The sequence below is a fragment of the Lutjanus erythropterus genome, chromosome 13 (genome assembly GCF_056507025.1).
Source record: "Lutjanus erythropterus isolate fLutEry1 chromosome 13, fLutEry1.hap2, whole genome shotgun sequence".
In the NCBI taxonomy this organism is placed as follows: domain Eukaryota; kingdom Metazoa; phylum Chordata; class Actinopteri; order Lutjaniformes; family Lutjanidae; genus Lutjanus; species Lutjanus erythropterus.
Window position 1 is genome coordinate 15,176,626 of NC_139329.1, and position 288,358 is coordinate 15,464,983.

General features: G+C 39.7%; 6 protein-coding genes across 8 annotated transcripts; 2 read left to right on the plus strand and 4 right to left on the minus strand.

Moving 5' to 3' along the window:
* Positions 1–14,884: 14,884 nt before the first annotated feature.
* Positions 14,885–18,183, minus strand: fjx1 (four-jointed box kinase 1). The gene has a single exon (XM_084734977.1). The coding sequence runs from the start codon at positions 17,801–17,803 to the stop codon at positions 16,520–16,522; it is 1,284 nt and encodes a 427-aa protein (XP_084591103.1). The 5' UTR covers positions 17,804–18,183; the 3' UTR covers positions 14,885–16,519.
* A 21,294-nt stretch (positions 18,184–39,477) lies between these two features.
* pamr1b (peptidase domain containing associated with muscle regeneration 1b) lies at positions 39,478–70,466 on the plus strand. The gene is made up of 14 exons (XM_084734750.1): positions 39,478–39,704; positions 49,847–50,023; positions 52,117–52,242; positions 52,792–52,906; positions 56,295–56,512; positions 57,266–57,373; positions 61,282–61,452; positions 61,629–61,820; positions 62,586–63,500; positions 63,596–63,772; positions 65,895–65,961; positions 66,141–66,370; positions 68,991–69,349; positions 69,452–70,466. Exons 1-14 carry the CDS (start codon positions 39,545–39,547, stop codon positions 70,031–70,033), a joined length of 3,597 nt encoding a protein of 1,198 aa, XP_084590876.1. The 5' UTR covers positions 39,478–39,544; the 3' UTR covers positions 70,034–70,466.
* Positions 70,467–86,482: 16,016 nt separating this feature from the next.
* LOC146316326 (excitatory amino acid transporter 2-like) lies at positions 86,483–125,938 on the plus strand. 3 transcript variants are annotated; one of them, XM_084733800.1, is made up of 11 exons: positions 86,483–86,728; positions 110,602–110,741; positions 112,881–113,033; positions 113,466–113,716; positions 113,979–114,126; positions 115,648–115,774; positions 115,972–116,205; positions 116,295–116,489; positions 117,905–118,039; positions 118,873–119,137; positions 121,711–125,938. In XM_084733800.1, exons 2-11 carry the CDS (start codon positions 110,612–110,614, stop codon positions 121,780–121,782), a joined length of 1,710 nt encoding a protein of 569 aa, XP_084589926.1. In that variant the 5' UTR covers positions 86,483–86,728; positions 110,602–110,611; the 3' UTR covers positions 121,783–125,938. The 3 variants fall into 3 exon arrangements, with proteins under 3 accessions (XP_084589926.1, XP_084589925.1, XP_084589927.1); XM_084733799.1 differs by lacking the exon at positions 86,483–86,728 and adding an exon at positions 106,315–106,564; XM_084733801.1 differs by lacking the exon at positions 86,483–86,728 and adding an exon at positions 106,315–106,564 and having other exon boundaries at positions 118,873–119,061.
* Positions 125,939–130,099: 4,161 nt separating this feature from the next.
* cd44b (CD44 molecule (IN blood group) b) lies at positions 130,100–147,157 on the minus strand. The gene is made up of 8 exons (XM_084733803.1): positions 146,738–147,157; positions 136,492–136,657; positions 135,770–135,912; positions 135,597–135,659; positions 132,974–133,402; positions 132,035–132,118; positions 131,099–131,177; positions 130,100–130,891 (listed from the first exon to the last, which is right to left on the minus strand). Exons 1-8 carry the CDS (start codon positions 146,802–146,804, stop codon positions 130,678–130,680), a joined length of 1,245 nt encoding a protein of 414 aa, XP_084589929.1. The 5' UTR covers positions 146,805–147,157; the 3' UTR covers positions 130,100–130,677.
* Positions 147,158–156,087: 8,930 nt separating this feature from the next.
* On the minus strand, positions 156,088–199,668 carry pdhx (pyruvate dehydrogenase complex component X). The gene is made up of 11 exons (XM_084733802.1): positions 199,494–199,668; positions 194,894–194,977; positions 191,167–191,267; positions 183,919–184,127; positions 182,077–182,175; positions 170,427–170,601; positions 169,652–169,799; positions 166,928–166,986; positions 164,375–164,533; positions 157,899–157,963; positions 156,088–156,998 (listed from the first exon to the last, which is right to left on the minus strand). Exons 1-11 carry the CDS (start codon positions 199,627–199,629, stop codon positions 156,743–156,745), a joined length of 1,491 nt encoding a protein of 496 aa, XP_084589928.1. The 5' UTR covers positions 199,630–199,668; the 3' UTR covers positions 156,088–156,742.
* A 5,673-nt stretch (positions 199,669–205,341) lies between these two features.
* On the minus strand, positions 205,342–214,467 carry ehf (ets homologous factor). Its single transcript, XM_084735026.1, has 9 exons — positions 214,253–214,467; positions 211,025–211,163; positions 210,288–210,545; positions 208,922–208,966; positions 208,752–208,796; positions 208,573–208,635; positions 208,399–208,443; positions 208,119–208,314; positions 205,342–205,867 (listed from the first exon to the last, which is right to left on the minus strand). The coding sequence occupies exons 2-9, from the start codon at positions 211,098–211,100 to the stop codon at positions 205,768–205,770; spliced, it is 828 nt and encodes a 275-aa protein (XP_084591152.1). The 5' UTR covers positions 211,101–211,163; positions 214,253–214,467; the 3' UTR covers positions 205,342–205,767.
* Between the last annotated feature and the right edge of the window lie 73,891 nt (positions 214,468–288,358).

The window sequence follows — 288,358 nt, forward strand, 5'->3', positions numbered from 1 at the left end:
GGAGAGTTATTATGGTACAAAGAATCATTGACAAAAGAGTTCATCAAGGATTTCAACAATCCACAAAGAACTCTTTCTTTCAAAGGGACTTCTTTGGATGAAAACAGTTCTTAATCGAATCTTTAGTCTTACAAAGAAAGCTTGATGAACCCCTTACTTAAAAAGGGGGTTCTTTGGAAGCAAATGGTTCTGGGTAGAACCCCAGTCCTTCAGGAGGAACCCTTTTGGAACCCTATTTTCTAAGAGTGTATAGGTTGTAAAAAATGAAATCAAAGCTAAAATATGTGTGTAAACCAGTGAGTGAACCTTCCAGCTGTCGGAAGCACAGGGGGGGACAGAGTGCTGTACATATGTGTGCACCAGTGAGCGCAGCAGAGAACAACAACAAACTCTTCCTTCTCTTTGAAGCAGACCCTATCACCTTCCTTCCCCCTGCTCTGCTCCCCCCCTCCACTGTCCATCAGCAAGTCATAAATCCAGGCTCTCATCTGCCGATGTGCCTCTGAAGTTCAGGAATGCCCGCATGGGATTTGTGGCCCGGTGAGTTATGGGAACACCTGGGAGGGGTGAAGGGGAGAGAAAGAGGGGGGGCTTTGGGCATCCTTATACCTATGAAGGGCAACATGTTGACAGCCAACAAGGCTGATGGATTAGTTCTGGTGGTCAACTATCTTAAGTGTGGAGAATATGCCTTTGAATCATGGAATAGGCATGGAATACAAGGCTGCTGACGGCACGCACGCACCCCCATACACACACACCTATTGTTATTACCAGATGGGAACATGAGTATATAATACAGTGCGGCGGCAACTTCAGACGGAAAGAAACAGCAGAGATGGGATGGCAGAGAGAGGGGTGTTTTTGAAAAGGCTGAGGGTTATAAAAACAGAACATGGCTGGGGTCGCGGCCTGGCCTGGCTGTGTCGTTCCTGCACAGCAAGCTTGCATTCTTTAAGCCAGCGTGCTCAAAGTCATCCAACTGCCCGTCCCTGTCCTAGCAGCAGTCACCCAACCGTCCGTCCCTGTCCTAGCAGAGTCACTATTGCCCTCCATTTGTTTCTGTCAGTGAGAGCAGAAGATTGTTTGAATCTGTGTACCAGATGTGCGTCCTTCTTCTTCTCTTTCAGTCTCCTGTTATATGTTTTGCATACATTTGTGTTCAGTGTAGAGCTGCAACTGTTGTTTTCATCACTGATCAATATTTCCATTACTTTTAAAGTAACAAATCAATTGACAATTTAACAATTTTGAGGTTTCTAAATGTGCAGTTTACAGTCACAACAGTGGCAGATTTACCAGTCAGCTATTGCTTACAGTCTAATTAAGCTAATGTCTGTTGAATTCGTTGAAAACGCTGACTTGTTTTAAAATGAGAATCTTGTAAAACGGTCTTATATATGTATGCACTTAATGGCTATAAACATCCTGTTGTGCTAAAAGCTGCAGGCAAAATTCACCATCCCCACCAGCTGATGATCCATGCATAAGACAAAGAAATCAGAAAACAGCATTTGTTTTGTTATACACTGTAGAACTGGCCAGCTCTAGAATTACAAGAATTGTGAAGAAAAATGGGGACCACATTACAATAAGAATACCCTTATAAATGATGTATAAATGTTCATAATTGGGCCATTTGTAAACACTTTATAAATCATTAATAAACCATTCTAAACATGTTTAAACAGTTTTCATATATTTGATATATTTGTGCTTACTAAGAGCCAGTTACTGCTACTAATTAATCTTGCTAACAAATTACTGACATTTATAATTGGCAAAGGGAGCCTTATTGTAAAGTATAAAATCCATCTGCATTTATTAATGACTTGGTGGCGTAGCTGAAAATGTCAAACAATATTTCCAAAGCCTTAAGTGTATGAAACTGGATATTTGATATGTTAAGTAGATATACCAAATGAAACTGTGATGATTAAAACCTGAAAGTGATAGTAACTTATTAACAAATATGTAATGAAGCATACAGGTATAAATGCTGCTCATGGAGAAAAGAAAGTAAGGAATGAGCTCTGAGATTTAACAGTACAGATAAATGTATCACCCCTCCCAGGTGTGATAAATGTGTTGTAACAGCTTATCCATGATTTATAAAGTCTTTACAACCTAATTATTACCCTAAATATAAACCATTTATAAAACATTTATAAGGGCAGTCTCATTGTAAAGTGTTACTTAAAAGGGTTATTTCATTCTGGCATAGCCATATTTGGCTACTTGGATTACATACTTGTTGTTTTATGTTTCACATAACAACAAATGTAAGACTATCTAGGGTAATGGTGGATGGGGTTGCTATTGTAGTCAAAGTAGTAGCATTAAGCCATAAATGTAATGATTGCAGCTTGATTGCAAACACACAGTTCATCACATTTCTTACACATAAGCACTTATGTTTATTTTGGACAGAATAAAAGAAGACACCATCCTTTAAACTCTTAAAATCTTGTGTATCCCTTACTACAGCCTCATGCACACTGCTTCAACATGTGGAGAAATTCAAAGCTTGACAGGCCTGCTGTGCCTGGTTACGGTTGCTATGCTATGATTGGATAGTCGCTGTTCGAGGGAGGGGTTCAGCAATTGGCCAGTTTCCCAGAGCCCAAGGTGACTCTTTCAAATTTTTTGCTTTGTCTGACTAACAGTTCATGTCCCAGAGATATTCAGTTTGCCGTAACATAAAACAGACTTGCATGATTACTTCATTTATCAAAATTGCTGTCTGGTGAATTTTCTGTTGATCAACTAGTCAGTTGATCAGCTGATCATTTAATATGTATTTCCATCTGTGTGTGTTTAATGGTCTGGAGTGAAGCCATGACGTTGACATGATTATTACTCCCCGTTCCCTCCACACATGGCAGGCAAAGCAGGGGGAACATAAACGCCAACACAGGGATGAATAAATCACTTTGTTGCACTCTCTTTGCCCTTGCTGGAGTTGTCTGTTTTCTGTCTTAGTGCATCTCACAGCCAATCTCTATACCTTTCCATTTCCTGATGGGAGGCCATCAATTCTGCCATTAAAATTGAGTCATATACAGTAGCTGATCTCAGTGATATATCAAACCCCAAGTGTCCAATAAACCCTCCTCTTTTGGCTTCTAAAGGAAAAATGATATAGAATAAATGAGGTGGTTCAAAAATCGAAGGAGTAGGAAAGAAATGAAAGCAGACCAAAATCAGAGGAAATACTGGATATTCCCCTTGTGGTAGACAGTGCTATATTACAAAAGACTGTAGAACCCTACAAAGATTTAGTTTCTCTTTCACTGGCATTGATTTCGTGGAAGATGTCTTTGTAACTTGCCCGGATGATTAGCCCCCTACCCGAGATCAATCAATGCTCACAGGATCTCACAATGGCAATATTTGCACAGGCCAAATAGATGTGAGGAAATGGAATGAGAAGTGGAGGGGAATTAAGAGAAAAGGGTGAGAGAGAAGCCAGGAGACCTTATAAAACCAAGGACAGCATGCTAACAAAGCCTTTTTGTTTTGTTGGATTCAGCCTTGCTGATTCACAAAATGATACGGCCGTCTGAATTTCCTGTAACCCCCGCCCTGCCTTGTTTTGTTTTTTTTATTGAGAGGATATTGATACCTCCCACAATCAGCATTTCAGTTGGGTTGCCAGAGGATGCATCTTATGCAACATATATGGTTAAAACACAAAGGATTTCTGCTTGAACTGCCTCTCAGTGTGGAAGGAAGTGAACCACTACACCCTGTATTGTTTCCCCGTTGGTAAGGGTAATGTAAGGGTGTCATGAAGTGCGAGACACTAAGCCTCACCCTGCAGTCATGTCAGGGGATAATTGCTGTGGCTGCTGGCGTGGGAGGCCTGGTTGTCTCAGAGTTGTTATTTGAGATGAGTCAGGTTACAGGTGTGAAAGAAAAGGAATGTCTCAGAGTGAGCCAGTATCTTCAAAGTGTGCATAATAACATGTAATTAAAATTCAATTAAAAAAGACAAGGAAAACAGCATGTCTGCATTTTTCATGATTCCTTTGATTGTTTTTCCACTTTTTCTTCCCAGTTTGAGTCGATGCTAAATACAGATTTACTTTAGTTCCAGCCATTTCCAGCCATTCTGTTGGCCTGGGAAGAATGAGGATAATGTGACTGATCATAGAAGCATAAAGAGAACTGGATATAGAAAATTTTTCTCCCATAGCACAAAGACATGGAAATCCTTCTCTGGCTCAGCTGGCTGACAAACTCCCCACAAACATAAATGGCACAAAAATAATGCTTTAAGCCTCTTCTTGAACTTTTTAATTTGTGTTTGACCTAATGGCAAAAATTGAGGAATTTAAAGATGCATTGTGGGGTATTCTTCTAATTAAAAAGAGCTGTGTTTACATTCAGCGTTTCTCACCAAACACACTGTGTGCACCTTTAAGGCCTGACAAACGAGTTGGGTGCACTTCCCTCAGCAAACGTTAACAAATTCAACTATATGAATATTATAAAGCTTGCTTTGTTTACATCCTTGTTTGTGAGCTTGCAGTCTTCTTCTTCTTATGCATTGCTACACTCTTTTGCACATTGCCACCAGAAACTGTCAATCAGTGCAATACTGTGGAAAAGGCTCCAGGAATGTGTAATGCTTTTGCTGTGTGCTAGCGCACGCATACGCCAGTCATCAAGTGTACAAACAAAATGGGTATATACTGAACATGTAAAAACATTGGTCACATAGTAGTAAAAAAACACCAGGAGGGACTTTTAACTAAGGTTTCTGTACTACCAAGCAGTATTTCAACTATTAAAAAAAATAAAAAATAACCAAAATCACCTGGTAAGACCTTGTGAAAATTATGTCTGGTCCTATCAGGTTTTCTATCAGGTTTTGAGGCAGGTTCATCAGGGCGATTCTGTTGACAAACCAAGCAACAAGAACTGTTGAGACAACAGAATGTCTCGTGGAGGTGTCCATCTGTGTGAACTCCACACTTGTTTTCAAAAGCCCTATTCACACAGGACTAGTATTTTCCTGGGGACCTTGTGTGATTTTTTGTGTTCTGCACATTCCCACAGGATATATATACTATATCAAATCCCTGTGTAACATCCGCTTCATGAACAGCAAAACCAATGGCTGCTAAAAAAACAAAACAAAACCAGGTGATGCAAAGAGACACTCAGACAGGTGAACCACGTTGCCAAAAGCAGTTCAAAGCAGTTCAAGAACAAATGGGGCGAAGCCACTGTGACAAGAATAGTAACAAAAATTATTTGTATAAATCTTCTGTAGACAAAGTGAGCCTCCTAAATTTGCACAAAAATGCTGTCAAAACTTTCATTTTTTATTTCCAATACAGCCTCCATAAATCACAATCTAAAAATAGGCAAAAAAGGCACACAGAAAACAGAGATTAAACAACAACAACAAAAAAAATAGTCAAAGTGAAATCCCCAAGATGCTGATTCATAGAGGAATTTTTACTTTACAAACTACATCGCAGACATCGCAGATTCACACAGGATTGTCGATGCATTCCAGTTGAACTGGGAAGTCGCAATTTCAGAGTTCACAGTTCACAGTTGAAAATTTCAACTGGAATGTCCTCTGAAGTCAGATCTCTGACTTGGAAAGTTGGAGGAACCTCACTAACTCAACTTCCAATTCCAAGATGGCTGCTCCACACATCAACGGTAGTGAAAGCTGCTATCAGCACGTCTGTCTTTTGTGTCTCATTAAATCAGTGGACATGATGCTATGGTGTCTGTATGTGCAAAGTGCTGCTGTTAACAAGCACCTCAAAGATTTTCATGGAAGCATTCATCTTTTTTTTTCCCACTTGTGCTGGAATGTGGTCAACTTGGGTGTGATGTCATTCCCAGCTCCATGTTTGAGGTAAATGGAACGCAGCTAAGATCATAGATGACCTCTGCAATTACTACAATCTGAGAATTCTCTGAGAACAGCTCATCTAAATACACAGGGAACTGATTTCCTCGGGATAATTCAAGGTAGCAATGTCACCAGTAGATACCGTTGTCAAGGACACAACGGATAATGTCTGCGAGAGCTGAGATTTCCTGGCTCGCGTTGCTGCCAAGATATGTACCCAAGCCTAAGTTTATAAAATCCTGAAGCAGAATAGCCATGAAATCACATAAGCTTCATTAACTTATATGTATAATTGTGTCACAGTTTTTATCCATTCCCCCACTGTGCTATATTCTATAGTAGGCAGTCCTGTCTCACCTTCACTAAGGCATGTCCAATCCTGTTCAAATGACAATGATACTGCAGAGTCAGCCATAAACCCCCCTAATGTTTGTCTCCAGTGAGCTCTTCCCTCTTCCCCCCTCTGAAGAGAGAGGCCAGCACCTGGACGCAACCCAAATCGACTGGCTGCCTCTTATGCCGTCTTCATCGCCGCATGCCTGAGTGCCCTCCTTTTTCTATCTAGACTCCTGTCGACCTGTCTGCTTAACTGATTGACTGTCATGACATTTTCTCACAGTTAGCTTTAATCATTTCACCGTAACCGCGTACCATTACTGAACGAGGCAAGCCGGAGCATTTGTGTGGTACAACAGCCTACTATGGTGGCACAAAGTGCAATTTACATAGAAATGACCAAATTACTGAGGACTGGTGCAGCCAATGGGTGCTATAATTCAAAATGACGACTGTGACCACATGCAGGTCTCCAGTACAGCCTCCAGCCAACACTAACATTCAGAGAACAAGTGGTCAGCTAGCAGACAGGAATGTGCTGTTTCAGCAGGTTGTAGGTATTTTGTCATCAAGTATCACACGTCCTCATGCCCTTCTGTGTTATCGATTCACTTTGCACTTCAGGCATGGAGAGGACAAAGCCCATATGACACAGACACAGCACACTGAAAATAAAAAAGCAAAAAAACAAAGTAAGAAAACTCCACTGACTCACAGGTATCTTGAAAATGAGCAGATATTTTAATACCATTCAGTTGGAGTAAGGTTTTGTAAACTCAAATATGAATTCTCGATAATAAAATGTGTCATTTCTAAAAGTTATATTTCTTAATTGGTGCAGCATTTGCATACACCTTTCAGGATCGGAAAAGTAATCCCTTTATTCTTGTTAGGCAGATGTAACCATATGTCCAGCTGGCTAATTTGGACCAATCACCTATTTGTCCGGCATTTGGTGGGGCTGATTCATAACCTCCCCTTACAACATTTGCATGAAAACATTTTAATTATGGCCACAATCTCTGTTAGGTACAGGTGGTCATGAGAAAGACACACTCGCTAGCAAAATGATAGATTATCTCCTCATGAATGTGATCAGTAATTCTTTCCAGCAAAAGTCAGAAAAAAACAGTCATTTCCATAAGCATACTAATTCACATTTACATAGAGATGAATCCAGATGCAAATGAGCGAAACGGCATGTACTTGAAACAGGTCCCCTGGCTGCACTGAGGCATCAACAGGCGTCACCCAGAGGAATATCAAAATCCATCAAGCATGTCAATCAAATGCTGAGCGGCATTCCAGTTAAAGTAAGGAGGGGAACAGCAAGGCAAATAATCTGAACGCAACAAGGTCCTTACAAGAGAGCTAATGTCATGCTTGAGTAATCCTCAATTTAATAAACAAAACTGGATTTCAAGACGTGTTACAATGGCGGACTAGAGCACATGCTGAATTTAGCTCTTTTGCTAACTTTTCATTTGCCACTTTTACTTACAGCAATGGTAAAGTCTTTCATCTAAATGTGCAGGTTATAATACAAGTATTTTTTTTATATTCCTTATTTAAAACTGTACTTCTACTCTTCACCTCACTGTATTTTGAGAAAGTAATCTACTTTTTACTTCACTTTGCCTTTTAAGGCTTTGTTACAACTGCTCTAAATGCCTCTACAAGATTCTAAATGCCTGGAAAAAAATAAGCATCTCGTGTCTTTTTACCATGATGTAATGATGACGGAGCAAAACCCAGAACAAGAGGCAGCCTCCAGCATCTCTGGCCTCAGTTTTTATACCAAAATCTCAAGAGTAAGATGAGAAAACGCTTGCTGTACCTATGCACAATTAAGTACAACCCAAAATATTAAAATGGAAAGTAACTCCTTGTACCTCAAATAATTTATCCACCATATACTGTTTAGTTTTACTGGAGTCATTTTTAATAGAGGTACTTGTAGTTTTATTTGAGTATATATTTTCAGTCCAGGAGGGCCATCATTACAGACTTACTTCAGTCATAGCCTCAGAGCATATACCTTGTTTATCTCTAAAAAAAAAAAAAAGTCTTTTATATTCTGAAATAATTCTGAAATATGACAGAAGAATGGTTCTCTTAATGATAAAAAATGCAAATGTTTTACATGAAATCAAATGAGAGGCTTAAGACATTCTGCAGAATATAGTCTGACATTTTGGAGACAGAGCTTGAGGGACGCAGCATAACGAATAGGATGGAATTAGGTGGTGAAATTAATCAGGATTTATTTTTATGTATGCTATGACTGGCATGAAGCAAATCGTATTAAGGGAAAATAGAGGGAATCCAAATTGAGGTTAAACAGTTCTTGTTTCAAAAACAGTTTAATGGCTTATATGCAGATCTCTCTGACTATTACTGTGACTATATTATTGCTCCAAATCAAATGACATATAATGATGATGATGATGATGTCATACGTCTGTGTTATCCGATATATTTCTGTCTGCATAAACTGCATCAAAGCTCTGACTCACTGGTAGTCATGACAAAGGGGAAAAATAAACAAGTGGGATGAAAGTATCAGACTTTTGTGATGGAAAAGTACAAGTAGGATGTAATCTTTTCTATAATCTGCAAGCATGGCAGCCCTGAGAGAGTGGACAACAGCTGGACAGATGTATTAGTCTGCTCCCATGTGTATGATTTACTGCGACAAACCCCTGCAAAAACCAATTCAACACCCAAGGATGCAGGTTTATTGGCTGAAGACCAGAGTTAAGGGAAATTTTCTGTTGCAGAAAGGAGAAATCTGTCAAAGAGTTTTCTCTCTCTCTCTCTCTCTCTCTCTCTCTCTCTCTCTCTCTCTCTCTCACACACACACACACACACACACACGTACACACACACACACACACACATGTACACACACACACACACACACACACACACACTTGTTCTGATTCACTTCTCTGATTTATCAAACACTTGTGGGCTATCAGCTGACTTTAAAAGTAAATCCATATGGCAGAGATTAACAAAGCTTGATGTCCCTTGTGATGCTTCCAGGTGCACACACACTTGTTAAACTGGCAGCGAGTGATGAAATGTGACTACAGTCCAAAACACACACCTGTGGATAGTAATCAACTGTAAAAACTAGCCAGTTGTGACATTAACATACTGTAATTAGTGCACTGTAAAAAGAAAAAAATTGAGAAAACTCAAAATGTCAAGTTGCTTCAATAGATTTCTAAGTTTTGAGCCCAACTTGAAGTACTATCTTTAGTGAAAAGAAGAGAAAAAGTATTCGACAGTATTCAATCAGTATTGTTGACTATAATCCTTAAAGTGAAATTGAATTATTGTTAATAATTTAATATTTCATTTAGAAACATTTAATTTTCAAGCACCCAAGTAATGATAAATCAGATTACAGTTCACTATGATCAATTTGGGAGGTTTTCTAAAATTCAAAAGTTCAAGTTTATCTAAAGAAGAAATAAATAAGAAAATAATAGGTTGGCAAAACTTTGTAAAGTTTATCTTAAAACTAAAACTAAAAACAGTTTGAGTTTGATTCAGAACCCAAACATCTAGTGAATGCACTTGCCTTGCAATTATAAATTTTCTCACTATTTTTTTTACAGTGTAAAGACAAAGAATCAAGCCCAGTCTCACTCCTGGCTCGTCAGATACCGACAAAATGTCACCACCCCTCAGTAGCTCACACAGACATGGTTAAAACTGATGCACCAGACTTTTCAGGTGATTTCAATGTAAACCCATTTGCAGCTGTATAAGATACCCCAGTGTAGTATGGAGGAAGTCCACACATGTTGGAGGTGGGGTGGATGGATGGCTCAAGCAAGCACAGGACTTTCACCCAGGAGAATAGGGTTTGTGTTCCATGTGAAACCAAAATGTCATCATAAGTTGTAAGGCAGAAAACGTTACGTGCTTTCGTGTTGTGAGCATGTAGTGACACGTCAGTCACGTATGTGACGTGACTTTCGTGTTGTGAGTTGCTTCAGGGTGGTGACATTTTGTTAATATGAGACAAGTTGGGATGAGAACGTGCTGAGAAGACACATTTAAATTTGAATTGAATTGAATGAATTTGGACATACACATGCTGAAATGACAACAGAGGAGGTCATACATTTTACACTTATTTTTTCTCCTCTTATTAGCCGAGGAATGCACAGGCCTTTTCTTGCTTGTCTCTGTTACTCATTATCTTCTACTTTGTATTGAGAAAGAATGCCCAAAGGCCCTGACCTTCTGCTTTCACCCCTGGTTTGGACAAAGCCAGGCTTTGTGCCAACTCTCCAGGCTCACCACAGTCAGGCTGTCCAGCCCTTCCACTGCCAAAGCCCCTCCAGTCTTAGCCCAGGCCCCCCAGTTTACTCTTCATGGCCCGTATCCACTCAGCTGTGACTAAGTGACTCTCCCCCTACTATGTGCTGTGTTTCATAATGAAATCATTCAGTCATGCACAGGAAGTTCCTGCACCATGTTGCCACGAAAGAATGACACTTATGTCCATCCACTCACACATGGCAGGTTGGCCCACAGGGAAGGGGACAGGCTCAGTCAGTCAGACACCTGGTTTCTGGCAAAACACCCAGTTTTACTTTTTTATTCAAAGCACTCAGTCTTTTATAGTTTAAACCATGCAAATTAGTTTGATGTAATCATGCAGCTGTGTTTGTATGGGTAATCAGTTTTATTGGCTTTGTTACTTGATGATGATCTTTTGATATTCTGGTTAGAAGAATATTAGAGGAATAGTTTGACATTTTGGGAAATATGCTTATTTGCTTTCTTGACAAGAACAAGATGAGAAAATTGATGCCACTACAACCAGCAGCCTGCTAGCTTAGCTTAGCATAAAGACTGTTAACAGGGGGAAACAGCTAGCCTGACTCTGGCAGAATGTAACAAAAATCTGCCTACCAGCTCTAAAACTTCTTAATTACACAGTTATTTTTACACTTGTGTATAAATAAACCAAGCGAGAACAACAAACAGTTTTACAGGGGGTTTTGTGCCCAGCTATGTTTTGGCTGGGTGCAGTGACTTCCTGAAGTCTTGTTGTTACTGTGAGATCGCCTGACAACCAGCACAAACTTCAGGAAGTAAGTGCTTCCTCCAAAGAAATAGTTCAGCTAAAGAGGCTCAAGGGGTGCTGGTAGGCTAGGTGTTTTTCATCTTCAAGCTAAACTAAGCTGACCAGGTGCTGGCTGTAGTCTTGTATTGTTTGGACAAGCATGAAAGTTCTCTGCAAGAATGTTACAGTAAAATGCCTTTACCAAAACATTGTTTTACTCCTTTAAAATGGTGCATTAATATAAATACCTTTATTTTAAATAAACGGTGTGTGGGATTTAGTGGCATCTACCACCATATTTCACTCTCTGCCTCCAAGTATATAGACGATCCTATGTTGGCCACCAAAATCCTGAGAAGCACGTTTGTCTGTTGTGGGCTTTTGTAGAAACATGGTGAAATCCTTAGAAGAGGACTTGTGGCCTGAGTAGATATAAACAGCTTATTGTAAAGTAACGAAAAGAAAACATAACAATTCTTATTTGCAGGTGATTATACACTAATGAAAACTTTCTGTCATATTCTGCCAGTAAATCCATGTAACTCTTAACCAACTGAAAAATCCTGACATTATTTTTCTTTTTAAAAATTAAGAAATCGGATCTCAGCCAAGCTGGACAACGGTTTATGTACACAGCTGGGACGCCTTCCACTCGCCTGTCTGTGTGCGTTTGTGTGTCCATGGTGATGATCCTCCCTCAGCTCCTCAGGAATGTTTGCAATGTGCACAAAGAAATAAGAAGATCAGCTCGAGTACCTGGGGTCTCTGCTCAGGCCTGCTGCGGGCCCCTGGCTGTGTGACTGTCTGAGCCTGTGATTCAGCATACACAGAGTACAAGCACATCTGGAAGGAAACACACTACTCTGGCATAATTAACTGCCATATACTGCAAAATAACCTGCTGCACTGGAGCTGGGACAGGTTGCACTCATTAGACCATGTTACAGAGTTATGTGCATGAAGATTTCGTCGCCTCTGGGTGAGAAAAAAAAGGGGAGGACTTGAAGGGGTTTGTGTGGTGATCTGAAATAAGCCAGGCAGAAAGAGTGAGGCAGGGACATATGTGAACATTTAAAAGGATGATTCAACAACCTCTTTGATATCTACCATTAGTGTGATTACAGCTGGCATGGTCTCCAGTTAAAAAATGACTTTCTCGTACGAAGGAATGTACAAAAAAACTAATTAGGGAAATTAAACTTTCATTTTCCATTTAGGTAACAAATGAAGTTGACAGCGATGTTAACAGTGAAGACAGATGTGTGGTGGGAAGGGGTGAGATGCGGGTGAAATGCAGAGGGAGGGAGAGCGTGCGAGGCAGGAGAGGAGGAAGGGTTGTGAGTCTGGTTCAGACCTGCAGACCTCAGTTTGGCATTGTGTTTAATCCTTAGTGTCTGCAGCCTGTCGTAAATCTCTTTGCGGCGTTCGTCAGACGCGCTCGGAGCAAGATGCCCAGCTGCAACCCCTCCCTCCACCCCTCTCCCTCCTGAAACACACATGTTCACAGACTAACCCTACACCCCACACATTAACATGACCTGCTTTCCCCTATACAACAGTCAGAGCACATATTGATCCCCAAGTCCCTATTAGAGCTGCGGCAGGCAGGCTAGAGCTGGAAAAAGCCTTCAGTTACACCTGCTTAAACCTCTGCAGCTTCTCTGACCTAGCAGGCAGAAGCATAAATCACAGATGCTGACACACATGCTGTAAGCCATGAAATGAAAGGTGAGTACAAATCAGGACACTATTTGGACAAGATGCAGTCATATCCAGAGATGGGAAATAATGAAGTACGAATATGTCCTCACTGCATGTAAGTAGATTTTATAGAGTTGACAGTATCTGCACTTTTCTGGCTTTTACTTTTACATTTTAAGACAAATATCTCCTTCTACTATCTACTTTCTACACTTTACATTCTCAAAACAGGCTTGCTACTTTAATTTCAGAGAGGCAGTTCATATTATTTGAAGTGGGGTTATATGAGGTATCGATAGTCAGTTTACTACCTACAGTAGATGCTGGTCAGCTCACGCCTCGTCAGAAAAAGCAGAGACGGGCACAAGCGCGGACACTAAGCAATGAACTGCTGCTTTCCTCTGCTGTCAGACAGCTTTTTCTGATGAGAAACTGCCATTATGCTCTCGGAGAAACAACCAAACTCCAAAGGCAAAATCAATCATCTTACCCTGCAGGAACACAGGAGTTGCTGGTCTACAGCTGTCTCCATCTGTTAGTTTGTTTGTGTATATTCTGTGACTTCGGTGAATCCTTTTAAAACACCAAAGTCACAGAATAACACGAACACACAAACAGATTGAGACAACCATGGACAAGAAACTCCTGTGTTCTGCAAGGTAAAATTACTGATTTTGCCTACGGAGTTTGGTTGATTTGAAGTGAGCAAAATTTGGCTCATAAAAGTGTGGTTTCCCATCAGAAAAGGCTGTCTGATGGCAAAGTGGTGAAAATACTGTAAATATCGCGTACAAAAAAGGTAAGTTTAAGCAAGCTTTGCACAGAAACAGCAAGTAAAAGTTTTTGAGATGGCTTCTTTTTACTTTTATATTTTAAGTGCATTTCCCAGCCTGTCCTTGTTCATGTTTACTTGAGTAAACATGTTGAATCTATACTTCTACTTGAGTGAAGAATATGTGTACTCACACCCTCTGCTCGTCTAACTCTTTGGAGATGTACTGGTGTGCCCTGGAGTTAGCTATACACATATATATATAAATACATATTTTTTAAAAAGTTGTAAAAGAAACCAGATGAGGTGCAGATTAGTGAGAAGCTGGAAAGAATTATACTTTCAAAAATGTGATCATTGATTTTCTCTCTGATGTCTTCGTAAGTCTAGAACCACAAATTAGACACAGATCTGGGCTCACAGTGGAACTAACAAGGAGAGGATGGTTCTAACAGGGTCAAATTAAAGCCTGATGTGGGTTTCAGTAAGACAAACTAATACGACTGACCTCCACTGTGCCTGTACTTTTTCCCTTGAATATCTTTCACAGGTACAGATTCAACCTTTGGAAAACTGTAAACAAGGCTCTCCTCTGAGAGCAAAGCGCTCATTAATTGCAGGCCTGGCCTCTCTGCAGCACATGCACCCACCAAAGGACTTTTCTTACTTTTTCGCTGAACAGCTTGAACCAATAAGCCATCCAGCCTTGGCCGCAGGTTCACTTGTTTGTATTACTAGAGTGATGAATATTCTGTAATCTGTCTTCTGAAAGGGAGGAAGTTTTGTAATAGTTAGAGAACAGTAAAGCCCCTTTTCAAAGGACGTCAAATGATGTCAGTTGTCTCCTTCAGTTCATCATTCAGGGTGAGATTATAAAGAGGATTAGAGATTCTTGTTGTAGCGTGCCTGTGGCTGACAGAATGGCTCCTGGGGAACAGTGTGCCAGTACAAGATATTTCTACGGCACAATGAGAGCACTGTAATGGGCAAGTACAGAGGCTCGAGAAGTCCCAGTGCTCCACACAGACTAGGTAAATATTTGATGCACTCTAATAAGGCAGTTAAATACAAACTGCATACGAAACACATAGTCTGACAACAGTTAAATTAAATTACAGTGTATTTATCAAAAAGGACAAGAGATTCTGGAATGTTACAATGCACATTAAATTAGCGGAGCGTCAAATTCCCAAAACATGTCAACAGACAATATTTACAACGTACTTACACCATGTACAATGGATGTGATACACCTGTGACTTTAAGGCTGAATATGCAATCCAAACACAATTACAAGAGTGCAGGTGCTGCTATGACAATGTACTGTGCAAACTGTTTTCTATAAAGAAAAAAGCCTGTCAGATGTCAACAGAAATATTCAAGATCAGCTTATGTTAAGGCTTAGGCAAGACACAAGGCAAGATTCCAAACACATGTATGAAGGGCTGCTTTATGATAACCCTTGTCACAAAGAGAGCCTACTCTTTACAATTAATCCTATTCAGGTGAGCATCAGTGGAGTGAAGTAAGACAGGATAGACTGGCCTTTATCATTTGTCGCTGTGAAGCAGGAAGGAGAGCAGGGATTAAAGTATAATTTCTCCGTATTTCCCTCGTTACACCGAGATGCATTTATTTTGAGAAACTATATTGCGGAAGAAATAACTATGTGCTCTACCAATTCAAATCATCCTTTAAATGTTTTGACAAAATGTGTCAGGATGAAAGAAACACAAGTCTGTGACAAATGTAGCAGTTGAATATATTGATCACAAAACAAGGAAAACACGCAATAATGCTTCGGTTAGATCGCTACGCAAAATTACCGTGTTACTCTCATATCTATTTATCATCATAAATATTGCAATTGGATGAAATTAGTCCAATGTATCAAATTTTCCTTAGTGCATTAACACCTCTTGTCCCTCACATAAAACAGCCCGACATGCTCTGGTGCACACATCTGGACTGATGAGACTTGTGTTGGTCTTTCTTCTTCACCCCGACTCTGGGCATTTCTTGCAAATATAATACACTAGGAACATTGAAACATATATATAAAAGTAACATCATGTTAATTTTAGCTCTATTCTGTCTGTCGTACTTTAGATAGGGTAGCATGACATATTAAACCTTCACGGATACTTAGTCTATGAATAGGTCTAAGAAAATTATTAAATTTTAAGTTAATTTAATTAACTTAATTAATTTAAAGCTACTACAAGCAACTTTCATATTTTGTTGATATTGGAGGTCCCTGTGGACAAATAGCTGATCTTCTCGTTGATGATCTTGTTAACTTATGTAGGTCATACAGATGCATTGGTATTAAATTGTGACTTAGTTAAAGTGAAAAATCAGTTTTTAACTTCAAATATGGCAATATTTATAATTTGATTGGACTGATTTTGGCCTGACGGGCTGTACTTTGTGTGGACTTAACAGCATGTTCCTGACTTCCAAGCAAAAAGGGCTGTGTTGCAATGCCCCCCAAATACTTTTGTCCCTGCTCTCCCCTATACAGTGAAAATCTCAGCAGGGAGCCTATAAACATGTGTCAAATTAGTTATTTATAAAGTAGGCAACACATTCTATTCACAAGAGGTAGTTCAGCTGGATATTCAAGACAGTTTTGTGTAATGCACATCAGTTTAGCACAGGTGTGCCAGTCCCGTTTGCAGAGCTCATTATAGCGTGCAGGCAGGCAGCAAATCCGTCACCTGTGCGTGCTGAATGTTCACAGCTGGCTGTACTTTCCTTTGCAATGCAAAATATGTTTGTATAATCTGTCTATCCTGTCCTGGAGAACACCGGCGTGCTCGTCTGAGAGAAATCCTAATTCCGGAGACAAAGGCTCGCTGTCTCTGTAGAGCTCCAGCAGCCTTTTCCTGGAGTCTCTGCGCCTGTGCAGCTCCGCCACACGCTGCGTGGTCCTTTTTCTGAACAAACACACTGAGTTTAATACTGTGCTGTGATATTTCTCCCACATGTTCAACACCCGGAACCCGTGCACCAGTCCGGCCTCGTTGTCTATGAAGACAAGGTCACCGCGGGGCGTTTTCAGGAGGTTATTGGTGTCCCTCTCCATTACGCGCGAATCCCACTGCAGGCTGAACAAATTGCTCACCAGTCTGTCGAAGTTTGCGGTCAGGTAGTCGAGTATGATCAGGTCCGACCACTGCACCAGCTCCAGCAGCTCCCCCGTCGTCTTGTTCCGGAGCTCTTGGAGCCCGGGATGCAGCCCGCTGCTCTCCTGTCGGAGCGGCGCAGGTGTGACCACCCCGGTCAGGTTGGAGATCCACTCGGTAAGAGACACCACGGCCCGATCGCTCCACTGTAAGCCCTCTATCCGCGTCCTCACCGCCGCCCATTGTTCACTTTCCCCGCTCAGCTGAGACAGAATGAGAGGAGGCAGGTTTGTGATGCCGAGCAAGCTGGCAAGGTAATAAGTCAAAGTTTCTCCTTGCACCTGATCCGCGTTTATCCCGTAACGCACACACGCTTTGGTCCCATCTGCGAAAGTGGCGAGCTGGTTAGATATCCTGCCGCATCCCGGCTCCAGCTTCACCACCCGGTGTGTCCTGGCTCTCTCACGCCAAATCCGGGCATATTCCTCCGTGAAGCCCACTGGGAGGAGATCTTCCAGCCATTCACTCCAAAATATCCCATCCTCCACCGGGGAGCCCAACTTGACCGGGCCCTCCCGCTGCGCTGACCTCTTGTTATCCCCATTCACATGGTAATCTCGACTTCCTGCAGAGACGGTTTGATCAGTGCGGTTGCGAGCCTCAAGTCTGCCCCGCAAGTGCGGTCTTTGTGCCGCCGGGACAGCGAGCAGAACCCGGAAAGTTTTGGCGGAGATGTCCGCTGGGAGACCCTGGTGAAAAGACCCCGCGCCCGGGACCGACAAGCCCCGCTTGTGTCGCTCCAAACGGTCCTCCAGCGCGCTCCACACGTAGAAAACACTTGCAAGGGCGCCCAGGAGGAGAAGAGCGAATAAGTTTGCCGAAGCAGCCCTCATGATGAGACCACCCTTCCCTTCCCGCAGAGCTGTAGCCAATGTAAATTAAATAAGACACAGAACAAAACAATTTTCTTCAATCCACAGTCTGTGTACTGTGCGCCCCGTGTCACGGGGCTCACAGGCGGACTGATCACAGGAGGGAGAGGGTCTCCGAAACAGTGTGAATCTCATCTCCCGTCCTGCTTGTCATAACCCTCCTCTGCGGGAAACAGAGGGAGCATTTCGGATCACCGGTTATCCGCCACTGCTAAGCGTCCTCCATTACAGCCCACTGGTGCTGGCGTCCTAGCTGCTTTCTGTCCGTGTCCACCTCTCCGTCTCTCATCCTCCCGTCCGTCTTCGCCGGGCGCTCGGTGAGTTTTGATTAGTGGTGGTGTCGGCTCGCTCAGAGACACTAGGCGGTGAGACACGTGACTCCAGTCCCCGAGATGGTGGGCGGATCGTGGGAAGGAGGGTTCAGAGAGGAGCGGAGCAAGTGCACCGCGCTGCGTTTTGCTTGTGTGTGTGTGTGTGTGTGATGTGAGAGGATTGTGTGGTATTGGCACAGGAAGCCATTATGATAATTGATACCTAGGGCAGAAATACTTTGGAAATAATGTCACCATTTTAAACAAATTATTTCGTGCCAGTGTAGCGGAATATTCGTGTCAATGAGCCTGCTGAACCCAGATTACACAAATTAGTGAAAAATATTCGGTTACCTTTTTATTCTATCTCAAATTCGTGATCACCATGAGGTCATTGTGGATCACAGAGAGAATCAAGTAATATCAGCACATTTTCTTTCATTGTTTTGTATAAATGAGGGGATAAAATTCTGACTTTCTGCCTTAAGGCTGTTCCAGGGGGTTTGACAGTGTGGCACTCGTTGCCATAATACATCTCTGGTTCTTGGACAATGATCCAGAACTAAATGTAAACAGACAAGGAACCCATTTATACACCAGTAAAGGAGAGTTTTTGACTAAGTTATTCAGCTGATATCTAATCATCATATGTCTCAGTGCTGCTAACCAGGCTGAAGGCAAAAAGTCCCTAAACAAGACTTAACCCGCTCATTTAATGGAAATGATGGCAAGCAAATATTAAATGTGATTACTTTATTTAGGTTTACTTTTAAGACCTTCACATTTAATTGTCAGTACTTTAATCTCACTGCCATTGAATGCTTCAGAACTGGAGTACAGAGCCAAAACAACAAATATGTGATTGTCCTAAGACCAGGCGTGGAAGGAACAAATTACAACTAATCACATTACTGTAACCAAGTAATTCATTTGGGTACTTGTATGCTTTTTCTTTTTTTTTTTTTTCCAAGACTGCAATTCTACTCTTACTTAAATGCACAATATGTAGGTGTCTGTCTTACATAGAAACAATAACAAAAGATGTAGTTTGATGGCATGGGATCATGGGAGCTGTTATCTTCACTTTTCAGCAGCCTCCATAGCTGGAGATAATATATCTGACATGACTCAGGTAGAAACCATGTTTATGGATGAGGTAATATCAAAGTTTTATTCACATTATATTTATTCGCTCTCACCTTCTGCAACGCTGAAACTGATGTATCCTTATGATATTGTGGAAATGCTCAACTAGCTAGCAACAGCTAACAGGATATGAACTGGAATTAAATGGAATGGAAATGTTACATATAGCTTTAAGCATAAAACTATATAATCTACTTAACTACTTTTAAAATCATAACTAACAACTGAGTAGGCCTACATTTTGAATTAAGGTACACTGTGAAGTTTTTGACCACCATGGAGCAATGTTTATACTTGTGTCCTTCCTCACAATATTTAGTGGCAACACCATACCAAAAAGCATAGTGCTTGCAAAAACCAATGAAGAAGATGACTGTGAGCTAACAAACATATTTGTGAACAATTGAAATATTTTAAAAGTTGGCTTTGAAAAAAAATTATGAGGAACATAAAACATTTTGTTAAGACTCAAAGATACACACACTGCGGTTTGATGAGAAACTCTGAATAAACTTTTGTTTACAAGAAAACTCAACATTGCACCTTGTGTAGAGACATGTAGCGTTCATGGAATCATTCTTTCATTCATTTCCTGCATATTACAGTAACACAAATCATGCCAAACAATATCTATCCTAAATGAAACACTTATAAATAAACACCAATGCTAATGAACCATTATTTTCAATTAGACAACAACAAAAGTGTTTTTGTGCAAAATGGGTAGGTACAAAAACAAAAATTTGACATATCTTGATGCAAGGTTCTTTCCTGCAGGAAAAGCCCCAGATAGATGATTCTGGCCTTCCACTGATGGCACACTGCAGCCACATGTACCAGCTGGACAGTCAGTGAGAGCTGCTTTATCAATCATCATGTTGATCAGGGTCTTTTGATCAATAAAAACAGTTGTATGCTGACAAGACAGTTATGTGCTCTTGTTTTTTTGTTTGTTTGTTTGTTTTTAATCCAGCAAGACATTTAATTAATAATAATGTAGATTCTCTTGATCTAGATTCTGCAATCCTGATCTTGTGATATCTGGATCAAAAAGATCCTATCTGAAAATTTGTTGAAATTCCAGGACAAAACCAACAAGATTAGTTTCATGCGGTATAACAAAAAAGGGATTGCAAAATCTGGATAATTCTGATCTAGATTAAAAATTTTGAAATACTGGCCACGGTAGTTTTGCTGGTGGTTGAGTAATATTTCAGTAATGTAACAGTATTTGTACTTGAATACAGACTTTCAGTACACTTTCCACTACTGTATAACACCTTCAGACCGTGCAACAATCTGTTCTTTTCATAAAACAAAATAGTTTTTAGAGGCTGAAAGAATATTTTGAGACATTTTAGCTTAATCTACAACGTGACCTTAAGTGCATTTTTGCAGGTAAACAACTATCTGAGAGTATGTTCCTGTTTCTTTGCACAAGGTCCACTTACCAACTTTTTACAGAGATCTCACTACCCTCAGCAGCACTAAAGAAACACTTGATTATACTTGGTTTCAGTATTACATAGTTAGCGCTCCTGCTTTGTATTCTTAAAGACTAATGTTATTTCACTTTCTGCTGCTAAATATTTGATAGTTTTCCTGCGAACACCCGGGGCACAGTAAAGTCAACTGCCTGTTTCATCCTTGTCCAATGCTTTTGTTAAACCAAATGTAACATGCATGCACACAAACTCCTTTATACACATCTTCCTCATTAAATTATTCCTCATTAGCATTCCCCCACACTCTTTACCATTCGACTCATGTTTTCGCACTCTGTAACTTGAACCTTAGTTTCCTAATCAAATTAATTGGGTCATTTTTATAGCAACATGCTGGCATGCTAAATTGCCTGAGTCGAAAAGACAGCCGTAGACAAGAATACTCAATTACACCCTGTAAACTAGAGGTCCACTAATGTATGCTTGAAATGCCTGGAGCACTGAAATTGTTATCTTCATGCTAATGTTCGTGCTATTTTATATCTAGAAGAGAGACATACTGAAACTACACAAAAACCATCCACACTAGTGTATCATTTCATATAACAACATGCAGGAATAGACAGGACTTCTTACAGTCTGGCAGGTGAAATTAATCTGATGTGCTCCAATTGCTCAAGCAGTCTTCACTTCTGTTTTGCCAAGCTAGATGTTTTGGCCTTTTCTGCCATCAGAAGAATAATTTGTTCAATTCCCAGCATGTATTTGATTCATTTGAAATGTAGACTGACAGCGGTGGCCATGCAGAGGGAACGAAAAATCCCTGGGTTGCGCACGAGCAGAGAAGCATTTACAAGTCCTCGAATCTCAAGAAATGGTTTGTGTGCCGGTGCATGGCTGAGCATGTTTTTCTAAAATGGTTGACAAAAGAGTGGGTCCTTGTGGAGGCTGTTTTTTTCCAGTTGGTGTTAAAAGCTGTTTGAAACAAATTAGTCTTTGCAAACTGCACACTGTGTTCTGTAAATGCAGATAGTTTGGGATACTAAACAGGCTTACTTAATACATAAGTATAGACAGGTGTAAAAAGAATACTGTCGAGTATTTTAAATGGATAGTTTGGATTATTTTAAGTGGGGCTGTATGAGGTAAGCATCGATAGTCAGTGTATTACTTATAGGATATGCTGGATGATACGCCCCCAGTTTGGAGAAGCAGAAAGGGGCTTTGGCACAGAAGTACTGAACTGCTGTGGACAGGGTCAGCAAAAAAAGGTATTTTAGATGCTTAAAAAAGGTCTGTCTGCAAAATAACAATATCAGTTTAAGTGGATGCTATATTTGGAATATTTTCACAGCCTTTTCTGATGTGAAACTGGCATTATGCAAGCTAAATATGGCTCTCTATGAACCAACCAGACTCCATAGGCAAAATCTGCAGTTTTACCTTGCAGAACAACAGGAGCTGCTGGTCTACTGCTGCCTCGATCTCTTTGCTTGTGTTATTGTGTAACTTCAGTGAATCCGAACTATCCTTTTAAAACATCATTGTCACACAAGAACACAAACAAACTATTCGATCAAGGCGGTGGTACACCAGCAAGTTCTGTGAGGTAAAATCGCTGATCTTGTTAAAAAAAAATCTGCTGCTGTGAAGAGAGTGATATTTGGCTTGTGTAACAGCAGTTTTCTGTCAGAAAAGGCAGTCTGACAGCAAAATAAAGCTGTGAAAATATTCTAAATACAGTGTACACTCAAACTTTTGATTTTTATGTTTTAGGTGTGGCATGTTTTCTCTCTGCTCGGTCTGTAGTCCTGATATAAACCCTGCTTCACCTCAGCTGCTTCCCTTCACTTTCACTTAAAAGCTGAGTAACAGCAAGACTTCCAAGGTCTAGACATAGGAAATGAAGAAGGCTTAAGTGCATTGCTGGAATTCTGTCTGATGTGTGCTGCTTTTTGGGAGTGTTGAGTATCTGTATTTACTGGCTCAGTCTGCGGCAGCACGGCTCACGGTGTCCCTTTCCCTGCAAGCACAAGTGTGGGCATGTTCTCATATCAAACCTATCTGTTTCTTGCCATGTGTTATCTGCAGGTCAGCCGACCTCGGAACCCCCCCATCCCCCTTCCTCCTGCTGCATTCCTCCTTCCTGCTTTCCTCGTAAATCCCACAGCAGTCCCAGGAGGGCTGTAACACGGGGAAAAGCCTTTCTCCACCAGTCCTGGCTGTCCGTGGTCAAGCGCTGCAGTGACACAGGAGAGCCCAGACCGTCTGTCATTCTGTCCGCAGCCACACAGTACACCCATCACTGGCCATCTGACCACGCCACAGCTGTGATCCTATCTCGGGTTCTCTGTGTGGTGCCTGTCTGCCTGCCTGTGCAGATGGACAGAGGGAAGCAAAGGAGGCATAAAGGGATGAGGACACAGGAGGAGAAAGTGCAACGGGCTTCTGTCACTTCCCTCGTAGTCTAAGGTTAGTTCATGCTGAGCAATAACTCATAGGTCCCCTGACACTTTGCAGCACTCTGTTTCCTGGACTGAATAATGAATGTGCGGGGCTTCCATTAGCGTTGAAAGCTCAGATTATTTCACAGGGCCTGACAATTACTCATGCTCAGGGAATCAGGGACAGGGCGGAGGGAGATCCATGGGGATGAATTCATCGTCTTCTGGTTTATGTGCGATGAAGATATCTGTGTGTTCCTTGGACGTGTGTTCTTGTATGTGTTTATGTGGAGCAGATAATAAGAAGGACGTATGGTGATGTGATTTAGTATTCTAGTGGTGAGTACGTATGCACACTGTCAATACCTGCCTTGAATCCAGGAACTGGGATATTGCCATCTGTTCAAGGAAGCCAGCATGTGCTTCTTTCTACTCAGAACGCTAGGATTTGGCTGCGGTAAACTTGCAGTATAGGATGTACCATTACAATAAATACTCCAGAGACAGATAAGACATTTCTTTTAACTACCAGTGTCAAAGACAAGATCTTGTCAGCACTTATCGCAGCTCTTATCTCAAGTAACGCTTTGGAATAGTGCACAAATTGCACAAAATGGACTTTATAGTCAGTACTCTCTTGGCCTCTTTTAGCAGGCAGATGTCGCTGGTGTTGAATGTGAGAGGTTACGCAGTTTAATGCTCCACCACAGTGTTTCTATGATGGTGCAGTTTTTAAAAGCAACACTCTTAAAAATAAAGGTGACAACTACAACCCTAGAGGGTTATTCTGTTTGTCTGAAGAGGAGAACCCTCTTTTCCTCCTGGTAGAACCTAGAGTTCTATTCACTCAGCAGAAAGAGTTGTATCTAGAACCATCTGTGAAAGTTTCAACCCAGGACCCCCTACGATAGGTTCTGCAGAGAACTCATCTATGGTCCGATGGTTCTACCCAGATCCCTCTCTGGAGATTCTATCCAGAACCTTTCCACCCCCAGGGTGCCAACAAGAACACACCCAAAGAGTTCTACCAAGAAACTCCAAAGGTTTTATCTAGAACCCAGCCAGTAAGGCAAGGTGTCAGTACTCAATACCTTTAAAGTATAGATTGAAATAACCTTGTATCAAATAATATCAAAACTTCTCCAGTCAAACAAACCTGCATTCAATCTTTTTGGTACCCAGATCTAGAAAAAAAATTACTATACCGTTTTGCTCACAGCCAGTCACTGAAATTATTCTTCATATGAACCTTCAACAATAGGTATGGAATGAAGTACTTAATAGGTATCTGTATCACTTGAAGGGTACTGCTGCTGGTACTGGTATTGTAATTTTTTTAAACAATACCCAGCCATACCACCCAGGGGGTTCTACAAAGAAGTTTTAATATTCAAAGGCATTTATTTAGAACTACACAGGGAGTTCTACCAAGAACCTTATTATATTCCAAGATCTTTAAGTAGAAGGTTCTACTGTGCACCCTTTTATGTCCTGTTCAAGATTCATGGACCCTTTGTGCAATCTGGTGAACCAGCCTTCAATTGTGGCAGTTTTTAGCGGAACCATTGTAATCGAGGATGTCATCAACAGAGGGCACTGCACAATGTTTAACAACCTGTAGATTATGGAAAATGACAGATAAGGAAAATCTGATATTTTTTTTGTTTTAGCTGGCAATTAACTTTTCAGGTTCAGAAGCAAGATATTTTTGGTGTTAATGCTCTGAAAAGGAAAAGGCCTATGAAGGAGTTCTACAAAGAACCTTTTTGTTCTTGATGGAATCCTTTGTCTTACGAAACCCTGACAAAGACCAGAAGCAGATAATTCTGGGTAGAACTTCAGCCATTCAGGTAGAACCCTTCTGGAACCCTATTTTCTAAGAGTGTAGACAGACGCCGGAGGTCTCAGAGGTAGCAAGCAGAAACAAGCAGCCTATGCAGAGCCAAACCGAAGCTGTTGCTACATTGTGAGATCCTCTACACCACTGGGACCTGAGCATGGCACACAGCCACCAAACTGCTGCGTTTTTCCCCACCATTCACTGCGTATTCATTAGACTGCCTTTGCCAATTTCCTGATACGCTGGCTCAAGGTTTTTAGCAATGACTGGTCAGTTGCTCTTTGCTAATGAATGAGTTATTGTTAATGAATGCTGAGTTACTCTCTCAGCCATGGAGGCAAAGCAGGAAGCTTGGCTTATTGATGTGCTGTACTCCCCGTCCCCATCTGGTTTCCATGCAGCAGCAGTTAAAAGAGGGGGGGTTGAACCATCAGAGGAACGGGCCATTGAAATTCAGTGCTACGCAAGGGAGACCCTCTTACAAGAGCGAAATCAGGAGAGCAGGAAGGAGATGTAGTGTGGAGCCACTCGATTAAAGAATCAGTGTCCAATCTCCTGGATTACACCCTCTGACCTGCCACGCCAAATCCCCTATTAAATAAGTCAAGAATTGAATTCTTTTTACTTTCCTTTCTGCTAACTGGCTTATTGACTCAAGTGTGCTCAGTGCTTTGTGGCGAGGCTTGCCTTTAAATTGGCTAAAAGGGAGCTTAAGAACATCTGATCATTATTAAGAAAGTCATGACATTCAAAGCCTTGCTGTTTTGTTTTTTTTCCAGATGAAATGCGCCGTGTGATATGGTTATGCCCCAGCTCTTGTGTGGGGTCACGCGGTCAGTTAAGATTAGAGATGGTGGTTGAATATCCTCCTCCTAATGTTTCGGCGAAACATTTAGCAGCTTCAAGTTTAATGGTCGAGCAGCGTGAAGTGCCCGCTATCATCATATCACATTGGAATGAATCGTGTGTGTGAGGGAGGAGTGCTGCGGTTTACATGCATCTTCCTTCTCAGCTTCTCCCTGCCTGCTCCAACATTTCAAACCAGTTTAAGCAACCTCTAATGGAAAACATTTAGGCCTTTCAGCATATGGCAGTAGCTTAGAGATAGAGTAGCAAGAATTCAGTCACATTATTTTGAACAGATGTATGAGGACGTGCCTATCAGCATGATATCTTTCTGCCCCATGCGCAGCTCATTGAACAGTGCTGTTAGGCTGGAATTGACTTGAGGACGTTCACTCTGTAGATCATAAAGATAGTGGTCTAAATTCACAACAGGCCAGTGCAGTACGGTTATTATTTATATGTCATATGGAGCATCCTGGAAACACATGCCAGCTGACAAGAAACTGAAGTACCATATTCTTTGAGCTTTCATGTGACACTTCAAAGTCTTCAAAGCTGCTTAGATGAAAGCTGGACATTAGCTGAAAAACTAAACGCAGTAATGTAACATCAAGCCCCCAGGAAGAGCATCGGGCTTTGAAGCCATATTGTGAAAGACATGGCTGTAAAATGGAGGATATTTTTTTTTTTTGGAGTGCCACAACCCTGCCCAACTTGTTTCAATATCAGAATTTAATTAATAGTCTGATAATATTTGGAAAGCCTAGAAAAAACACACAATTAAATCATTTTTTTTCAAGGATTCAAGGTCATTTATTATCATTGTACAACGTAGTTTTATACAATGAAATTGTACACTCAACCGAAAGAAGTCTCTACTGTGCTTGCTCTGTGGGTGGTACAATTTGGAAGAATATACGGAAGCTCCAACATGGAGTTTGGCTTCATGCACCACCGAGCAGATCTCATAAAAAAGAGTGGAGGCTTTGGATATGTTGTTTTAACTTGAAATATGGCCAGTGTCCCTCTAGATTTTCACTCTCCGTTGTCTTTTCAGTTGCTGAAACGATCTGTTAAATTCCCTACGTTTAGATGACTTACAACCTGGAACACAGCAGCATGATGTTAACCTTTTGAGCTCAGAAGAAAATGGTTGCTGTGTGAATATGGTGAATAATGTGGAGTCCAGCATAGACAATCTCACAGTTTGACAGCTCAGGCAGTGGCATTCGGTTGTTACAGATCTCTTGATACTGAAATATTAATAATAGGTAGACATACACATATATAGTATAACAGTTAATTTTAAAACAGTTGACTGTTCAAAAGAATTTCTTTCGAGGAATTAATAAAGTTGGCTATGTCATCTTCTTCTTCTTGTCTTTCTTAGACACTTTTAATTCCATCTTATCATAATCAAAAAGCAAAAAACATCCATTGCCTGCCACAACCCTGAAATTTCTTCCTTCTGGTTGCACTCTCTTTTTCCAGCTTTTCAGCAGCACTAGTAGTAATAACATTGTTGAAGGGTTAACGGAAGGAGAAGGCCAGAATCCAGGACACAAGAATGACCCCATGGCATTTTGACCTTTTCCTACTCACAGTGTTAGTAGTGCTGACAGCACCCCGGTGGGGGAAGGGTAAACAAACGAGCCACATGGAAAAGAACTCCAGGCAACTGCTGCAAGGAAAACAAAAAAATACATAAAACCTAACTCACCCACTCTCTCACTCCAAATAAGCATTCAATATAGACTGTTTGAGTTATCTTGATCTTGTTAAATTTAGAAATAGTGCAACTTAATTCAAAGAATTGCCTTGTTTTGAAAAAAGTTTTTGTGTTCTTGGCATAGCGTGTCTAAATCAGGAATAATCCCTTTACTGTTATCTTTTAATCTTTGTTCCTTTCTCTGAACTGTGCTGCATAAATAACAACATCCTGCTTGTCTTTCTCAGTCAAAAATCAGTACAAGTATATCAGACAGGATTTTTCCCATCATTTAAAATGAGAGAGAAGGGAAAACACTCTTGCCATTTGATACCGGCCTTATTTCCTCATTTCGCTGTTGAGCGCAGGCTCGATCATTTACAGCCATGGCCTTGTGGAGCCTCTTCCATACAGGCCTTGATGTTGAGTGTATTTTACTTGCCTATGCTTCACTGGTGACTGGAATCTCTAATGTGGCATGCAGACGCTCTCCACTGATAGATTTGTGTCCCTCGGGACAGGTTTGTATCACTGTTGGCTGTCAGCGCATACATTATGCCGTTTAAGCAAGAATGATCACTGCTATTAACAACAAAGCAGGCCCAATTGAATAATTTAACGTAGTGGCAGTGGCTCGTTTCTGTTAAAAGAAGGGAGTGGAGGATTGATCAAACAGCCAGCCCTCACCCAGCTGTGGGAATATAAATAATAAAATGAGATCAGAGTGATTAGTTATGGTGCCCTGTTCCAGTCTGGTGCCTACTACTTACATTCCTTCCCCCGCTGAGATTCTCCACTATGGTCATCTAGATTCCACTTTGTTGCTTGCAATGACAAATCAATATGTTCCCTCACAGATGGAAGTGGGAACAATAGCATGTAGTTCATATGAAATCTTGGATAGGGATTTTTCTATTCACCTTGAGCGGATTTTAGTGCTGCAGAGGAAAAAGATTTAAAAAAACAGTTTTATTTCTTCCACACTGGGTCTGTTTATAACTCCTCAAAGACTACTTTAGATTCACCTCATGTCTCTGTTGAAAGATATTTCATGGATTTGTAGGCTCTGACTCCCTCTAGAGGGCAGAAGGATTAAGAACAGAGGATAAACAACAACATGCCTCTTTCTGTCAACACTCCCACACACTTAAAATACACTTTTTCTTTGTAGCTCACACCAAATTTCACATTTGTGATGCAGCTTGAAGGATTGAGTTTGGAAACATTCATCCCATCTAAAATCTCAATCTCAGAGAGTCTTTGTCCATTTCCTCTCACATGAATTCACTGATATAGGAGGGTGATATACATCCAGTAGGCGATTAGAGGGGAAAAGAGGGGGAATGCCATCACCCTTGTTAGGAAAATGACCAAAATGCATTGCCCTTTTTAACCTGCCACCACCCTCCATCTCCTAGTAGCAGAGGGAATACAGGAGCAGAAGGGTTGTTTAATTGTATATGTCTTCATTTGACTGAGGTTTGTGTGAGGGTAACGCCCCTTTTAAGATGCTTATTAGCATTAATTTAATGTTCATTTATTTTATTTATAAGGAAAACAAACACTAATCAACATTTACATAAATGTGCCAGTGTTTTTGAAAACTATAAAATGATGAAATTCATTAAACAAAGTCAACAGCACTCCATGAAGACAGCAAAAAAAACCAAAACAAAACAAAAAAAACCCCCATTATCTATGTATTAGTAGAACACAAAAGTGTTGGTGTCACCATCAGTCGAGTTTATTGTTTATCATCATTTATTTATATTTATCATTTATAATCACTATACAACATAGGGTTGTCCAACATAATTAGAGCTGTAGAGTTGTAGGCTGAAAACAAAAAACAAAATGAACACATGCATATACACATATACATGCAGGGAATAATTCTGTAGTGCATTTTTTTTTTTAAATTTGCATCAGGTTGTATTTGAACAGCAGCAACAAGATGGTGATGATAATATGGTCGACATCTTCACTTAAGAAGTTCATCATCTGAGAAACACTGTCCATCAACTGTGACTGTGTTTGTGCATGAAGCATCATCGATGTAAAAACACAGAGTCCTCCTCCCCTCCTGCAGGAGTCCTGCCTGTTGCATCCTGTCTGCTCAGAATGTGATCCACCCATCATAAGACATACTTTTACGATGCATTTTCTCTTATTCAACTTCATAAATTCATCATCATGCGCCTATTAACAGTTAATTATGCTTTTTTTCCCCCATGTATTAATAACTTGGTTCTCTAGTGGTGTTGAGTGAAAAGAACGTCTTCTCATCACTTAGTGTTCCTATTGGGCCATGACCCCTTTTAAAAATGAACAGATCCCCTACTCCAAACATCCAAAGGTGTATGTCTTCACAGTAACACCGCGGTCGATGCTCCGTACTGTGGCGTGTTCTATCTTCAGCTGCCTACAGTGTAGGAGGTTAGGCATCAGTATGAGCAATGCATGATGTAACTGTTCTGTAAGGGTACATTTATTAGATTCAGAAACACATCCTCAGCTATCAGGAGGATTTATCAGTTACTTGAGATCATGTTGCTATTTCTGACAAACGCCCTAAGTATCTCAGAGTAATATGTTTTGATTCAAGATCAGAAGTGTTTTCTTGTGTTATTTGAGGATTGATCTAAGATAAGTGATCCTCTCTTTGACATTCTACTAATTTAGCCCAGGCCTTTCAACATCATAGCTTTCTTCTCTGAAAAGTTCAGTCTTAGAACCATGAATCTGATCTGTGAATAACATCAAAGGGTTTGTGAAATTAACTTTATCTTTTTGATGAAGTAGTAAAATGGCAACAAAAATTCCAGTTGCAGAGGCAACAATGTTGATAGTGGAGTGTGTTTTCATTTTTCAGAAATAATGGACAATTTAAAAGAGTTTCCACTCACTCAGTTCTTGTTTGCTTTAATTTTCTGGTGTTTTTTTTTAGGTAATCACTCACTTGTTCTTACTCTGTCTGTCTCTCTTGCACACGCAGCCTCTCTTTTTCCATAATGTAAATTCAATTAGTCCAGACACTCTACATGCCTATTTCAGCATGTTAAGTTTTATTATTATTATTTCAGAACAGGGACACTTATATCTGAAAGGGTGCTGTATGTTATATATACACCTAAACATGGTGCTATTGACACTAAAGTGGGAATATGTGTATGTATATATATATATATATATATATATATATATATGTGTGTATAAATACATATATTTTAATTTACACTGAATCCATAGATATTATTGTGCAAAAATAAAAAATCATAGAATCATTTAGATCTTAATATTTCAGGCTGGTCCACTTACTGTGTTATCTAAACATCTTGGTGGAATTCAGCTCATACAGAAAGAAACAAGGTTTGTTACATTAAACAGAATGTGTGCAGATTTCTTCTCCACCACAAACAAACCCCAAGACGTGTTCAGTGCCTTAAACCTCCTGTTTCCTGAGACTGCCATTACATTTGCATTACTGTATGGTTTGGTTTGTGGTCAAGACCTTTGCTCACTTTCCCAAACATTTGTGCATTTCCATATTTGGCCACAAGAGGCTGCTGTGCGCATATTATCTCTCTTGTAGAACTTCAGCTTTAAAGTACATTGTACTTGAGCCGCCTTATGTTGTCTGCTGTTTGTGCTTTTTGCTTGAACTCAAGTGTGATGGCGAGATGTAGTGCTGAAAGACAAAGGCAGTAAGAGGGATGAGAAGAAGAGGCTAAAGGCTACAAAAAACTGACTCCTGTGTATTAAATTATACATAGTTGTTATATTCTGTCTGCTCCATAAAGGTTTAGCATGTGAGATTCAGGGGAATCTAATGGTGGAAATGGACTATAATGTTCATAAGGATGTTTTTATTTGTGTACAATCCCCTGAAAACTAGATGAGTGCCTGTCTCCACCAGCCAAAGCAACCTGCAATCCAGCAACCTGAAAAGAATATTTGGATGTAATTTGTTTATAATCACCAACATTACAAATAATAATAATAATATTTGTGTTTTAGTTTGGGTGTGGGTCCTCTTCCATAGAGACTGCCATGTTCCAGCTTCTACAGTAGTCCAGAATGGACAAACCAAAGAATGGCTCTAGACAGGGCCTTCTGTAGGTGAGGTGTTTGCAATCTACAAACTTACTGATAGATGCCACTAAATCATACGCATTGGTCCTTCAAGCACAGTGTTGTTGATCTAAAGTGTTTTACACAACTCTGCAGAGATTAGTGCCAGTGTGTAAAAGTGTTCAGTCATTGATGGTTTAACATCATCTAGAAGCAGGTAAGTATGTAGTTTCATAAATTTTGGTCAACGTCTGAAACAGCAACTGCTGAAAAAAGTTACTTTTATGGACTTTTATATCAAGTTTTCATCATCTTTTTGTGTGTGAATTCATCACATGGACCCTATAGTGAAACCAACATGTAACTTTACAGTATATATTATTCTGAAACCAGTGTATTTGAGTTTCTTGTTAGCCATGGTTATGCAGAACATGCGAACTCTGTGGTATTCTGTTTACATGATGTGCAAGATCAGTTACAAAAGAAGTTCCTTTCACTAGGCCGTGGTATTATTTATATCATACACGTGATCTCAATGATTTACTTGTGTTTTTTCCTGCATATTCCATTTAATTGCACTGAGGCATGCTACCTGGTCAGGCAAGAATGCCACCCTGGATCCACTGTTATTATGATGGCTGCGGAGCAACAAAACATCCCATAAAGCTAAATCCAAAATTAATGTGCCTATAAATACACACAACAGATCAAGTATCGAGAGGGTGGAGCTCCACCTCCACACCCTGCACAATGAGCACGATCTCTCTCTCTGCTCTGTTTGTTTTCCCCGTTCAGCTTCATTAAGGGGCTCTGTTCTATAAAACTGTGAATTCCTCCTGTCAAGTGTTCCATTCCTCACACAAAATGCCACTTATGTCACCTGGAACATGTTGAGATCACCGAACCCCTGTCTGGAGACTCTTCAAGAGCTATAACCAATAGAAACCAATAACAAAAACACAGAGAGCTCAGTAAGGAGACATTGCTCTCAAAGCAACAGAGTTGGAGAGGAGTAGGAGAGCTGGAGCACTGAGGTGATGTGCTGTAAAATGTTGGGTTTCTCTTAATGGGCTTTGGGTGGCTGTTTTCCGCTTTAAAGCAGCTTAGTGGTTCCAATTCTGGTCTCTCACACTGACCTCACTAAGACCTACTTTTTCTTTCTTTCTCCCATCTCCCTTATATCTCTCTCTGACTGAGTTATTTCCACCACAATGGCACAGCCTTGGTGCTCCACTGCAAACGGTGACAGGAAGCGGATAAAAAAAAAAAAATGACCAAAACAGAAGCCCAGTTGCCATGGCACACCAAAACAAATTCTCCCATGTGAGACAGTTGTCTGGTCTGTTGCCCGCGTGGCTGTTCTTTAGGAACAGTAACACAAGGGTCACTTTGTGATAAACAGGGATCAAGGGAAGGAAATGCAATTGTCTAATAAACAAAAGCAGCGGCAGGATGCTGTGTCTCATGTCAGAGACCTCACGAGTCCCTTTTGGAACCTAGAGCAGATGGAAAGTCTCCTCTGTCCTCCTGCATACCTTACTTTCCCTCTCTGTCTCCTTCCATGTCCTTCTGAGGTTTCCATTATGTGATATTTTTTTTTATCCCAGCGTGGGTCCGTCTTCCAAGTCGGGAGCTTGGTCAGCAATTACTCAAGAAACTTCCAGTGCTACTGCTGCTACCAGCTCCAGTTCCTTTCAACAATTTGATTTTCAGAGGTTTGTAGCTGTGCTCATAACTCCCTGTTTTAGACCTCACAGCTGGAGTCTACAGCCTCCCTATAAACTCAGATGAGCTGAACAAGATTTATGATCTTGAGAGCTGTTTGGATGATGGCGTGACACTATTGTGAGTGAGATAAAACCCACTCACAATATTGAAAGAGAAGGTGACCCTCTTTCAAACTTTCAATACAACTTACTTAAATAGATTTTTGAGTTTTGAGGCCAACTGAAAGGTGAGAAAGTTTGACCAACTAATAAAGTTTTACTTTTCTTCTTCAGATAACTTGAATCTTTGAGTTTTAGAACCCCATCATAGTTGCCTTGAAATTAATTGAATTGAGTTTTCCAAACTTTTACTTTTACAGTGTAGTCTCCAAATTATTTGATGGGAGGATCTTTACTTTATTGGAAAATAATAAATAAATAAGTTCTCTGAGTTTAAGCTACTAAATCTTGATTAAACTGTGAAAGAGCGAAGGAATATGTGTAATTATATTTTCTGAAGTTTGCAAGCACTGGCTGATTTTACATTTGGCTGTGCATGGATTTACATGGAAAGCTGATGTCGGCACATATTTTGCATATGCTGTCATTTGGAGGAGGTTGGTTCCTATTAAAATAAGTTGTTTTCTATTAATTTTTTTTCTTGTATGGATCAGCTATGTTCTGATTTAGAGAAAAAGCCACATTTCACTTTAAAGGTCCTGATTACAGGTTGTCAGAAGGTTTACATTATAGAGATTTGACTGTATAGCGTGTTCCTGGAGGTACATATGGAAGAGCTCATGCTGCATGCGGGATATTATATGGGCGTGGAATCACAAGGTCACACATGCATGATATGCACACTGTATATCTAGCATCCTATCTATAGATGCCCTTGAGGGGTTGAGGGTGCTATAATAATCTTTACTTTAATGTGGTCCCTGCTGTTGCAATCTCCTGCAGATGGATCCTTTGCTGTGGGATTAACAGGCTGTAATACGATGTGAAATCCAAGTCTTTGTCATTTCCATTTGCTAGGGCAGCCATAGCTGCATAGCTTTACTAGGTGGAGACTCAGGAGGACAGATTTAGTGTGTCAAAGTAAATGTATTTGACCTGACTTATACAATGGGGTAAATCAAAGCCAGACATGCGCAATTTAGAGTGTGACTTAAAAACAAAGGGTGGGTACATGTGAGCCAAAATTATGTTAGTGCTTCAAACGCAAGCACGTCTCAGTGTAGGCTACAGCAAAAAGAAAAGGAGAAAGTTGACCGACATTCCAAAAGGGATGGGACTAAGGAAGGCTTGATTTATTCTTTCATCCTGTATATCATTATCATCATCTGTGTTACCTCTTTTTGTTCCCTCCTCCTCTTTAACTGCATGTGTTTAATGAAGGAAAAAGTCTGGTGAGTTAAAAGGACAGACAGGGCGCTGCTCCTCTTTAGGGACAGATAATTATGCATAAACACTGCGACTGTGCAAAGAGAATAGTTAACCTTAAAAGAGTTCATAAAAACAAGCTGTCTTCATAAATGGAGTGTCCTCTTTAGAGTGCAGCACATAAATGAGAGCATATTTGGCGACCAGTTTGACACCGTCCTGCGCTATTAAGTTACTAAACTGCACCTCGTCATGGCACTATGCTCCTGGCAACACTTGTAGCCGGATTTGTTAAAAAGCCACTGCAGGCATCTGTCTTACCTGTGAAGCACAGATGGCCTAGTTTCCATCCACCGCATCTAATGGAGAAGGCAGGTTGTGCCGTGATACAGTGAGGCTGTTAAGTTCTGAGGGAAAAAAAGCACTGGTGTTTACACTGTGTCCACTGTGTAACCATAGAAATGGGATGAATGTGATGCCATGATTAGATTCCTTCATATTAAAACCACATGGCTCCAGGGTCAGACACCTTCATTTTGTCTGACCCTTGTAAGACCTATGGGACCTCAAATACAACAAATAATAATTATCAGACAGTAGTTTGGGATTGTATTTACTTTTGCAAATAACTTCTGCTAAAAAGCTTCTGTAACAAATGTGTAGTCAGCAGTGGATGCCATTAAGTGTAATGACTCCCAGGTAATTTGTTGTGCCCCTACCGCACAACTTCCTTCATGTACTTGGTAATGAGATTTTACTGTGGGCAGGGGGCCCATTCTCTTTGACCAACTGCCGTCACTGTGGTGCCAACTGAGAAGCTTCTATAATACAGCCCAGGATGAGCATGATCTGTGGGTCGTGAGAAAATGTTTCTCTGCATGAGAATACTTCAGCTACAGTAATGATGAATGAAGCATCAGCGGGGCTCTGGCAAGATGACCAAAAAGATATAAGTGTCCTGTAGTCAAGTGGGCAAAACATGTACTGATAACAACATGACAGAACCATATTTTAGCCTGTTATTGAGTTTTACGATCAACCTTCTCTGTGGCATCCACGTGTTTGTATATGTGTTTCCAATTTTGGTCCTTTTGAATCTTTCAGAAAAACTGAATGTGTAATGGCAGTTTCAGACCAAGCGTGGGAGAACCAATATTTTGCATGAGGCAGGACTGCTGCTGGCAATTGGGGTGGCCTAAGCGTAATTGCTTTCTACCGCCATCTTTGTGGTGGTTCAAATTGTGAAAGTTTAGGGTGTGTAAGAATACGATGGCCATCCCCATGCTCAACTATGTCTCAGAAGTTATTGCAACAGCACCACCAGTAAGCTGATAAAAATGGTCAAAAAATCACACAAAATACAAAATTAAGACACCAAGACCTTGTATGCATATGTCCTCTGAATGACCTCATTCTTTAGTTTGTGGTTGTGAAGGTTCATGAGGCTGTGATTATCCTAGAGGTCACAAGAGGTCATGTTCCAGAGTGAGGTCAAGTATCAAAAAATGGTCTCACTATGATGAAATTGCTACTATTGGGATTAGCATCATCACACACAAAGACAGCTTGGCTCACTGAGTCTCGGCTTTCCACTCACACATATTTTATGCAGTTCCAATACTGTTTAGGTACCCCAGTATGTAGGAATATTGAAATAATACAGACAAAATAATACATTTATACTGCCTGCAAAAAACTGTTTGCCTAAAACTGCATGGGGTTAGCATAAAGACGACATGTGTGTAAAGGGGAGTCTCTTGGGAACCCATAGAACTTATTTTCATTCAGATACCTTGAGGTGAGATGTCCCTTAAATATGGCCATGCCAGTTTTAACCTCGCCAAAATTCAGCCTAACTTCAGACCATTATTCAACAAGTAGCATCACTAAGTTGGTACTTAGTTGGTGCGACACTAATGTCAGCCTAGGGGAAGAATGTACCCATGGAGGTTATTAATGCAGAAGGTGAAGGTGTGAGAGGCTGTTTTGGTGCCCTACACACAGCACGTGTCAGGAGGTCAAAATAAAAAGTGCCATGTAATCTTACAAACCAGCTAATTAGGATGCTATGAACTACAACAGGATGTAAACAATAACAATATTCATTTTCTGACCTGGTATCCTCTCTTTAATAATTCTGCAATGCTAGAGTTTTTGTCAAGTCCTGATATGCTCAGAGTGTAGAATAACAAAACCGTGGAACTTTGGAGATGCACAAAATGAACTTTCCCATTATTCTCTATATTATGAAATTTCTGGCTCACCCAATACAATTCTTATCTGTGACCAAGTAACTTTTGATGCTCTTTGTGGAGGTCAGCATATTGTGTTTTTGATGTGAAAGCCCTGAAACGTTCCATTTAGAGTTGAGGAAATTATTCTATTTTTTAAGCTATATAAGTCAGTTAACTAAGGATAAAATCGACTGAAAGTTGCACTTTCCTTTGTATGTAATTCAAAAAGGTGTACACGATCTACTCTGTATTCTTCTGAGAGAATAGACAGCAGCTGTGGCCTTTCTGAAAATTCTAAACCAGTGTCCACATCAACCTGAAAGCCTTGGGTTTCACATAATAAACCATTAGGCATCTGGACAAACAGTAGAGAGGTGGTGAAAGGTGGATCGAAAGCGCAGTGAGGCAGACAACATTTCCTTTTTCCCCCCTCTTACTTTATTTTCCTTTTTCCTGCTCTCTGCCTGTGTATCAAGTCTTCATTGCTCTATTTTCTTCAGAAAATCTTTTGATTTCAGTCTGTTTTTCAGTTTCCCTATCAAACACATACTCATACACAGACTGGAACACTGTGCGTGTGTTCCTTCTATGGTCAAAGTCCTGCTGTTTTAGGAAACTGCTCGGGATATTTGATTCTCTGGCTCTTGGCCGTTTGATCTGCATTCCCTCTTAGCTCTTGCATGCATCTTGAAGTCCAAGTGAGCGAAGAGCAACAAATGAACTAATTCCAGTACTGCATCCAGGTAAAATAAAACACACCCAAGAGATAAATTTACAATCATTGTAAATTTTCTTCTTTCATTGTCTCCCTATCTGTTGTTAAAGTCTACAAGTTTGAAAGCAAAACACTGTTGTTATAGGCATACTTCAACTTTTTGAGAAATGAGCACCTATTAGCTTAGGCATAAGAGTTAGGTGAGACGATTGATTTGATCGTTTCATGTCTGTGCAATAAATACAGGGGAAAGCCATTAGCACGGCTCTGTCCAAAGGTAAGAAACCCCTAGTCCCAGCCAAGAAATAGTCTGGCACACAATCCTCCATGACAGATCAAACTGTTATTGTTACAGTTTTTGCATGGATTAAACAAAAGAGATATAAGGTATTAGTGACTGGGTTTTAAAAGTCTCCAGGGTATTGCTTCATGCACAAACATGGCAATAGTTTCTTCTCATCCTCATCAATTTCACTTTAGACCATGGAGGATTTGTTTCAAGGAATTTCCTCTGAGTGTTTAAAAATACTTTGGGGTTTTAAGATGATAAAGTCTTAGTAATTAATCAGTAATCAAACTAGTGTAGCCATATACAACAATAAATCAAAACAGCCAACCGTTTTTCTTCTCTTGTTGATACAAGTCTGATCTCTGTTGGTCCCTGGACCCTATTTTGAAAACTACTGGTTTAACACACACACACACTGCTTCCGAGACCACACATACAAAATGTAAAAGCACAAAGAGTTGAGAAAAATTTTAAGGCAACTTAGTTCAATAGATTCTTGATTTTTAGCCCAACCCAAATTCTTAAGTTCTGAAACAGTTCTACCCAGTAATAATGTTTTGTGTTCTTCTTCAGATGAACTTGCATCATTGAGTTTTAGAAACACAAACAAAAAATGTTTTTCAAAAATTGTTGAATAAACTCATTGAAGTGAAATTGATCTTTTTCACACTAGCCATTTTGGCATGAAATAGTCAGGTAAATACAGATGTTAGCAATGACACTAATTAAGGTTCCATTCCATTCATGTCAAACAGAAGCAGGGTGCTGCTATTTTGCATGTTGCCTCACTGGAAATGCTCTAAATACAACAGAGTCCAATAAATATCACTGGTGACACCTGTGTTTAGCCCACTATTTCATATCAATATGGCTACTGTGAAAAATGTCTATTGGAAGTCTATGTAATTTTCAGGCAATATAATTTTGAGGGGGTTTCTAAAACTCAAAGATTCAAGTTTATAAGAAAGAAAGGTTTAATAAGGAGAAAAGAAAAAAAAAATCTAGTGAAGGCAGTTGGGTTTGAAAAACTTTTTTCACAGTGCAGCTTCTGCTTTATAGCTTAGCAAGGTGTGAACAAGAATAACACTTCAAAATTTTTTCGACATGAACACATAAGCAGTGAAGCTGAGAAATTAACCACATCACCACAGGACTGGTCTTAACAGTGTGGCACCCACATGGTGTAGCACATACAGTGGTAGTTAAGTGCTGCCCCTCCTTGTGTGTGTGTGTGTGTGTGTGTGTGTGTGTGTGTGACACCATAATGAGTTCTAATGAGTTAAGCATAAAATGCTGGAGCCTGCATTCATTCACGAGCAGTGACGTCGTCCTCTGAGTGGAGCAGGGGGAGTTTTTGGGAGACCACTGCAAGTGGAACTCCTTGCGAGGCTGGGCTGTAACCTGAAGCCAAAGAGAAGTGAGACAGGGAGAGAAACTGAGAGAAAGAAAGGAGAGAGAGAGAGAGAGGAAGAAATGGAGGGAGGGGGAGGGAAGGACTGAAGGGCCGAGAGAAGGTGATGTCAGCTGAGTTCAGAAAGTAAACAGAGTTCCAGACTGCAGCATGCTGTCTGCGGGACGGGGACTGCAGCTGGGGCAAACCCACGGGGGCACCCACACAATCCCCGGGACTGGCACCTTTATCTCTGGGAAGGAGGGCTGGCTCCTCTTCATCTCCCTCTTCATCCTTATCTCCTTACCCCCAGGGACAGCCTGGCCTTACGGTAAGAGATTTTGCCTTCTTCTCTCTGTTTCTATGTTTGGCACAGCCTCCTGGTTTATGTTCTTTGTTCTCAAAAAGCCGGCATCAGCACTCCTCTCCATCCCCTCTCCCCTTCTATCCTTTAAAAGCACCACAGTGCTCAGCAAGGCTTGTAAAAGAAGACCCATAGAGAGACAGTGATGTAAAATCCAGCCTTTTACAGAGGCAGCAAAGAATAACAGCACTGACAAGTTTGTGCAATCTTTGTCTTTACAACTCTTGTTCAGAAATACAGAGTGAGGGATTGTCCTGTGTGGCTTTGTTTATTGTCCCATTAAAAAGAGCTCTGTGATATCCATACTCCCTTCTACTCATTGCTGTTGTTCTTTGTGTGAAATGAAAGTGAGATTGTTTTTCTGCTTTTAAATAAAAAGAAGCAACAGATGGATATGGCCATGCATTCCTTGAGGTAAAATGAGGCGGCTGGACTCCTAATAGGGCTGCTGAAACTTGGCACTCGTTCCCCTTTGTGCAAGTACGTCTCTTTAATCGCTAAAAGTGTGTTGTGGGTGAGTTCTCCCCGAGATTGAGATCATCTCTGCGTGTTTACCCTGGATGACCACTTACTTGAACTGCCGGAGGAAGACATGAGTCATGTTAGAGTCAGTCACGCTGGCTATGGTAATGTGTGTACCATACGCTGTCTCCAAGACTCCTAACCAAACCTCTGCCCTCTGTCTGATTGCTTCTTGCAGGGTTACACGCAGTAAAATAATACCTTCAGTTTGTAATGTTGGTGAATGTGGTGAAGGGTTGGGCAGAGCACAGCTGTGTGGTTTAAAAGAGTTCCCTCTGGCAGATTTGCCTACTTATGTTGTTGTCAGCTGAGTCATTCTACACACGGCTTGTTTCATAATCATGCATTATCAGCTGATGGTAGCTGTTTGCTATTGAGCAACCTAAAATAGTCTTCTTTTTTTTAAAGCAGAGCAGACTTGTTTATATGCAAATCCTGACTCCATGGACATGTCTGTTTACTTGTGTGTGCATGCCTGTGTTTATATCTGTGTTCATGTTTGGGAGCCCCTTGTGAGGCATTTTGATCTATGTAAAGCGTCCTGGTCAGGATCGTCCTCCCACCTGAATCCTGAGATCTCCTGTTCTTCTGACACACTCTTCCTATAGTATATTTGAATAACGTCCACAGGGAATTTGTCAGGGCTAATGGGGAGTGTGCTGTACACTGTAAAAATAAACTTTTAGATTTAACTTTGAATTTCTTTTGTCCAGACTGCCTTGAAGTTGAGGTAATTTTAATGAGTCAAAACAAATAAACTTTTCTAGTCAAATAAACTTGATATTAATTCAGTTGTACATGCAAAAACACATTAATTTGAACCAACAACTCTTCAGTCAGACTGACAAATGTTTATAACATTTCACATTTGTTATAATTAACTAACTAACTAATGCAATACTAACCTTCATTATGGTTCACTGTGTTTTCCTCATTGTGAAAACCAGGAACCATGACTTATGTTTTAAGCAATATAAAATGCTGTGTAAGATGTAATAAATCGTGCCTATGTTTTTTGTTGTTGTTGTTGTTGTTGATTCATGAATATGCAAGTAATTACTGCCCTCCCCCCAACCCCCACTCCTACCCTTAAGTAGCTGCACTTGGCTTCTCCTCTGTTTTGCTAGCTAATCACGGTAACTAGCTCGATTTGGCTTCTCCTGTGGGTTTGGCATTGCTGCTAATGGGTCGAAGGAGAGCTTTAACTCTCAATGCATGCTGGGAGGTCTGCTAATGTGCTGATTGTGTTTCTTTAATGAGTTGATTGAACACTGTACAGAACATTCATTCAACTCATTTCAAGTCAAAAGACATCAAGTTACAAGAGAATGTTAATGAGTTATTAAGTGTTCTGAAGATTAATATAAATTTTAAGTTTAATTAAACTGAGTTAGTAAAAGTTGTTGTTGTTCCACTAAATTCCTGTATGATCTTTTACAGTGTAGGAAACAAAGACCAAAGCCAGAATATGATATAAAAAAAGATATTGTGAAATCTTGGCACTGACTATAGTTACAAGAAGAAAAACATGGCCTCTGATTGAACATTTGGAAAAATGGTGTGTTATATCAGAGAGGTCATTCCAAGTTTAGGAGCTAAATGCTGAAAACAAATGTGCACATCTCAGACTCTTGTTTGACCTACATATTGGTGTGTGTACATACCATTTCACCAAAGTGTATAATAGACTGATAGGGTATTTCATTTGGTTTGTGGTTTCCTAGTGGAGGGAAGTTTATTTAAAGCAATCTACAGGATGACCACACGGCTCAGCACTTGGGATCGGACTACATTCAGATACGTGAAGCCCACAGAGCTCCTCTGGGAGTTTCCCTGTTCCATGACAGCAAAAATCACCCCAACCTCAAAATACCAGACAGCTGCTGTGGGCAGTAGGCGAAAGGAATTATACACTCGCTCATACATGCACAACACGTGCACTCACAGCTGCTGTAAAAACAACTATTTTTCCATGATAAATCAGCATGAAATAAGAACCATTTTGTCAAGAGGAAACTATTTATTCAGTAGTGGGTATACTGCAACCTGTCATTCTCTTCACAGGGATTTTTTTTCTCACTTAATCATTGCAGGGAACAAGAATGACTCGATGTTGTGGTGTTGTTGATGCTGATTAACTGCAGCAGCACGGTCAAATAAAACTGTGTCTGCACTGCCAGATGCTACTCGAGGTACGAGTGAGAAAATATGTTTTTTGTACGTGGGTGAACAGGACATTAAATGTATAATATAAATTCTGATGCTAGGGATCTCTCACACATCTAAACAATAACAAAAGACTTAGTTTGATGACATTGTGAAGAAGCATGGGATCATGGGAGTTGTTTTCCTCACTTTTTGCCTGACTCAGGCAGAATTCGTGTGCATGGATGAGGTAATGTATTAAAGGTTTATTCACGTTATGTTTAGTCACATTCGCTGACTTCCTGCCTCTGTGGCGAACCTGATGTGTCCCGTGTTTTCCCAGAAGTTATAGCAACTATAGCAGCTAGCTAGCAATGGCTAATATTCAATCTTATCATCTAACTCTTGCCAAGAAAGCGAATATGCATATTTCCAAAATGTTGAACTATTAAATGACATAGTCAAATATGCAGAATAAAGGTACTACATGACCAGTAGGTGACATTATGCTGTGTTTGATAAACATACTGAGCTCATCTTAAAGTTCTCAATAAGCTCTGTTCTCTGCATTGTGCTCTTCAGCGTTGTTTTGAGTTAAAAATAGCTTAGCTGTGATAGTGTGTGTAGCAAGATGAGGCTCCTGCTGATAAGATACAGTTTCTGAGCAGGGAGCAAGAAAAAGACAAACGAGACAATAGCTTGTTTAAATGCCACAGAAAGCAGTGAGCTGGGCTGCGTTTCTGATAACATTTGGATATCAAATTAGAGCTTAATTACACCAGTTATCTGAGGCTACAGAGGCAGCACTTGGCTGTCAATGTGAATTGGGCCAGGAGTCAATGCTGATGCAAAACTACAATAAATACAAAGGCAGAGGCTGACCTTGGGTTTTATTCTTAGCTGAGTCCAGAGAAAGTTGTTTCCAGAAAATGAAGGCACAGATTTGGAGCTGATGCAGGCGTATGAGTCACTTGTATGGTCAAATTCAGCACCTGCAGCACATTCTGAATGCAGTGTATCCATTTATCAATAGTGCTGGTCTTGTGGAAAAGTTGTGTATATCTGTGAGTGTTATATTTGCAAAGAATGCATTTTTAAGGTAAGAAAAAATATTCAAAACTGAACAATAATGTGAAAATTGTATACTTTTTTTCTTGACAAAGGTCAGGGTTTGCTGTGGCTCTCCTACAGGTTAGTGGGCCAGCAAGGCAGTGAGGTCAGATGCAGGGTCATAGAATTCATATGAATTTCCGTGACCACTTCTCCGCCCCTGGTAATAATGATGTCAGTCTCGGGATCCACATCAAAGATGTACAGCTGAGCCATGCTGGCTAACAACCTGGGTGTGTGGAGCTTCTGATTGTGTGGGAGTGCTTTATGACACAGGGAGGTCTCCACCAGGCGACTGCTTGTCTGTTATGATGCCTGTGTCACCGCTATTTTCCTTTCTATGGCTTCTTGACATGCATGTTGAGGAGTACATTTAGGAGCTCAACATCTGGAAGGGAAAAAAGCAGATACCACTTACATAAGACCAGAAAAGCCAAACAACCCACACAAAAATCTGCACACTTAGCTGCAAGACTGAGGGGGAAAAAAAAAAAAAAACTGCTGTCACATTGTGTTTGGCTCATTGCCAGTCACTTCTCTCACACACAGACATAATACTAGATATTTGTGTGCTGTGGAAATATACAGACACTATTAAATATAACAAAACACCTTTATACAGGTATATATTTATGTATAATACATGTCAGATAGTCATGGGGAACAATAAGGAAGTAACCTTTGTTATCAGATGAATTTCCTCAGAGCTACAGTACCTCTCTAACACTGTCAACACTTCCAGTCTGTGTTTAAATGCATATCAGCCAGGGGCAAACGGCACAAACACAGTCTTAAATTACAGGTGTGGGGAACAGAACATGATAAATGGAGTGAAATTTGCATGTTGATGCCATTTTTGTTACACATTCAAACATGTTTTCTCTGTGTCTGTGTTTGCAAAAAGACAGCACTGCCCAAGACTCATATTGACTGACTCATATTTGCTTCAATTAGTAACATCGTACTGTCTCACATTTTCTTGCACTCTCTTTGTTTAAACTTTTATTAGTTTTTATTGAGAAAAATGGCACCACCAATCACAAAACAACAGAGTGGAAATATAATATAAAGCTTCCATACTTTACTTTTTCATTGTGTTGATCTATCACAGTAACTGCCTGGAAAAATGTAAACATGCTCATTTTATCTGATTTAAAGGAGAAGGTGGCAGACTTCTTGTGAAAAAAAAACTTTAATTTTATTTTTATTTATTACTTATTTATACACTTTGTATAGTTTGTTTTTGTGAGTTGCATAAAGGGAATGACAACTAGCTTCTCATAATATGACCTTGTATTGTAAAATGATCAATAAAATAAATTTACTTTGTTAAAAAAATTAAAAGAGGCTATATACGAAGAAAACAATACCAACAAAAAACAATGCACATTTAAAAATACTCATCACACAGTTGGTTCAAACTAAGGTCCCACCTGTCACTCAGCTAGCCAATCATACTTGAGGATATTGAGGATAAAAGGTGGGAACTTGGGGTGGCCAATCAGATTTCAGGGGTGGCCAGTGCACCCCTCTCCTCTACAAATGCCCCCGAGCATTGTGCCCAAAAAACGAACATTTCAAAAGAAATGTTTAGCTTTCGATAGCCTTAAAGTTCAAACTCTGAAGGCAAAGTCTGCTTGCTTGTAGGATTGCTCCCGTACACGTGCACTTCCACACCTGTTCAGACCTTCCCACTTCCTAACCTGCTGTAAAAACCCATACGAAATTGTTAACATCCAGTCTGTAGTTACCTGCAGGTGTTGACCTGGAAGCCGTACAGATGCGTTTTAACAAGGCAGTAAGCTTTATCGCTGAAATGAATAAATTCAAATAGCTGGGGTACGAGCCAGGGCACGGTTATGTAAAAATGATCTTTGGTGTTGTAAATCAGTAAACACTTATTAAAGAGAGGGGAATACCGTCCAGAAAAATACAGATGCATTCCAGCATGCGTCCAGCACTTGGGGGAGAAACCTTGCAGTCATGCTTCAGAGAAAAACATAACAGTCTTATCAACAGAGCTGGAGGTCAGCAAACTGAATCTGTTCACAGTGAATAAACAGTGAAAACACTCCTGCCTGTGTTTATTTGCCTCAAGGAGGAGCATTAAGAAAACAGCTTGTGGGAATCTGGACACTAATCCTATCAAGGATGAATGTCACTGACTGTCTGAGGTGACAGGATGAATTTCCACCCCTAGTTAAACAAATAAAGATCTATTCTATTCCACTGTAAATCAGTGTCTTCTCTATAAGTGCACTGAGGGCACTTGCGGCCACAGGATGTCATTTCTCTATCTCAGGACAAAACACACAGCAGCGATCCATGTAATGACATTGCCAGACCAGCTCATAAAGTCTTTTGACCCTTTCATGTTTATGTCCTATAAATCAGCTTTCACAGTCTCTCCGGCCATCATTCTTTATGAAACTCGGTGAGGAAGCAGAGAAGCTGTCCCATAAGGGGAGGAGATGGTGTCAGCACCTTTCAATCCTCATGTGGCAGGAATCACACCTTTTAAATAGCGTGTTCATCCAAGGTGAGGCAGCTGGTCGTAATGCTTTATAGACTAAACAGTAAAACTGGCCCGTGACACTGTCAACAATGGCTTTAGTCCATCCTCCCTTGTTTAACAATACCCAAGCTCTGACTTATGTAATTTGTGTCATACCACAATCATAACAACAGTCATAGTTGTTTGAAATTAGTAGCGTGCAGCTGCTTTTCAGTGAGTGAAAGCAGGCCACAGTTGGGATGACAGTCAGGCTACTGAAATCAGGCAATTAGCAACTTTCAAGACATCATTTAATCATGTAGTGTTTTAGGGGGTTGCTCTTTTGAAGCCTTGAGTTTGGCATTATGGGGTCGCCATCTTGTTTCTTTGCAACCAGAGCATGCCCAGTACTGACAAGAGTGCGGACCTGGTGCATGACACACTGCAACTGGGTGGTGTTTGGTTTTGGCTAATTCTTTCAACAGGAAATAATGGCGGCCTGCCTGACCACAAACTTTCCCATATTACACCAAAATATGTTTCCGTAAACATTTTAGTTGAAAAATAGACAGTGTAGTAACATAATATTGATCTACTTCAACACTGATAGTTTGATGTGAGTTTCAGGAGGTTCTGTTGTTGGCTAGACACAATGGCGGCTGCATGATCAATATCTTTCTTGTAATACAGCTAAACAGTACAATTAATCATGTTTCTAAAACATTTTAGGTTTGATTTGATCATTTGACCGACACTGTCTCATTTGACAGTTTGGTCTGAGTGCAGTGAGCCTGGTGCACTGGAGTCACTGAGAATGACCTTAACCTATTATATCATCTGTTTTACTCTAAATGGGACCATGCTTTAGAAAATGAACATCATACGGTATTGAAGGAGACTTGAAAATAGTGATTGAGATCATAAACACATCAAGTCAAGTTACTGAGGTAATAAATCAAATAAGAAATTGGGCCATTTTGCGATACAGACACATACAGTCAGACTTATTTTTGCAGCCAGTGGAGTCGCCCCCTGCTGGCCATTAGAAGGCCTGCACTAGTTTCATTTTTCAATTCTGGAAGCTCTGTCCACTGTTTAATACATAGTTTATGGGTGAAGTGTCAGATTAAAGGAGAACTCCACTAATTTGCAAACAGGTGCTGGGGAGTATTCCTTCATATGTTAAAGAAGATGTTCAAAACCTTTTGTGTCTTCAGAGGAGACTGCACAAAATCTCATAAATGGCCATTGAGTAAGCCTCAGACTACAAGTTAGAAAATTAAACAGATCTTCTGGTGTTGAGCCAGAAAGAACTGAGTTCACCAGACCGCTGTAGCTGGCTCCTCATCTCTGCTTGAGGTTAGGAGCTCACTAGCTCGCTAACACACCCAAATCTCTGACCAAACTGTTGGCAGTCAAGTTGCATTGCGGCCAATGGGACACCAAGTCTTGACAAGGAAGAAGGACAATGACTCTGTCTAAATCAGTTTAAGTCTAAATATATTGAGAATAGCACTTTTAAATAAGACTGTGATAAAGCAGGCTTTTACTTGCTGTGCCATTGTCGTAATGCATATTTGTCTTTGACTTACAGCACAGTGCATAATCCCCCTCTTTGCACAGTGTCTTCTTCTTGTCTCAACAGACATCTCTCTAAACACACAGACCATGCCCATGCCATGAATGTTTGTGGTTCTCACACTTGGACAAAAGAAGTCCACAAAAATTACAATCTGGTCCAAAACTATGAGCTTCTCTGTTTTTGTCTCATGGAAGCAGGCCGAGCTAAACAAAAGAAGACAATGCAAGAGCGTCAGCTTTGATTTAAAAACAAAGCTTAGGGGTTATACGTTTACATTGCTTTTTACCACAAGAAACCATTACTGGCGGTTAGTGTGACACCATGGGCATTGAGTAAGGGGCCTGGCGTGGATGGGCGTCATGGTTCTAAAACACTGGAGTTACATTAAATCATAAAATCTATCACACGCCATGCTGGGAAGACAGTGGAGTAACCCCATGTTGTCACTGGCTTGCTGAATATGCTTTAAGGCTAATACACAAAACAAGCAGGGCCCAGGTTATCAAAACAACAAATGACCCCAGGAACAGACAGGAATCATAAAATATCCTGCAACGACTACAACAGCTTTATGAAGCACAAATTCTGTTCTTAAAGTTCACCTAGTGGCATTGCAGAACCTATTTTCTGTTTGATTAATGTCAGTATGTATGTCGTACCTCACCGTGTCTTCTTAGAGAAATAGCTGAGGAGAAGGCCAGATTGTGGCTGGACCGAGATACAATTTATGATATCATTAATGTGGAAGGGCAGCAGGGACGACTCACAGCATTCCAAGACATCTGCGCTTCTCCTCTCTAGTTGACTGTCTCCAAACAACCACAAAGAGATTAATCACTTTGCTTTTTTATTGCAAGTGCATTTGTGTGCCTGAGTCTTAGATTCTTCACAACAAAAAAACAGGTTCACACTTTATTTTCACAGATCACCAATAAGATGCAACAAACAGTACTTCGTATGCAGTTAGAAAAAAAAATAGAAATAATATGTTCTTTATTGTACTGTATCAGACTTTAGTTTACAGTACAGAATTACCCTCCAACAAAGTGTCTTATTTTCCACAGTTAGACCCTCATTAGACTTTTTTAGAGGGTAATTAGGGACATATTACAACATAACTGTGCTGTAAACTAAAGTGAAATCACATATCTGCAACTTGAGACACACCTTGCATACTTGGCAGAGTACCTACCTCTCTACCTCTATAATTTTGGCCTTTACTTGGTAGATCTTGGTCACAAATTGTTTTTAAACAGAGAAGCAGCGATATGTGATTTCACTTTCGTTTACAGTACTGTTCTGTTGTAATGTATCCCTAATTACAGGGTAGTAAAGAGTACTAAGGATCTAATAAAGGGTCTAGTACTCTAATAAATAACACATTTCTATTTTTTGTCTAATTTGGTACAAAGAATAGCTTGTTAGGTCTTATTAGTTTATTGCAAAATAAAGTGCAATCAACAACAGTGTATATGTGCAACTGGCCTTACCAAATAAGATCAGTATGCAAGTGTGTCTGTGTGTTTTTAGGTGGGGAAATATCAGGAGGAATAAATGGTGGGAGATGTTGTTATGATTTCAGGGCTGTGGAGGAGGGTACGTACACAATGCTGCAGAGACACTGTGCCAAGTTTAAAGTGCAGCTTCTGTTAGTTCTCCGTCCACGTCTGCCACAAGAGAATTTCCACTTGTCTGTGTCAGCTTTTAAATCCACTGTTATATAATTATAACCACTCCGGCTCAAAGGTCTGTGAATCACTGGTTTCCAATCCAATTAAACATCACATTTACTGGGTAAAAACTTTACAAAGAAGGTCAATGTTTACACGCTGCTTCACAAATAACTTTCTGATTAATGATTTAATTGTTTTTACCATGACTTTTCCATTGTGGCATGTCGTCTCATATAGTAGAACAAAAACAGAAAGAGGTAAACTACCGAGACTTGTGGTCCCTTAAAAAGGAGCTTGCAACCATGTGGCAGTGGAAATAACCAGAGAGCCAGTGCCGAGCGGCAGCTCAGATAAACACTGAACTCACCAGAATCCTTCCACTGCTGCTCAGGCTTCTGTGGACCATAACTTATGTCTGCTCTCATCTTCCCACAAGGCCAGTTCTCACATGTGTCATATCTTCTCCACGATTGACTCATCTTCTTTATTTCTATGCATGTGTATGATGGTTACATAAACCACCATCCTGCTTGCTTGAGTGATTTTTGCTGAGTTGCTGACTTTGACAGATTGTTTTGTTTAGATTACAGGTACTTGTACAACCACTGCCCGGGCCCAGAGTGGAACGTTATGTGCAGAGGCTGCTGCGAGTATGATGTGATCCGCTGTAAATGCCCTCTACAGGGTACTCCAGTGGGCTACGCAGTGCCATGCTGCCGCAATGCCATCAATGAGTGCGACCCCTGCATCATCCATCCAGGTATACCCCCGCAAATATTCATATTTGAATGAGTGTTTCAGTTAAATGAGATGTTGCAAACTGATTCCCTTGAACAGAATGAAAAGTTGGCAGAACTGAGCATTCTCTTTATAAAGTCACTTGATTTGTCAGTCCATAAATACCCCACCCTCACAACTGGTCTTTCTCTTGCCTCTGTATTGTAGTTTGTGCAAGACCAAGTGCCAGAGCTGTGAACTCAGGTCACCTGATTTGGACTTGAGTAACAAATTTGATGACATTAACAAAGACTTACAACTAAACTTGGACTTTGACACCATTAATTTGTGATTTTGACTTGAACCTTTGGACTTCAAAATAATTAAAAATTTTTAAAATGTTCCCCCAAGCACAATTAAACAGTATGTAATTTAAAAGGTATGCCACAAATCAGTTCCTGTTCCAACTAATGTTCATTCAAACTGTTCATTCTCAGCAAGTCAGCACTTAATTCTCCACATCCAGTTTGTTTGAACCAATCTGACAGCATCCAATCAAGTTGCAGGAGAGAACTATTAAGAACTGACGTGACGTTGCAGAGCTGTAATTGGGAAAAATAAATGATACCAAAGATAATTTCATTCTTGTTCAAAAACTAAAAACAATTAGCGAAAATGCAACAACTTCCAGCTTTGTTCAATACTTAAAGTTGTAGAAAGAATGGTAAGTGAGTAAGTATGTTGTTAAAATGCATTGCATTTGGAAAGGAGTGCATTTTGACTTGTTTAGGACTTTAAACTCAAGGACTTGGACTAGGACCTGATTGGGGTCTTATCTGTCTTGACTTGACACTTGACTCAGGACTTGCCTGTCTTGACTTGAGACTTAACTTGAGACTTCAATGTCTTGCCTTGGGACTTGATTTGGGACTTGTCTATCTTGACTTGGAACCTGACTTGGGACTTGCTTGTCTTGACTTGAGACTTGAGACTTGCCCGTCTTGACTTAGGACTTGATTTGTGACTTCTCTGTCTTGACTTGGGACATGGCTTTGGACTTAAATGTCTTGATTTGGTACTGACTTGACTGTTTTGACTTGAGACTTAACTTACTTGGGACTTGATTTGGGTCTTGTTCGTCTTGACTTGGGACTTGACTTGGTATTCACCTGTCTTGACTTGGGGCCTGACTCCGGACTTTTCAGTCTTAACTGGGGACTTGATTTGGGACGTGAGTGCAAAGATTTGAGACGTACATATGTCTTACAAAACAATGACTTGGTCCCACTTCTGCCAAGTGCTGTCTCCTGTACAGCTCTTTGCATTGTAGCATTACAAACAATATGACAAAAGCCTGAGAATAATTTCTGTCTGATCTAATTGGTGTCCAGGCCAACTTCACATTGGCTCCATCCCTTCACATACTGGCAGGCTTGAACGATCACACTTGGAACTTTAATTTGTGAATGAAATGGGTATAAATCTGTGTGTGTTTATACACTCTTTGTCTGTGTGAGTAGAGGGAAGTACAGGCCTGTATGTTTGTGAAAAGATAATCACAGGGGATGACTCCACACATGTGCTGCAGTTCATGCACCCAAACTCATGCTTTCTTCATGCTGTTTTCCTACCTGCCATCTGCTTATATAAGTATGTCATGTTTTCTTCAGAGCTTATAGTACTCATGCTTTCTTTTATGGGGAAAAACCAGCTGTTACCTGTACATGTACATCACATTTTACTGTTAAAAACTAAAAAAATGTACAATCATAAATTCCCATGTGTACCTCCCAGCCCATTTGTTGTTAAAATACATACCTGTGCTCAGGTCATATGTTGCTCTTCCACTCCCCCCCATGGACAGAGCAGTCTCTTAAGTGAAAATCCATCTTCCCTGGAAGTCATTTCAAGGTTTTTCTTCCATTCTGAAAGATGAGCTTAATTAGTTTAGCAGAGCTGATTTTCAGGAAACATGGCAGGAGTCTGGTGAAGGTGGGTGACACATCAAGCTGTTTGGGTTCCCAATTCTGTCAAACAATAACAGCTCTTTTGAAAGACTTAATATAAATTGTTTGCGTCTTTTGTATTCTGACTCCAGTTTTACTGTAATTTTGTTTCTGGCTCTCTTTGTTTCAGGTTGCAGTATATTTGAGAACTGTAAGCGCTGCAACAATGGGACATGGGGCCCGAGAGATGACTTCTTTGTTAGCGGCAAATACTGCGCTGAGTGTCGGCCTGGCTGGTCTGGTGGAGATTGCATGAGTAAGTCCAATTAGCAGATCCTATGTGGCTTTACTGTGCATGGGTTTTGTGGAAGTGAAATGAATACCATACTATATGGTCTTTCCTTCCCTGCTGATTTTTCTTCATCCACTACAACTATGCCAGCTTGGAAAGCTGCCACATGCCCAGGAGGATTTCCATGACGAGCTGAATGACAAAACAGAGTCAACATTCAGAAATACCATAAGACAATTTAATATGTGACATTTGGACAGAGACTACAACTTTCTCAATATGCAAATAGTCTGCCAAGGGGCACAACAAGCATACTGTACATTTAATTAAAAGCAGGCTGCTAAATGCCTTTGTTACCCCTGTGCATTTTGTGTTTATGCCTCTTTATGTTATTGAGCACAACATACGGTTTTTATAGTGGCTTTGGAAGCTCAAATGTAATTGCTTATGGTTTGAATGGTCATCAAAACAGCTGAATGTAAACCCTTGAAATAGCAATTATGCTGTAATTAACGGCCTCTTCAGTTTCTGCGCAACTTTCCAAAATGTAATTCTTTCCCATGTGTTTTTCAGAGTGTGGGGGAGTGATCCATAAACGGCAGGGCCACTTGGTGCTGGAGAGTTACCCCAACAATGCTCGCTGTGAGTGGACCATACAGGTGGACCGTCCCTTTACCATAGAACTCAAGTAAGACCATAGGAATTATGGCACACCTGTGTTGACTGTGTACCAGTATAAGGAGTTGGGGAAAAAACTGTGATTAATAAAAATACAGCACACTGTATTTTAGGCATTCAAATGCCACAGCAACATGTCCAAGCCTTCACAGTACTAAGTGTATAACTGATTAATGAGACACAGAGGACAAAAATGATAATAAACAGTTTTCAAAGCTATTGATGTGCAAAGCAGCCATCTTGGATTTGGAGGATGAGATTGGTTAGGTTCCTCTAACTTTACCTCCAACTTCAGGGGGCATTCCAGATGAAATTACCTACTCAGACATTACAATTTCCCAGGTCAATGTTTACCATTTCTACAATCATTTCAGGTGTTAGTATGCTTGTATATTACCACTAAACACAAAGAAATTTAGAGCAGGGGCTGATGGGAATGTCATTAGCATTCACATGTTTGTCATAACCACAAAATTGAACAAATCAGAATAATAATGATGCCTGTACAAAATGTCATGAAAATCCACTAGTCTATCTGTTCAGATATTTCTGCCTGGACCTACACAGTGACAAACTGCCCCGGAGTCAGGCTTCTACCAACAATATTAAGAGATTCAACAGCTAAGTGTCTTTGCAGAGACAGTGCCCTAGTTATTCTGATCACAGACGTCACTGTCAAAAGTTTTTCTACTGAAGAATCTCAACAAATTGCCAACAAGGGAATAGTAGTAAAAAAATAGACATAATAGTTTGGACATAATAGCTGATGTGGATACATTTTATTTACACACACACACACACACACACACACACACACACACACACACACACACACACGCACACACACACATACATACATACATACATATACATATATATAATTTACAAATAAATGTGTTTGTTGGAAATTGAGGAATATTGCATATCTTCGTGTCAGTGAAGTTAAAATTGTCACAGTTTCATCTGGCAGGTTTTTGAGATCTTCACTGTCCATCTGTAATAGTTATTAATGGCTGGCTTGCTTCGGTCAAATTTCCACTCGGTTCAGATATTTCGGCAAGATGTATGTCATGGATGGATGGCAAGTCTACAGCAAAGTTTGGAAACCACAACATCCCCCTTTTCAGGAAAGTTATTACTTTTCAATCCTGTGATAACTTTCTATTTCTGTCATTTTCTCCATTACACATACGGCTCTTTACAGGCGAGCGTTTGCACAGGGCTTAGCAGTTACAGTTATACAGGCTCAGCATGCTGTGCATACAGTAATGGTTTATTGTGTGCATAAAAGACATTTAATGATTCCAACTATTTTTTTCTGCTGTATATAAAAGCTTTGCATCAAACTGAACAGTAATTAAATGAAATGCATAGATTACTGGGCTGAATCCATTCTGTGACAACAAACATCAGTTTAGAGATGACTAATATTTATGTCATATTTTGGTATCTTTTGTCACATAAATTCACCAAATTCCTAAATGAAAAAGATTTATGGAAAGCTATGTGTCTGTGCTTGAGAAGCTGGGGAATTACTGGCAGGGTATTTCTCTGTCTTTAACTACGGTGGCTTGCAGTACACTCACCTCACAGGCAACATATTTACCAAATTACAGCTGGCATTAATTGCTGGGAGCTGCTGCAGGCTAACATTTAGCATTCTTGTATATCTCATTAGTCTAAGCTTCCGTGACCCAAGGGTCTGAGATAAAGGGTAAAATTAGAGGATCTGGGAGCAAGCCAGTGTCTTGTATAAAGTTCATCAGTCCTTCGTGTCCGTTCCAATGTAAGGCCAAAGAGATTACATCTGCTTTTTCCCAGGAAGGGGAAAGCAGACTCCTTTGTGTTTTTCCTAATCCAGCTGGCAGTCCTCTCAGTGTCACACTCTGCCTGTGACTGAACCAAATAGCTCAAGAACTGAAAGTGAATGCAAATTTCTCCAAGGAGTTATTGTACTCACTTAAATTCACATTTAAACAGCCATAAAGCCACTCCTTCTGGACGCTCTGACTGTTTAAAGCACACTTCAAATGTTTTGGAAATATGAACACATTACTTGGAAATTCCCAGTAATCACCAGTCACGCCACTTGTTTTGGAAAATAATGGTGCAATTAACCTGTTTATTCAGCATTTAGGGATATTTTTTATAGACATAACAGCTGCTGATCTGAAATAACGAGATGCTTATGAAGACTGGGATGCTGTTTATCAGCTCTGATTATTGACAATTACAGAAATGTTATTGCAAATATATGTGCACTTAAAACTCTTAAACAGGCGCATAATGAGGGCTAACAATAAACGATCTATTAAATATACGGATGAAAAAAAATCTTAAGATGCCTCTGAAACCTGCCAAAGCCACAAAGGGAAAGACAGGCATCTGTTTGTTTTTGGTCTCTTGCTGTGCCCACTGTTTTATTGTTGTTGCCAAGTGTCAATAATTATTGTTCTTTATCTCAAAAGGTTTCATCTTAACTCCTATTAGGTTAGTACAAAGTTGGTGCATAATGTACTCTTACTTGCCTGTACTTGTCTTAGTCATGATCTAAAATTACTCTTCTCCTTTAATCCTACTCCAACTCCTAAATTTTTACTGACAAAAACAAAGCAACAAAACACATAAGTCTTCTGTGGTACTATGTTAACACACATTTCACAGATCATTAAGAAAAGTAAGCCATGTAGCCTAATAGTGGCGCAAATCAAGTTGGCAGCTGTTATGTATTCAGTAGCTGTCATTACTGTTCATTGCTTGTTTGCTGGCTGAAGATTTTAAAAGCTTCAGCATCATGATGCCAGCTGGTGTGGCGCCGCCAGGGAACACAGGTGTTCTCATAATCCAGGAAAACATAAACCGAGCAGGACCACAAGAGCAACTTTTACGAAAAAAAATCTGTTTGCTTCATGCACCATCATATCCATCAATTATATCAAGGTTGAGTAACAGTTCAAGTATTTTCCAACTAGAAGAGAGAGTGCAGATCTCCACCTGGCAACCAGAAAATAATATTTGGATATAACCTCTTTATAATCACCGTCATTTTAATTGATTTTGTCATAATTGGTATATTAATTCTTGAGTTATTGCCAAAGACATGTTTTTTGAGATTACAGTGACCTCAACCTTTCACCACCAAAATATGAGCAGTTAATTCTTGAGTTCAAGTATATGTTTGTACCAAATTTTATAGAGATATTGTATTCATTGAGTGGGATGGACAGGAGGTTTCAGTAATCTTTGACCACCAAAATGTAATCAGTTCATTCTTCAGTCCAAGTGACCATTTATCCAAGTTAGAGGAAATTCCCTTGAGGTGTCGAGAATGGGAATATTTTGAAAGTTTAAAGTTTAAACTCTTAACACTCACAGCTCCATGTTTTTTCTTGTAACAGGTTCATGATGCTGAGTCTGGAGTTTCACCAGTCTTGCCGTTACGACTACGTGGAAGTCCGAGACGGTGACAGCATCAACTCACGTGTCATTGGTCGATTCTGTGGGAACAACAGACCTGCCCCGGTCCACAGTTCTGGCAACAGTCTGCACATACTCTTTGTGTCTGATGGTTACAAGAACTTTGATGGATTCTTTGCAACTTTCCAGGAGAGCTCAGGCAGGTCAAATACCAGTGTCATTTAGCAACAACACAATTACTGCCACAACTACTATTTATATATATTTACTACTAATAATTTACTTCTAGGAACTCTCCCAAATCCTAACCCCTTATGCTAATCGTAGAAAATTCGACCTTAGACACCAACCCAAGTCCTAATCCAATGACAGCGCCCAACAAGAGTGTGTCCTGGCTTTATACAATGCAAATACAAGTCATTTGTGAAGTCATACTCAATGAACAAAGTGATTTTTTGAGTCATATGTCGCAACAAATGCAAACAAGACGTTTCCAAGGCACCCAGAGTCCAGAGTACAACAAAAAAGCCTTTAACAGCGTATGACTGACACCTACATGATTTGGCAAAAGCCTTCGTCAGGGTGTTGAGCCTGTTAATAGCCCGTTGAGAAACAGAGGACTGACCGATATATTTACTTTCCAGAAATGTCCTCATTCTCGAGGTCTAACACTCAGAAGCACACACGCGAACATACACACACGCGCAGACGTAATTTACCAGCGGCTAAGCCAGGCCTAGTAAAAGTAAACAGAGGCTTTCTGTGTAGAAATGCCCACACACACATTGAGAAATGGAAAGTTACAATGACATTTATATGGTGCCAGCTTTGAATATGAATCCTTTGATGTAGCCTGGTGTGAACAGTCATTCCTTTAGTTTGTGTCACTACATGACTAATATGTACAAGATTTGTTGTTGTACCCTAATGTCATACACTTGTTTGTCTACAGCTTGCAGCTCCTCTCCCTGCCTGCATGATGGGACTTGTATCCTGGACACTTCTTATTCTTACCACTGTGCCTGTTTGGCTGGCTACACAGGCAAGAGGTGTGAAAATGGTGAGTCTGTAACTGAAACCTGTTTTTAAAATAGGATATTTTATGTTTCTAGGGGCAAATCGAAGTGAGGAAAGGTGCCTGCAGATTCTAATCAGAGGAAAGAATAAACCAGTCTTTACAGCATACTGTAGGCATGACTTGAATTTTCCATCTCTTGAAGCATCTGAAAGGCATGTGTCTTATTGTACTGATGCTTACGAATGCTCCGAATTATTTGAGTCATTTTTATCTGAAATCAGACACACCTAGTTATGACAAACTTATTGAGAATTGACTTGTGCCTGCAAGATTTTTTTTTTTTTTTTTTTTTTTTTTGCTGTTGTTGCTGCCCAGACACAGGCGGTGATTCACTGTCACAAGGGAGAAGTCTGTGGTTTGGACTAGCTTCAGGCCAGCTGCCTTCCCTAAAACCATGCATGGGAATGCATGGGTTTTGGTCAATCAGCCTTTCTAGAAATATAAAATAGGTGTTAGTAAATGTGCTGCAAATCCTAACAACTACCTACTTTAACAAATATTTAGAAATTTTGTATGAAACTAATCATTGAACCAATTAGTGTATTAAAGGGCTGATTTGGATTTTTTTGAAGTGGGGTTGTATGAGGTACTTATCAACACTCAGTGTATTAGCTACAGTAGATGCCGGTCAGTACGCCTGCAGTTTAGAGAAAAAGACAGGGGCACCAACACAGAACCTAAGCAATGTACTGCAGTGAACAGCATCAGCAACAAAATGTTTTTTAGCCACTTAAAAAAAGGTCCACTGAAAAAAAACAACAACAAAAAAACAATAGCTTAAGTGAACGCTGTATTTAGAGTATTTTCACTGCTTTACTTTGCTGTCAGACAGCCTTTTCAGACAGGAAACCACCATTAGAGAAGCCAAATATCACTGTTTCCAAACCAACCAAACTCCAGGCAAATTAACTAACATGTCAAGGCAGCTGGAGACAAGTAACTCCCTTTCTCTGTGAGTTAAAATGACTGATTTCACTTATGGAGTTTGGTTGGTTTAGAGAGAGTGATATTTGGCTTATATAATGGAGGTTTACCATCTGGTCATCATCTTTTTTAGGTGGACCTTTTAAGAAGCTAAAATACTTTTTGTTTCTGGCCCCGTCCACAGTGGTACATCGCTTAGCATCTTGTTTCTCCTCATAAGGGGTGTGCCAACCAGCATCTGTTGTAGGTAATACTATAAGTTCCTCATACACCCCTCAAACTACCTCTTTAACTGATACTACTGCAGATAGATGGATAAGTTCAGGATACTGAAAGGGAAAAGAAATTAAAGCTCTAACAAAATATATGGAGAAGGAAAAAATACTGTTTTTCTTTGTGAGTTTGGTTTCTGAAGATACTCACTGTATGTCACCTTAAATCTGTGCAACCATTTTGCACAAACACCACGACAGAGCTCCACTTCATCATGTACCCCACTAACTCTTCAATCAAGATGTGCTTGACCTGCAACAGTCTTTAATTTATGGGTGTCTGGACCCTAACATGTGTTTTTACATCCAATACACCTCCCTTAAGATCCTGCAAAAACAGACTTCCTGAACCCAGCTTTTTTCTTCTGGTGTCATTTTCAGGGCTAAATTAGAGTCTATAAAACTAATAGCGAAACAGTTCTACTTCTGTAACACAAGCCAGCTTTTCCATTGGAGGAGAGACCTGTAAAAAAGGCACAAGTTTCATTCTACACAGTGTGCATTCATCTGTATTCCCATGAGAGATTCTCAGCTGTTAATTTTAATGGGGAGAGCTGGAATAGAGCTAATGTCTGACATTTTGTAGAGGAAATATAGTCTACTCCTCTGCCCTGGAGTCAGATGAAAAACGTTAAGCATGAACCTGACATCAGCCGTATGTTAGGTCTCCAATAATCAACCTGTCATCTGTTGTAAGTCTGAGCTAAAACTCATTCTGTATGAGAGAATCTAGACATGGAATCATATATAAACTCAAGATATTGAAGGAAGGGCGCCCCTATAGCTCAGTTGGTAGGGTGTGCGCACCATATACTGAGGCTGGTAGTCCTCTGCAGCGGCCGCCGGTTCGAATCCGGCCTGCGGCCCATTTGCTGCATGTCATCCCCTGTCTCTTCACCCCCCCTTTCCTGTCATACCTTCAGCTGTCACTATCATTAAAGGCAAAAAAATGCCCAAAAAAATAACTTTAAAAAAAAAAAAAAAAAGATATTGAAGGAATTTCTCCCTTTTTACTTTCTCTTTAGTATAGTCTAATCTATTTTTGAGTCTGATCTGTTTTGGAGAGCAGTGTTCACCTAGTTTCCAAATCATTTATGAAAGGAATGATGATTTACTGACAGTATGTGTCACTACATATAGTATGTTAGCATTCCACTCTAATTATCCCAGACTCACCTCATTATGTCTGTTGACAAAATCTGACATGAAAGGTGGATCATATAAGCATAATACAACACAGACCACAACACCTCAGGGTGCTTCAGCTTAAAAAAAAAAAAACATCCAAAGGAGGTCAACTGCAGTTTATTTTTCCACTTTTGGTTGGCCAACAAAATTCTCCATCCCCTAAGGAACTTAGGTTGAAAATACCGTAAGTAAAAAAACGCCCAGATTATAGGGAGGGTTCCTTGGTTCTGAGCTATAAAACCACAGACAGCACATTTCATGGATCTGACACAACTTAAAGTCAACACCACAGAAAACCTCCTGAGGGATCCTCACACAGAGATGCTGTAATGGTATGATAACCTCAGTGTTAACATGTGTGTTTGGGTTTTTGTGAACTCAGCTGTGGGTGGAGGAGTACCACAACGTTTGTGTGCGCATTTGCAATTTGCCTTTAAAGGACAAATATGTAATATATGTACTGTACTAGACCATTAAATGACCCCGATATATAATCAGAAATTAAGGAAACATGCCAAGATGAAATACTGGCTTCCTTGACAACAATGCCACAGCCAGCATGTTCTCCTTTGAAATTTTCCTTCTGGTTCAGAATGTATGTTTTTGTTTTCCTGTCTCACTTTTATCAAAGTTGAAATTAATGCCGAATGTCCGCTGAATGAGTTAGTGTCTGTTTATGTGTTGTAAGATACCATTAATAATCATTTAGAATGAGCAGATGCTTCTAACAGTTAAATTGAGCACTATGTTAATGGAGTCTGTCTGGCAGTAAGACAGGCAGTCACTGAACTTTAACTTGATTGACAAACAATTAAAGAGTTGATCATCTTACACCATCTATGGCTCCAACTTGCTATTTGGACTTGCAGTGCTTATTTTTGAATGGTATGATGTCGATAATTGCTCCTTTAAGATAGAAATAGATACTCTGTGCACATCATAAAATGCTGAAATAATTTCTTTTTATGACAAGGATATTTTTATTTTGCAGAAGGTTGTCAGAGTTGCACACAGTATTCCACCACCACATTTTCAGTCTCTTCTACCCTACTTCATGATCTCCACTTTAACAACACTGGAAAGTTGAAGAGTTTGACTAAATCTCTTTTATTGCTTCTATTTCTTCCTCATTTACAAGCCGTGTGTTAAAGTCTAGCTGTGAACTGTTCACACTTTACCATGATGGGTGAAATTATTCATTAATGGGCCTCTGTGGTAGAAGGCTGTGCTTTTAAAGCTCTGGGCAGTTTTAAATTAAGAGTAGTGAGTCTGAGAGCTGAGTTTTTTTGTTCATGAGCTACCTGTCTGACCTACAAACACCAGCAGGCAATTAACTCACTGCAGGTCTATTTGTGTGGTCTTTGACAGCAGGGAGGTGCAATAAACTGTTGTCTGAGGAATGCTAGAGATGTTTCCTAAATCTTTATAATGTCTTAAGCACTCTGTTATAGACCAGGAAAATAAGACGTTCATGAATTAAATGTGCATGCCTGTATTTCCACTCAGTGGTTGGATGCCACAGGCCTCCCGTGCCCACCCATGGATCCACAGAGGGTTTATTCCATCACTCGGGGGCACGCATCACTTTCCGTTGTGACCCTGGCTTTGAGCTGCGGGGGTCCCGTACCGCCATCTGCCTGAGCGATGGCACATGGAGTGCGTCTGCCCCAGAGTGTGGTAAGATAATGATGTGTTTGTTTTTTCTGCCAAATAATTAGAATTTGGAATCCGGGAGAGTCATACGCGTGTCATTTGCTTGTCTCTGGATGCACACTGCCCCAGAGATGGTGCAGATTGTGGAAAAAAGCAGATTTGCAACTTCTAAAAGCCCAATTTTCTTTCCTCGACTCTAGTGCCAGTGGAAAGACTGTGTACTTTACCAGCGAAGCCAATGCACGGGGACCACTTCTTGGTTTATGGACCCAATGATGTCCTGATTGCTCTACAGTACCTGTGCTACCAGCCCTATGAACTCAGTGGAAACTCCCAGAGAACCTGCCTGCCTAACAACACCTGGAGTGGAACTCCTCCTGTTTGCATCCAAGGTCAGACAAAGCGCCTTAAATATTGGATGAGTCTGTACAAATTGTGCAGTGGCATAATACAGTTGCTGTATGCTTATAAGGATAATGGATCAGAAAATGAGTCAGTACAAGGTACTACAGACACCACAGAATACTGGTTGACTGGTTTACTTGTGGTGGACAAGTAAACCAGTCAAAACCTTACTTAAAGTGATCATTTTTAACATTTCCACACTACAATGTCTTAAAAAGGTTGGACATATGTTACATATTTAGTTGAATCATGCACTTAGATTATCCCAAATGTTTCCAACAATCTTCAAATGTAGAAAAATCTGTAATTTATTCAAGGTAATGGTGCATTTTCTGCTAGCCATTGCTAGCTAATTGCTCATTGCTATAACTCTGGGAAAACTCAGCATGCGTTTGATATGTCAGAGAGTGAGGAGGGAAGTCAACAAACATGGCTCAATGTAACGCCTCATACATGAACGTAATTTCTTTAGAGTCATGTCAGATTTTAATGTGAGAGAGACTCCTGCTGGCAGAATTTACAGAAAGTGCCTTTAAGTAAACATTTGTAAGTTTTATCAACAAAATGTACTTGCAGAATTAAAAGTAAAAGTATTTATTGCAGTAAAATGCTTGGTGTTGCTGTGTAACTAAGACAAGCTACCTCTCTGCTGAGTAAAATACAAGTACCTCAACTTTGTACTTGAGTAACTGTACTTAATTACATTCCACTGCTGACAAAGTAATGATCTTCTTTATGTTCTTTATCCACAGTGAATAATACTTTACCTGAAGCAGAAAAGGACAAAGACAAGGCAAAAGAGATAGAAACAGTGGACATAGACAAGACAACAAAGACAGAAACAGATATATACATTGACAAAGATGTTAGCAAAACTAAAGAGAAAGGTCAAGAGAGCACAGCTGGAGAAAAAGAAAGTGTTGGAGAGAAAGATATAACCACTGGGCATGAGAATATAACAGCAGTTGACCAAGAAGAAAAATATACTGATACAATTCCAGAGAAAACTGAGTCTGAGGGTAGGAATGAAGGAGGGCCGGAGGAAGGAAATACTGGGTCAGAGACACCCACTAGAGGCAGCAAGGACAAAGTGGATAGCGAAGGCCCAGACAACAGCCTGAATACAGTTGAAAAGACAGAACCTGAGGTAGGAAAGCCACCAGAGAAAAAAGAGGACAGCCCAGACACAAATATTGAGACGGGAAAGACAGATATCACAGAAATAGTCGTGAGAAAAGACAAAGGACAAGAAGAGAAGGAAAGGAAAGAGGAGCAGGTGAATGGAAAAAGAGATCCAGATAAAGTTGGCCCTAATGATACCAAGCTGAGAAAGGTCACAGTAGAGGATGAAAACACAGTGGAGATTTTTCAACTAGAAATGACAAACAACGACACAGTTACATATGATATAATAGACACAAATAAAGAAAATAACAGCATAGGCTCTCCTGAGACAGAGAGGAAAGTCATCCCCACTAGAGTCAACATTACACAGTACACCATGTACAGAGCGGGAGGTGAGGAAAGTGAGAAACCGAAGGAAAAGCCAACAATTAAAGAGGACAAGACAGAGGAAGATCCTGCTGAGAAAACAACGGAAGAGTTGGAGAGGGAGAGGGAAGAGAAAGAAAAACAGAAGGAGAACGAAGCCAACCAAAGCATCACCGGTAAGAGAGGTCATTGAGAAAAATAAAAGTGAATACCAACCACCTCTTGTTGGTCTTAATCCACTCATCACCTGCTGCCTGTTGCCGCCCTGCAGAGAAAAGCTGCCCTCCTCTCCCTCGCCTCTACCACGGTTACCACCAGCCGCTGCCTGGGGCGGAGCCGGAAACAGTGGAGTTCTTCTGTAACCACTCCTACGCTCTCAGCGGTGATGCCCAACGTACCTGCCAGTCAGATGGTACCTGGAGTGGCAAACAGCCCCTCTGTGTCAGAGGTAATGTGGCAGTTTGTTCACTGTTTTTGGTTCAGTACTGATGACGATGTTAGCTGGTTGTTTTTGGAAGTTAAAACATATTCGTAGGCATGGATAGGACTATCACAGTGACGGAAGTTCTCCTGCAGTTATTTAGCTTGGCTCAATAGTGTAGTATACATATATGCAGCATACGAACACTGAGTTTATCAAATTAATCTATGAAATTAACACTAAAACAACATGAAAGGTGGCAAAAGTTACAGCTTCCCAGTTTGAAACCATGTCACAAACCGGTATCAATCCAACCTTGACCTTGAACCACTATCAACCCTTGTATTGCTTATCATTTTACACACATTGAAGTGTGGGAAAAAAAACATGACTATTGTTGCTGTTGCGTGTCAACCCCTGTGGCTGGCTTATCAATATTGCGGTATTTAAAAGTTTTGAAAAGGTATTGCAACATACTTTTTTTGATAGTTACTGCATGATAAATAGCTAATAGGGTATACCATCTAAAGGGTTTTTAAGCACAGACATGTAGCCCACTGCTGACTCATTGTTTTTTTTGTTTTTTTAATCAGAAAAAGGGAATTTAATTAATAAAGTGTCATTTGTCTCCCAGTTTATATCAGGTCATCAAACTTGTAGATATAAAGTAAGGAAAGGGTTCTATAAAATACTAAAAGACAGACACTAACATTAAATGCTTAGTGAAGGATTCTCAAAGTACAATAATCCATCAGTCTGGAGCTCTAAATGTTAATTAGTTCTTAATGGGTTTTGGTCTGGATCAGCTCTTTGCCAAAAGTTAAGTGGTCTAACAGTCCATTGGCTCAACGTTCTGGATTAATTAAGGAGTTAGGGAAAAAAACAAAACAAGTTCCACACTGTGAGGATATACAGCAGCCAAATTATAATTTTTTTTTAACCTTGTTGAATGGTTGGTCCAACATTTTAGTAAATACTCTTTTCTCTTGCTTTCTGAAACACGGCAAAACAGCAAATCTGGCTCATTGACTGTACAAAAGTGAAGCCAAACATCCCAGATAACAGAGCTGGCATCTTGTCCTTGTAAAGTCATAGCCTCCACAGTAGTGATCACAGCTGGAGACATGATATCAAGGTCCTGCCCATACACCCAGCCGGCTCAGTTGCTATCATTCATATAAGAAAAAGGAACACTTCACATCAGTATGATGAAAACTACCTGAAATAAACTGAAATATTTTAGTTTGGCCTAGTTTCTCTCTGTTTCCAGTTTTTATTATGCTAGGCTAAGCTAACTGACTCATTTTTTACTTACAGACATGAGAGAGGTATTGATCTAACTCCTGTAACTCTCAGCAAGAAAGTCAATAAGTGTAGTTCCCAAAGTATCAATATTTTCATTAAATGCTATAAAAGCCATTACCTACAACTTCTAAAACCCTCAATGTATGCCATATTGGTGGGACCAAATGGAATCTGCATCTATTTTTGCGGTTCTCTGTGGCGATCCAGACTGAATATCTGCTGAGTTTTTGTTTGTTTGTTTATAACATGATCATTTAAGCTCACAATGATTGTTTTGGGGCAAAAACAAGCACACAAATAGGACATTAAAATGAGCTAAAATTACCTCAAGAAGGGCTGAAACAAATATTTAGTGGATTTTAGTGGAGATTTTATTTCATTACCAACTGCAAACATTTGTTGGAAGAGTCAACCAGCAGAAAATGTAAGACACATGGCCACTAAAACACAAGATTCAATGTTGAGCAGAGAGACCAAATATTAATTTGCAAAATCATGAACCTTTAATCATTCATCTCCCAACAAATTTCCATGTCAACACATATACAAACAAAAATACATAATTATGTAACTGGTAATGTGCTTGAGTTTTACAAGGAGCATCTCTATTAGTTTAAAATCGCTGGAAAAACTGCAGAGGTGCCGTCGGAATTCTGTGGGAGTAGATTCCATGTGGGCCTGCTTTTAGACAGTGGTACCGATTACAGCATAGTTCACAATTCCCCACAGTCCAGTCACTCTTCCTGTTACAGTAGTTCCATTCAAATAACAACAGATGTAAATGGGACTTTGGTGTGTATTGTCTGATGTGTTAAGTGTTTTTTGTATGTGTGTTTTTTTGCAGCATGTCGGGAACCAAAAGTGTCAGAGCTGGTTAGACAAAAAGTCCTGGCACCTCAGGCACCATCCAGGTATTTACTAATGCATTATGTGATATGATAAGCGTCATTATTATCACAAAATGCTTGATGTTCGCATAATGTAAAATTATCGTGCTATTTATTGACAGAAGAACTGAAAGCAATAACTTTAATGTCATACAGTGCAAAAGGGTTACTCAAGACATATGTTTGCATATCCTTGTCCTCAGAAAGACACCTGTGCACAAGCTGTACTCCTCAGGGCTGGGTCGACAGCTCCAGTCTGATGGCCACACTAAAAGCCCTCCAGTGCTTTCTCAGTTGCCTCAGGGCTTCCACCACCTTTACACACATATAGAGTATGAGTGCGCCTCTCAGTACTACCAACACTCTGGCAGCTCTCGCCGAACCTGCTTGAAGACTGGGAAGTGGAGCGGGCGTCATGTATCCTGTTCACCAGGTGGGGGCAGCAGAGTACCACTAAAAATCACCAGCACACCCTCACAAAACAAACACACTGACACATTTTAATACAGTGATTTACATCCACATATCAACAATGATATTTAATAAGAAATTATTATGTGATCACTAAGACATGCTGTCTTTATCTGCTGAAGGACTGTCAGCTTCTTCTTCTCACATCTCTCTGGTGTTCCTGCCTGCAGTCTGCTCATTACTACTCAAAGTTCCCAAAGCTTTTAAGATGAAAATCAAATAAATGACTTTTATGTCTCTGCTGTGACAAAGATGCAATAAGAGTTTAAAAGATTAACATCTTTGATTAAAAACACAACAGTGTCCTCTTTCTTCATCATCAGCAGTAACAATATTTGATTTAAAAACAGTTTGTTTGGATAGCGTGAAGAGCTATATCACAGGTGCTGTGACATTTCTCACAGATGATAAGATAGCAACATGTCCACATCCTGACAATTTTGTCACTGCTTCTTGAATGAACTCTCCTGCTTACATAACAGCCATTCAAGTTTTAGTAACTCACGCATAGCAATAGTACAAACAATGCAGGACATCCTGGTTAAGGAACCAGATAGACAGGTTGAGTTTAGCTGAAAGACTGACAGGCCTCTAAAGCAGCAGACTGTGTGTCTCTGTTTTGCTACTGAAGACCAGGCCATGTTTATAAAAATGTTCTTGGATTCATACTTGAGCTTAGTCTTAAGATCATTGACTGAACATAAAAAACCTTGTGTGGGATCTAAGAGGCCCATTTTTAACTTAAGCACCAGTGGCATATACATGTCAAATTAACTTAAAATTGACAGTACCTGCCTCACAATCAGTGATTTTCCCTTACATAATTCTAGCACAAATGAGGGTTTATTGGGAATAGCCTTTAACTTTTTGGAAAACAAGATCACAGTCATGGTAGAGGAGACTGAAACCAGGCAACACATATTATTCAGTGCACTAACTAGTGGATTAAAAAGACATGGTGCTTGCGTGTGCCACAATTAATTCCTCACAACGTTAGCTGATCATTTCTATCACAATGTTCATAATGCTAATGCAGAGTTCACGTTTGCTTTAATAAGTGCAATACCCTGACATAACCAGCAGAAAAAAACGAATTAAGGCAAGTCTAGACATTTCCTTAGAGATAAGATCATTTCCACTTCAAAGTAAGGTTTTGTAAAAAATCACTTATACATGGTTTTCTGCTGAAGTCATTCATAAGATCGAAATTGATTGTGAGTCCAATTTTATAAATGAGGCCCCTGACTGATTTCATACTGTTTGGTCATCCTCATTCAGCAGGGACAGAAAATGGGACAGATTTGTTGCAGTGTAGATGCATTCACAGTGTACCTTCCCATTAATATAGTCATGTTGCAAAGCACAATTCTCATCCCATAATACCAAAGATGGCCCTTACATCTTCCACACAGAGCTTTACACTTGGAACCTTTTGCCTCTTAATCTCTATAAAAGTTCTTAATTTTCATCGTCATCACAATATCCATGAAAGACGATCCTCTCTGTGCAGAGTGGAAGGAAACGGCATTGGGCCAGCCACTTTAATCACTATTTGTAGCAAAAACAAAGCTGACTGCTCTTATATATATCTTTTATACCAACCTGATAAGGTTTTGAGTCTGTGACCTGTGTGCAACTTTAATAAAAGGGATCTGCACACATCTAAAACAATGTCAACAAAAACTGGAGGTTAAAGGTTTTTCTGTTTCTTTCTCTTTCTCTTTCTCGTGGGCCATGCATATAAAAATATTAGGAGTTATGGGCTAGATATTATAAAATGCATAGTTTTCAAACTACAGGTACACTGCAAGAAAATCAGTGTCTAGACCCCAATACCTCTTGTGCCATAAATAATCAATTTTCTATCAAAATAACTATGCAATGTGACTAAACAGTTTAATGTTTGATATTGCCGTAGTTTACTCATATGCTCTATACATTACAAAATTATTTGTGTCTAATATATCTGTATCTGTATTTAAATTAAACACTTTTAGTACTATTTCAATGCGTGGTATTGGTGCCAACTTAAAATATTATGTGTAAATCTGTAAACATGCAAAGTTAAAACAGGCAGAACAGACTGAAATCACCAATTCCAGATGTCTCTGAAATTTTTGGCCCTCATTCGCAATCTTCCATCTTTTCAGTACTGCCATGTTTAATCATGTTTAATCATGTTTTCATTAACTAGTCAATCATTGAAAGTCAAGTTCTCGTGTTCAATCTAGGATGTGCAATGTACATACAGTATAACTGAGATTTTAGAAATATTCTCAAGCCATATTCTACTTAAAAATTCACAGCAAGTTTGGCGACTACATCACTAAGGCTTCTTTCACATTTCAGGTGACTGGCTTTTGAGTATTTTATATGTTGTTCCAACTACGCCATTTTATGTCTTTAAAACAAGCAATCTTACTTGCACATTTAAAATACAAGCTTTCTAAAGATGAATAATGAAGATTCAAAGCTCTAAGTGTTGACAGTCTAATATTTTCCTGTCTCCCTTTTCCCTCTCCTCCTCATGTTTATGGTCTCTCCCTCTCTGTCCTCTCATCCTGTCACCTCCTCCTTGGCAGTGTGTGGGAAGTATCCGACCTTTGACCCACAGAGGCCTGCAGAGGCTCACTGGCCTTGGCTGGCAGCCATCTACCGCCGCTCTAGCAACGGAGCTGAGACAAAGGTGACCAAGGCGGACAGCCAGGCAGGGTCCCTGAAGAGGGACGGTGGAGCAGGAACTGGCAACCACAATCAGGCTTCTGACTGGCAGCTGGTATGCAGCGGGGCTCTGGTGAATCAGAGGAGTGTGGTCGTCGCAGCTCACTGTGTGACAGAACTGGGGAAGGTGTATCCCTTGGATGCAGCCAAGATCAAGGTGGTGGTGGGGAAGCACTACCGTGATGACCACAGGGAGAGTAAAGGTCTTCAACACCTGAGGGTAAGCTGCTGGAGATAGTGTTGATTCTAAAAGGGTCTATTGTTCTCTAATGATCCTTTTTACCTAGACTGCTGCGGTAAGCCTATCTCTTTCTCCTTTTAGGTGGCCTCCATTGTTGTTCATGAAAACTACGACCCCAATATTCTCGATTCCGACTTGGCTGTGGTCAAGCTACTGGACAAAGCAAGGATCGGGGAGAAAGTCCTGCCCCTCTGTGTCTCAGACAGCCAGGGAGAGGAGGTGACATCAGGACAAGGGCTTGTGACAGGCTGGTCTCCACTGCCCGATTCAAGTTTAGGTCCTGATGAGAAGGCGAGGGTTGGGCTCGTGCACCTCACTGACATAGTCCCATGTGAGCAGCAGTATGCTCGCAATGGCGTGCCAGTCAGCGTCACAGACAATATGCTCTGTGCCAGCCAGAAGCCTGACTATGGACCATCTAACATATGTCCCTCTGACACTGGGGGGATCCTTGTCCTCCCCGCCCTCTCCAAGAACCAAGCCAGCAACAATGAAAGGCCATCGCTCAGCTTTACGCAGGTGAAGGAGGAGAGCAAAGGACTGTGGAGACTCCTGGGACTGGTGAGCTTTGGCTATGATGAAGGGGAGTGCGATCCTGATCTCTACACTGTCTACACACATGTAGCCAACTTCAAAGACTGGATAGAGAGCAATATGAAATAAAATTCCTACTGTCTGATCCACCTCGTCCCCCCATATCCCTCTGAAATATTTAAATTCAGGCTTTTCATCCTCTCTTATCTTTTTTTCTTGGTTTCATGCACAAGGGCATTTTCTTACTCAATGCAGAAGCACTGGAAACACTGGACAACACAGTGCTCTAACTGAAGGGGGTGCTAACACATTAAATGTGCTGGGCAACAACCTTTCATCAGAAGACTTCAGAGTTCAGGTCCCTCAACCTCACGTTATACACTTGAAAATGACCACAGAACCAGTTCAAAATGGTTTGTATTGTACTCATTGGTATGTATATATGTTGTAATGTTCTGAATTATTCTATCAATTCATATGACGAAAGAGATGTACATATTGTATTGAAAGACAAAAATGTCATGACATTTGTAATTAAAGAAAATATAGGTGTGGTAAAGCTTGTCAGAGTGTGATTGTTTTTCATCATATGGTCAGTATGTATTCCTGTTTAAATATATTCTACTCATTCAAAGGAGCAATATGTAACAAATACACATCTAAAAATTAGTACTGCAAAACAGATATCAAATAGTGAGACGGAGCCATAAACGGTATATTAAATATATTGAAATACTATTGAATATATGTTCTATGGTTGAAGTGGGAAGTGGGACCCTCAAGGAAGCTCAGCCAGGCTGCAGGACCACAAAAGCAGAGTGTGTGATGAGCGAAACTTTTTAATTTGACAATAACAAGCAATGAGTTCTACACTGTAAACTGATCGGCTGTTTCTAACTGTCAATGTAAAGTTAAAACCGTTATCCTGAAAACAAAAGCCCACTGCTCCAAAAATACACCCTCTGGAGTTGGAGTTCAGTGACTGCCTGCCTTACTGTCTGCCAGATTCCATTAACATGTTAGCTAATTTAACTGTAATAAACAAATACTCCTTCTAAAAGATAACTAATGATTTTTTATGACCCATACACAGACACTAACTCATTCAGCATTAAGCATTTGGTATTAATTTGACTTCTAAATAACATGATTCTTAAGTTTATGACTAAACACAACCTACCACTGTGCTTAGCGCTAACTAGCAAATGTTAGCATGGGAACACAGAAGACTAAATCGTAAATATTACCTGATAAACCACTATACCTGCATGGCTGTAGACCTTACATCCTATTTACACCTAGTGTCAAAGTGAGATCCAGATAAGAAGTGATCCAATCCTGCCTTTGTGCTTACACTTTGTATTTGGGTAGCATTTGCTAATTAGCATTGTTGTCTGAGAGGCAAGTATTTCAAAGTTTCATGGTCATTTTATGATTTATTACTGTAAATATTTCACAGATTTCCCCTTTAAATCATAGTATTGAGATGATGTGAAAGGAAACACCTTATATTTGCTCTATGAAGCACACAGTGGGTTTGTGCTGTGAAGCAAATGAATCCAGGTCAGAGCAGCACCATTTTTACAACTGTAAACGGAGCATGTTATTCACAGATCAATTCCCTCTTCTGTGCTCAAATTAAATCAATTACTTCCATTCTGACCTTCCTCCAGTATTCAGACGTCAGTTTACATAGACAGATGAGCTGCAGCTTATATCCACTTCCAATAGGGGGCAATAAAGATTACGCTATTACTGCATGTTTAGGAGCATCAATAGAATAGATGGCTGTTGGTTCATTTGTTTTTGATTTGGTGATTTCAAAATAATAATTAATGGTACAACCTGCTTTACATGAGTAAATCAATAAAACAATGAGATAGGTAACCTCATAATTAGAAGTACGCTTTTTTAAAAAAAAAAAAAAAAAAAGATGGTGAGTCTGAAGGACAATAACTATGAAAGCCTGGCACTTCAGAGCAAACCTGCCTGAGCGTCTGAGGGCACAAAAAAACCCTGAAAAAATACCAAGAGTGAGCTTGTGAAGTGCTTTACAATTGATGAGTAACATCTTATTGCTACATTAAACTATTTTTATCCACTTGGAGGCAGAGTAGGAAGCCGAAAACACAACACCGATTTATCAACTTAAGTCAATTATCTGTTTTTGAAGTACCAATCGGCTGGACGTTTACATTTCTTATATGTCTGCAACGTGTCCGATTCTTTTTTTTTTTTTTCCAGTTTTCACAATTTGAAAAGAAACATGCAAGAGTACAGGAAAAAACAAAGCACCCTTGGAATAAACAAAATGTTTTTTTTTTTTTAAATTCAGTTTGACTCCTTATTTCCTCTGCTTAAACAGCCAGAGATAAAACTAAAAAATACTAAGTATCTCTATGCTTAACAACAGACATCTAACATACATACATACATCTACAGACATACAATCTATGAATGGGATAATTAACTAATCAAATTTGGATCTCCTAATAAACAATGTAAATGCCCATGAACTCTCTTTTTAGGTCAGTTTACCAGCTCTTGAAATGAACGTCCAGTTCTTTTCTTGCTAAATGATCCACTATGTTCACTGTCTGCAGTTTACCACGTATTCATCTTCCTGCTGTGGCCGATTGCAAATGGTTGGTGACAGTTGAGTAGAAGACCAGAAAGCCCCCAGAAAAGATCTGACCAATGACCCCTTTCACTCTATGTCTAACTGTATTAATTGTTGAAGGGGTTTCACTAGCAATTCAGTAGCGAACTGAAATTTTTGTGTCACGATTCAGTTTGTTGTCTCTTCAAATGAGGTCAAAAATTCAGTATGCTTCACACACCTTTGTTCTTTGGCATTTTGTCATAAATGTGGGTTATTCACCCTCTTCCCAAGGTCCACTAGCATCTTCCTTTTTCATTCAGAAAAGCATTTCATGAGACCCGCATGTTTATGTAAAAATCTTTTGTTTGGTTTGTCGCACCCAACTCGTCCCTACTTCCTGGAAGAATACAGCATGTAATTTATGTGAAGAGAAGCTGTGCTTCAAGTCGACCTGAAGCTTTCAATCAATGACTCACGCCTGCAAACCTCCAATGACCTTCTATGGAACAAGGTTTGTTTATTATGTTGAGTAACTGTGGCATAATTTTTGAAAAGGGCCATTGCTGTTGAGTTTTTCAAATAATTTCTTTGGGACTTTGAGCACCACAATCTGAGTGTCCCATAATATTCAAGAGAGCAGGCAGATCACTGAACAGCTCACACTAAAACAATGTAGATAGATAAATAGCACTGTGTATTTTTGATTAGGGTTGAGCTGTCCCTTTATGAGGATACACTTGGTATCAGACAGAAAAGAAAGCTGACAACCAAGAACTGGAGGTTCCTTGTTGACGGCCTAAACCTCAGAAGGGGTGTTAGGCACAAAAAAAAATCTGTCCTTCTGCTATAAAAAAAAAAATGTAAAATTGTTTTCATCATCACATGTATGTACTAAATCATTGCTATGTAACCTGATGTCTTTCATCAGATACAACTATCTATAAATCTGACTCATATTTCAGTGATTTCAAGGTCACATATTTTGTCACTTTCGTTTCTGCAGCTGAAATTCTTTCCTCTCCTGCCCTCTGGCTGGTCTATGACACGGCTGCTGGACTTTTGAAAAGACGTGCCAAAAAAGGAGTCACGTAACATCTGTCTTGGCCAATTTCACTCTTATAAATATTCTACTCAGTTTTTTAAAAAATGATTTATTTCTTTACAACAGGTCTTGGCATGTGCCCAGAATATATAATAGACTTTCTATTAAACCTTATGAGTCTGAGCAAAACCTGAGGTCGTCAGAACAATTTTTCCTCTACATTTGCAAGGTCTAATTTTCATACCTGAAGTGCAGAGGAGTTTTTATTTTACAATCTCCACTTGGGCTCTCCTTTAAGTCCAATTTTACTGTTATATTTTTACTTGTTAGTTATCATTTCATTACTTTCAAAAGCACTTTATGAGATTTATTTTAAATAATGCCTTACAATATACTTTAGCTCACCTTTGTTGTCTTCAAATTATTGTTATTATCAAAAAATATCACTCTATTTATAATATTTCATGGTTATAGCGTAAGATCACAATTGAAATGCAAGAACTGCTTCCATGTCTTTGTTGTACTCAACAGGAACAACATCTATCAAAGACTTTCAATCTTTCCTTCACCCATTTACTGAAGCTGAACAACAGCTCAGTATAGTCCCATGTTTCCCAGAGGAGAGTCCTGTCCACTTGGGCTGGGAGACTGTCTGTTCACAGGCCCCAGTTAGCTCACAGGGCATCAAATACGGGCAACACTTAACCAAGTCCTGACTGTCCTGGGAACGGAGATGTAACCCTGAGCAAAGTACCTGGATAATGATGAGAAAATGCCACCATGAGAACTCCATAGTTAATGCTGGAGAGCCGGAGGGGCAAAATACTTAACACCAGACTTACACAAAATGTTTAGGTTTCAGTCCAGTTTCCCAGTCAGGCTGATGGGCCCTCTGTGCTTTGTTCTCAGTGTGAGGAGAGAAACCCTTTTAACTAAACTATTTTGGCACTAAGGATCCACACACAGCTCTGTTGTTAGTATTCTGGTCTGACATGTGGGACTGCTAAGATGGTGTCCTGAGAGACTCATATTTAAAGGATTAGGTGTTATTCCATACATTTTTTGCTCTTGTTCTTTTTGTTAAGGTCTTTATAAATTGGTCACAAGTGTTCACGGCAAAGTTGGGCACTGTAGTTTTAGGCAACCATTACTCAAACAGGAGTAAATAGCGCATTCATCTGATACTATTCTCCACTACAGATTGATATACATTTTTGCACTCTGTCCCGCCCCTTTCACACTGTGCTCCAATAACTTACATGTTATGTGCTGGTTTGTCTTTGTCGAAAAAGAAAACCTAATTGTGAAGATGGTTAAAAGACCTGGGGGAGCTGTAAAAGTGGCATTTACTCACATATTAAGTTAGCAAATTTTGGCAAAATGCTACCTAACTAGGTAAGGCAAGTTTATTTATACAGCACCATTGAGACACAAGACAATACAAAGTGCATTACAAGAGCATAGGAAGAAATTAAAACATAACACTACGAGTACATTAAAATTGCACTTAGAAGACAAGAAGCAAAAGCAGGCCGATGAATAGTTAAAACATTACAGATATTGCATTTGAAAGACACAAAATAAAAGCGAAAGCAAACAAATATAGAAACAGTATCTACAGATAACTTTAATTAAAAAAGCTATGCATCTACTTTATGGGAAAACTGCAGTAAACAACAATGTTTTGATCCCTGATTTACGTGAGCTGACAGTTTCAGCAGATCTCTAACTCAAGCAACTAGCTACAGCTTTAGTAAATTTGCTAATGCAAGCTATCTAGCTAGCTAATAAACTTTAATCATTCGTTAACTAGTTAGACAGGTCTATGTCATTTTGCTAATGTATTATGTCGCTTTTAAAGGAAAGTAGAAAGTGGACTGCGGTACCAAGCTTGCTCATCAGCTATTGGAGCACATAGCAAAAAGGGGTGGAGTTATAGCAATGATGCATCTAGGATCGTCTCAAGATAAGATACCGCACCCACATTCACTGAAATGAAGTCCAGTGCAACAGCAAGCCTCACTTATGCATTCTTAATGAACAAAATATATCAGACTTTTGTTACATGGGCAATGCTTCTTTAATGTACTAGTTCATTTTTGGTTTTAGTCTTTTGGTGGGATTATTTGACAATAAGAAAAAAACAGAATCTTGCCAGTTGCATTTTGTAAGTAGTAATATGTTTACTGCTCCATGAAATTATCCCTACCCCCATTTTCTACCTCTCAGGCCCTTAGCAACTCACTTGTATTCCAGCTCTTTCAACCCTGTAATCCATAAAGTATGAACCTAAACCGAGAAGGCTATTATTCAGTCATTACCTGCCATATCTGCCTGTATAAAATGGAAGATAGCCATTCATACACTTCTGCATAGCCCTGAATAAATAGACAACAGACATGTTTCAACACACAAAGCAATTTTGTTGTATTGATGTTAAGTCCTGGCAGCTTTTTCGTCCATATGCAGGCCTGTGACTCAATTGCACAGCCAGAAGTGGCAATATGATTTATTATAGCTGTGATTGTTTGACTCCTGCAGCAGCTGCAGAGAGCATTCTGGCTGCTGCTCCTGAAGTGAGAAGGAGTGTGTGAGAGGGAGCGTGAACTGGAGAAAGTGAATACAGAGATAGAAAGATTGAGAAAGAAGGAATGATGAGACGTTAGGAAACATGCATGCACATGTATATGTGCAGGCAGGCGTGGTTCCTTTGTGGGGGGGCAAATAACATTCCCTTGGTTTAGCTTTTCCTGTAAGTAGGTGTACTACTCACTGACCAGAGGCCAGTCTTTCAAATATACAAGGTTTAGCACACTGCTCAATACTTGCATCAACCTCCTCCCCCAAAGGAACCTCCCCAACTCCCTGGGGTATTTCTGAAGACTCACCAGCTTTATTACCCTCGAACATCCTCTTGATACTTTTCTAGGTTTTCTGATTGCTCCTGTGAGGCCATTAACACTGGCCCTTGTCCTTTAGGGTACCCTTTATACTGTGGCAGGTGCAAATTGTCGCTATATATTATCTTTTTCCCTCTAAACACCCTATTAAAATGCACAAGATTAAATCATCCTACCTCTAAAAAATCATCTCAAAATTGTAGAAAGTAATATTATTAGATACTATAGGTTAATTATGTGATTTTATAATGTCCACTATTCCTTTTTTACTATGTCATAAGTGATACATGATACTACTCATCACTTTGTGCTTATCGATGTTAGTATCTGTACAGAGAGAAGGACAGCCTGAAGGATACAAGGATTCAGGGACTCCAGGTAATTTATTATCATTACACAAAATAGGTTTGTACAGCGAAATTAAAGTTGTAGCTCCTTCATTAATACACACAAAGTACAACATACATACAGACCATTAATTAAATTCAAAATGAAAAAGGACAAAAGTATGAAACAAATACATATGTACATACACGTATACGCCCAGGAGATAATTATGTAGTGCATTTTTTGGATTTGTATCAGGTTGAATGTTGACAGTAGCAACGTTAAAGTTCAGGATCTTGGAAACATTGCCCAACAACTGTGACTGTGTTTGTGCACCAAGCAACATTGATGTAAAAAGTCCCCTTCCCCTCCTCCTGCCAGAGCCTTGCGTGTTGTGTCTTGTCAGCTCAGAGTGCAACTCACCCTGCAGGTACAACAGCTTTGATGCATGATGTTGTGGTGAAGATCTTCCTGTGTGGGCACAACCGTCCTAGGTTTTCCGGACCAGACACGTCAAGATGGAGCTTGGCTCATATTTCTGCTCACCTCCTCTCATCCTGGGGTGTCCTCGGCAGTGTGTCCAGCTCTTTTTTTCAATGCCTACAAGTGAATTTGTCATAGCTGATACATGTGTCAGCATCAAAGCCGAACAAATAACCAAGTAAAAACGAAAAGTAGCAATGTTTAAAGGAGCTATCGGCTGCTGCATCAACCCACACAGCCCTTGCCATAGCAACCATAAGCCTGATTAGTTACTAGACATGGATTTAGTCATTTTGGAGCCTAAGGCAAAAGCAGGTATGGTGCCCTGCATATCCCATTTACTCCCTCTTTTCAATCCTTGAAAAGGTTAGGAGTCATAAAATTAACTTTCATTTATGGTGGAGTGTGGAGGATTAGTATCACAGCCTAGTGTGTATGGCAGCAGATACTTCTGTATCTCTTGCTGGACAGCAGCAGGGAGAATAGGCTGTGGCTGGGAAGGGTTGAAGACAAAATTATCACAGAACATAGCATTTCAAAACATACTAGTTTTCTTTAGAAAGCATAAATTATTCCTATTTGGACACAATAACAGAATTATTTCAGAAAAAAACAAAAATGACCAGGGTCAGTATTATTAGCCCCCTCAAGAACTGACCTTTTTATTGAGCCACAGCACAAACCACTGTTGTGCAATGATGTGCTTTAACTCTCTAGTGACTGAGCTGTCACTAGAGAAAGCATCATGCCAAAAACAAAAAATTAGTTTAGACTTGAGAAAAAGAACCGTTGATGCTCACAAAGCAGGAGAAAGATATACACAGCATGGTCTGGATTACTGGGAGACTTAGGAGCCTGCAAGGGGGAGAAAAAAGACAAAACACATGAGCCTAGGTTGTTCAATTAACTTATACTATACAATACTATACCCATACTTCACAAATAAAGATGTACAAATAGACACACCAAGGAAGGAAAACGTCACTGTGCCTTTTTTCTGGCCATTGTCTGACCTTACAGAGCCACCGTAGTTGATAAGAGATCTATAGCTAATAGTATAAGCCCTTTGCTCTTTGGCTATTAAATGTGTTAAAAAGCACCACAACAAGACCTCCAAATAACCCGTGCTTAATACAGTGTCACAGGCGACACTGTGTTAAAATAGCTTCATAGACATGACAGAAACAACTGGAGTCTCTTGCGTTTTCCAGAGACGCTGCACCAAACTCAGACACACTTAGAAGAGGTGGATATTAGCTCCACTTGCAGTGCAAACACACCAACAATAGCCCCTAACCAGTACCAAAATTCTTATACAGAACCATGTTTACAAATGAGGCAGACCCAGAGCTTCCCTTCATTAGCTGCCAGTTAACTGCTCAAGTTAGCTCCGCAGCTGTAAAAACACCAAAGCCCACCAGCTACTAACAGCTAATGCTAACTAACATTACCTGACCCTATCCTGAATTGTAGTCATTGTCCAGACAGAGATTGTTCATGTGCTGGAAAGACTTATGGCTACCTAGCAATGGCTAAATTAGATTAGCTGATACGTTTGCTGGTCAGGTCTGTGACTTATAACGTTTGCTAAGCTAGCTAGCTAGCCTGTTAGGAGTCAGCATCTGGGCTCTTCACCTGTGTTAGCACACCTGGTTGGGGCTTAACAACTTATATTGCTAACCCCCAAAATACCTATGGGATGCTTCATTGTGTCTGGAACTAGGAATCTCATCAAGGTGGAAGGAATCATGAAGAAAGAAGGATGTATGAAGATTTTGAAAGAAAACCTCAAGTAGTCAGCAGCAAAACTGGGTCTGGGTCATCGCTTTGTCTTCCAACACGACAACGACCCAAAACATACGTCGCTCCTAGTGAAGAACTATCTCCAGAAGACCAAAGTGAACGTTTTTGACTGGCCTGCACAAAGCCCTGTCTTGAATGCCACTGAAAATCTGTGGGGTGAACTGAAGACCAAGGTCCATGACAGAAGACCATCAAATCTGGAGGAGCTGAAGAGATTCACCAAAGAAGAATTGGCTGGGATTCTTCAGGAGACGTGTCTGACACTTGTTGAAAACTACAACAAATGACTGCAGGATGTTATCCAGCAAAAAGGATGCACAACTGAGTATTAGCATCAGGGGGGCTAATAATTTTGATGCTGGTAGTTTTTGGTTTTAGTGAATTTTTTTTTTTTTTCCAGTGTGCAAAATAACATAATGTAAGCAAACAAAATAAAACCAGGATGTTTGGAAAAGCTGTGTTAAAAATTCCTTGCTCTGTTTAACAGCACGTGGGAAATACTTGGAACTTGGGGGTAGCTTCACTTCATTTTTCAGCAGTCGACACATGATGCTGTTTACATGAACTGGTCACTGTCTTCCTGAATCATTTCTACAGATGCACATGAAGATCATGGAATAGTCCAAGTTAATAAGGAGGTCCTGAGACCCTCATGAATTAAGCATTCTGGTGCCATTTTAGTGTATGAAAGTTTTTAAATAATCTTTCTTAATGATAATTTTCTGATGCGTTTTAGGGAGCACCCCCTCCCGCATTTGTTACAATTCTTAAATCAAATGAAAGGTACTAAACACATTGTAGACCAACTGATTTGATGTCCTATTTTTAACTGTATCTTTTGGGGAGCCAGTAAAAGGCTGAGATAAAACAGTAGTATCCTGCGAATGCAAGGAAGAAAAGAGTAAAGTTAACTGACCAGGTGAAGCAACTTGCTGCTTCATATAAATTTGAGTTCAGCTCTTTGTAGCCAGAACTAAGATTAAATTATCTTAGTCATCCATTGTTACTTGTTTCTTATCAGTTGATATTGCTGAGAAACTTGAATGGAAAATGGGATAAGGATTAAATACCCTGCTGGGTTCCCTGCTGCTTTGCATACAGAAGACAATCCTGGCATTCCCATATTGACTATCCTTCAGAGCGCAGTCTGGTGGATGAAGGGTTTAATTGCAGCAGCATGGAGCCAATGACCAAGGGAAACAAGTAAAACCCTATGCTACAAAGAAAACTGTGGCAATTTGCTGGCTAGCATTCCTGTTTGCCATAGATAGAATCAATGAATCCATGAGGTGATGCTGACCGAAATTGTCAGTCTTACAGTGCTGAAACGCAGCAGAGTGCGCAATACTTGGCTACCTGAGGTTGGTTGATAGTGTTAGGCAACATACGGGACTCAACAAGCAAAGAAAATTGCTTCAAATGTTGTCTCACTGTCTTTTGCCTTGAAACCTACTTGCTGTTTCTCCTTATCAGGATCAATGCGAATTTGAATCTAAGCAAAGGAAGTGGATTTGATGTAACAAGTTGTTGGGTTCATTGCTGAACACATTTTTCATATAAACGAAACCTAATAAAATCATATCATGATGGTATGAAAAAAAAGTAAGATAAATGATGTGATACCTGCTAGATATTTCAGGCACACAACATAAGAAGCTTTATACCTTTCCCTGGATGTCATTCCTCAGGGGAATAGGTCACCAGTAGGCCAACTTATTAATCACCCTGCCCATACCTGCTCATTCTGCTCCTGCACACACTGCTGCTCAGTCACTGCCCCCTGCAATCACTTTCCCTTGGCTGTCCACTCACTCACTGACTGGGTAATGCCTTGCATATGCCAGACAGAGATGTGGATAACTTGAAGAATGTGGTCAACATATCTAACCGGGATACAACTGCTGCTGGAACTGCTACTAACAGGTTTCTAATTTGTGAAGTTCTTCACTACACATATGAAGCACTTAGAGTTGATAAATTAAACAAATGCATTCATAGCTAAGAATATTCATTGCTGTATCCTGTCATGCCCCTTCCACACTTGCAATTAAAGCCTCCTTTTCCTCAGTGCTGGTGACAAAGCTGCAACTGAAATCAGTAAAGACTCTAATTAGTGCAGCCCACACAAATGCTGCACAGCAGGATACATACAGGAGGGCTCATACATATGTTACAGGCGTTTAGGTCATATTAAAAACTGTGCACTTAGTCCCTGGTTCAGAGGTGGAATATCAACTCATTTGAAAAGGTGCTCCCCTGCTCATATGGCTTAGTCAGCGTCTGGCTGTGGCTCTACTTCTTGGAGCAGTTTGGGGGATTTGCTCTCATTACTCCCCATGCTCTAATTTGCTGCCCAATAAGATTTAAGGGCATACAGAGCACTGACCCAAACATAATTGCAATAACAATTCAGTTTTACCTGCCAGTTTGATTAGCAATGCGAGGATGGCATTGACTGCTGCTATCACCATCTGGGGGAAGTTTTCCCCTCTCAGTAGAGCTCTTTCCTAATAGACCAGTTTATGGGCGCTTTATAGTTCCTGGCAGGTATGCTGACAAGTAACATTGTTTTTTTTTTTTGTAGGAAACAGGGTGCAAACACACATTTCCCATGTCAAAGTCAAATGCTTTGATGATCAGTCCACCTACCCTGACCTCCTCCCAATGAGATTTTGTGGCTCTGTACCAGCACACAGGCTGGTGAATGTTCAAAATGAACTGTTTACAAAAAGGAACATCTGACTGTCTCTGAAGGCAAAAGTATTTGTGGCTGTACAGAACAGCAACATTGGAAGGTAGACTGAAAATCCTGCTGTCATAGAGCAGTGTGATAAGAGACTTTTGCAAGAGACAGTTCTGTTGCACATACAAAAAGACAGAGGTAGTTGTGTCAAGAATTAAATAATGATATTGAGAGAGAAAATCCTGTCAGTGTTGTCACTTCTGCACACATGGCCCGCTTGAAGTGGGTGTGATTGTTTGTTTTGTTTGCCCCCTAATTCCACTGTCAGAAAGGTATAGAGAAAGAGACACTGTTTGACAATCCAATTTCACCGCAACACTGTTTTATATAAACATAGGACATTTTAGGCATTTTAACAAATGGCAAATGTATTTGTTTTTCTTGTGTCCACAGTCCTCTTGGAACGGAGAAATATCACCCTTGACAAGGCACCACCGTGCATCTACAATATTCCTTTGCCTCTAACAAAATGATTGGCCAACCCTCCAGACATCGGTGGTATCTAAAAGCATGCACCGATCTAAATGTCTAATGTTGTTTTATATTTCACTGTGAGACACTTTGTCTCTCCATCACTTTGAAATAAAAGGTATCTCACCAGCTCATAAACATAAATGTTAAATATGTCAGTCAACAGAAAATTAATTGGCTCAGGCTCCAATATAGAATTTCCTACTTAATAGTAACAGTAATAGTGACAGTGGCCTTACTTCACTCATATATAAAAAGATGCAACAGAGATTACTTGGTTATATTGGCATTACTGTAGTATGGCATGCAGATTTGAAAAATTATGGACAGGATATTGATTGGAGGAGCAATATTTCTCTAACATCACGTAACTATAACCACCAGTTGATACATTATAAAATGATACATTGGTATTATCTGTCAACTAGGAAGTGATGTTAGTTGAGGATGATTCCAAGCCCAATATGCTCTTTGTGTTGCCAAAACACTATTGGTACTTATGTGCACATGTTTTTTGAGTGAACTGCTGTCAACCAGTTTTGGAGTCAGGTGACTGACATAATATCTGGTATTATTGGGGTGCAAATACTGTGCCTTCCAAATGTTGTACTGTTAAAGGACGATTCCTCCTTTTGTTTATTTAACTGTCAGACACGGGTTCTTTTCGCTGGCTTAATGGCAGCCAAAAAAATCCTTATTACAAGGTGGATACCCCCACATATTCTGTGTATTTATCAGTGGATATCTTCCTTTCATAATGTATTAGTCTTAGAATTGTCAATTTCATCCATAAAGAACGCCAAAGCAGAAACATTAGAGGGCCTCAAAGAGCTGTGGACCAAGTAATATCACTGATGCGATCCATGACCGTCGATAAATGTATGATTTAATATGTTGATGGATGAATATGAGGGGATACACACTGAGCATACGGTACAATATTAATATAAATGTGGTTATATGAGCTCCAGTGACTGCAAACTAATATATTTTTTTATTCCTATAAAATGGCCAGGGGGGTTAAGGGGATGCTTACTGTCCCCCTATTTGTTTGTCTGTTTGTTTCTCTTGTTTTCTGCACTTAATTGTGTATGATTTGTGTAATTGGGGATAAAAACAATAAAAAATTGGTCACAAAAAAATAATAATAATAGCAATTCTACCAGGCTTGACCATCAATAACCTGTGGCAATATAGATTCCCCTGATTTTGACTGATCTGGGAGAATAAATGAAAATAGATACACTGCTAAACAAACATCTCATAAACTCTTTTTTGGAAAAATAATGCTTTGTGATGGGTCCCTTCATGATTGCCAGTTACATGATGGTACCAATTCCCCACATTTCAGCTGATGGGGGAGAAATAATACAAAAATAAAAAAAAAATAATACAAAAAATATTTACTTGAGGAAACAAATCTCACAATAAACAAATCCCTCTTCAGTGTTAAGGAGTTGACTATGCTCTAATGCTGGTAACCTAATGGAAAGTGTACTTTGCTTTTTGTGATGTGAGCCAAATAAATAATTGAAATGTGAGTATTTTGTCCTCCCAGACTTAAGATGTGCTACCTTTTCAATACTTTTTAACTTTTTGTCTAGTGTAACTGGTATTTTCTCAGTGCAGAGGGGATAACTGTGGCTGATCCTCTGTGTAGAAGCGAAGGAAACAGTAGGAGTCAACTTCACGAAAGAGAACAGGGTGTAAAATTTATCCTTGTCTTTCGTTGAAGAAAACCAGCGCTCTGTGTCTTCCTTCTGCAGGTGAGTGGTGGAAGATCTTGCAAACCTTTGACTTCCTTTAGGCTTCTTGGCACAGGGGGATCACAATAAGCTTTGGGCTTTGACGAATCAGCTTGCACTCCTTCCTTGATCGCTATATGATACAGGAATTTAAGCCTGGGGAAGCAAAAGTGGCATGTCTTAATCTTGAATGTAAGGCCAGCCTGCTAGAGATAAACACCTACTGGATTAACTGGATGATAAACACCTACCTGCTGGCCATTTGTGAGATGTGTGGGACCAAACTGTTGGACAGACTGTTGGAATGACGGGTGGGATGGACCTGGTTTGTTTCATTCAACTTGCAATTAGCGAACCAGCTCTTTCGGTTTTGTATCAGGACCTAGAGAAAAGGTCATAATTACAAACCCGTCTGTTTCTTTTTAGCACCACTGACAGCACATTGCATTTATCAATACACAGATCAGTCAGGCTACTGACATTTCAGAGCCATGGTGGGGACCATACATTCTAGTTTGTGTAAACCTCAGTCAGATAAAGCAGTGTTCCCCAACCCTGGTCCTCAGGGACCACTGCCCTGCATGTTTTATATGTTTTCCTGCTCCAACACACCTGATTCAAATAATCAGCTCGTCATCAAGCCTCTGCAGACGCCTGACAACAACCTGATCATTTGAATTTGAACGGTTCAAATGTGGTCATTGTAATGTCTGGATCTTCCAAAGACATAATGGAAAGTCACTAGTGTTGACTTTGACTAACACATGAAATGCCCTTTAGATACACAATTCAATAATATATGCTTGATAAATACACTGCTAATCAAACATCTCTTAAACTCTTTATTTGAAAGATCATGCTTTGTATTATGGGTCCCTTCCTGGTTGCTAATTGCATGAGAGTACTGATTCCACACATTTCAGCTTACTGGAGAAAAACCTGAGAACCAGTTGCCAACCAGATAACACAAAAAAACTTGGAGAATCAAATCTTTCAAGTGCTTCCACAATGAAGAAAATACCTCCTCAATAACAATTTAAAAAAGCATATTCAATAAAACAAACCCCTCTCCAATAAGAAACAAACAAATATAAAGCCTGCAACTGTTGGCCATCAAAACTCTTACACAAATAGCACTAAAATCTGCCTTCATGCAGGTAACCTAGTGGAAAGGTGTAAACTAGTTTTCAGAATGCTCAAAATCACCTGCAATCAGGAAACAAAAGACAGCAAAGAAGCCTCAAAAGAACCTATAGACCAGGATTTCTGGCTGAAAATATCTGATAATTTGATGTCTGTGGTAAGTTGTAGTAAGATTAGAATGACTGCGGTGAGCTATTCTGATTGCTCTTGAGCCTTATAAAATGGGTGGTGTCACACCGTGATTGGCTAAGAGGAGATTGTGCCAAGCTGCTCTCAATTATTATTTAGGAGCCATGCCCCACATCCTATGCATCAGATGTTCTGAATAATTCTCCAATCAACCCAGAGGAATATCAATATTCAAATAAAATGAACTGGGAAAAAAAGAAAATGCCTGGGTAACTGCTACAAGAGTTTTTATTCCCTTGATTCTTTCTTGTTGTACTCGTCTTCTTACTCATCCTCAGACTTACAAACACACGTCTCAGTTTCATTTTCCTTTAATTAAGTTTGACAAGGCAGGGTACAACAGCACATAACAGTCTTTAAGGAGTGAATCCTGAAATGTCATCATAGCAGAAGCATAAAATCAAGCATATAAGCCAAAAGTAAGTATAAAATCGAGCTCATAAACCTTAAATTAAATAAGTCAAGTATAATACAATTTAAGTGCCTGAGGAATAGGAATACTTTGTAGCGATCAACATGTAAGTAGCACATTTTGTCACTCAAACAGAAATGAGTAATACTTAGACAGTGTACTGACTTGCCAGAAATATTTCCACACCCCTTTCCTCTGATTTTTTATAGCGTTCATCAGTTTCACAAGTGATTTTCTGTGGGATTGAATTCATGATTGACCTTCAGTGGATAATATACTGTAGAAGATCAGAGGATATAGGATGCTATTCTAGCTATAGATATCAATCATTGGCTTTAATGAGTTTTAGCCTATCTCCAGCAAGTGCAACAAAATAAAGGTCATAACACATCAAAGGCTGGCCAATAAGGGAAGAGGAGCTCAGAAAACCTGCAGAACACCCTTTGCATGTTAATGCACGCTTTAATTGGGCTACTTTAAAGGGTTCAACTGTGGTTTTGTTGATTTTAATAAAATATAGTGGAATGAATCCAGCTCTCTGCACTACAACTCCTTATAATCAGGTTTTGCATCAACTTTGAGAGAGAGGGAGAGTGTGTGAGAAAGAGAGAGACACACAGAGGTAGAGAGAGATGAGTACGGTATAGGCTGCATCTTCAACCAACGGGAGTTGGCATTCCCATGCAGAAGAGACAAAGAGGGGGGAAACGGGCGGAGGTGGGTGGGGGAGTAAAGCGGCGAAGAGTGAGGTGAGGCAGAGCTCATTCAGTGGGATCGCTGAGCTGCGGAGCTCCTCGGATTTTACTGACAGAAAATCCCTCCGTTTGGTCCGTGAAGCGCCCCTCTGTCCTGGACCGCCGTGCGCTCTGCAGCTCGCCGTGGCTGACCTTCTCTGAAGCGGATGCGACAAGGTCCTGCAAGGGGACGAGACCAAAAACTTTTTGCATCGTGGTTTTCAACAAAGGTAAGGTGCTGTTATGCGTTTTTATTTTAGCTTGCAAACAGGATCAATAGCCGCGCAATATTGGAGATGACGAGGGTGTGCTTGGCCTGTCTTGTCGTGACTTGTGGCGTTTTATTGTTTATCATCACAACAATTCACAGGTTAATTGAAATAATTGCTCCATCCAGCAATTGCTGCAGGTGCACTGGTGGTTCTTGTAGGGAAACCACAAGAAAACACATCACAGATCTTCCTCAAATCAACCTGTGAGTTTGGTGCTTTGTTCAATATTAATATTCCACAGATACTCAGGTTAAGACGCTGAAGTGACAACCTGCGGTGCAAAGTCCCGGAGCGCACAAAACAGTGAGCTCTGCGCTGCACATTACATTACACCGGCGAACAAAAGAGCTGCATTTACTCTCATCTCTGTTCGGCTTTCACAAATTTCTGTTTCAGGCGTGCATGCATGAAACAGAAGTCAACCCGGTTTGCTGTATATGAAGGATCTAAGTGATCTAAGTTCACCTTTATGGCCTGTCAGTTGCAGTAACATCACAGGGAACAATCAAAATCCACCTCAACACGTTTGTTGAAAGAGACAGCAGCCGTTGGCAACACTTTGGTGGCAGAGCTGTAGATAAAACCTTTGGGACAAACCTTTTTTTTTTCTCAAATCTCTGACTGTTTGTGTGTGTTTAACCGTGCCTAAAGCATCCTGAAAACCGAGGGACTACCCTCGCCTTGCTTCAGCCAAACGCACAATTTCCCTCCTCAGTCAGATAAAGTGTTGGATGAAGGACAGCAACGTTGAACTTATACCCATACCTTTTAACTGTAAAATTCCTTTGCAACTTTTTGTGTCATTACCGAGTGTATCTGCCTGTCCATGGCACAATCTTTACTACTAATCTTTACTACTATGCTTCTACAGATTAGTCAACAAGTTAAAGTTTGAGTTCACAAAGTCCACTTTTGCTTTAGTGTTTTTTTTAGACTTGGTCTGACTGATTCACTAATAAATCATTTTCTAGCCATTGTCTATAGTTTATTTTTACTTGAGGATGTTGTGTTTGCAAGCAGAGTATTCCATGACATTACCTGTCTTTTTTTTTCTTCCCCGCAATCAGAATATTATATCTGGGATGCATTTTATTTTAGCAGAGAACTTGGGAATGCGCCTGGAAGGAAAAAACCTAAATGCCTATTTTCTGACTAACGCCACCCACCTTTTGAGCCAATCCTTGCAGCCCTCTCCCTCTTTCATATTAAAACGCATGCACTCGTCCACGCACACGCACACACATTCACAAACACACACACACACACTATAGGGCCACACAGTTTTCCAATAGCACCATCAATGTCACCATGGAAACCAGCTCTCTTGGCACCGTCAGTTGATCGCCGTCAGCATTACTCTTGGCTTGTCACTTGAAAATGAGTATGGTGTGTTTGTGGATGCTTCCCTCAACAGTGTGTTGACGCATGCATCCTGGAAATCAGGTGCTACTTCTCCAGTCTGATTTTTTTTTTTAAATATGCATATTCCACCAGTGTTCCTGCAGAGAGGAACTCCCTGCATACTCTGATGTGCATTGTGTGCGGCAGGGCTGGGATCTGAAGAGGCCTTCATGGCCTTCAGTGTAATTGCTGGGAGAATCTGTTAAAGAAAGTGTCCATGCAGCTAATGCGTTTTGTCCTTTTCCCAGAGGCTGCTCTCTAAACTACTGTACTGTGGCATTTGCTGCCTTACATGGATGAGCACAACAGAACAGACATTCAAGGGAAGCTCACACATGCTGAAAGGGGCGATGAGTCATTTAATATACAAATGCACAGCCTGAATGTGTTGGGGGGTGGGATTTTTAATAAGCCAGTGTATGTTTTATGTGTATATCGTGTGAGAGGATTAGATGCTGTGAATGTGGCCATAACAACCAATTCACATAAATGAGAATTCACATTCTGATCAATGGGAGTCTGTTTGGGCACATTATGCACATATTTAGCATTTGTTTACAGAGAAAAGCATCATTAGTGTGAGGGAATTTATGCAGCGACTTTTATCTGGGAGAGCTCCATTAATCCCTCTTACCTGCATTTGTCAGAAAACAAATTATTTCCCGGGTGTTTAGGTTTTGTTGCATGCTCTTCTAGGAAATATATTCTATTTAATATTAGTTGTTGTTTTTTTATTCTTTTTTATGTTATTACCATAGATATATTCAGATTCATAATGTCTGTTGCATAGACTCAATGAATCAAAATAAATGCTGCATATCCCTTTTTAGATGTAGCACCTTTTAAGACAAGTCTCTCATTAAGGAGACTCTTCAAATGACCAAAAGTAAATTAATTAATTCTGTGATTCTAATATTTGTGTTTGTTATAGTAAGAATTGATGTTGATAATGGAGCTGCAATGATAAATCCATTATCGATTATGAAATCAATTGGCAGCTATTTTGACAATTATTTGTTTTGGTTTCAGTCATTTTCTTAAGCATAAAAAGTCAAAATTCACCATTTCTGACATTTTTAGAAAATCAAACAACTAATCAATTAATCGAAAAAATCCTGACAGCTTAATCAAGAATGAAAATGATTGTTAGTTGCAGCACTAATGCTGATAACAAACTGGTTTTTGGATAAGACTGTAAATGAAAGTTAATGATCCTAAGTCCAACATTGTATGATGAAAGTACCCAACCTTTTGAGCATAAATGCATCCAAGAAATTATACACGCATACCCGCACACACACAACAAACAGAGGCACTCACACGCCCAGACAAAACCCTGCAGCGTTGCCGATCGACGAGTCCAAATCATATTCCTTGGAATCTGCTCTGATAACCATCTGTGAAGACGTTACTTTAATGAGGGGAGACATTACTCAGGGCAGAGGAGATGTTTACATGAACATGTGTGGTGGAGAGTGTGCCTTTGTGTTTCAACACAGGCTATTCTACCGTGAGGTACACACACACACACACACACACAAATACACACACTTAGGGGGTGGGTAGTTGTGGAGATATGCAAGCCCAGGGTAAATAATATGGAAAGGAAAAGAAAGTAACAGCAAAAAAAATCAATATCTTGACTAACTGATAGCTTCTTCATTGTCTGTGCTTTACCGTGGAAATTAAATTTTTCCAATCAATCTCAACAGTTTTATGGATTGTCGGCTGTGCTTGAGAATCATTCAGAGAGGAATCCACTGGATGGATTTGTCTGGAACACTCAGAGATGACTGGGAATAGTAGACCAGATGGCAAATGAGCCATCACCAGTAAGCAGGCATGAACTGATTAGAAGAAAATTGCATTGACACTGCAGAGTGAGCTGAAAGAATAATTGAATTCTATACGCTCACATGTAGTGGATAAAATTTGATAATATGCTCCTGTTTTCACAGCGAGAATGAGTTATAGTTTTATATAACGCTGTAGAAAATAGTGCTGTTCTATTTTCTTTGCTGTTGCCTTCATATTTTGTACACTGCCCTGTAATGTACTTCAGTGCGGTTTAGTGCCTGAGAAAAACAATAAAACCCAAGAACAATGTGGAAACACTTCAGCTTCTGCCAGACAAACTGAGATTTTGCACTGCCAGAAGTGTTAGATAGAGTGGGAGAGTAGCTTTAATATGTGGGAGTGACAGAAAGAGAAAAAGATGAGGAGGACAGACAGCGAAGAATAGAACTCTTTCTTTGGTTGAAAAGAGATAAATGACTAAAGGATGGAGTGAAGGAGCAGGATAGAAGTTGGGGTTGTTTCTAGACATGCACATGCATGAGGATGTAAAAGGCAGAGGTGGGAAGAGCTAGTTAAGTAGATTTTTCAGGCATCTGGACTTTACTTCAGTATTTATTTTTTGAATAAAATTTTACTTTTATACCCTACACTTAACACAAATGTCTGTACTTTTTAGTCCTTACATTTTCAAAACTGACTCATCACTTTAGTGTTAATGCATGTGAGGAGAATTATTGATTATTTTTATTTGGCAGCACTGTGCGCCGCCTTCCCAACATCCAGGCTTATTTCACCCTTAAGTAACAGTAACACAGAAAAGATGATACCTTAGTGTATCAATCAGAGCATGTCATGCATGACAGATGTAACCAGATGAAAATGCAGAAAAAGATTAAATAACAAGATAAAAAAAAATGCCCTAAAATACATAACAAGATGAAAACAACATAAAAGACATACCAAGACAAATATGATGTATGTAGACAAAAATGGCGTGACAAGATGAAAACAACACAGAAGATGTAACTACACAAAATGATATAAGAAGACTGTTTCAGTATAGCCACATGAAAAAGATGTAACGAGATCAAACAAGACAAGCTGTAAGAACATTAAAACAACATAATAAGACGTAAATTACATAAGAAGATGAAACAAATGTAACAAGACAGACAGAGAAGGAGACTCAACTGCAGAGAAAAAATGAGCTGCCTATGGCTTTGCACTGAAACAGTTAGTGAAAATGTCCTTAGAGGGCTACGTTTGACTTTTATACTTTGAGTACATTTCAGAGCCTGTACTTTTTCTTATGTATATGTGTACATACGAAAAATGTGTGTACTTTTGTCACCTCTGGTAAAACGGCCTGCGCAAGCAGACTGAAGATGGAGCATATGCTACCTGTCTGCAGCCTCTCCTCTCACTGCTGCTTGGAAAGACTGCGAGGAGAGCGAGAGAGAAAGAGTGATAAAAATAGAGAGTGAGAAAAGGGAGGCGGGGAGCAAGCTGGGAAAAGTGTAGGAATGAAAGAAAGAAGGAAGAGAAAAGGACAGTAGAAGTGAAAAAAAAAAAAACAAGCGGGAGGAGAGGAAACAGGTGAAATAGACACCAGAATACGATGAGGAGACATCCACAGAGATGTGTGTGTGTGTTTGTGTTGTGTGTCTCCATTCAGGGAGCTTCTCTGTGGTCTTGCTGGCAGTCTGTGGCATCTAGTGCTTGAGTAATCCTCCTGGGAACACGCTGAAGCTGCCAAAGTGCCATCCAGCTCCTCTTTTCACTCTTTACCACCCTCATGCTCGTCTATCTCTGTCCCTCTTTTTCTCACTTTCTCAATACTCCTCTTTCTCTGCCCTTAGCTGTTCCTTTCATTTCAGTCCTCCCTAATTACCTTAATATCATCCAGTTTCATTTGTTTCTGCACTTGATTCTCCCTGTACTCCTTTTCGGGCCTCCTCATCACTGTATTCCCTGATGTGAATCTTCCTAATATGTGGGATTCATGCTCTTTTTCCCCTTCTTTTCTCGCTCCTGTAGTCTTTCCTATAGATTGAGTGTTTCGGTTCTCAGAGAGTAGAACAGAGTGAGGCCTTTCCCATGGGTTGACCAAACAAAGAGCCTGGCTCCCTTCACTTCTGTATGACTGCACAGGAACAGAAACACAGGCATTCACCAGCGACTCTGCTGCTGGGCGGCAAAGCGATAGATCTCCGCCGGCCGTGGTCGAGGCATTTCTTCAGTTTCTCTACGAGACAGTAGCAGTCATTAAACTGCACATATGATCTGTGTTGATGTGTAAAGGGATGGAACATAGTGTCAGAAAACGGAACCATCATGTGTGTTTTAACAAACGCTTCAACAATTATTTCCAGGGGATTTGCCTTTTAGTAGCTGTTTAGCTGTAAACCTTGTATGTAGAAATTTTCAGGTCCGTACACTCTTGCATTTGAGAATTATCATGCGGTGGAAATTGAATTTCCCTGAATGTTTCCACAACACAGGTGAAGGAAGCCACCTGGCAGCTGTCATGAGCAAAAAATACAGTGAATACAGATGTAGAAATAATTGAGATAACTTTATTACCTTTGCAGTGAATGTTGCTGTGACCCTGCCTTGGCGCAGGACAGTCACTAAAACATACAATACAGTATACTAAAAACAATCATATAACACATTAAAACAGACAAAATATCTTGGCTGAAAGCAAAATATACTTTGTCTCAAACTCAAATTGGCTTGTGGCCTCTGCTGGAATTTTCTTCTCAAAGGAAGTACCACAAGACAATGTAATATTTCTTAAAATTAACTTATTTATTTCCATTACTAACATATTTTCATCACACTTAACAAAAAATGCAAACAACACTTTCTATACATTAGCAAACTCTTCTGTCACTTTGAATTTGGCTTTAATACCCTGATGAAAATCTAGCAGAGCATTGTTGGTATTTTTTATTAAAAGTTTGGAAAAATAGAAACAAAATAATTTCGCGGCTTGGATTATATGGGGTCATAGTTGGGGCCGGACTTGGCAGGTTGAGATCCCTGCCTTTAAGTGTCAAAATGTAAGTGCCAAAGGTTCACAAATCAAATAACCTATAATTACAATAAAATACACACTTTGTTAAATAATAATAAGAAAAAAATGAGCAAAAAAACTAAATATACATTTTGAAATCAATTTTTATCGGAATTTCAACTTTCCACTAGTTTATAGTGTATTAGTTGTCAGACATGTTGAGACATGGGTGTGCAGCCAGTGCAAAGACCATGTGGGAACTTTTTGCTTGGTTTCATCTGGTAGACGCAGGTTAAAAGTCACTAAGGCCACAAGGCAAAGAAATTTCCACTAAAGCTGAAGATAAGAAGATCAGGCTAACACATCCTAAAATATACAGTCAATACACACAAGTTCCTCTCACAAGTGGACTAAGTTGATGTGGTCAGTAGTGGTTGTATCCGCTCCAATTTAAGTGATTAAATCTCCAGTTTTCATTCTTTCTTTTCAGCTGGACGCAGATTCAACATAATTACTGTCACATACTAACATTTACATACTGGCTGAGGGGCCCCAGAGAGGATTGAGTCAGTGTTTACTGCGTACAGTGAAGGCCTCATCCCACCCACCCCCCTCACCACTGCCACTGTCTTCCTCCCTGAAAACCCCAAACCACCCACATCCCATTGGCACCTGCTACATCGGAATCCAGGTCAGCAGGGGGAGTCACGGAATTGCTCAGAGAGTGATTGGTAAAGGGAAGAGGGGGTGGACAGGGGGGGTCTGTTTTTGTGTTTTTTTTTTTTTTCTCTTGGCACCAGAGACCATGCCACAGAAAACAATCGTCCCATTGTGCAGCGACAAAAGAATCATAATTAATGCACATTAAGCAGTTTGGTCAAAACAAATAAAAGACTTCATCTAAACAATTGTCACAAGATGCAGTCTGACAGATTCACACTGGTTGTCGCATGGAGCGACGTTTGTTTATTCCATTTCCTCCACACAGAGGCAATAACATTTCAAAATAAGACAATAAAGCAGAATAATTTAGTTTCACTTGAATTTAGGAGAGAGGGAGATGAGAGAGTGAGTTTAAAGACTAAAAAAGAATATTGACAGCTTCCAAACAATCCAAACTATACTTCAGAATTTTAGAATTTAATTCACTGTACATAAAACTTAAAATTGGTAGTGTTCAGGCCTTAAAATTTAAGTTGTAGAAAACATGTTTAATAAGCTTAAGATATTAATTTGAACGAACAACTCAGTTAACCGTTTCAAATACTGGGACATGTGACCTTACAGAATCAAAAGAGCCTTTAAAATATAGTTAAGAATATGTTACAGTAATACATTTTGAATATGAAGTATTTGATTTAACTTTAAAAAAAGTTATCATTTGGGCTGCCTTAAATTATATTATAAACTATAATTTGAAATAATTTGAAAGGACATGTTGAGGTAATAATTCAAAACAAATAAATATTTCTTGTCAAATAAACTTGATACTAATTCAGTTTTTACTTTACTTTAGAAAACTTGTTCCCTATGTGAAAGATATTAAGTTGAACCAACAATTGTTAAGTCAGACTGGTGAACAACGTAAACAATTTTGATTTGCTTTTACATTTTCTTAGTTTGAAAAAAGGGTCTCAAGAGACTTTAACTCTCAAATAATGTATCATGCTTCTTCAGAAACTTTTAAAACATTTATTGGGTTAATTGAACTCTGTACAGTTCATTCATTCAACTCATAATTTCAAGTCAAAAGACATCAAGTTCGATAAACTTATGTTTATAAGTTCTGAAGTGTTCTGAAAATAAATACTAGAAATTTTAAGTTCAATTAACTTGAGTAACTAAAACTTCTATATTTATGCAGATTAATATAAAGGTTATTTGATTTAACCAAATTCCAGTCTGATAACTTTATTATGAATTTTCTCCTGAAGAAAACTTGTTCTAGCTGCTTTTCTCCTCATATCCTTCCTTTTTAGAGTTAAGCTTTAATGGAGGTGTCATAATGAGGATAATGGGAGGATCAGCTGATCAGGAAAAAAGAGAAAGTTATTGTTAGGTATCATTTTCACTCTTGATCCTAGTGCCCTCAGCTGGGGTCTGGCCTCACCTGCAAGACAGGAAAAAAATAGCTAGAAATAGTGTAAAAAAGTTCAAAACTAGTGTCATTTTTCACCTTGCCCACTGCCCCTCCCCGTCTCACCCACCTTCCTCTTCCTTTGCCCCCTTTTTACTATTCCACAAATCCTCAATTAAGTGCGTAATGGGCCTCTGAGGCAGGTTTGTGTGCTTCTTTGTTCAGCACCGGGGGATCGGCCGGCATTAATGTTCCTCTTGAGTATGTAAATAGCCTGAGCTGTGGGAGCGCGGAGCAGAGCTGCCACTTGTCTGCTTAATCGCGGAGAGCTCCATCACTTTCGGACATTTTAGGGAGCCAAAACGGGACATGCATGAGAACTTCAGCACCAAATACAATGCCCACACTTGGAGGAGTAACCTCAGCACCAATGTCCCACCTCCCACTTCTTCCGGAATAAACCCCTTTTGCTCTCTCACCCTCGGGGACTCTTTACCCTTCTATACCCTCCTCTCCCCCCCAAAAAAACGTCCCTCACCCCTCCTACTCCACAGATCTCCGACCAATCCTCCCGCTGCATGTGTGCTGCTCCCCACTGCTCAGCCTATCCCATCCCGACAAGCCCAGCTGATAGACCCTGCAGTCCAGTTTTGTTTACCTCGCCCACTTGTCCAGCGGAACACACAACAATCCCCTTCATTGCATGTTTGTCAGCCCCCTTTTCAGAACTAAAAGAGGAGAGGGGGGGTGGGGGGGTTTACAAAAACAAAAAACGAAGGAAACAATTAAATTGCCCCTCCTCCCCATGAACCCTGTGCTAGCGGTTTCCCAGCTCTAGATTCTGTGAACTAACTTGGAGGCCTGTAAAGTGGCCCATTATTCTAGTAGGGGTGGCGTGTTCCAAGAGCGGCTTGCCTCAATGGCTGATGAACACAGAGAGGGTTTTGTTTGAGGGTTTTTGGCTCACCACATTATGCGCTGGTTAATTAGGAGCTGCATCTATCTATCTATCTATCTATCTATCTATCTATCTATCTATCTATCTATCTATCTATCTATCTATCTATCTATCTAGACTTTTACCTCGCAGTGTCTAAAAACTATACATATACAAACGATGTGCTGTGACATAGGCCAGAATTATGAACACACTATAAATATCGGTTTAACTTTAAAAAACGTTAGTGCCCGTCTGCCTTAAAATTTTAAATTGGCTGAAAAGACATGTAGAGAAGTTGAGGCAGTTTTGTAATTATTCAACACAAACTTTTCTAGTCAACAGAAGTGATACAGTTGTACTGTGTAAATGTGTTCAGTAAAGGTTAAGATGTTAAGTTTAATCAGCAACAAACATAAATTGTCAGTTGACTGAATTTGAAAAGACAAGTTGAGGTCGTTTTGTAATTATTATTTATGCAATTATTCAAAACAAATAAACCTGTCAAATAAACTTGATACTCATCCAGTTGTACCTAAGAAAATGAGATTAACATATTAAGTTGAACCAGCAACTCTTTAGTCAGACTGATGAACATTATAAAGAAATTTGATTTCCTTGTATATTTTCTACATTTAAAAAGTCTTAAAAAGGGTGTCGGGACAGTTTTAACTCTCCAACAGTGCATACCGTGAAGTCTGCTGATATACTGATCATTATTTCTTTACAAAAGTAATTTAATGATTGAATACTGTCCAGTACATTAATTCTGAAAATAAATCCATGGAAATTTTAAATGTAATTAACATGAATAAATAAAATTTGTTTATTTACATTAAGTTCATGAAAAAAGATTAGTTGATTCCACTTAATTCTTCTATGATTTTTCACAGTGCAGATAGATAATATGGGTCAAGAAAATTGACAAAAGAAAGAAAGGGGAAATGTGCTAACAAATTATATGGAATATATTATTCCATATAATTTGTGTAAATCAGTGTCATCATGAAACAATATAATATAGATTCTCTGGACAATTACATGATATTTGCCAATATAACAAGGTCTGCCACAATATTATCTTGATTTGATTCAATTTAAGGGTCTGATATCAATGTCTGATATCAATATCAATGTCCATTTAACGCACCCAGTTAAATTTATGTCAACTCAAAAAAAGCAACTAAAACATGATTTTACAAGCTTATGACCGAAGTCTTCCACACAATTTTCATATCTTCAAGATGACAATATGGATCAGTATTTTCACTGTGCATCACTGTTATTGGATCGTTGAAGACTGAACCAGTACATCAATCCAGATCAATGTGTTGTTACATCCCTATATGATATGTGAATTATATATGAAATTCCTGTGTAGCTTTTTACAGTGTAAACCTTATATCTGAAAAAGAGAATAGAGCCTAAATATTGCCTAGGTTTACATAATATCAGTCGAATTCATTTAGATTATCTTTTCCAATGGAATATTAAAAGAATATTGAAATCAGTTTGACATACTACAGAATCCTGCTGTATCCAGATGGATCCTGACATCACTGGGAATCCTGGGTGCTCTTATTGTATGAGGATTACAGTGAACCAGGATTTCGGGGAATTTGTGTTGTATGTCTTAAATCTCGACTGAAGGGGGGTTTACCATCCTCTGAGCAGGCTAAGATGAGTGCACTCTGGGGATTTGGCTCTTACTGGGATCAAACAGTGGAAATGTGCTGAAAATGTTTTTGCCTAGACGTTCTGATCATGATTGAGTGTGACTATAGGCAGGCTGTGATAATTAGGTGGTGGAAAAAACCTAAGCGAGCACATCCACTCTCAATGGCATTCCAGTCCTGCGTGTGACTGAAGAAATATTTACATAGTTTGACAAAGTATGCGGGGAATAATGACGTGGAAAGAAAAACAATGAAGTGAGGAGCAGCAGCAGGGGTCCCTCTGTGGCTTTTTACATTTAACAGCAGTCAGTTAGGCGACGATTAGATTTTATTTTCACTATATTTAAGTGCTATGAGAAAATCCCTCCTGGTTCATGTGTGTAGAGGTGGTTCTGAAAGAACAGTGACGGTGAAGTGGTCCTGAAAGGAAAGCAAACTTGCATTGTTCGAGGCCTAAAGTCATATTAACAGCTTACTGCACAAACTGAAGTTTTGCTTTTCTAAAAGGGTAAAGGCAGTCCAAACATATTTCTTGGATCCTCTGTAGTCTTAAATGTTGCAGATTTATTTTATGATATTTTTTTTTATTTCTGTTTGCTACAAAAACAGTTGGCCATCACTCAGATTCACACCAGATTTTCATACTCCAAAGGTTTTCTTGGTATCCTGTGCGCTTCGGTGCCTAGAAACAAGAGTGCTGGGTTCCAGGTATCTGCCTCTGCTGAATTTGGGTTGTCTGTCAGACATGCATAGCAGCTGAAGGCACTTCTTTAGTTGACATGATAGCAGCGATATGTTGTGCATTTGTGTAAAAACAAAAACAGGGAGACGAGGAGGGAGAAGGCAGTGAAAGAGCAATGCGTAGGGAGTGTAATGAGGAAGAGAGATGCATACTGTAAATAACACACTCACACACACACAGATAATAAGAGAGAGAAAGAGAGAGAGAACCACTGACAGCTCTGTCACACTTCCCTGCTTTCCTGATATGCTTCCCTACTGTATTCCGGTCATCCTCGATTTGATGTGTTCTCCTCAGTGCAGATACACAGACAAGGATTGTTGAGATCAGAAAAAACACGATGCATACAGGGAGACGTCTTTTCAACTATATAATGATGATACCTTATAGAAATGTGTGTACGATATCATTACCACAGAGGATGTCCACATACACTGTAAAAAAAAAAACAGACAGACTTTTCTTGTATATAATAAACAATCAAGTAATTCAAGTAATAAGGAATACGATTTATTGAGCATGCTTTCTTAAGAACTACTGAATTTTTATGAAGTCTGTGTGACTAGAAAAGTTTATTTATGTTGACATATTACAAAATTACCTCAACTTTTCTTTTTCAAATTCAGTCAATCTAAAATGTTAAGGCAGCCTGGAGACTAACTTGTTTAAGTCAAAACAAATTCTTTTTACATTGTACAGTTTCATCTCCTGTTTACAGTAATAAGCATGGCATGACACCCAGCCTGTACATAACATATGGTACAAAACCCCAAAGCACAAGAGTCATTTAAAGCAGGCAGTACTGTGTGAAATTAATTGTAATCTATGTCAAGGAATTTCTGTTGGTTGAACAGACAGTGTGCAAGATACAGTATACAGCCAGTATACTTCTAGTACTTTTGTCTAAGAATATAGAATATAAACCTGAAAACTCTACGCAGGGGCTTTACCATTGTGTAATGTATTTGGTTAACCTTAGAGGAAGGCAATTATCTCATTATGACATTTCAAACATAGTTTTACTGTCATGTTTTTATAACTATATGAACTTGACAGATGACCTGTTCTATTTTAGACATGGCCTAACATCCTAGAAATATATGTGCAAACTAGAACCATAAGGGGCTCTTTGGCTTGTCCCCTATAGGAAAACCCTTTTGGTTATGTGGAACCCTTTCAGAGAACCCTTTATCCAGAATCTTTCAACCTTCTGGGGGTGCTAACAAGAAACCACACAGGGGGTCTTCCGAGAACCTTTTTAAATTCCAAGGGTTTTATTTAGAACCCACTCAGGGGTTCTTCCATGTGCTAGCAATGTGTATGTATGTGCGTGTGTGTGTGTGTGTGTGAGTGATTGTCCATCCTAGCTGGCTGATGTAATGAGCAGTGTGTGTATGTGTGTGTGTGTGCAGGAATGCCCTTTCTGTCAACACTGCGGGGTGGTGTGAGGAGAGTGGGCCACTGCTGCAGGCTGTGCTCCGTCCCTACAGACTCACTACAGTGTTTAATTAGTGAGAGAACATCCATCCTCCTTAGTCCTCTTATTGGCAAATCCTGAGTGAGACTGTAACCCCGCCCCCCACCCCACCCCGCCATACCACTCAACTAGACCAACAGAGATTTATGACCACAAACAACAGTACAATATTCTGTGTGTGTGTGTGTGTGTGTGTGTGTGCTTTAATTTCCATGTATTCACACTAATGTGAGCCAGAGGGGGGGTTAGACAGTGAGTGTAAGTGCATGTATCGTCTGCATATATTTATATTTGAGAGTGTGGCAGGTGAGTCTAGCGATGTATGAAACGTGATTTGTGCACTAATCTCATTGCACCGGGCCAGCTGCCCAACACAGATGTCAGCTCTTCATGTATCCACAGATAACCTGATGACAAAGAAGCCCTTCATAATACTGTACATGTAGCGACATGCTCCATCTCATTCTCCACTTCAATTGATTTCTTAATCATGTCCTCCGCCCAACCCCTGTTCTCCACCTCTGCTCATTTTCTAATCGCCATTCCATTCCTTTGTCTGCATCCTTACCTTCATCGGCCACACCTTCCCATTTCCACCCTCCCCCTTTTTTCCTTCACCCTTCCCCCATACATTGTTACACATCTATCTTTATGTGGCATTCCTACCGTTTTACCCCTCCCACCCTCTGTCTACTATACGCCTCCCTTCTCCCTCTGCCTCTGTCATCTCCCTCTCAGCGATGCAGCGGGTATACATAGTGGTGGTTGTAGTAGGGGGTGGGGGTGGTCCTGCCTTACCCAGATTTAATGAGCTCCTGTGGGGATCGGACTGAAGCCATCAAACGCTGCGTGCTGCTATATAGCCAGCTCTGTTAAACAGATGCGCCTTTGCTAATGATAGTAGCGTCTCTTCATATGCAGCCGACGTGAACGCAGGAACAGCTATAGGAGGAAAGAGATGAGGGATGGCTGTGTCTGCAGTAGGTGTGTGACCCCTCATCCAATGGAGAAAGTACAGCAGCTCCTCTGACCTTTCATCTCAGCAGCTCTAGGCAAATGATGGGGGCTGGGGAGAGGGCAGTAACAAAATCCTTTTGGTAGCAGCTTTGAAGGACACCACAGACAACATATCATTACAGTTAAGACTCTTAGAACATGAGGGAGGAAAGAGTGAGTGTTACAAATGCTTAGGATCCCTATGCAGTATTTGATTTCAGTCATTTCCAGGTCTGGATATGTATGGAAAAAGACAGGAGAGTATGGGAAAATATTTGTGTTTCCAGAGTATTGTTTGTATTTTTTTATTTTTTGTTCGATAGAATATACAATTAAGAATTTCTAAAAATAAACTGATCATAAAAGCAGACTGTCTTTTATGGTAAATGTGGCTATATCTTTGAATTGCATGTGTACATAGCATCACAAATAGGCCAAAACAGAACCTGCGTAATTCTGCTTTAATTGTGATAACGCACACTGACTTTGAACAAAAGTAAGTACATAATACATTCGAACAACCTACATTTGTATCAAGAAGAGCTCAAGGAAATATTTGTTGACTGTTGGTGATGTTTTTCCATCACCAACAGTTTAGAACAATGTGTGAGTCCACCAGCATGAAATGTAGGACACATAGCAAGGTTCAATGTGGAGCAGAAACCAAAAATGTATTTGCAAAACAATTAACCATTAATCATTCATCTCCCCAAAATTACCACTCCACATATATACAACATATATACAAATATTAATAAGTAACTGGCATCACAACTGTAACTGTGGCTTTGAAGTGGGTTGGATTAGATGCCATCAAACTAAGTCTCTTTGCAGATATTATCCAGATGAATGGAAATCACCCAATTCACCCTTATAACAACCACTCCCCCGGTATAATAGGCTGTTAGCTCATAATTACAATGGGATTGGTCACATCTGAGAGACCTATGCAGACTACGACACTAGCATCAGGATTCCCAGAGGCTCTCTCTAATGACTGCCTCATTACGGACACAAAGAGTTGTGCCAAACAAAGGGAAACCTTAGAGGATGCTGAGGGACAGGCACGTACGGTACGGTTCAACTGCCAGGATGCTGATGCACCCTGATTGTAAAATTGAAAGCTAAAAATGGAAAATGTGATGAAAGCATAAAAATAGGAGTTACAGTTTAAAGCGTTTGCCAGATTTCAGCACATGATGGATAGTAACCAAGTAGGAGATTTGTTTTCTTTGGTAGCGTTGTAATTGAAAAACACACCAATAGCAGCCAAACAGGGAAGATTTGCTCCCTGAGGTCAATGTATAGTATGTGTGTGAAATTCTTTTGAAAACTATATTTGACAATAGTGGTATGTTTGATTTGTGAGGGCTTTTGGTAGCTCTGGTGCTGGAATTCTACCTGCTGACCTCAGGATCAGGCTCCTTTACAGTAGCTCAGGTCAACATGAGCTGAGGTTTGTGGCTATGTCACTGACCATGGTACTGAATGCCTGCCCTGCTGCCCCATATCTGTTGTTAAGGGTCAACCCTTCCAGACCTGACTGCCCAAACACAGTAAAGGTAGCAGTAGTACAAAGTTAGAGTGAAGTATTTACAATTACTGCTAAAATGTACAATGTAGATTTATGTAGATTTTAATGACACAACTTGTCCCAAGTTTTAACAAGCTACACAACTTATACACTTGGGTTGTAAATTTTGTGCATTTTCCTAAACCAATTGAAAACGGTCAATTAATCATTACTAATTAATAAGATACAAATGCATTTCTTCTTCTTTTGACTCATGTTCATTCTTTGTTGGCAATTAATCGATTGATGATTGATCATTAACTCCGCTGCCACACACTCTCTTTTAGGCATTTAAGTTTTTAATAATCTGAGTTTCACTGTGTTGTTTCTAGGAATCAAAGCAAAAAATATTCAATTTTGTTACATAGTAAATGGTTTTGTAGACATATACTGTGAGAGAAAGTGTTTTCCATTTCCGCAGAGAAACCAACAGTTTCTCCAACAGTTTATTACTGACAACATGTTTTGTGACTGTTTATATTTCCTTTGTCCTGCTCCTTTAAAGCAAAAATCCGATCTTCTCTAGCACTAAGTAAAACATCACAAATGAACTCATTTATTCTGGTTGTAAATGGGCACATTAATGATGATTGATGATGATTGATGATGATGTATCATATCCTTTGGAATCTATTATTTGCTCTCCATTCATTGATTAACTATTTCATTCATTCAGCAGTGAGTGACAGCGTGGAATTGACTTGAGTGAATATCGGCAAAAAATCATCACATGTGCAGCTTCTTTGGCTCTGTGTCAGTCATAGATCAGACTGCATTCTCACTGCAATGTTCACTTGAAATCAGTTCAAGACAGCTTTCAAGCGGACCACTGACTGACTCTGCACACCTACCTTTGTTTGGAGTCACTCTCTTAAATTAAGCAAGTAGTTGATATTGGAACAATATGTGTTGTGTGCTTTGGGTGAGTAGATTGAGAATGGTACATGATCCATACACTCAATTCAATGACATAATATAAGAACATATTTTCCATTTTTAAACACCATTCTCCAAGAGATGATCTGACAGAGACAAGTTAAGGTAAATTTCATCCGGGCAGTTCTTTGAGAAACGTATATTGGGAATTATAGGAGGGCTTGGTGGTATTTGGGCTTTTGCAAAGTTTTGAGGTGACTTCCACCCGATGGGAAAGTATTTTGCTTGTTTGTTTCTTAGTGAGCAGCACTCTTGGAGGCTCCACTGTGTTTGGTTGAGCTATTGAAGAACAGTAGGTTACATTGCTGATGTATTAATCCAGATTTGCATGACAGTCCACAAATCTCTCCATCACTATCCATCACTAAATGCATTCATCCCTACAACCATCTAGGTATTCATAATTGAGAGGCGTAGAGTGACAAAGCTTCCCTTTCTTTAGATGCTGGAATTTATCTCCCACTTCCTATGCACGGCACAACCTGAAGTGTTTGCTGAGAGCTTCATTTGGGGTGTGTGGTGGGGGCTTTTTCACAGCTCCCAGGCAGCCAGTATGTGTGAGCCCATTTCTTCCCACTGCATGGCAAGTGGCTGTGAGGCCCAGAGGGGCCAGATATATCCGGAGCTTGGCCCAGCTCCAGTTGTCTTTACCTCACAGTATATTGTGATGCTCCAGTCATGAGAACGGGCATTGGGACCCTCCAGAGACCAGTGGGAAACTTGTATTCTCATTTACATCTGTCTCTGCGCTATCGCATGGATCCCAACAACATGAATTACACAACAACCACGCGCTAATGCAAACTTAATTATTAAGTAAGCACATGTTGAGGATGTTTTTGTTTACAAACTAATTACAAACTTTTGGGTGTTTCCAAAACTGGAGATGTTCAAGTTCCTCTAAGGACAAAAAGTATGTTACCACAACTATATTATAATATTATTGGATTATAAGACTTTTTCAAAACTTCAGAATTCCAGTTGGGCTCAAAAATCTAATCTACTAAAGTGAGTTGCCTTGAAATTTTGAATTTTCCCAAATTTTTAGTTTTTAAAGTGTGAAATGTCTTTGCTGAGGTAAAGATATAATGTGCCTATCCATTTCCTAAACTTTCAAGCTGTTGGCCTATCCCGTCTTTATATGGTGTGTGTGCAGGCTATGTGTTTGTATGCTCTGTGTGTGTGGCTGTGCGTTTCCTCTTCCCCTTCATCCCCTTCTCTTTAAGCTGCAGAGTGTTGCTAGGACAACCCCTCGTGGTCCTTGCTGCATCGCAGCGGTCCTCAATACCAGCACTCAGGGAACCTCCTCGCACTGGGAAGGCAGCATAAAATCGGGATAATCGCCGTCGATTATGGGACACAATGGGCTGCAGCTTCTGAAAGATTCATTCATCCTGGAAAAAGAGACTGTGGAGGGGGAAAGAGAAAGGGGCGCCTTGGTCCCTCCGTTGCTCTCCCACGGTGGGCACAGGCATGACATCAGTGGCCTGAAAGGACTGGCATTCTGGACATGCCCACTGCCCTCCCCTCTCGCTAGACCCTTATACCCCCTCCCATTCGAACCCCCTCCCTTCTTTTCTCGCCACTGCCAGTTTGGATGCGGCGCTTGGCCGGGCGAGTTGGGGCCACTGCCACTGTTTGCGTGTGAAACAAAGCCCCTCAGAAGGAAGAGAGAGGAAGCAGAGAGCTTCACATGGTACCAGCCAAGAGCAGGGATGGCTGCCTCAGCCTTCCCCTCACAGGCCCCTCTTTTGGCTGAGAGGTGCTGGTGTGACCCCGGTACCCCTTTCTCCCCTAGTGTCCCTCTTACTCCCCCCTGTAACCCCTTCTTCTCTGTCCCACTCTCGCGCTCCCATCCCCAAAAATGCTCCCTCTTCCCCTGAGAGAGGGCCCTTTGAATGAGTATGACATGTCAAGGGATTTAGGATGAGTGATTTCTCATGACACAACCTTTGCCTACAGTGATGGGATTCCTCTTGCTTTTGTTGTGCGATTGGTCATTTGTTTGAAGAGGAAATAGCTTTCCAACACATTTCCCTAATTAGAATAATGTGATACTGCTCAATGCGATGTGAAGTCCCATGCTGCTGGGAGACTAGAGGGAAATCAGCGTGACACCATCCTCACATGAATCACGTTGGTCATTCGTGCTTCTTTGGACTTCGGTGCTTTGGAGTTTTATTGAATAGTGGGGATACGTAAATCCATGTTGGGGTATGTGTGACTTGAATGTGTGGACCTTATTTTGCCAGCAATTGTAATATCAGACATTTTGTAGCAAACTTCTTTTTTAAATTTGTATTTTTTTAGGTTATTATGTATCTATTATATCTTTGAATATAATGATTTGGACGAGTGGCCTTGTGTGATATAACCATTTATGACCATGCCTCATATAACATGCTTCTCAACAGTGACATAATATGTTGTAGCATATTAACCTCTCATCTGCCATCCATCAGGATGACCTCAAAGCCCCAAAACATCATGGATGTTAAATCTTCCATTCGCCATTCTTTTGCTGTTTATTCCCCTCTTAGCAAAAGGGCTACTGTCTGCTTTGTGCCATTAGCAGCCACCATCATGCTCATCTCCAGCAGCCTGGCCTTTGCCTCACCATCCCATGTAGCTGGATGAGTCTGGGAGCGTGCTCTCTGGGGGGATTACAGTGTCCAGGGAATGGAGGGTCCCTGAGGGATTTGACTCTTAAGCTGAGATATTGACTCCTCCCTCCAGTTCTTCTTTTTTATTTATTTCTATATTTGTTTGATGTGTGTGTGTGTGTGTGTATGCTCGGTGTGTGTGTTGGTTGTGGGTGGTAGTGGTGGTGGTGGTGGTGGAGTCAGGGGGTGGGGGCTGAGGGTTTTTTTTGCAGACATCAGGATGGGGCAATTCAGGTTGCTGTGGCTGTGACTGACTGTCGTCTGGACTGTGTTGACTCGCTCCTCTCTGGATGCTTTGGAAGGACAGCTGAGAGCTGCTAGCTGTCAGCAGAGCTCTGGTGGTGTTTTTACCTGGGACCTTATCTGGCAACATTTTTGGATGGGGGAGTCAGGATCCTACTAACGATTTCTTGCGCTGATTCACTCTTAAATACCAAAGACTGGAGATTTGACTCTTGGTCAATGTATATAGCACTTACCTCAACTCCAACAGAAATGAAGTAAGTACTATGCATCCTGTTTACAGCTCATTTGACTACTTTTACTTTTTCTTAATGATGCAGTAACACTCAAGAAGTTGATTTTTTATGTTGAAGTTCAACATTGTTACTTGTTTAAAGTGCATCAACAGAAAATATGAGGAAATCTTTAACTTCTCTACTGCATAGGTGAACTGAGAATTATAATTTGGAGGAACATCTTTCAGTTGGGTTGACACCAGGTGTTGTTTTATTAAGACCTTCATTAATTCTTCATGGCTTTACAGTCTTGTAATGCAATTAATCTGACTAAGCCCTCGGCCAAGATTAACCGGTTCATGAGATGATCCCATTAGAGACTGCGCAGAAGACTCTGTGTATGAATATGTGTGTGTGTGTGTGTGTGTGTGTGTGTGTGTGTGTGTGTGTGTAGCTGGTTGTCTGTATGTGAATGTCATGATTTTTTAATCATGAGGTTCTGCTGGACTTTTTAGTCATAGAAACCCACTTTATGGGGGCTATCAACATCTTAGTGACATTCATAGTTAGTAAAATAAGCAGCTGAGATCCATTTAAGTGAATGAATGTTGAAAAGTTAAAGGGACAGTTCACCCCAAAATCAAAAATAGATTTTCTCTCACCTGAAGTGCTGTTTATCCATCTAGACAATTTTGGTGGGAGCTGCTGAGTTCTGGAAATATTGCCATATTAATATATATGTATATAATAGAACTAGATGGCACTTGACTTCAAATACATTTGAAAAATCCATGAGCAATCATCATGAACTGCTTAATCAAAATAATGCACAGACCTTGTTGTGAGCTTTCCAGCAGAAAGAAAGTAGTTCTGGTAGATTCTCCTACAGACAGAAAGTAGTTCTGATAGAAAGTAGTTCTTACATGAAACTGCTCATAACAAGATCTGTGGATTAACTTGAGTAACTGGGTCATGATTTCTGGAAAGAGACATTGTTTTTTAATTTTTGGGATCACTTATATTCTAGAGTAGGCAGACATCTCTAGGGCTGGTATCTCAAAAACTCAGCAAGTCACACCAAAACAATCTAGATGAATAAATAGCTCTACAGGCTGGAGGAATAATATGCATTTTTGATTTTGGAGGGAACTTTCTCTTAATATCTAAGTTTAATATCTTATGACTCTGTAGGGCAGAGAAAATTAGTTCATATGACATCATAACATGACATGACATAATTAAGTTTAGGAATGCAAAAAACTACATTCAGCAGGGAGAATTTTCTATCCCTAAAACACACACTGTTACATCCAATGGTAGCTCTCTGCCGTAGCTGATCTTTACCATACATTTCATTTTCATCTGTCATTTGCTCACACAGGCTCACTCTCTCATCGGTCTCTGACTTGGCGAGAGAAGCGCTAATGAGAGGATCATGACAGAATAATATCCGACCTTGGTGACGTCCAACGTCTGCTTCCTCTATTTCTCTCGGTGCTAAAAATAACGAAAGTGAGAGAAAAAGGGTGAAAATTCAATTAACAGCACTCATCGCTCTTATGGAATGGGATTACATGGCAATGCAAATTTTTCAGCGTTTTATTTCTGGGGTTTTTTACTAATTCATTCGGCTTTTCACTATGAAGATGAAATAACAGAGGAGATAGTGTAATGGTGGCTCCTGTTTGACTGCTGTTTGCATATATTCTCTGTATTTCTCACTTCACTTTGAAATTAATAAGAGCAGATAGGACCAGTGCATCTGTGCCTGGAAGCTGACCATTTGGTCTTCCTATAGCCAAGCTCACAAGGGAGCAGCAATACACAAAGCTGGGGGAGGTGTGTGTAAATGTGTGAGTTTGTGTGTGTGTGTTCAAGTGGAATTATTAGTGACTACTAACTCAACAACAATACCACCATTAAAGAGCCTTTGGTTGGGAGGAAGTTTCCTATTGATTTGAACTCCCTGTCTTGCCTTTGATTGAGTTTCAGCTTTGAAAAAACTTTGACAGCCAAAATGATTAATATCTATGAAGTGTTGTGACTTCATCATGAACTATGGGGGGAGGGTATGAGGACAAAAAAAAGAGAGAAAACTTCACCATTGAAGCTTCCATTTGTGAGTTTTAAGCCATGAACCACGGGGGTGAGGTGAAAGGTCAGAGTCACATTATTTCTTCTTTGCTTGCTTTTGTAATACATCACAGCAGACATTTTCATGGGCTTATTGGTGATGAATAGCAACACAGAGACATTTCTGTTTCCCCATAGACAAAAAAGATGTCAAAGCGAGCCAAGACAATTTGATAGATTATTCCTGCAACTGGTTGAGGAGACGGTGAATATAATAAAGCTATACCGCCACTTTTTCTTCCTCATTCTCACTCACTTTCCCCCTACAGAGCTATTGAGCACCTGCCTAACTGGCATATGACAGCCACAGCTGGCTCTCTTCTCACTAACAAACTCATTCATACCTCAACGGGACCGCAGGAAACTGCTCCACGCTGCCTATAATAAGAAACCACATTTCGTTCGATAAATTAGGCTGCCTGACTGAGCCCTCTCTTCCTGCAATTATATTTGAGGTTTTGTGTGCTTATAAATTTACTGTGATACAATGATAACTGAGAGAGAATGTATAAGTCTTGATCAGGCAAGATGTTTGCTCCTTCTCTCCGTACTTTATCAAACTTGTCTGCTGTGAAGAAGGCATCTGTTTCACTTTTTCATTGTAGTCTCACATGGATTTCTTTTCTAGACACTCACCAGGGGCCTTTTGTCTCTGATTGGCTTTGTGAGCAACCTTAAACAGTAATTAATTTAAAAAAAATTAATTGAATCTGCTTCACTGTTTGTTCTGTGTATGTTAAAGGAGCAATATGTAAGACTCTTGTGTTCAAAAATGAGTACTGCAGTCCAAATAGCAAGAAGGAGCCATAAATGGTACAATTAATAGGTTAAATTTCTATGGTTGATGCTAAGGCAGGTTGCCTGCCAGTTGAAAGGATACTGAAACCTACACACATACAACATGAGCACAACATTATACTTTGATAATGACAAATGATGAGTCATAGACTGTAAGTTGATCAGCTGTTTCTAACTGTCAGTTGTCTGTTCACACATAGCCAAGTCTGTTATCCTGAAAACAGAAAGTCCACTGCTGAAAATATGCAGTCTGGAGATGGAGTTTAATGATTGCCTGCCTTATAAACAGACACTCAGCATTCAGCATTAACTGCATGAACTCTAATAAAAGCCAACCAAAATAGCCATTTCACACCAGTATGGAAATTTCATAGGGAAACATGTTGGCTGTAGCTCTACTGTCGGGAAGCCAATATTTCAATTCAGCATGTTACTTTCTTATGATCATCTTAATTTCTGATGACATATGGACATTTTTTGATTTAGTACTGTAAATATATTACATATTTCTCCTTTAATGAGGTGGGTGTAACATACATTTAATCCATGCTATTTCTTTATGGGTGATAAAGTTATTAGAGTCAGCCAAATGACATAATGTAGACATGCTTGTAAATTCTTACAAAACCCCAGGCAATCATTATTTTATCAAAATATTTGTACAGAGCAGCCTTTAAAAAATGTTTAACAAGATGGACGTCAGTGACATGTACTTAAGAGATGCACAGGTTGTCGGTTTTTAATAAATTGACATGAGATGCTTCGTGTCTGAAGTATCGCCCCAAAGGACCACAATTTTACAAGCAGCAGCTTGTAGTCAGCTTCCATCTGTTGGATGCTATAGTAACCATGAACAGCGTTGGAGTGACAGCTTGGCAGCACACTTGAATGCTTAACATTTTTCATTGCGCCGTTCCTTTTAACCATATCATGGTCCAGAGACATTATGCATGGACAATGTTTCTGATTTCTGTATTATGTGTTGTATTGTACAGTCTTGTTCTTCACATCACAATAAGTGACCATATGATGCATTTAGGTTAATAATGCTGTATGGCCAAGTGTGTGTTTTTAAAGGTGATGGTTTTGATGGTTTTGCATTTAGTAAATAATTGTTTCATGTTTTCTTCTTTCTCTTTCTGTCATAGTGCCAACAGTATGCCTAAACAAGTTGAGGTGAGGATGCACGAGAGTCACCTAGAGCCCATTGAGGCCAGGCCTCAGTCCAAATGTGCCAAAATCTGCTCCAAGATGTTCAAAAACCTTCTGCTCACACTCACCGTCCTCGGTAAGTCGTCTCATCACTAATCAGTTCTTGTTTCTATTTTCTTCCCCGAAGACCTGTTAAAAAGCAGGGCAAAGATGCTAAATATGGGCCCCGACCACCACTGAGCTCAGTGTTCTGTTAACTCCAAGCTCAATTATACAGCCTTCTCGTAATATGAGGAGGAGATGCCATCTGTGCTTGCTCAGTGTACCAAACAGCAAGACGACTGGGTGTCCTGACCTTCCCCAACTCTGTGCCACCTGTTGCTATCAAAAGCTCTCTGCAGCACTGTACACAGCCTCTGGTGGGGCGTCAAAAATATTGTGATTATAGCGATGGCACACTGTGCCACAAGGGGATTTTAATCAAAAGAATAAAAGGCTTGTGATGCAGCTTCTGGTTGTTTGTCTTAAATTCAATTTGTGTTTGACCAGAGCATATTATTTATATTGTGTTGTGTCTTGACAGCTATGTGCTCCGTTCCAGTCTTACCATAAGCATAGCCTGCGAACCTTTTAAAACTGTATAAATGTATATATATATGTGTGTGTGTGTGTATTTGTGTATCTGAATCCTGCTTGCATGGATGTGTGTTTGTGTGAGCATGTGTAATGTGTACATCTCACCCCACTTGGCAGGACTCTTGCAAAGCAAGCGAGCCAGCATGATCATTGATCATCTGTCACTTGGCAGATAAGAGGCTGAATGGGAACTTGCAAATGGGCCAAAGAGAAGGCACAGGAAATCAAGTGCCATCCAAAACCATTGGGTGTGCAGAATCCACAGGATGCTGCTAGACTGGAAGATAGATTGAAGCACAGAGGACTGCTTACATTTTTTTTTATATGAAAAAGCTGGAGGGCTTTTCATTCCAGTCTGTGTTATTAAACAGCATCTCGGGCTGTGTGATCTTTGGCTGTGGTGTGGTAGCAGAGGAAGTGCAGCCATGGGAGGGGGGTGCTGGAGTTTTGTCTGACAGACACAGAGGCCAACTACCGGGCCTGGTAGGCAGAGCTTCAGGGGGGGTTGGAGCACACAGAGGTCATCTTTAATTTTGAGGGAAGAAACGCTGTGTGGCAGGAACTGAAGTTTTAGTTGGAAAAGACATATGTCAAGGGTCAACAGTGGCTCTTTTAGGGAGGGACTGATTTTTCAAATGTCATTGTTTTCAGATTTCTAGAGAGTGAATGGGGGCCAGAGGACAGGAAAGGTAGCAGAAAACCCCATTAGATAAGAGAAATACCCCAGTGGGGCAAAAGGTGAACCTGAGATTAGGGACATTTACCTCACACTTTTATCAAATCCTAGTATTAGACTCTTTTACTTGCCAGCATTTTGGGTTTTGCAGAGATTACAGTGGCTTCACCAGGGAATCTGACATACTGCCTCTTGCCTACTGCTTCGAAGAGATCTGATCTTAATCCGCTATGAGCTTTACTCTCTCTTAGCAGGTTTCTGTTTTATCTTATCAACCCACTGCCCTCTTTAGACATGTAACAGACAGCCTGCTGTACAGCTTCAAACAACTGAATTGACCCTTCCTAAACCCTGCCTTTTTTTGCTCTGTGGTCTAGTAACAGTTGAGCAACCTTGGTAAAAGGTTCACATCTTAAGTTAGGTAATGTCAGCAAAACACTAGATAACTGGGTAGCTAATGAAGGATATAGGTAAGCTTGCTAATTAGCCAGATTTTTGCTAACATTTGCTAATTTTAGATGTGAATATCTAGCCTTTTACGGATCCTCCTGCAACAGCTTTTAATCAATTTCAAAATTTGATTTTCTCTTCAACTTAGACTGGCACATAGCATATTTAAGTACAAAAAACAGGAAAGGAGAAAGTGGACTCCAGTACCAAGCTTGCTCAACTGTCATTGGAGTACAGAGCAAAACGGGGCGGGATATATATTAGATATATGACAGGGGTCCTTAAGGGAAAATCATTAGTTATTTGTTATTTTATAGATTATATAAGGCATAAGTTCTTCCCACCAGCACAAAATACACCCATAAGAAATGGCTTTAATTAGAAAAAAAATATTAAAGTATTAAATAGTAAATATTTGATTTTCATTTCTCTTACTTTTCAATATCTGACTTAATTCGTTCTGTTGTCATTATGCACTTCTGCATTTTCACTCACTCACACTCCTCTCTGCAGGTGTGATCCTGGGAGCTGTAGCAGGGATGTTGCTTCGCGTTGCCTCCCCGATCCATCCAGATATTGTCATGGTGATTGCTTTTCCTGGAGATATCCTGATGAGGATGCTGAAGATGTTGATCCTGCCACTCATCATCTCCAGTTTAATCACAGGTGCAGTTATGACACATATATTACATTATTACAAGAATAATTTGTTAGACATACGTTAGACGTACGTTAGACATTTTACTCATGCATTTTTATCTTGATACAAGAGAGCGGCTCATATACTGTTGAATTTGTTCACAAAGGCAAATAAACTCTAAAGTCTGCATTTACACCATTCACTGCTATAATATTGCCACTAAACAGACACAAGAAAAAAGTCCTGTGATTACTGTAATCCTGATTCTGAAATCTTAATTGACAATATTTAATGTAATACATCATGCCATGCATCATGCACTTGATCAAACACCATTATGTAATCCCCTAATGGTCTTTGCGTCTAGCCTTCATGGCCCGCAGTAGTGAGTCAACATTTCCATTCAATAAGTCAGAGTAATTACCAGGTAAACACGATCTTGCTTGTTTTGGCTGCAGGTCTGGCCGGCTTGGATGCCAAGTCCAGTGGTCGCCTGGGCACCAGAGCTATGGTCTACTACATGACCACAACTGTTATTGCTGCTATCCTTGGAGTCATCCTGGTGTTAGTCATCCACCCTGGCAACCCCAAACTGAAGGAGAATCTGGGCGAGGGCGAGAAAAACGATGAGGTGTCCAGCTTGGATGCTTTCTTTGATCTGATCAGGAACCTGTTCCCAGAGAACCTGGTGCAGGCTTGTTTCCAGCAGGTAATGGAGGATGATAAACATGGTTAAATGCTTAAGTTTTATGTCAGTGCAGATACTAAAATCTTAGAAACTGTGTCTGTCAGTGGGTTTATTAATAAAGGATTGCGAATGGATGTTGGATTATAACGACACACCAGAGAAGAAGCTGAATTGCAAAAAAACATTGTTGCCACAGTTGAGTGGCGTTGTGTCATACTGAAAATCACATCTGATTCCATTATAGTCAAACTCATCACTTTTATCTGTTTCTTGTTTAACTCAGATCCAGACGGTCACAAAGAAGGTAGAGGTAGTTGTTGAGGAGGATGTCAATGCCACCACCATGGAGGGTCTGGTGGCTAACATGACCAAGGAGCCTCAGTTTGTCATCAAAAAGTCCCTGCAGTTTAAAAGTGGCATGAATGTTCTGGGTATGTAACCAATTGAAAATATTCACAATATATCGACAATTAACAATCAACATGACTAGGAGTCTACAGCCATGCTAATGGCTCCATTATGCTGTATTTAGGTACATCTGTGCTTTGAGCTAAATGCTAACATCAGCATGTATTTTTTAGCAAGAACAGTATTTTAGTTTAGCATTTTGTCATGCTAACATTAGCATTAGCTTTACACACATATTTCAGATGACAAAGAAGGCCCTTTTCCACCAAATTAGTTCTGGTTCTTGAACCAGTTCCCTTCAAGATTCTTGAAACCCTGGTGCTATCTAGTGAAGCAGCCCATGTTTCCATCTGTTTTGAATGGAGCCATTTTCATCAAGCATCCTCATCAACAGAGGGTGTTGCACAATGCACAACAACTGGTTGGTTTTGAACCAATTTATTTATGGTGGAAACGCTCTGAATGGTTCAAAACTAGATGCACAAACCGGAACGGCGCTGGCTGGCCAGTGCAGCTGTCCTGATAACACTGTGTCTGTTTCCAAGAGAGACCAAGGTTGTAGGAGGATATGTTTATGCCTGACTGTAGAACAAATAGACTCAAACAAAACTGGAGTAGTCTCTGCATGTGAAATACTTCTTCAGATTTGGACAGTTACACAGTCATTCATTTTGTGTTGCTCCTGTATTTTCCTTGATGAAGCTTTAATAAATGCTTTTGCACAGACATCAAAGTCTCTTGAAACAGCTCACAAAATTTCCTTCACAGACATGAGTGTCTGTATCAAATGTCATGGTAATATATCCAATAGTTGTTGAGACGTTTCACTCAAAACGACAAATCTGAACCTTATGGTGAAGCTACAGGAGAAGTTAGGGGATCACCAAAGTCAAGTTCAAATGTTAGATTTCTAATTTGAAACTTATTTTCTATCAACTTTTCTTCAGAAATGAAAGGGTTACCAGGTTTTCTTTTGTTGTTGTCTCTAGGCAGAGAAAGGTATATATATATATATATATATATATATATATATATATGTATATATATATATATATATATATATATATATATATATATATATGTATAATATCTTACTCAAGACAAAGCAGTCAAGACTGACGCTGCTGCTAGGTGGCTAACTAGGTGGCTAGATAAAAGATATTTCTCAAGATATGTGAAAACTTTAACCAGCTGGTGGCATAAGAGGAAAAGTCAGGGAGTCATCTAACTCATTACAATTCAATGTCTGGGCACCATGAATATTGCTACCAAATTGCATGGCAATTCATCAAATAATTGAGATGTTTCAGTCTGGATCAAAGTGGTCCAACATTGCCATTCCTTGGGCAATGCTGCTAGCATGGCAAAATAAAAGCAATATTTAAAATATTACATTTACAGAATTTCAAACATTTGGACAAACCTAATGTTTTTTGGCTGTAAATGTAAAACTCATCTCTGAATAATAATACCGTCATGTGGTATTCATCTCACCTGTCACAAAGGTATTCCAAGTTTGATACATTTATGATTTTCTGTCACAGGTCTGATTGGTTTCTTTATTGCATTTGGCATCTGCATGGGCAAGATGGGAGAGAAGGCCAGACTCATGATTGAATTCTTCAACATCCTCAATGAGATTGTGATGAAACTTGTCATCATGATCATGTGGTTAGTATCACTTAAGATCTCATGACTCATTTTGAAACTCATTATTTTGAGCCAGAAATAACTGTTAATGCCAAGTTATTTCATAAACCATTCCAGCATTTTAAAATAGCTATGAAGCAGAATTTGTGTGCTGAGAAATTCTTTGTCTTGTGTATTTAAAGATACATTTAAATAAATAAGATTGTTCATTTTGTCAGGTACTCTCCCTTCGGTATTGCCTGTCTCATCTGTGGTAAGATCATCTCCATCAAAGACCTGGAGGTAGTGGCCAGGCAGCTTGGAATGTATATGATCACTGTGATTGTTGGCCTCATCATCCATGGAGCGATCTTCCTGCCCAGCATCTATTTTGTTATCGTCAGGAAAAACCCCTTCACCTTCTTCCTGGGCATCTTCCAGGCCTGGATCACTGCCCTTGGGACGGCCTCCAGGTCAGCATAAAAATGAATGGACATTTATCGCTCGATATTTAAACAACTGATATTAAGTATAATCGACCCTCTTCTGCTTTTCCCTCCAGTGCTGGTACACTGCCTGTCACCTTCCGTTGTCTGGAAGAGAACTTGGGTATTGACAAAAGAGTCACTCGTTTTGTGCTCCCGGTCGGTGCCACCATCAACATGGATGGAACTGCTCTGTACGAGGCTGTTGCCGCCATCTTCATTGCCCAGATGAATGGCATCCAGCTCGACCCTGGCCAGATCGTCACTGTCAGGTCAGGAGATGCTCAAACATATCAAACTTTATTAGAAGATGTCATTTGCACAGTTAAAGGCTCATTTATGCCCTGTTAATTTAGAAAAATATATCACTGCTGACATAGCAGTCTTGCCCCCACGACTACTACTACCACTCCATTTCGTCTGTATCAGCAAGCATTCAGAAAACATGCACAAATATGGATGAAATAAAAAGAGTACGGACAGATGTCTTGGTCTGTATCTCTGCAGCCATTAAATACATCATGACATGTGGATGAAGGATGCTTTTCAATGACTGACGGTCATATTCAGTACTTCAGAGTTTCCAAAACTTTTTAGTGTGCTGTTTTGCTGACTTACTGGACTGTTGGCTACACTGCTACACTGCTCCCACAGCTACCAGTGATAAAGCTCTGCTTTGTCCATATCCTTAAGCTCTCAGAAAACTTGAAAAACTACAAATGAATGCAGAATTACATACAGAACACTCTGTATTCATATCTAACATTTAGCATAAATGAGCCTTAAAAGCCAATGTTTACAGTTTGATATGATTTGAAATTATGGGCTGAAAACTGTGAGTATTATTGCACAAATGTACTATTGTCACTAGACAGAAAAAAAGATGTGGAATCCTTGTGTGATGAAAACATTGTTTTTTAATAAAATGCCAATATCAATAATGTGAAATAATGAAACCTTTCATGATATTTCAGCAGTCCCTGTATAAAAACACTTCTTAAATGGACTTTAACTTGACTTCACACAGAAGTCTGGCTTTGGTTCAAGAAAATCAATTCTAGTCATAACAGTAAGAATTGTAATTTCCTATTTAAAGACAGTTTAAATGAAGCTCACAGGATGCAGTTCAGCAAACACAGTTAGCTCTTAATAAATGAGGACAAACACAGCAGCGGTGAAGAGGCATTCAGCAGTGAACAGAAAACCCTCTGTAGCTCAAAGCGGTAACCTTTGATAAGAAATTTACTGTGGACCTAATAAACCACCAGGAGGAAGCAACGACATGTGCCAGCGCCGTTTCCCATGCTAAGCAGGAAGACAAACACCAACCAAGTATCTGTAACTATCTTTCCCAAATGCTCTTCTGTTAATAAAGTGAAGTCAAGGATGAACGACCTTCAGCCTGACATTTTTATGGCATATCAGTCCATGAACCCTCAAATTAAACATCCCATCTTTCACATTTAAACCCCTCTTCATTTGCGATGGAGGACCCTCTCCTGTGCTCTTCAGCTGCTGCTCTTTATACAAGTACCATAGTGATTAAATGTCCTCATCTGTAGCAGTGTAGTGTGGCCATTTCATGTTCATCTGAGGGTGGAGACTCATTTGTGGAAGATGTGGTTAGGTTTAGTGGGGTTAAGAGACTGTGACTGACTGAGTGCTGCTTTGCTGTGTCTTCATCCAGTCTGACAGCCACCTTGGCCAGTGTTGGAGCAGCCAGTATTCCCAGTGCCGGCTTGGTGACTATGCTCTTGATCCTGACTGCTGTCGGCCTGCCAACTCAGGACATCAGTCTACTGGTTGCTGTTGACTGGCTGCTGTGAGTGTGACAAAAATACATATTGAGGTTGCACGTTTACTTTATCTCTTTTCCTATAAGTTTTTATGTTTGTTTTCTGAAAATCCCTCCTAGTATTTCACTATGGATGTAACAATATACTGAACATCATGATAAAAATACTTAATACCCTACTTGGCTATGACGATATCTACCATGATTTTACATGGTATGAATGATTATTTCTTATTTTTATTTAATTTAATGTAATTTTATTTTATTTTATAAAAGGATCACTGCTGACTACTGCGTTGTTTTTGTTTTGCATGTACCCATCCTAAGTCCCACCCCTTTCTAATGACATTTGATCGAGCTTTGTACCTTGGTCAGCTTCCTTGGTCAGGTGTTCTGCCTTGGTGGACGCTATGTTGTACTGCCATGTTTTTTGCAGTATAATGGACAAAGCAGACACTGGAACTTTTGGCATTTTTTGCAAGTACAACACCATAGGATCTCCTACATGCATGAGGAGTTTGAAATGAGCAGTTTTCCTTGGTTTCAACCTACTGTTCAATCTCACCACTAGATGCCATGAAATCTTGCACCCTGGTCATTTAAAGAAGGAAAGCAGAAGCACTTTAAGTCAAAAGGAAAATACATTTTATACAAACAAATAATACAGCACACATCAGAATTATCATTTGATAAAGTCATAAATTTAAAAACATTTTTTTTAATGTTGTGGTTAATACCGTATTGTGGACTTGTTAACATGGTATTATTGTACCTTGAGTTTTTGGTATTGTTACATCTCTTATTTTTTCCTCATGTATAGTCTGCAAAACCATCTTTTTTCCTGGTTTCTTCCTCCTCAGGGATCGATTCAGGACCTCGGTGAACGTGGTGGGTGACTCCTACGGTGCAGGCATCGTGTACCACATGTCTAAGGCAGAGCTCGAGGAGCTGGACGCGCACGGGGCCAAATCAGACGACATCGAAATGATGACGAAGACCCAGTCTTATTACGATGACATGAAGAACCACCACGAAAACAATTCCAACCAGTGCGTCTTAACCGCTACCGCTACTACAACTGCTACCGCCACTGCTAACAATTCTGTCGTAGTAGATGAATGCAAGGTACAATTAATGCTTACAGACATAGAGACTTGTATATAACCCTCTGTGTTGTTGCATGCTCACCTTCCACCTCTGCTTGCCTCTATTTTTATTTATTGCATCTTTGTACATAATAATGTGAATACACCCACTGTTATTTTATGACAGACATGAAGCGAGAGAACAACAGATGCATGTGTACGTATGTATTTCATTCTTCTGGAATAGCAGCTTTTGTGTTGAATAAACAACCAAAATGTGAAGCGCTCTTGCCCAAAGGTTTCCAAAATTAAAAAAAACAAACAAAAACAAAATGCATGCAAATGAGGGATTGATCTGTTACCCTGATCTGATGGCTGTAACCTGTTGGAGATTGGCTCTGACTCAAAAGGCCGAGCCAGATAATCCTCATTATGACCCTGAGGAATTATTTAGCAGCCCTCTTATCAATCAGAAGTTCACACTAGTCTACATCCGTTCTCCCAAAAAATTCCTCAGTAGAATCATGTTGAATGTAATCATTTTAGCTGTTTATTTACCTTTTGTTCAGTATAATATCTGCTTTTCTTCATTTTTAACAGTTTTTCCAAAGGGTAATCCTTTCCTGTAGGATTTATAAATGCAAAGACAGGAAGTGTTACAGTTCATTAGCAGTTCTTATATTCCCTACATAAAACACATCTACCACGCTGTCACTGAGTCATTCCCAGTCAGGCTTTTTTGCATTTTGACACCATCTATTCCTGCACATTGTGAGAACAACTGTGTTGTGAAATTCAAAACTGTGAAGGAGCTCCCATAATGCGAAACATAATGCACTTTGAATACCGTCTTTGAATGTATTCCAGGCTTTTAGAATAATATATGGGAGTTCAGAGAGCTTGTTCTCTGACACACACATGGGCGGAAAAGGTCTACTGATGAGACTATTCATTTATTAAAGGATGAAAGGTGTTGCCTAGCAACGCTGGCAACCTGTCACACAAGTAATCTGGCCATAGTAAAAAGTTATATCCTCCATTCTCAGTTGCTATTTATTAATAGACATTTACATATAAATGTGACACAAAGGCTTGCTATTTCCAGTATCCACTGTGACTATTTTTTTTTGTCCAGTTTTCTGGTCTGTTTTGCCAGTAAATAGTCTGACTCACATTTCTAACCCTTCTTTCAAAGATGTCACTGTAGACTGCTTGCCAAATAGCTATAACATATAACAATGCTTTCATTTTGTAGTGTTTGTACCTTGTTTTCTATGTAATCTGTCTGTTTTGTTTATAATTTATTCTTTTTTTTTTACCGCCTGTTAAGTTTTTGGTCATCATAAATGTGTGGTTTGTTCCCAGGTTAGTAATTCTACTCTTACTTAGGACTATCTACAAAGCATACCTCAACATAATGACTCTTAAAACCAGGACATAGCAGGTATATATCTACACTAAAGAAAAAATTGAGAAAAGTTAACTGTCTACACCAAATTGTTGAGTTTTGAATCAAACTTATATTCTTCAGTTTTGAAATAAACTAAAAAAGTTCCCCAACCTATAATCCTTTGTTGAGATGATTTACTTTTCTCCTTAAAAATGAATCTTAAAAAAATTTGTTTTAGAGAAACAGATTTTTAGGGGTTAGTTTATCTAAAGAAGAAAGGTAAATAATCTCAACAAAAGATAAGATTGGGAAAAAAATGTTTTAGTTTTTTGCAAAACATAAGAGTTTGAGTTGAACTTAAATTTGAGTGCCAGTTACCTTGAAACTTTGAGTTTTCTCAACTTATTTTTTTACAGTGTAGATTGGTAAAGTCGCTTTTGATGGTATAGCAAAAACTAAAATCATGGGCAACCATGCTTTATAAGCTTTGTAAGAGTGACCAATGAACCAATTGCTTGGTTGAAACTTACTTGAAAAAAAGAGAATTGTTGGACCAACTTTAAAAAAATCAACTCAGTGGCAGACACACAAATGCTTGCTGTGTCAAAGAATACCAACAAACACAATGATTTTTTTAAAAAAAAAACAGTTTCAGTTGTGTTAATCTAATTTGTTGATTTGATTCATTTGTGTGTAACCAGCTGACTCTTCCTGAGTCCCCTTTTTTCTCTGTACTCCAGCAACAGTTGAAAAAGCCAACGTTAGCTAAATGCTAGCTAACTAGTTAGCTAATGATTGATGTAGATCAGCTAACTAGTAACTAGTAACTATTTTGCCAACATTAGCTATTCGATGTAACTAGCTAGCTAACAATTGATATACATTAACTAGCTAGTTAGCTAGCATTTTGCTAGCTAATGGGACTTAGGAAGGGCCAATTGAAGTAATTTATTAAGTTTTATTTAGTGTTTTACACTATATATAAAAAACAGAACAAAGGTGTTTAAAAATTCTAAAGTTTAAAGATAGCTTAACAAAACTGCTCTGAAATTTATTTGAAAAAATATTTGTGTTATCAGTTGAAGTAAAGTTGGTCCAACAATTCTCTTTTTTCAGTGTAAGTAATATAAGCTCTTTAAACATAAAGCTTTACAGGAAATGAAGTGTGTTTTTTGTCTGTGCCTTGGATCCGTTGTTTAGATTTCCCTGCTAACTGCTTGCAGGTAACCTCAGCCACTAACGGCTCTGCTGCGGAGTGCACGCTTGTTGAGGAGGAACCATGGAAACATGAATAATGGCAGCACAGAGATCCCCTGCTCCTGGGCTCCACAAGCTTTCCTATCTGGTGATAAAAAGGAGTGAATGAAAAAAGTCACATGAACAGAACTACTAATTGTTTTTTTTATGTAGTTTAGTTTTATTTTTTTTTTATTAGTCCCTTTAAAATTTTTTGTAACTGTCTATCTGACTGATATATATAATACTAATTCACTTAACCGTGAAATGATAACAGAGGTATACCTTTACCTGTTAGAGCACAATTATGTCCTATATAGCAGAAACTTGCACAACATACTTCAAGGCTTGGGGAGGGAAGGAAGAGAAAAAAAGAGTAAGATAAGCTATTCCTAGCAATACATCTTGGTTCTACATTCATAAAGATGAGAGAAGAAGAAGTGGCTGTATAACACGGGATGCACTGAGATCATCTTCTGAGTTTCAAACATATATAAATGCAGGTGATTCATTATTCTAATGCCAGAAGATGAGTGGGAGTTAGAACATTAATCATGACAACCAGTGTAATGTTTGTACTGAACTTCCTCGCTTTACATCACAATGTTTGCATAAGGCCACTGCTTTTCCTTCGTAGCTCAGTCTCTCATCTAAGATCTTTAACTGTCAGAGCCTTTAAAATGCATCTGACTGCTGATTGCATTTGCATATTACCCAGTATCCCTGAGGTCCAGCACACTGATGAAATGGTAGCAGGCAGGTACAGGAAAACCTACAAGCACAGTCACCGTGGAATTATAAAGCACAAATCGTACCATGGAGCCCATTTTTCTTCTTCTTTTTTTTTGTTTTCATCTTTCCTTTTTTCTACTGTAAAAAAGGGACTTCTATTTCTTTGTGTCACCTGTTGAGTGAGATATAAAACTTGTTGGTGTGTGTGTCTGTGTGTGTGAAAAAGAGAGAGCTGGGGTTTAGAACATGACCAAGTCAATTATAGGGACCAAACAGGCAGAAAATCAATCAACTCACAGAAGCCTTTGAACTGCATCCATGACGTGACGTCACTCACGCATTTTTCAGCTTTCCTACATTGATGTCCATTTATAATTGAATGGCACAGCAGTTGATATCACCGCTTTTTTTTTTTTTTTTTTTTTTTACAATGAAGCCTCAAAGAAAACCACTGCCCTAAATATGAAACTTTTTACAGTTATACCTCCCCTTTCCCAAAAAAATAACTGTGTTGCAAATGAAATTAAAATTAGCATCAAAATGATAAATGATTGACATATCTGAATAAATTCTAGCACAAAAAAGGAGATTATGTGAAGCACAAACAGAGGGATAGAGCACAAATAAAGCCAAAATGCCAATGTGGATCATAATCAAAGTCATGTGCGTTAATGACCCATGGCGACACTGATCATATTCCAAGTTTAATAAAACAATAAGGGAACAGCAAAAGATACTCAGGCTTGTATGTTTACTCTTTTACAGGGAAAAATGTCCTAAAATGTTTACTTGCTCGCTAGAGCTTCAAGAAAATGGCCTCTTAAAAGCACAGCTTGAAAGCTTTGACGCTGAAAATTGTTACAGTTTACTGAAAAGTAAAATTTTCTAATAGAGGAAGCACACAAATACATTTCAGACAACATTCCAGTGGTTGAATGATCCTCAGCCTCAGTACTATCTGAAAGCACAGACACGGTTTTTACTGAACACTGACAGAGTACACAAGGTGCAACCACCAGAAAAAAAACTGTTTTAAAAAAGAAATGAAGGGAGAAGCAGCAGCGCTTCGGCTGTCAGATGGATTCTTGGCTTGCACAAACGCAGACAGATCATTGATGTAACGCTCCTACTTGCCAGCTTCTTGTTTAGCCAGACCTAGAGGTAAACAACAATATATTTTAGCCACCAGAGCTCAAGACTGTTTCTACAAACCCTAGATGCTGCAGCTGTGTGTCCGTATTGGTGCGTTTTAGGAAAGTCAGAACAGATCGGTGGACACTTCACATGCATTATGCCAGAATGTCGCCAACTATCAGGTAATAAAACACACAGTATATTCCTCTCATATAGAACCAAACACTCAAGCAAAGCTCGGACTACTGGCTGTTAATCTTTTTTTAGCCTGCGTGAGTGAGACTTCTGGGATGTGGGTGTGGATTTCTTTATCAGTATTGTGTCCTTCTCTTCCTGTCTTGTTTCTTTTCTTTCGTGCTTAATGACAACCTTGCCTTGGAGATGTTCACTTCAAACAAATGCCAATTAAAGTAACACTAGGAAACTTAACAAACCACTTAGCAGCAGCACTCTGTCCTCTTAGTTCCTGAAACACACTCTCAGAAGACATCTTTGCTTTTTTTTTTTTTTTTTTTTTTTTAAGCTCGGCTAACAGAAGTGTGCTTTGATAAAACATGGAGCACACCTGGTGTTCTGCTGTACACACTGCACAGACTGATGCACACACGAAAAACAAGCATGCACACACACATTTTTTTCAAATGCACACACACACACACACACACACACAAATACACGCACACTCTTAAACCTCGAAGGTCACTACATTTAAAATTGTAATCACCGTAACAGGCCCCTCGAGTCTGATCTTTTGACCTTGTGATCTTCAGGAAAAAACAAATAAAAATCTCTCCAGTATTAGGAGAAAATACAGACCGTAGTGTCATTAATGGGGATTGAGTGTTGGACCACTATTATGTTCAAACTCACGGTTTTAGAAGCATGAATAAAATAAAAATGATTATTTTTTTGCACCACTATCTTAAAAAGCATGATATTTTGAAGTGCCTCCTTGCACTTTGTGTATATATTGTAGGTAACAGATGTTTTTTTTTGTTTGTTTTGTTCCTTTTTTGTTTTCTTTGGGGGGGCGTTGAAATGCTATGTAGGAATATAGTTTCATTGCTGTGACATTTTTAATGTAATCCTCTAGAAGAAAAAAATATATCATCTATGTCCTGAGTAAAATTAGATTAGAAGAAATGTATAGAGAGGAAATCGTGTAATAAATTGCCTGTTTTTTTATTCTCTAATAGCTGTTATAACTAGTTGTTTTACTTACCTGTCACACACCAATATATAAATATCTTTTTTTTTTAATCTAATGTAAGCGTTCTGAATGTTTGTTCCATGAAGATATAAGAGATGTGCATTCATTTTCATTGTACATAAATAAATATATAATTGTTCTGTTCAGTGGCAATGCAGAATTTTCCGGAAATTTACAGTGATCCTGAAGCAAACACGATTTGCATGAATATGAGGAAGATAGAGAGAGAGAAGAAGAGCGAGGGGAAGTTTCTGGTTTGAAAAGGGGGCCAACATGAGTCTATTTTGGTTGGAATTACTGTTATAAAGGTTGCAGAAAAGAGAGACAAACAAAGGAAAAGGTCAAATTTGCCCTGTATGTAGGATAGAGTGAGGAATCAAACACAGCCTAGAAGTTGATTTGAGCGAAAGAACAAACATCAGATGTGTTCAGCTGCCCGTTACAGTAGAGAGCGACATTCCTCAGGTGACTCATCTGAACCATTTTGTCTTTTCAACAGAGAAAACTGGCTTTAGTCTCAGGCATCTTTGTTTACCTGGTGCATGTGCATTTAAAGCTGCAAGACATGGATATCTAGATCTCTTAGATTCTGTGTTACCCTGTCTATATCCTCACACATTTGACCTCTGACGTGCCATCAGCATCATGGAGGTTTTATAGTAATCCCACTCAGTAAACTGCCTTTACTCCACTTGCCTTCTTTGCTGTCAACACAAAAACTTTATGCACGCACAAACAGCTAGAACCTGCTGAGCTAAATGGTAGGCCTACTGATGAAATGGAAATTGATTGACGGTATTTCAACAAAGAGCCAGTATATCTTCAAGCTTGTCCTTTTCTACTGTCTTTTTGGAGGAACTCCTAAACAGAGCTGATAACCTGTCTCACTCCTGCCTACAACGTGCTTTCCTGATCTTACTTTTCTAGGCCTTCCCTCTTTGTAAAGCTGTTGTAATTTTTGATGTAAAGGCAGAGCGTATGTGTGGGGGAGATATACTATCAAGAAAAAAAAAGACAAAAAATACATTCTTTCCTCAGTCTATGGTATACATAAAAAATCTGTTTCTACATATCAATAAGTGTTGTACCTTTGGTGTACATATACAAATATAACTAATAAATGTTGATTCATAACTAAATATTGGCTGCTCCTTTGTTTTTTTGTTGTTGTTTTTTTTAATGTAACACACACACACACACACACACACACACACACACACACACACACACACACACACACACACACACACAGGAAAATACATTATTCATGTCTGTCTCCCAGACAGTCTAGATAGGTGATACTCAACCAAATGTGGCCCCCGACCATTTTATAATACACAATGAAAATAAATTGACACACTGTTCTTCCCAGTGAGGAGGGACAGATGTGCTATTTATTCTGAACTGACCTCCTCTCATTTTACCCTCAAGCATAACAAGTTGAGTATTTCTGACCTAGATAATCTAATTTTTACTATGCATTATTCTAAATTCAAAGATGCATATTGGAACACAAGCAAATGTTATCTAAACTATTTTGATAAGGGGCTAATAGATTAAAATACACAATAAACTGTTTATTAAACATGTCCAGCCTGACTTCGCATATCTACATTGCCAAGTTAGTGACCATCAACAATTTTAAAGATGATGAACACGCTAAAGAAAAAGAGAGCTCTGCTGAATCAAGATGTGCCCAAAATCAACTGGGAGATATACAAAAAACATCTAATTTTACATAGAGGAAGGTTATGTATACAAATATTAATATGCATTTTGTGGAGTTGGTGGTCTCAGGAAGGGTGTAGGTGTCATTTCAAACATTGAAAGGGGACACATATTAAATAGAGGGTCTAGGGGTCCTCCCCATGGAAGTTTTGAACATCAAACGATTTCGTGCATTCTGGTGAATTTTTATGCATCATTCTGTACCAGAGCTGGCTAAGCTAAGCTTAGATAAACTTTAAATTTTGCAAAGTAACATTAACTTAAAATTAGCAAACTAGCAAACAGCTCTTCTTAATATAAACTAAAAAATCAGATTGTAAGCATCACTTTTGAGGTTGCATACTGTCACTACGTGTTTCCAGTGCAACACATTGTTGCATCTTTGAATTCTGCTACAGTTATTTTTTCATGGGGGAAGGGGGACAAATACAAGTGTTCTCGATATTGAGGGCAATGTGTCCCCTGCAATGCCCCCAAAATCTATGCCAAAATGCAGATGAGTGTTAGCATGACACTGTACCATTACTAGGAAGAAAAAGTTACATTGGATATTCAGTAGACATCTTGACAAAAACAATATCTGAGGGTCAATGAAAAATGTTTTAACTCAGTACTTGAATGAAAAAACATTTTTGAGCTTTGAACAGCTTTGATGAAACAGTGAATTAAAAAATATATATGGGCCCCATTTGAGCAAAATAATAATAATAATAATAATAATAATAATTTAAAAATAGATGGTATTTTTGATATGCAGCCATATTTCCTGCTTTTGATATTTACCCATGCATCCCATGAAGAGACACTGCAAAAATAAAATATGTCAAAATGATAATGATATGATAAAATACATATTCTTCTCAAGAATAATTTACTGAATAAGTAATTTGTGATGGCAGCATTATGTCTGAGTAGCTTTAGAGCAGTGTTTGATGACTAAGTGCACTACATAATAAATGTATGCTAAATGAGTGTGTTCAGTGTTTGTCAGTGGAACTATACTACCTACAGTTGTTTAACACTGAAAGATGTCATCAAAGTGGCTGTCTTCATCCTTTATCTCAGTCTTCGTTTCCTGCATTAACATATTCTCACATCCTGACCCTGGTGCCATGGAAACCTCACTTCCTCTTACGTGAGGGCAATGTAACCATTTGCATTGGCTGACATGCCATTCACTCGCTCCCCTTTTGTCTTCACACATACGGAGTGATCAGTGAGTGAACAACACATTCCTGCACATCTCTTTCTATACACATTTATTTCATTCATGACTTTACAAATCTTTTCAGCGACGTATTTTGTTAATTTGTCATAAAACCTGCCTACGCTAGTACATTTGCTACTCCTTCTCAAAATGAATTATATAAGAGCAAAAGCAGGGAAAAAAACAGAACAAGTCAGAAACAGAAATCAGTTTGCAATCGCTGTATATAATTCAGCGTTACACTGAAAACCAGGAGAAATTAGCAGTCACACAGGGAATAATATTGATATGACACAATGTATGATATATTTCACCAATGAGAAGGTCAGTTAAAAAAAACTGCAGCATTTTGTTTACATGTGTGAATGTACAGAGTGACCAGCAAATTGAGGCCTAGGCAAACACACAAGCTTCATTCATGGCAGCCCTCCCCCTCGGGCTGCACACAATGTTGCCACAGCCTCTATCTGATGAGGAAACCGTTGCATTGCTATGTGTTTACAGCACATGGGCCCCCCATTATCATATGTGCCATGTAGTTCAGCCTCTAAAGCAGAGCCGCTGTCACTCACTTCTCAATTGTGCTTAAATCTTGCATTTAAAAAGTTGTTAATCTGCTCTATCCAATTCTTCCTTTTGCTCGTTCTTTTTTCCTTAATCAATGTACACACTGTGTATATATACGTATGTATACATCATTATCATTCTACTTATCCTCAGGATAACATCAGGGACTTCATATCATTATATTGCCAACTCAATATAAATGTATACCATATTAACTGACTTCAATGGTGTATCGATTGTGCAGTTTTAGATACTATACATCAACTTGATTCATACAATATCCACTCCACTTTGACTATTGCAAAAATCCATTCACAATTGTTTACCTCGGAGGTACTGTTTCTAATTAAATAAGTCTCAAAAAATGACACATTCCTTTATTTAAAGGGGATACAAAGCCCCTTTCTACCAAACAACAAAAAAGCACTGGGAGCTATTGCTAAGGCATTTCCAAAACATATACTTTATATACAGAGACCAAGAAAAAGGGAATCAAAGCTGCATAAATTAAGGTAGTGACATCCCCAGTTTTCTTGAAAATGGAAAAACCAAACTCCAGTCCACAGGCAATGTCTGAAATATACACAAGGTTACAACAATAAGCGAATAAAACAGAGAAATGAAACACATAAAAATTGTCGTTTTGCTCAAAATTAGCTTTTTCTATCTGCAAGTATCTCAAGTAAAATAACCCAGTCCTCACCAATTATTTATCATTTCCCATTTATAGATTGAAAGACCCTACAATTTAAAATCCACCAATTGTACAAAAAAAGGGACTAATTTGTTATCTTCACAAACAAGACCTTCCCCCTCCCTTTAAAGCCCATGTCCATCCAGCCCTATTCCCCATATTCAAAGGGCGGCCATTTTCCTCTGACATATCATTCAGGTTGGGAGGCTCAAATGTCACTGTTATAGGTTAGAAGTCCTATAAATGAATGGACTCTGACAAATCATTATCATTTCATCGCTTTCTGATTCGTCAGCAACTTAAAAGGGTAAATGGATAGCAAAACTCTGGAGGGAAATCTGACCTTATTTCAAGCTTTTGTGTTGGATGTATTCTGTTTTAAAATTACACAGACATATAAGCAAAATTTCAAATAACATTACTCACTTAAATAGAATATTTTTTGGTTGATGAAGAAACAGCAGGGCAGCTAGCTAATGTTACATTTAAGCTTCATTACTCCAAGTATGTTTTGCTCCCAGGCTTAAATAAATGGGTCCAAGATGTGGGTTGATTTTTCATAATTAATTTACGTCTTACCTATACATAACTAGTCTGACTCATTTGATGCACTCTGCTGGTATAAACCTGTCACTGGCCGAGTTGTTTCAGTCAGCATCACAGCATCTGCTAGCTATGTTTTCAAAGTCTGTGGGAAACATCAACAACCTCCAAGATAGCAACTTACATGCTGACAAATGGCATATTATTATCTGGGATGCTAATGGAACAAATGTAAACAAGCTAACAGCTGTTAGCTTTTCTTTTGCAGTAATGTAGTTAATTTAATGCCAGAGCTCGCCTCTCGACGTGCAAATTTAACGCCAAATGAAGTTGCCCCCCAGCACTATTTTGCAGGGGCTTCCTGGGCTTAGTGCAGCCCATTAAAATAATCAGAGGTTTAGAGAAACACAATAAAGCAGGGCAGCAAAATATGTATGCATGCAGCCAGCACTTTCTCCATCACTGAGCACTTTGGAGAGAGGTGTGGCTATGCAAGACTAGCTTTGAAGTGGCAGAATGCTAACATTTGCTACAACCGCTAATAGGTCATTAAAAATGTTGTTTCAACTTGAAACAAGGGTCAATGAACCTCAGGATTTTCACAATGTTTTTACTTGTTGATTAATTGGGAACCATTGAATATATGATAAGGTAAATATATTGATAACAATATGTTTATATGACTTGCATCCTGGAACACGGCAGTACGACATTTGAGCTTTCCACCCAAAGCATGGTGTCAGAGGAAAATGGCCACCGTGTGAATATGGTGAATCATTAACAAAGCATACAACCCACAAACACAAAGAACTGACACAAAACACATTCACACACCCTGCTATGCACCAAGGCATGATTCGCCACCAGGCATTCAGTCCTAACTAACCTGGCATACTGCACGAAGAAAATGCTGCACGTTCGTTTGAAAGACCGAGAGGCTTTGTACCTCAGAGAAACAATCTTTCTAAATAACACACATACACCTTTACTCAGTGTCCATTCAGTGCTGGCCACCAAAGCATGTTTTTACCCCCAGTGTTTGGAGCCCTACCCCCCACCCATCCAATCTCCTCGCCATCTCCTCTCTCCATCCCTCCCATCCTCGCCTACTCCTTCCTCCCTGCCTCTACACTCCTCTCTCACGCCAGCTGTTCTTTATCTGGCGACTCCTCTAGCGTGATGACGGTGAACTCCTCTGTGTTGCCGTTCTCCTGGATCTTCTCCTTGTTCATGAGGGTCACCATTTCCTGCTCTCTCTCCTGGGCATGGGAGCTGGAGGCTGATGCTGCCGCCCCATTTCCCTCGCTTGCGTCTTTGGGCGTGATCATCAAGGTCTGTTGCTTGCCGCACCAGCTGCAAGAGCACATCCAGACACATTTATTTGGTATTGATTTTTCCTTTGTCCTCCCTCAGTCTGCAGCAAAATGTGAAAATTAGGAAAGTGACTATTGACTACTCTGCACAGTAAGACAGAGAGACGGGGGTAATATTTATGTCCAAAACAAGTTACATGACAGCTCCATTAGTGTAAGATGATAAACATAGCAATCAAAGTCATACCTGTTTCTTTTGCTAACAGCTGCACACACAAGGAGAATAGCAGCGACTGCCACAATCACTCCAATGATTACCAGCCAGTCTGGAGGGAGAAATAACAAACCATGAGTCAACATTATTAAAGCTGAGTCCGTAAGAAATAAAAATATCTGTCAATGAAGACAGCATCCAAATAAAGTGCACTTTTCCCAGCATGGTCTTATTTGCAATGTGTATCGCAAAAAATCATACAGGAATTTAGTGGAATCAACAAATCTTTTTTTATTGACTAGATGTAAATAGACAAGTTTGATTTATTTATTTAGAACTCCTAAACATGAGTTCTTGAATTCTGTTGACTTGAAATGATGAGCTGAATGATTGTACTGTACAGACTTCCCAGCATGGATCGTTTGTTAAATTTTTTTAAAGTTTGAAAAAAAAAAATAAAAACACTTGTGTGTCTCTAATGTGCTTAAAGATAAGTAACGGTTGCTTGTTTTCACAGTAACAAAAACACTGTAAAACATGATGAAGGTCAGTATTGAATTCAGTCCCTGCCCTCTCACACTTAAGATTTAATAAGTTCACTGGGAGCAATTTCACTTATTGTCTTTGTACCAACGCTGGAACAAAGTAGCTCCAACAGGAGCAGCTGTAAGTTTTTTTTGTCTGAAAGAAAGAACCAACTTTTCAAACTGTTAAAAATGTAAAAGGCAACCAAATTCTATTGTAATATTCATCAGTGTGAGTCAAGAGTTGTTGGTTCAACTTAATATCTGAAGGGCATTTAACACGTTTTCTCAAGTACAGCTGAATTAAGTTAATTTGACCAGAAAAGCTTGTTTTGAATCAGTACAGAACAACCTCAACTTGTCAGATCCAGTCAGTTAAAACTGTTTTCACAGCGTATGGACTTCAGGGTGTTCGAGGTATATGTGAAGTAACATGATTGCCTACTTGTTGAACCCTTGCTCTCCTGTGGATCAGTCTCAGGTACAACAGGACCCAGGACTGATTCCTTGCCATTAGCTGGTTGTGGCGCTGAATGTGAATAAAACAAAATATAAACATTAAAATCAACTCAGATACAGGTCATTTAACTTAGAAATACCCAGAAACATTACAGTTGTAATTTTTAGTCTTGCAAAATTCTATTTATTGTTTATTTTTTGTTTTTAGTTATTGTCTGTGGTGATTCAATTTTGCCATGTGAAGCACTTCAGGCTAAATGTATATATGAAAAGTGCTGTATAAATAAAGTTGACTTGAGCTGGAAAAGGTTTTTCACTGGAAATTAAATCATGCATTTTCATCTCTTTGTGAAGCTGTAGTCTTTTTGGCACCAGATACTCCAAGATGCATAATAAAGAAAGCTGCTTTTGTGAACATATTTGTACAGCAAACAGGACTTAGAAACATTTTTATGCCTTCAGTGCACACTTTTATGTGTGTGTTGAATATGCTGAGCCTGGCTGTTAGGGACTAAGACACAAAATCACTGAGGCTGTTTTGTAACAAATCTGCTCCACCGCTCAAACCAACACAAGGGGGCGTCATGTGTTCTTTAAGTTATTCGGTCCTCCCCAAACCTGTTGCATCTGATGTCAGTGTAACAATGTCTCCATGCATTTTAAATATAAATGAACTCAAACATCACCATTTTCTGTGACTGCTATTTTAGATATACAGAGGGTGGCCCAAATAAGAGGAATCTTGCAGTATATTGCACACAGAGAGATGCTTTCTGTTGCCCGACTATTATCCAGAATTGCATTACTTTGTCATGTGTTGTTATCTTACCAAAATTTTGAATACTTTAATGAGCTGCAATCATATGCATATGGCAGTTCATATAGCAGTTCTGCACTGATTGATTTTTGCTTGTGTTTTCCTCACCCACTGTGCTGGCTTCATCCCCTTCAGGCTGTGATGTCTTGGGCCGTCGCTCATTTTCAGTGTTTTCAGTGGTCGCTTGTGCTTCCTCTGAATCTCCGACAGGGGCCGTTGGAAGGACTCCATCCTCCTCAGGAAGGGGTGGCATCATCCCAGAACCAGTGGGCTGCTCGAACTCTACAGGAAGTGAAGTGGTCTCCACACTGCTGGTCTCACTGCCTCCAAAGTGGTTTTCATCCACAGTTGGACCCTCCGTGGAAGACTCTGGCTCGTCTGGAGTCTGTTCCGGGTGGATTGTTGTGGCTGATATCACCTCCACAAGAGAATCTCCCCCAGGGACTACCGTGGGGTCCCCCCCCTCACCATCACCCTGAGGCTGTGTTTTTGTAGTTGTTTCTTCCTGCTTCTCTGGTTGAGTTGGGACATCTCGGTCTGTAGAGGACATGTTGAATAGAGAGGGTATATGCATGGTTACAGTCACGCATAACTTCTGATTTGTTTTTTTTTAGAACAACACTAACCATTTCTCAGTAACATCACAATATCTATCTGGAGATCATTTCACAGTGTTGTAAAGCCCAATTATATCCTCTTCTGGGATATAAAACGTTTTTTTAAAACATTTCCCCTTTCAGCTCACTTTTCAGCATTTTTAAAAGGCTTTCAAAATATGTCATTTTAAGCAATGTCATAGGGGACTGATATCAAGGTAAATAATTACTTAATAATAATGACCTAGAAATAAAAAAAAAATGCGTAATGGTGCATCAATAGGGAATAGTGCAAAGAGTCGACAATATGAAAATACTTATGCAAAACATCAACAATACAAGTAACAGTCATTCACTTAGCCCAACAATAATAATATCCAACATCACGACCCTAAGATATGACAAAATACATTTGTGGAAACAAGTGAAGGAATAGATAAATAAAGCAAATAAATCATGCTTAGCTTTAGATACATGAATAAACTGCCTTGTTCCTTTGATGCAACAAGAGTTTATGAGTCAAGCTCAACCAATCACAACTCATGTATGTCTTATTGTGCAAATAAACAGTTCCTTCCTGTTTGCATTTGTTAGTTTAACATTTCTTTTAAAAAATGATGGGACAAAATTGGCCATTTCAAAAAGTAGTGGGCACATGTCTCCAGTGTCCACAGTGTAAATGACAACTTTGGCTATTTACATACATGGTTGACAGTATAATCACAGAGACATTAAAATGGGAGGCTGCAGGTTATATTTAAATATACTATATGAAATAACTCTTATCCAACTCAGCCCATAAAGCTTTATTCTCTCTATTTTTATCATTAAAAATCTTTGATTTTGTTATTTTTATTAAAGGGCCATTGTATGGCATCTAGCAGTAATCTCTGAAATTGCAAAGTTGTTGTCACATCCTCCCCTTTTGTGTGTGTCTGGTTGCAAAACTGTGAAAGGCTGTATCTAGAGTCAGTTCTCATTTTCAGGCTATTATATGATAATAAAAGCATACTTCTGACTATTATATTCCATTCACTCCATATTCTGCCAATAATAAATATTACACACTGGACCTTTGAGTTTCATTTTAACTGATAGAGCATCTTTTTGTAAAAGCAGGACTTCTTAGGATAATACACAGCTTAAAAACCTGACATCAGGCCATGTAAACTGTTCACAGTACTAATGTATGGTCTTGCCTGTGCAGTTTTTTTTTTTTCTTTTTTAAAGGTACCCATGTGTTAGGAGAATCTGATCTCTCATCAGGACTTGAGGTCATGAAAAGTAACCTTACCCAGATGTCTTCTTGTTCAGGCAAAGACGATCTGGGCCAAGTGTATATGTCCCACCCCATGTACCATAGCTAGGAGCTGAGAGGACGTTGACTATAGAGATGAGATCATTTGGTAACTAGACCAGGTATTGTCCAAGAGGTTTCATTTTGCGTCCTCTGCTTACAGATGCTTAATATAATCATTCAGAGGAGTTGCAGATTCTGCAATAGGGGGTTGAATTTTCTAAATGTATTAATTTCATAATTCAGTTTCATAATTTGGTAATTCTGCAACTTTAAATTCAAGACAATTTTTTAGTAGGTCTAATAATTAAGAACTAGATTACAGTGCTTTTATTATTTTTTTTAGCTTTGGTTTCAGTTTAGTGTATATTAGTGTTGAAACTTTAGCTATATGGTGACAAATAGGTAGTACATGCACTACTAAATGGGCATGCTAAAAGCAGCAAAAGTGCCCTCTTGGATGCCCCTATGGAAGATAAAACATAAATGTCAGTCACCCAGCATCCAAGACAACATGCCAAAGTGCCCTCTAGGATGCCCTTACAATGGAGACAATATGGAAAAGTGCCATCTACAGTGCCCTTCCACTGAAGAACATATGATAAAGGACCCTCTAAAGTGCTCTTCCAGTCAAAAAAATATGGTAAAATGCCCTCTAGCGTGGCCCATTATCCAGGATAACACATGACAATGTGCCATTCAAGTGGAGAAAACAAAGCGCGTCACAACTCTCAGCACGCTGGTGACCCACTGGATATAGTTGAGGCCCTTTTTTTGCCCCTCAGACAACCTGAGTCCACCCCTGGCTATATGTGGTGCGTGGGCATATTGTTCTTACCTGGTTCATCTGAGGAGAATCCATTCAATGAAAAGGCATTCGTACAGTTCTTCTCAGGGCCATCTAGCACATGGGGGACACAGAAAATAGATGTTACCAAAAAGAGAAACAAACAAACTCACACTTGAGTAATTTGAACTTTTGACCACACCGATAATGTATAATATAACCACCTTGTTCATCAAAACACAAGGCATCAAATCCTTCTTCAGCTTTTACATGTGAATTAATGATGAACCCAGTCATGTTCTTTGCACACTTTTCATGCTGGGTCTGTCTGAGGATGGCAGTGCTCACATTGTTGATCCAGCCGTACCTGAATGGACACAAGAATATTATTATTACTAAAAATAATGTTTTGACACAATTTGCAGCAAATTCTGAGACATTTGTTGATACAGAATGCACTCTGTCTGCAAGTAACCAGGCTGAAACACATTACATCACAACCGCTCAGAGAAGTAGATACAAATGCAGTTGAGGAACAGTCGTGGTGGTTTCCTTTACTGGGAATTTACAGTATTTTACCACATGATCTGTATGGGTGTTGTAAACTGGAAGACACTCTTCCTCTTTTCTTGATTTGATTAAGGGCAGTGATGGTGACTGAAGCAAATGCATTTAAAGCTGAAGTTCACGTGGAATTTTATCTGACTATGAGCATTTCCTGTGACATTTCAGCACTGAAAAACAAAAAGGTGAATTGTTGAAAGATGAGAGGGTCCAAATGGAAAGAGAATTTGGCGTCCATAAATGTTGTATGATATGTCATACAGTTTAAAAATGCACATTTTTATTTAACAAGTATTAAAATCAGTTATTTACTAAAGCTTTCGCTAAATAAAGTATTTTTCACAACACACAAATATTATAAAACAAATGTTTGTGGTTTCACCTGCATGTTTGCATGTCTTTAGCGTAGGCCGCCTCGACTTGCTCTGAACTTGCCATGGTGCTCGCCAGCTGCTCACACACCTTTTGAGCCATGTCAAAGCTCAGGGAGTGACGGCTCACTCCCTCAACCAGAAATACTCCGGCATAGCTGCAGCTACGAGAATTCACTGTAGGGAAAAAGATGTAGAAAATAGAGGATCAGGTATCTTACAGGGTTCATCACCAGTTACACACAGTGTTTGGATGTGAGAGAGGCCTGCAGGTTACGGAGTCTTAACTTTGCTTATGTTTTTTTTTTTTTTTACTATTGCGTAAAAGGATCAGCGTGTAGGATTTAGTGGCATCTGACAGCAATTGCAACCAACTCCCTTCACCCTCCCCTTCCAAGCGTGTAGGAGAAACTATGGTGGCCACGAAACTTGCTCAGAATGTGGCGGTTCAACATGGTGGACTCTGTGGAAGAGGACCCACACCTTTTGTAGATTTAAAATGCTTGTTCTAAGGTAACAAAAACACAACAATTCTTATTTTCTGGTAATTATACAATAATGACAGCAGAACTATGAATATTATATTCCATTTATGCATGCTGAATCTTACACAAAGTCCAAATTATTTCAGCAGGGATATCATAGTGCAGCCAAAGGACTGAAATTAAGGAAGTAAATTAATACAGGGACAGGGACACAATATTTAATGAGAAAATGTTCCAGTCACTCAAGAACAAATTTAGTAACTCAGTGACAATGTTTTTTCATTAATTACATTTAATTAATTATTCATGTCTTCAAACTCAAAACCATCTTTACAACACAGAGATAGTGAGGTAGAGCATGGGTTTAAGACCCATGTTGCTTTTGAAATAATACACCACTGTAAGGATCAAGATGCTATGGTTTGCATAATAGGAATTTATTATTTGGTTTTATATATATGACACAGAGTGGAATCACTATGAGAGAATTAACACACAGGAAGAGGATTCATTGAACAACTGTACTTGTTGTTGATATTTTCTTTAACATTGTAGGAATCTGCAGCGTTTTGTTGCTTTCTTTGTGCCCTCTTTTTCACACAGCTATGTCAGTGTCAGTGTCAGTTAGTCATTTCCATGAGAAACAGTGATGGTGCACAGGAGTGCCTTCACAACCATAAAGTGCGTTGTGTTTTGCGTCACTATTCAAGTGTGAATCATGAGCTGACTGGTTTGTTTTCTCTGCGAGAAAAGAAATATCATGAGACAGGCAGCATCTACAGTGTTTAGCCTCAGGAAGAGTCTATTTTGTTCTAAACAGAGTGTAAACAAGTGTATACATAACACTTAGAGAAGAAAGAAGGATAGACGAAGGTACACATACACATACAGAAACACACATACACTATGCCGTATGCTTTTGTTGCCTGGCAAATAAATACATGATTTTTGCTACATTTTTCACCACATTAATTGACTTTTCTCTCAGAATGACAGAGGTTTGTTCCAGCTGGCAAAATTTGTTCTCAAAACCTTCTGTAATCATTTGTTTTTGGTTCTGGGAAAGCTGATTGGATGTTCCTGTGTAACATTTCCCAGATGTTGAAACAGAAAGTCTAAAACTTATCCCAAAGATTTCACCCACACAATCCCTAGAGGTTTTTCCTACTTAAAATAACAATCCCACCTAAAAAAAACATAACTGATATGTTTCCAGAATGTTTTGGGAAGGTAAGTTAAATGTTCCAAGAAGGTACTTGAATATGTCCCCTAAACCCTCCCTTGATGTCAAGTGTGCTGGCTTATGCACTCAACGAGGCTATGCTATAGCTAACTGCTGGATGCACAGGAAGGGTTGGCTGAAATTTGTTTGTAACCCACAAGACCTCTGGACCAAACAGCAGTTTGCCTTAACAACGCCACAAAAGAAAAATCTTCCAAACAAGGAGTAGATGGAGAGGATCAGAATGTTGTAGGGATTACCAAAAAAAAAAACTGTAAGGAACACTGTGGAAATGTTGTGGGAATGTTATGGGAACATTATGTGTTAGCTGGGAGCTCTCATTCAGTTAAACTGGCTCTTTAGTATTCCTCACTAGAAGGTGGAACCCACTGTAATTAGAATTCAGAAAAGCCTTCAATAGCCAATATTAACTCAAAACTACAAAAGGATCCTCAGATTTTATGGGCTTTAGATGGTAATCCCCAAAACCTGCTCGTTGTGAAAGTAAAATCAATCACTTCAGATCAATGAAAGTTTGTTCAGTAAAATCTGGCCACTGGTAAACATTTTGTCTCGTCTGTGATTCTCGGCGTATTTGCTTAAGTTTCAGGGAAATGACTCCCTCATCGAAGTGAAAACAAAAATGCAAACAAGGCCTAGCAAATGAGCAGATGAAAAGGCAGCATGAGTATGAGTACACATGGAGATCACTTCTAAATTCAAATAGCCACACGCCCAATACAAAAAGAATGAAATAGTTTGAATTGGCAAGAAATAGATATCTGGGGGAGTTTCCTGAAATGAGCAGGTGATCATTTGCATTCAGAATGAAACAGAAAGAGAGACACCACCCGGGAACACAGCCCACACTCTGAATATTTATCCATGACATTATCTCCATAGTGATCTTTGCAAGGTCCCCAATCCCACATAATAATGGAAATAAAGCTTACACTGAAATATTGAAAGCAATTTTGTAAAGATCTAATTTCCACTGTGTGAAATAATATTAAATTCATATCAACTTTGTGCACCCTGAAAATCTGATCAGGAAACTCATCCTGATACTTAGTGTCGCAAAACTCACAAAATAAAAATTTCAGTGCGGTAAAGACACTCCTCTGAATTTCAGAACCAATATTGTTTAAAGGCGAGAATGATTTGCAAAAGAGAAGGCAAAGAAGGATGCTTCACCACAAACACAGATGCCACATGAAAACAAAGTGAAATCTGCACTGTGCATGCACAGAGGAAACTAAAATCTCACTCATATCTGTTTGTTGCTTGTTTGAAATCTGCTACCATGGTGACAGATGCACGGGTTGTGAAAGATGTCTAAGTCACTCCGCAGCAACACCAGACTTGCACAGGAAAAGATGACACATTACACTGTTATTTGTGACGGCTGAGCTTCGCCGAGTGAAGCCTGGCAAATAAACAAAAATCTAACCTGCAGTCACAAGGGCTACCCATTTTAGACCAAAAAAGTAACTATCCTGCCAGTTTATTTCAGTGAAAAACTTCCACTGACTGGAATTCTCTTGGAGGACCAGTACACAGCACAACTAAAGCCAGCAGCTGTACTGTTTCAAAGACATGTGTTGAAAGTACTCCACAAAACTTACCCTTGAAATACTGCCCCTTCTGTTCTCTCACCTGGATGATGTTGCTCACAGTTTCAGCAGAACATACAACTTAAAAGTTGGGATAAGATGAAGTTAGAAAAAGGAATCATCCTGAGGCACTAAATTAAAAAGACTTTAGAAACATCTAAAAACCTGCTTCCTCGCAATACTAGACTTGACAACAGCCCACTTCACAACAGGCCAATGAAGAACATTAAGCTTTGTGAACCTTTATTAAGAATGCTTCAGAGAGAAATTAAATCAAGTTTAGAATCATTTTGGCAGTGGTTTGGGTTGTTGTTGGTATTTTATCATACAGTATGTGGACACAGAGTCAGTAGATGATTTGAGGAAGGATGACGGGGGATCCCTCTTTGTTAACCTGCCATGTCCCCTCTCCATAAATGGGGTAAAGGCTTTCTTTAGTTGAATCATTTTAGTCTAGTCTGCCTGACTCATAGATCCTTCATCTGACTGAGTGTTGAGCTAAGTTAAAGCCTATGGCTCCGACCATGGCTCTGAAATATCCGTAGCTTGACTGTGTTGTGTACTGATGAATCAATGGTGCTGTCCATGGTACTGATGTACGAGACAGATTTATAATTGTGCCTTTTTCTCTCAGTCCCACCCTTCTGTCCGTTTTGGATCTAGTGGTGGATGAACAGGATGAACCAGGTTACTTAAAAGAACCAGTTTTCTCTCACTCGCATGCTCCTATTGGACCATTCCCACAGTTAAAAAATGAACAAATCCCCCACTGCACATTTTAATCACAAGGGTGAATTGCAGTGTGTGGCAACCAAGACAAGATGACCAAGATGACTATAAGACATAGAAAAGACGATTTCTTGATGTTTCCATCAGTGTATACTTCACATCAGATGTAACAAGTCGAAACAGACAATAGAAATAGACTCGAGTGAGCAGAAAAGATGAGGTTCAGTTAGTTTTGTACTGAAACAGCTGGTAGAAATGCCCTCCAGAGGCCTACTTTTTCTACTTTTATACTTTGAGTAAATTTCAGAGCCTGTACAGTATTTTTTCACTTTTACTTGAGTAAACAAGTTGCATTAGTACTTCTCTAAGTATCTGTACTTATACTTGACTAAATGCAAATGCTTGTCTATATAGGAAACTCAGAAGATAGACAAGCATGAAGCTTGACAGATCACATGAACTTACTGAGAGTTTCGGATGTGTTGACTTCATGGTCCTATGAACAACTGACTTACTGAAGCACAGCAATACATTTGAAATATCCTAAATTGGGGTTTTTATTGCATTCCTTGTCACATATATTGCATACATCCTGTATTCCTTTTCCTGGCCACACATGAATTTAAATAGATGAAACTGATTTAATTAACTACTTGGCCAAGCACAGGTATATTGGTCTATATCTGTATCCGTATTTATTGATTGTTATTTGTCATTTTTTATCCATGTTTATCGCTTTTCTGAGGAGAAAACTGTCTTCTAAAAGATTAGATATGCTAAAAATGTCCCCTCATTTTTCCACTGGCCATTATGAGTAAACAGAGCAGCAGCAGAAAGTTGAGTTCTCTACAGTTAGTAGCACTTGGGCAACAAGAGTAGGTGCCAACACTTGTTTTGTAAGGCAGTTGTTTATCTTCTTTGCTTCCCTTTTACTTACGCACACACAGAGCTAAAAGAGCCTCACCACGCTGCCACATGGCACAGTGTCCCTGAAAGTAAAGGGCCCTGGCCTTGCAAACCTGCCCGGAAAGATCAAAGGGAGCACAGCTCACCGTCAGAGAGCTGAAAAGGAGGCTGACATGAATCTGAGGGGTAATCATTAGTATGCAGAGGGGACACTCATGAGTGTCTTTATACAGTTGAGAAGCCGGCTATGCCAAGACACTGACTCTCCCAAAGGCTCCATTGTCACCTAATAGAGTTGAAACCAAGGAGACTGCCTGTACAGAATCCGAGAGAAAGGGAGCTTTAACGCAGCGTCTTGCCAAAACCTCCAGCTGCTCGAGAAGTAATAGACAAGCCCGACTCTCCACTCCCACTTCACTTTCTCTTCCCCCCTGCTATCTCCTTTTCTCTTGTTTTCTCTCATTACCCTGTGTTTGTCTTTTCTATGCCAGCAATAAAGTACAAATTACCTCCTGCATGCAGGTGCGCAAACACACAGGCAGATCACACACACAAACACAATTTTAAGTCATAACCTTTGTAGAGTCATGACACAGCATGGAGCACAGCAAGAGAGCCAGTATGTTCAGGATCTTGATGTCAAGATTACAGTAATAACACACACAATGGCTTATTTTTAATCTTTCATCTGCATTCCTCTCCTTCCTCTTGTCTTTCTCAGACACTTGACTGAAACGTTCTCACTGAAGTTTTCACATAACATCATGTGTGCTGGAATCCTGTGCTTGAACAAGGAATCTACTGTATGCATTACTGCTGTAACATCCATTTAGCCACATGTTATCAGCTGGCTCAGAGTGAGACCTTGTTACCATCACAACCACAATGCTCCAGTGTCCTGCATTATCACACTTGAGTGAAGTTGCCCCGTCAGCAGGCCATGTCTTATCCTCCGCTAGTCACAGGTCCACTGGGCCAGTGGGACAGGTGAAACATGAGATCTGGTGCAAATATGTGGGCACACGCACATTCACAAGAATACCTGAAGGTCACAGGAAGGACTCTCACTATCTGCTGTGCCGCTTCCTTTCACACCTTCTGTCTCCCTACACCTCCACCCATTACATGCCTACATTTTTGAAAGCAGTCTAGCTTTCTTTCAAAAAAAGGCAAGGGCTTTTTTTCCCTCCCCTTTTGCCTTTTAATAACCGTTAGCCTTAAAGCTTTCCTCTAAATTAAAAAGAAGGTTTCAATGAATCCAAGTAGATGATCTGTGATAAGATACTTGACCTCCAACATTCTTTCAGCATTCAGATTCGAAGATAAAGGAGACTTTAGTGGGAATGACACACATTCTTCGCTCTGCAGGAGTCTGTTTTTGTTAGTAGGCTGCTATTAACTGTCAGACAGTGAGATGATTTATCAAAAAAAAAAAAAAGTCATCATGCTGTGCACATATTGTCATGAATATCTCCTCTTGTTGTTCTTTATGCGAAGTTGTTTTGTTTTTTGTGTTTGTTTTGTTTAGCAGGAGGGGTTGCAGGAGATGGGGGTGGTGTCTTAATCACCTTTTTTGCTGAGAACTGGGAGGTGGTAAAAGGTAAGGTAACAGGTCACAATAACTCCAGGCTCCAGGCCACTGAAATGTACAGTTTGGTCTTGAAAAAGACACTGAACACACTGGGCAACAATATTATTTTTTTTCCCAGGAGGGCAAAGTCATCACCAACCCTACTCTGCCTCTTATTGGCTAGTAGTTGTTGCCTGCGTTGGTTGTATATAACATAATTAGGTTTAGGCATGAGGAGTGACTGGGTGGTGTTAGGCTAAGAATATCAGAGTAAGCAAATCAGAGGTAGAGTAGGGTAGGTCATGATTTTGGGGCAGATACTAACTTTGCCCTTTGGCTATGGTATCAGTAGCCCTAATGTGAAATAGCCGTTGTTCAGTGCCAAATAAACTTCATTTTTTTCAAAATAAATCTGCATATCTTAGAGTGGCCTTTTAATTTCAATCAGTCCAAGGTACACCTGTGCAGCAATCATGCTGTTTAATCACAGTCTCTACATGCCAAAACTGTCAGGTGGATGGATTATCTTGGCAAAGGAGTTGTGCTCACTAACATGGCATAGAAAAAGCCTTTGGAGATGTTTTATATCAGCTCACGAAAAATATGAGCAAAACAAAGCTGTTTATATATATATTTTAGTATAATTTAGCCTGTAGTGTATCTTGTTTGCAAAACTGTGGTAAAAGAAACCTTCTTCTTTTGTCCCAACATGCACATTTCAGTGCCTTTGTGCAATTAAGCATAGATCCAGTATAATCTGCTGTTATGCCCAATGATACAGTGAGTTAGGAAATCAGTGCCTCATGCAGGAGGATGTGTGTACATTACAGAGCTCTTTCTGAGCAGTTTTCTCAAGGACACAAAGACTTTAGTGTACATGAGAAGGGAAAGTAGACAGGGAGGGAGTGAGGGTTTTTTAAAGTAATAAGAAGGTTTAAAAGCACATAAAAAAGAGATGTAACCAGTTCAATCAGTGTCAAAGGCACTGGGTAAAGAAGATAAAATTAAAAGAGGAGAGGGGTTAAACAAGATATTGGTACACTGCTTCAGGGTGGTTGATTCACAGAGGAGGGTATGTTAGTAGAGAAGGCAAACACGTGTCTGAGAGTCTCAGGTAGCAGGAGATGGTACTCAGACCCTGTAGAGGCACAAGCCCTCTTTGTCAGGGCCCAGTCCCAGTCCCCGGGCCCCTGCCCACCCTTCACCTTGAAACATAACACGGGCGCATGCAGGAGGGTTCGTTACGCCAAGGAGACAAATACAGCCACATTAACAGGAAGTCCAACGGTCAGGTTGGCCCGAGCGCTTGCATTACTAATCCTCCGCACAGAGTAAGCAGAAGTCAGAATTATGGCCACTCTGTTAACTGCTGTAAGTGGACAATCTGCAGTTGCTATATCTGTATAGGAAATTCAAAAGATAGATAAGAGCAAAGCTTACAGATCAGATAAACTTAGTGAGAGTTTTGGATGGGTTCAAGGCACTGCATGTTTTCATTCTGATCATCAGATCATCACTTTAGTGTTCAAGACAAGGAATTCTGAAGGTCTCACAAGATAATACACTTTATGGTCCCATGATCAACTGACTTACTTTAGCGCAGCAATACATTTGAAATTTCCTAAATTGTTTTTTTTTTTGTTGCATTCTCTGTCACACATATTGTGACATATTGTAAGTCTTGTCTCAATGTGAATTTAAATAGGTGAAACGAATTTAATCAACTACTGAAATAAAAACTAAAGCCAGACAGATATATTATTTGGCCAATATTATCAGCTTGATGTTGGCCTAGCACATGTAAAATAGTCTATATCTGTATCTGTATTTGTTGTGTAATATCTACGTTTTCTTTTTTAACATACTGCAGATGTTTTGTTGTTTTTAGCTTTATAGGCAGAATTTTGTATGTATATGATTGTTTTTCTTAATTCAAGTTGTTCTATTTCTGTTTTTTTTTTTTTTATAATGAAAATATAATATAATCTATAATTATTATAAACACAAGCAAAAGTGCCCCGATGTCATTTTGGACTTCATGAATAAAGATTATCAGCTGATATATCAGTAATGTTTTTTTGTTTTTTTTTACTTCCTAATACATACAATACCAGTATGCTAAACAATACTCAATACCTCTTTCAATACCACAGCAAAAAAAAAAGAAGTCCTTTTTAACCATAACAACCTGCACACGGTGTTTGGTGCAGAAAAAGTCACTGAACACTGTCTGGTTTTGCTGCAAGCCAAATTTCAGGCAGGACAGACTGAACAGAACTGAGGTCTTAAATGAATGCTGAGATCTTTTTTTTTAATAGTTTCAGTACTTTTGATACAGTGAAATATTAGTATCACATGGTTTTTAATCATATGGGATTGAAAAAATAAAATATTTTTGATACTTTTGACAGCGGCATCGGCTCCAAAATTCCAGCATCAATGACCAATATCAGACTATATACAAAACCTAATTTTAATGTTGAGCATTTTCAGTCAGCACTCATGAATTCCTTGTTTTCCAGGATCATATAATTATAGATGCTCAGAGATAATATTGGTGGGCACACAGACAACATAAAAACTCCATAAATCTAGTCTTGGTTAACTGGCCTGGCCACAGGTCCATGAGTCCTGCTTTAATGATGTCCCTCAGGCAAAACCCAGCCACGGGTTTAAGGTTCAAAGACAACGTCTGGACCAGGACGAGCTATAACCACCACAGGACACTTCTCGCCAGACACCAATTACTCTCAACACTTTAGGATAGAGATACATGTGCAAACACACACACATGGAAGCTCACAACTCCTTAGTACACAAGGAGCCTTGAGGGGGCAAACACATGTTGAAGCCCCTTCCCTTTTCCCACATATAGTGTACACACAAGCTGTCTGGGTTGTCTCGTATTTGCCTTTAAATACTGGTCAAATTTACAGCTGGATGCTGGTTGTTCTTTGGCGCAGTGCCAGAGGGAGTCTTTGTGAACAACCCCACTACCACCTCCTCTGGGGAAAGAGCCAGACGAACCCAGACCTGTTTGATTCAGTACCAACTTCACCTCCAGAGATATATCGCTCCAAGCAACAAATCCAATCAAAAACCTGATGCAGAAAGCACATGTGAGAAAGAGACAAAGAGAAAAGAGGGAGACATTGAGAGGGTGGGGGAGCGGGGGGTACTAGAGCGATTGCTGAACATCCTTTGTGTCAAGTGAATAAAGCATTAAGCGTGCCATTGCACAGCAAAAAAACAAAAAAGAAAAGATCCTGCTTCTACCTGAAAAGACAGAAAGCTACACTGATCATCCAAAGCCCTGATAAATAAGGTTCACTTCCCAGCGTGTGAGACAGAGAGTGAGCAAGAGCGTCTGTCTCCTTTGTGTCTATCAGGAGTCTCAGACTGCCAGACGTAAGCTTGTCTGTGCTGGTGTAGCACGCTCTCTTGCTGGCATCCACTCATCCATTCTACAAGCAGCAGCAGCAGCAGCAGCAGCAGCAGAGCACAGCCTCTTTCTTTCTTTCTTTCTTTCTTTCTTTCTTTCACTCTCTTCTCTTTACATGAATGCTCACTCACATTCTCAACAGGGCTCAAGAGGGTGAAAAAAAACAATATTCTCTGGTCCTAAAATCTGGCAACAAAGGAGAGTTGCCAGCCAGGCATGTTATAGAATAAGGTAAAAAAAAAATCCCAAAACAAAGAGCCATCCGCCGGGCGAAGGCACAGTCCCCTCACCTTGAAGTTGTTGCGACCTGGAGGAGGCCAGTAATCCAAAGGTGACCCCCAAGAGAAGCGTCCACATCCTGGGCAAAGCGTCAGACGATGGCTAGGGTGAGTAGCAGGGAGTAAAGGTGTGTAACAGTTCTCCTGTGGTCCTGTCTTCCCTCTGCCAGGAGTGACGGGTGGTTTGTGTGTGTGTGAGTGAGTGTGTGTGTGTGTGTGAGTGAATGAGTGAGAGAGCAGTAAAAAAAAAAAAAAGAAGAGAAGAAGAAACCTGTCACTGTGGAGGGAGTTGCTGTGAGTGTCTGGTCGCTGACTCAGACTTTGCCCTAACTTTTCTATTCTCTTCTCGAAAGACACAGAGGCTAGTGGCACACATGCAGAAGGGGAAGAGTGGTTCATGTGAGCACACACCCTTCTGCCTCTCCCACACTTGCCCCACCTCCCCTCCCGCCCCACCTCACTCACACAGTCTCTCTTTTCCTCTCTCTTGCTCTTTCTCTCCTCTCTTCCTGCCTGTACACAGTTTGTAATGGATAAGAAGAAGGTGATCTTTCTGTCTGTCTGGCTGCTTATCCTCGTTTCCCTCCCTCCCCGTCTCCCACTCTCCCTCCCCTCCTTCTTCCTCTTTTCATGTTCCTGACAGCAACAGTTTCTGAGAGCCCATCTGGTCTTTTGTTCAGTCCTCACTCCATTTTCAATTCATCCGATTTTCTTGTCTTCGCTCCCTTGCGCTCTCTCTGTCATTCTGTCTTGCTGTATGTCTCAGTGTGATCCTGTGCCGCCAACTGAAAGAGGTCGCATCCATCTCAGGGAGACGCTCCTCATCTTCAAGTTTCTTATAGATCCAAAACATTGATTGGAAACTCTGAAATGTTGCACACATAACTCTGTGTCTAATATCTGTTTTTACTTGCACTGATTGCACTGACAAAGGATGCAAAGGCACCAGCAAAAAGCAACTTACTCAATTCTCTGCCTACTGTACATAGGAATGTCAAAAAACATGGTCATGAAAATCAGTTCCAGTTACGCTTCGAGCTAAGGAGCCCCCTAATATAGAACCATGCTCGATGCTATCTGCAACACTTCCATATTTTCCACTTCCATCATGAGAAACTCCATTCTAACCTCGAGTTTAACATTTCAGTTCACCATGTGATGGATGGAGTCATCTCAGGTTTCTGGAATCTCCCTGGTGACAACAACGTACCTCTTGCTGTTTGCATATATTGTGTAATGTCCCAAATAAACAACTGTGATAAGAAAGCATGATTGGTCTTTCATTCTGTGACTTCCTTACCAACAAACCACAAAGACAATCTAATGGTAAATTTGTAGTCATGGGGACAGCACTTCAACTGACCCTTCAGTTGAGCACATTCACTCAAACAGCTCATGGCATTTAAATCACAGGATTTTCAGCTTAGATAGCCTTCGTCAGGGTGGAACAAACAGGGATATTTGGGGTAAAGGGTAAAACAAACACAGATAACCCGTAGAAACAAGAAAAAACATATGCTTCTCAATCACGCTTCAGCTGGGAAACACAGGAAGTGTAAACAAACAAGGCTAGTCTACAGCTGTGCTAGTGAGTACGTATGGCTGCACTTTTGCACAGTTGTTCCTTGAACTCTTTGCTGACAACATGCTGAAAATAACAAAACTAACATGCTGGTCCCACCACGTTCACCATGTCCGTTTTGTGGCTTAGGTTGCTTGCTACTTTGCAAAGTAAAGTTGAGGCAGATGGAAATTAGTTTTTCAAGTATGTAGTTATAAAGTAGAGATCATTTGCACGCATGCCACAGATTGGTCAGTAACTCCAATGCATGGAAGAACTGGGATATAAACAACAGGATTGATTTAATTGCCTAATATTTAATTCAAGCAGATTTTAGAATGTATAAAGCACAGAAAAGCTTTGGAAAACATGTGGAAGCTGCTAAAATCTACAGAGAAGGACTTGTTCAGCAGAAAATGGTGTGGTGAAGATCTATTCAAGCTGGCTCCATTGTCTAGGAATGACCCAACATAAACTACTGTTTGTTTGCCAAGCCCATACACAACTGAAGACCTTAAATTTGACAAAGATTTGAAATTGTACAACCAGATGGCATGTAGATGGGTGGGAGAGGCACTGTATCAGCTCATCAGTGACATATTGTGAGAGTCAAGGAAGGTGATGAAGTGATCTTTACATTTTGGAAATGTAGATATTTAAGATTTTGGGGGATTTGCCTATCTGTCATAAACATAAATCATCTCTCTTAAAACAATTTATTAAAGAGGTCAATTAATGAAAAAGCAGAGTTGACCAAAACTGACCATTTTGAGCTACAATAATCAGGAGCAGTTGTAAGTTCAGTTGCACTGTTTATGTTGCGTACTTACAAGACAGCTAATGGACAAACTGACCTGATGATGGCACTAAATTAAGACTAAAAACAGAAGTATTAGCCATGTGGTGGGGAAGTCAAGAGATTACTAATGTCATCATGATTAATTTTCTGGGAACCATGAATGCGAGCAAAAGCTGTTGGGAAATTTCAGTCTGGGCAAAAAGACTGACATTGCCATCCCTAGAGCCACGGTGCTAACATGGCTAAAAATACCAGAATACACCTGAACACAAAGACTGAAATAGGACTGAGTGGAAGTCACTGTAGAACAATGCTGGAGACTTGGAGAACAATGTACTCCCAGTGGATCATTAGAACAAACTCCTCGACTTCCCTTAGCCTTTACTGACCTCCGGTTTGGGGCCAACCACTGATAACAGCAATAGGCTAAGTGGTTTCACAAGTGATTATGAATAACACACATTTATGACATTTGGGTAAATGTTTAATTAGAGAAATGTTGGTTTTAGTTTGGAGACCATATCACGAATGAATGATTTCACACTGCTTGCCATGATTTCACACAGACACCTATATGTTTTTCTGTACACCGAGGTCACACCCACCCATGTTTTCACTCAAAGTTTAAAAATAAAACTGAGTGTTAGAATGATTCACACCTCATGCCCTACAGATGCAACACACCACTTCCTGTTTTAGCTATTGCCATAGTGACACTTGTTTATGCGTATCTGAGGCAATAACAGCAAAGAAACAAGCATATTTGTAAAACCATGTAAGGTTGTTTTTGGTGCTTTGTTTTTTTTCATGTAAGACATTAAAATTTCCCCTGTGTATGACACCTGCTACACATACAACTTTTGCCTCACCCTTTCCTGTTGTTAATCCATTTTATTCGATATGTCTGATTAAAAGTAAGATATTGTCCAATCTAATAATAATAACTGACAAAGTGAAATTGAAATCCAGATAGATAAGATAATGAAAGAAAGACACAAATTGACAGAGAGACCCTGAAGACAAATGAGCGCCCAGCCTGAGTTCCTCATTTCCCTCTCGGAACAATGTATGTCCTAGTTTCTCTCTCTAGAAAAATAACATTGACACAAACTGCAAAGACAATCCAGTCCTTTAATGAGTAGTTTGGTCAATATGTAACATTTGCTGTGTTTGATAAATCTCTTGTCAAACAACTGAACACAGACTGTCCCATGTAGGCAAGTATTTCAGTTTGGTCAACACTTGAGCACAATGGAATGCACAAAATGCTCAATCACTGCAAGTGTATAGACGTTAAAGAAACTTTTTAACCTGAGTTGAACTAAAAAGCTTTTGTGAACATGAACTTGACCTAATGGCCCATATTTCTGCTTTATGTGTGAAGTGGTTTGTAAAGAAGATGTAAAAAAGACAAGGATACAGCCTATTTGTAGCCAGACTAGCCTGATAATAACCAGTAAACTGAGTCTCCAGGGTTATTATATGGCTAGCTTTGCTGTATGACATAACAGCAGCACAAAAAAAGAAAAACACCGGTGGTGAACAGCTGTATACTGGGCATGACTTAACCCTAAATTAAACATTAGACTGCTGAGTCAGCCAATAGAAAGTTCCATGATGGTTACTCAGTGAGGACACACACATACGCTCTCGTCAAACGCCCTTGTGGTTGGGAATCCTTGTGGTAATGGCTGACTAATGGCAACTCCTCAGCATTCCTGTCAGGCAACGTGCCTTTTTCCCTCCGACCAGCGCAGTCACTGGAATGCGGCTAGAAGAGTCTGTAAGATGTCCATATACGTACAGAGCAGCGAGATGAAATCCACCATTCAGTCTAAACATCAGCATTTGTCCAGATGTGGTGTAATGATGAGAACTGCAGGGTGTACAGCTAGTGGTGTGTAAATATCAGATAGTGGCAAAGACCATTACATTTTCACACATCTTAATCTGATCCACATAAGGAAGAACATGTGAACTCTTGAACTTCTTTAGACAGATGTTTGTTTCTTGATCTGACAATAGAGTCCCTCCCCTTACTGTGGACCACCATGACCCTTTACTTCAGAAAAAATATGGACAGTAATCAATGGCCAGACTAATAATTATTTGATCCTGTTTGTTTTGTGTCATGAATTACACATGTGATGTAGTTTTGTGTTAAACCACTCAGTCACATGTCTTGTCTCATGCAATATACATCATTAATAACACCACTGCTGTCTCCTGTAACATAATCTTACCTTAAGTTGTTTTTCCAGCACCTCCTGGTTCTTTTATCAGCTGGAAAGTGAAATAATGAGCAAGATCTGTTGCTTTGTAACTACATCAGTGTACAAAAACACACGGGCATCATAGTTTCAGAAGCTGACTTTAGCTTTTGGAGGGAAAAAGTCATGTCACTGGATGTGACCTTTCTAATTACTTATCTTCACAGTCTTATACTTTAGCAGTTTATGACAATCTGTCCCATGGTGGTCCAGTGGAAGGTGGAGGAACTTTGGCTAAGCCCTGCCTCCAAACTGGAACAGCAACTGTCCATTCATAGCAAATGTAACTAGAGCATCGCAGGCCTGTCAAGCTCTGCATTTCTCTACAGGTTGAAGCAATGAAGCACTGGGCTTGAAGAAGAGCTCAGTGTTTCATTTGTTTGGAGGTTGGGGTCTTTTTTGCAGTCTTTCAAAAACCTAAAACACAAGAGCACGTGATGGATGCATTTAACTTTGTCTTTATCTGTATATGAATGTAAGCATGTCCAGATAACTAATCCCAGTTTATTTCCTGCTGTAACATCACGTCCAGCCAAACTTGTATTAGATACCACCACTTTTACCAAACTTAATAGAAAGTTTGACAGGCATAGCGACAGTAACTTAGTGATGGGTCAATTCAACACCCTTAGGCATAGCTATACTTAGAAGAACAAGACACAGGATTGTAGATGGGCCTCTGTCCATTTCTGTGCCAGAGCTTTAACGCTGATAGACCAACCTCAGTAGAGACCTCCTTAGGCCCAGCGCCTAACTTTGGATTTAGCCCCCGCTAACTTGAATAGGATAAAGTGATTTAATTGTATGGCTCTTTGAGACTTTCCAAATGTTATTGGACTGACTGAATCAAATTCTGGCATTGACACAAGTCATTTAGCTGGGGTGTGACACTAAAAACAATATTTGTTTTACAGTAGCTTCTTTCTCAATGTAAGTCTATGGGCTGTAGAGCATCACGTGACATTGTCATTGCACAGTTTGGCCACAGTGTCAAATGAACTTCAGAGCCCGGTGCTCTTTTTGGGTGCTTGCTGTTAATTCAAAGTACTGAGATGATTTCAGAAATCTATCCATGTTGCTGCCTGCTCTGAAGGTCTCTGAGAAGGTGACAGAGGTTGTTGGGAGTGTGTCCTTGTTGTGTATCTTTGACCAATAGATGAGCTTTACCTCACCCTGCAGTGTCTCAGGCTGAATGAGCTGCCCTGGCGTCATGGGAGCATGACTGGAGTGCTTCAAAAGGCTGGGCTTTGTGCAACGACAACAAAGCAAGGGCCTCGCTTGTGTTTGGGTGCTGGGACAGCAGAGCGGGCGTGTTTGGACAGTGAGTGTCACAGAGTACTGTATAGCCATCTGGAATGTCCTGTGTCATCCCCAATCTGAGTTGTACTCTCAGTCAGCAGCATGGTTGATGATAAACGAGAGTAATCTCAAAGGTTGCAGTTGCCACTCGGTTTCTGATTAGTTTACATGTGTTTCCTTTAAAACAGGATGCCTTACGTTTCTGAGAAACAACCTAAAGGTCTAAATGGAGTATAGCTCAGACAGAAGAAGGAAATGGAAGTATGAAGTGGAAATTTCACAGCAGGCTTTACGAGCAAAGTCTGCATCCCAGTTAAAAGATGACTGAATAGAGAAGTGCTGGTAGTAAGGGAAAACGCAGAGACCAGAGGAAATCCTGTCAACAATGGTTGAACAAACTTGAGCGTGAGATAATGTGGGTGAGAGCAAGCCTCTCACCAACCCTGGTGATCATCCACAAAGCCTGTTCACACAGGGAAAAATGTGTCTCTCTGTGAGTGTGAGACCAGAGAAAGAGACAGGGAGAGACTCCTGAGTGGCAAAAATCTCAGAACAAAAACTGACTAAAATGGTTTGTTACTGGATCATACAACCATCGAGTTCCTTTCAGAAGTGGGCAAATGATTCATCATTGATCAGTATTGTATCCTCAAACACACTACCTTCCTTGAGAGCTCCATTCACAATCCATTTGATTTGCTTTGAAGGCCTGATAATACATAAATGGTTCCACGCTTTGATACAGCCTGGGAGGACTGGGAGGGGCTGGATCGAGGCTTGGGAATAGGGTGGGCTGCAGACTGCACCACACACCCTAATCCAGTGTTATTTTTTCTCAATCAAGAGGTGCTTCCAGCATCACGTTGAATATGCAGTCGAAACCCCTCAGACGTGGAATTGAGTCATTCTGAACACTTCTGCTATTTGGACTGATGCATTCATCATGCGACACATCTGAAGGACGTCCAAACATGAGCACAACACAAGTGCACACTCACCCACTTTGGTCTCCATAGCAACTGCCTCCATCACTCTGCACCATGCTGTGTGTCCATGAGTCTGACCTACACACCAGCCTCCGAGCCCCCGCACCATCTTCAAGACCCTAACACAGTTCATCAAAACCTCAGTGGGAACAAATCTGATGCCTTCTGTCTGGCGCCATTCTTATCCAGCTGTTACACATAACAAGATTGCTGGGCAGAGATTGGCGGGTGGCAGTCAGAGCAGTAAATGTCAGGCTGTGACAGGAAAGCAGAGGAAATGTCAGAATCTGTTTTGGTGCATTTTGCAGAGCTGATATTTGGAGAGGCATTGTTCAATTGCTTTGCTTAACAGTTGCAGCAGTTGTCAAGCTGATAGCAAAATGTGATCCAGAGGGAAGTTCTAATAAAGGAACATGATTTCACCATATTGACATACAGTAAGAACCAAGGGCACATCAAAAAAGAAAAAGGGGATTGCATCAAAGCAAGAATAGGCTATTTCATCATAAATATTAGCCTGAAGTATATTGCATAAGAATAACACAAGGAGGCTTTATCTCATGAGGCTGGGAGGTATGGAAAAACATGAGACAACTCATAAACGTTTCTAAGAAATTGTGAATTGTGAATGGTTATCACTTGCTTTGAGCATTTTAACACTGTTTTCCTGTCAGGGTGCTGCTCATCTGCCATCTCATATATGGGTGTTAAAAAACACAAAAATATTTACACACACACTCTGTATACACACACATTTATGTTCACTTCCTGCCATGTAACCGTTTGATTTTTTTATGTGCTTTGATGGCAGTTCACACATTGGTTTTGCCTTCTTAAGCAGTTGTGTCAATTTCTGCTTTCGAATTGATCTCAGGTTGATCCCTGAAGCTACTGTATCTCTCCCCAGCAGCTGGTGAAGTTGTGCACACAGATAAACACTTGTGCAATACAGAGGTTGGATTATGTGCACAACTCACAAAGCAATGACACATTTATATTCAGAGATAACTGCAACAGAGGGATACGTCTGGCTGAGGCTGAGAGGAGGAGGTCATATGATGGAATATGGCCTCCAATGTGCTGTAATAACTTACAAAATGGAATGATTTTCAAATATAAAAACAGCAAATGTTGGCTAAACATTCAAAAAAGGTATGAATGATAAAAGTAATGCTTGAGACACACCTTAGAGAAGTAGCACATATGTGATTTCACTTGAGTTTACAGTAGTTTTGTTGTAATGGGTCCCTAATGACCCTCTAATAAAGTCTAATACAGGTCTAACAAAGAGTCTAATACTGTCTAAGAACATCATATTTCATAGTGAGTAACATGTCATGGTCAAATCAAAAAAACAATGGCAGAGAAACAAAAAACTGCATGTGCACAGCACTGACTCTTCTCCACATTGTTGTATGGTGATTATGACTCAAGCTTAAATGTTAAAGGGCACCGTTTTTATCCTCAACACTTTTTATTTGAGTGGACCTTACATCACCGTGGCAACTAACACTGTGGAAGGTGTGTGTGTCTGTAAAAGGCTGAACAGTGGGCATACTGTAGGAAACAGCTGGGCTGTGCCAATTGCCTGTATGCCCCCCCGTCACCTGACTGTGTGTCTCCCTCCTCAGTGTAGAATGCACACATGTCTATCTGATACCACAGCAACCAAAGAACATAATGTCCTTACCTCAGTCATTGAAAAGTGGTTGGTTAGGTGCATTTAGCATTGCAAAACCCCACCACAATAGTCGGGAAAAGGACTTTTATTTGAATTACTATCAGACACTGATTATCACTACAGCCCTGGCCAAGATAAAATTAAATATTAATGCAGTTCCTGTACCTCTAGTCCATTGCTACGTTTATAATCCACAATCCACTTTAGATCATTTGCAATTGCAAGTAAAAATGTAGAAAACATAGGTACTGCAGCACATACAGAAGAGCCATGAATTCAAACACATCTTAATGCAGGATTTTGACCTGTCAAACTGCATCAACGGCACCCATATTCTCATTGTAGATGCAACTCTTGTAGCAGTATGCGGTGTATAAAATGGAAATCTGAGCTGGAGACAAGAGAAAGTCTTTTCTTGATCACAATTTTCCCCATTTCCCCAGCTCCTCCCTTCATTTCATACAGAAACAATACCAGACCCTGCTTATGTATATCTGGGATAAGCCCTGCTTGACTGCTGCTGATACATATGTAAACAGCTGTTCTGCCCACGCTTACAGCAAAGATAAACATCTGCCAGCAGAGGCTGACCTGTATACTCGGCCCAGCAAATTATCCTAATTGGCTTCTATGAAATGATTATTATGTAATCTCTTTAGATTCTAATTAAACAGAAACAGACACACACACACATCTGTGGTTGCCCTGGTAGCTGTGCAACATCATGAAGGTGGGGAGAAACACGTTTTAATGATGCACACAGACATTTTAAGGTTGAACAATGTGTTTTATTGGCATCTAAACCAAAACTAAATGATTGTATTTATTTTGTATGCACTTGCAAGATTAGTTTTCATGGATGTCACAACATCTGTTTTAAATAAGGTAAAACATATTCATATGAAATGACTGAATTTTGTAACAACAGCAAAAGGTTCATTCATTAGAAACAGAAGTGCCACTGATGTTCAGTAATAAATATCTTTAACAATTAACACAGGGTTTTTTACAGCATCGTTTGTATGTGTATTTATAGAGTAGATGCAGTGAGACTGAAAAATAGAACTAGAATAACCACTTTATATATACACAAATACAACAACCAGCCTGATTACAGTGTGTGGGATGCACCCTGCCATGCAACTTCTGTCTTGGTAATGTTTGGCACCACTGCTAGAATCTGCTGTCACTCTAGCAGGAGCCTAGTTTAACTCCTCCATCACAAAGCCTGGTGATTATCTGTCAGAAGCAAGCCACAAACAGACGTTTACACTATGTACAAGCCTACGTTTTAAGCCTTAATCCAAGGACGAACGGGAATCAATCTTTTAAGAGCTTTTTACTTGTGAAAGCAAGAGACAGGCTTTGTCATGGAGGTATTTCTTGCGTTCACTTTCACACAGCTATCTCACTTTGTTTTGTCAGGCTAGGGCCATGCGTTGCGGTTGCTCTAGGTTGGCACGGAATTTATCAAGAAACCGCGAGGCTAATTCGTCATCCACCAGCCGTCCGTCGCTGGACAGTGTAACTGTCATCAGCTGCTGGGTGCGCAGGGTCTGGTCCTCCTCGCACAGTCGCAGCTCGGACCTTGAGGTCCCAACGGCGAGGATGCACGCCTGAGGAGGGTTGATCACGGCGCTGAAGCCACTGATACCGTACATCCCCAGGTTAGATATACTGCCACAGAGAGAAATAGGGACAGAGAGAAGAGAGAAGAGACAGTGCACATATTACATCATTAGTCAAGCTCAGCAGGGGAGAAAATGCATAAAAATTAACTAAGCGGACATAATGGCGGCTCTAAAACCAGCTCCAAGATGCAAAAGAGGACATTTCCTGTAAGAGTGACTGAATAAAAAATGAGACGATGAATTGAGTACATAAATATAATTAGCTGTGAACAACTTATTTTACAAAATTGATCAGTAAAGATTAATACAGCAGGACCAGCCTGCAAATCTCTTCCTAAATGTTGCTTATGGTGAGCAAGATTGACCCGGGGGCATTTTGCAGTTTGCCTTAATGAGAATTCTAGCTCAGGGGGATGGAAAAAGGAATAGACGAAGGGTGTACACATATATCCTCAGGAGGACAAAGAGCGCTGCATCTCCATAGGAATTCATCGCTCCTGCCTGACACAGAAACCCCATTTATGTCTAAATGACACCATTAATTCTAATGAGTTGAAAAGCCTCCCTTCCACTTTTCTGCAATTGATGGCACAGTAACTGATGGGACTTGTCGCCCAAAACCACATTCAGTTCAGGCCCACACAAAATGTAGAATATGCATAATGTATTGACTATCTGTAAAACCGGATTTAAGTCATAATAGCGGAAATTTATGATCGCTATCTTATCACTGAGCCACAAAGGAAATTGTGAAATAGAATTAGGTGTTAGAAATTAAAGGGCCACTGTTCTCACACATGAAAAGTCAGTTTATTGAATTGAGAAAATTGACAGTTATACCAAAGATCATAGAGAAAAGACTGGAAAATAGCATTAAGGTTTAGATTGTTATGACTTTCCATACACCTCTAATTTACCCAAGATATGATGTGCGTCTTAGTTTTACCTGAATGAGCCTCCCTGGTATTCCTCAGGTAGAAGTTTCCCATCTCGAGCCTTCTGAGCAAGTGCCTATGGAAAGATTACATGTCAGTCAAACTGTTTAGCTTACTGTCAGAGAAATGCATGCACAGAATTGACTAACTCCTTTATACTCTGAACGTTATCAGTGAAGCACTGTCTGTTTCATTTGCATGACAGTAGTCCATTAAATCAACCAAGGAATAAAACAGCACAAAACAATATCTACAAATTAAAAAACAACTAAAATTTGACTTGACAACAGTAACAGCTACTGGCTGCTGGAGCTGTGTGTGTGCATCAGGAAACCTGTGGGTTTATATTTTGGAACCTATATAATCAGATTAGAGCAGCCACACAGCATGGCAGCACAACTACAGCTATGCTTGATCTAGAGCATGTGTCAAACTCAAGGCCCGTGGGCCACATCTGGCCCGCGATTCAATTATATACGGCCCGTGAGATAATTTCACGTGTCTATTATGAATTGCCCGTCGGTAAATAGCACTCCCACCACTCATACTACAAGTCCCACAATGCACTGCGTCAGCTGCCACGCAACTCCAGAAATAAATCAGCTTGCAGTCGCAAAGACGTGAGTTTCTGTCAAACGACAATGTAAACAGGTTTGTCTGTTTAGACGACTGACTCAGTGCAAAGAAACACAAGTATATGAGGAGGGAGATGAGTGAGTGCTGATGGAGCTGCAGCTCCACCTGAAACCAGGTAAAAGTAAAAATAAGGCTGACCCACAGCAGAGAGAGAGAGAGAGAGAGAGAGAGAGAGGGAGAGAGAGAGAGAGAGAGAGAGAGAGAGGGAGAGAGAGAGAGAGAGATCATTAATGTACACTTCTGTGGTGCGCAAATTTTTTTACTCCAAGTCTGATTTGTGTACTTTTAAATATTTAATTGCTGCATTATTGTAAGTCATGATGAAGAGTCCAGACTCTGTCTCTCCTCTTCATCTCCTCAGTGTGTGTCAGTGTGCAGTTCAACCTTTTCCTAAAATACTGCTGGTTCTGTGGTGTTAAATTTTAAATCTGAAGCCTGCAGTGCGCCATAGAAGCTACAGTTTACTTTTCTATTGAAGTGCGTTTTGGCCTTAATGTTAAATTGAGCAGGTCAATATGTTCATCTGTACCTAACATGGGTTTGTAATGTTATTATATGAGCATATTTTTATGCCAAATGCAGTAGCATTGAGGGTTGCATGATTAAAGTGTGCGATATCTTGTGTGCAGACAAAAAGCAAGCATTTTCAAATGTAACCCCCACCCAGATATGTGAGCTTAAATATTCTGAGCTGAAATATTCTTGTTTTCCTTTGTTATTGTTGAAGAAAAAAAAAATATTTTAAATCTTATTTATTTTGAAGAAAAAGTTGTTGCAGTCTGGCTGTTCCAATTCAGATTTCTGAATAAAACATAGTCAGTTTTAGACTGTTTAATAAATGTTAATCCTGTTTGACCTGCTCAGTTTTCTTTAGAAATACATAGTGAAAATGATATGCTGACCCTGACACCATATCAGTGAAATCACACCTTTCACAACAGCCTCAATGTTGATATCTGTGCAATATGTCACAGACATGCTTTTCTTTCTTTCCTTTCTTTTTTTGAGTTGTTGAGATTTTTCTATCTGGACCAAAGTGTTGTGCCAAATGAGTGACAGACAATGCCATCCCCAGAGCCATGCTGCTAGGATCTTAAAAGCTGAGAAGACGAAATGCACATATTTTCCTGATAAAATTTCAAATTAATGCCACAATGTTATACACATTCTGCTGGATATGAAACCTTGTAAAAGGTTGCATTTATATTGTGCTTTTATGCAAAGTGCTCATTCACACACATACTCAACACTGATGGTGGAGAGTTACCATGCAGGATGCTGGTCCTACCAGCAGGAGCAGTTTGAGGTTTGTTGTCTTGCCAAGGACTCTTTTGACCTTGTGATTAGTGGATGACTAGACTGACAAGTAAGTTAAGCTTCACTTAAAAGAGACTGAGGACAATCTCCCAGAAAAAAGAAAAAAAAAGAAAAAAAAAACCACATTTGCAGAACCAATCCAAAGTGTTTAGCGCAGCCCTTTGTATTTGGGTTGTGTGAAGTTGTGTGCTTACTACTGAGGAGAATGGGGAGACAGCATTATTTCAGGTAAGACCTGTTCTTGAAAAAAATGTAAGGGGTGTAACTTTGATCAATGACACAAACATCTTGCATTTAAAAATCCCTAGATGATCAGTAGATGGCAAGATCTTCAGTTGTCTGGTATCGAGAGACTAATGGACGACCCGCTCTACCACTTGAGCCACGGCCACCTCGTCCATCCTAACTAGCAAACTATCCACAACATTCTTCTATACTGGACAAACTCCTTGGGCAGAACAATTCTCCTGAAGTGACAAAAGCCTTTCAGTCATAGCTTTATACCATTCAGACCCGTTGGGTCAATTTTCAAATATCATGTTCAAGAAAATGAGCAAGCACTAGGACAAATGGAAATCAGACTGTGCATTGCTAAAATGGAGAAAGGGAATTATAAACACCCAGAAGGGAAGATGAGACATCTGGCAATGAAATCTAACATATTACTGCAACCAGGTTCAGTGAATTCATGTTCTCTAAGTGCATGAATGAGAGTGACAACCTTGGAGAAAACACAAGTCGTCTGTCAATAAATAACAAACTACCTTGATGGTCTCCAGTTGAGAATCCATCAGACCTTCAATAAGAAGCATTCCAGCAATTCTCTAAACATACACAGTTGTATCACTGATCAAGTATGAGCGTTATAATCTGTACAGGCTACATTATTCATACATACTATTCATCTTTTTCCAAGCTATTTCTCTTACTCAGGTTGAAACCCCTGGGTGTCCACCGCAACTTTAATCAAAATGAACTTTACTCAAATGGAAATTTGCACAAAGGTTAATGCTGGGACACAACCACACCAGAAAGTAGAAAATGACTCACAAAATCATGAGATGCAGTTAGATATGTGGGCACATTTGAGATAAGAGCTTTAAGTACAAAAGCAGTCGGATGTTCCACTCCATCACATCAATAGCCAGCAGTGACCTCCGTGTGCTTCATTCAAACTACATGTTGATTTTTAATTTGAGCCCAATGAGGACTTGCAAAAGTGAATTTCACTCAAGGATGTGTCGCAACTATGAATAACAGTGGGTGGCAAGGCACATTTTGAAGGTTTAAGTCAGAGGTCAGAGAACTTTTTCCTCAACAATAATATAAAGCAACATGAGAATATTTCAGCTCACATATCTGATCAGCAACAGTATTTCTGCTGAGGCTTACATTTGAAAATGCTTGCTTTTTGTCTGGACACAAGACTCTGCACACTTTAATCATGCAACGCTTCAAAAACTCTCCCTCCGTAAATGGCCGGGCTGATTTAGGCTGATTTGGCTATTTCTTCTGCCACTAGAAAACTAGCTTTCGCGGCAGCTTCACTTTGTGACTTTGCTTTTGTGAACTTAGCCTGCTGTGACACCAGACTCTTTTTAAACTCTTCTGCCTTCTGTAGCTTCTGCTGCATGTCCAGGTTTTTGTACTTGTCCTGATAGTATGTCTCACAGTGCCGTCTTATGTTATATTCTTTAATTATGGTCACATTAGCTCCACAAACAAGGCACACAGGTTTACCTCCGATGTCAACAAACAAGTACTCTGCCTCCCACCTGCTTTGAAAGCCCCTGATTTCGAAGTCCACTTTTCATTTGGACATTTATTCTGGGCGTTAGCTCAAGTGTCACTGTAAAAGCGCTGACCGATACATTCATCTGCTGACCACTGATCAGTGTGTCATTAAACCAGCGGGAGGAGAGGTTGATGCACATGTCTTGACTTGTGCAGCAGCTGTTGCAGTGCATTGTGGAATTTGTAGTATGAATGGTGGTGGTGGTGGTGGTTTACATTTTTCTCCGGGGGGGGGGGGGTTATAGCAAAAATCAGGCAAACATATTAAGGTATCGCACCAGTGTATTTTAATATATGAAAAGGGCATTTATTTATACTTGCAGAACTAAATGAACAGGTTTTATAACCTAATGGAACTTACCTAGTTAAGGTAAGGTACTTAAATTTGCTCAAATCCTTTATAATAATTCTATTTTATTTTACAATTTATGATGAAAGACTAAGTCAGCTAAAAGTACTTCAGTAAGTATGAAAGAAATCTGATACCACAAAACTTCAGGCAATGAAAGAGAATTATAAACACACTAAAACCTATTAGAAAATAAGATTTAGGAATAAATAAATAAATTAACTAAAAATTGCCATCTTGTGGTTTAAAACACACTTTCTGCATGTTAATTCTCCCTGAGAGATTTAAATTTCTCAGAGACTTTCTCAGTGGTTAAATGTTTTTGACAGGTTTATTTAAAGGACCTGCTTTAAGATGTGTCACCCACTTTTCTTCACAAAACAGCAACTATTTAAACGTTTGTAAAAGACCAAAACCACACATCCAGCTTCTGTTTTGTCCAGTGGGGAAATGTAATTAAGTACATTTACTCAAGTATATTACCTAAGGCGAATTTCAAATTACATCCATATTATATTACTTTATAGTTCTACTTACTAGTTACTAGTCACTGACAGGCAGCATTTTACTGCACAGTTACTTTTACTTTTCATACTGATAACAGCTGATAATGTTTACATACCTTTACATGAGTAAGGTTTTAAATGCAGGACTTTTATTTGTAGTGGAGTATTTTCACAGTGTGGTATTAGTGTTTTTACTGAACTAAAGGATCTGAATAATTTATCCAGCACAGCTCACCTCTATGAAGATCACCTGGTCCCAGTGTGAGTTCCACCGTCACCATGTTCTCCTCAGAGAGTTTATCATCTTCCTCTGATTGTTGTTGCTTTATGTCGTCGGGCTGATCAGGTTCTTTTAACTCTGACCTTCTCTTCTAACGTTCTCCTCTCAAAACACGTTGTTTATAGTGACTTGGCGGATCTAATATCTCCATTCTAGCAGCTGATGAGCTAAACTCCAGCTATCAACACATCTCACTCTGCTGTATTAATTATCAGATGTAGATCGAGCCAGTCGCTCTCTGCTGCCACCCAGAGATTGACGATGTATAAACCAGCAGCATTCAAATGAATGCTGAGGGTGCAGGTTCTGCGCGCCCCACCAAACTTCAATCTCTTCATGAACATTACTCATCTACATGCATGTTGAGACAACACATCATTTCCATCAGCATAAAAACACCATATTCACAGCTAGTTTTGCTAACACTTACAGTAGAGCATTAGTGCACCAAGACGTCTGCCCAGACAAACAGACAACACCTCACAGGCTGAAGCAATCACATCTATTTGCATGGATTTATGCCATTACAGCATAGTTATAAATGCTGGAATCTGAGCAGAAGCATGTCTAAAGCCTAATTACACACCCACTCACTCCCTCCCTCCTTCAGCGACTCTCACTGACATTAGCAGTCATATTGTCTCTATTCTGTAAAAATTACAATGCATATTCTCACTCCCACCAGACTGAAATGGGTACTGTCACTACTACAAATACTACGATACTAACAGTAATTCAACCACCATCACTAGAACTACTATCATAACTGTTACTGTCATTGCTACCATTACTGCTGTTGGGCCTGAAAGAGAGAGAGTGCTAGATTTTTACTTTTTGTGGAGCAAAAGACGTAGCGTCTGTACTGAGGTGTGTTTGGATGTGGGGTCAGATCCTGGAGTGGTAATGTGAATGGCTTCACAGAAACAGATTTCATCAAAAAGTTCAGGATGTATAGGGGTATATGTATTAGATTAGACTAGAATCCAAAATATCAGACCTGAGACAAGTACAAGCAAAAAAAAACATTTGGGGCACTTTTGCCTGCAGTGTGAACATAGCCATTAAGTTAAAAAGAAGTTTGACAACACTGTTTTATGTTTTATAGAAACAGTCATGAGTTCTCCATGTCTGTTGCTAATAGCTGTTGAATCAGATGTAATATCTTCACTGAGACATATGAGCCTTGAACATTACACCAGGTCACTGCTGGTAAGAGACATTATGTTCATTACCCTAATCTTAAGAAATTCATCTATTTGGATCTGTGTGTGTGTCTATAATGAGAATGAGAGTGAGGCTCCATCAAGTGTGACTATATATGCATATTAGATTTTGTGAGCAAATTTATGTGCTTGTAAATAAATGCCTGTCCCAGCTGCAGACTGTGAGCAGGAGAAAGAGCTGACCATTGTTGCTTTGTGTTCCATCTGTGGCCAGTGACAGCTGAGACCTGCAACCTAACAACCGAAAAACCAAACTATCCTAAACATAATCAGTTATCGATAGATGTATCCAGCTGATCTGAAAACTACTTCTTCTACTCTACATGATCTGATGGACATGTGTGTTCTGATGGATCTGTATTTATTTATTTATTTTTTTTACCTTAGCATTAGCCGAGATCTCCTGGACCCCTTTGTTTGCAGCATCCTTGATGATGGGGGTAATGAGGCCCTTGTCAGTTGCCACTGCGATGGAAATGTGGATTGAATCAAGAGCACAGGGTCCATCACCAGACCAGGTCACATTCACCTCTGGCATCTCCTACGATAAAAAGTAAGAGGTCATCCCAGGTTCTGAGAGATATTAACAGGGAACTAGAATTACCACCTTGCAGTTGTATGCCTTTATCAGTCATGTTGCCATAAATAGAATTCAAAAATATGTAAGGTCACAGTGACCTTGACTTCCAACCACCAAATTCTAATCAGATCATCCCTGAGTCAAAGTAGTTGTTTGTGCCAAGTTTGAGAAATTCCTCAAATACTGTTTTGCCAAGAATGGGCTGGATGGACGGACAACAGGAAAACACAATCACTCACGAAGACAAAAAGAGAAAACGTGCCTTCCTACTTTGGTTAAATTGTGCTTCTGTGCAGCTCATGAGGGTGGAGAAGCAAATCTGATACAATACCATTTAGATTTCTCACTTTGCAGTTGTATGTCTCCACAAACCAGTAAAGTTGTTGTTCACTTCAATGTCTGTCCAGATTCATATAATATATACAGCGAGGATTTGGACGGAATCTAATAAAAGGTATTCAATGTATTTATGTGATAAAATGGAAGTTATCACTATACAGAAATGTATGATTACAGTGAATATTTTCCAGTGAGAAAAGCACTGACAGAGAGCTTCAAGTATGTTTGCAGAATATGAGAATGGGGCAGACTTGAGGTCATAGTACCCTTGACATTTGACCACCAAAATATAATCACTTCATTCTTTAGTCCAACTGGAAATTTGACCCATATTTCAAGAAATTCCCTTAAGGCGTTCTTGAGATGTCACCTTCATGAGAATGGAACACACACACAGACTGATGGGTGGCCAGCCAGACAGCCCGAAAACATAATGCCTCTGGCAATGGGTTTTGCTGGCGCGGAGCAATAAAAATATGTGTAATACGACCTGTAGCATGCATATAAATCAATTAACAGTCAAAAAAATCATTAATCAATTTGCTGTTGAATGTATACACTTGTTATCTGGCACGCAAATCTAAAAACAGATTAACTGCATCAGTAAAGACACTGTATCTATCTATGCATTAATAACCTGATGGTTTTTAATCATATTATTATTTATTTTTTATACAAAAAAATCTGTTGATTTGTTGGGCTATGAAAACAGAGCAGTTTAATCTGACTACAAACATGAAGTGGAACACAGAACCATTTCATTAAAAAGGTGAACCAACGTTTCCTCAGAAGCCACTTCCTGATGTACTCAGGTGACCACAGGGAAAGTACAGTTTCATTTGCCAATTTCTGTTGTTACCGTGTTACATAAGTGAATCGAATACATCAGTTTAGTGCAGGGGCAATCCATGGAGGCTTTTTGGCCATGTGAAACATTGCACTAACAGTAAAACATAGTGTCCGGACTATGAGAGAGCTGTGTGGTGCTTTGGCATTTTACACTCACATTAAGTGAGAAATGTACACTTTTTTGTTCCACATTCCTCACATTTACTGTAACACATGCACAGACCAGCCAGGTTTCTCAGCTGCTGCATGCTCTTCGTATAGCAGCGTTTCATACATTTCTTCCTACAGTGTCTGATGTCTGGCACATGGTAATGCTTAGGGCCAACACATATTCAGTGAGGCACAAAATATTGCATGATCAAGATAAGAACACGATAAGCAATGCTGTTCTTATCAGATACTGCTGAGACATTCCTGGCTACTATAACTACATTATCAGAGGACATCCATTTCCCCTTGCACATTCTTCAAATCATCATCGATCAGTATATTTCTGTAAAGCATTTATTTTGGGGAAAAAAAGAAAGGAAGAAATTACATCAATTAAAAACTCCATAGGCAAAATCAGTCATTTTACCTTGCAGAAACTGAGAGTTGCTGGTCTACCACCGTCTCGACCTGTTACTTTTCTTGTGTTATTCTGCAACTTTATTTATGCAGTAGACCGGCAACTCCCATGATCTGCAAGGTAAAATTACTGATTTTGCATATGGAGTTTGGTTGGTCTGAAGAGAGCAATATTTGGCTTACATAACAGACTTCCCATCAGAAATGTCTGTATAATGATAGGGTAAAGCGGTGGAAGATATTCTGAATATAGCAGACACTTACAGATATTTTTCAGGACCTCTTTTAAGTATCACAAATACCTTTTGTTGCTGACACTGTCAACGGCAGTTCATTGCTTAGCTTCTGTGCTGGTAGCTCTCCAAATAGGTGGTGTGCAGACTGGCATCTACTACACGGACTATCGATAAGTACCTCATAACAACACCACTTCAAAAAATCTGAACTATCCCTTTAAACACTACATGACTTAAAGATACTTGTAAGCATATACATTGAATAACTGTGTGTATTATACATATACACATTGTTAGGGCATGTATAAATAAAGATAAAGGGGTTAAAGTACCAACAACAGAGGTGAATCTGAACAATACTTACTTTAAGTGTAACAGCAGCTGCCTTGATAATGAAGTCATTAACAGACACTTTGATTTGTTCTGAAAAGACAAAGAAGAAACAGTCCATGAGCCAAATTTGACCTCTAATAAGAATCAACACAATTAATTTCTGCTTATTAAGATGGCAGCTAATAAGAGGCTGTAAGATGACAGCTAATATTAGGTGATCTGACCTGCCTGGGTAGGGACAAAGACAGATATGGGGCACAACAAATGGGCCTATGAGCATGCAATCTGTACCAGACCTGTGAGTGATAGTACACATTCCATCATGGGATAAAAAACAAACCCCTCATATCTCTTGTATCTTGTTGACCTAGACTCCAGATGATCAGAATCAGTCCCTCTCTAGATGACCAAGTCAGTAGCATTTGCTCCACTCCACAGAGACTGTATGCCCACTCCCTTCTCTGTGTGTGTGACACCAGTGGGCCGGGCAGGCTAGGACTGCCATCGCTGCCAACTTTTACTAGTGTCCATTAGTGCAGTACCAGACAGTTATGAATGCTGTGAGCGGGATGATTAACGGGCTAACCGTGAAATCGCGCTGCTCCTGAACAATGAGGCTCCGCAAAAACAACCGGGCAGAGAGAATCCCTCAGTACACACACAACCTCGCTAATAGGTCTGGAATGACCATCCCATTTCCTCCATCACAGAGACAGGACCCAGAGAGATTTACTGTTTGTTTGACAGCTAAGCAACGCTAAGCTAAATAAAGCCAATTATGTGATAGTGTGTTGAACTAAATGTTTAAAAATAGGAAATTGACATGGCAGTCTTGCTATTTTCCAAAGTAAGCATAGCTTACATTTTAGGAATTTGTGAAAAGCAGCTGTTATGGATAAATATTTTTTTTGGCTGAATGTAGTAAAAAGCAGAAAAAAGGAGAAACATATGAACAATGTTCCCTTTCCCTAAACCTCCCGTCACCTTTAACAGACACATCCTGATGGCCGTTGCACAATAAACTGTGGTTATCTGACAGTTAAGTAGGGAAGTGAAGCTGAGAAAGTCAAGAGCAGCTTGCCAAGACTGCTAGTACCGTGTTTCTTATTTAATCTCTACTGGGATCAATCCACCCATACAATTCCTACAAGCTCTTTAGCCCAGACATTATATGTCATGATCCCTCAAAAATGTTTAAAATATTCTAGTCTCATAAATAGTGACATCATTTATAACACATCAAAAGTGTTAAGAAATCTTAGTGGGTGTAAGTATTGAAAAATACTGACACTGACAACGCAACTATTTCCCATTGACACCCATGTTAAAAAATTGATTTATGCAGGTCTTCTTGTTTGATATCCACCGTTGGATGCAGTTTCTGCTCATAATAATAAGGCCAACATTTCTGTTGATTAGTGCCAATTTGTCAGTCATGAATATTTTGAAATATATATAAAGGTGCTATTTTAAGAGATATAGAAATTATTTCGTTTTAAATTTATGTTATTCAACGCCAACATTCATATGGATTAGAGTCTATTTATGTGTTCTTGTATACAAGATCTTTTGGAACATTATATATGTTAAACCGGAGACTTCTATGAGTAATATATATTTGTCAGATTTTATGTTGTAATTTGTGAAAGGTTTACTGCTTTTTCCTCACAAAATGCCTGTACTAAAAAGGCATTGTTTTATAATCACATTTAGGCTGATTATTCAAAACTTTCCCTTCATACGATTCCTTAATGAGGACACAAAATCTGTTGAGTTTGTTTATGTTACCTTTTTGTGTGAGGACAACTCAGTTTTGGGTACAATGTATGGATTACTGTTGTGCTTGGTTAAATTGCCCTCACATATGTCATTTTCTCCAGAGGCCTTTTATCCTTTTCCTGAGTCTTCAAAAACTTTTTTTATCTTGAATACTGTCATTTATTACAAAAGGTGCACCACAGAGCCAGCACTCGAAAGAATCCATTTGAAACACTTTGAACCAGAGAGAAATGATTACTCTGGTAAAGTGCTTTACTGTCCTGCAAGCACAAAGGAACAACTATATGAGTCTGTTAGGAATGAAAACTGCTTCCACTTCTCCCAAATTCTGTAATTGAACTCATTTGCTGATTGCGTTATTGACTGTAGTGAGCCATTTTATGCTAGTGCACTCAGCCACACTATAATTAAAGGTGAGAAATTACAAATTAGAGTTATGATCTATATGTAGGACAAAATGTGGGTGGCTTATCAAGATATCATCATCCTTCTTGTACTGTGTGGTGTGAGGAAAGAGCAGATCTGATAAGTGCCAGTTATGGATGTTTCCATGATGCCATAACGAATAAAAATGAATCAGCCATGTGCACCCAATTTATACCCACTTTATAACACATAAACCATGTCAACTCTCAGCCACCCAAACCATGCCAGGTTACTCTTAGACGTGCAATATTTACATATCTGTAACTATTAATTTTTCCTTATCTGAACAGGAAATCATGTGTGAAATGGTAGAGGTGAGTGAGTGTGTTGGTTTGAACCAGATGTACATGACTGCCCTGACAGAGAGGACATGTAATATAACTGTCCTCTTTGTCAAATGAGCAGTCATGTGAAAACCCTGAAATCCACATCTTCATGGAAAAGTTTCCCTCTCAATGTTAGTGTCAGACTGAAGGACATGGTACCAACATGTGCATGTAAGTACATGCTAATGAGTTCACACACTCCTTAGAGTTTTGTTTTTTTTTACCTTTGGCCAGGTCTTTGCGGAGGTTAATGACAGCAGCCATGTCACAGTCGACAGAGGCGTATGCGTGGGGGATGGTGGTCTTCGATTGCGTTAGTCTTTGAGCGATCACACGGCGGACGTTTGAGGCTGGGATCTCTGTGAAAGTGCCCTGAGGAGAACAAATGGAGGAAAACAGAGGTAAATAATTGAATGAGGAGAAAAGGACATTTTGTGAGAGGCAACAGGAAAAACCTGGGAGACACCAAAGAGTAATAGTCAAGTCATCTCTCAGCTGCCATCATTCAATAGATGCATGGGGTTAACAATGTAAAGATCTTACTGACAAGCGTGTTACAATGAGTTAATGATTAGTTCAGAATGACTAATTGATTTTGTAAAAAGAAAAGTATGCGTCAGGTTATTTATGGATCCAGTTTTTGACATAAAAACATCAATCAGACATATGGTTATGATGCTTGTGGTGTTACACAGGCATACCAAAAGAAACTGAGCCAAGTCATCCAATAGGTGAGTACAGGCCTGTAACACCAAAAACTATCACTACCAACACGCTATAGAAATCACATAGAAAAAGAGACAAAACTAAAAGAGTTAAGATGCCAAATTCGGCCGTGGAATACTCAAGATGTGCATTCATTAGTCCGATCTGGGCTTTGACACAAACCAAAGCTTGCAGCTCTCTGTTATCTCTATTTTAGCACTACCACCAAACAGACACTGTGGTATGTAAGTGTGTTTGTGTGTGAGAGAGAAATACAGTGTGAGGAGTGCTCACCGGTGCTCCTGGTTTTCCTGGTACAGAGAGAGGAGGTATGTTGGGTCTGCTGCCTGGGGGTGGAGGGGCCGTAGCCGGGGTGGGGACAGGAGTCGGGGCAGCCGGGGCAGCCGGGGCAACCACGGCCGGGGTTGCTTTGGGAACAGGAGATGTCTTCAAGAGATTCAACGCATCTCTGTTAAAGTAAAAACAAACAACCAAAAAATGATATATGAAGATCTGGTTTAACATTAACCATGGCACTATGGCCATGTTTTATCTCCACAGAGTCTTGTCGGGGCTACTGAAGGATTGCATTACCAAGTCTGCTCAAATGTGATCCTTACAGAAGAAACAGAAACACAAAGCGTCAACTATTGAAAAAGACAAAATGGCATCAAAAATTTAGGAGTGAAAGAGTGGAAGCAGAAGTTTAAGTAGCTAGCCTCACGCATATGCATCTATTCCTGTTGAGGCATATTTTTTTTCACTGTAATCTTAATATTTCTATAAAATAAATGTTATATTACAATAATAAAATATTATTATATTTTTATTCTCTGAAAAGACTGACCCATTTTCTGATGACCTACCTGGATTGGTGATGATCATCAAAGTAGAAATTACTGTGTGTAGGCTTTTGTCTTTATGTGTGTTATTGCACATCTCACTTGCCATACTTTACACAGATTTATCTTTAAGTAAAGAGGAGCAACACTTGAGTTACACTTCTGAGTAGACCACTTGATAGTTTCAATTATGGAGACAGAGGAGGAGGAGGAGGAGGAGTGGTGTGGGTGGACGTAAAGGAGCAACAAGCTCTAAGTATATCTGAACCAATATGGCAATCACACACCCAGACATGCTTCAACACGTTTTGACTGCAATAATAGTTTTGTATCAACTGTATCTGGGTGCATTTTTGTTGAATTGCACAAGAAAACTTGCTATTTCCCAGAATGCCCCTGTACTGAACCATGCTACTTCAAGTCGCTGGAAAACTTTTTCTTTTCATCATGATTTTCTTCATTTCTGTTACTTATTAATGATGGCCCATTTTTTTTTACTACGAAAAACTAAATCAAACAATTTCCTTCTGCAAAAGTGCCGTCATTAGAAGTGTATGAAACAACACTGGCTCATGACAGTCCAATAATGCATTATTCACTCATATGCTCCCACTTGGCAAACTCTAAATAGCACTCAGCTAGTTTTATCTGTATTGTATTTGTGTCAGGATTACAGAGGGAGGTAACTTTCGGTTATTCACCGGTGGATGGGCGTCATGAGAATCATTTGTGAGTCACAAACAAACCCCATCAGGGTTACGGCCGGGCGGGATCAGGTGTCAGCTGCAGCAAGGGACAAGCTTATTCAAAACCTTGGCTTCATTATCCTTCCCACTGGCATGGACATCGCTACTTTTTATACAGCATCTTTTTCCTAAAGCGCTGCAATAAAATAGCACAAACCAGCCTAATTAATTTTTGGTACAGACACCTAGTGTTGTGTTGCATAGTTTAAAGACATGCTTTATATCTCAGATGAGGGTGAATTCCTCATATGAGGGATTCTTTCTACCTCAGCTTTAGCCAGAATCATTATTATTTAATTAGACTTATATTATTTATATTACCTTGGTTTGTGATAGGGAATGTTTATCTGTCTCTTCTATTTCAAAATAGAGCATATTTCTAATACAAACCTCAATTCCCAAAAGGTTGGGACAATGTGTGAAATGGGAAAAAAAACTGAATGCAATTTGACTGTATTCAATTAAATCCAATACAAAAACAAGATTCAAGATTTCATGGGCAAAATGATCAAAGCTGTTCTTGGAAATATACACTCATTCTGAATTTGATGCCTGCAACATGTTCCAAAATAAATGGAAGAAAGGAGGACTATCCAGACTGCTACCAATGGTAACTTCAAAAGCCAGAATCTCTGATGGTATGTGGGTGTGTCAGTGCTTATGGCATGACTAAATGTCACATCTATGAAGGCTTCATTAATGCTGAATGGTACATACAGGATAGTAGTACAAGAGTTTGGGTACTAGACTGCCCGTCCCGTGGTCAAGACATGTCTCCATTTGAAAATGTGTGGTGCGTTATGAAGCACAAAATACTACAGTAGAGACTCCAGACTGCTGAGCACCTGAAGTTGTACATCAAGCCAGAATGGGAAAGAAATTCACTTTCAAACCTGAGTGTTGTTAAAAGAAAAGGTGATGTGGTTAACATGTCCCTGAGCCAACTTTTTTAGGACATGTTGCAGGCATCAAATTAAGAATGAATGTATGTCTCCAAAAAAACAATGAAGTCAATCGGTTTGAAAATTAAACATGTTGTATTTGTATTGTTTTTCAATTGAATATACATGAGTATTTGCAAAATCACTGCATTATGTTTTTATTTACATTTTACACAGCGTAAAATTACTGCGGTTTCATAGAGGTAGCAGAACTGAGCACTGATAGACACGGAATAGAGAAAAGCTAAAGGAGGACAGAATCATGATTTACTGAAAGATCTGCCCTGGATTTTTTTTTTTCACCCATTAATTTTGGTTTTAGCAGCAAAAGCGGTAGGAGGGGCAGGTATCAGGTGTGCCCGCTTGAAGCTCTCTGGTTCCAGTTCAGTGAACTGGGGTCCACCTACCCACACGCATGCAATCTTTTGTCTGGACCAGCTGCCCCTGACCTCACCATGTAGCCGGGAACAGTCTGGGCCCCACAGCTCTTTTCTCCTTGTCCCTCTCCGAGCTTCATCTTTTTCTTTCCTCTAGCACTCTAGCTCCCCCTTTTTTTCCTCTTACTGATAGGAGTGTTTATTTGTGGAGGGGCTGAGGCAACCTGGAAATCCCCTGGGTAATCTGAGAGGACCACATCGAGGGTTTAATGATTACAAAACCACCACATAAAAAAAGAAAAAAGAAAATGCAGCCTAGAGGTTATATATGATTAATAATTTGAATGCTTGACAGAGCAAGCAAATTATCAAAATGATGCTACAAATTAAAGAATACTGCAGGTAAAAATGTTAAAAACTTAGACTGTGTTAGGAATATCCCATTTAAATTCAAGAAGAAGTCAAGTCAACAGCAGCCCACAGTGGTCACTTGACGCTGACGCCATAGATACCTTTTGTGGAGCTGGATGGCATGTGCTATTCACACTGACCATTTACACCCCTACTGACAGCAAAAGCAAAGGAGCCTCTGAAAGACTGGGAGAGGGTGAGCAGAATATTAAAAAGGCAGCTCTCACATGCACATCAGCACACACAAATACACACTGGGCACCAAATGTGGTACACACATGGATCAACTTTGTCTTCTACTGCCACCTAGGACAGGCTAAGATAGGAAAAAAACCCTGGACTGGTGTGCAGGACGTCTTTTTCATTCATATTTAAACAATGCACTATGGCTGAAATTCAGTCCCATGTAAAAGAGGACTATGCTGGTCATTTTCTAGTAATGTTAAGAGAGAAGCATCACACATACACAAGCTAAGTACACTGACAACAAAACATTTGAATTGCAAAAATCAAAAGAAAGACAAATGGGCCCAAATCACCACTTCACCCTTGAAGAAGTTGGCACAAACAATGGTGTAGTCTCACAGTGTGGCAGCAAGAAGATGAGCCATTGAACCAACAGAACACTTCACAATATGACAATATGGCTGGCTTTGACATGTCATGACAAGGCAGTAACATTCTTCTCAAACAGCCCTTTGTTTTAAAACGCAGCCTTAAGTATGAGTCACTACAGTTGCATTGTGTTTTAACTGCATTTGTGTGTTCTGATTAAGTGAATAATCTGAAGGAAACTTTTAACTTGCGCAAACTCTGGTGCTGTAAATACCAGAGAGCCAGGGATACAGACAACCTCTTTGTCTAATGAATACCTGTGTTAGTCAAGGTCAACATGTCATTATAAACGTACTTTTTGGGGCCAGCCTCCCTTGCAATTTAACCCTTTTTGGGGGTTTTGTCATTCTCTGTGCTAAACTTCTATGCAGTGCAAAACAAGTAACCCTCACTATTATAAGCTGGCTACAAGAGGGTGACAGCTTAAATGGGCTTCCTTGTTCAAGTTTCAAAAAGTGTATTCTGCTTTCACTAATGTTATAATTCATGTTTAATAGTTGAAATCATTTAAAAAAAAGTTCTAGCTTTTCACACAAATGAAAAAAAAGACTGATATACTGAATGTTTTATTAGAAATTTAATGGCCTTTATACAGATCATGGATTTCATGGGACATCCTTTCCACATAAATGGTAGCATTCCCCCTGCCTGTACACAGGGTACAGTCATACATTTAGAGCTCCAAACATTAATTAATTATGATTTGGATTATTAAATCAATCACCAACCATTTTGATTATCGATTAATCATTTTGAGTAATCTTTAAAGAAAAAAAGAGGCAGGTTTATTTATTGCTGACTGTTGTCACAACACTGCCACAACAGTAAGGCTGTTTAGATCGTAACTAGATGACACAGGCATGCGTTAAGTGCATGAAAATAACTATGCAGTAGGCTCATATGGAAAGTATTTTCATTTAATTTTTTAGTATTTTGATTATATGTTTTTGAATGAATTCATTTCATTTCTAAAAGGAGATTCCTCAGTATGCTACTAGAAGGAGCTCAAGTGCCACCAGTGGTACTAGTAGCATAGTTTGAGAATCAAGGATCTACAATGAAAATTAAATACAATACAAATACAAAATTCATTCTCTCTACAGAAAAATATGTGCAAACACTAGTGGTATGATCCACGGGGAGGTAAAACTCTCTGAAACCTTTACCTGCAGTGTGTTAGCCTCGCCTCTTGGTTTACGACAACAATGAGATAAAAGAAGAAAAAGGTAATAACAGAAATGTGTTTCTTTGTACCCAATCTGTGTTTAAACCTTGCTATGGATTATGTAACATGCTATGATCTCATCCCTGGCTTGTGTGACCTCTGTTATTCATGCCCACTATAGAGGGGCCCCACTAGAGCAGAGGGTGGAATGGGAGGGGTACCTTTCCCTGGTTTCAGTCTTATCTGATGTGCCAAAGGACAAAGGAGGGGAAATAGGGCCTATTCTGTCCTTGCTGGAAGGAGCTAACCCTATATAAAACCATTCTCTCCAAGGAGATTTGGTTTCCAACAAGAACAGAACAAAATAACTAAGTTATAGCCTATACACTGAAGTTTAGGTATTCTGTGGTATCTGAACTAATCTGAATATCCAAAAGACATTGTTTACAAGGAAAAGACAGAATTACATCCAATTAAAATGCAGGCTACTCAATATTTAGCAAATATGAACATTTCCCATTTTATGAAGCTAAATAGACCACTTACCAAAAAATCCTCTCATGACAATCTCTGATATGATCATTGGTCAAAATCTTGCTTTACCATTATTGTAACTGGCTAAACTGACACTGTGAATCCAAACTTTGTCCAGCTAATTTCTAATCCAATTAAATTTTTTGAAATAGCAGCCATCAGAGAGTTGATTAATGATCTGAGTGACAGTTTGAGACTTTACACCCACAAAACCAGACTTGCAGACTGCAGATATTTGGCAAGAACATCACACCAGATCACAGATAACCTACTGATAACTTCCTATACTTTTATGCTTGAATCATAAGAATTTGTGACGCACAATTCTCTAAAGCCTCGATTCGATTTGATTTTCAATTTTATTTCATAATTCAAGTCAGATTTTTTTTAGCACTGACAGCTATGCCATTATTAGACTACATAGTCTTGTTCTGAAAGATCAACAGACCATTGGTTTTATGCCCTTTATATTTTCAAATTCTTCCTGAAAAAGATCTATATGGTATCAAATGTGATTTAACTTATGGTAAGCTTCACTGTCTCATCTCTGAAGAGGTGTTTTTTTCTTTGGAAATGTGTTGAATGTCGCAAATAGGTGGGGGTGGAGGGAAAAAAAAAATACAGTGAGAATTGATGACTCTGCCTTTTCAATTCCATTTTTGAGACTGAAAGCACATTTCTATCAATTTTCAATTTAATATTAAATTGTGACAGTCCTTATTAAGGATGTATCATATTGAACACCCTACACACTACTGATTTATTAGCAGGCTTTTAATAATAATAAATAATAATAATCATTTGTATTCATCAGTGTCCACTGCTGACGTCATGTATTCAACACCCTAACATACACTGTTTTTCTAAACAGAAAGCCACATAATAATAGGCCTTACACCTTTCATTCCCAAGCTAGGTAGTTCCTTAAAAGTGAAGCTTAGTATAGTTCCTTTTGTCTGTGGCTTGGCCAGTAAATCTTTTGGAACAGCACATCATTCAATTCAGGAAGGCCTCTCTTCGCAAAGATAAACAGCAGTTTTTCTTAAACCTCTTTGTGTCCTGAGTCTTTCTCCTACAGAACCTTCCTCTGCTTTCTTTCAGCATCGACGTTCCTGTCCTGAGACTTTCTGAGCTAATTAAGCCATCGTAGGTGTCAGCCATTCATGCAAATCTCAAGTCCAACACACGGTTTAAAGAGGAGTAACTGAGCAATCGTGCCAAATCAGATCCTTGGGATATAATTAAAACTGCATTACTAATGAAACAATTTAAGCTTCAAAACACAGAAATCATCTTGACACCCACACAGCACAAATCATGCTTGTGTTTATTAATCTAGACATTTAATTAGAGCTTTGTACTGAAGGAATGAGAGACAAAAAAAATCCCTTCTTGCTATTTAGGATTATACTGTATTGTATCTTGAGTTTTGATTACATCCTTGGCACTAGATGTCTGAGAAAGAAAAGTATTTTGAACTCGCTAATTAAGAAGGCATATGAGACTCATCAATCCTAATAACAAGTGTTTACCATTGAGAGTACTAAAGCAAACATATACTGTAAATTGTAGCGGTGGTAGTGATTCAGCTTTAAATTGCCCTTTTTTGCTACATTTACAACAAGAAAAAAAGACATTGCAGAATCTCCATCAGAGACCATTATTTACAGTGTTTAGTTTATCTTCATATATATTTCTCTTTTATGAAGGTACCCATCACTGAAAACATATGGTCTGCGTTTCTATGGTCACCAATGGGTCCTGGAGACTGGGTTGCTATGGTGACTGAAGTTGCTTAATGAGATTCCCCAACAGGGTGTTAGGTGGGTAACGAGAGTATTCAATCAGGTCCCTACTGACAGCAGGTGGCCATTAGAGCTATGTGTGTGTGAGAGTGTGTGTGTCCACAGCTATCTGTAGTGAGAATTCACTACATGACAGGATAAAAGCACCTCAAAGCTAACCTGCCACATTTTTTCACTTATCTAGTTTCATTGTCATTCACACTGCCTACACAGTGGTTATAACCTGCCTGACTCTGGTTGACATCTCTTTCCTTCAGAGATACTGCAGTGTTATGGTGGCCACAAGGGGACCCTTCCAATCTGGCTGTGCCCCTAGGCCTATTACAATGCTAAACAAGCACCTACTGTTGACACATCACTTCCTGTGCAAACAAATGATACAAAACGTTGGCAAAATGTGACACTAATTTCATCATCTTGAATTCTTGACCAGTTTAATTGATCTGCATGGGTCATCACCAACTTATCAACCACAGCCTACATTACACTAGATTTGTTTGACATCACTTCAATCTCACCTGGAAAACAGATAAAACAAAGAAAGGAAAAACAAAATAAACCAAGCAGGGAGTCAACAAATAAAAAAACAAGCTACTAATCCCGAAGACCTTACATGAATGTTTAGTGTGTGATATGTCATGGTTTGGGATTCTGGTTGGTTGTTTCCTGTTTTATTTTGATAGTTTCTGTTCCTCCCTCATGTGTTTTGGTTTTACTTCCTGTCTTTGTCTGTGTTCCCTCCCCTTGTGATCTCTGATTGTTTTCACCTGTTCCTGATTGCCCTCACCTGTGTCTTGTTTTCCTTCCCCTTCCTAGTGTATTTAATCCTGTGTCTTGTCCTCTTCCTTTGTCGGTTCATTGTTTCTGTCACTCTCGCGTCTCGTCTCCGTCTTGGTCAGTGTTTCCCAGTGTTTTCGGATTTATGGATTTTTGGTTTTGTTCCTCCCTACCTGTTTTTGGATTCACCCTCGTCATTCATGTAAGCTTATGTTTGGTTTTTTGTTCATTAAATACCTTTTGAAGTCTACCCCCTGCCTCCTGTGTCTGCATTTGGGTCCTCCACTTAGTCAGACATAACAGAATGAACCGACCAGACATGGACCCAGCAGATTCTTTTGTGTCAGTGGAACTGGCAGAGGAGCTTAAGAAGACTGTTGAGGAAAGTGGCCAGCTCCTCTCAGCCATTCAGGGATGCACGGATCCCAGGCGTAAGCTTTTTCTTTATTCATTAATTGAAAAGACCGTGTCGTCTAGACCCAGACTTTGGATTTTCCCCCCAGTTGCTCAGCTCCTAATTGGACTGGGTAACATGAAGAGGGAATTACAGATCTACCTTGATCTATTGGACTCTGCTAGCCAAGAACCACCTGCTCAGCCTGCTAGCTCTCCCCCCACTCCAGCACCTGAGTTGGCCGGCTGTCAACCCACAGGCCTCGAGCCTGTAAGTTTGGGGCCTGCACCTCAGCCAGTCAGTGACCTGCCTGATCCAGCCCCTGAGTTACTGCCTGGGAGGCCTCCCAGACGCGGGCGTGGCGGTCGCCGGCGTCGTGCCTCTCAGCTGCTCAGCGTCCCCGAGCCTCAGTTGCCCAGCGTCCCCGAGCCTCTGCTGCCCAGCGTCCCCGAGCCTCTGCTGCCCAGCGTTCCCGAGCCTCAGCTGCCCAGCGTACCCGAGCCTCTGCTGCCCAGCGTTCCCGAGCCTCTGCTGCCCAGTGTTCCCGAGCCTCAGCTGCCCAGCGTACCCGAGCCTCAGCTGCCCAGCGTTCCCGAGCCTCAGCTGCCCAGCGTTCCCGAGCCTCAGCTGCCCAGCGTTCCCGAGCCTCAGCTGCCCAGCGTACCCGAGCCTCAGCTGCCCAGCGTTCCCGAGCCTCAGCTGCCCAGCTTTCCTGAGCCTCCACTGTCCTGTAACCCAGCCTTCATCTCTCCTGTCCCGGTGGGGCCGTCGCCACCATCGCCTCCTCTTCCGGTGGGGCCGCCGCCACCATTGCCTCCTGTCCCGGTGGGGCCGCCGCAGCTATCTTCTCTTCCAGCTGGGTTGCCGCCACCATCTTCTCGTGTCCCGGTGGGGCCGCCGTCACCATCTCCTCGTGTCCCGGTGGGGCCGCCGCCACCATCTCCTCGTGTCCCGGTGGGGTCGCCGCCATCATCTCCTTGTGTTCCGATGGGGTCGCCGCCATCATCTCCTCGTGTTCCGGCTGGGTCGCCGCCATCATCTCCTCGTGTTCCGGCTGGGCCGCAGCCACCGCCGCTGCCGCAGCCATCTCCAGTTCCTGCTCCGGCTGGGCCGCAGCCACCGCCGCTGCCGCAGCCTTCTCCAGTTCCTGCTCCGGCTGGGCCGCAGCCACCGCCGCTGCCGCAGCCTTCTCCAGTTCCTGCTCCGGCTGGGCCGCAGCCACCGCCGCTGCCGCAGCCATCTCCAGTTCCTGCTCCGGCTGGGCCGCAGCCACCGCCGCTGCCGCAGCCATCTCCAGGTCCTGCTCCGGCCGGGCCGCAGCCACCGCCGCTGCCGCATCCATCTCCAGTTCCTGCTCCGGCCGGGCCGCAGCCACCGCCGCTGCCGCAGCCATCTCCAGTTCCTGCTCCGGCCGGGCCGCAGCCACCGCCGCTGCCGCAGCCATCTCCAGTTCCTGCTCAGGCTGGGCCGCAGCCACCGCCGCTGCCGCAGCCATTTCCAGTTCCTGTTCTGGCTGGGTCGTCTCCAGTTCCTGCTCCGGCTGGGCCGCTGCCGCGGCAACCGCAGCCGTCTCCGGTTCTTGCTCCGGCCGGGCCACCGCCGCAGCCGCCGTCTCCGGTTCCTGCTCCGGCTGGGCCGCCGCCGCTGCAGCCGCAGCCATCTCCGGTTCCTGCTCCGGCTGGGCCGCAGCCGTCTCCGGTTCCTGCTCCGGCTGGGCCGCAGCCGTCTCCGGTTCCTGCTCCGGCTGGGCCGCAGCCATCTCCGGTTCCTGCTCCGGCTGGGCCGCAGCCGTCTCCAGTTCCTGCTCCGGCTGGGCCGCAGCCACCACTGCTGCCGCAGCCGTCTCCAGTTCCTGCTCCGGCTGGGCCACCGCCGCAGCCGCCGTCTCCAGTTCCTGCTCCGGCTGGGCGGCCGCCGCAGCCTCCACTGCAGTTTTCGCCAGTCCCTGCTCCTGCTGCGGCTGGGCCGCTGCCACTGCCGCAGCCGCCACCTCCATCTTCACCTCCTCCTGCTCCGGCTGAGCCATCGCCACAGCCATCGCCACAGCCATCGCCACAGCCATCGCCACAGCCATCGCCACAGCCTCCAGTTCCTGCTGTGGCTGGGCTGCCGTTGGAGTTGTCGCCACAACTGCCACAGGAGTTCCACCTCCGTCTTCGCCAGCACAGCCGGCCGCCTGCTCGTCCGCCAGAGGGGTCCCGCCTTCGCCGCCGGCCTCCTGCTCGTCCGCCAGAGGGGTCCCGCCTTTGCCGCCGGCCTCCTGCTCGTCCGCCAGAGGGGTCCCGCTTTCGCCGTCGGTCTCCTGCTTCGCCTCTGCCCCGCCCTCAGGCCGTCCGCCTGAGGTCTCCTGCTTCGCCTCTGCCCCTCACTCTGGCCGTCCGCCTGAGGTCTTCTGCTTCTCGCCTTCGCTTCGGCCTGGCCCTCAGGCCTTCATGTCTGGCCCCTGTCCAGTCCCCGGGGCCTATGAACTCGGACTTCTGATCCTTGTTGCCAGGCTGGGTGCCTGAGATCGTGACTGATTTTTGTTTTGCCCTCCTCCGGACCCCCTCCGCCCACCCTGCTCCTCTTGGACTCTTTTTTTTTTTTTTTTGGACTGAGTTTTGATTTAGTTTATGAAGGGACGTCTGGGATCCGTCCCTTAAGGGGGGGGTACTGTCATGGTTTGGGATTCTGGTTGGTTGTTTCCTGTTTTATTTTGATAGTTTCTGTTCCTCCCTCATGTGTTTTGGTTTTACTTCCTGTCTTTGTCTGTGTTCCCTCCCCTTGTGATCTCTGATTGTTTTCACCTGTTCCTGATTGCCCTCACCTGTGTCTTGTTTTCCTTCCCCTTCCTAGTGTATTTAATCCTGTGTCTTGTCCTCTTCCTTTGTCGGTTCATTGTTTCTGTCACTCTCGCGTCTCGTCTCCGTCTTGGTCAGTGTTTCCCAGTGTTTTCGGATTTATGGATTTTTGGTTTTGTTCCTCCCTACCTGTTTTTGGATTCACCCTCGTCATTCATGTAAGCTTATGTTTGGTTTTTTGTTCATTAAATACCTTTTGAAGTCTACCCCCTGCCTCCTGTGTCTGCATTTGGGTCCTCCACTTAGTCAGACATAACATGATAGTCCATACTAATGCAGTGTAATAATTTTAGAATTCATTGTGATGGTTTTATGAATTATTACAGCTTTTAAATTTAAACTGCATTTATTGCTTTTTACTGACTGAGTGAAATGATGTCTGCATGTTTGTTATGTAAGCAAGGAGGTTCTGTATTATACATGCTTGCATTAAGGAGGGTATAACTCACATGGAGTATATAACAAGCCCTTGAGGTAGCCCATCCATCCGTACTTACTCCTTGGTGATAAGTCCTCTTGGTCCCGTGGGCGTAGCCAATTTTGGATCTAAGCCATGGGTGTCTAGGATATGTCTTGCGGCAGGACTAAGACGCAACCTAGACAAGGAAGTGAGAGTAAGATGAAACCAAACTTTAGATTCAGTTCTCTTTAGATTCACTTGTAAATGTTAAGCTTTTGCTTTAAAGGCCAAACAACAAATCCAGATGGGTTCACTTATAGAAAAATCTTTTACTTTTAGGATGTCAAACGCCTGCATTCACAACACATGATAAAGGTGCTGAGCTCAGATCCCATGTTCTTCTCGGTTTTAGTTCTACTTGATCTGACTGCCTTAATATAGCCCCTCCCTATGTCTATCAGCTGATAATCATGCTTGCTATACAACATGTCATTATTTCATCTTTCACCTCTGAAAAGCTAATGTAGCTAAGGAGCAAATCTAAATATGTGGATGGGCTCAGCATAAAATGTTTGCATAACAAACAAGCCCTGTTTGTTCTGTGGCAGCCCTTTTGCTTTCCACAAGAGTATTTATTGTGTAAACAGGGGTGGGTAGGTAGGATGTCACAAATTTTGGAAGGTGAACAGAGAAAGCCCAGTAAAGATGGTGGTAGATACTGGAAAACCCAAAATCAGCAGGGCTGCATACTGACCACAAAGAGATAAGCTTTAGTTGTTCATTTTAGCTTCGCAGTTCTAATGACCACAGCATGTGGTATCTTGGTGCTAAAAAGGACAACTGGTTGGAAATGCCTTCAGCTCTTATCATTTATTCCTAAGTCCTATGGGTTACAAAGGTTAGCTCTGTAAACTTGAAGAAAAAGCTCTATAATAGTAAACTCACTCCTCACTAATTTACAAAACAAGACTACTTAGGGACAAATGATCTGTTTGGGGGTTGAGACAGCATACAAATCAAAATTCTGTGAACACTGCTAAATTGTAGGTTTAGATGACCACAACCACTGTGGCCCAGAGGATGTGACCATCCATTAGGCATTAGGCAATGAGGGGAGTGTTTGTATCTATAATCACTCCAGAACACGTGTCAAACTAAGGCTCACAGGCCAAATCTTGCCCAGCACCACATTCTGTGTGGCCCACTAAAGCTGGCAAAGAATAGAATTTGCGCAACACATTTCTAGGCTGTGTTTATGGAAATACCTAGTGCCTATGAACTACATGTCCCAGAATGCATCCCACTTATGAAGGTGTCTAGCTACTGGATTGATCTCAAAATCATATAGCCATTTTGAGCAGCGGCGCTCTAGCAGGGCGAGTGTAGCTAGTAATATTAACAGTTGCAGCCAAGCAAAATGTCCAAGTTGGCGCAGCTGGAAGGCAATTTAATGAGAGATGGGAGCGCAAATAGATGTTTGTAATTAATGGAGACAAGACAACATTTCCTCTTGTAATGAAACAATAAAGCGCTAAAGGAGTACAATTTACAGCGGCAATTTGACCCCAAACATAGAACCAAGTGCGCTAACTACGAAAAACAAAAAAATCCAAGAATTAATTCTTAACAGAATGCCATTATTTTTCCTACACATATGTTTTCAGAGCTAGTTTTCAATAATTAAGTTAATAATACTAACTACTAAAGTAATATTAAAACAATAATCAAATGGAGAGGCAATTATGGAATATGACAACATGTAGATCCATTGATGTAGTCTTTCATTTAAAACAGGCCCTTTGAGGGCAACAATAATGGTGATGTGGCCTGGGATGAAACTGATTTTGACACCCCTGCTTTAGAGGTTTTAGTAAATGTCATCTGATTAATCTATACAGATATTATTTCAGCTGCTAGAAAGAAGGAGGGTGAGACTCACGGTCCTGATGTGGATGGTTTGGGTGGAGGCGGTTGAGAGGGAGCAGCAGGGGGCACGACCGGGGCAGCCGCTGCTTCTGTGGCAGGTGGAGCTGCAGATGGAGCTGCAGCCTCTGGAGGGGGGGTCTCAACCTGCTTCCAGTCCTGCCCTTCCTCCACCATGAGGGCAATGAGAGTGCCCAGGCGCACGTTGCGACTGCCCTCCTCCATCTGTAAAGAGACAGAAAGAGGTGCTTATACAGTGAGAGGGGAATATCAACAGAACTGGTTCAGGCACTTCACACATGCAACGGAGACTACTTGAATAAGGGTCTCTTGTTGTATGATTTTGAAGCAAAGAAGAAAAATGGCTGGAAGTGAAGTGATACCAGTGAGCACTGACCAGATAAACATTTTGACAGCCATGATTAGAAAAATGACACTGCCGTCTCATTCAAATCACTTTTCTCCCTGTCAGCTTGAAAACATCATAGGCCTGACTGTGCTGGAATATGTTCTTGCAGTGCAATGGTAGTGTTTTCATGCTGTTCATAGCTGTCAACTATTGATTGACTATCTTGTTACAGAGTAATCCAAATCTATTGGAAGCCTTTTGCTCTTCTCCCCGAGCTGTGTAAGGTGTTGGTTCTCAGTCAATATTGATCAATCTAAATGAAAGGCCAGGAACAATACACAGGGCTGGGCTGCTGCACTTCATCTCTTTTCAAAAGGTATCCACTTAGTGAGATGCATCTTAAGGGTGCAGCTCAATACGAGGAGAGAAGAAGACAGAAAGGAATTCCTCCTTTCCGTCTTCTTCTTCTTCTTTCCTTGCTGAAAATGTCAAAAATATGTCAAGTCCGTGTTGTTGTATTCAGTCATCTAACATCACCACTGATCAGCCAGAGGACAAGATTCAACATTTTTTAATAACAGACCAAATGAAAAAATAATAAGTATCAGTTATAATCACATCTGATTTGATAGATTATGTCAAAGCAATTGATTTGAATTCTTAGGCAAAATACCAATACATAAATGCCAATATATATGCTGTATTGTCGGACCAATATATAGGTCAGACAATATTATCATTATTATTATTATTATTTTAACAGAACATAATGTAACAACATTTCATGTATATTTTATTGTTTTTCTAAATTCAAGTTGCATAGTTTTCTTTACTCCCTGGAAAAAGCAAGTATTGGTCAAGCTTTTATTTTGATTATCTTTACTGAAAAAAACAACTGAGCATTTAAAGAGTCAGAACTGTTCTTTGTTTTTGTTGCAATAGTGATGTTAGTAAGAGCTGCAATGATTAATTGATTATTAAATTAATTTATAACTATTTTGATAATTGATTTATCGTTTTGAGTCATTTTTTAAATTTAAAAATGTCCAAATTGTCTGATAACACTAAATTGAACATCTTTAATTTGTGGACAAAACAAGACATCTGAGGACGTCATCTTGGGCTGGAAATTTGTCACCATTTTCTACAATTAGACGATTAAGCGAGAAAATAATCGACAGATTAATCACTGCTGAAGTTGCATTGAATCATCCATCTTTGCTCACCACATTTGAGCCTTTCTTACCCTCAGATGTGCATAAACTACAGGTAATGTGATTTTATTTTTTTAAATACCGGCTGAAAAAGAAATCCATATTCTACATCCCTTGTATAATTTCACAATAAAATGGTGCAAATTGAAAGCACCATTAGTATATCCACAGTTATCAACATACTCCACCCCCACCCCCTGCCGCTCACAGGCTTGCAAAATCAAAAGCAGCACTCCAATGATCATATCCACCTAACTGGAAAGAACAGCAGAATATGTGAACACCTGCGCTCACTGGTAGAAAGAGCTGCACTTCTATGCTTATTCTGAGCCAATTTTACTTCAGTGTAGACCTAACTGTCCTGCAGCAAGGTTATGAAGATATAGACACAAAGACGAACATGCAAATCCACTTGCAGGTTGAGCCGGTAAGTAGCAATGCAAAGTGCTCTTGTACCGGGGGAATACCAACATTCAACATTTACTGTGTTGATTTAATAAATATGACAAACATTTCTGTGGAGAGCTCGAATTAACAAACTAAACTATAGTAGTGAGCACACAGCTGTAGCTACAACATACGGGCCGAGACAACAAGGCTATGCCCCAGTTTGTCAAACATAAAAATTGATAAAATGTTTAAATAAAGTATAAACCTTGAACAACAGGTCTGATGTGTGATTAACATAGATCTGCTACGGGGGGGTGATGGATGAGGGCGAGCTTAAGGGCCTCTCAGGGAAATTCAGACTTCTGTAAATTTCCACAGAGATCTCCCTCTTCAGTCCCAAAGGGAGTTTTTCACATGGTAGAGACTAGAGAGGCAATATGTTTCCCACAATGACTATGGTGTCATGACCCAAGCAACACTGTGATATGTGATATGTCATTAGACCACAAACTAGATATCTGCATGTAACTGAGGAGAAAAAACATGTCCCCAAAGAGACCAAATGACAAAAAAAAAGACAGGATCCATAATATACTACATTTATTCATCTTAGGAGACACCAGCATGGACATGTGCAATCATTTAAAGAGCCACAAAATGGCAAAAGGTCCAGCTGCCAGAAAGCAGAAACAGTTCCAGCGTACAGGAAACAGTCAAGAAAGAAAGTGTCATCATTCTGGTTCCAGATTTCAACACAATATATCACCAAATAACTCATTATATTCAACAGAATTTAATTGGAAACCCCACCCACATAGATTTTCGCCTACCAAAAAATGTTGTTTACATATTTTGTTTGTAAAATCTGTGAGGAAATACAACTTTTTATAACTTTTCTAAAGAAGTATAATACTGTCTGACAGTGCATTTCTCACAAAAGTGGTTTTGAAGACTCTGACGGCAATAAAGTATGACCAAGAGTGGTTTCATCTCAACACTCACCACTTAAGAGGTAGTCACAGTCACATACAAAAACATAACAGTGCTACCATAGCAACTGACTGGATTCTCACTGCAAGATCACATTTACTGTGAACAGGACACATGGTGGTCAGATGCTTAAAACAGTGCATGCTGTGGGGCTCAACACTGCCATCAAATGGTTATGAACACACTGAAACCTATGGGATGTATAGACATTACTCACACCGCAGCTTGTAATGTGTGTGTAATGTATAATTGTTTGTACTTACACTCAAAGAGGTGCAGCTGAAAAGGTGGTACACCATACAAACTTGACTATGGAAAACTTTTAATACAGTTTAGATACTTTTTTTTTTTTTTCAAAAATACTAATAGTGCATTCTGTGCATTCCAGCCTCTTAAATGCGATTATTTTCTGGTTTATTTGCTCCTTTATTACAGTAAACTGAATATTTTTGAGTTGTGGATAAAACAACACATTTGAGGATGCAATCTTCGGTTCTGAGAAACATTGTTGGACATTCTTCCCATTTTCCCCAAACAACTAAACAATTAATCAAGAAGAAAATGTAAAGATCAGCCCTAATTTTGTGTTTTTTAAATTTGTTTGTTTTACATGAATGGGTGATCACCTTAGACTAAAATATTTAGGTAATGTGCTGTCTTGGGCTACAAGTAACAATCATTTTCATTATGTATTGATCTGTTGTTTATTTACTTGATTAATCGATTAGTTGTTTGGTCCAGAAAATGTCAGAAAAAAGTGAAAAATCTTGTACATTCCTTTCCAAAGCTCAAAGTGATGTTCTCAAATGTCTTATTTTGTCAACAACTCAAACATATTCTGGTTATCAAAATAGTCATTAATTATTGATTAATCGTTAGGTCTTCCTCACGGCCATCCTTTCTCTGATGCTTAACAAAAATAGCCTCGCAACTCTGGAGACAGACAGACCGCTAGCTTGATCCAGTCTCGAGTCTTTTCTATGGCAACATCCTCACTGGATCAGACAGGGCTCTTCAGGGACCTTTCCAGAGCCCATCAGCAGGACTAATGATATTACATAGTCCGTTTAGACCATTTATGAGGTTTAACCTACTTATCGCCAAACTGTTATCATATGGCCATACAAGCCCCCTGAGAGTCTAAACAGCTCAAAGCTAAACCACGGCAGTTATCGACATCCTTTTAACTTTAATAATGTAGATTCTACAAAACCTGATTATTTAAGGTTTGTTGGTCAGGTCTGAAAGGGAGCATCAGATTGTGGTAAAACAGAGGCACACATCAACCTCTGACTGTATACTGTGTGAGTAGGTTTATTTGTACGAGGAAGATAGATTTAGTCTTGAAATGCATATAAACAGAGGAAAGAGAGACAGTTTAGGGAGACAGACACAGTTTGCCTCTGATCAACAGAGCATGACGGATATTGCACACAGAGGATTGCAGTCACATCCTTTGTCTTAGCTATAACAGTCTGCCAGTCCAATGTGATCCCGCACATAAAAGCACAAAAACACAATTCAAGGTGCAGCTCCCAAGTCGACTTATTTCTTCTGAGCGTCATGTTTGTTTAGTTCTCAGACAACATAACCGCAAGATTCTGGGTTTCAAACAGTCAATGAACCTTTATCACAGGACTTTTTCCTGTTTCTGGTCCATATTTTCTATTGCTCTCCACTCTCTCATTTCTCTGAAAGCCAGATGCCACAAAATATAATGTGTTACTTCAATACAGAAATGTACCAATCCAGTTCCGATATCTGAATTTGGATATCTACATAATTTCCCATGATGCACTGCTAAGAGTTTAAGTTTACTATTTTATGTTCCAAAATGCAAGTGTTGCTGTTTGTCAGTGTTTGCAATGTATTTGTAATGTGCTTCAATATATGCAAATGTAGACTAGAAGTGAAAAGCACCATTCAACTCTCAATTCACTTTTACAAATAGAACACGTGGCAAACGTGGTGTTGTGGTATTTCGGTCGAAATGCAAATTAGTCTCGTGAGTCCCCCGACAAAGGCCTTCGTTAATAACAGGAACTGAAACTGACATCGGATCAGATCAGTCCCGTCTTTACCTCAATTCCAACCAATTTTCCCCTGATGTGTTGCTGATGTTTCTTTAGGGAAATTAGGGAGTGTAATTCAATTCAGTCTTTTGGCCACCAGCCTAAGGCCTATGTCCTCTCATTTTGAATGATTGGGTTAGAAATCATGGAGAGACAAAAGACAGGGGTTTTAAATATATGTTTTGATCAAAGAGAGTTAGAGAGTGATTTATATGAACTATTGATAAATTGATCTCTAGGATGACAGTGTGGAGATGAAGAGAGGAAGGGAAAGGGAATGATAAATGGGAAACTGACAGGTTAGCACTGCAGAATATGTTTGATATCTTCATCAATTTATCCATCTATTCATACATCTATCTATCAGTTCTTTCTGTCATGTCATTCCTTATATCAATCATCTACTCATCCACATTCAGTCCATTATTGGATGAGCATTCTTCATGTCAAGCTCAGCAGAATTCATCTGTATATACATCTGAACACAGAGGAGCTACAGAATGTGCATCTATCTGCTTGTCATTTCCTACAGGCTATGATTGATTGTACCCGGGGCAGATTTTCAGATTGAAGCCCTCGGGTCAGGGTAGAGCTACGCAGTAAGAGTATGATGAGATACAGTAATCTGTGTTCGCGCTGCTGGCGGCTTCTACCCCCCAACCTCCACACCCTAATATGAACAGGATCTATCCCCTGTTCTCTCACCCCCTTCAGAGCTATGGTTGGAAATTGGTGGAGGGCCATAGCAGTACTTGACCCCCATAAATAACCCCTGTGGAGCACAGGAAGTCCCCTGTCTACAGCAGCCTGTCCAGGCTTTTGGCCACAGGCGGGTTATTATGGTTGCCTCTAAATGAGAAACCTACTGGGCGCTTGGAGAGCCACAATTACACCACTAAGGGCTAATGCACTCTGACCCAGACAAAGTGGATGCCACATTGGCCGTGCCATGGAAGTGGGAGTGTACAAATGTCTGAAATATTGCCACTAGCTGCTGTTTTCCTTATTAACTATACACACACTCTCCATCACACAGAGAGAGTGCTAGGGGGCTTATCTAATGCAGACCATCTTTCTCTGCCAGCTTCAGCTCTAAAGCCCCTACCCCCAATTCTTGGGTGGTTGCTATGGAAACTACCTCATCCCCACCGTTGCAAAGACAAGGATGGAGTAAGGGAATGTGAAAGAATGGAAGCAAGTGAAGTGAAAAGCAGGAAAAAAAAACACACATGAGCATGTGGTTTTAATTGACACTCATCCCTCTGACAATTAATTGATTCTATCCTACCATTTCTGTTTGTTAGTTTGTGTTACTGCATGAAATAAAAGAGGGCATATTGTTCATGAGCAATGTCTCTGTGTGCTGATTTGTGATGGGCATTTGCTGGAGCAGACTGGCTGTCTATTTGTTGTCACGGTTGCACGAACAGACACATCGCCTAGTTAAAGTTCCTGCTCCACTCAGGCTCCACCGGAATGTGAGCATGTTGAAAATTACACGGCGGGGGAACATGCTGTGTTATTAGATAAGCCACTCTGTGTGGCGTGGAGTGAGGGTTAATGCCCACAGCAACACCTAACCATCACCACTCTGATTTTAAAATAATGAAGGTAAAAAAGTGAATAAATCGTGCTTGAATATTAGAAAATAAGCTACATTCCCTCCCACTTCACATACTGTATTCAGATCACTCGCAGATCAGTCAAGGCACAGAAGAAGATTAAACATCTTCATTTCTCTGTTCGTGGGGGGTGAACATGTGGTGAAGTACTGATGAAAGACAACTGATCACTCTGTCTTTGGCGGCCCATTAAAAATTCAAACGACAAACAGCGCAATGGGGGGGATGGAAAGAGAGAAATATTTGTCACTGAAGACACGTCCTCAATGCTTTGCTGTCACTGTATAGGGCAAGCAGATTTAACAAGCATAGCCAATTAGCACAGGCAACGAAGGATTAATAAATAAAATCATGTTAACAGGACTAAATTCTATGTGTAAAAACTAATTTCATGCTTATTTTACATTGTTTGGACGCACAATAACAGAAGAAGTGAACACAATTTAAAATCTTGGTGCTGACTCAAACTTAACCACACAGCATTTAAAAACTTCCTCAACCCATCATTTTCATTGGTAACACATGAAAGCCTCACTCAAGGCCTGAGCACACCTGTTATTTGCAGATAAATTCCATTATCTAATCATGTCCTGTAGAAGGCGTTAATGCGTGTTTTTGCTCACTCACCAATATCTTCGCCAAGACACCGTCGTCGTTAGATTCCATGATAACAACGGCCTTGTCGGTCTCAATCTCACAAAGGGCATCACCTGCTGCCACGGCTTCACCTGTGAATGTGAAGACACACCCAAGATCCTTCAGTATAATATAAACTTTCACTGGGTACCTTAAGGATCTAATTCAAACAACCTTTTCATAAATGAAGGGTTTCTGACCTTAGTTATAGTGCAAAAGATTCATTTGAGCTGTGATTGGAAATGCATCATCAAATGAATCATGATCATTAGCAGCACGTTCTTCACCGGAGCTTTGTGCGCAGTGAGAACAAATTAGTTGCAGTAAAAAATGAAAGAATTTCCACTGAAGGGACAAAAAGGTTATGCAAGAAAATATCTGCTTGGGCTCTGGCCTACATATCAAATGAAGAGCCTAATCAATGTTTCATGGGAAAGAATGTGAGATAGGGAAATGCAGCGTGTCAGACAAGGGGAGATCTTTGCCTATCCTTAGAATCCCAGTAGATTCCAAATGGTCCTCCACATGAGAGAGCTGGAATATATTAGCATCTGTTTAGCAATGAAGGAGGATGGCAATTAGGAGACACTGGTTCAGTTTTTCTCTGCTCATATATCCATTCTCAGGGTTCGTACACCTTTTCTAAAGTCAAATGTAAGCACTTTTCAAACATTTTTAAGCTTCAGTACTTTACGGATGTGGTAAATGACATTTATACGCTTTATATAGGTTCTATGCTAAAAATGATTAGGCCCTATTTCATATCTTTATCACACTAAATCAGATGTTATTGTGCAATTAACATCAACATTATGTTTTGTGATAGAAAACACAATTAAATTTCATGCTTCAAAATGTGTCGCCTGTCTGTAAGACTTGGCATCCAAAACCTGGAGATGCCAATATAAAATAATTACCCAACAATCACAGGACAAACAAATCAAATGTCAATAAATTCTTTTCATTTTTTATTTTATTTTTTTGTTTTCATGCCAACACTCACTTGAAACAGCAACCTCTCTGCATTTTGTCGTCCATTATCCTCTCGCTTACTGTTCCACCAGAAGGAACAAATTAAAAATAGACTTAAAACTTGTGCAAAAGGCAAAAGCAATCAGGTTCTCTCTGACTTATTTTATTTCTGCATCTATAAAGTGAACTATTCATTCAGGTAGCTATCTATTATTTAAGAAATGCAAATATAATTCAAGCTTTTCATCCAAAATTCAAGAACTTGTCAAATTCAAAATTCAATTGTTTTCAAGGATTTCTTGCACCTGAAGGAGCCCTCCATCCTCTGAGCTTCAGCTATTTGTGCAAATAACTCATAATAGGTTTCCAATGGAAAAATACAAAGAAAACCTGCTGTTGTACAGCCCATTTGTATGGGAGATGTTAGTTAAAAATCAATAGTTTATTGTTGGACTTAAAGGATGTTTTGATTACATTGTAGCCCACAGCACTTGCTAATGTCTAGCCTTTAGTACAGCAAATCTATATCAGGTAGATAATCAAGAGGAGGCGCAGTATAACTGAATCGTCTTTGTGACATCTGTCCATGTGTTAAAATGCAAAGAGGAAGCAAGCTATATATGAGACAAAGGTCAAGGGTTATCCAGATCTGACATGTGGTCACATCTCTATCTTCTGGCAGAAAAAAAGCTGTAAAAAGGTGCCCGAATCGCCTGAGCACAAACAGCAGGGAAATCAAAGACAGCGCTTTGACAAAGGCAAAAAGGCATCTCGTAAAACCTCAAATGAATACCTACATTGATAAAGACACGGGTTTTCAGGTTATGTTTAAGGTAGCGGTAGATGTGTGGGAAGGAAAAAAGGAAGAATAGGGTGGGTCAAGGGAAGAGTAGATGGGGATGGGTGAGGGGCAGGTTGAAAGAGCAGAGGGAGTATTGACGTCGGAAGCCCCTGAGAGCAAGCAGCAGCGGAGTCAAGATTGGATTTGTATGAGGCTTTAATACCGTATGACCCCAGGGGTTAGGTGTGATGTGCAATATTAAAGATTAAACAGGCGACCCCGAGCCTTTTCACCTCTGCTTTAACTGCAAAGGCAATGGACATAACAACAAAAAATACCTGGCTTAGATAGATATGCAGGTGAGAGTTATGTTAATACACATTACCTGCTCAGATATGTTTTGAAGAAAATGGGCAACTATGTGAGCAAAAAACATTAAGAGAGATGCTTTTATTTTTATGTCAAACAGACCACCTCTGAAATTGCATTTTCCTTTTGCATCTTCAGTATTGCATTAAATTATGATGGTTTGAACCTGATGCACTGGTCATGTGATATTAAAGTTGTTCTGACAAAGCTCATGGCGCTGTACAAGATCACTCACAGATAAGTGTATTTTTTTTAAGGGTACTATGGAGCTTTTTGCACCTTGTGTATGTCTTATATGTGCATATGTGGTATATTCATACTTTGTGTATTTTCACTATTAATCTTATTTTCCTCTAATGTTACTAATGTGCTAAGTTGGTTCTTCTGCTCTCAACACACCACAACAGTATGACATTTTTTACCTGATGACTCTGTTATGGTATATTTAGCTTGTTCAAAATATATTGCACATCTGAATTTTACTTATAAGATGCCTTATATTTATTGTTCTATTTACTGTGTTTACCATTCCATGTATTTCTTTTTTCCTTTTATTTGTTCACCATTTTGTAATCACATGACCTGTCAAATGACCCCTTGGATAGATACTTTTTTGACATGTACTTCTGTTAAGCATACAGTATTTATCACTTTTGGATGTGTGTGCTTTTGTAAACCTTTTGCATGTAAAATAGTGGTGTCACGATACTCAAAATCCTCGATACAATCTAACTTTTAACTTTAAAAAGTCATGATTTGATTTTCAATACATGTTTTTTTCCAGCACTGACCACAACAACAGATACATGGTATCAAGTATGATATAACCGCCATTTCTGTAATGTAAATAATTTATTTGAAATGTAATAAAACAATATGAAATATAACAATAACTTAATTGTCATCTTACAAATAGAGCAATTCAAGTTAGAACTGAAATCATGTCACCTGTAATGGTAAATTCCAATTCAGAAATCTAGAAAATACTCTTCTACGCTACAAAACCAAAAGATTTCAATGTCGAACAATGAATCACATTACCATTACAAGAAAAAAGTGCTCTTCGTAAGCTGTGATGCATTTAGAGGTATAAAGTAGCATCTGTTGTGTGTTTTTCTTGTCACTGAGAATTTATCTTTCCCCCCTTTCTCTTTTCTCACTTGCACACACGTACATATCTCACTTCGAGTCACAGGAGCACATGGCAACACAGCAGAACAGCCAATCAGAATTCACTATGCTGCCTCCTGATAAATGAGAGTGCGGCTGAAGCGCCTGGCTGAGCAGAGTTGCTAAGCAGTGATGAATAGTGACTGCCGGGTTTCCTTGAGCCAATTAGCCACCAGAGGCCCTAAGGTGCTCTGGTGCTCAGACCTCTGCCTTACAGGGGGAAGTGATGTCATCGAGTAAAAGATTAGTGCAACCGCTGGTTCGTCATTGTGGGAGAAAGAAATGATGGGTGTTACTGTGAAAAATACATATATTTGGACTAACCTGCTAAAACTTTTCTAACTAACTAAACAGCAGTTTTAGTAGGTTAGAAGAAGTCAAGCAGACAAGTGTAGTAATGAGAGCTGTGTCACATGTTCCTTTTACCTTCCTTCTTCAGCCATTTGACTATGTTTCCCTCCTCCATGGTGGGAGAGAGAGCAGGCATTTGCACTTTGAGTGGGCTGACACCTACAGGAAAGAAAGAGAATAATATACTTTACAAAAGGGGTCATCAGGCTCAAGACTTAGAGCAGAAATATTTCCATAAAAATCATATTCAGATCCTTCCTGCAGTCAGGTCAACATCAGCCAGGCTATGTGAATGTCAAAGTAAATCAAGTAACACCCAGGAGTAGCAGTGTTTAGCTGCAACTGGGCCTCAGGGGAGTGCAACATGTTCAGCTCTGCAGGAGGAGAGAGGGTGCCGCTATGACAGGAGAAGGCTGGCAGGTCTCTCATGTAATTGTGATCCCGGCTGACACTGCACCAGAGGCAGCAAAGGCACTTGTGCTCTTGCAGCCCTTCAAGCGACCATCAAAGCCCACCACTGTCACCAGTTGCAGTCGCTCACAGGGCCGGGGTTCGACGGGCCGCTAGCACTGCGCTGGACATTGGGTCTGCAGGCCACCAGAGGAAACCACATATCTAAGCTGCTGTACAGGCATCTCTGCTTTACTACAACTAGCCTGCAGTGCTGCAGATAAAAGAAAAGCCAATCTGTTTGCTCAGGCATGGTAGAACTCAAAAGGAGAAGGCTTTGTTTATTCTATATCTGCAGTGAGCTGCATACATACATATTCCAGGCATTTATGATGGAGATAGAAATATAGGAAAAGTATACAGTAAAAGTGAATGGATGAGGCAAAAAAAAGGGATGTGAGATGTGAAAGAGTTTTGTCAACATCTGTTGAGCCCGTTCATTGGATGTGACGCAAAGAGCTCAAATACAAACCACAACACCATGTCCTTGACATAAGATGCTGCTTTCACAGTCAAAGCGAACTTTCTTTTGTCCAACCAACAGTCCAAAACTCAAAGACTCTTCATTTACCATCACAAATGACAAAGAAAAACAGCAAATCCTTAAATTGAAGGTAGAAAAAGCAAATGTTTGCCATCTTTTCTTGAAAAACGACTCAAACAATTAATGGAGTATTAAAACAGTTGGCAACTTTCTTTGCAATAAAGCTGATTAACTGACTTATCATTGCATCTCTGCTATCTTTATATGTCTCCCACATGGAAATGATTATTAATTCACAATTAATGGATAATCAAAAATCCTAAATTATGGTCTTGTCAACCCAGTTTTCCCCTATGATGTATTGGAAAATTGCAGTTTTTATTTAAGCTATCTGAAATCACAGAAAGTAATAAAAATAAAATTAATTACCTCAAAAAAGAAAATTGCACACTGACTCTGACCTCAAAGTAGGTCAAGTAGGTAATGATTAAGACTCTTTTGGTATGTTTGTTATTTTTCAAATTAGGTGTTTTAGAGGTTATGTAGGTTTTTGCCTTTGCCTCATATCAATAACTCTTCTTTCCATGGAAAATGTGCAAGTCCTGTGTGGTCTCTGACCATGTTGTGTACTGCTGCCATCTGCTGGATGTCTGGCAATGTCACAATCTTGTCACGTATCTGGTGCATGTATAAAAGTGACTAGTATAGTATATTCCAATAGTATCAACATTGTTGTTGCTTCACTTTTTACAGTTGCTGGAAAATTAAAAACACTTTAAGGCTACATGTTTATCTGCATATTTCTTTTAGGGGTGTGTGTGAATAAACATTATCCTACATATATTAACATATTGAGTCAAACTGTGTGTATGACTTTTTTTAACACAGCAGTGTATTGCTTTCACCTTGAATTTTCTCAGCAGATTTGGCCTCGTCGTAGCAAGAAAAGCACAGGTACAATTAATAACATGAGTGATAGCTGCATTCCATTTTGGTGTGCCAGTTCATAGTTTGGAATGTAGCCAACATTGATTTGATTAATTACATCACGTCAAACTGTCTGCAGTCAGAAAGATCTATTAACTACTCAAATCGTGAGCAGCATATTATCAGTTCAACATATGTATAAATAAAGGCCACGTTTTAAAGAAAGCCTATTACACATTCACATAGCTCTTTGTTCTTGATGTTCCCCTCACATTATCCTTTAGTTCCGACAGCCAATTACTTCTGCCCTGAACTCTTTCCCTGTGCCTTTTACCAGAGGTGAATACTGACTACTTGCAGTGCAGTAAGTTGTCCCTGTCTGGCTGATTCTTTCCCAAATGAAAAACTGATAAATAGTGATTCCAACATTATTTCTGGATCTACAAACAGGTTGCAAAATTTTTGTACAGTCTGCCTGATAGCCTGCAGACAGAAAACAGAAAATAACAGGTGGAATGAACAGCCTGCAGCCCATCGACCTCATCCATTTCATTGTTGCACATTACTAATTATGTCCAATACCAATATTCTAGATAAGATTATAGTCTGTTGGCTCACTATCACACTGTCACAGCTTATTGGGACACTTACAGTTTTCCTCTTTTTGTTATATTTCTCAATTAAAACTTAACATTTGCAAAAAAGTAAGTGCATTTCCTAAAACATTTCATACCAAAAGCATCAGACAATAGATTACTTGCAAATTAACATGTTCATTTCTATCAATGAACATGTCAGTTCCATCAGAATGACAAGTCCTTGTGTGAGTATTTACAAACAAGATGGTCAAAGTACTTAGCTACATTATCTACACAATAGTACTGTACTGTAAGTGTTTGTTGAAGTAAACTCTTGCTACAGTTTTGATGACAGCTATTAAAAATACACAAGATTGCACATTATTTCTGTATATAGGTATATATTAATTTCAACCCTGTAATGTTACACATCAGTGTATGTGGGAGACTGATTCTACAGGATTTTCATTTCCACCTTTACTGTTTGTGCTGTAACTTATTGTCAGACCACGTCAATGCAATACAGAAAGGAAAAAGACAAGACTGTTTTAGTGCACTGCATAGCACAAAGGTAAAAAGTAGATCATAAAAGACATCTGCAGCAGCTGGATAAGACTAAAGCTGAACAATTAATCGAAATTTTATCAAAATCCCAATATGGTCTAATGCAATTTTCAAACTGCAGGATGTGCTCTATTTATCATCTATATAAGGCAAAATGTGTGTCAAAATACCATTTTAAATTAAATATTGTGGTGGTGCAGAGGGGTCCTGCCCAATATATAATTCTTTAGACTTCAGAAAGTGTTTTTGTTTAGTACAGATCCATGAAAATAATAACAAACCAATAGTTTTAATGTGTTTTTTTTTGACAAAAATTAGAATAATGATGTAAAATGGATCCTTTCCTCTGATATTGCATATCATATTGCAATTGCAATATCGGTCAAAATAACTGCAGTTAGATATTTCTACAAAATCATTCAGCCCTGGGTAAGATATTGACACTGAAATTTTCCATACAGCGCAGCATGTGTAATTCTGCTTAAGGAGTGCTCTCATGTTCTGATCATTTCTCCCTCCATGAACTTTGTGTATCAGCCAGTACCAAGTACCAATCAGATACCTGCACATTTAAAAAAAAAAGGGCTGAATACAACCAACCCTGTTAAGATGTGATTATTATCATTGTTGTAAAGCTTGGCTCAGGTTAAACTCTTTGTAAAACATGAACAAACAGATACAGTGAATAAATGCCATAGAACATGACTTCACCACCCTGGGGGAAAAGGGCATATAGGATGCTGCTGTCAAGTAGCACGGTCTCGTTTCTGTCTTAATAAGTTACATGGTACTGGACTGGTGCATAGACTTGAGATCTCACCGATACCAATACCAGCATTTTAGGTGGTATCACAGGCACTTTCTGAAACTGGAATGGTCATCATAACAACCCCATTAACATTTCTATGTTTGTGTTCATTTCTTTTGTGCTATGCAGTGTTTTTCTTTTCTCTATTCCAAGTATTTAGTCATCATGTAAGAACACTAAAATAATAAAAAAAAAATGTACAGAAAATACACTTGACAAATTATGGCAACTGGTTCAAACTTTCTGCATGTGGCAGACAATTGTTTATGATCATTTGCAAGAATTCTCCAAAGCATTAACAATTTGTTCAAAATAATAATGATGTTCATAAGTGACGAAATGATGTGGAGGCTGGACCAGTGACAATTTTCATTCTGATCTGAAAAAATGTACAAAACTGTAAACACAGCAGAACCATCATCAATGTTGGTAGCAACATCTGTCATCTCTTATGGTGACAAGTCAAAACGTCTGCCGTGAAATAAGCACTTCACTTTTGGATATTAATATTGTCTAAAGTGTGAGAAAGCACACGTGCGATCAAATCATCTTGGCTCTCTAGACTGATAAATGTCATATACGGATATTTGTCCAATCCCTTCACAGTGTACCTAATATTTCCTATCACGCTTTCCTGTACTGTGATGTCAAATAAAACCCGCATGACTCAGGCTGGAATAAGACATAAGAGTACCTTCTGTTAACAACAACGTTATTAGTTATCCAGTGATGAAACATGATAACGAACCTATCTAATTTTACGGTTAACGGGAGTAGAAAATGATGATAGTAAATGTCAGGGTCTGTCCGCACAGACAAGGACAATAACGCTAACTGTCCTCATATTAAACTGTCAACACTCACCGAGGACCCACGGGGACTGAAAGAAGTGTCTGACATGCTCCTGACATGGCTGTGTGGCCCATAAACATTTATTAAATTTAGATAATCTGAGGCCAAATAATATCCCTTGACGACCCAGACGCAAGGAGGCAGCCATGTTGTCGTCCTCCGTCGGTGAGACGTGCCCGCACAAATGCCTGACGGTAAAAGAGCGGAAGGAGAAGGATAGTATCATTTTAAAAGTAGAATAAGTTTTATGAGACGTATCAGCTCCAGAATACATTTAAAACTATTTGTTGATTTGTGACATGTTTAATTTGCCTAGAAAATGTATTATTGATATTTTTAGCAATAAACGACCAGGCTGAAAAGAAGAAACTCTTTGGGGTCCTTCGAGGTCCTTTACACTGTTGTTCTGTTGTGTCCAGCTGATGGAAATCACCAATGATCAGTAATCTACTGACCCCTGCTGGGGAGAGTGTCAAAGGTTCCAATAAAGTAGTTCGTGTATTTTAAAATCTGAAAATTAAAATCAATTTTGGGACATTGTTTTTTGAAAAAGGGCTAATATTCATAACTGAACTACTATTACACACTGTACCTCATTTTTCCCTGCTTAAGATTTTTTTTATTGAACTTCTTTAGTGAGCATTATGGTATTCTTGAGTGTAAGATCTATATCAACAACTTCTTTTATTGTATTATATTATTATAAGATTAAATCGATTAGATTCCTGGCAATTCATATGCAAATGATGACAAAACTTGAATTAGGTCAAAGGTGATATAGGTCAAATTCACATTTATATATTCATATATGAAATACTGGGCACTGATGTGCTTTTGTTGATTTTCTAGAACAAAGATACTATTTTTTACAACAACCATGATATTTTCTAGTACTTCAGTAGACACAATCATGGCGACAGCAAAACACAACACACAATTTTAATTTTACATACATATATTTATATATATGTAGCATGTGCATCAATAAAAGCCACATTTAAGGCATATTTAACCAGATAAAAGTGTACATGCATAGGTTACATAAGCTTTTGACTGTGTGTGTAAACCAGGAAATTGTTGGGTGAGTTACTGGTAAAAAAAAAAAAAAAAAACATGCCATGGGAAAATAAACATCAATGGGAAGTCCAAAAATCTTAGCAGGACAAGATATCTTTGCATCGTCATGATTACTTCCTTGTGCCATAAATCACACTTCATAAGCCGTTGTAAGAAAAGTTGTTTGATTCATAACAGTTTCAGCACTAGTTCCTTTCAGTCAATTATACCTTCACTCGTGTTACTTTTTCTTTCATAAGTTGTGTGTGATTTTTAACTGGGCAGTGTGATGCCCCCCCCCCCCACACACACACCAAAAAGTAAAGCTGTATTAGTGATGCATTTCTAATCTGTCTAACTCACAGTTAGGGCCGAATGCCTCACAGGTCCATTTGAGTGTGAAGAGAAAATGATAAGAGGGCCTGATAAGCTGAGACTGTGTATCTGCTGAGCGAACACAATAGCCGCACTGAGCAGGCATGGGACACAGACACAAAATCCCAGCTGGCTGTCTTTGTGCCCATGCTCAGGCTATCTTTCATCACTTCCCTGTTCTTCCCCCAGCATCTATCTGATTGCATTAATGTTCTCCCTTTTTAAATAATAAAATAGTCCTCACGTGGCTCATTCAAATCTGAAAATAATTTTCTGACAATGAGAGATAAAGGCACTTGTGGACAGATATTGCATATTGTTTTTGGCACAACAAAGTCAGCCATTGTTTCATCTGTGCAGCCAAGTGTAAAACAGTGCAGCAGCCAAGTAGATTTTACCTCTATATACATGTTGACTTCTTCTTAGACACTGCACCATTCTTATCATAATGGCTGACGTGCAACAAAAACAGTCGCCACTAAAGTGAGACTGAGGGATTAAATATCACTTCTCAGCAGCACTTGTGTGTTTTTCTTCCTTTCCAGATCTATTACAACTGGTTTGGCTACATGTTTGCCATCGTGCTATCATGCCAGCCACTGGTGCCCCACAACCAAGTGTTGTAACTACCTGTCGTGCTGGTTTAACGGTGCTTTCCTAAATTTCAGAGAACAATACACTGTTTTCTCACACCTACAGCTGATTCCCAAGAACCACTGAAGTCATAGGCCTCAGTGAATCACAAACTAAACTCATCACATGTTGTATTATGCATATTAAAGGTTGCTGATATGGGATTTGAATCAGGTGTCAGTGGCTGTCATGGGTCCTCTCTCAATGAGGGTATGTAAAAGCTGGGTTTGCATTCACAGGACAGTTGTCTGGTAGGAAAATCAAGCTCCTGTCTCTTTGTGCTGCAGAGGTTAGATTTGCCTAACTGTCCACTTATCTGCACTCAGGTACATCAAACACGTCCCTGTATCACAGCTCACAGTAGCTTCACTTTGATAAGAAATGAAACTGAGGTCACATGTTTTTCTGTCTCTGATGATCAGATGGAAACTATCATTAATTTCACACTTAATCTATTTGTGCTTTATTAACCTTCATGGTTAATAATGTAAAATGTTATGATATGGTAATCAAATACAATTAAGTATATAATAACAATAAATAAATATGTATGTGAATAATTAGGAAATCTGTAATGCTTTAGCTCATTTGTTTGTCTGTTTGTACTTTTCTTCACAGCAGTATCTTGTCATCATTTAACCATTTAACAGGCAAGAAATACATTTGCAAAAAAAAAAAAAAAAAAAAAAAGTAAAATTGTATCCCTGGCTCTACAATTAGCAACTTTTCAATTTTGTTTGTTTTGATTTGATTTGTTTTGTTTTGTTTTTCAGATTACCCATATAGGTGGCAGATAAACATGTGTTTGACTTGCTCAATTTAGGAAATCCCTGACCTAACAAGTATTAGGTTTCCATGGAATTTGTTCATTCTTGCAACAGAAGAATTTTTTTTTTTCTAAACAAAGTAGATGTTAACAATATTCAATATTCAATAAATTTATTAAGAAACATGGTCTTATTATCAGACACATAATAAATGAATTGTAAAACATGCGGTGTTCAATAACTGTAATGAGATACAATGAACAAATTACAAAACATGAATGCAAATTTATAATTTTTATAAAATTATAAGTCTTGAATCTCAAAGAACTTTATTTAAAGCACACAGAAGATAATAATGAGCCATAGTCATTACCTGCACATTATCTAATGTTTCTACTTCTTTGTCTTTTTTGATGACAAATTATATATTGACTGAGGTTGTCTTTCTTCTGACATCACTTCCAGGCAATTTCCATGTCAAGCCAAATAAAATGTACAAAAATGTAATAACAACTATATATCCATGCAATGCTATATGTGCCCTGTGCAAGTGCCAATAAAGTACCTAAATAACAACAGGTGTCAAAAAGAAATTGCACATTTTTTACATTTATATAATTCTACTCATTAATTAGTTTTTGCTTCCATACTAGTACAGGTCTGTTGAAAGAGGAAGGGGTAAATTCTCATGTTATTGTATTGTGCAATGAGAACTGTCACACAAGTCTGGAAGACAGTCTTTGATTGGTCAACAGACTCTACCGAAGGCATCATGGGATCGCCAGTAAATTGCTAATAAAAATGCGAGCGACAAAAATAATTCAACAAGAAGAAATCGATAAATAATCACAGAAGACATTCTGTGTTGGATTTATCATTATGTAAGGCTTCAGGTTCAGTTTACCCTAAGCTGTCAACTCAACCGAGTGGTCACAAAGTTTTTTCTTGCCAACGCAGAGACACATTTTATTGTCACGTCTCTGGAACTCAACAAAGATATCATTGTTAAGGGGTCTAGAACATGAAATCCCATAAGATTTTTTTCTGACTTCAACTTTAAGTAGTTGAAGTCATAGCTGAAGAGCAGCTTTACACCAGTCAACTTCTGTCTTTTTACCAAATTTCTCATAAGTGGATATAACCCACACTAGGCACTCTATTCAATCAAAGGAGTAACAGTAAAGAGCTAAATATCTATTTTGCTGAGTTCTTATTACAGCAAGTTTGTTGTGAAAAAGGTCAAACGTGAGGTTATAATGCCTGTTAAAGGGTTAAAACATGTGGAACTTATAATGCTAACTTTTATTACAGTGAAATGTTAATCACAGCTATATTTGATTTTATATACATCACAAATTTAAGATGCACAATATGGGTCATGACAAGTGCAGCTCCAGACAAGTGACACGGTGTGATTGCTCCATGTGAATTATGTCACATCACAGGATCTAAATAATGGAATATGATGACACTTTAGTGTGAATTGCATTGGTTGCTTTTTCCATGTAGGCTAATATAACAATACTGCAATCAGTAGCTATTATCTCATTCTAATCAGGAGCAGTCACTGGTTATATCATCTCTGTATTTCATCCAATTGGCAACGGAAAACAAAATTATAGCAAACTCCTCTAATCAGGGATTGTTTCCTGTGACCAGGAAGAAATCCTCTGGTAATCGTTTACAAATTCCATTAGATCAGATACTAGAAGACTGTTCTTGATTAATCTCTTGATAATGACATGTGGTGTCATTTCTTTCAGCTCACATCATGACAGCGCCGGTTAGGGACACTGATGTGTGTGAACTGAAAAGGGCTGCAACAGCGCAGTGGGCACATTTTGGAAGCCATCAGGGGAGATAATAACAGAACATGGAATCAATCAATGCCACGCTATGTAAAGGAGGGGTTATAAAAGCCAGATGAATTACAGTGAAGATTAGACATGGATTTGCTTGTGAACACAGGCCAAAGAAAGGAGTCCTTAACTGACACTGCTTTTATCTCGTTGATCATCAGGGCCCTGTCAATTGTGTGCTGCCTGCAGGAACCAGCATGGCAGCTGTGGCACGCAATGATGAACACTTAACTCTGTGGCATTTCATTCTGTCGTGATAAAACAGAAAGGACCTGTGCTACAAGTGCATGGCTTTTCAAAATCAAACTTGTAGTGTATTCAGCCAAAGTGTATAGTGTAGCTGCACTGTAAAAAGAAAAAAAAGCAATAATTTCAAGGCACCTGCTTTCACTAGATCTTTGAGTTTTGAATAAAACTCAAACACTTAAGTTTTGAAATAAACTAAACAAAGTTTTGCCAACCTATAATTTACATTTATTCTTTAGACAAACTTGAAACTTTGACTTTTCAGAAACCCCAAAATTTGTATTTCAAAAGTTAGTCACAGTCAGGTGTGAACCTGAACCTTTGTCGTTAATTGGATGCTTCAAGATGAAATGGCTGCAGCTGAAAATATTAAATTATTCGCCATTATTCACTTCAACAACTTTTAAAATACATTTTTTGGGGTCTTTTCAACTCAAAGATTCAAGTTCATTTAAAGAAGAAAAGCAAGTTATCTTAAAACATGGCAAAACATTTTCAAAAGTTAAAAAAAGTGTACGTTGCCTTGAAATTTTGAGTTTTCTGTCTGGATAGGCAATGTTGCTAATGCTATGCTAATTGACACAACTGATCGGAATAATATTTCATTGTCTCATAGTAATTAAAGGTCACAGGGATTGTCCTCTTCTTGATTTACACAATTACACCAAAACTGTACACATGCAGGCCTGAAAAATGACTTTCATGAAATAAAAACAATGGCAAACTTTATTTGTATCAAACATCAACACATGTACACACTTTCTTTACAGCTCAACAAATGCAAGGTAAATATATATATATTGTCATACTCATCACTTCTTAATGCATTCTTGCACTTCATTGTTTCATTGTGCTTATGGAATATTTAATCATTGTTATTTGATATGTTTTTTTTCTGCAGAGATCAAGCATCCTTCCCAAAGGACACTTCACAGTATAAATGTCAGAACATTCAACATGCATATATAAGACTGCCACATGTGTTTTGAATTCTATCAACATGTGCTCCTTTGGGACCTGCAGAAAATATTTGAAATAATGTAAAAAAAAAAACAGGATTCACAATGTTTTGGTATTGTTTCCTTTCTTCAGTGGGATCTTACGTAAACACAGGTTTGAGAGCTGTCCTGCTGGCATAATAATCAAGCTTTTAATAAGGCGCATAGTAAAGAACGTCTCAGTGCAGTGTCACAACAAAGGGATGGATTTAAGATAACAACAAGCAAGCAAACATACAGTCATCAACAATGTGTAAACAGTTCAAACAAATCTTTATCAAATAATATGAAAACAACAATAAAACATCACATTTGCATATAATATCAAAGAAAACATAAATTAATGAAAATGTCATTTGTCTGACTCCCGCCATCCTCTGGCATTCCTTCCAAACTTGTAAACGAGTCTGCGTCCATCTACTCGCTCTAGGATTTCTCTTTTGTAGTAATATCTGTAACAGAGGACAGAGGAAATGACTGAATGAAATTCTATTCAAAATGAAATTATTACAGTTTCATCTAAAATCATAAATATCACATGAAAATGCAGTTTACTGTAATACTTTGTAGTGCAGTATGATTAATTGAATTACTTATGATTATTTTATCTTTTAGGACTTAAGTATCTAATAAATATAACCCTGAATCAGATGAATTACAATAATTAATTAATTAATTAATTAATTAATGTATTTATTTATTTTAAAGGATGGTGGTGAGGAGAAAGTTTGGTGAATCAGTTCTACTAACAAAAACTGTCTGTATATCCTACAAACATGGACAGTATTTTAAATGGATCCCATATAAAGTGTCCTTATGGAGCAGTCTTAGAGTCCATTGTCTATCATCTGATATCAATTCAGCCTCTCTTTCAGGGCTGTCAGTGGAGGACCCTGATGAAGGCAAAATTCAAAACACATTGGTTTCAGAGTAAAGGTGCACAGGTATCTCCTTGAGGGCTTCTGGTGTCGGCAGAGCATTTACAAATAACAGACGACAGATATTCAGGCCAACACTTCCACTTCTGTGTATCTGTTATGTTTACGGTCCAACAACTTGTGAGAATGGAGTTGAAGGCTAATTTCCATTAACAGATATCTACATATGAATGCAGATACATTTTTAAAAAGCTAACAAAAAGCTAAATCTTCGGCAGACAATAGCCAGTGGGTTCAAAGATTGCATTCTGCCTCTTTTGCTCTCCACGCGGATTCTTAACCTGCTTGCAACCAAAGTCTGTTCAGACGTGATTTGTCAATACTACTCTGACTACAAATGGAAACCAGAGCGCTTCCAATACCATTCCAACTCTAGAGAGTTTCCTCGCCTTTAAAAAGAAAAATTCAAGTGTATATTTGTAACCCATTGTTAGGGTTTATGTCTTCAGTAACAACAACCAGACTGGGCTGAGAGCCACAGACAGGCTATTGGAGTCATCAGCTTTTTCCGTGTTGACAATAACAAAAATATAGGGTTTCATCAGGGATATATTACAGTAAATATATTACAGGTTTCTCCTTTAATTTATTATTATGCTTTTTTGAAAGGGAAGCATGTCAGTTTATAGTTGCTATGTCCTGTTTTTATCAGCTTACTGAACTGTATTACTTTTTCTCAATTTAATATGTAATTAAAGTATGAGGATGGAGCTATAAGTTACTTCTTTTTCTAATCAATATCTTCATAGATCTTGATAGATGCCTTTGTCAGTAGAGTTACGAGTTTCCTTAGTCTCTCTGTTTTTTGGCAAATATATTTTCTTTCAAAATATGTTGAAATTTTCTCTAAGTTCACGTCAACTGAAATGAAAGTGAACTCTGAGTTTGGTTGTTATTCCTTCACTTTTGTTATTCATAACAGAGAGGACCAATCTGTTTGGTGATGCCATCAAGCTGCAAATCCTTCTGCTGCAGCGCAGTAAAAAGAAAATCAGCTTTGCGGTCACAGTGACAATACCTGCGGGCACATTCTGTAGTTCCCAGTGGTTTGCACTACAACGAAATTAAGCTCATTAGATTAGCTCATTTGAATGTAAAGCTGTGACTATTGCAGGAGCCAGGAAGATTTTCTGAGGAGAAGCTCAGGCCATTCCAGTTCATTTGGGAGAAAAGTGAAAACATGTCGGCTAGCAGTTGAAAAAATGACTCCTTTCTAGGTAACTGGTGATGGGAAATGGTAACTATGTATTTTAAAGGTTTGAGTTCACTGGTTTTAGGTGTGTAACTCTTAATGACATCACCTAAAAGCATCTGAAGTTGTTTCAAAATACATTTCTTAGTTGTTAAAATCTTCTTTTCAGCAGCAAGTGCATTATAAGCTGCTTAAGTAAATTGGATTAGAAACAATGCAGTGTGAAATTTCTTCCACATTACAGATTTTACAAGGTAATGCCAAACTTAAGAACATCCCTGTGTACATGCAGGATGTTGACTGTGATGAATGTTTCACCTCCTCTGAGGAAAAATACTAAATAACAACCTAGATTATAACATTTAGTGTCCAAAGTCTCCACTGAATACATTAAACAGCAGTAAAATCAGTGTGTGCTGAATGTCTTGACTGGCTTAGTAGATCTCAACCCAAATAAATACTTTCAGGAGATTCTAAATCAGCACCTGCAGCATTTTTTTTTCGTGTGATAGATAACTTGCTCTGTGGTTTTGTATTCATGTAAGCATATGTATGATAGCTGTACAGGTGTACCTCATTGCCCTGCTTAGTTTCTCGTAAGTCATGCTGCTGTTATTCTTCTTCTTGCCCCATAACTGTGCCACTGCCTCTGACTTAAGGAAGCGGAAAACCCCCTCCGTCCGATCCTCCCACTTGATCAGGCCCGGGTTTCGCTCAGGGTTCAGCAGAATGTCCCTGATGAACTCCCACAAGTGGGTCCCTCTTGGGTCTGTGCGAAAAGACAGTAAATGGCAGGAATAAACAATATTATAACATACAGAATATGTTCAGATAAGATGTGTTGATTACTTACTGTGCTTTTTGACCGGATGAGGACGACTGAAAGACCTTTTGATATCTGAGAGACATGAATCAAATGATGTTTATTCCTTTTGTGTTTTTTTTTTTTCATTTGTGCTTATTTTGGGATTCCATTACAACCATAAAGTGTGAACATATTGTGTTGTTTGTATTGTGAATTCCTTACCTGGACTAGAAGGTGTTGGAGAGGCAACGGGTGCGAGGGGGTGAATTGAGGGATCATAGATTTCTAAGTTAACAGAGGAAAAAAATAATCTAAGTCAGTCTTTAATTTATTTGTTACATGATCCGCTTCAAATTGAGCATTAGTAGAAATAATGCAGCAGAATTATATATTCACAGTACCTCCAGGTGGATAGCTGACATCTGGAAATGGACAGGAGAAGTCGACTGCAAGGGAAAAAAAGTGGAAGCAGAATTTATGACATGGCGATTCATTTGACTCATCTGAACAACTATATGCATGTTGACATTGTTTTTTTTTTTCTTGACTAACTTGTTTGAAAGAGTCTTACATTCTGGTTTGAGGTCCAGTTGGCCAATGTCCATATGGTACTGCCCTGTGCAGGGATGAGAAGGAAAAAGGAAGAATTATTTACACAATTCAGGAAAATAAAATTTTCATTCTTGTGCAATATGTGAAGATTGATTATTCACATTCCAGCTATGACCCAAATCATTGATTAAAGACTTGAAAGTCTCTCAATAAATTGCCCTAAATTGTTACACTTCAGTGCAAATTTAGTAGGAAATATTTTTTGCGTTGTATCTATTAAGTGTAACTGCGCTTTGTGTACGCTTCTGTACAGTTAGGTAACAGACTTTCTCTCCACCTCCCTGCACTCGTATTTTGAAAAAGAGACAAATCACACAACAAACTAAGCTGAAGATGAATATGACTGATAGTATTATTTTCTAGATATCACAAAAATGCTGTTATCATGAATTTGTTTGGCCATGATAATTGTATAGTGAAAATCTGATATTGTGACAGGTCTACACAGATACTCTTTTACGGCTTCAGAACAAGGAGGTGCTGTGTCTTCAGTGCAAACATGGCACAACACATTTTCATAATGGCTGAGGTTTTTTCTTGGTAGAATAAGAACAGGAAGAGCAAACATTTTCAACAGGAAGCAACTTGGGAAATCTAGTCAAGAGTTTGAGAGAGTTCCCTCAGTATTACCTACTTTCATGGCCTAAGTTTTTGTGGTAATTATACCTAGGTATCGCCAACAGCTTGAGAATTATATTTGATATATGAAAATGTTACACCTTGTTCCAATAAACTAAGCTAGTTTCCTTGAGCCAGAAAGAACAATAGCAGCATTGTTCTCTAGTTTGGTTTGTCTTTGGAGTGTTGCACGGAGGTCAAACCTGTTGTGCCTGGTCTCCTGTCATTATGTCGTTTTAAAATGCCACTAACCACATAATGTTACAAAAGAATTTGCATTATTTTGTTGTTTTAATCTCCTCTAAGCCACATTCTTCACATAATAATTGTAGTTAAAAGCTCAGAGGAAAAGCCTCAGACCTATGAACTGCAGTTTCTTTACAATAACCCTTAAACTTTAATTAAAAAACAGTTTGAGCAAATTCTCAGCTTGTTTCTCAGCTTCACATCCCCTCTGTGCTTTGTTAAGAGATCCACTCTAGCAAGAGAAAACAACAAATCCATCATATCCCTCGCTTTAAGCAGTCCTTCGCTCCTCTACAGCACCATGCAGTGTGACCCCTGACTGCCTCTGTGATCCCTCCTCAGCAACACTTCAGCGAGACTGTGCTCCAGACCCGACTCAAATCACCCAGCTCCTCTTTTATTGAGACTAATCATCTTCCTTTTTCCCCCCTGCAGCCCCCCTTTCAGACTTTTAGACGCACCGCCCCACTTGAGCTCTGTGATGCTGTGGAAGAGAATGGGTCCCACGCTGCCGGCAGCACGGATGAAGTCTTGGTAGCTCAGGCTGCAAAGCTGAGGGCCGTCCATGTCAAAGTTTTGAAAGGGGATGTTGGAGGCGTCGATCTGGTGCATGTCCATGACCTGCTGCAGCCACTCCCACACCTGGTACTTAGTCCAGAATTGAGGCTGGGAGTCACGAGGCCACAGGCGACTTGTGTAACCGGGCATTACCATGGGAACTGGGAAGAAACATCAACGATTGTGTGTAAAACATTGTAAAAACGGCATTGATTTACATCTGTGAGTTAATTTTGATTGTAAATTAATATGCATCTGATGAGGGAAACATGAATTCCTCTACTGGAGGTATTTGTCAATAATTAATCTGCAGAGCAGTTTACTGAAATAGCTGTTGAGCTACTTCTCAGTCGGGAATCCTTAATTCATGCCTTGTGTTTCAGAGCTCTGGGCTCACGAGGTGAGCAATACATCAGCTGCTAATTGTTGAATGATTTTCATTTTGCATTGCGTTTTTTTCACAATCAGAGAAAGAATGGGATTGTTGAATAGAGAGTGATCAGAATTAGCAGAAGCAGAAAAAAAATGGCCCATTTTCTTGAGGCGTTTTAAGATATTATTCAGACAGTGCATACATAATGTCAGGAAGGCATGTACAACACATCATTCAGAGTGTGTTTGTGTTGGTCATGAGCCTCACCATCAGGGTAGGAGTTAGGAGGGCCCAAGGTGGTGGTCAGCTGGCTGTCCAGGGTGGTGGATGGAGTTATGCTCATATTGTAGCTGCTACACTCTGATGTACCATGGCCCAGGGGCTGAGGCAGGAGAGGAGTGATTTACTGTATGGATAGATCGAAACAGAGACAATAATCTTTGCTGCTTTAAAGCATCCAACGACACACAAAGCAACTTTACTTGATATATTTTACTGAATCTAATATGTAATCTGTTAGAGAGATATTGAAATATTGTTCATGGACAAAATAATGTATTAAAGTTTTGTTCATGTTACATTTATTCGCATTTGCTGACTTCTTTCCTCACTCTCTGATGTATCCAAAGTATCTGTGCTCTCCTAGAAGTTAAAGCAACTAGTGGCCAATAGGAAATGCACCGTTACCATTAAATAATGGATTTCTCAGGGTTTGACCATAGCTGGAAACATTTGGGATAATGGATGCACTCATCTTTACAAAACAAATTACATATGTCTCAGGTTTTTAGATATTTAAATATGGAAATTTTACATATTATAGCTTTATAGTTAGAATACTTCACATTATCATGGAATCAAACCTAGTTTTGATTCTATTTGTGGCTATTTTTTAAAGCCTTTCATATCATTTAAATATTACACATGTTGTTGAATGCAGTTTTATCTCAGTGCTTCACTGTTTACTGTTCAATATCTTTGCACCATATAAGAGCTACATTAAGTTTAATGCAAATGCTGAAAATCCCACAGCTGCTGCTTCATATTAAAATATAAAACACAGGGTGGCTTTTAATGTGAAGCAACCATAGGAAATGGAAGGTCACTGCAGTAAGCATGAATAAGTGATCTGTTTTGTAGCTGCTCAACAGGTGTTGTCTGTATTATTACATCTTTCACAGCAACCATGAGTGGCACCACTTCAACCAGGTTGTAAATCTTAAGGATTAATATTCTTAATAAGCCATCAAAATGCACCCAAAAATAGGAAATTAGGCCACATAAACACCAAGGAATTCTATGTCAGTGCAGTTTATGGTTTATGTTGTTGTCCACTGACGTGCGTCAGCTGGGTTTTATGTTTGAATGGTGGCTTATTTGCATGTTACACTGTAAAGCTTCCATTTAAGTTTGTTAGTAATCATATTTATTTTGGACTGCTCAAAATATGTAAAAGTAACAGAAACTTACATGTTGCTGCTGTTTGAGTTACTGATGTTATTACATTTTGCACACTGATTTTGCATAATTGCAAATGCTTATTTCATTGTGAGCTGATTGAGTGTTTATGAGCTGCACTCCCTCTGATGCTTCACATTTTCAGTTAGCATTTACTGGTTTTCTGTATAAATATGGAGGTAAATAAAGGCACGCTTCAGTCTCAACCACAAGTAAATTTGCATCCCATGTAAATAAAGTGTGTCAGAAATTCAGTGGCTCCACTGCTTTGCCTAGCAAGAGGTGGAGAAGTGTTGCACATGCACAAAAGCTGAGTCATGTCGGACACTGTTTACTGTCAATATCTGGTTTTGTGTTACTTTATGCGAGTTTGACGGAAATTGGCTCTGAGTGAGATATAAGATGCAGACTACTTACTTATTAGTTTAGTTATCGTTCAATTATTATTTTATTAGCGTTTACACAATCTATGCCCCTAACATTTTCCAACATTTAAACATAGCTTCAGGCTTTGGAAACTGACTTTAATTTGTTTTAAAATGTCCTTTAAACTGGATATTCATTCTCTGTCTAAGATAAGAAAAGTAAAAGAAGGTGTTTGTGACAGTTAACATTGTTTTTTTATAAATGTTAGTGGCTGTCAAGCTGTCAGAGGTCAGTGTAATGAGTGACTCCTGATTTGAACAGCTACACAATCGATCTAATTCTTTACTCAGTGACCTATATTTTGCCAGTTCCCTGGAAGATCTTGGTCACACCTTTATGACAGGTTATAAACAAATTTACGCCAAGCCCTGTTACTCATTTCACTAAAAAAACACCATGCTGCCAGCCAAACACATCTGTGGTACATACAGTAGCGACCAAATCTACTTAAAGATACAGCAAATCAGCTTTAAAAAAACCCTACAGTCAAGATCCCTGAATGAGATTTCACCAGCAGGTGACACATGCTGTTTGTAGTGTGCTAACCCTCACTACTGCAAAGCACGTATCTTATCAACAAGGCAAGCAGCATTGCTAGTATGTCAGTGCAAAAATTATTTAGCTTGCAAAACTAGACAAACACAAAGGTGCAGCTCTGGATCAATATCCTGTTGACTGAGTCATAGAGGAAAATCATTACACTGCACATGCCAGAGATAAGTCACACTTATCTGAAGAAGCTCACATGAGTATTGTGTCAGATGAGTGCTGGTTTCATTTCTGTCATAGTGGCCAAATGATAGCAGTTTGTGTATCTGCTGTAAGTATTGTTTTTTTTCTGTAAGTATTGTAACTGCAGGGGAAATATTGAAGTAAAGGCATTGTGGTGCACAGAATTACACTTTTTTTTTAGTCTAGGAATTCTTTCAGTAACTGTGAGCAAAAACTATCCAATTGAGGGTAAATGGGTTAGTTTGCACTAATTAGAAATACGTTTTAAAATTTTTCATTGTCATGTCAGATGCTATTTGGTGTGATTGTTCAGATAATCGTACTGCTACCATCTCAGCTTTGACATATCTCTACAACTGAAGATTCACTGTAAAAAAAAAAACCAAAAAAACATTATGACATGTTAAAAGTTAGTGTCCAGGCTGCCTTAAAATTTGACATTGGCTGAATTTGAAAATACAAGCTCAGGTAATTTTGCTATGATTCAAAGCAAAATAACTTTTCTAGTCAAATAAACTTTTTATGAATTCAGTTGTACTTGATAAAATATACAAACAATCAATAAGCCTGAGATATTAAGTCGAACCAACAACTCTTCAGTCACACTCATGAACGTGATAAATATATTTGACGTATCTTTACAAACTGAAATGTAATGAGTTTAAGGAACTACAGTACATTCTTTCTGCTCATAATCTTCAGGAATACCTGCACTGCCCCCCCTGACCAGAACAGGTTAAAAAGGCAAATAAAGTAAGTTTAAACAAAATATATATATATAATACATTACTGAGCCTAATAGACCAGCCTTCAGTTCAATCATACTGTGTTCATTTTTAAAAACACAGCTGGTTTCCCAGCACCTGTATGGCAGCCTACCAGAGCAGCAGAATGAGGTCAGATGAGGCCTGATAGATGTCTCACGCAGATCCACTGAAAACAAGGCTGAGTGGAGATCAATACAGTTTCTGGAGATTCCAATACCATAGAGGGCTGGTGTTTATAGTGTGGCAAGTCGAGTCCTCTTGCTTCCCAAATCTTTGAATTAACAGAAGAAAGCATGCAGACAGACTAGGTGCTGCCCCACCACAATGGGTGTTTTATCCTCCTAACTTCCTTATCCCACACCAATTGGATACCTGTCCAGGCTCATAGCAGGTAGGTATTTGCATAATGCACACCCACACTCCAACAACCTAACTTTTATTTTCGCTATTGGCACCATTCCCTCTCTACTCACTTGCTCTCTCACACACTCAAACACATGCTCACTCAAGCAGAAAAGCACTCACTTGTGAGACGACATATACAGAGGCATGAATTCAAACACACTCACACAATCCCATAGAGGGAACCTTAAATTGCTTAAAGTCATTGTTCATATAGTTGCTTAAAATAGTCTTTAACCTTTAGAGAAAATTTCCCCTGTGTTATTTGCACAACATTTGTTTTCCTTATTTTATCATGATGAATGTGGTGCTGACAGTTTAGGTAAGAGGCCCTGAGAGAATTTGTTTTCTTTTTCACTTTGAAAGTCCCCTAGAAGAAAAAAAAATAGTGATTGTGTGCCTGAAAAGACTGTAAGAAAATGCCTTTACCTGGGTTACACACTTGGAAATGTCTCCACACAGTGGCCTCTTTCATCTTTGATTTTTTTTTTTTTTTCACAAACAAAATTTACACTTTACATCTGTCCCTATTTCGGCCGGGTTTATTTTAGGCTCACCTGCAATTATGGATGACCTCACCTCATCAGACAATCCTATGAGACTTTGATCAGCTCCCTAAAATAGCTTCCACCAGCATGTGGTGATCCACAGGTGCTTGAGTGGTGACTGAAAGACGACAATTAGCTTTAATATGTGTCCCTGAAATCCCAGTGAGCTGTGTATATATGTTTAACCATTTTTTGCTATTTTCCAGTGAACAGCAGACAGGCAGCTACCTGGTAAACACACTGGAACATTTAGCAGCTAAGAAACCAGATATTTAAATCAGGAGATGGTGGAGACCAAAATCAGAGATAAAAGAACATGAATACTGGACTGTCAGGTTAGGTGGCCAGAAACTTGACTCCAAATACATTCTATCTTAATATTGATCTGATCGATGGGTGATTAAGTGAAGTAATTAAGCTGATGTCTATATTGTGTTTATAGCTGGTTTCTATAGCGCCAAAAATGGATTGATTTAAATTGGTTTACATATTTGGAAAATATGGTTATGGTTAGTTAGATGACAGCATTGATACCACTGTCATATCCATCAGTTGAATATTAAGAATATTAAGTCAGCAGGCCTCTAGTATAGCTTAGCGAGGAGGCACCATGGCAGACTCCGTCTTTGTTGGCATGAGAGTGGTGTCTATCTTAACGTCACTGTTACTTAAGATTAAAGATTCAAGATGTTACATTACAAAAGAACAGTGAAGTTGGTAACATAGATAGTATATTATATAGGTTGAAATCCTAAGTAATTTGTTGATAAGCAGCGACATGTCCTGCCCTGTAAGTTAGTCAGGCATTTATAATGGTCATTTATCTGTCAATTTAAAGCTTAGTCTGCTGCAGAGGACTCACAGCCTCAGTGCATGGGATGGTGATTTTATTGTTATTCTGAAAGATTATTAATGATTTCTTATGATTCACAAACAAACACTGACCCATTCTGCAAAAATTCAGCTTTAATTTGAACTTTAACATGAAACAAACAATAACCCAGGTGTAAAAGGAGGATACTGTGGCATTAGCATTGTTGTCAGAGAAGTGAGTATTCCAATTTAGCATGTTTCCCTAATCTGTGATGACATATCATGGTAATTTTATTATTAATTACAGAAAATATATTACAGATCTCTCCTTTAAGTAAAGCTGACATGCGTTGAGTAGAGACTGACAGATGACAATTAGTTTTGGTATGCGTCCTCAAAAGCGGCTTTAATATGTGTAATTAATTGCCAGTATTCATACATGCTGAACTATTTTCCTGTCAGGAATCATATATTTCCCCCTGTGACACTCATATGATGTGCTCTTTGTCTTTGAAGAGGACATCAAATAATACTGTAAATGACATGTTGCATTGAACTAAGACATTGCCAATGCTGCTACCCAAAAGATAAAATCATGCCTCTGTTCAGATCCACTACAAGCCGGTAATAAAGCAAGAAGGTGAATGTGAAGGTGATTCTTTTTTTTTATGTTAATCCTGATTTGTTGTTTTCCAGCGCACATCAGCCAAATACAGAGCACTTATTTCCAAATCAAAACTGGATAGATTATATATACAATATACATGCAGAAGTAAATGTGTCAAAAAAGCATTTTTACTGAACTTAGTCACCCTTTGTATCTGCTCCTGCCCTATACCGACAACGATCAGAGGGAGTTCAAACATTCTATTTTTGCTTGACGCCAATTAGGGTTTGGGCAAAATGTAACATCTTTGATCTGAGATCTGAATCTGATCTGTAGCCTTGTACCACTACAATACCTCTTGGGACCAGAGGCACTAACAGTATCATGTTGATAATTGAAGTGACTTTGAGCAGGGTTGAACTGTATAATAGGCTGGAGCTGAGAGAAGTCTGTCAGAAAGTATGTCAGGTTTCTCTCAGAGCCTCTCCGGCAGAGTCGTGTGGAGGGAAACAAGAGGTGATGCTGAACAAATAAACTTAATTAAGTTGTTCTTATGTAGGCTATACACGATCCCATATACAAAAAAGTTGGGATACCGCTTAAAATCTTAAAACATAATCCAATGCTTTGCAAATTCTTGTTGATCTATATACAGTTGAATGTAGTACAAAGTCAAGGTATTGTTCAAACTGATACATTTTATTTTTATTTTTTGTAAATATATGCTCATAATTAATTTGATACCTGCAACATTTTTCAAGAAAGTTTGGAAAGTTGACATTAATTGTTGAGGTTTCGAAAATGAAAGTCTTTCTCATTCTTGTTTGATATATGACTATACAATTTGTTTCTCCACAGGTAGGGGTCCCCATGTAGTACTTTGCATTTCATAATGCACCACACATTTTCAGTGGGCGACAGGTTTGGACTGCAGGCAGGTCAGCCTAGTACCTGAACTCATTTATTATGAAGGCACATTGTTGTAACTCTGTAACTCTGGTATTGTATTGCTGAAATAAGCAGGGACGTCCATGAAAAAGATGTCTGGATGGCAGCATATGTTACTCCAAAACCTTTCAGCATCAGAAGGGCCTTCACAGGTGTGACAGTCAACCGTGCCATGGACACTATCGCACCCTCATGCCTTCATAGATGCTGGGTTTTGAACTTTGTGGTGGTAACAGTCTAGATGATCCTATTCCTCTTCAACCTGGAGGACACGACGTCCATGACTTCAAAAAACAATGTGAAATGTGGACTTGTTAGGTCAAAGCACATTTTTCCACTTTGCAAAGTCTTTAAAACTGGAAGCCTTTGGTTGAAGGTTCTAAAAGTTATTTTATGGTGCAGAAATCTAATATAATGTTATTAATTAGGCAATATTAGACCCTTTATGAGACACATTATAACAGAACTGTGCTGTAAGCTAAAGTGAAATCACATATCTGCCACTTCCCCTTTGAAAAACAAGATATGATCCAGATCTACCAAGTAAAAGCCAGAATTATAGAGGTATTGGTGACTGCAAAGACTCTGACATTAAAATACTGAAGGCAAATAATGTGATCTGGTCAAAGAAGTGTGTATAGGTCTTGGTTAAACTGTATGGGCCAATTGTTTCAAGTAGCAAATATATGATTTCACTTTAGTATACAATACAGTTCTATTGTAATGTTTCTCTACTTACCCTCTAGTAATGTCAAATAAGTGTGTAATAAAGGATGTAATACTGCCTAATAAAGAATAATAATTTTCAAGTTTTTAAATGAAGCTTGTAACCTCTTATTAGTGTACTGTAAAGTGTGACCAAAATCACTCCCAAGTCATAATAATCATCTCAAGAGGCTGACATTAATGCCCTTTCCTCATTCTACAGATTCCTGCTATCAACACGCCGTCCATTCTGTGCTCACCCTCACTCTCACTGAGCGTGTGTGACTTGGACTCCTGCCCACAGCTCAGCCTCAGAGGTAATGAGGGAGTTCAGTGTTAGCATGATTATCTCTGAGAGTTCCCCTCATCTCCCTGTGCAGGCCAGATCGCTGCAGTCCTAATGGTAAAAACCCACTACTCCTGATCTCCCCGCTGAAACTCTCTGACACCAACCTACCTGCACGGGTTACGGATAAGTCGCCTGCGGCCCTCCCCGCAGCCCGTCTGCTGCCTATTTGTAACACTGGTGCTATTTTCTGGATTTTTTGCAGCAGTTTCCCATCCTCTTTTTAAAGGGTAAAGTGCCTCCAGGGTGTAATTTGGGACCTAAGCCGCACTTGGTGCGGTCCCACTGTGAATGCCTGACCAGATTTTATTGCAGTAAGATTAATACGCCCATCAGCAGTGAACTGAAGTCACACACTTCTCATTATGGCCAATGGTTTGGCCTGCTTCTCAACTTCCTTTTTTTTTTGTTCTTTCTCTGTCACACTTTTTTTTCTCGCCATGTCACAAGGAGAGCAGTATTTGGCATCTCATTTCATGGATCTTCGTTCTGCTTTTTCAGGGTGGATGTGGGTCGACATATGCAGAAGTCCACTGGGGGAATAGCAAAAGGGAGAGACAGAGTGGGAGAGATCAAAGTCTGTCATATCAACTCCACTCTGTGTGAGTCAGCCTACCAACATCGTGAGAGGCAGTGAAGACATCCTCCCAGACACAAGAAAATGTCATCAAAATGCTGGCATTATAGACAGTGTCATCTATTTTTAAATAGAGAGTCAAGTAGAGGCTTATGTCACCCTCCAATAATAGTACACCACTGATCCATCTATAAAGAGGCTTATAACTTGCTTAGTGGTGCTGTGAAATATTAATGCTTTATTTGAGGATGCGGTCAAAAGTTTCCCTTTGACAGGAAAGGCTGTCAAAGCTGTCAGTCAGAAGAAACAGACAAGACAGGAGGAGGGTACAGTTTGCATGCTCTAATGAACAGGAACTTATTAGCGGGAGTATGTCTATTACTGTCCCACTTGCCTCCCCTCTTTCATTAGCTGCTTATCACGCCCGTTAGTGTCTTCTTTAATACTTCACATTTTGATTAGCATATGATCCAAGGGAGAAGAAGGAAAAATCATTTTATTAGTGTCAATTACTGCTACAAATGACAATTTCACTGCCTAAATTGTAATTTTACGTTTCCTCCCTGTCAAAGAACAATGGCTGTGTAATTACAGTAATGAGAAGTGCAACAGAAAAATGAATTATTCACAATCCTCTTCCTTTCTTGTTCTTTTGAACTCCACCATGTCTGTTTGCTTGGCATCCGGCTGGATGTATTAATCACTCTGCATGGAGAACACACATTCTGCATGCCTTGTTCTGCAAGTGAGACATTCAGGTGCAGGAGTGCTAAAAGCAGAGCATGAATGATATAAAAAAGAACCTTTTCACCTGCATTGTGTCCACTGTTCCTGACGAGGTATGGTGTAGATCTCTCCTCTGCCCGTAGGTGACACTGTTGTCTCATATACTGCTGGTGACTCTGAAAGCAAGGTTATGTGATGAGTGAGCAACACAGATGTGACATGATAATGTGTAGGCGATGAAACAAGCTTCCTGACAGTTACTGACGACGATGCCTATGGATGGTGCCGCTCATATAGGTTACCATAACCTACATACACTAACTCTACCAACTCCTGAGGGAAATATCACAGAGGCAGAAGAATGGTACATGAGAAAGAGACATGAGAGACGTGAAGGGGGGTCAGATCGCATTCCAAGAAATGCAGGACCAGTTTGTTTTGACATACTGTACTGTGAGTCTGTCACAGCAGGTGGCAGCCCATTGTCTTTCAATTAATGCATCTCAGAGTTGGATGCCCAGCACAGTTCTGCCTGGTTATCAACGACTGCTTATCTTTGACTGTCCATACTATTGCAGGTTCAGTGAAACAGCCTTTCTTTTGAAACAAGACACTGAAACTACACAGAGGCTGTAACCTCCAGCAAACATCATATTATAAGAACATATAGAAGACTAAAATCATATGTTTGCTTAGAATGTATTCTTGTTATTGGGGAATATCTCTTTGATGTTTGCACTTTGTACCACTAAGTTAATATTTATACCTGCTATAATCAATATTTTATGGATCAAACTAAAGGCCCTTTCACACTGAACAAAAAAACCACCAACGCTTATTTTACATCTGCTTTTTGTCTTTAGTGGAAAAGAGGACAATCATTGGGTTTTCATCAGCAGTTACTTAATATGACTCCTGACAGCTGAAAGAGAATGTGAAGCAATAAAATAAAGCAGAAACCTGGAAGTACAAGCAATAATGCAGTAATGCAGGAGAGAAACTAAACTTTAAACAACAGAGATTGAGTCAAAAGTTACAAAAGTACTGTGAGATGAACACACAGAGACTTTTAAAAACCTCTCTGCTCTCCTGCACACGTCTGAGCTGAGTTTTAGCTTTCCAATGCACATCAGAAACAAACTGAAAGGCAAGTTTGATTACTTGTAATGTGAAAGGAGTCAATTGCCTATTTTTACTGCATTTACCCACATAAAATACATGCATACCTGCTAATTTTGGTGTAAAAGCTGTATAAGTGAAAGGATTTGCATGTAGCGATAAACCCACAAATAGTTACCACTCAACTTTGCAGTTCACTTTAGTGTTACACAGGAAAACTATTAACAGTAACTGATTGTTTTGGTTCCCTTTCACTGCTCTCATCAGCACTATATTGCAGCTGGCAGCTTTTTTCAGTGAATGAGCTTTAAAAATTCATTGTTTGCTGCCAAACAGCAGGCAAAGTTTGCAGCTAGTTGGTGAACACAGTGAAACATTTAGCAGCTAAAGACCCAAATATTTCATGCAGGAGTTGGTGGAGACCAAAAACAGATCTAAAGAAAGTGAATATTGGACTATTTGTCAGGTGGCCAGAAACTTGACTCCAAATGAATTAATGCTGATGTGTCATTATTTGCTAACAAGTTCATCATATTAGCTTTATAAGAGGAGCTGCTGGCTTTGAATAAGAACTACTTTCTTTCTGTGATAAAAAGAAAGTAGTGCCTACATGAAACAACAAATTCTGTGGGTTAATAGATCATGATTTCTGGAAAGAGACATTGCATCTGAGTTTTTCAAATGTATTTTTGGTGGTTTGAACACTACAAGCTGAACATCATCTACTCCCATTATATTCGAGAGAGGGCAGACATCTCTCTGACTGAGATCTGCCAGACTATTTCTTTGCTGGCCAGACATAAGAGTGCTATACATCTTCACATCTATGGTGAAAAAATGAAAAAGCATGCTACCAAAATGTTGAACTATTACTTTAAAACCTCAGCATCTCAGTGCGGTCCTATAAAAATCATTGTACAAGGCAGACCTACAGATTTAACATCATGACCATGAAGTGCCCACACATACAGTATTTAGTCACATACCAGCCCATTAGCAGAGACCCAACAGCAGTGGATCAATTCCAAACTAGAAATAAAAAAAAAGTCTTTTTAAATAGCTGAACTGGCTTCACTCTCTCTCAGGCGAAGAGCATCTCAGAAATATTTCTTTTACAATAATACTGTCTAAGCACAGAGAGGAAACCAGTATTGTTGCATGTTTTATAATGAATACTATGTTAGGAAGCGGCTGAAAACTATTGCTCTCATCCTCAATTAGCATTTCATTGTTCATGTCTTAAACATCCACAGCTGAAGAGGTTTAAAGAGTTCTTAACCAATTTGTATCTCAGGACAATCAAAGATGGCACGTCAAATGATTCTACAACTTGACATAATACTTGCATTTACATAAGAAACAGATTTACTCTGATTTTCCGGATATCACTGAGTATTCATTGTTAATACAAATATACTGGACTACTACAGCCACATACTGAATCAGTCAGTATGCATGTTGTTGATTTCATCCACCTTATTCTAAAAGGTGGCTTATTGTAGTAAAATATGTATCTAAACCATCAATATCAAAGAGATTTAGTGGGCAAAAATAAAAAAAAAATCCTGTGATGTAGGACTTTATTTGTACAACCCAAGATTTCTCTTTATTTCTATGCTAAGCAAAATTGTTATTTTGAAAAGACCAATGTTGGTGAGTACAGCACTACTTGATTTTGATATAACTGCAAGAAAATCATCAAAATTATTTCTTTATTTTGAAAAACTCCTGCCCTGTCACCAGTCATCAGAGTGAGTTCAGTGCAAGGACACTGGTGATGTAGTTCTAACATACAGTTCGATGGCTTAACTACTCAGATATTAGCATGGCTTATGGGTATAGCATGTTGCCATGGAAACATATGCATCTAATCCCTGACCACCACTCATAAAATAGCACCCCTATTAGTACAGGTTAGTGGCTAAATTTGGAAAGATTAGTTGTTGAATAAGAACATCATGTGACTACCAGCTCTGAAGGTTGAGCCATATTGTCAGCAATACCAGGGGGCTGATATTCTGGTCTCACTGAATTAGCTGTAGTGCCTTCAGAGCTGTCAACCTTTTCCTGAAATTACTAGATACCCCTCACTGTGTGCATATGAATCTGGTAGCATGATAATTCCGTGAACTGCATGTTGGAGGGCAGATTAATCAATTTTGACCTGCTCATGCTGAGCTGAAGCCATTTCAAACTGTAGGATAATATCATATATTGCAGTTTCACACATTTTACAGGTGAATATGCGCTCAAAGAAATAATAGAAATTAGAAAACAGTGGGCTCCCTTAATAATGAGGTATAATTGTTGTAGTTTGTCATATTTTAGTGGTGAAAGAAAGAGTTAGGAGCATTATTTTTTTGTTTTATGTGTAAATAGTACTGCTATTTATCCTCTCTTGGCAAATCTGTTCACATAGTCTTTTGGGACCCCAGTTCCCAAACTAAACTTGTTTTTTTTTCCAAGTTTACAGCACTCACATGACCATATATACATTGTGTGAGTTCTTGGTTGCTGCTATCATTCCATCTGTCCATACTTACTTAAGTTGTCCTGTTCTAGTGAGGCTCCACTGCAAGAACTGAGGGACAAAATTCACAGACCTCTGTTATGTGCAATAATGCATTTTGAAGTTCAGCTGAAGCTACTAAGAGGCTTCAATAGACTGAGTTAGCCAAATACCAAAGTTATGTTCTTTACGACACAACTGTCTCTTTGTGTTACTGTCCCTCCACTGCAGTTCAGCAAGAAACACAATTTGATTTGAACCTCATATTAACTTCAGTTGAAGTTTTGGGTACATTTTTGTACGGAACAAGAACTGTAGACTGTAGTGTTTTTTTTATATTTACCACTGTCAACAGTAATATTTGCTGTAGTAAGTAGGTGAAATAGGGTGAAGAGTATCCCCATAAAAAAACACACTTTGCACATTTACACACAAGGTACAGCAGCCATTTAAATCCTGAATACATTGGAGCTGTCAAAAAAAAACAAAAAACTATTTCCTCTGTTGTCTCTAGAGAGTGTGCTCTGTCCGGTCAAGTTTATTAATACAAGTTTGAGTTTTGCTTTTTAAATATTAATGAAAATAACTGCTGTGACACTAAAGTGTGTATAGAAATATTTAAAATGACTGAAAGTCATTAAAGAAAATTGTTACAACAAAACACTCAAACATCAATACAACATACAGTAAAGAAATCAACTGGAGAGCTTGCACTGCTCAACATCATTTAACAGAGGATTTGATTTTAAGAGAGACTGCTTTCACTCATTTTAAATGTGTGTAAGTGAAAGTAATATGTGTAAGTGCACAAAGCATCTTTCTTAATGGGGAAACGCTTCACCTTATTTCACCCACCTGCATCCCATCCTCGATAAGCAAGAATGTTATTTTTTATGACCCATGATTTACCTGCAGTCCACTTGAAAAAGAGTGTAGGCACGTTGTGAATGTGCATCTTACTATTTGAATAATGTGCCCTTTAAATAACAGGAAAATAGTGATATGAAATAGTGCAATGTGCCAACAGTGCACCTGACTACATCTCACTGCAAGACCAACAGGCCCATGGGCCCCCAGATGACTCATCAGTAAGTAATATTAGATTTAATGTTTAAGTAAGATTAGATTAAGGTGAAGCTAAGCATGCATAGAGTTAATTAAATGTCTTAAAACATCGTTCACATGTTCCAGTGCCCGTCTTTCAGTGCTGAGATCATGCTTCCACCAATACAACATTCAGTAGTCTCATATGGGTAGTTAACTCTTTGCAATAATGACAAACACACTTGAACTTGTTATTTAAATTCAACAGCTTGTTTCTTTGGTAAATAGTATTTTACAAGAGACAAAACTATGGAGTTTCTTCCATGAAGTTTACAAGACTGTTCTATAAATAAAGCCATAAATTACTAACCAAAAGTAGCACTGTTCCCCCAATAATAGATCTATTTGTGTCTTTTGAGTTTTGTCCCTCAGCTGTGTTTCAGTGCTATAGTTCAACATAGTTCATTAAGAATCAATTAGCAGAAATGTGAAGGGTGGCTCCAGACAGCACCAAGCATGAATGTGCAGAGACAAACAAACAAACAAATGAGCCTACAGGTTTTTCCCCCCATTCAGTATAACTTAATGATGCATTTCCAGGCTCCGCTGTTTCACGATGTTTCAGATCAAACTTTGTGCTTTCTAGTTTCAGAAACAAAAGAGAAAAGATCATTTTCATGGTGGATTTCTAGTATCCATCGATAACTGTACATGCATAAAAGACTGAGAAACTGTGCATCAGTATAGACTTTTTTTCTGACCTTTTCTCAACAAGCAGCCAAGGATGGATGGATGAGAGGGAGACAGGAAGTGATGAAGGAAGGAATAAAAGCAGTGTTGTTCCAGGACATGTGAATAACACATTTGGTTTCTAAAAGTGACTAATGTCTGAGCCCTCCAGCCTGCCACCACTACCCCCCCCCCCCTTTTTTTTTGTCTAACTCTCCCTTTCTGTCTGTCTTGCTGTCTCCATTATAAATTAATAGGTTCTCAGCAGGGAAATTTAAACTGTAATTTGAAAGCTTTTCTGAACAACTTTGACAGTCTAAAAGTGGCACACTATGCCACCTGCCGAGAGAACAAACGTGGGGAAAGAAGGAGGATGTGAGAAACTGTATAGAAAGAAATGATCAAGTGAGGGGAGGAGAGCAACAATTAGCATTCCTGAGGCTGCATGTGTAACTAATTATGTGTGAGCATTGTGACAGGGAGGCTGTTGAGTGCAGTAATGGGATCCCTGCTGCTTAATGAACATGTCACAAGCCTTTGTCTGAGCTGAAGGAAAGAGACAGTGCTTGATGACCAGTGGGTATCCTGCGGACATTGTGCGTGCTGCATGTGTTTTTGTACGTGGTGTGTATGCGTGCCTACAAGACGAGAATATTTGCTAGAGGGTGATGGTTGTAAACATGTTCTCATAGAGAGGACAGGCATTCTGTCTGGCCAACATTAACATTCAACATATTGTTAGTGTGTTCCATGGTTACACGTCTATTATTACATCAGGGCTCCTATATGTGCATACTAAGAATGAATTAGGATTCACACAGCATCCATAGGGCTCTGCATGAATTAATTCTTCTCTTGACAGTCAGCCATGAATGGGCGTCTATCACTCTGACTTTTACTGAAAATTATCCATGAAAACATTTATAAAAGTGGGGCAAAAAAATGGTATGAGAGTGTTATATGAGTGCACATTGCTCAGCCATCAAGAAAGATGTTTCTAAAAAAAGGAGAAGGTAATGAGCTGTGGATAGATCTAAATCTTGATTTTGAAGTCAGCAGAGACTTTCAGAATTCCAATGTTTTCCTTTATGAATGATGATTATTTATCATTGTTCAAATAGCACCCCTGGTGAGCTGTCTCAATCAATAATGGTTTCAGCATTTGTATGCACATAATCATTATACAGGAAGGCAGCATTCATTTGGATTCTGAGATCTTCTGCATGACATTTAGCTAAGGCTATGTCACCTCCTAGATTGAAATATCTACAATTATTGGATATATATATATAGCCCACATGCTGAGTCAATTTTAATTAATATGCAATATTAATTTTTTTACAGAAATTAAAATTCAGCTTTTCTTATGACTTACAGGGTCCAATTTATTTTATGTTTACAGAAATAACAGCCTTGCTTGGAATAAAAAATAAAATAAAATAAGATAAGAAAGCCTGAATGATTAGGTGAAAAAATAATAAAAACTAAAAACATCTGCTACATTATCAAGCTTTTGAAACTAAATGTTTTCAGTTAAATTCACACATTCTATTTAAGCCTTGCACCAAATCTAGCCAAGAAAATATTTTATTCTACATTTTTTATTATTCATATGACAACATATTAAATGACGTAGTGTGCAGGTTTTTCTCTTGACGAGATTTATGCAAGTCATTGCCACTTCAAATGTCATGTCTGCGGTTTATGTGGCGCAGGAGAAATGCTGCTAATCTACATTTCCAAAGTTTAACAACTCCTCTCATAAAGTAAAAAAAATATACAATTTAGAGAAACTCATCAATACAATTAAGTCACCATAATCACTTTATGGAGACGACTGTGAGAAGAGAAAGATTAATGGTGTGGAAGAGCTATGAGGGAGGGGACGTATTCTTCACCATCTTGCCCCTCTCCCTCACTTCCTTTCAGCTCCCATCTTTTTGAACAGCTGAAAAGTCTGAGATACATTATTGGAGCTAATCAGAGTCGAATGAGGAAAGCGCTGAGGTGAGACAGCAGAAATTACCTCCCTCCTCAGCCTGCCTGTTCTCTGTGCCCTCTTTCACTGAGCCTCTGTCCACATGTTCTCTGATAGAGGTGGAGGGGGACGATGGCGGTAGAGGTGTAGTCATAGAGCTGCGACTATTGCACTCCTAAGTCAAGAGGGTGATGAAATAATTCTCTAATACAATGAAGTGAGAATGAAAAGAAATGAAGGTTACAACAGAGGGTGATTAAGACTTAATGTAGTTTATTTTTTCTTCTTTGTTGTCCAAATGGCGCCAGTTCGAACCAACATACCAATGACTTTATAGAATTAACTTTATCCAGCATGTAAATAAATGTTACAGTTACAAATGTGTAATCAAATACAGATATATTAAGTAAAAAATATAAATTTTAAAATACATTTTGAATTAAAAGAAAGTACAATATACTACCATGCACAGTGTGCATTACTGACTGTAAATGAAGATGGATGCCGCAGCTCAGAGCACGGCTATCTTGCGCTGGTTGGAGCCTGTGCAGTTGTGATTATCATCGGAGCTGTACTTTCGAGATCCTGCCCATGCAGCAAATCGAGATCTAGACTACTTTGTGATCAGAAGTTATTTAGAGATTCAGTTCAGGGTGCAGCTGTGGCATGAGTCAAATTTTAATGTTTCGCCATGAAACAGGAAGTTGCTGTAAATTCACTGTACATCATCCAATCTGCCTCCAAATTCACAGTTGATTATCTCTGGCTTCTGTCCTCAAGCAAGAGGTACCTTTTATTTAACTTTTTAACATTTATGTCTTTAACAGACACGGACGGACAGTTGAGATGAGGACAGGAAAGAAGGAGACAGAGTAGAGAGATGGAAACTGAACACAACTGAAACGTTGTAGGAGATCCAAATTACCTGTGCCTGGAGTACGTGATTGTTTGAATGTATGCCAGTGTGAGTGACCAGTGAACCTGAAGCTTGTCCACAGCTAATTTCAAATAATACAGGACTGATCGTCCTAATTTATGCGCCTTCATGACTGTATGTCGAAGTGATTCAGAATTCTTGAAAAACATTTTTTATGGCTACACTCTGGCCACAGGCATTATTTTTTAAAGTCATCCAATTTTTATGAACACCATTCTCAAGAACACATGAAGGGATTTCCTCAAAATTAGCACAAATGACCACTTTGGACTTGAGGATGAACAGAATAGATTATGGCAGGAAAAGGTCACAGTGATCTATGACCTTTTCCTTGGCCATAACTCAAGAATTAATTCACTTATGACAAAATTTCACACAAATGCTGCCTTTTTTCCAATATAATAGAAGTAAATGTGACCAGGGTAAATTTATTTTTGATGTTGCTTTAACAACACCATCTAGGAAGGAGCCTAGGACTCTTAATTTGGTGCCTTTCATTCAGGGGTGAGTAGTAGGATTTACCCAAAAAAGGACCCAGAAGCAAATAAGTCAAATAATTACAAATAAAAATATAGACTACATTAAAAAAATTTGTTAAAGATAATGTAAAAAAGGCCTTGTTATAAAAGGGTATAAAAAAATCTAAGAATTAAGGAATTTAAGATAAAAGAGAAGTCTCTTAAAAACCCAGTCTCCAGCACTGAGTCCACTGAAAGTCCTTTTTCATTTCCTGATGATCTGGCTGTGGCCATCTTGCCCCCATCCTCTGCACCACAGTCCTTTTTGCTACCACTCCACATGTACGTCATCGCCTCTGTAGCCTGCAGAGAACACGAACAACCACCAGTGGGGAGCCAGCTGAACAACAGCTCCCAAGTCCTGACCCACCCTTCACTCAATCATACTCACTCTTTGTCTGAACATTGCACCCCAGCTGTCCACAGTGTCTGCCTGGATGGGTACAACCTGGTTTCTGCAATGGCGTCCGGTCCTCAAGCCTCCCAGCGGCTCCCTTGCTGGATGTCGGGGGGTTGGGCCAGGGGATGACCTGACCTCCTTCACCCTGGCGTGAAGCCCTCCTTTCCCATGACTTTCTCATCATGACAAGCCCATATGTACACTTGAGGGAGAAGAGAGACCTACATTCATATTGGGTCTCACCTGAACTACAGGTAGGCATGGCGCTGCTCCACCAGCCTTGTCATCCCCTCCTCAATCCTCACTCCACCATCCAGCTTCTCTGCTGTTTTTTCCATGCTCAGCTCCTTTTATCTGTGTTGCTCCTCCCCGACTAGTCAAAAAGAAACTGCACACAACACAATACATGTAGTAATTAAAGCAAATTATAATGCAAATCATAGTGCGCAAAACAAAATAAGAAAACACCTTATACTGCATGCAAAAACAGGTCATGATTTCTGGAAAGAGACACTTGCTGTCAGCCTTACACTGTTTATATGGAGTGCACACATTCTCTGTGGGGTTAAACAAGCACTTTTCTATTTGTTTCTTTGTCTTTGAGTTACTGTTGTTGTTGAGGGAGATCCCTTCCTGGAGAACACAGGGCTGGGGACTATTAGGTCCCCCAAAAATCAAAATTCAGTCATTATCTACTTACCGATTGAGGGTCGGGTTTATTTTGTTAGTCGGCAAAACACTGCTGCAGTTTCACAGGAAAACATGCGGAATGAACAATGTAAAAGAATGGTGACCATTTTTCAAACAGGAAAAAACAACTTGAAAAAAAAAAATAAAATGCCTCCATCCAAGTCTACTAATGTCCTGACATGCCGTTTGCACGTCACAGCCCAGTTCAGACAGTGTGCATGTGCTTGTGAATGTGGCTCCAAGCTAAGGATCTACAGATTTAAGCTAAAAACATGGTGTAAATAACAACTTGGCATGGTCATGGACTTTAAGAGACTTGGATTACGCGAGTTGAGCAGTATGGAGGCATTTTCTGTTTTTATTCTGTTGCTTTTTTTTTTTTTTTTACATTTGAGTACTGATCACCATTCACTTCCACTGCTTGATTCTGCAACACTGTTTTCCTATGAGACTCCAGCAGTGTTTTAATTCCTGGAGTCAGCCCATGTATAAACCATGTGCTGTCAAGTCAGAAAGGGAATCAGGCTTTATAGTTGGGCTTCAGTTTTTGCCTCTTTGGTGTCCATCTTGTTTTCCACTTGTGTGTTATTTTGTTTGGCAGAGTCACTTTATATGTTCACTGCTTGCTCCATAACAGTTCACCTTCCTTGGCTATAGAGACAGCTACTCCATGAAAGAGACTGTTTATTCACTTACAGGTACATTCAGGAATTAATTAACCGTATGATTGTATGTTTTTTGTTGTTGATGTATCTATTTTTTCACTTTCTCCCCAGTTTAATTTAATTATACATGGCTCAAGATTCAGCAGTGAAGTCAATTCATAGTTAACTATTTACAAATGTATGTTCACACAGGTATTATTTACATATTTAAATATTTACAGCAACAACTTTAAAAATGGTTAAAATGATTTACTGAATTTTCCACCTGTGGTTCATACACATTTACCTCTGTCTACCTAAGTCCTTCTAGCTTCTGATTGGTTAGTTCAGTCATGTGTGAGTTCTAACTAGGAAATATTGTTGCAAAGCTACATGAAAGTTATCTGCCATTGTTCTGCTGTTTTTTCCTATTAAGAGTAACCCAACCAACGCAGATCAAACCATCATGTTACAATTGAATGAAGTATTTTTGAGTATTAATGTTAAGAAGGGACAAATGGAGGGTAACCCCATTTACTTTTGTAGCTTTCCCAAATGCTACTGGGGCTCCGCACTGCACCCAGGTGTATATATCCCCTTTATCCAGTCTGCATAACGCAGACTTTCTCATTCCTCTGTTGTCATCTGGTTCCTTTGAGGTGTAGTTTTAAGTGTGTCTTTCGTTTATCTTGGGCAGTATAAAAATACATGCACCACCATTTCCAATGTTCACATTAACTAAACTTTGAAAACTTGGCTTGTAAAAATGTACATGCATAGGATATCAGAGGTTTTAAGTGGTCGATTTTGGTGATTTTAATGCGTTGTGTTTCAATGAACTACAGATTTGTTGGTTGTGATCTAGACATCTTTGTTATGAAAAGTTATTGAAAGATGACACCGACAAGTGTCAGAGCCTGATGACATCTATTTGCTAATTAGGACTCAGTCACTGAGCCGTTTACTGGCAACAGGAAGTAAGCATTTTGTGGCAATCATCATTTGATTTTCGTAAAATGTTCTCAGTGTGGTCTATATTTGATATACTGGAACATAACGCATACTTAGTGGATGTTCTATTGCACCATCTAGTGGAGACAGGAAGTGACACAAACATGTGACAAATTGGAGCTTTGCCAAACAGCTGACATTGGTTGGATGCATGTGGTGATGTAGTGGCTTGATCATTGTTGCTTGCAGCTTTAATTGTTTTTCTTTCTCTCTCTGCTTTTCAATCACATTTTTAGAGGGGCTAAACATGCTCAGTAGCACATCAAACTCGGCACACACATCCGTTGTAGTGAAAAATGCTGTCTCATATAGGTTACGGCAGTGGGCATGACTAAGTGACTCAGCATGTGGGATACAATTTCAAGTAACCCTTCCAACCCTGTTAACCAGCAAAATTATAATGATAAACACTGACATAGTGGACTTCAGTCCTCAATTATGTTTGGTTATGTGGGTGTCATGTCTGCCTGTGCAGAGCTGAAAATGGATCACAACCTCACCCCGACTGGGGGTGGATGTCCAGAGTTGGTAGAGGGATGACAGGTGGGAAATAATTGAGCCGGTACCCTTGGCAGGTTCCCTAAATTGAGGTTTGGTGCCTGGTAGTCAGCAGCTGCCTACATGCTTACAGTAAAAACACTGCTACATTTCCTCTTAATCCATCATATCAGCAGTCACAGAAAATCTTGATTTCCTCATTCGCTCCTCTGAGATGTATTTCCTCATTCCCTTGAGCTGTGTGTTGCTGTCTTCACCTCTAAACTGAGGCATTTTGATACTCGGGAAATAACAAGCAAGGTGAGACCAGAGCAGTAAAACTGGAGAAAGGACTGAATTTAAAGTCTGAAAGATGATCACAGAGAGGTTAGATAAAGGACGTTTATTGACGCTAATTTGAAGTTTCTATATGACAGCAGGAGTTGAAACCAAGAAAAATGCAGCAACTTCAACTGATTGTTTGTCTATGAATGCTTTGTGAAAAAAGGGGTACAAAAACAATTCTTACTGAAGGGCACAGGTTCTTTCTGGAACCATTTTCTTCTGAAAAAGAAACTTTTTTGAAGAAAGGGTTTGTCAAGGCTTCTTTGTAAGACTAAGGGTTCCATTAAGAACCCAAATCCCTTGTTATTCAAAGAACCCCTTTAAGAAGAACACATTCTTCATTGTTGAATTCATAAGAACTCACTCATCAAGGGTTCTTTGTATCACATTATAAAAGGGTTCTTGGTAGAACCCCCTGAATGTGTTCTACATAACAAAATGCCCTGGGTTTTAGATAAAACCCTTTGAAAACAAAAGTTTCTTGTTAGAACCCCCGGAGTGTGTTCTACATAAAACCCTTGGAATATAATAAAACTCCCTGGGTGTGTTCTAGATAAAACCCTTGGACCATAACAAGGTTCCCAGTAGAACCCCCTCAGTGGCTTCTATATAACATCATTGGAATCTATTAGGATCTAGATAAAACCTTTGGAAAATTAAGTGTGCTCTACAGAAAATCCTTTCAAAAGGTTCTTAGCAGAACCCCCTGCGTGTGTTCTATATAAAACCCTGGGAGTATAATAAACCCCCCTGGATGGGTTCTAGATAAAACCCTTGGAAAACAAATCATTTCTTGACAGGGTTCTTGTTTGCACCCTCAGAAGGTGGAAAGGTTACCGTATTTTTCAGACTATAAGGCGCACTTAAAATCCTTTAATTTTCTCAAAAATCGACAGTGCGCCTTATAATCCGGTGCGCCTTATGTATTAATTCTGGCTGTGCTTACTGACCTCGAACCGATTTTATGTGGTACACGGCGCTCAAAAATCTGTCAAAATGTTTTAGTACGACTTTGGTAAGCTACGATTCCAAACTCAAGGCTATCAGTCACGCAGTAGAACATAGGAACAGAGCAGCTGCGAGAGAATTCAACATTAATGAATCAATGGTGCGCCTTATGTATGAAAATAGACCCGTTCATTGATATCGCGCCTTATAATCCGGTGCGCCTTACAGTCTGAAAAATACGGTATAAATAGAACCCTAAGAGAGGGTTCAGGGTGGAACCATTGGGAGGGTTCTCTGTAGAACCACTCATCGGTGGCTGTGGTTGGCATCTTTATTTCAAAGAGTGTAGTTTATTGACTGGCCATTATATAACTGCCAGGTCTGTTTTTTTTCATACAAGATTGAGAGTAGATAGGGAGGTAGACAGACTCACCCACACATTCATGCTCACACAAACAAACAGAAATGCCATGTGATACTTGCACCAGTATACTATCACCTCCTCAGTATGTGTCACCTCAGAGGATGATCACCAGGTTTTCCAAAGCAGTTGACAGCCCCTCTGTCCGTTCTCATTGTCCCCGCTGGCAGACCACTTCTCCCCCTGTCCCCTTGCATTATCTCTTTACACATGGCGCTGCTAGCCTACGGATGGACAAGAGGGCTTAAAAGGTTCATTAGGATTTATTTTTGTTCATTTTGTGCTCTGCCTATGGAGTGTTATGGTTGCCTCCACAGCAGGTCTGACCCTGCGGTTCAAACGCTCTAACAGCCCATAAACAGAGACAAGGCCTGCAGATGACAACCTGCCACTGCCCGGGCTCCGTCATCTGCAGCTCACCAAGCCCTTTAAATAGGTGTCTGGGGTGTCATCGTCTCTGAGGGCTGCCTTATGGGGAGGTGTATAATAAAACCAAGACTATAAACCTGAGTGTAAGTGGCACAGCCTTGCCTGTGGCTCGTGCTGCAACTTTTGAGCAGCAGCAGCGGGGAGCAGAATGCAGGCTGTGTTAGTTGTATGAGAGAGAGGAAGGAGAAGAATGAGACAGGATAAGAGAGAAGTAATGAAAGAGGGGCTTTATGACATTAAGAGATGAAGGCAGTGAATCAGCATTAATGTCAGACTGATGTATTCCCTGCACGTTCTTCGTGCGTGCTAGTGTTTTTGTTTATTGTATGCTAGATTATCACAGTACCTTAAGATATGTTCATTATGTGCATTTAGAAGATGTAAACTGTGAATGAAAATTTAATCAAATTACAGGAGAAATGTATCATATATTTACTGCGCTAAATCATAAAATGACCATGATGTGTCACCAGAGATTAAAGAAACATACAAAGCTGAAATATCAGGTTATTTGGTCAACAACAAGACAGCCATATTCTCATTTGAGTTTATATCAATGCCAAATGTGCATTGCATGATTTAGCGTCTGTTTTTTGAGTTGTAAGAGATGATTGTCTTGCACTCCTGCAGTGTTCCTGACGCCTGCTGGAGCTTCCTGGAGTCTGGGGAGAAAAGGGCAGGGTTGAACAATTCACATCAACCATAGTTTGTATATTAAATAGGATATCAGCCTATTTAATGTACTGTCTATAGCTCCAACTTTCTGTTTGGATTGTAGTACTCGCATATGAATGCTCTATTGTTACATATTGCTCTTTAAAATGTACACTTTCGTCCACCTGGTCCACAAGCAGCTTGTTTCCTGAATTTTTACACTTTGCACTTTCAACTTGTGCTTAGTAATGCACCAAGCCACACTTATTTCAGGGTCTTGTTTGGGTGCTTTTTAAATCATTTAATAGCATAGTGCTACTGGCACCAGCTACATGTCACTTCCAAAGTACGGTGAGTCTGTAGTGTCAAACAGAACAGCCAGTAAAAAAAGGCACACATCTATTGTAAATAATGTAATGTACTTGTACCAATGAACATATTTCCCCCCAGGACTGGGTTGCTAGAGAACTGTTTCAGTGTATCAATGTAATCTTGATGCCTCTACATAACCTACATAAGCAAACAAGACCATAAGTGAGAAGATTGGCTGTTTCTATCCATTTATTCCTAATGCCTGTCACTGGGTTGGATTCTGCTTTAAATCAGGTGAAACAAGCCTGCATTTACATTTTTCCAGGGAAAGTTGCACTGAGTGGTATGTTAGTCAGTTTAAAAAAAAGGAGGAGAATATTTTTATTAACATAAAATCATTTTTAATATTTTGCGGTTACTACAGTGGAGACTCCACTGCTTTAGTCCTCGGGGACCTCCAACATCAACACAATATGAAACTAGCTACCATTGCAACTGCTCTAACCTTTGACCAGAGAAATATAACCATTGATTAGCAATTTGTGCTCATATGTATGGAATTAAAATTAAATAGTTAGATTTTATTCTGAATGAAACATTTAAATAATACATTTACACCTTATTTAAATAAGATTGATTTTAGTTGACTAAAACTAAAACAATTCAGATGACTAAAATATGACTAAAACTAAACAAAAATTTGCTGTCCAAATTAACACTGGTCACATCACTGATTGATTCTGTCTACGTAAACTTCTAAATCTGTGGTCATAACCACTGAGCTGTTTTCTCTCCCTGAGGTTTTCTTAGTTTAACGTGGCAGTCCTCACAGTCTGGCCAATAATGATGTGTTCACAGCGCTGAGGAGAGATAGTCTGTCTTAAGCCTTGGCTTTAAAAAGGCTTGTTTTCCAGCAGCTATAAGTGCATATAGCAGTATGATCCTGGGAGAAGAATGGCCAAGAGCCATCTGCCAAAACCAGAACATCATAAGCAGCTGCTGTGCTTTTATGCATGTGTTGACTTTTTTTTTTTTACATTATGTTGTTGATGTCTTGACCCTCGAATCCAGATGGAAGCATTCAAGTCGCTGGGAAAATAATAAATAAGGGAATAGAGGCTATTCACAGTCCTCCCGCTGATTTATGAATGCAAATGTTGTAAAAGGGCTGGTGCAGGGATTTAACGAGCTATGTGTTCTGTGTATCTGCGAAGGATGAATGACTGATGCGCTTATTTTTCCCTTCAAATCTCCTTTCTCCATGATGTGTAATAGTGATGCCAAGGGGGGAAAGGGTGAGGAAATGATGCACTGCATTACATGACTGGTGGCTGATCTTGTTTTCTTTCAACTTGCCGTATTGGAGCGTATTGTTAACCATCATATGGATGGCTGTATTTGCGGCTCTTCCACCATATCTGCGTAATGACCACCTTCCGGTAAAGGGTCCCTGTGAGAGTCATTATCCCTGATCCAATCGTCGATGACAGGGGAAGGGGATGGAGAGGACAGATGTAAGATGACAGGCGCTGTGCTTTCTGATGTCCCCCACATGTCTCCAGGGGCGAGACTCACAGCCCCCACTCGTGCAACGGATCCACAGAGCAAGAAAAGTAATCAGGCCTCTTCACCATCAAACTCTGGGATTATGTTTTCTTTTCTGGGAAGGCCACATATTTACTCATTGATGTGCTCCTTGAAGGGCAGCCTACCAGTTGTGTACAAGATAACATCCAGGTCACTGGGGCTTAGAAGAAAGTCTCATCACATGCCACATGTTCGATGACATTTGGATATGATGTTTCTATTGAACATTACTTGAACCGAGGGCTGTGTGCATGGTACAGCGTATTATTTTGGCTTTATTTGCATCAGATGGCTTTGTGTTTGTCTTTGTACAAATCAAAGAGCACCCATAATTGACACACGTATGCAAATACGTGCTGAATACTTGATTGAAAAATCTTGTTTCAAATCTTGTGAGATAAGCGTTAAAGAGCAGAATGTGAGATTTCAATCCAGTTTGTTTTCCAGTTATTTTCATGAAAAAAAATCAATCAAAATGACACATATTTGAATCAATTCAGTAAAGCCATACTGGAGATGCTCATCATCATATTTTGTTAGTTTTTTGTTTACTTTATTTGCTGCTATACCCATTTCTTTTTAAAAATCTGTTCATCCTTTTGATTACTGATCTCTGATTGACTGCACTGTTGTTTCCATTGTAATGGGTGACGTGACTCATATAGAGATGATGTGACTTATGGCTTTGTTTGATTAGAACATAACCAATGAACTTAACAAAAACATTTGAATAAATATTATTTGTTAAACTATGAAACCATTTGTAAAATAAATAATAATAATAATAATAATATATTAATAATAATATACTAATATACCAATATACTAATATAAATAATTGTATATACATAAATGAGATTACAGCTTTGAAATCATCAGAATGCTGAACAAATAGTATAAACTTGCTTTATAGAAAAACAAAAAATGTACATCTTTAACATAGGATACACAGTAGAGAAAAAACATCCTTTTTCACATGAATTTATTTTTTATGCTAAGTTGAAAGGAGATGTTCCCACATTTAACCCAGAAAATTCAACCATGTATCCTGTAAATTATGTACATATACCAGTAATCTGCATGAGGGATTTACATTCACTGAAACATTTACTGCTAAGGCCAGCAGTAATGTGATGTGCATATACTGTATAGTGCAGTAAAACTGTGTGAAGAGTTCAGGGAGGTGGATGAGGGAATACGGTTTGACTTGTATCCCATTTGATACTGAAAGTCAGTATTAATATTTTTAGTATGTAACCTTGATATGTTCCTATCCTGACTGTGATTTCAGTTGTATTAAATGAACTGTACCCGATTCATACTTTATTAGCATGTGCAGATCTTGTAGCAATAAATATCATATGAGGAGATTTTACAGACCATTCTGTTTGATAAGTTGATAAAAAAAAATGCCACCTAAAAAGCATAATGTTTTTCCCAAAATGCATTTTGTTGATGCAAACTGGTTGGTTGCATATGAATGTAAATTCAAAGGATAAAAGACTAGAGGAATTATGCCACATTCGAGAGTACAGCTGGAGATGTTTGTGTATGAATTAGCTAAAATGTTTTGTTCTGACGGGCTGGAATTTAGTGCATTCTGTTCAGAAGTGTTGCTTTGTCTCTTGTTTTCTTTTTACAGCTGGCTGAGTTGCTCTGCTGTAGGGAGCCATGTTTTCTTATATCTGCTGGGCTGCACAGCCCGGCTGGGTCTGCTGACTCTGTACTTTGTCAAAGTGGTTCTGTATTTAATGCCATTCTCTATAGTCAGGTAATCTGCCATTCTGTTCAGTCTTTTTAGGGCCACATAGCACCACAGTTTGCTCTGTGCTTTTCCCTCTGTGTTCAAATGAGTGCTGAAGTTTTCTTGAAGTGTTGTAATTTGGTTCAGTCTCATTGGTTTGAGGGTCCTACTGAGGCACAGAAGTGAGCTGGTGTCAGGAACAGTTAAGAGAGGAGGCTTTTTCTCTGCTCATATCTTGGCTTTGCAGAGTTTTGTTGTGACAGGAATGAGCTTCTGGTTTTGAGATGGATTTATTTGTTAAGTAATGCATAAGCTAAATTCATCTAAGTATCTTTATGCACTTACAAAATGCCTGCAGAAATCTACAAAAACAATTTCAACTTGGCGTTTGATTCAATAACAAACATTTAAATGCTCACTAAAATAAAAAAAAAAAAAGTTTCAGAAGGAATCAGAAAAACTAGGCTTTCAACACAATGTGCATCTTTTGTGTCTTCTTAGGATAGTGTTGTGTGTTTTTGTATCAGTGATTGCATTCATGTGGTGATGGTGCATGTGAAAATCTCATTGAAAATCTAAACGTTATTTTCACTCAACAAATCAGTCATAGAAAAAGCCATGTGCTCCAATTCCTCTCCCATTTCTACTCTTCTTTTCTTTCTTTGGGGGCACAAAGAAGGAAAAGGAGTGGACCACACAGAGGCATAAGCACACATTATAGTACTTTGTGATTTCAGCATTCAGGATTGGTTCAATGGTCACATTTGCAAATTCATACTGGAATCTTTATATCTGCTAATACAATGATATCAAGCCTAATCAGCTCTCAGGATTTTATTGTGAGAGCATATGACACAACCTTCAACCCCACATCTTGCCAAACAATAGGATGTCAGTGCTTGATCTGACAGTGATATAGGCAAGCTGATAGTTAAAATAGATGACATCAAGGCAAAAATACCCAGTGAAGGATACCAAATTGTGGGCAATTCATCATTGAAGGCCAACTGAGAGGATTTTGGAGCTTTCAAAGACTGTGAAAATAATGCTGTCAGTGGCTTTACTGCTTGTTAAAAGTTTGAAAAAGTATTAGCTTTTGATAGCTACAAGCTAGGCTTGTCATCACTATGGAAACACATCATCAGCTGAAGGAGCACTGCCGCGCCAACAGAAGTGATTGACTATGTATGCCTGTTTAATCACAGGTGCAGGTTGGGTCATGTGGCTTATATTCAGTTCCAGGCAGGCGTGGATTTGACTTGGAGATAACTGTGGGTAAAGGGTTGGTTCTAGTTCTTTGCAGGTGTGGGGTCAGGTGGTTTTGCAAAACTTGACATGGGCAGGACTCTAATTTGGAAATAAATTTCAATGCATTCCCTCTTTTTCTGTTTATTTAGCGCTCAATGCCGCTCTCATTACATCAGAGCTTCAACACATTACGTTAATGTAGATGGTTGTAGTTTTAACAGTTACCCAATGTGAGTGTTTGCAGTTTAAAAGGATGTAATGTTTCCCTGAGATCTGGTTCTTTTGGGGCTATCATTATTTTCATAGTGTTTTTTTTATGTTTACTGCCACCAAGCTCTTGCTTTCATTCCTCTTCACACTAATGCCAGACCTCATGCAGTTATTGTATTGATTTTTTCTGTGTGTGTGTGTGTGTGTGTTGACTGAGTGAATACATAGCTCTCTATCAGCCCGGTTGTGTTTTAACTCTTATTTAAGTAAGCAGGCTCTAGAGGAAAAAAAGGTATTGTTACATTGAAAGCTTACCTCATTTGGGAAAATGATAAAATATAATTTTGCAGAACAGTTAGAAGATGTATGTTATCAATACTATGAAATTCACTAGTGAGAGTGCGATAACTCACAGCCTCACAGAGTTGGTGTTCATAAATTACCAAGTTCAGAAGCTAAGCATTATGGGGCATTGTTTGCACACTGACCTGAAAATGTTTAATTACATGCTTGTTTTTTCTCCTAGCCTAATAGCGAGCCATTATCTTGGACTGTGTGAAGAATCTGGAAATAACGACAATTAATTTTAATCATAACAAAACAAACATAAATTAGTTGAGGTAAGACAGTGACAAGGATCTCCAACCTTATTCTCTCTCTGTTTGGCCTGTTTCTGCTCTCACTGTGAGAATCATTAGGGAGGGAGCGCAGGTTGTTGATGATTGGCTGAGTTTGGCTCAGTTGACAATACAGCTATACTTGTCTTATCTGATTGCCAAGGAGATGGTTCTATCAAAGGCCCCAGTCGGGGAGTTTCGCCTTGCAGAATCAAATAAGATATGTACGCTTAGTGGCATCTCTGCAGATTAGGCGGCTGAATAAAGAGAGAACTATGAAGGAGATGGAACAGGTGTGAGATAAAATGGCACCCTGGAGGAACATCTCCTGCAGGCCTTGACAACATGCGCATACACACACGTACACGCCAAAGTGTGGCTGAGTGTAGCATTGTTTATGACCTTGTCAGTGACATTGCTGCTTCACTTCACTTGATTCCCTTCACGCACACACACACATGTACAGTACTGTAAAATCTCAATCCATCAAGCCACGTTCAACAGGCTTCCTGTAAGCTGCTCCCAGGGTACATTTATATGAAACATTAAACACAGCTTGGCTAGCTTGTGGTCTCTATTTACCTGTACTTCAGCGTGACCCCAATTACATTAGGTAAACTGCTGATTCAAACAACAGACTTTTAACAGACTATTAACAATAGTGGTAATCATCCAGCCTGAGCGGAGAAAAGAAAAGTTGTCTGTGTGATGTGTTCATGTGAAAATACAATACTGATGTAACATGATTAAATCATGCCACATGTCTGTTTCCATTCTCTCAGTAATGATGATCATTGACTGTCTGAGTGATTCATTTGCATTTGTTGGTAATAATGTTTCATGTCCACTGCATGTAATTATCAGTCATCTGTGATGTACATACTTGATGAGTTTTACCCTGTACCCCATGAAATACTCAATATATAATACATCGGCTATGAAGATTCAGGTTGTGCCTATGACATAATCAGCTATTAAAAATGCAATATGTAAATTCTGCCATTAGGGGTCTCTCTCATATTAAAACAACAACAAAAGACATAGTTTGATGACATTGTGAAGTGACGTGGGATCACGGGAGTTGTTATCATCACTTTTAAACAACCACCATAGTTGATGAAAATCTATCTGACATGACTCAGGCAGAAATCATGTTCATCGACGAGGTGATATTTAGTGTTTGGAATAACCCATTACAAACTAGCATTACTGTAAGTCCACTGCTTTTGGCAGTATTTAGACATGTAACTAATTGCCTTTTTCTCAAATTAATAATGTAATTACAGTTACTGACATTTTACCTGAAGAAGAGCAGACATAGCAGACAAATGTATCATATTGTGTCATCTGTTCTCAATCAGCTGATTAATAGGTGTTCACTTTTCAGTTAACCAACCATATGTTGCCGCTGTCTCCATCATCATGTCGTTGCTGACAAACCTTAAAATCTGTTCTCCTGTCTGCTGTTGTCAGCTGTCATTTCAGTTCAGAATCACTGTGATCCTCCTCCACCCTGTTCACCTCCGGTTCTTCATATCCAGAGGCCAGGCTGAGTCTAGTCCTCATCACATCCTGATCATCAGCTATCCCTTCACCACCACCAGTGTCTAGATTCCACTGGTGGTTTCCCACATTAGTTGTGGCTTTGCAATGCCCTTATTCATGATGACATCAAAATGGTGTCTAATCACCAAAGACCTTCCACATTTCTCAACCAAACTGCGCACATGTCAATTAAATATGTTTTATATACTCAGAATGAAGTGTCCTGATCGAAATGCTTTTAGCCCTTTACAGTTTATTATGTGACCTTTTACTATAAGGCAAGAGAAGTACAAAACAGGTCAGTTTTATTTTTTAGTTCATGTTTTAGTTCATTATTAGAATGTAAGTCAGCCCAATTTATCCATCTGTACCATCTGATCCATTTCTTTCAAGTATCCAGGCAGTTAAACCAAACTTCATTCAAAAAGCAGGTGTTTTATGGTAGGACATGTTTTTTTTTTAACAATAAAAACTTTAGTTACACCATCATAAAGACTCTTTTCTGATTTACTTCAATCTACAGACACAATCAGCACACATAATTTACTCAGTGACATTATTAACTAACCTGTGATGAAGTGTTTGACCCAGCTGTACACTGCTCTCAATGACTGGCCCAGCACCACAGTGCTTGCATTCATCTGGCAGGAGAGTGTCGAATGCAGTAATAATTTATTTCAAAATAATTTATTTAGGGGTATGACTTCATGTTTTCAAAATCGGGGGTTCATGTCCTTTCCTTCCCCCCCTGGGATGTCCGCCCAAGCTTTAAGCTCACAATCCTTCTCCTATAGCTATCTGACAACTGGCTTCTTGCACAGGTAAAACATGCTGGGGCCAGCTTAGGGTTGCAGTAGTGGTGTGCAATGACAAACTTAGAAAAGGATTATGTAAAAGGGTCACACAAGTCTCGAATGATTTATTACCCTTTGTCTCTCTCTCATTGTGGCACTGAAGACTGTGTGATGTATTGCATTTTATTCTCACTGAGAATTCCATTGTCTTCTAATGTGGACGATTCTGCATGGGTCGTACGGGACAGCTCAAGTGCTGTCAAGCTGTCCTTTATTTCACACATCAGCGGTCCCTACGCCTTCAGTATTATAGGCATGGCATGAATGCTTTTTGGATGGTTGATATATTACAATACTCACAGATAAAGGCACAGTGCACAATTGGCTGCACATGAAATATGATTTACCTATTATGATATCAAGCCCGTAGAATAGTGTGTCATTTCAGGTCCAGCATCCCATCTACATGCTCTAGAAAAATGCATCTGTGTCAGTTTTTATAGGTAAAGTGCATTAGGCTGAGATAAGTGATCGTAAGACGTCGTCTTTGTGGTGCTCTCTGGGGGAATACAATGAATAAATCACAACGCATTGAAAATACCAGACTTTATTTGAGGCTGTGCTGTTTCTCATTATGCGATTATCAAAGTTAACTTTGTGAGTGTGTGTGCTTTTTCTAATCTGCACATTTTCAGCGACCTTCAAGAGGAAAAAGTCAACAGCAATGTGAAAACAACGTCTGATTCCCCTGGTGCTGGAAGGTTACCTCTCTTTTAGAACACTGCCCTTTTTATCACCTTGTTTTTCCTGATGTGCAAACATAACATTACTTGGCCATCATTTTCTTTGCACTCCTTCTTTGTCCGTCCTTACCTAACTTCTTCGTTGACCTGTCTCTGTCACTCCCAGCGCAGGCACCTAATGCCCTCTTCTTCCACCAGGTGTCCTTAAACACACACCTGCCCTTGACCAGTGAAGTTGCCACTCAGAATGTCAGGAATGTAGTCTTCCACTTCTCCAAATCACTGGTGCAACACCTCTGTAGGGCAACAGTACGCCATTAGTGGTCTCCAGTCAACATGTGCACTTTCACAAGACTGGCAAGGAACTCCGCAGGGAGTTATCCACTGTGTGTGTGTGTGTGTGTGCGTGTCTGTTTCATTTCCTGTAAATCCCCTGAGAAAAAGCACTCACTCTATCTAAGAACACAACACTGAGGGCTGGTCACACCTCATTAATCAACCAGGAATCCTTGTTTTTTGCTGCCATACACCTGTATCCTTTGTAACAATCTCCACAAATCTATCAGCACATAAGGAAGATGCGAGACTTGCTCTGTCTGCTGGGTGTATACACACACACACACACACACACACACACACACACACACACACACACACACACACACACACACACACACACGTGTGTGTACAAGCTTGATTTAACCACAGCATCCATGTCTTTGTCCTTCCCCGTGTTCTCCTTGTGACTACTGTCCAGGTCAGCCCAGATTTATAATTGGGTCCAGGGTGGGACACTGGATACGTAGATAATGGGACACCCCCATCTCACACACACACTCATACACAACCCCACCTTCACCTACCATCCGTACTCTCTCTTCAAGGCTACACACAGCCTTCCTGCCTGTGTGTGTCCCTTGAACCTATTAAGAAGAAAGCTAATGTCCCATCATCCTTACCAATTACACTCTTAGAAATAAAAGTGCTCATCTCAACCATAAAGAGTTCTTTGGCTCTTGTTCCCTTAGGTAAACCCTTTTTGGCTCCTGGTAGTACCTTTTATAATGGTTCCACTGGGAAACCTTTCAGAGGGGAACCCTTGTGATGTAATGGTATCAACCATCTCTGGGAGTTTAATCTATAACCTTTCCACCTTCAAAGGGTGCTGACAAGAACCCATTCAGGTTGTTCTACTGATGACTCTTTTATAATTCCAAAGGTTTTATTCCAAACTCCCCTGGGGGGTTCTATCAAGAACCCTTTCATATAATGGCACAAAAAACCTTGATGAAAGAGTTCTACATTCTAGGATTTCAACAAAGCTTGAAGAACTATTTCTTCCAAAAAGGGTTCTTAATAGATCCTTTAGTTTTAAAAAAGAAGCCTAAACAAACCATTTCTTCAAAAAAAGGGTTCTTCAGAAGCAAATGTTTTGTATAGAACCTCAGCCCTTTAGAAAGAACCTTTTGAAACCCTTTTTTCTAAGAGTGTACAAACATCTATTAGCCATAACACATGATAAAATGAACTCTGAGCATGCTTTGACTTATTGCTCCTTTCAAGGTTGTCTCTGGGTTCATGTTTGGTTTCCAGGGAAGCCGTTCATACGACCGTCTTGTATCTGGGTCTCTCTGCAGCTGCTTCACCGTCCTTCATTCCTGCTTCATTTCTGCCTCCGCCGTCTCTACAAGGCCGTAAACAACAGAAGCTGTCTGAGGAAGAGAATGAAAGCTGAGTGTGAGTATTCACCTTCAGGTGAGGTGGCACTTCACACGATCCAGCGTGGGAGTGTGTGTGTACATTCCTGCGTCTTCCTTCCTGTGTGTTTGTGCTCGTGCGACTGAATTATTAAAACTTGACAAATGACAGCCATTTTGAACAGGACCTTCCACTCGACATCGATTAAGTATAAACAATGCGCATGTGTGAGCAAATGTGTTTCTACCACTGCCACTGGAGCAGCAAGCCACTTTTAGTTTGTGAGAGGGAGCCTGAGATTGTGCTTGATGGCAGGGGTGAAATTTATAGCGCCAGACAGTCACTTGGTATGCAGGGAAGGGACAGCCAAGACTGTTTTCACATAATTGTTCCATCATCATCTTCTCAGAGATATGCTTTTGTTTGCAGGGATTTTTTTTCTTCTTCTTCTGTGTGTATCTTTGTGTGCTAGTGAGGGACAAAAGACAAAGCGAGTGGCAGAGAAGGGGGAATACAGAGTGAAAATAGAATATAGGGAACACACGAGTGCAAATTTGTGTTTGTAAGAGAGAGGAAGAGCAGTGGCAAGAGTGAGTAAAAATGGAATATAAAGTGTACGACAGCGCTTTGTTTGTGTGTGTCTGTGTGTGTCCATGTGTTCACCTGTCCACGCTCACCTGGGAGGGAAGAAAGCTGAGAATGAGATCAAAGGCAAACAACTTTATTGGCGGTCTCCATAATTCAGCAGCTATACCAGGGGTCATAGTCTTTCCTTTGAGGTTGAGCTGCAGAGATGAATCTTTAATGCACTCCTGCCTGGGAATAATGGATGGCACGGGCCAGCTACTACCCAGCCCTGCTGCAGGAGCTGGGAGCGGTGGAGAAATGAATGGGGGTGAGGGGGGCAGAATATGGAGGACATGAATGGACAGAGAGTGGAATGAACAAAGTGAGGGATGTGCTGAAAAGAGAGTGAGGATTTGTGTGTGTAGTTTATAAAACACGTCAACTCTCATTCGTATGTGCATATCTTGGTTGCCTGTTTGGATACTGTAGGTGTGTCATGCTTTCTCACAAGGCTTCCTTCGCTCTTTGTATACGGGCTGAATTTCCCCTGGATGACAGTCTTTTCACAGCTGCGTAGCTCTGAGGTGCCCTTAGGGTAGGGGAATGATTGAGCTGCACCACCCTTCCCACTGTGACCCACTAAGCCTCTCTGCCCCCTGTGGTCCCCTGGCAGTCCCGCCCCTGTCCACCTGCTCTCGCTGCACCTGCACTGGAACGGCAAACTCACTCGCACAGTATCTCTCAGTGCACCTAGAGGAAGGGAAACGTTCAAGACCTCCTAGGGGAGAATGAACAAAGCTGCGGCACAGCAGGTAATGCAGAATTGTGGGTTTTGTGGCTTGGCATAGTGAGTTAATGTCACTGATAGGCTCTAAACTAAGCTCCCAGGGAAGGTTGTTATCATGCTGTTTCCTTATTTGCACAGGACATGTTGATCTCTGTGAGATTTAGTTTCAGTTTTCAAGAAGGGGAATGTTGTCGACACTGGGTTAGTTTAACACTGTCAGTCTGACCAATCTGAAAAGTGGCTGCAGTGATGTCATCAATATCATACATGCCCATTTCCTTTTTGAGCTCACAGGAGAAGTTAATTTGTAATTATCTGGCTGCCAACAACCTTTAAGAAATGGAACCATGTCTCTTTCTTCTTTTGTATACAAACTGTCTTCAATATTGGTACTGTCAAGATAATTCCTTGGGTGACATTCCCAAGGTGGTATTGTCTGGCTTTTTGGTGATTTTAAGGAGGTCATACCTCCACCTAATACCACCACCTACTTGCCACATGGAGGAAATTTACATATCATGATGGACATCTGCCAGATGTGGAAACAAAATACAATAATTTCCCAAATGGACTCTTTCACTAGGCAACAAGACTTTTTTCCCCTTTGCTCTTCACTAATTTGTGATAATGATTAGGATGTTTTGGAATATGATTTAGTTCCCACTCACATGACTGACACTGAGCAACCATTGCAAACGGCAACTTTGATATCTGTTTAGACACTTCCAAATCCGTCCACACCGCAGATATACTTGAATAACGTGAACATTAATTAAATTCAAGTGTCTTCACACCAGTGGAAATATCTGCATTTCAGGCTAATATGTTATTTCAATCTATTATTTTTCCTGCCAGTATCAGTTACAGGTCGATAACATTGTGCATCCCTTTATTAGGGAATGATTTGACTTACATAACCTAAAATACCAGTTTCTCTAGTTTAATTTGGTGCTTTGTGTTCATGCTACTAAGCCCAAATTCTAAAACAGTTAGTTATGTAATGGCTGCTTAGTTTGAAGGTATTTTTTAACAATTTATTAAATGATTAGAACTTCTGCATGTGTAAATAGAACACTATGCAAACTCAACCAAAAAAGTAATGTGGGTCAAGTGTATACATTGTCCGTTAGAAATACAGTCCACACACAGACACACACAGACACACACACACACACACACACACACACACACACACACACACACACACACAGTGTTTTTTGTCTCTTTAAATTGTTAATTTTATTCAAAACTGCTTGTTGTTCAAGAAAGGTCCTTCAAGAGTTGGGTTGGGTGGATCGTAATTCAACAAATTACCTCTCATCATTACATCTATGCCCAGCTAATGTTAAAACTCACTACTGTTTATGTATTTCTTCGTTTGTATTGGATTGTTGTTTCCTGATTGGTTAGTTTTCCTGCTCATTATAAATGCTTTTTGTTGTCTTTTTTTCCTGAAATTATGTTAGGTTAGTTTCTATTAGTTGTTTCATTTGTTTGATGTTTTTTTTCCTAAGGAGCAGGGAGGTTTATTGACTTTGGCTTATGCAGTGGACACATTTCTTAATTTGTTTTTATTATCTGGATTTTTTTTAGCATTATATGTGTACAAATTAAATAAAATATGATTTTTATTTTTAGTAGGCAACCACTCAGATATTGATGCTCAAACAAAGCACGTTACTACCATCCCCAATCTCCCCTAACACAAGTAGAGTACTGCTTACTCCAACATGAGTGTCAGTGTCACTGTGTAGCAAGTCTACAAATGAGTCTGCTATAGAGACAGGGCATGTTTATGTTAATGTTGCGTTGCCCATATGTTATCTTCCGTATGTGCTTCTCTGTACCCATAAACAGGCCATCTCCAAGTTTAAGTACCCCATGTTTATATCGGCCCAGATGAGCTTTAGTCCTTCTGATGTTTAGAGTGCTGTCAGAGTGGTGTCACGCACTGCACTAACATGCTAACGCACTGCATAGCTGAGCCTGAGGGGACAGAGGAGAAACTATCGCAGTGGAATAGCTGGAGTTTGTATTTTCCCTCTCAGTGAACTAGTTTGAAGGTATATTGCATTAAATCAAATCCACAAAGTGCAGCGTATTTACTAAAAGTAATGTATTAAAAGGGGAATGTTATATTATTAGAGAGAGGGAGAGAGGGAGTCACACAGTGTTGTGAAACTGGGTCACCCGCAGCCGGAATGTGGAGCCGGCTCGCCTGAGCCGAAATGAGGTATAAAATACAAACAAATGAGCTTGCGATGCAATAAACCGAGCATCACACATTGCCCCAGCCCTTTCCCTCTCTTTCACACACACACGCACAAGCACACACTTCACATTTCAGCTTGCTCAAGATTACATCTCAGCATCTTAGTCAATCAAAACCTCCCGTTCCCTCCATCGTCTCGATCTCCAACCCAGCACAGAGCGGAGAAGAGGTGAGGTGAGGTGAGAGGAGGGTCGGGGACAGGTTTGGGGAGTGAAAGATTACATGTTACAGGATTATGTAATAGGATACAAAAAAGGTAACTATTCCATTACAGTTACAGAAAAACAAGAAATAATCAGATACAGATACATTTAGTAAAAATGGAGATTATTTTGCAAGATTACAATTTCAAAATACATTTAAAAATAAAGAATAGTATACTACCATGTACAGTGGACACACATTGCAACAATTTATGAGCCTCAGTGAAACCAGCTAATCTTAGAGTCAGGTCACTTTTCACTAGAAGTCAATTATCATGACGTGAAAAAAAAAATGTGTTAAGCTTTTTAGAAATTTCAATATTATTTTGTCTTTAAATCAGGAAAGATGAACAACATCACAGTAAAGTGACAGTCCTGCCTTCACGCTGTCGTCATTCAAAGACTAGACATCTAGTTTAAATAAACATTTACAGCCAAGACAATCTGCTAACATTGCTTACACAGACCAACCACTAGCATTAGCTACACAGAACAACTGCTAATGTTAGCTACACAGACCATGGCTGCATCCAAAAGTCCATCTAACATCCTATTTAGTAGGCTAAAACAGCATGTAAGATTTTTTTAGCATGTCCAAAATCAACAAGATCAAGATGCATACAATTTCCAGGTAAATATGAAAGTTTGAAAGCACAGTACCAGCAGTATATCCCACAATGCATTGCAATAGTGAAGTAAAACAACATAACAGTCAAAGGTGGGCAGCAATCAAGGCCGCTCTGTGTAACATCAATAATGCTTCAATTTAAATGTAGGTTTGACTTTGCCAGGAGTAGTATGTTTTTTTTAAATTAGGTAATTGTTGGCATAGGTTAACATGGTGACATGTCTCCAACCAATGAGGAGGCTCTCAAGAAGTTACGTTATACACACTGAGTAGTATGTCCGAAAAGAATCAGACTACTGTTTATATAAGTATGTGGAATGGTAATATGCCTTTTCAGGTATGTATAGTACGCATAGTATGTGATTTCACATTGCAACTGCTAATGTAAGCTACACAGATCAGCTGCTAATATTAGATACACAGAAATGTAGCTAGATAACCTGTTGATACTAGTACTAATGCTACTGCTACTATTACTACTGAAAAAATATTTTGGGACTTTAGTGAGTGACTTTGAGTGTACATTTACTGTACATACAGTACATTTAAATTTTTATAATGACTGACATTAATCTAAATGTGTATTCACACAAAACAAAGGAAGAGATATCTGGACAAACAACTAATAAACCAACAACAAACATAAAATATTATATTAAGTTGAACAATGAGGCCATATTTGGCATTGAGGTAATCCAATAATAAGTAATGGAAAGTAATCAAGTTACATTATTTTACTATTGTGATACTTGGATTAGGTTACTGACTACATTTTTTGAGAGGTAATTAGTAAATGTAGGGGATGGCCTTGGTGAGGGAGGGTGTGGAGGTGGTGGGGGGGGGTAACGGGTTTTTCAGATGGAGAAAGATGGAGGAAGAGAAAGTGAGGGAGAAGGAACAGGAAAAGGAGAAGGAGTGGGAAAACAGTTGTCTATAATCTGACACAGGAGAGAAAGCAGAGAGAGAAAAAGCCCCCTACCCTTTGCTTTAGCTGAAAATATATTCTTCGTTCAGTGGGTGTGAAAGCAGGCAGCCACGTGGCAGCAGAATGCTTCGAATAGTGGAGGAGAGTTCATTATGGAATGACATTGACTCAGCCTGATTTGCTGAGACGAATCAGATTGCAAAATGAGACATATGCATTTTTTTCTCCTCTCTATTCCCATTCCCTGGTGTGCAATGAAATATTAACTTGTCCTGTATGGCAGCCCCTTAAATTGCATGCGCGTCTCACACAAAGGGCCTAGCAAATGTGCCATTACCTCGTTTTAATCAGAACCATTTTCTCGGCTGCCTGCCTGCTCTCGCCTACCTAGAGGACAGATTGTTGATCTGAAGGATCGAAATGGGGAACAGAGAGAGACAATCCCATTTGAGGGTCTTAAATTCCTCTCTCACCTCAACTTAAGGACATCCATCAGCTGATGAGGATCATGTCTTTTTATCAAAAATGCAGTAAAATCTGGAGATGAGCTGTCAATGAGCACACAGTGACACGAGGAAAGCTTGGCCGACAATGTCCCAGTGTTGATGATTAAGACGTAGATGATTGTAGATCATATCACTGCTGAGATCACAATGAGAAATGAAATCCGTAGCTAATCTATATATAAGAAATTTGTTTTGCTACTTGTATATACATTTACACTGAGCTCCATATCACAATAGAGCACAATATGCTGTTGTGTACAGCAGGATGACATGGCTGCTTTTCAAAATGAGAAATTCTAAGGCAGAAGAATGTAGAATTAAATAATTCAGTATGCAAAATGAAAATAGAATATCTGTGATATGGCAAACATCTTAACAATAACACAAATTTGACCATATCATGTTTACCTGTTAATTACGTAGGCAGGTAATCATAAAATTAGAGCAACTGGTTAGGGTGGTGGTGCATCAGGTTCCAACAAGAGATCAATGAATTTTAAAGCTTATCAAAATGCACAGTTTCTGGCTGAAGTTGAGCCTGGTGCAACATCTTTCGCCTGACCCCCCTGTGTTGACTCTCCCGCTGTGTCAGTGGACTGGCCTCATTTAAATGAATAAGGGGATGCATATTTATTACTCTAAATTCACTCTGAACGCAGCCTCTTGCAACTTGGTTGACATCAGATAGCCTAAAGGCCTGTGGTCATCAAAGTTTAAGGCAAATGAACAGTCCTATTTACCATCCTGACCACAATTCCTGCACTTTTCACTGTGAAATATTTACTTTTTACTCTTCTACTGTGTTACAGGTGAATTTGAATTTGATCCATTGCTACTCTTAAGTTTTTATACATGTGTATATACACATATATAATTTCTCTTTTCCTGATTATGCCTCATGAACATAGATGAAAATGTTGATATGTATTGCGGAAAGAATTTGTACAATGATAACTATAACAATGTGATCAGTTTGACCCACATGTTTTCATGTATATAAACACTGGCACTGACCCTTTATTGGTGATGATGATGACGATGATGATGATATGTATATATGCAAGGCTGAAAGTTGGGCTTTTTTATATAGGAGTCTATGGAGATTGACTCGACATTGGAGCTAGACCCAAGTGGCCATTTAAGCAACTGCAGTTTTGGCATTTTTCTCAGTGGCTTCATTTTTCTCCCCCAGAGGTTGCTTTTGAACCTTGGAGTTGTATCAACAAATCAGGCTACTTAACACTAAGATCCACAGTGAGCTCCTGATATTTACCATTACAAAATATAAGAAAATATAGGCCTATTTAAAGACAGTGGGAATTCCTGCATTACACATACATGCAATATTTAATTGTATAGCCTTTCTTTGACTCAAAAAATGATGGATGAATTTTTAAAAATATTTTTCTTTTCTCATATACTTGTAATTGTAAAACACTGTAAAACAAGAAAAAGACAAATAAAATGACAATATGCTCATGGCTATCAGTAGACAAATAATAGCTTTGATTAATGGGATGTTCATGTCTCTGAATCATTCCTTGAATCTTAATCCCCAACCACCACCCGTCTATACTAGTTATCTTTCTCAGCACTAATGCTTCTGCTACCTTGAATTCTCAGAAAAAACTAAGAAGCTCTTCAAATGATTTCTTGACTTAAAAATTCACTTTCCTCAAGCAGTTCTGTAGGATCAAGTCTGTTGCCCATGCTGTTTCCATAATAGATTCAAACGAGCCAGATAATTTCCCAGCAGTCTTACTTCATTGTATTCTTAGTATCTCAACAATGGTGCAACTGCTACACCTCTGGTTCCCCTCCTAATGCTCCTCTCAGGGATTTCGTTAGGGCTTAATTAGCCATGTTGATGGATTGTATAGACTGTGTGCTATGCTCCTTACGCAGGCTGGTGGGCTGTGGGATGTGAGAGTCTCTAGAGTCTATGTTAACGCAGTAGTTCCTTCTCAGAGAGTGCTAGCCATTAGCAGGCCTCTCACCCAGCCAACACAGGGGATTATGGGAATAAAGGAATGAGACTCCATGACCTTGGCCTCACACAGCCACTTTGGCATCGGCGCATCACATTGAGGTTGCGTGTTTGTCTGCAGCTCTGTGTGCTGTGTGTGGCTTATTCACAGGTGTGTGTCTGTGTGTGTGTTTATGTTGGGGATGCCTGTGCTGTTCTCTGAACTGTAAGGGAAAAAGACGGAAAGAAAGGTTCACACATAAACACTTCCCTCAAGGGCAACCCTTACAGCACGGACCACCTATTCTCTGAGACCTGTGTGCTCTCTTTGGCATCAAGTCAAACAGGGAAATAACCGAGATCTGAAAATTATGTGAAAGCTCACTTCGCTGCATGCTGAGACACTGACATTCTCCCCTGGATGAGCAGAAATTTCAAGAGAGACAATAGGCAATGGGGAACAGCACCTCAGAGTACTCAGCAGGAAGTCATATTCCATCTTTTGGTCTGTCTCTATCAACCAATCAATTAACATCAAAATGATCCTGTGGAACTTGACAGCCCTGCAGGCGCTTCATAGCAAAGCCTTCAAAGCCTCACTCTGGTGTTACCTTGAGAAAGCACTCCAAGCTGACAATGGGTTGTGCGCTGGAAAACAGGCCAGAAGACAGAATGAATGCTCTTTTTCTCTATTGGCGTCTCTTACCTGCTGCTGGATAATGTGACCTAGCAGCGGATGATTTCTGTCACAATTGATCCGTTGCGCTGAGCCCTTACACTCTGTTGCCAGCAACTCTATTTAAGGCGAATGACATACATCCATCACCTGCAGAGATGAACTGCTGGTGACTACAACTTTTACAAACCATTTGCTTCTTTCCCATTGCTGCTGTCTGTATCCCTCCTGACCTCCTCTGTTATTCAATTTCTATCTCTCTGTCAGTCTCGTTCTTTATCTTCTGTAGCATCTTTCCCCCAAAATACAAGCGCATGCACATCAAGTGTGCGCCCGACACAGACACAGATGTGCAAATATCAAGTTGTCTGGTGCAGATGGTGGTTGCACTGATAACCAGTAGAGGGAAACAAAGCGCTGTCATTTCCCCCCAGTGCAGCTGCTGTCATGGTGGCCCTCATCTGCTGCATGCAACGAGCATACCAGTCAAAGTCCCTTATTATGCTCCACCCACAGAGGTATGTTTTGGGAGCTTGTTAATGATTTCAAGCAAAATGAGCCACAACCACTGCAGAATGTGTTTAGGTTTGAAAATAATTGCTTGAGCCTGTTCGTATTTGCAAAATAATATAAACTGTGGTAAAAAATTAGACAATATTAAAGGAGCAGTATGTAATAATTGTGTATCCAAAAATTTAGTACTGCAGTCCAAATAACAAGTTTGAATCACAGATGGTATATTAAAGAGGTTGAATCTCTGTTAAATATATGATGAAAGGTTGAAGCATGTTGTTTCACCCCGCCCCCTCCTCCGCAGACTCAATGAAGCTCAGGAAGACTCAAGGAGTACAAGACACATGCAACATTGTAGACTGACAATAACATGCAACAATGAGTCCTATACTGTAAAATGATCAGCTGTTAACGGTTAACTGTAAATTGTCTGTCAATGTGAAGTTAGGCCCGTTATCCTGAAAACAAAAGCCCACTGCTCCAAAAATACACACTCTTGAATTGGAGTTTGGAGACTGCTGGCTTCATTGCCTCCCAGATTCCATTAACGTACTGCTCAATTTAACCGTTAGAAACTACTACTACTCCTTCTAAACAATTATTAATAATTTCTCACGACTCATAAACAGACACTTACTTATTCGGCAAACATTCAACATTAATTTGAACTCTAATCAGCATGAAATGGGCAAACAATAACACACGTCATGGGCTGGAATAGAAATGTCAAAAGAGGACACCACAGCTGTAGCTCTGTTATCAGAGAAGCGGGTATTTCAACTAGGCATGTTTCCTAAATCTCTGATAACATATATTCCATTTTAAGATCTACATCTAGAGTAAATATACTACAGATTTTTCCTTTAAAAACGTTGGCCAGCAGTTTATGTTGAGGGGAGAGGCTACACACCACATCATTCACTCTTGCCCACTAAGCAGTATAGAGGTGCAGGTGATCATTCTCTGGTCCAAAAGCTTATTCTGCAATGCATTTAAAATGAATCAGACCAGAATGTGCGAGATGGAGAGGCCCATTCATTATAGTTATCTGCACAATACAAGTAAAAGATTTTTCTTTTACCCTTATCATTTTCCTCCACAATTTCTTTTTTTTCCTCATTCACCATTGAACATATTTTTCAAGTTAACTGAAAGGGGACACTGTGCGTCGAACTGTCTTGACCTGTGACCTTGTGATTTGGGCAAGCAATAGAAGACACTTGCTTAATATCCCCCGTCACTGACTTCATTTAAATAGTGCACATCATCGGAATACATTATTCATACAATCAACTTGCTAATCATCTTTTACCGAACATCATCTAGGGAATGGCTATTTTTACTTTGCTCATTTTGATGCCTTGTTTTCATTCACTTCCAGCTGAGCAGAGGGTGACAATAATAACAATTAGGTGGATGCACAGAAAGTAATAGGTGATGTGCATATCAAGGGAGAAAACAAAATAGCAATGCATTATAATCGAAGCCGGTACAGAGCAACAGCACCCCACAGTCTCAAAAGTACCAAAGAGTTGAACACTGACAGCTGATGAAGAAAACTTCCGGTCAGTCTTCACTTCGATGTGCAAAAGAATAAACTTGAGGATGCACAGTTGTTATTACTCAAATATAGGAGGTTAATAAAACACATACCTGTTGACAGAGAAGATCTCGGTACAGTGTGTACACATGGGCATAGTTCATACCAAAAGACTGAACTAACATTGCATGCAGAATCACATATCATCACGTTTGCAGATAATATGAACATCATTAGACCAGAGACCCTCTCAAGGTCCGTCTTATCAGTATATCAAACAGACTAACACCCTGAATACAGAACGTGAAACGCTGAGGCCTCTCAGGTCAACCACATGTCAAGCACAATATATATAAGAGAAATTTCAGTCCATTTTTCGGGCAGGGCAGAGCACAGGAACTGCACTCTTTAGGGTTTTAAGTGATCTTCTTTTAGCTTATGACTGTAGTCAGCCCACTATTTTACCCCTGTTGTTTTGGACACTGTTGATAATTGTCTTTTAACTGAACTTCTTAAAAAGTGGGTGGGCATCTCAGTTTTTTTATGCTTGGTTTTGTTCTTATCTGTCAGAAAGGTCATTCTGTGTGGAAATTGGGATTTTTTTTTATTAATCAGCTCCAGTGCCACTAAAATACAGAGATCCACATGGTTCAGTTCATGGACCCTCACTAATTTCCATTTATATGCTATCCTTTGGTTGTTATATTGTTCAACAAAATAAAAAAGAAAACAAAAAATTTACAATTTCTATGTCGATGACACACAATTATATCTCTGCTTTGACAGTAATGACACCAATCAATTGCTCAACCTTCATTTGTGCTTTGCGGACATCAGTAACAGGATGGCATCAAATTTTCTACAGATCACAGACCCAGACTCATAACAAAATTGGATCTCCTCCCACCTTGAACCCCTCTCATCAAACATTACTCAATTGTGTAATGAATGCAGTGCAATCTTTGAAAATTTAAATTTTGATAACAATTCTGTCGTTTCATTTTTATTCACGCGGAACTTAGAAACTGTAATTTTACACATTCATCCCTCTTAAATGACTGCAACGCACTGTTCTCTCAAGAGACGAGAACACGTAACTCTGATTTTACACTTCATTGACTCCTAGTCCATATCAGAATAGATTTTAAAATTTTTAAGGCTCATACGGGGTTAGCTCCAGAATATATCAGCAAACCTCCTGACCTCCATGAGTCTAAGTGCAACTAGTTAAGTCACTTTTAAAGACTGACTATTTATTGATTTTAGTTGTTTATTGATTGTTGACTGTTTGTTTTCATTCATTTTACTGTTGTTTTATTGATTTTACTGTGCTTTATTATATTTCATTACGTCTTATTAGCAAGTTATATTGCCTTTTTTAAAATTGTGTGTAAAGTGCTTTGTAACTTCTTTTGAAAAGTGCTATATGAATAAATAATTTTAATGAAATTATTAAAAGTTGTATTTACTTAGACATTTTCCAACAAAAGCTTATTGAAAGTAATCAGGGTTATATGTTCTCTTTATTGTGTCCACCCTGTGTGTGTGCAGACACCTTTATTCATTTTATGTTCATCCTATCTGGTTCAAAATTGGGAGCAGAATGTAAAATTCCAGCTAGACCTGAATTTCTGAGGAAGTGCTTTGCACCTAAAACCCCAGAAAGAGTGGTGAAGAGTTTTGGGAGGTGGACTAATACGATACGACAGGTGCCAATGTCCATCATATCACCGTGTTGATATGCATGCTGCTGCTATAAGCCAACATGTCAGACCCTGGCTTCCATCGCAGCCCTTCTACAGCTGACCAATCACTCAGCGATGACAGGTCAAAACGGCATCCTCAGCAGGATGGACAGTATGGCTCAGTTTCAAAGAAATATAGTAGACTGTTAAAATTCTGAACAGTCCTCTGATAATGGCAACATCAAAGTTATGTTCACGGTTGTAAGATTCAAGATGGCTTTGTGTAATGATCAAGGTGGCTCTGGTTGGACTATGTTCACGAGTGAATCAACACAAATACTCACATCACATAGTCTTTACAACTTGACGAGACGTAGCTCAAGGATCCTGATGAAACCTTGGAACAAAAGCAGTGCACTCGCCGGCAAAGTGAGAGAAGTCAAACATGCAGCATTACTGGCAAACTCTTTCTTAGTTGTGATTGTCTTTTATCAGTCATTTCTGAATTGTTATTTCTTCATTCTGTTTGTTTCTCTATGGTTGGAGCCAGAAGGTGGAATACTCATTAAATCTCACTGATGGGGGGAAAATGCAAGGTTCATGCTATTTTGCATATCATACTTGTTTGATGTTTTCATTTCTAGTGGCTCACTCTGTTTTTTCACTTTCTGATTTCCTTATTCCTTATATTTTTTTCAGCAGGCAAAAAGATTCATATGAAGGCTTAAAACAGGCTCTGCGCGGGACAGATAGCAGAAGGAATTAACAGCCATTTCACGCTAGCACCTCGGTCGCCGAGCAGGGCAGTGGGAGAGGGAAGCAGCTTGGGTGCAGCCGGGGCACTGACGGCCCCCGAGACACTCTGTAATTGTACTGCTCTGAAGAGCAGGTAGGTGTGCAAATTACCAAATGTGCCGTGTAAGCCCATTTCAGCCAGCTCAATCACTGTCAAGCATTTCCAAGTTTTGAGCAATTTCATTTTTGGTTCATTTCTGGATTTCTCAGTGTTGTGAATGGAGCAGAATTTCTCTGTCTGTTAAGGTTTAAATACAACAGAGATGATATGTAAGATGCGCCCCGTCTCTCTCCAGTGAATGATTTTTTTTAAAAATATCAGTTAAATCAATGACATTCATGGGGTTTGTGTGATTAACAGAAATTTGAGCTACTGCGCAAATGGATATTACAGTTACTTGATGTCCTGCAAAAATTAATTTAATAAATTAACAAACTTTTTAAATGGGTTTACTACACACTAGTGCCTGGATTTATACTCACTAAATCAAATATGAGTAATTAAATAAGGTTCTGACTGTTTTGTAAGTCTACTCAGAAAAAGTGGACGGATTTCCTTACATGTTGATTGTAGCATTATATTTTTCTCCATGTTCCACACCATCTTGTATTTCACTTTGCCACTCTGTCCAACTTTTCACTGGACAGAAATTCCTTCCCTTTGATGTATTGCCTTTATATAAGAACGTGTCAAACCTGCAGGAATGTGAAGGATTGCAGGGCGACCTGGGAGCGCCTCGGGGTGGGCAAAAAATACCAGCTGATGTCACCCGGGCTTCCGCTAACAGAGCTGCTGCCTCTGTAGGCGGCGTGGGGTTAGAGACCAGAGAGGGAACAAAGGAAACACTGACCCCTGGGTGCGCGACAATAAGGTGGCACGACAAAACTGCAGAGTATGGCTGGCACCATACACCGTGATTCCTATCTGGCTTCTCCGTGCATTCGCTGTCATCCAGGAGCCACTCATAGGGCAGGTGCCAGGACATCCAGGGCACAGGTCCTGTGAGCTGTCAGGTGTGGGGAGTAATGCTGACTGAGCAGGGGTTGAATAGTCCACATCACTGACCCGAAGCACTGGAACATTACCAACGTCCTTACACAAGGTAAGCTCATTGAGAATTACCTCCTGTATTCAGCAGTTTGTGTACATGTGCCTGTGTAAAATTTCACGACAGTTATATACAAATGTGTTGTATAGACGTATAAATGAAAGTCATCTATTTTGCATTTTTGTTTGATGGGTATTTTATGTGCATATTAAGTCCTAGTTAGTCACAGTTATAAGGCATCATCAAGAGTCTGACACTTTGGGAAATACTCTTATTCGTTTTCTGATGTCTCATGTCTACTGGGTTTTTTTCCATTAGCATTTTTGGCCACTTTGAGTTACACCTTGGTCTGGTTTGCATTTTGATCACCAGTTATAATGCAGCAAGCAGCACCGAGTCGTGCATGATATGGATCCTCTCTGGAGAAGAAGCAAAGTGTGGCCGACACGCCTCCAAGCGGGTTGTGGTGACATCACATCCACTATGGCCAACCAATGGCGCCTCTCCAAACAAGTGTGTGTTGTGAGGCTCTCACTTCTGTTGTAGTTTCTAACTGAATCTCTGCAGTTTCAAATTTAGTTTAGGATTTTTCAGGTATTTGCCTTATTTCATAGTTTCATGTTTACTTTCACCTGGGTAGGAATTAAGTTAAGTTTCCAACATTTCCTGATTTTGCTGCTTCATACTAAAAGCTTTTAAATGACAAAATAACGGGGGAATTTTATTGTGAATGATTTATCAGATATGAAACTGATTTATCCAGTGTTTCACAACCACTTGACTCATGACTAGTGTGATCTGAATGCCAGACCTTCAAGCAGGGAGCCCTGTAGTAATGAAGATGCAAATCCCTGCTATTCTGGACTGAAGCACCGAAACAAACCAAATCAAGCCAGCACATATGTATGGAAAAGGGGCTTAAATGGTAAATTTCTGAGGGGAACCATGAGGGTCTTGTAGGCCTTCAGAGACTGATGCTGTTGCTAGGTGTCTTACTTGATAGCACTGCCTTTTTGACAGCAGACTTTTGCAGTGTAGCGGAGCATCTATGAAGGACTGTGTTATTTAGGAGATTAAAATTGCTCTTGTCTCCAAATCTGTTAGAAAACAATTTACTAATACTTGAAACTTCTTTTTTAAAGCAGTTCAGCACAGTAGACAGAAGTATGTTGACAGATAGAAATAATATCACTGGAGATCTATGTTACATGGAACTGTAATGATGATAAAACATAAATTCTGAATGACATACAGCCCTTAATATCAAACACAAACTGAATTATAACTTTTTCAAACAACAACAAAGTAAACGACAATTATTTATTGTTTAATACAAATTTAAGTGAAGAAAAGTCTGGAAAAAAAATTGCTCATTCTGCTATCATTGTGTGGTGTTTGCTGCCATCTACTGGGGTTTTTGTACGTGGCATCTAGTACAAGTACAAGTACTAGTCAGTACAAACACATATCACAGGCCTGCAGCTTATTCCAGCAAAACCTTTTCCCATTTTGCTGCATTTTTGGTGTCTGTCTTAGTTTTGGTCAAACTGAAGTCCCAGCTCTGATAGTCATAGTTCACCACTGGTAAATATGGGGCTACATACAGGGGTTATTTAGCTTAGCTTAGCATAAAGACTGGATGAAGACTGGAAGTGGGGAATCATTAGCCTAGCTCTGTGTGAACATAAAAAAAATCTTCCTAACAGCACCTCTAAAGCTCACTAATTAACAGATTATATCTTGTTTGTTAAACCTTATATATACAGATGCAAGTTGCAGGACATGCTGCTTCCAGTCATGAAACAGTCTGCCATGACCCCCTGTAAAAGGACAAATTGTCATTTAAAGTTTGTGTTTTTGCTGGCAGAAAATGAGAGCAGTACTGATCTTATTGTCTAAATTTCCACCCGAAAGTGAACAGCATACCCCCCAAAATGTTGAAGTTTTGCATTAATGCTCAGTGTTTTCAACTAATGTCATTGAAATCATGTGTTAATGCGCTAATTCATGTTTTGCTATGTCATAAATCCCATATAGTACCAAGTCCATATAATATTATTCATGATGATACATAATATAATGTAGCGCGTTTCTTCTCCAGAAATTCAGTTGGATGTGTTTTCCACATTGCCTCAAAATTCAACATCATAGCTTATAGAGGATTTGAATAAATTCAAAAGCCTACAGTATGTATTTGCCTGCCTGGTTTGGTTCAGTGTTACACAACAGCACGCAGGCTACTTTGATCTTGTGTGTAAATGGAGAAATACACCATGATTCAACATCTATTTACTATGAGTCACTGCTGACTCTCAAACCATACAGCCGACAAATTCAATGCAGATGCAGTGAAAATGGGCCCTGGTGATTTATCAGCATCAGAATCTTTAGTTGTGTGTTTTGTTTTATTTTTGCTGCCAGTCTATCGCATTGCCTTGGGCTAAAACCCTGTATAATTAATAGTGATAATTATTTTTTTATTCATAAAAATGAGTTTAATTTAGATTTAACCAGAGAGAAATTAAATCTGTCTGTTAAAGTGTGCAGGTGTGTGCAAGTGTTCAATAATTTATGCATTTTTTTGCAGGCTGGCGCCTGAATGACATTTGCAATTCAAAATAATATCCACTGAATGAAGTAGGTATAGTCTGACATTTCAACTTGTGTAATTCATTACAAATCAACTAAATTTCATCCAGAATTCATACCCACACCGTGTTCTAGCTATTATTGCATTATAATACTGGTCATATCGCAAGAAGATGGTCAGATCACAGAGGAACACAAACTACAGAACTATAGAATCAGATATCAAACATCTGCCACTTCCACATGTCCAGTTACAGTAAAGGGACACGATATAGGCATAAGGCTAATCTCTTAATACTAAGTCCTTGCTGTTTGTTGACTCAAGTCTGGTTTACATACAAACATTGTCTAGATTTTTCCAGACTTCTAGCCAGACTTACACACTTTCATTTCTGTCTGTCTTTTGTAACCATGATGTCGAAGCAGAAAAAAAATCCACTGCTTTTCAGTTTGTACAGGGTAATATTACGTTTTCTAATCTACACAACATTTGAATGCATACCATTTGCAACAGTGCCACCCATAGAAGAAGGTCTTAACATTAAAACAAGGTATTCAACAGTAATATCATGGGAAACACCACAACCTTTTTGAGAATAAATGTTTTGCAATTTGAATAATAAATTCTGGAAAAGCTTTTAAAAGACATATTAGTGACAATTGCAGCTGACTAGAGCTGCATAATTAATCAAAATACTATCAAAATCACAACATGGCCAAGTGCATAATCCGAATCACAGAGGGTGCTCTTTTTTTCTTGATAGAGCAAAAATGTGTGAAAAACAGCATTATAATGAGATGCTGTAGTGCTGCTTAGATGCCCTGGCATTACTGGTGAACCATATCACAATATCTGTCAGAATAATATATATGAATTTCTTTTTTTTTCTTCTTTTTTTTTACCATATCTTGCAGCCCTACAAATGGCAAATAGTTTTTTAGAAGATTATTCCAGAGTCCTCACAAAATTTTGCCATTGAGACTCATAGGAACTATCAGGTGCCAATCAAGATCCCCCATATTTTGCACCATGACCTGTATGCTGTTTTGTTTGATTTTTGTCTCTAAAAAAGATTGCTGGGAAAATTCCCAGCAATCTCAGGGATTTGGGTTGATCAACCATGATATGATTTTCATGTACATCTTACAGAACATTCTGTGAAATAGCTTTTTACTCATTCAGTAGATTTTACATTCCCAAATATATAAAATAGTACATAAGCAAAGTTAATATTAAATCTAAGGTTAAAAACTAATTTACTTAATGAAATTCATCTTTTTCAATAATCCTTTGTCTCTCTAGATCCTCTAGTCATTGAGTCTGGATATTCCTCATTTTCTTCATCCCATTTTTCAGCTATAAACCTGTCACAGTGAGACAATACAATAGAACTCCTTTGTCAAGTCATGTTGCTGTGATGGCTGAACAAATGCCTCGGCGATAACAACAAAGGATAGGGACCAAAACGAGACAGAGGAAAAAAAAAAAAAAAACACTTACTCCAGTGCCCACATTCCGCCACATTCTATGGCTTCGACTGCCACTCAAATGACGCTCTATTTGGAGCATTGCAGTGGCCACCAGCATCTATGGCGACGAACGCACCTCAGCTGTAAAATTGGGCGGGCGTGTTGACCCACGAGCTTCCGCTTTGGCTGCTGCTCCACAGTATTCAGCCACCCAACCAGATCAGAAGCAACACCGTCTCCTCCACTCATCTCACAGCAGAGAGCCTCTCTGCCCATTTCACTCAAGTGCTCACGGTCCGCAGCGCAGCGATAAGACAACCTGTTGACGTGTGGCACCTAACTCTATGTGTCATGGTCTAGAGTGTTTTTCATTCTGTGCTTGTCACTGCGGTGGGTGGCCAGTTGCCACACTTGATTGGATCTCTGAGTGGACAGAGATACTTCTGCGGTGTTGTCGAAAAGAAAATGGAAAAAGAAAAATTGTTGAGATTCACCAACAGCAGTGACTTCAGGCTGCTCTGGTACCCAAGCACAGAAGTGATGAAAGTGGACTTGTAGGCCACTGTAGACAGATGATTGGGCACAGGGACCAAAGATGAATAGTCGGTTTTACTTTCAGCTGAGTCATCTGTGAAATCTCAGACTAGCGTTGGGCGACTGGACAACTATATCGTCCATTGCCGATTGCTTTTTTTGCCCGATTTTTAGGGCAATATTTATCATTTTATTTTGCTACTGTAATAGTCTGCAGAGTGACAGCCTCAGCTCTGCACCGCGCTCTCATGCAGCAGCACAGTACACACCCACTCAGCTGACCATGAGTGCTCTGAGCTGGGTGACGAGAGGAAAACAGCCTGCAGAGTGAGGATTTATTTTGACCAAACCAATCGCTGATGGATGGGCTGACGATGATCGCTTGGAAAATTTAAGCATATCGCCCAACTCTATCTCAGACACGGCGCCTTCTTTTCTGCTCGCATGATTTGCTCTGGAAATACATTGAAGTCACCACTAATGAAAACACAAACACGAGGTAGCAGGCATTTAGGACTTCATCCCTCATCCAAGCAGGGAGACGAATCAACCGGGCTCTTATCTAAATGTTGACATTTGAACCTGAGAGTAATATCTCGAGGAATTATGGTTCTAAGCCGTCCTTAATGGTCGAGCCGATGGATCGAAATCAGCAGTCATCCTGTAGCAGCCGACTCGCTGCCCTTAGAAACACTGAGAAGTGGAGAGGCTTGATGAATAATATATCCAAAAGGGAAGGCGATATGACAGCAGGAAATTAAACACACTAATACTGGGAACGGAGGACAGGGCGATCAGGACTTAATTAAAGACTTTGAGGAGAAGAGGGCATGATTTAAGGCCAGAGATATACTACTTTCCTGCTGACATCAACGATGAGCTAAGGATTATGGGGGCATGGCAACTGGGTGTGTTTCGGGAGACCTTGTGCCCTCTTATGACTCTTGTAATGAGTTGCTATTTCGGCCGTTGGATAATTACCAGCCCCTACATGTTAACATGATGTAAGTGTCTGTAGCAGAGTCAGCAGTCGCACTTTATTTTACAGTACACTAATGAGACATAAAGAGCCAGACTTTCTATTAAAATCAGACAAAAATTGGAAATAATTGGACAGTATTAGACCCTTTATGAGACCTTTATTAGAGTTTATAGGAGGGTAATTTGGGACGCATTACAACAGAACTATAACGTAAACTAAAGTAAAATAACACATCTGCTACTTAATGTGTGAACCAAATCTAACAATGAAAGCTGAAAATTATAGAGGTAGCCTGGTAGTTTGTCTATGGATTAATGCACAGATATAATGCAAAACTGCAGGCAAATAATGTGATTTGTGTCCCTAATTGACTCCTAATAAAGTCTAATAAGGGTCTAATAAAGGCTCTAATTCTGTCTATTAAATAACATATTATTTCCAGTTTTTGTATAATCTGATACAAAACATGGCTTATTATATCTTATTTGTGTACGGTAAGGGTATAGCTGTAGCTATTATTCTATTTTTTTTCTAGTTAATATAACATACACATGGTGCAAAATACAGGTGGTCTGAGACTACTTGGTTGACAGCTGACACACACTGACAGCCTCAGCAGCAAAATTTTGGGGGGTCTCTAGTAAATCTTTTGGAAAAATTATTTGTCACTTCTAATTGTCACTAAAAATGAAAAGCTAACTATGTCCAATATTTATTATACAAAGACATGGCAAAACTTTCATTCACAAAAAATAATAATAAAAAAAAATACTGAGAAATATTGTGGTATTTCTCTCCATATATTGCTATTGAAATTTGGTTGTTTCTTGTACAGCCTGTTGCAAATCCAAATATTGTGTAGTAGTAGTAAACATACCATCACCCTGCTTTGGTATCATGGTTTCACTGAGCTACAAATATGGACTCAGTGGTCTCCATCAAGTCTGGAAAATATTGCATGTTAGAGAGAAAGCAAAGTTCATTATTTGTTAACTTTGGATTCACTTTTAGGAAACTGAATCAGAATAACAAAAAAAAAATGTGGAGGCACCAAGAGCTAACACTGTTACCTCTGCATCTACACGCAGTTGATTGTCTTGGCATGCATCCATGAAATTACGTACTTAGTCTGTGTAAGATTTCAGCATAACACTGAAGCACTAGGTAGGGTAAGCACCATCACCAATTTTGCACACTGAATATACAGCTCTTTATGTCAGTTAAGTGTATGATAAAACAAAGTGTGTCATCTTTCTAATAACACTTCTCTTGGCAATGAGCTTAATTTCACTTCACACAGACCGCTGAAGTTAAAACAGTGGAGATCTTAAAAAGGAACAAAACAGACATATTAAGGGATTTTTTTTTACAGGCAAAAACACCTCTGTTTAATTATGTGTAAGTAAGTACCTGCATCTTTCTTAGTCAAACATCTCTCTTGTTGTACAGTAGCTTTTTAATAGAGATGCACTACACATGACAGATGTTGGGGTGAACCTGACAATTGCTCAGAGAAACTGCAGGTACGATCTATTACACAAGAGAGATGAAGGAAAAGGGGAATAAAAACTCTACTACTCTCCCTCAGCTTTTAACAGCTGCATCGTACGTCTCTCTTGGGGTGGAGGGGTGGAGGGACTGGGAAAAGGTGGCCCGGGCTGTTATTCATCTTTGTTGACATGTTTATTTTTATTTACACTTTCTGTCCTGCTATTCTAGCATAATTTTATTTTGCAACCACATGTGTTGCCATGGTGAGTGTAGCCTGTGCATTATGTGACCTCCTCTAATGACTGATTTTGGGAGGCATGTGATGTTTCACAAACCTTTTTGAACATGGCAACAGATGCTGAGTGAAATCATCAAAGCAAAGAGAGGAATTCCAATGATCTTCACCCTGGATCGGAAAGTGTATCACTAGCATGTTTATATATTACATGGTGGTATATTAATAATAAATAGTAGTAATAGTAGTAGGAAAATATGAAAGAATACGTTTGAAGAATTCTACCCTGGTGCTGGATCCTGCTGTGATGCTTTTGGACGTACAAATTATAGCGTTTTTTTTTTTTTTTTCATTTCACTGATGTTTCATTTTGTCATCTGCATGTCAGGTTCTACAATTTTAATTTCGCTGAGCTCCAGTGGTGGAGCTGCACTCTTTGAAATGTTTTCATTTGAGGGAGAAATGATTTGCCATTAATACTGATTCAGGTTTTGTTAAAATCTTAATTTTTCAAAGGTGAAAGCTTGTTGCCGTGGCACTCAGTCAGGATAATTCAATAAGTTCAATAAGTTCTCATTAACATTTCAAGATATTCTTATGAAAGCAGACATAATGCCATTTTGAGGCTGACTCAAGAAGCAAAGAACAATCAACAAACGATGACAGCTGATGCTTATCTTTCTCATTGAACTCCCCTCCAGTTCCACATATCTTCTGTCCAACTGGTTCCCCTGTTTCTCTCCACCTTGTTCTCCTACCTTCACTCCCCCTCCTCCCATAGATAGTGGATGTAAGGTTGATAAATGGAGCTAATTGTTTTATGGCATGGCTGGCCTGATGCTGGCAGCGCAATCAGGCTGAATGAGGAGGCCTTGGGGAGGCCATTACCCTTCCCATTGTTATAAAGGACAGGAGGACGTGGCTAGGCCAGTGCACTCTGGAGGGACTAGGTCACTGACAGAGACCCTCTAGCACTGTGCACTGTTGCAGCCTGTAAAACACACACACACACACACACACACACATACACACACACACACGTGTATCACCTCTAGAATTAAATAAAGATTTGTGCAGTTCAAATCGTCCCAATAATGACTTTCACAACATGAGGCTACATTCTTCAATGAAATAGTAGCATGGATGATTTAACCTGCTCACAGTCTCATTCACGTTTAGTAAGAAGATTTAAAGCAGGCCTCATCAATATTTTTATATTGACAATTGATCAAATGACTGATTGTAATGTGAAAGGAGTCCCTTGTAACTCTGCAGTTCCCTTAGGCAAGCTTTTTAGCATCTGTAACTGACATTTTCATTTTTACTGCCCTCAGCTTTACTAGTTTGATTCACACTCGCTGCTCTCATCAGTCTCGTTTCATAACACATTGAGTGGTCGTCACATAATAAGAAATTTACCCGTGGTTCACTGCAAGGTAGGTGCAGACGCTTGTAGAAGCAAAGTGCGGGACTGTATGTTATATCTGCCTGGCAAACAAACAGCTAAGCTAACGAGCAAGTTTGTGAACTGTATTCACAAATCCTGTAGCCCCATCTGACTACTGATATTTCGCCATGCATTTTTTTACTGGGGAGATCGTGTTGTTTTTAATGTTGTATTATAGAGTTTGGGTAACTCTGAAACAATTTTATTTCATCACTTTATCTACTTCCCCTGCTTGTGTATGGCACGTCTGGCTACGTCATCACATACAGCTGTAATCTCACTGGTTACGCTTTGAAAGGTCATCAGCAGCCGGTGTCAAAGTTGACATAATTTGACCTTTGAGCCCAGTGCTTAGCGGCAGTTTCGAGCAGTGTACTGCACTAAGGGTAGCATCTCCGCCTCGTTGGATGCCAGAGGCTCTTCATAGGAAACCAACCAACCACATATTTTCAGAAAAGAAAATCAGATTATCTATCATCTTTCTCTCCAGCACCAAACAGCAGACAGACAAACTTGGCAACACAATGGTGAACAGTGTATTATTCTGCAGCTAAAAAGCAAGATATTTCCCTAAAGTGACCAGACCAGAGCTAAAAAGAGAGTGAATGTTGGACTTGGCCAGGAACACAACTCCAAATGAATGATATTGTTGCTCCATCTATTTGATGTGTAAATAAGCAACTGTGTGCTAAAACATTTGCCTTATCAGCTTCATAAGCTGACAGTATGTTTTTTGTTGGCTAAAACAAAACATCCACTCATGCAGGTTTAACTATTTCAATCAGAATGTGACATTTTGGCAAAGATTTTTCTAAATACACATGATACCAGTCCAGCATACACCTAATGATTTAAATATAATGCCAATGTTCAGTAGCAATCTTTTAAGCAGAAAGTCAGGTTGGAGTGTTGGATGGATGCACAGCACTGATATTGAATCGAATTGAATTGTTGTCTGCTTTTTTTTACTCTAATTATTATGCGTCCCTCACTCTAACCAGCCACAATTTAATTTCATATGCAGTATGTACTTACCCTATGTGAGTTCCATAAGCCATATACATGTGAATGGATGTATGTATGTATGCTTTTTCATTTCTAAGTTATATGGTCATTACTGGCAGTGGGCCCAGTTAGAATCATTACCTGCTGTCTCAGCATGAATGGCAAAGTGTGTGACAGTGGCTAGTTTCTAATCTCTGTTGGCAAATTAAACGAATCATACTGTAACTGTCTTAAAGATGTACAGTTGTACTGTAATCACCCGATTCACAAAAATTTTCATTTAGTCACATGTGGTTATCTCATTTTCCTGAATTTAAGGTTCAGATCGTCATTCTTCTACACTTTGCTACACTTATAAAGATAACACTTTGGTAGATAAGGCACCAACTTCTCAAGAAATAACCATGTAGCGCTCGGTGCAATCAAAATGACTGCTATTTTAATAATGACAGCAAGTACAAAGGGTATTGCAATTGGAGCCATTATGTCCCTGATGTGCAGACGGCTGTTCAGAATTACTTTTTTTTTTTCCACATTTCTATCAAGGGTAAAGTCAGCAGAGCAAAGGTTGTTACACACTGCAGGCATCCGTAGTGGCAGGAGGTGCATTATAGTCAGAACTGCCTGAGTTCCCATCCACTCTTTTTATGCACATGTTGAATTTCAGCCAACAGAAATCTGAAGGTAAACATCAGGTTCATAAAAAGTTCATACGCTTAACTGAGATAGAAAAGTTGCCATAGTGATAAAGAGAAGATGTGCTGAAGTGAGAGTGAAATAGTTTTTTGAATAAATGAGGCCGTGGTGGGATAGCCGGCAGTGTAAAAACATCACACATCAGCACTCATTCACCTGTTACACACCTCTTCAATGCCACCACTGCTTACCCACTCATTCATGTCTCATGAATATGATGGGACAGATAAATAGGGTAATACACCTGTAGCTCTCTCCACAACAATACAGACACAGGTCGGTTCTTTAAAAACGGGCGTTTTATTGCTTGGGCTTGTCTCTGCTACCTCCTCTCCTTCTCGCCGTCACACATACGCCGTGAGAACTATATTGTAAAGAAACAGTGCAAATAACCAAATGAGCCACAAGGCACAACGAACATGAAAATAAAAACAAATATAACATGGCGCTCAGCACCGACATGAAATGAAGAACATTTACAGTTTTAATAAGTACCTCGTTGGCCGCTTGTTGTTGAGAGAGGTTTGGTCCATGAAAATCCTTTCAAGTTACTTTAAGTTCCTTAAAGTCTCTTCAACGTCTGCTTAAGCTTCAGACGTTAACATGAATCGAACGAGAAACAGATAAGGCCTCGTGAGGCGTTCGCCTTGCGCTGTATATAGTCCCACAAAAAACTCAACCGTAGGTGCGCCACAAAGAAAACATTGGTTCCGGGCAATAAATGTACAATTTAAACAATGAACTAGAGCATATGTGCTTGCAACATTTCAGTAAATTATATTATTTTACCTTTTACACAACAGATTTCAATACATACATTTTAACCTTAATGCAAATTATTTATTTATTTATTAACTTATTTACTGTATAAAAATTCCTGACCTTCAATTATTTATTAATGTATCGTGGACACAATTTATTTGACAACACTTACACTCCCACCAAATCGCTCATTGACTTAAATGTGGGATTTTCTTATAAGCAAACATCATAAAGGAGACCAACTAAATGTTTTAAGTCTGAATGAATGCTACTTAAAGTTTGTGACTCAGCTGGCTTCAAGTAAAGTGACTATCTTGTGAATGGGCCTCTCTAGCTGGACTGATCTAGTGAGCATCCTTCCTTTTTCAAATGTAGTGTCACTAACTTGAAGCTTCAGCTTTCGTATCCTGCCGTCTACACTGGGGGTAACTTCCACAACCCTGGCAAGCTTCCACTCATTCCTTGGTGACCCGTCATCTTGAAGGATGACGATGTCGTTTACTTGTGAGTTTCGTGTTGTTCTTTGCCATTTCTGTCTTTGTTGGAGATTCAGCAAGTACTCTCTCTTCCATCTTTGCCAAAATTCATTGGCTAGGAACTGTACTCTTTTCCACCTTTTGTTTAGATAAAGATCTTCCTTACAGAACTGTCCAGGAGGTGGCAGAATAATCGATGATTTCATCGTCAGTATGTGGTTTGGAGTGAGGGGTTCTGGGCCAGTGGGGTCATGCAGATGTTCAACACTTAGTGGCCTGCTGTTGATTATAGCCATTGTTTCATAAAGAAACGTTCTCAGAGTTGTGGTGTCAAGTCTGCTTGCGGACTTGTCTAGCATGACTGTCAGAATGCTTCGAATTGTTCGAATCTGGCGCTCCCAAACTCCGCCCATATGGCTGGCTGCTGGGATGTTCAATACAAATTCACAGCCGATTGCTCGTTGACGTTCTTGATCCATTCCCTTGAGCAACTCAGAAAACACTCTCCTGGCACCCATGAAATTGGTTCCTTGATCGCACCTTAACTGGCGTACAGGTCCTCTGATAGCCACAAATGTTCGAAGTGCATTCATGAATGCATCTGTTGTCAAGTCGTCTAGTGTTTCTATATGTACTGCCCTGGAGCATAAGCAGGTAAACAGCAGTCCATATCGTTTTAATTCCTTTCTTCCTTCCTTTACAGTGAAGGGGCCAAAACAATCAATGCCACAGTATGTAAAGGGAGGGGATGCTTCTGTCCTCTCTTCCGGCAGATCTGCCATTTGCTGAACTTCCATAGTTCTTCTGTATCTCCTGCACTTAACACATTTGTAAATATGAGAAGAAACAGCACTTCCACATCCTAGGATCCATATTCCCTTTGCGCGCAACTCGTTCATGGTCATGCCTCTTCCTTGGTGGTGTACACGCTCATGATGATGTTTGATGAGCAGGGCGGACACATGAGATTTCTTGGGAAGTATTGCAGGATGTTTTACATCATGGTGCAAAGCTGACTGGGATAGCCGTCCTCCCACCCTGAGGACATTATTCTTATCTAGAAAGGCACTTAACTGGTGTAACTTGTTGTGCTTGCCCAGGGTGTCTTCTTTCTGGAGCTTAATTTTCTGGATATCTTCAGCAAAGGATTCTCCTTGCACCAGCTTAATAATGAAGATTTCTGCACCTCTTCTTTCCTCAAGGCTAGTTGTTTCATTTGTTCTTGGTTGAAGTCCTTTGAATTCTCTGACAAATCTCTTGAGCCGAGCAATGGCCCTCACAGCTCTGGACCAGTCAGAAAACTTAGCAAGATGGCTTACCATGGAGTTTGTTTCCTTTGTCTTGACTATGTGAACATGGGACTTGCGAAGCTCTGGATCAGTAGTTTCTACTTCTCCCACCATTTCCTCTTCACATGGCAGATTCTGCTGCCAAAGAAAATCAGGTCCTTTCAGCCAGTTAGACTCCTTGAGCTGGGCCGCATTCAGCCCTCTTGAGGCTTGGTCGGCTGGATTATCTTCAGACCTAACATGTCGCCACTGTTCTGGTTTTGTGCTAGATTTTATGCGTTGGATTCGGTTGGCTACAAATGTATGGAAACTCTTGGCGTCGTTATTCACATAGCCCAGAACCACCTTTGAGTCAGTCCAGTAATACTCTTGCAGGTTTTCGATCTCAAGCTCCCTTTTGATGACATCAGCATTGCGAACTGAAGTTACTGCTGACGACAACTCAAGTCTTGGGATGGTAGTTAGTTTGGTAGGGGCTACTCTTGCTTTCCCAACAACGAGAGCGCAACTGATCTGCCCTGCCTCACTGATTGCCCGGAGATATGAGCATGCACCATATCCATCAGAGCTCGCATCTGAGAAGCTGTGAAGCTCGTGTCTCATGACTTTGCCAAAGTTTGATGGGAAGTAGCTCCTTGGGATCTTCAGGGCTGCCAATTGAGGTAAGTCTCTAAGCCATGATTCCCACTGTGGTAGGATGTGCTTGGGGAGATCTTCATCCCAGCCTACTTTGTCTCTACATAGTGCCTGGAGGATCTGCTTACCGACTAATACGAAAGGGGCCACAAACCCTAATGGATCGTAGACAGAGGCAACAGTCGAGAGAACCCCTCTCCTTGTCAGTGGATTTTCCTTAACTATGATCCTAAATTGGAATTCATCTGCTTCGACACACCACTGAACTCCAAGTGCTCGCTCGATGTGAAGCTCTCCTAGAGCCATGTTCAGATCCTTCGTTTGGGCATGTTCCTCTTGTGGTATGGCAGCCACTACTTCCTTGTCATTGGACACAAACTTATGCAGCCGAAGGTTTCCTGTTCTGCATAAGGCTCTTGACTCTTCCACTAGGTGTATCGCCTCAGCGGCTGACCCTACACTCGTTAAGCCATCATCGACGTAAAAGCTTCTCTGGATGAACTTGACTGACTCTTCACTGAACCTTCCACGGCCCTGTGATGCCAGATGTTTGAATCCGAAGTTGGAGCAGCCAGGTGATGAAGCTGCTCCAAACAGGTGCACCTTCATCCTGTACACCGCGGGTTTGGAGTCCAGGTTGCCGTTGTCCCACCAGAGGAATCTTAGGTAGTCTTGGTGTTCTCTTGCAACATGAAACTGGTGAAACATTTTCTCGACATCACACATGATGGCTACTGGACCCTTTCTGAATCGACACAGCACTCCGATTAAGGTGTTGGTCAGGTCTGGTCCAGTCAAGAGGTGGTCGTTTAGACAGGTTTCTTGGAAACGAGCTGAACAATCGAAAACCACACGGATCTTCCTAGGCTTGTGTGGGTGGTAGACTCCGTGGTGCGGGATATACCATGCTGGTTGGTTATCAAGTTCAGGTTGTGGAACTTTCTCAGCGTCCCCTCGGCTTATTATGTCATTCATAAAGTGGACATAGTCCTTATAATATTGCTCATTTCTCCTTAGGCGTCGCTCTAATGAAGCGAGTCTATGAACTGCACACTGTTTGTTGTCTGGGACATTGGGTTTGTCTGTCTTGAAAGGAAGTGGGAGTTCATAGTATCCATCTTCTCTTTGTCTTATACCTTCTTTAATCTTTGACAAGAAGAGAAGGTCCTCCTGCGAGACTGGATTATCGTCTGCAGTGTGCTCTGTAAAATCAGTTTCGAGAGCCTTAATTATGTCTGTTGGATTGATCTCTTTGATTTGGGTTCTGCACACAAAATGTACTTCTCTCTTTAGCTTTGGACATGGCTGTGGAGCAGGTGTCACTTGTCGCACTATGATTCTGTGACTGACTCCTATTGCATCATTGTAGTCATTCGCTGGAATCGAGCAGCCAACAATGCTCCAGCCAAGATCTGTACGTTGGGCATACGGCTGGTTCTCTTCTCCAGACAGGACCTCTCTTGGCAGAAGGGCTTGTTGACAGTTATAGCCTATCAAGAGGCCCACTTCGCAGTCTAGTGGTGGTGGAATCTTGTCTGCCAATTGTTCCAGATGAGGCCATTTTTGAGCAGTTTCAGAAGTTGGGATGTGTGACCTGTCTGCTGGAATGAACTCTCGTGTGAAAAGTGGTGGCAACAGAATTCTTTTCTTCAAGTTGTATCCTCTCACTTGTAGATTTGTTAGTTTCTGACATGGTATGACTGTTGACCTTGTAGACATTGTGGATAGCTGCAGATTGACGTTCTCTTTGTTTGTGTCAAAGTCTTGGGCCACTTCATCCAAGATAAAGGTTGTATCGCTCTGTGTGTCTAAGAGCGCGTAGACAAGGACTTCTTGTTCTGGTTGTTTAGTGGATGAGACCCAGACTGGTACAATTGAGGATGTTTGTGTGCTTAAGCCTTCTTGTATCACTCTGTTAGTAGTTGCTGTTGCAGCTATCTCTTTAATATCCACTTTATTTCTTGCATTATCATCTCCCTTTGGAGGTGCTGATCTTTGATGTTCTTTGAACTTATCATCATGCAGACATGTTGGGTGTCGCTTCTGACACCTTTCACATGTGCTTTTATTATCACACTTCCTTGAGTGATGACCAGTCTTTAAACATCCAAAGCAAAGCTTCTCTGACTGCACAAACTTGACACGATCTTGAACTGTTTTTTCAACAAACTTTCTGCACTTGGCGAGCACGTGTCCTGTTCTTTTGCAGAAGACACATGATGGGATGCTGCCTTGTGCTGCACTTGTGGACAGTGTCTTCGCTTGAATAGTTTGGTTTCTTGGATGCTTTGGCTTTTCATTTTCCACACTCTTGAGTGCTTGTATCGAGGATATGGGATCACAAGCAAGATCAGCTTCCCTTGACAGGAAGTTTACAAAGTCTTTGAATGGTGGGTATTCAATGTTTGCTTGTCTGGTTTCCATCACCTTGCGGTTCCATCTGGATACCAGCCAGTCTGGCAATTTCAGTAGAATCCTTTGACTTTCATTGCAGTCATTAAGAACTTCCAATGCTTTAATGTGGGGCATCGCTGCCTCACAACTCTTGAGAAAGTCCACAAAGTCTCTTAGCTCACATCCATCTTTGGAGCTTATTTTTGGCCATGCATTCAGCTTGTCTCTGAAGGACTTCCCTATTATGAATGGGTCACCGAAACGTTTTTCCAGCAGTTGCCAGGCGGAGTCATATGCTGCTTCGGTGCCTAGTAGGAAGAATCCTTCGACGGCCTTCTTTGCAGCGCCACCTAGGTACCTTCGAAGGTAGTATAGTTTTTCATTCTTTGGGATGTTTTTCCTGTCTATTAACGTTTCGAAGGATAGTCGCCAGTCTTTGAACTTCAAAGGATCTCCAGTGAATAACACAGGCTCTGGTGTTGGGAGACGATTGGCACTTATAGCTTCAACGAGCACACTGACCAAATCAGAGTTGTTCTGCACTTGAGGTATGGGCAATGAAATTGGTGGGGCTTGAGGTACCTGTTGCAAACCTTGGGTGCCATGGCCTTGACTTGTAACTGGTAAAGGTTGGAGAATGAATGAGTGACTTGAAGCAATGGGGGCTTGATTTGTGACTGGGGTTGATTGTGGAATGAATGGGGGGCTTGAGGCTTGGAGAACTTGAGTAGTGACTGGCAGAGACTGAGGAATGAATGATGGACTCGAGACTTGGAAAGCTTGAGTTGTGGCTGGGAGGGATTGAGGAGCAAATGGGGGACTTGGGGCTTGGAGAACTTGGGTTGTGACAGGGACAGATTGAGGAGTGAATGGGGGACTTGAGGCTTGGAGAACTTGGGTTGTGACAGGGAGAGATTGGGGAATGAATGGGGGACTTGAGGCTTGGAGAACTTGGGTTGTGACAGGGAGAGATTGGGGAATGAATGGGGGACTTGAGGCTTGGAGAACTTGAGTTTGAGGTTCTCCGGCTGGCTCACTGTCATCCAGCAAGTCATTCATTTCAAGATTTTCTTCAACTCGATCATACACTTTTACTCGAGCTCTTGCAGCATTCAACTTCTTCACTTCTTCCAGACGTTCAAGTTTTCTACGCTTGTCTTCCATTGCTTGTTGTCTGGCTAGGTTCTCAGATTCGAACTGTGCTAGCTGTTGTTTATGTTCAGCCTCTAGCCTTTGAAGCTCTATTGCTTCTCTTTCTTGGTCATCTAGCACTGCCAAAACTTCCCTGGATGCGGCAGCTTCAGCTGCAGCCTCATTTCTTTTGACTGAGTAGATGCTGGAGCTGGTTGAACCACGTTTTGATTGATGGGTCCGTGATCTTGACAAGGAACCTGTTGAGTCCAAGATGGATCCAACATCAGGCCAAGGTTCTTCCTCTTCACTTGTTGTATGTCCTGTAAGTTGCCTTTCTGCCTTTCGAATGATGAATCCTGTAAGCGATATGCATGAGTCAACTCTTCGTCGCAGGTCTGGTTCAGGAGTTTGTATTTGACGCAACTCTTCATAAATTATCTTTACATCAGAGCAGGTGCTATCTATGTTCCCTATCAACTCCTTTAGTTCGTCCTCGGAGGCATCATCAGTCAATATTTCCTTGCCTATTCTTGCATGATATCTCCATTTCTCATAGATGATTCTGTACCGACGGTGTACACTCTTAAGCCTTTCTCCTTGAAGTTCTTTCCCTTTCTCTGTTAAGGTCCGTGTTCTTTCACTTCTTCGTAGCCCTTTCACCTCTTCTGCAGATTCAGTGTCTGTAGCTTCGGGTTGGGCATGTGATTTGACATTTTTTCGGCAAGTCTCAGTGCTTGTGTGGGACATTTTAAGCTAACTTGAATGGCTATGTAACTGTATAACCACTGAGTTTGAATTTGACTTCAATTCAAAGCAGAAATAATGAAATTGGCAATTACTTTAACACAAAAGCAACTATAAATGTCAGTTGCATGGAAAATATACTTAGGAATGTGTTTTTTCACTTATCCTTGGTGTAAGAAAGGTTTGTTGCATCAATGGAGTGACCCTTTAAAATTCACCTAAGTGACCCTTTAAACTCAACTACCTTTCATATAAACAAATATAAACCTTAAATGTCAAAGAAAATGTGTCTAAAAATGCTTTAAGTCACTTATACTTTACACAAGAAAAGATTTCACATCAGTAGACTGACCCTTTAAATTTCACTTAATGGTCCTTTAAACTCTTATTTTCATGAACATAAACCTTTGTAAAACTTAATTTCAACTTAAAGGATGTCCTTTGCTTCAAGCTCAATGAAAAAATTGTTAACTTGCTTGTAGGATTAAATTTAAACAGGTGTAATACCCTTTTACCCTTCAGCATGTAACAACCATGAATAGTAGCACACTAGATTTGTCCCCAAGCACAATATGCAAGCTGAATAGAGCTGAGTTCTTCTTTGCAATTTCCAAGTTGAACCACTTCTCACACCGCTTTAACTTGAAGGATATGGTGGAGCACTTCTTGGCTTTAGCTTGAAACTTGCGCTTTAACACAGTCTTATCACCGTGGCTTGCAGTCGCTATGGCAACAGTGCGTTATGGGCCTTCTTATCAGGTGCGCTGGATCCTCGTCGCGTTGTTACCCCGCTGCAGGTTCGTCGTCTCTCCTACCCGCGCCGAGCAGGCGAGTTCTCACTGTAGCTCTCTCCACAACAATACAGACACAGGTCGGTTCTTTAAAAACGGGCGTTTTATTGCTTGGGCTTGTCTCTGCTACCTCCTCTCCTTCTCGCCGTCACACATACGCCGTGAGAACTATATTGTAAAGAAACAGTGCAAATAACCAAATGAGCCACAAGGCACAACGAACATGAAAATAAAAACAAATATAACATGGCGCTCAGCACCGACATGAAATGAAGAACATTTACAGTTTTAATAAGTACCTCGTTGGCCGCTTGTTGTTGAGAGAGGTTTGGTCCATGAAAATCCTTTCAAGTTACTTTAAGTTCCTTAAAGTCTCTTCAACGTCTGCTTAAGCTTCAGACGTTAACATGAATCGAACGAGAAACAGATAAGGCCTCGTGAGGCGTTCGCCTTGCGCTGTATATAGTCCCACAAAAAACTCAACCGTAGGTGCGCCACAAAGAAAACATTGGTTCCGGGCAATAAATGTACAATTTAAACAATGAACTAGAGCATATGTGCTTGCAACATTTCAGTAAATTATATTATTTTACCTTTTACACAACAGATTTCAATACATACATTTTAACCTTAATGCAAATTATTTATTTATTTATTAACTTATTTACTGTATAAAAATTCCTGACCTTCAATTATTTATTAATGTATCGTGGACACAATTTATTTGACAACACTTACAACACCTGTCTTCAAACATAAGTTACTGTTGCTGATTTGATTACATTTAGCCCTCTGTGACCTCTCCTGTGATGAAAACACATGTTAAAGAACCAGTGTGTAATAATTACAGGAATTTATGTACATAAATTAGATATATTATATATAAGTATGTTATTTATTATTATCAATCAACATCAACTCATAATCTATATGTTCCCGTTACTTTAGAAATAGACATTTATAGTTACATACTGTCGGGTCGACTTACGGAGATCATCATCCTGCGCCGTCTACGGCAGCGCAGAGCGGACAAACTGCACTAACAGTGAGTCTTGGGAAGCCCATGGCGACCTTACGTAGAAGCTGCGGCGTAAACACGGAAGTAGACGGGGAAGATAGACGTGGGTGATTGTTGGCAGACCATTTAGCGTTGTGAACCTTGACTGGCGCAGTTTTGACAAATGGAGGATCATACATACACTGTACCAGAACAAAAAGCAGCGGACAGTGAATCCCCGTCATCCGAGAAGCGCAGACGCGAAGAAAGTAAACGCAAGCATGACAGGAAATGGCAAAAACACGAATCAACATCGACATAGCGTTTACACGATGGAAATCGCTGGTGGAGGACAAACGTTTTCACAGTGACGCCGAGGTTGCCTGTTTTCTGCTGGACAGGTAATTCATCCTACACACATAACTGTAGTTTGTTGTGGGATAGCTTTCGCTCGCCATTTTGCCTGCTGATGGCCACCGTACTCGTGGTGAGAGAGGGGCGGTGTCGGGGTAAATCCTCTTAGTTGCAATCTAAGGTTTGAACGTTAGATGCCACTGGAAATCACACACTTCTCCTTTAACTGGCATTGTCCTATGTCCCACTTTTTTGAAAAATAAAATTTATGTCTAATAAAATTTGTGCAACAACAGAAATACACTCACTCTGCCATGTTGTACTGTCAACAGTGACAGCACAACTGCCAACTGTCTGGGCTCCAAAAGCTCATCCTGAATTGTAGCAAAGTCCAGCTTTACTGCCAAAATACAGCAACTGTTGGCTGTGTTGGAAAACACTGCTCTCTCAGTTTATAGCCAATGTGAACAGGGGTCAGGTGTTCAGTCAGGTGGATGGTAAAGAACATGACCTGGGTTGTGGACAAGGCAGGGACAATGAGGTTTTCTGAGTGATAAAACACTTGTATTTCCTGACCAAACACATTGACTCTTCAGTTAAGAGTGGAGGTCTGGTCTTACAGAAAAAATGCAGTGGCCCTGGAGTGACATTGAACTGTCTGTTTCAAGCAGTGAATGCAGCTTTTGTGATTTCATGATGAGTAAAGACCTTTGCACACCAGAAGTGTTTTTTAATCATATGCCATTAATATTTTTGAACCTGTATCCAGTCAATGCAAGCTCAATGGAGTTATGCTGAGTGCTATTGTACCTTTTATTTTTTTCAGATCAGGGTCGATTTTTCCAAGGTTTTGCTTCTGACATATACTCATCTGACTCATCTCATGTTGTTGATAATGTCACACTAAAAATATTCAATAGGGCGGATCTTTTGCTTCACAGTACTCTGTTTTATATGATTAAAGGGAAAAGAACTACAAAGACAACCAATATCTATCTTACCTCAGACATATGATTACCCACTGGTCCATGTCAATCGACTGTCTGAAATGACTCTTCCGCATCTTCAAACATCAAAAAAACATTTTTTTTCACAGTTTCAGCAACTGTGAAACTCACCAAGTTCTCCTCTCTATCTCAAGTAAAAGAAGCATCAAGCCATCATCACTTAATCACTTGAAATATTCCCAATTTTGTGCTGTTTATTTGCATCACTGTTAGTGTAATAAATGCCTTTCAGCACCACACAACATGCAGGGGCTTTGCAAGAGCACAATGGTCAAACTGAGGCAGGTTTTCCTGACTGTCACCAGTGCCAAAGTCTATTTCCTCTTCAGCAGAATGTGATCCAAGATGCCATTATTGACTGTGGCACTTGCACACTAGTGTCCAGAGCCTGTAGAGAAGTCCTCACTTGCCTGTGAACAACTTGACAGGAAGAGCCACCGGTAGTGGTCTATCTAATCAGGTGTAAGGCAAATTAAGACAAACATGCCCATGTCACTGTCAAGGCAGGGACGAGAGCAAGGCCTGACAGAAATGAGAAACAGTTGCATTGATTTAATGAGAGCTATCTGATTCAGATTTGATCTGTTTGTCACTTGAGGGTCACTGTGACTCCAAAACACTTTACAATATAACCACAGTAGCTGAAACAGCTCTGTTAAATGTCCATATTTAGGCCAAATACTGGTGTTTCACTTGTTTCTCTTCTTCTTGCTCTTTTTCCTTCATCATGTTTTTTATAGCTTGCATTGCCTACATATTAGTGTTACTGCTCTTTGCAGTCAGCAGGAAGATATCATATCATCTGCCTGTTCAAAGATACAACTTAACAGGGATTTACAAATTAAAATATTGATCCATAAGACAGCTAGTGGTCAAAATCTCCACGATGCCATCAAATTTGTAAGTAATTTGTAGAAATTGCTTTAAAGTACCATCACATCCTACTCATACTAAAACAATAAGCACTGAAAAACTGTGGAATTCATACACACACAGGGATCATTTTACTCTCGTTGTGAAATTTCTGCTGCCCCATGTTAGTCTCATGCTTATTATTACATGTCAAATACTTTTCTTTGCCATTTAACCACAAATCCACAGACTTTCTGACATGATTAGCTGTTTCATTTAAGGGATTCTTGTTTTTCACACTTTGTTCTTGTTACTTGTCAGAGAAAAACTAATTTTCTCCTTCCCCAGTCGTGTTCATGTCCTTGTGTACTTACAGTTGCTGCAGAACAATCATTTTGGATTTAACCATGGTAATCTCTCCCCTAAGAGACATCTGAACAAGAACATTTTTAGTCCCATTTTGGCATAGTGTGTCAGCCTTCAGTTCCAGCAGAAATGTGTTTCAGTGTCCTTCCAGCTTGATCATTAATGTTTGTGTAAGGCTCTGTTGCGCCCATGTAAACCCAACACACAAAGTGCTGCTGCTGCCAAGAGAAACACAAGTAGACCACCTTTCCTAGCGCTCCAACAGTGGAAATGCTGAGTTCCTTCCAGCTGTCGCTGCCTATCCAAATCAAGGCCACACTTTCCCTCAACGCAGTTTTCTCCAATCATTGGAGCCGATTACAGACATAGCTCATCAGTTTCACAATGGCAGTGGATATGAAGGGAGTTAGTTAGTCAGGGGGCAATCAGTGCCAAATGGAGCCTCTTCACGCTTTGGTTCACTCTTGCCCATTAGTTAACCATGATTGTCTCATTCCTCTAACAAGTCCCTAGCACCCTTTGGCTCTGAAAATTCACTATGCAAAAAAAAAAGTCCCCCAACCATGTAATTTAGGGCCTCATGTACATAACTGTAAGCGTCTAAAAAGTATTAGAAATGGGTCTTATTAATTTAAATTTTAAAAACTGTCATTATCCTCTGCCAGGTGTGTGTGTGTGTGTGTGCAATTTTTTGTGATCTTGAATACTACTGGACCGATCAAACAAATTTTTTGTGCACATTTGTGACTGTGTGTTGAAGGACTTCTGTGAGTCAATATGCTTGAAAAGTGTTGAAAAGCCTTTTATTGTGCCTCCACGCCGGCAGCTGCCGTGACATTACGTTTTCAGGTCATCCGATTCATGTGAATGCAATATCACAAGAACACCTTGAAGAAATTTTCTCAGATTTGGCACAAATGATGACTTGGCCTCATGGATTAGACTGATTAGAGTATTGTGGTCAAAGGTCAAGGTCACTGTGTCTGTCCTGTTCTCATGAAGGTCATATCCCTGGACGGCTTGGAGGGAATTTCTTCAAACTTGGTACAAGTGTCCACTTGGACTCAAGGATGAACTGATCACATTTCAGTTGTCGAAGGTCACAGTGACCTCACTTAACATATTTTTGACCATAACTCAAGATCTGATACACTAATTATGACAAAATTACACACAAATATCTAACAGGATAAAATAATGGTATTGACATTTTATATCCAAAAGGTCAGAGGTCAACCACTGTGACATCGTAATGTTCGTCTCTCTGTCTGCACTCCTCTGTAAAAATAGTCTCTAAGTGATGGAAGCATCTTTCTTGATTGGGATTATACATGTAGAGTGATTTTTTCAATTTTGTAATAATATATGTTTAATACCTTTTATTAAATCTCCTCAAAGTCTTCTCTACATATATTATATGAGTCTGGAAAATTTCAGCACTAGAATAGAAGACCAGATGGTGGACACAAGAGTAATATTTAATAGCCTCAATACAATTAGTTCAGACCATTGCTATGGTAATAAAATTATCTCAGTTTGAGTTTAACATATAAAGAAATTCATTACAACAGCATTTTCTTTGTCAGACAAGTCGCTAACAGTTGTCAAGTTAAGTACAACCGAGTGTGAATTTCCCCCTGAAAATGTCTGTATTATGTTAGTGGGTAGAGGTAATTATCGATGGTTCCTCTCCCTGTAGACTGATAAGGTGGCCGAGCTGACAGATGGATTGCTGTGCTCTGCATATCTGGGGTTGGAAACATTGATCTCTGGGATTAATGCTGGCCCCAGAGGAGTTGATGACAGTCAAATAGTGTTTCTGTAATTATACATTTACATGGGGCTACTATCTTGAAACGTGCTGACACACACGCTTTAATGTTGCTCAGCTACTCAGGTGGGAAAAGAACAGTTTTTTTCCCCCTCCCTTATTATGATATTACTTTGCAAGATGAAAATAACCAATCCATTCTTCACAAATGCAATAATTTATATCTCTAAAAGATTTATAGAATCTTTTGTATGCAACCACATTAAATTTACGATCGCAGGTGAAAACTCAGCACTATGCTGGCAGCTACGAGGCAACACCCAATCACTATTTTATAGTCCAAATGGTTACTGATATATTGATAAGCTCACTTTGAAATTCACCAGACTGTTATTTAGGCTGACCTACCTGAATCAGTACATAAATTTGTCACGCTTACCATCATTTTCAGACTACAGCCTGAAGGATTTAAGACACATGACAGCTTGGCCACTGCAACAGCGAGCACTGAGATCAAAGAGTCAGATATTATAATGCTGGATTTGTCCAGAGTGAATGCAGAGATCAGTCCTGGAGAGTCTGTAATCAGTGCAGAGCAGGTGCCCTCGTCTTTCCTGTGAGGGGAGGATGAAGATGTAGGTACTCTGTGGCTTCAGATCTTAACATGCAGGCTGGGGAGTGCTGTCTCATCTTGAATAAAGCAGAACGGTGAGTTTTTAGAAATACAACAATCCACTGACTGCCTGTCAGTTTAGGAAAGAGCAGCAAAATACACTTAAGTTGTCTCAGTATACACGCAATCTTAATATATATTCTCTTTTGCAATATCCACATTTGTATTCATGAATTGCAACAAACCATAAACAAACTACAGCAGCTATTTTCTACGTTCGTATGAGTGATTCACTGAGAGTGAATGCATCACAGATTCTTAACTCAATTAAGAGGAGGATAGTTTGACGCAGTATGAATGCAGCAGAACTGTTGCTCATGACGTACAAGTTGAATAATTGATGTTGGTGTTTGCTTCTATTAATTGGAAGAGGGACAGCTAACACTGATTCCTGTGAAGGACAATGATGCAGTGGCTAAAGATAAGCCTTCTCAGTAATTACTATTGACATTGCTTTAAAGGTAAGCCATGAAAGAGTTCCTGTGGGGTATTGGTCCTCTCTTTTCTCAACAATTACAGCAGGAGAGGAAAAAAAAAATCATTTCAGTTAAACAACAGGAACATTAAAAGAGATTTACAGAAAATACATAATTATAGTAGAAATTGTCTCTGGACTTGTTACAGGTGCAGGTCGATAAATGGACAGATCAGGAGTGAAAATTAAATTACACAGTTCACTGGTGATGACTTTCAAAAGTGACTTAAATGAAAGTGACACTAATAATATTACTTTATAAACAGGTTTGTCCTTAAAGAAAATGACTGAACATATTATATTATTAGTTGTTTTTTTTTGTTTTTTTAAATAAAAATACCATATTAAGGCCCTAGTATATAGACCTTGACAGTTATTTCAGAAAGATTCAAAGAGTCAAAGATTCAGCTAAACATTTATTTCCCAATTTCTTTACACATTTTACACAATGCACAGTATCAGCTTTCATATAAATAACTACAGGAGAGAAAAATCGAATATCACATTAAGAAGTCAATAAATTAATTTGGCGAGAAAGGGAAGGTAACACTTGCTGATGGCTTATATGAAAATTGCATGACCACAAACAAAAAGAAAATTTGGCTTATTCTTGACCGTCACCATCTTGGCAGTGTCTGGCTTGGCTAAACTCCGGTTAATCCACATATGGGCAAAGAGGTAGAGCATGAGGTGAGCTGAGGTATGTAGCAGCTAGCACTCTGTGATGGCTCAAAGTGGGCAAGCCCTTAATGCAACTTAAAAATATTAAAAAGTTTTCATGGATGGAGAAATTAGGAGTAGAGGCCACAACTCTTTTTTGTACCCATCTGTAAACATGTTTGTTTCTGTTGGGCATTTAAATATGGGAGTCTACGGGGATTCATTCACTTTTGGAGTCTGCCTCAAGTGGCCGTTCAAGGACGTGCAGATTTTGGCACTTCCACATAAGCTTAATTTTTTTGACACTTGCTGTGTCACAAACGGTATTGTTAAGCACAGTAACTAGATGAAGTTGTCTTCTTTAATTTGTGTCTCAGATCTGTCTTTCATTGTCATGGCTGCCTGGTTTGATGAGTCTCTTGTTGTATTGTTGCTTTGAGGACCCAGGTGTTGTCATGTAGTGGTTGATGGACGCTGATTAGCGAGGCCTAGTATCAAAATAATATAATATGTAATATGCTACTCTGGCAAATAATCATTTGAATGTATTTGCATGCCTCTGTGTGTTGCACATGGTTGTGCGGAATCCGTCTGGAGTTTTTGGTCATTATGTTGTTAAATTTCTGCTCGGATGAGCTGAGCATCCCAGCAGCTGGGCTTTAGGTAGGCTACAGCCCACCGAATGATAGGAAACTGGGAGGCAGTGAAGTGAAGTGACTCACATCACATTCAGCTGAAGGGCCCTTTCCTGTCAAGCTTGATTTGCCATCATCTGTCATCCTGTTGTAGGGATTGGTAATGCCACTTATCCTACCAAATATGCCTGTATCAGACCAGGTGACAGAAAATAGTAATCAAGCCTTGCTATGAGACATCACGGCAGCATGTGCCTGCCCTGAAGTATTGCTCCCATCAGATGCAGGATGACTGGAACAGACTGTCGGGAAGGCATTCAGGCTGATGTTATTGACAACTGAGTGAGATAAACTAAATTGATATTGTCCCAGCATTTTTCTTGATTGTGTTTTGTTTATGTTTGCCTTTGGACCTGCACCATTAACTCATTGTCCCTGTTATTATGGTGCAATACCACTGCCGTGTGTGAGGCATATGCTTCCATCAAACTCTCATTAACCTTGTGTCTGATTATGTCCTGCATGGTGAGATTACTCTCTGAGATTCCCCTCACACAACAGAGTGGCCATTTACAGCTCAATGATGATTAACAGTCCAAACAAACAGTTGCCCTCCAGGCTGAGCTCAGACAACTGTGACTGCAACATGGTCTTCAGGTGCTGGAGAAAACACAAGGCATCTACAATATATCTACATTTTTGTTCTCAGAGTAGAACGGATGATATTAAGTTTTAGTTGAGGGACCAGATCCTGGTGATGTGAAAGTAAAAGTTTGATATTTTGGGGAAATAAACTTGGAGTGACTACATCTTCAGTCCCTAAAACTGGGACCCTTTAGTGTATTGAAGATTCATATGCATGTACGTGCTTATGCACATGCCTTAGAAATTTTCATCAGAATAGGGGGCAATTTTTTTCAGTGGTCCTGGCAGAAGTACCGAGTAAGGTAACCTAAACTTTAGTAAACTTTCTGACAATATGTGCAGAAAATACAAGATCAAGGCCCAATAAAAAGGAACTGATTAATATATTTTACGTAGGTGGAGTAGATTGTGCCGCTGCATCTCTGCTGTTGTTTGAGATGTGGATTCCAAATATTATAGCAATGGCTCACAGGTCCAATAATTCAGTGCCGGAGCAGTGTATAATGTCTGTTTTAAGTTAGAAATACAATTTTGCTCGATTTTAAACTTTGTTTAATAAAAGCACATATGTTGCAAACATTGGTTGTAATGTTTGTGTCCAGAAAACTAGTGGTTTATGTTTGTAATTGTCATAATTTGTACGGATTTATAGTTTTAACTAAGTGAAGTGGCTATTTACATTTCTTGACTCTGGCTGTACTGTGAATTACTTATGGAAATATTGTCTCAGGTTGAAAGTGAAGTTACTCTGGTCAGAAGGCCATTATGATTACAATAAACTTAAGTAGCAACAGTTATGAAGGAAGATCAGATGGCAATCAAAAAGTCATCCTGGTGATTTTGGATTCTGTTATATTCAAAAATCCATGTCACGCTTTAGAAAAGACCGACTTTCTCTTCAGAATGACAGCTAACCATTAGCATTAGCTACTGACAGGTTCTGTAAGAAAGAGCTGCAAATTCCTTATCCGATGCCACATGCCTATGAAGGTTAGCAACACACAACAGCATGTTTTGATTGACACACGTACAGACAAATCTGTGTTGAATTCAGATGTGTGGTGAAATCTATGACAATTTAGCTGTGAATGTTGAACCAGGACATTTTAGTGTTAAACAGATGTTTGTTGGGCTTGGGACAGTTCTGAAATAACTGGGACATCTGGTCACCATAAACAAGCTTATTTGCTTTTTTGCTGAGTTAAATGGCAACAAGATGGATACCAGTCTTATATCTGTATCTGTAAGGTTCATATGAAGCCACAGCCAACAGCTGGCTACACCAGACTTGGATTACACTAGATAGGTAGTATGGAGGCATTTTATTTTTTTATTCTGTTGTATGTTTTTTATATGTTTGAAAACTGGTCACCATTCACTTCTATTTTTAGGAGAGTCTGCAACGCTGTTTTCCTGTGAAACTCCAGCAGTGTTTTGTGGACTAAAAAAACTAAACCCAACCTTAAATCGACAAGAGGGAGAGTAGATAATGACAGATTTTTTTTTATTTTTGGGAGAACTATCCCTTTAAGATATGTCACAGCTTGTACAGAGTCTTTTTCACATAACGTTTGTGTGGCATACACAGGGGTGTGGTTCAGACATCGGGCTCAAAGAATGACTCATACAGAGGAGGCAAAGGCAAATCTGACTGCCTTTATAAATGAGTCATCAGTGTCCACCTTCTACAATAATTGTCTCACTCAACTTGATGAGAAGATGAGCCTGAAGATGCCCTTCTTCTGTGAGCCCAGTAAAAGTGCCTGTCAAACAGAAGTCTTGCATCTTCGTGATTTTAGTAAAATCTAAAAAAAAAAAAAAAAAAAGTTTTTGTTAGTTAAACTAAATAAACCTGCCATGCTCAAAATAAAAATTAGACCATAGACTTTAAAGGGCACTTTGAACTTTGACAGTTTTATTGCCCTTTGCAGGTCCATTTTACACTATTTCCATAAAATGCACTGCTGTTTCAC

What these genes read in the sequence shown, in the direction of transcription:
- fjx1 (XM_084734977.1), bottom strand. Translation starts at nt 17,803, where the DNA reads ATGAGGGCTGCTTCGGCAAACTTATTCGCTCTTCTCCTCCTGGGCGCC.
- ehf (XM_084735026.1), bottom strand. Translation starts at nt 211,100, where the DNA reads ATGAGCATAACTCCATCCACCACCCTGGACAGCCAGCTGACCACCACC. An exon ending in ACTGGACCTCAAACCAGAAT is followed by an intron (nt 208,797 to 208,921) that starts GTAAGACTCTTT and finishes TTTCCCTTGCAG; the next exon opens with TCGACTTCTCCTGTCCATTT. An exon ending in AAACTAAGCAGGGCAATGAG is followed by an intron (nt 205,868 to 208,118) that starts GTACACCTGTAC and finishes CCTCTGTTACAG; the next exon opens with ATATTACTACAAAAGAGAAA.
- cd44b (XM_084733803.1), bottom strand. Translation starts at nt 146,804, where the DNA reads ATGTGGACGCTTCTCTTGGGGGTCACCTTTGGATTACTGGCCTCCTCC. An exon ending in GGATGAAGCCAGCACAGTGG is followed by an intron (nt 132,119 to 132,973) that starts GTGAGGAAAACA and finishes ATTCACATTCAG; the next exon opens with CGCCACAACCAGCTAATGGC. An exon ending in GGAGAGCAAGGGTTCAACAA is followed by an intron (nt 131,178 to 132,034) that starts GTAGGCAATCAT and finishes TTCTCCCTCCAG; the next exon opens with ACTGGCTGGTAATCATTGGA.
- LOC146316326 (XM_084733799.1), top strand. Translation starts at nt 106,527, where the DNA reads ATGTATATAGCACTTACCTCAACTCCAACAGAAATGAA. An exon ending in TGCAGGCTTGTTTCCAGCAG is followed by an intron (nt 113,717 to 113,978) that starts GTAATGGAGGAT and finishes TGTTTAACTCAG; the next exon opens with ATCCAGACGGTCACAAAGAA. An exon ending in GCCCTTGGGACGGCCTCCAG is followed by an intron (nt 116,206 to 116,294) that starts GTCAGCATAAAA and finishes TTTTCCCTCCAG; the next exon opens with TGCTGGTACACTGCCTGTCA.
- pdhx (XM_084733802.1), bottom strand. Translation starts at nt 199,629, where the DNA reads ATGGCTGCCTCCTTGCGTCTGGGTCGTCAAGGGATATTATTTGGCCTC. An exon ending in AGAGGACTTATCACCAAGGA is followed by an intron (nt 170,602 to 182,076) that starts GTAAGTACGGAT and finishes TTACTTTAACAG; the next exon opens with AGATGCGTTGAATCTCTTGA. An exon ending in CAGCTGCTGTTACACTTAAA is followed by an intron (nt 164,534 to 166,927) that starts GTAAGTATTGTT and finishes TTTTTATCGTAG; the next exon opens with GAGATGCCAGAGGTGAATGT.
- pamr1b (XM_084734750.1), top strand. Translation starts at nt 39,545, where the DNA reads ATGCTGTCTGCGGGACGGGGACTGCAGCTGGGGCAAACCCACGGGGGC. An exon ending in TGCGTCTGCCCCAGAGTGTG is followed by an intron (nt 61,453 to 61,628) that starts GTAAGATAATGA and finishes CCTCGACTCTAG; the next exon opens with TGCCAGTGGAAAGACTGTGT. An exon ending in AAGGTCTTCAACACCTGAGG is followed by an intron (nt 69,350 to 69,451) that starts GTAAGCTGCTGG and finishes TTCTCCTTTTAG; the next exon opens with GTGGCCTCCATTGTTGTTCA.